The sequence below is a fragment of the Notamacropus eugenii genome, chromosome 6 (assembly GCF_028372415.1).
Source record: "Notamacropus eugenii isolate mMacEug1 chromosome 6, mMacEug1.pri_v2, whole genome shotgun sequence".
Taxonomy (NCBI): domain Eukaryota; kingdom Metazoa; phylum Chordata; class Mammalia; order Diprotodontia; family Macropodidae; genus Notamacropus; species Notamacropus eugenii.
In genome coordinates, this window is record NC_092877.1 from 33,301,631 (window position 1) to 33,589,988 (window position 288,358).

General features: G+C 39.8%; 3 protein-coding genes across 8 annotated transcripts; 2 read left to right on the top strand and 1 right to left on the bottom strand.

Moving 5' to 3' along the window:
- Positions 1 to 25,151: 25,151 nt before the first annotated feature.
- On the top strand, positions 25,152 to 88,987 carry DKK3 (dickkopf WNT signaling pathway inhibitor 3). Its single transcript, XM_072619428.1, has 8 exons — positions 25,152 to 25,347; positions 26,232 to 26,511; positions 35,912 to 36,049; positions 36,646 to 36,726; positions 80,370 to 80,462; positions 83,128 to 83,272; positions 85,742 to 85,898; positions 86,769 to 88,987. Exons 2-8 carry the CDS (start codon positions 26,254 to 26,256, stop codon positions 87,016 to 87,018), a joined length of 1,122 nt encoding a protein of 373 aa, XP_072475529.1. The 5' UTR covers positions 25,152 to 25,347; positions 26,232 to 26,253; the 3' UTR covers positions 87,019 to 88,987.
- Positions 88,988 to 92,457: 3,470 nt separating this feature from the next.
- On the bottom strand, positions 92,458 to 198,382 carry USP47 (ubiquitin specific peptidase 47). 5 transcript variants are annotated; one of them, XM_072619421.1, is made up of 29 exons: positions 198,067 to 198,382; positions 167,134 to 167,193; positions 161,670 to 161,873; positions 154,431 to 154,544; positions 153,166 to 153,304; positions 150,835 to 150,931; positions 144,580 to 144,725; positions 143,768 to 143,847; positions 138,013 to 138,162; positions 129,582 to 129,677; positions 129,352 to 129,504; positions 125,316 to 125,483; positions 117,512 to 117,643; positions 116,973 to 117,049; positions 116,531 to 116,586; positions 112,171 to 112,283; positions 111,812 to 111,916; positions 109,900 to 110,107; positions 107,773 to 107,888; positions 106,099 to 106,218; positions 101,467 to 102,244; positions 97,945 to 98,120; positions 97,669 to 97,749; positions 96,791 to 96,906; positions 96,276 to 96,394; positions 95,138 to 95,268; positions 94,626 to 94,673; positions 94,410 to 94,540; positions 92,458 to 93,959 (listed from the first exon to the last, which is right to left on the bottom strand). In XM_072619421.1, exons 1-29 carry the CDS (start codon positions 198,103 to 198,105, stop codon positions 93,785 to 93,787), a joined length of 4,128 nt encoding a protein of 1,375 aa, XP_072475522.1. In that variant the 5' UTR covers positions 198,106 to 198,382; the 3' UTR covers positions 92,458 to 93,784. The 5 variants fall into 5 exon arrangements, with proteins under 5 accessions (XP_072475522.1, XP_072475523.1, XP_072475524.1 ...); XM_072619422.1 differs by lacking the exon at positions 167,134 to 167,193; XM_072619423.1 differs by lacking the exon at positions 125,316 to 125,483.
- A 3,569-nt stretch (positions 198,383 to 201,951) lies between these two features.
- LOC140510659 (uncharacterized) lies at positions 201,952 to 229,809 on the top strand. Of its 2 annotated transcripts, none has more exons than XM_072619427.1 (3): positions 201,952 to 202,035; positions 219,866 to 219,995; positions 227,013 to 229,809. In XM_072619427.1, exons 2-3 carry the CDS (start codon positions 219,903 to 219,905, stop codon positions 228,618 to 228,620), a joined length of 1,701 nt encoding a protein of 566 aa, XP_072475528.1. In that variant the 5' UTR covers positions 201,952 to 202,035; positions 219,866 to 219,902; the 3' UTR covers positions 228,621 to 229,809. The 2 variants fall into 2 exon arrangements, with proteins under 2 accessions (XP_072475528.1, XP_072475527.1); XM_072619426.1 differs by lacking the exon at positions 201,952 to 202,035 and adding an exon at positions 219,047 to 219,557.
- Positions 229,810 to 288,358: the final 58,549 nt, after the last annotated feature.

Consider the following 288,358-nt stretch of genomic DNA (forward strand, 5'->3'; position numbering starts at 1 on the left):
CCTACTATGAGAAATAGCAATTTAATAAATTAATTTTGAGGACCCCTAGGAAGGAGGGGCCAAGGACAGCAGCTAAAAATATGATTTTTTGCCTTCATAGAACTTCCAGTCTAACTAATTTAAGATATGCAATAAACTACACATCTAGAACATCTATATCTAGACCTGGAATGGACCTAGAATGCCATTAAACCCAATCCCTTATTTTACAGATGAGGAAATTGAGGTACAGATAGATTAAGTGATTGGCACACAGCTAGCAAACATTCGAGGTGGGATCTAAACCTACGGTTTCCAGACCCCACATCCAGCGCCCTCACCACAACACCAGGCTTTATATAAAAATCGTAACACCAGTTAGAATATGGAAAGGGCACAGGAGAGTTCCATGCCAAATGTTGTGTGAAGTACAAAGGGAAAAGGAGAGGCTTGGGGATGCTTTCTGGAGAGGCTGGTGTTTGAGCTGGACCTTAGAAGTTGGGAGAGAGAGTAAAAGGTAAAAATGGTGGGGGATGGCATCCCAAGAATAGGGAAGTGGCATGAACAAAGGTCCAGAGAATAGGTGAGACGTGTATGGGGACAAAAGTCTGGGTTTTAAGAAAATGCTGGAATCCTTCCAAGAGGAAAAACAGTTTTCTGGCTGATTTTCTTTACTCACTGCCTACGGTTTGACATTTGTACGGCTCTTAGGTACCATTCCAAGCTTTGCCCCATCCTTTGCTCCTTGAGACTCTCAAAATAGCTCTATGAGACAGGCAGGGCTAACGATTCCCATGCCCATAGGCCCTGTCCACCCCTCCCCGACCTCCCCCCTCCTCCTCCTTCTCTCCCCCTCCCTTGGAGATCAAGGTCATAACCTAGCAGAGGCAGCATCCATTGGAGGGAAGGCCTAAGTAGGTCATTCCGCTACTTAGAGGGAATCACTGGAGACAAAGGGGGTTTCTTTAGGAAGGGCCACTGAATTTCAGTTACAGGACAAGAGAGGGCCAGCTGTTCGACCTGACGTGACTAAAGCACTGGGTAGGGGAGGAACTACAATTAGAAATGTTTTCTAAATCCAAGGTATACAAAACAAAGATCTTGGGGCCTTGATGTTAAAGTAAACAATGTCTATTCAGACTTCATACCTTGTTTGGTTTGAACTGACCTCATTGACTCTGACCTACAGTTTACCCTCCGGACTCCTATAACCTGGTCTGACTTCTTGAAATGAAGTGGTTGTTCAGCAGTGGTCTCATGTTTGGGCCTTGCCCAGAGACTCAGCCACAGCAGTGATTAGGGTGGGACCATGGGGCTTTGCCTCAGGGTGCTAAATTTAGAGGGTACTGATTCCCCCTCTCAGCGTTATTTGGTAAAAAGGAAGTGTGAGAGCTAACACTAAGTAAGAGTAATTAGTTAGGGTATCAGTTAAGAGACTGGGATGAGCTCCTTTTGTACTCTACCCTACTTCCCCCTAATTCCCTGCATGGCAGCCATCCCAGTACCAGTCTCTGTCTCCCAAAGACCCCTTCCCCCAACCCTTGCTGAGGACTTGCTCACTGCCACTTACCCTAGATCATGGTTTGTGGGATGTGTCCTAAATACCAAAATTCCTAATTATGGCTCTGGAACCTGCTAGATTTTCAGCCTTGCCCCCCTGACCTGACCTACTCCATGGCTACCTCAGGATATGCACAATCACACACATATATGCACATGTCAACATGTGTGTGTATATGCACACATGTCCACACTCATATATACATACATGTATAATACATGCACACACACATTCATAACACACATATAGGTATGTGTGTTTGTATGTATATATATGCATACATAATACATATAAATATATATATTTGTGCATATATATGTACATACACACATACCTATATATGTATATATGACTTTTGCCTGACGTCCCAGCAGAAATTGAATGAATTTACTGCATTAACAAATGTTACTAGGTGAGCTCATAGACCCCAGGACCCAGGTGATTCCTCTGGGTACACACCCTATCTGTTCTACCTACCCTGTACTCCCTCCAGTCCTACTTTATATCCTCTCCCCCTCTCACCTATTCCCATATGAGTTTTCCCCCAGAGTCTGGAGAAACTGTGAGCCTTGAATCCTGTCTGCTCCTTGTTACCCCAGGCTCATGAAGATAATATAATGTTCTATGTTGTGATAGGATAGCTACCATTTATATAGCATTTTAAGCCTTAAAGACCACTTTACAAATGGCATTTCAATTGATCTTTACAACTACCCTTGGTGGGCTGGATTTGAACTCAAGTTCTTACTGACTCCAGGTCTAGCACTCTATCCACTGCACCACCTGGTTGCTAGGGACAGAAATATGGAGAAAGGGCACTTTCTGCTCAGATGTGGGCAGAATTACATGGCCTATGAATACCCAAATGACCTTGTATGAACCAAGGTTTCAAGCTCTCTAGAAATCCATCCAGAAAGCTTTCCAGAGGAGCTCATCTACCTTTCTCTGCCATCTGCAAGGATACCCATCTCCTCATGGGGATAAAAAAAAGGATGTAGGTGATAATATTTAATATAAATTTTGAACTTTAATAAGGACTGAAGTTTGAATTAAGAAGAGCCTGGACCTAATAGTCCCCTTTGTTTAACTTAGAGGACACCTTTTGATGTCAGGCAAACAAATGGGACCTCCTTACCAGACCCTTCTTCTGGCATCTTAGTGATAAGGAAAAACACAGATATCTTGGGTTGTAACTTCAGCTTTGTCAACTCTGTTAAGGTACCATAACTTCAAAGGCCTGGATATCTGTCATCAGAATGGTGGGATGTTCTCCTTATCTTACGTCACAGAGACATGCTACAGAAAGGAGATTCCCACACTTGGGATCATAAAACCCAATTGACACTACTTTGTTAATTGTCTTACCAAATTTGCAATGTGTTCATCTAAGAGAGCTCCTTTCTCATGGTAAAAGGTACTTAAGACAGTCAATTTCTGTACTGAGGGAGCCAGTTCTGATCCTGGCTCCATAGCACTATGTAACCGTTATCTTTATAAGGAATTGTTTAATTAATTAAATCATAAAATGTATGCATTTAGCCTGTTGCCTTTTCTCTAACCAAGTTTTCAGGTCAACATAGGATATTTTGCAAGTTCTACTCACAATGAGAATATGTAAGTTTTGCTCTTCATTTCAGAACCTCCCCAATGTATATGAGTAGCTAGGAGAGGCAGTGTCTAGAAAGTTAGAAAGTTATAGTCAGGAGGATCTGAATTTAAATGCAACCTCAAACACTTATTAGTGAGGTGACTCTGGACAAGTCACTTAACCTCTGTCTCAATTTCCACATTGTGGAATAGTGATAATAATAGTAGCTCCTTCCCTGGATTGTTGTGAGAATGAAAGGAGATAACATTTGTAGTGATTTGCAAACCTTAAAGTGTTATATAAATGCTGGCTAGCCAGAGATACTCCTCATCTAATAAAAGTGGACTGCAGGAGGGAAATGAAGAGACCTCTGGACCCCATTTTGCAAACATAATGACCCCTTGGCAGAGTTTTAGGTGCTCCTCAACCATTTCAGAATTGCTTTTGTAAATTTCAATATCTCTTAATCTCCTAGGGAGTGTTTCTACCTAGTCTTTGGATTCCTAGCACCTAGGACAGTGTCTGATGTTTTGTAAATGCTTATTGTATTACCTACCTCCACCCTAGCCAATTGACTCCACTACGAGTTCCCTAGGTGTAGTCATCTCATCCTGGCACTGAGTCATTTCCTCCTGCTGCCATTAGGGCAATTCATTTTGTGACACCCTTACTATGCCTGCTGGTCTGACAACCAGAAGGGGCTAGTCAAGCCTCACAAGGTATTGGGGAAAGATCACTCACTCTGGAATCTGAGGACCTGTGTTCAAGTCCTATCTGTGCTACTTATTGCCTGTGATCTAGGCCAAATCTCTTAATTTCTCTGAGCCTCAGTTTCCTCATCTGTAAAATGAAGGAGTTGGGCTAAATGACCTATAAGTTCATTTTGAGTTCTCAGTCTGTGATCTACCAATGCTGCCAGATGGTAATGCTGTTTCCACTTGAAGACAATGTTTGAATGTCTCTAGAAACTACCAGACTAGGCACCCTTGCTACTACTACTACTACTGCTGCTACCACCACCACCACCACCACCACCACCACCACCACCACTACTACTACTACTACTACTACTACTACTACTACTACTACCACCATCTAATACTAATTCATGCCATGGGCTCTGCATCATTCTTCAATTCAACAAACACCTATTTTATGTTAGGCATTGAGATAGGTAATGAAGATAAAAAGACAAAAAAAAAAACCAGTTCCTGCCCTGAAGGAATTTATATTCTACTTGGAGAGAGACAGAGACAGAGATAGACAGAGACAGAGAGACAGAGACAGACAGAGAGACAGACAGAGACAGAGAGAGAAATAAAGAGAGAAAGAAACAGAGGAAGAAAAAGAAGAGGAGAGAGACAGAGACAGAGAGAACAGAGAAGTAAATGCTGTAAAGTATCATCCCTCCCTCCCAGAACCCACTAGCTCTTCTTCAGGATCTCCAGGCAAAACAAAACAAGGTGGTTTTGGAATTGGACTAACTAACCTAGCTTTTGTCAGTTTCCTGATTCATCTTTCCCTTTATTTTGCCTTTTCCTGTCCACCCTTCCACACTTATCCTGACTTCTCTTCCATCATTGAAGGGTAGAAGCAACCTCTACAGAGAAGGGGCTAGTCACCACCTTAATTACCAATCAACTGCCACTCACAGAACAGGCAGGCCAAACTAGCTGAAACAACAAGGTGCTCTGGGAGAGAGACAGGAAGGCATGAGTCAAACCATCTCCATCACTTCCCCTTAGATCTGACAGAGATAGCCCAGGATGCTGAGCCTAGGAACCTCGGCTCCATTGGCTCTGCTTCCAGCCCAGCCCCCACAGTCATCAACCAGGTAACCAGCCCTTATGAAGAGGTCCCATATTACCTGCTTTGGCAGGTACTGTAACCCCCTGTCTTCTCGGCAGCCACAACTCCTGAACACCTGGAAAAGAAAATTCTCGCCACCAAAGTTCATGGCACTATCAAATTACATTATCACAAATGGATTAGTTTTGTCAGTGGAATGATACTGAAGGAGATTATTACCATCTGTTTTGCCACTAAACCCTGGAGCCTTTCCATCAGCCTTGCAGCTGAAAGCTTCTCTGGGCGTGGGCTCCCCTGCTTTTCCAGCTGTATTCCCAGCACTTTACACAGGACTTTATACATATCAAGTGCTCACAAAATGCTTTTCCGTTCACTCATCCACTTTATCTCCCATCTATCCTCTATCAAACCCAAACCTTTAAATTAATATTTATAAAACCCATGCCTTCTACACTAAGAGTACAGAAGAAAATTTTTGCACCTGTCAGTCCAACAGGGATGGGAGACTGTGGGAAGACCTCAGGATTTGGAGGCAAAAGAGCTAGCTTCAAACTCCAGCTGATGTCTACTCCCCTCCTAGGCAAATCCATTCCTCCTGAAAGATAGGGCTTGACTTCTATGGAGAGAGATTCTGGCTAACCATTTAATAAAGGGAGAGGGGAGAACTTACCAACAGTCCCTTCCTGCTCCTCTTAGGACTAGTGGTTTTTCTTCAGGCAATATCTGTAGGAAAGAACAGGCTTTTGTCTCTGTCAGAAAATGAGGTCAGAAATATTCCAGACTTTTCTCTTGGTCTGCTGGCCTCCACTGCAGCCTCTTCCCAACCACAGATTACCTGGGAAGTTATAGAACTTGCCCCATTGTCTCCCAACGCCTCTGTCCTACAAAGGCTACTTGTCCTTTTGTAAACTTACAAGCTATCTACTACATATATGCTTTATATGCTGAGCCCAGAGTGCTTCTATCTTTTTTAAATTAAATTTTATTTTTCAATTAGCAAGCATCATTGAGGTGGAAGGCGGGGCTAGACTAAATGTCTTCTGAGGTCCCTTCCAGTTTGGACTTCCTAGGAGTCTATGATTCTTATACAACACACACACACACACACACACACACACACACACACATGCACATACGTACACACTCATACACACATACGTACACACATACACACACACACACAAGCCTTGGGAGAGAAACAGGAGAGGGGCAGCATGTCATCATAGATAGAACCAACCTTGATGTCATTAAGATCTGGGTTCAAATCTCACCTCTGATATAGTCTGGCTATATGATCAATCTCTCAGCACTTCAGGTACTTTCTAAGACTGTAAGTTGTAGAACAAGGGCCTATCTTGGGCTGGCCAAGGAAATTTACTCACCAGGAGTTCCATATACCTTTCCTCATTAAAGTCACAGGTTAGGTCAAAAAAAAGAAAAAGAAAAATGGCAGGTGATTTCCAAAGACAGACGATGAGTAGAAAGGACCTATGAGCTTCCTTTAAGGCTTCAATGGGCAGAACTGGGCATCCAATAGATCACGGATTTAGATCAGGGAGGGATCTTCAGTGGGTGCCCCTTGCTGCTGCTATGTCACCTGATTCAGTACAACAAGCACTCATTAATCCCCCTCTACATGCCAGGTTCAGGACACAAAGACCAAAAGGAAGCTAGCTCCTGCCCTAAAGAAGCTTATTGTACTGAGAGGAAGCAAATTGTACATAGAAAAAAAATAAGTTCACATTTTATAATATGCTATATTATAACTATGCATTATATTAAGAATTATAATAATTAATTGGTGATTGGCTATTACAATAATATTGCCTTAATATTAATATATTAAAGTAAATGCTGCCTGTTGGACCTTGGACAAGTCACTTAACTACCCTACGACTCAGTTTCCTAATCTGTAAAATAAGGTTGGGCTAGCCTGCCCTCTGAGTTCCCTTCTAATTCTTGATCTATTATTTGATGATCCAAAGTACCAAGAAATTTCAATGACTAAAGGGTAGTCAAGAATTGAGACAAAAGATGGTCCAAGTCAAGATGTCACCCTTGTGATGTCATTGGTCAACAATAGCAACAACCAAGAAATTTAAGAGGAAGGGGAAGCACAAACAACTGGGGGAATCAGTCAAGGTGCTTGAGCTTAACCTTGAATGGTGCTAAGAATTCTGACAGAGAGAGATGAGAAAGGAGAGAATTCCAGGTAGAGGGAATAGCCTGGGCAAAGACATGGAGATTGGAGGTGGATGTTACTTAGAAGGAATAGCAAATAGATCAATTTGGCCAATGCTTAGGTTGTTTTAGGAGGGTGCTGTGAAATTGTTCTAGATTCTAGATAAATAGTTTGAACCCAGATTGTGAAGGGTCTTAAATGCCAGAGGAATTTGTATTGTATCCTGGAGACAGGAAGGATCCATTAAAGCTTACTGAGAATGGGACTGATGTGACCACAAATTCTAGTAAAACACATGCCTGCTTAGAACAGATCATCTTGGCTGCAAAAGAATCAGAAATGTCCATGGAGAGGGGAATGGGGAGTGGGGAGAGAGAGTGCCCCCCTCCACATCTTCAGCACCCTGGGCTTATGGCCATGACTACAAGGAAGTTGCTTGGAATCCTCCCAGCATCCTTTGTCTACCAGCCATGAAAAGTTGGCCAGTCAAACATGTACTGACCATTCCAATGCTCTTACTCATGGAAAACCCTAAATCCAGGTAACCACCTTTGCCAAAGCTGGATGAATTTTTATGAAGAAAACTCAAGACCACTTTGAAGCCTTGAAAGCTGTGATGAGGCCCTGAAGAGGCATTAGAAAACAGATGTTTGCTGCAGGGAGGGATCTAGTCCTCATAATGGGGGAGGTAAGAGATAGAAGAGGAGAACATAAACAATCTGACATCTCTCCTCCCCATTTAGTAGTACCTGACCACCGAGTGCTTGAAGCAAATAGCTGTTTTTATTATGGCTTCCCAGGCAGAGAAATCTGCCCCAAATGGAAAACTGTCCTAGCTGTATTTGCCTCTCTCTTCAGTGCAGGCTTGGAAACATCACCAAGGATGTGGAACTGGGATGGCCAAAGCTGGAAAAAGCAGCTACCCTTTGTCCAATAATTGGGATCAGCCAAGCATCAATTATTATACAGGTGTTTTCTCTTAGGGAGACTTAGAGTGATAATAATTATCTCTTTTCCTCAGTTCCTGGGCAGAATTATTGTCTCACTTCACTCTGAGCCAAGGAATTGTGTTTTGGGGACATGGAGTTAGTAATTCAGAAGGCATTTTCTCATAAAAGGAGTGAATACATAAGATGATTGTGTTTGAAGATCAGTAGATGGGACTGGACCTGGGGCAGCCAGGTGGTGCAGTGCTGGGCCTGGAGTCAGGAAGATCTGAGTTTAAATTTGGTCTCAGAAACTTAGTAGCTGTGTGACCCTGGAAAAGTCACTTAACCTTCTTCACCTGAGTTTCCTCATCTATAAAATGAGCTGGAGAAAGAAATGGCAAACCACTCTTGTATCTTTGCCAAGAAAATCCTAAATGGGATCAAGAAGAGACTAAAAATGACGAAACAAAACAAAAGGGCTGTACCTGGAGTCAGGAGATATGCGTTTTGAGTTCTGGTTTGGATCCTTGCTTTGATGGGTGATCTTAGCCAAGTTGCTTCACCTCTCTGGGCCTCAGTTTCCCCTTCTGCAGAATGAGGGAGTTGGGCTAGATTGCCTCTATGTCTACTATCCTTAAAGTTGTGGGGTCACATAATTCACTAAGGTCCCTTCTAGATCTGGAATTATGTGAGCCTATAATCCTACAGAGAAAATCTGACTGTGCAAAATGCAGCTGTCTTGCACCCTCATAGACCAAGGACCTGGTCCCAAAGTAAATGATAATCCCAAAAGGTTTCTCAGGTCTCAGTTAGACATCATGCCTTCCCAGGGCCAAAAGCTCATGGTCCAATAGAAAGAGCCCTGGATTTAGAGGCAAAAGATGTGGGTTCAAATCTTGTTTCTTCCACTTATTTCCTTTGGGATCTGAGGAAACCACTTTATCTTCCTGAAACTCATTTTCTCCTTTATAAAAGGCAGGTCATATCTATCTTGTTTCCCTCTCAGGGTGATTGATGGGTAAACACGTGCCCAGTACTCAGCTTAAAAATGCTTGTTGAATTGAATTAAATTGGATAATGATTGTGTCTGTGATTTAGGATGGAGATCTATGATCTTGTGAAGGAGGGCAGTCCTTCCAACAATGCAGATGACAGCACAGTCACAGCTTCTTATCCTGTATGATTCTCACTTATTTCCTCCAGGAAATCCTTCATGGGACTGGAGTTGGAAAGGGGTCCATTGTACTAGGGGTCTTCTTTGAGATTTCTTGGCATTTTTTGGACATCATCGGAACACTTGGCTGCCCATTCATTCTCCCTCACTTTGGCCACATGACCAACCCTCCTCCTGTTCCAGTTAGACATTTCTTTGATACTGTTTTGTATAACACTTTTCCAGGACAATTCTTCCTTTTTAATGTGAAACAGACTTCAGTTCACCATGCATCTCTTCTTGACCTATGGGTGACTGGCAACTTTAATTCTTCAGAGACTGTGGTCATGTTTCACAGCCAAATGCTTCATGGGAAAAATGTTGGTGTTAGAAAGATGAGTCTTTGTTTCAGGGAGAAATTTTCAGTCATTAAGCACAGAGGATAATTTTCCAAATGTGATACAGATTGCTCTTTTCTCATTCAATTCTTCATATAAAGTTAATAGAAATGTAAGCTATTAACTATGCATAAAAGGCTCTTCAAGATTTAATTCAGAAAGTAATCCAAAACACAGAAATTTAATTTCTCCCTCTCTTCTTTCTCTCTACTGTAATATGGTTTGTGCCTCTTTATGTGATATAATTTATACTTTTCTGCCTCCTCTTTTCCTCTTCTCCCATTATAATCCCTTTTCTTTTTAGATTATTATTATTTATTGTATTATATTATTATTTCTTTAGTATATTATTCATATTATTATAAATATATATTTATATTTTATTTCTTATTCTTAATTATATTTCTTATCATCACATCAAAGTCAATTTTATTAATGCCTTTTGTTTTTTCCCTAAATTTTTGTTTTCCTCTAAATTTTCCTCTTACCCTTTCCCCTCCCACCTTCCAGAAACCCATTCCATATAACAAAGAATATTTATTTGGGGAAAAAAAGAGGAAGAAGAGAAAAAACAACCAGTCACACCAATCAATACATTAAAAAACTGAAAGTATATGCAATGTTCGACACCTGTGGACCTCTGCAAAGGAGTGGGGGAAGATCTCATATCTCTTTGGATCCACACCTGTTCTTTGCAATTTTGCAATATTCACTTTCAATTTTTATTGTTGTTCTTTCCTCTTATATGACTACAAGTCATTGTGTATGTTGATTTCTCAGCTCTGTTTATTTGCTTCTGTATCAGTTCATCTAAGTTTTTCCATGCTTCTCTTTATTCACCTTGGTTCTTGTTTCTTACAGCACGGTAATACGCCATTACACTCACACACTACAATTTGCTTGGCTATTCTCCTATCAATGGGCACCTATTTTGATTCCAGGTCTTTGCTAACAACCAAAATACTTACAGTATGTGCCCAGGGTCACCTAGCCAGAATATGTCAGAGGTAAGTCTTGAATCATCTAAGTTTTCTTGACTGCAAGGCCAGCTCTATCCCTTAGGTCATGCTGCCTGGATTATTGTTAGAGCCTCCTGTTTGGTCTACTTGCCTCAAATCCATGCTCCACTCAGCTGTCAAATTGATCCCAAAACATAGGTGTGACCATATCATCTTCCCCAACTGAATCCCATTTGATAAGCTTCCATTATTGTAAAATGTAAAATCCTGTTTTGCTTTTAAAGCCCTTCTCTTTTCCCTTACTACTTCTTCCCTCCCTTCTTTCCCACCCCCTCCCTTTTCTTTCCACTTTCTCCTCCTACTGCCTATAGGACAAATTAGATTTCTATACCTAATTGAGTATGTTATTCTCTCCTTGAGCCAAATACAATGAGAGTAAAGTTCAAATCATGTTTATCTTCCTCCCTTCTTTCCTTCTACTGTAATATGTTTGGTGCCTCTTCATGTGATATAATTTACTCTTTCTGCCTACTCCTTTCCTCTTCTCCCATTATAATCTCCTTTCATCCCTTAATTATTTCTTTTCATCATCACATAAAAGTCAATTTATACCCACACCCTCTGTCTATGTATATCCCTTCTAAATGTCACAATAAAGATACAATTCTCAAGAGTTACAAGTATAATCTTCCCATGTAGGGATGTAAACAGTTTGCCCTTATTGAATAACATGGTTTTTTTTCTTTTTTGTTGACCTTTTTATGCATCTCTTGAGTCTTGTATCTGAAGATCAAAATTTTCATTAAGCTCTGGTCTTTTCATCAATAAGGTCTTGAAGTCCCTATTTCACAGAATGTCCATCTCCTTGCCTGAACGATTATGTTCAATTTTTCTGGGTAGCTGATCCTTGGTTATAAACCAAGCTTCTTTGTCTTAAGGAATATCATATTCCAAACCCTCTAATCTTTTAATGTAGAAGCTGAAAGGTCCTGCATAATTCTGACTGTGGGTGCACAATATTTGAATTTTTTTTCTGGCTGCTTGCAGTATTTTCTCCTTGACCTGATAATTCTGGGATTTGGCTATAATATTCCTTGGCATTTTCAGTCTTTCAGGAGGTGATCAATTGATTCTTTCTATGGCTATTTTACCCTCTGGTTCAAGCACCTCAGGGCAGTTTTCCTTGATAATTTCTTGGAAGATGTTTTCCAGGCTCTTCTTTTTTATCATGTCTTTCAGATAAACCAATAATTCTTAAATTATCTCTTTTGGATCTATTTTCCAGGTCAGTTGTTTTTCCAATGAGGTATTTTACATTTTCTTCTACTTTTTCATTCTTTTGATTTTGTCTGGCTGATTCTTGGTGTCTCATGGAGTCATTAGCTTACACTTGCCCAATTCTAATTTTTAATGAATTGTTTTCTTCAGTGAGCTTTTGTACCTCCTTTTCCATTACACCAATTCTACTTTTTAAGGAGTTGTTTTCTTCAGTGAATTTTTTTCCCATTTTGTCAATTTTATTTTTAAAGGGATTGTTCAATTTTTCTGATGTTGGTGCTTGCCTGCTGTGCCACCCCAGGGCTCAGGATCTCTTGCTGAGATCCACTCAGGTGGGGCTTGGTGGGACACCCAGTCCTGTACTGGTCCCCTTCAACCACAGCAAGAGGGACTTTTCCTGTTAATCTCCCTAGTTTCATGAGTTAAAAACAGCTGCACTCTTCCTTTCTTCTGGTTCCACTGTTCCAGAGTTTTTCCTGGGATGGCATTTTTCTGGGTTTTTCAAGGTCTATAAGAGAGAGTGAGAGTGACTTACTGCTTACTCTACCATCTTGGATCCTGGAAGTCCTAAATCCCTTTATAACCTGACTCCTTTATACATTTCTAATGTTCTTATACTTTATTCCCCCCCTTATTAAGAGCTAGTGATCCTTTTTAAAAAAGAGAAAAAAATAAGATGTAAAGGAAGTAGATTCATTGGCATCAGGCCTTAAACTATACTAAAAGGTGAGAACATTTTAAAGTGTAAAAGGACAATTCTGATTATTTGAAATTAAATTTTTCTTGTACAAATAAAACCATAGAATAGAAGGAATGCTGAAAATAGGAGGGGAGAATTCTCCTAGACAATCTCTCAGATAGGATGTGATTGGATTAGAATATAGCTGAGGTGTAGGAAATGATGAGCTGGTTTATTTAAAAAGAGTTGGACTTATGAAGGAAGATGTTCTCTACCTTTGGAGATACAGATGATGGGAGGAAAAAGGCATATTATGCTCTTACATATATGTGTATGAGTATGTATGTGTATACACACACACACACACATATTCACCCTTAACTGTAGCCTTCTTTGGATGCTGGGGAGGGGCAAAAAGTATAAAATGCACAGCAGAGAATAAAGAAAACCAGCAAGGAAGCAAACAGCTTTGAAAATAATGTGTAGTATTTATTATACAGGTTTTCTTGAAATGGAAATTTATTGTTTTATCTTGAATCCTCTCTTATGGTGTGCTGTGTTACATGGTAAAAAATTTTTTTTCTTTTCTCATTTTGTACTTAACTTTAAAATAAAAAAATTTACCAAATAAATAAAGGAGAAAAGGTCCACAGACATTGGTCTCCTCACTGTTCCTCAACATGCCACTCTATCATTGGCACATATTTTCATTAACTGAAATTCTCTCCTTTCTTCTTTGCCTTCTGACTTCCCTGGCTTCCTCATCCAAAGTCTCATCTTCTGCAAGAAGTCTTTCTCAATCCTTTCCTCTGCAACTACTCCTAATTTATCCTGTGTATATCATGTGCTCCCTCATTAGACTGGGAACTCCTTGAGGGCAGGAACTTAGTAGTAGGTGCTTATTAAATGCTTGTTGACTTCTCACAAGGAAAACAACAACAACATTAATAGCATTCATATTTCCTTAAAGTTTGTTAAAGAATTTTGCTCACAATTTCCTTTTGAGAATGTAGTAAGAAGATTATTATCACCATTTTTTTCAGAAGAGAAAAATGAGACTCAGGTAACTTAAATTGCTTGCTCAGAGTCATCCTGCTAATTAATTTCAGAATTTGTACCTGGGCCACCTGATTCCAAGTTCAATACCATTCCCACTATACCACAATACCACAAATTTTAAAGTTTATAAGTCACTTTCACACCCCCTCTTTAATTTCTTCTCAAAACAGCCTTGTGAGGGAAGCAGGGCAAATATCATTTCAAAATAATGAACAAATACATCATTTCCGGAATGAAGAAACTAAGGCTTACAGAGATAAAATGATTTGCCCAAGGTCACAGAGTAAGTGGCAGTCTTGAGATGGTATCAACACATGAATGTACTGATTCCCCATACCAGTGTTCATTCTTCTGTCATATACAGCCTCTTGAGTCATCAAGGAAAAAGGTGAAAAGTTGTTCCAATCATTCCTTTAAGAAGGTACAGATGTATGTGATATTTTAGATATTCTTTGAGCATAGTTAACATAAAGTACTTGGACCCAAAGTGTGTGAAACCCTTTATTCCCCAGAAAGCCCTACAGGATGATTCATCTCCTAAAAGTTCTGGAAAGCCAAGCTCTGGTTGGATTAAGTAGCCCTCATTATGAAAAGAGCCTTGAACCTAAAATCAGGACACATGGATTCAAGTCTTGGCTTGGCTGATTAGTCATTACCAACCTGGGGCAAGATATTTTTCCTCTTTGGACTCAATTCCTTCATCTGCCAAAAGAGGGGATTGGATTTACTAATCTCTAAGGTATGGTCCAACTCTGCAGCTGTGATTCCAATTCAGAAATACTGGGAGTTAAAGAAGTTTTTGTGGGTTGGCTGGCCTGGCAACTTGCCCGCCATTTATAAAGTTGGTACTTGAAAGGCATAGAAATCAACTTACAAATAAACAGTTGAAGCCTGGCCCATCTTTAAGATAGAAACTGTGTATACTTATACTCTCTCTTGCCTAACCTTCCCTAAAACAAAAACAAACTCATGCCCTCAAAAAGTTAACCATCTAAGGTGGATTGTTACCCTTTACTTAGAGTGCAAATGTGCCAAGGACAGGGCCTTCTATGTATTTCATTTATGAGGTGAAGAGGTAAGGCTGCAGCTGCAGGACTGGGGCACATGGGGTAGAATTTGGTTCCTGTTCAGAGAAGAGGGGAAATAATACCTAGTGTCTCTCTCTCTCTCTGTGTGTCTGTCTTTCTTTCTGTATCTCTGTCTCTACCTCTCTCACACACACACAGAGCACTGCGTCCCCTCACACACCTACACAGATGTCATGATATGTACACATGCAAACTGTATACATGATCCACTGCTATGACAGGGAGTTGAGTGGTAGAAATGACAGGCAAGTTAATAAATCAATAAACATTTATTAAGCACTTATTGTGTATGTGTAAGGCACTGTGCTAAATACTAGGGATACAAAGAAAGGCAAAAATGGTCCCTGCTCTCCAGGAGCTCACAGTCTAGTGGAGAAACAGCATGCAAGCAGCCCTGTACAAACAAGATATAGGCAGGATAAATTGAAGATAATCAATGGAGGGAAAGCATTAGCATTAAGGGGGATCAGAAAAAGCTCCTTCCAGAAGGTGGGATTTTAGTTGGGACTTGAAGGAAGCCAGGAAGAGAAATAGATGTCAATGAGGAGGGGGAGCAGTTCAGTTGGGGGACAGCTGTATGTGTTCATCCTTCGTTGCCAAAGAAGACCATGCCGTCAGAGAAGTGATGACATGACTTGCACTTGACTTTGTTTTGAGTGTGGGAGGGCTATGCAGGTCACTAGCTTCACTTCTCCTCCAGAACCATCTGAATCCAGTGACCAGATATCTCTCAGGATGACTGGAGATGACCCAGGATGAGGCAAGTGGGATTAAGTGACTTGCCCAAGGTCACACAGCTAGTGAGTGTCAAGTGTCTGAGGTGAGATTTGAACTCAGGTCCTCCTGACTCCTGCACTAGTGCTCTATCCACTGCACCACCTAGATGCCCTTGGGGGACAGCTACTGAAAATACAAAATCAGAAGACGGAATTTCTTGTGTAGGGACCATCAAGGGACACCAGCGTCATTGGATGAAGAGTTTGTAGGGTTACTTAAGGTAAGAAGACTGGAAAAGGAGGTGGGGGGCAGGTTTAAAAGCCAAACAAAGGGATTTTAATTTGACCCTAGAGGTAAATAAGGAGCCACTTGGGTTTATGGAACAAGAGGGTGACACAGTTAGAACCGTGCTTTACAAAGTTCAATTTGACAACTCAGTGGAAAATGGAATGGAGAGAGACAAAATGGGAAGACCAACCAGAAGTTCATTGTAATAGTGCAGGCATGAAGCAATAAGGGCCTGTCCCAGGGGTGGGGAACTTGTGGCTTTCTAGGTCCTTGGGTGTGGCCTTTTGACTGAGTCCAAGTTTTACAGAACAAATTCTTTTATTAAGAAGGTTTGTTCTGTGAAGTTTGGAGTCAAAGGACCACACCTGAGCACCTAGAGGGTCACATGTAGCCTCAAGGTCCTAAGTTCCCCACCCCTGGACCAAAGTGATAGCAGTGTCAAAGGAGAGAAGGGGGTATATATAAGAGATATTATGAAGGTAAAATTGATAGAACTTGGCAATTGGTTGGATGTGGGGGTGGGATGGGGTGAGAGAGAATGAAGAGTTGAGAATGACACCTAGGTTGTAAGACTGAGGAACTGGAAAAATGATGGTACCCTCAATAGTAATCAAGAAGTGAGGAAGAGGGGAGAGCTTGAGGTTAAAGACAATGAGTTCATGTTTGGATGTGTTGAATGTAAAATGTCTATGGGACATCCAATTCAAGATGTCCAATAGACAGCTGAAGATTTGGAGCTCAGGAGAGTGCTTAGGGCTGGATAAGCTGATCTAAGAATCATTGCCGTAGAGGTGATTGAATTCATGACACACAAGTCGAGACATCACCCATGACTGTCATTGGTCCTCTTTGAGAACAAAGGATATACAGTAACAATAAGTGAATTCATGGAGCTTATAAGAACTCCAAGTGAAACAACATGGAAGGAGAAGACAACTCACCTTGTAGAAACTGGGCAGCCGGCAAGGCACACAGAAGGGTTCGTGACTTGGTGAACAGCCAAACTTTGGGCAAGAGACTCATCTACCCACATTCACTCCTCTCCTCACAACCTTTCAAAAACTTCTTGAGCTAGGTGCAGAGATCTGCGCTCCATGATGGGAAGAAAACAAGGCTAACTTAGGCATTCCCCCTGTCCTCAAGGACCTTAGTCTAATAAGGGAGGAGAGAAAAACACACGAATAACCACAATACAAAGTAGAATATGGTAAGTAAGCATTTTCCATCTGATAAGTCTGTCTTTTGACATAGCTGTCAGCCCCCAGGTACCAGTTATTAGTCCCTCCCAATGACTTCGAATTTACCATGTTATTTATAACAGTGATAATAATAATTAGCATTCATGCGCTTTAATGTTTACAAAATACTTTGAATTTGCTCTCTCATTTGATCATCACAATAAGTCTATGAGGTAGATGCTTATTTATTATCTCCATTTTACAGATGAGGAAACTAAGACACCTGTGCCCAGGGTCACACAGCTAGTAAGGGTCTGAAGTAAGATTTGAACTTAAATCTATCTCACCATGACTCCACATTCTATCCATTATATTACTTAACTACCTCCATATTTTGCATAATTTTGCGTAACCCTCTCCTCTGAGTGGAAGACTGGAAACTGGAGTACCAAACTCCTCCTGATGCCTTCCTTTATAGATGGCAGAAATTCCAGCTCATTCCACTTTCCATCAGCTACTCTGCCTGGTTTCATCTCCATGGAAGAAGATACCTGCCTGCAGGTGTGACTGTTCTCTGCCGCTTTCCTGCCTCCTGCATGTTTTCTCCTTTATTAGATTATAAGCTCCTTGAGGGCAGGAACTGTCTTTCTTTTTATTAATTGTATTGCTAGCACTAAGCACAGTGCCTAGTGCACATAGTAGGCACTTATTGGATTGGATTATTTGCTTATATACCTGTTGTATGTGCCTTACCCCATCTCCTACCCAGTAGGATATCAGCTCCTTAACAGCAGGGACTTGTTTTTTCTATTCAGTATTTTATTTTCCCTCAGTTACATGTAAAAACAATTTTTAACATTCATTTTTAAAACTTTGAGTTCCCAATTCTCTCCCTTCCTCCCCCTCCCCCCCACTGTCATTGAGAAGGCAGGCAATTCGATGTAGGTTATACATGCGTGTAGTCATGCAAAACATAGCCATAATAATAACGTTGTGAAAGAAATACTAAAAAAAACCTCAAGAAAAATAAAGTTTTTTTTAAAAGGATGCTTCAATCTGTATTCAAACACCATCAGTTCTTTCTCTGGGGATGAACAGCATTTTTCATCATGACTATTTTGTTTTGCATCCCCAGAAGCTGGTACATAATAAGTGTAATACTTCTTGAGTGGTTCTGAAGGAAGGAAAAAGGGAGGAAACAAGCATTTATTAAGCATCCACAATGTGCCAGGTATTATGCAAAGGTCTCATTTAATACTCACAATAACGCTGGGAGGCAGGTGTTATTTTTAACCCCCATTTTACAAATGAGGAAACTGAGGAAGGGAAAGGCTATGTGACTTGCCCAGCATTACATAGCTAGTAAGTATCAGAGGCTGGATTTGAACTCAGGTCTTCCTGATTCCAGGCACAGAACTCTATACTGTCACCAAATACTCTCCTAGAGGGCAATAGACCAGTGAAGAGGGTAATACAGTAATAGCTTAGGGAAGAGATAAAGAAGGCTTAGACTGAGATGATGACCATGAGGAAGAGAAGGTGGGACCAGATGGGCGTTATTGGGGAGCTAGGATCCCCAGGGCTTGAGTGGATAGATTCTAAGAGATGATGGCTTTCTCTACTGCTGCAGAAAATGAAGCGTCCCAGGGACTCACAGGCATCCTATGAACCACCAAGTGCTGTCCAACATGCCAGCAAGCAGGGGAAAAAATTAGTGGCACTCAGAGGCTGATTAAGCGCGGACTCAGAGGGAGGGTGAAGAGCCCACTGGGTCTCTTATCCAGCTCTCTTATCCAGCTCAGTAAGGCTTACTCAGCCCTTCCCTGTGGAGTCTTCCCCTATCATTTTCTTTTTTAAAAAATATTTTCGTGATGCTCTTTTTAAAAATATTGCTACCACTTTCCAGTAAGATTCCCCCACCTCCAGTAGAAAAAATAGCTTCCCAACCAAAGAAGCACTCTAAAGCAAGACAGATTCCCCCATTAGTCTGCCAATGTATTCCTCACTTTGCACTGACAGCCTACTACCTCAGAGCTTCCTTCCAGTTGTTGGTCTATGATCCTCTAACCTCTCCACCAAAAGGAGGGTGGCATGCTTCATCAACAGCTAGTTCCCAGATGGGTTCACAATGGGTTCCTGAATCCATGAGAGTTCTGTTGCTTTTCAGTTTTTTCTTTTGTGGCCCTTGTTCTTCTGATCTGGTTTTCATCAATTTTCAGCAGTTCATACAAGTCTTCCTGTTTCCCTGAATTCTTATTTGTCCTTTCTTACAGTACCTTAACATTAGGGCCATTAGTTGGCACAGTGGATAGAGCCTGAAAAGAGTCAGAAAGATCTTAGGTCAAACCCAGCTTCGGACACTTACTAGCTGTGTGATCTTGGGCAAGTCATTTCGACTCAGTTCCCTCATCTATAAAAACAGGGATAGCACCTACCTCCCAGGGATGTTGTGAGGATCAATCGAGATAATGTTTATAAAGCCCACAGCACAATGCCTGTGCCCACAACACAGTAGATTATATGAAATGTTAGCTATTATTGTTATCACTACTCCAAATACATTCACATAACAAAATCTGCTTGCTCATTCTCCTGCCAATTTTCCAGTTCTTTACTGTTACAGAAATGCTAATATAACTGCTTTTGTACAGAAGAAAACTAACTCTGCCTTGGCCCTTCTTGAGGTATCTATCAATCAGGGGCAGCTAGATAGTGCAGTGGATAGAGCACCAGTGCAGGAGTCAGGAGGACCTGAGTTCAAATCTCACCTCAGACACTTGACACTCACCAGCTGTGTGACCTTGGGCAAGTCACTTAACCCCAACTGCCTCATCCTGGGTCATCTTCAGTCATCCTGATGAATATCTGGTCACTGGATTCAGATGGCTGTGGAGGAGAAGTGAGGCTGGTGAACTGCACAGCCCTCCCTCACTCAAAACAAAGTCAAGTGCAAGTCATGTCATCATTTCTCTGATGGCATGGTCTTCTTCCAGCAACGAAGCACAAACACATATATCTATCAATCAATAAACATTTATTAAGTATCTACTATGTACCAGGCACTATGTTGTGTTGGAAGGGAGCTCCATTATGAAGGGTCCCTTTTGGAACCCCTCCTATAGTTAACTAGGATTCAAAGTACCCATCCTCTCCTTCCTCCCTCCCTTGGCACATGCCCAAGTTCATGCGTTGGCCCTACATGCTGCATTTGGCCAAAGGGCTTGGGATTCTGGCTATTATAGAGTCTTCTCTGGCTCTTCACTCTCCCTCTAGAGCTTCACTTAATCAGCTTCTGAGTGCCATTAATTTTCCCTTCTGAGTCATGGCATGTTGGGCAATGCTTAGTGGCTTATGGTATGCCTGTGAGTCTCTGGTATGTTTCATCTTGAAGCATCTTCCGTCCCTCCTTTACAAAGAGCTTACAAGCTAATGTGAGAGGTGGGTCGGTCAAAAGGTATCTTAGCTTCAGGGAGGAGCTGCGATTTTGCCAAAGGGAACCAACTCTGTGCTGGCAAGTCCCTGAGAACACAGAAGTATTATAGGGTTTCCTTGACTGAGGATGTCAGGAAAATGACCGTACCAAAGACCTTGGGGGCTCTGTCTGTCTGTGCATTAACTGCCATGTTTTGTGTGTGTGGCTTTCGTTGCCACATTTCTAATCTGGGCTACAACCCCACGCACTTTGCTCACATGTGGCACTTGGGACCCAAGCAGGTTGGCCATGTGCCCTGGGTGGGGGGGAGAGGAAAGAATGGGTACTTTAAGTCAGGCTTAATTTGTTTCTTTTATCTTCTTAGCCAATGGAACGGCTGAGTTTGAACGAGGGTTTCTATTCTTAGACAAAGTGTAGAGCTGGATTATGAAGGGGAAAGGAACAAGCATTTATTAAGCACCTACTATGTGCTAACATTCTACAAATGTTTCCTCATTTGATTAGGGTTAGGAATCCTAAAGGGATTCTAGGAAGGAACCCTTCATAACTGAGCCTCCTCCTACCTTTCCAGTCTTCTCACACACAGCTTGCTCCCTGACCTGCATTCTGATCCAGTGACAGAGGGGCCTCCTGGCTGTTCCACTCACAAGACATTATCTCTTGGCACCTGCCATTTTCTCTGGCTATCCCCCATGTCTGGAATATTCTCCTTCCTCATCTCTGACTACTGGCTTCAAGTCCCCAATAAAATCCCTTCTTTTACAGGAATTCTTTCCCATCCCCTTTAAATTCTAGTTCCTCCCTTCTGTTAAGTGCCTAAAATATTGTTTTATGGTGAACTCACATAAGGCAAGCACTCACACTGTAGTCAGAAAAATCTAAACAAGGACACTCCCAAGGTCTCTCTTAAGAACTCTGGAACTGATTGTGTGACATGGGAGACCCTGGCACAGGACTGCTCAGCATGGCATGCCTGCATCAGAGAAGGTGCTGCGCTCTGTGAGCAAAGCATAATTGAAGTAGTTCAAAAGAAAACCAAGGGGTGAAAATTTAGAGAATGCACCCCAAATGTTCACATGGACTGTTTGTGCCTGACCTGTGATACAGCATTCTGAGCTCATATTGGTCTGATCAGCCACAGTCGGACATACTGTAGCTTGACTCTAACATAGTGACATTATTTTGGGGCTCTTTGAAAATGAAGGACAACAAACAATGAATGAAGAAAATTCATCCTGTATATAGCTTGCTTTGTATGTGTCTGGTTGCATTTTTAACCACCTATTAGATTATAAGCTCCTTGAGGGCAGGGACTGTCTTTTGTTTCTTTTTGTATCCTTAACATTTATTACATCACCTGACACCTGGAAAGGGCATAATAAATGGTTATTGATTGATTCAGTGAATCAATTTTGTATGACAGAATAAATGTAGGAATCAATTGGAGACTCTTCTCTGGGCAAGCTAAGGGAAATTGCTTGTCTTCAAATGTGTCATCCAGAAATGGACATAATACTCTAGATGTAGTCTGACACCACCGTAGAAGGCAAAGGAAATAGTAACTCCCTCTTTGTCTCTCTTAAACACACACATATGTATGTGTTAGGGTTAAGGTTAGTATATGTGTGTGTGTGTAGGGGGGGTATGTATGCAGTGTCCCAAAAGTCTTAGTGCAGTTTTAAACTTTAATCTATTCAAGTTTACAACTGCATTAGAACCTGTGAGACATCTTGGATAGATTAGATAGATAGACAATATAGACATGTATATATTCATATGTATATATATGTATATATGTCAAATGCATACACATATAGATTTGATATCAAAATCATATGTTGAATATATCTATACACACATATTGAAATCTGTTCATTCATTCTCCTGTTAATGAGCAATTGACAACAAATGCCTATATAGAGAGTGTTAGAAAGGAATCTGGGGAACACCGGAAGGTTAAGAGATTTGCCCAGGGCTGAAAGCCAGAAACAGGACAGATAACCACAATTAGTGACTCAGAGGTCAGCTTCCCCTTTGCTGAGCCAGGCTGCCCCTTTCAAGGCAGTCTGAGGCAATCACAGTTTTTCTAAGCTGCTGTGCCATGCTGATGATGCCCACTGACGTGTAATCCAATCACCTTCCCTGCCCTACACACATTTTTTGCATGAATTACTATAAGTTTGAGGGAAATAGTTTTAAAGCTGATTTTTTTTTAGTCCAAGCAAAAGACTTTTTTGTGTATTGTTCAGACTTGTGTCATTTTATCAGTGTAGCAGACATTCAGTGTGGAAATTCCCTCTCCCATATCAACAACAGTCTCTGTAACTAATGATCTTAGATTGCTTGGGGGTGTGGAAGCTGGGGAGGAGAGACATTGAGAGATTAAGTGACTTGTCCATAGTCACATACCCATTATGTTAGAGCTAAGATTTCAACCCAAGTCTCCACGATTCCAAGACTGGATCATTACACACTGTACTATGCTTTACATTTATACCTATTACATTTGATCTTTTTAGATTTGATCTATCATTCTAGTTTGGCCTAGCTTTGGATCCCAATACTCAGTCATCTAAAGTTTTAACCATTCATCCTAGCTTCATGTCATTTGTAAACTTGACTAGTATGTAATCTTTGTCTTCATCTAAAGTACTGATTTTTAAAAATCATTTAAATAGTGCTAGCCCACTAGAACTTCTCTTCAAACTGATGTTGAACTCTTGATCTATTTTTCCTCTTTTCTTATTATTTTTCTTATTAACATTTGTTTTTGAAGATGTTGAGTTCTAAATTCTCTTCTGCCCTCCCTCATTTGTGAACTCCTGATTCTTTGGGCCCAGTCACTCAACCAGTACTGAATCCTTCTCCATTTCTTCATCTTGTTCAATGAAGTCAATGAGCATTTATTAAGTGCCTATTATGTGCCAGGCTCTGTGATTAGAGTTGTAGCAAAGAAAAGCAAAAACCAAAAACAGTCCCTGTCCTCAAGGAGAAAGACAACAGGTAAACAACTATGTGCAAACAAGGTAGACACAGGACAGATGGGATATAATCTTGGAAGGAAGGCATTAGAATTAAAAGAGATCAGGAAGGACTTCATGCAGAAAGTGGGATTTTAGCTGACACTTGAGGGAAGCCAGGGGATGGAGAGGAGGAGGGAGAGAATTCCAGGACACACAGACCTGAGAGATGAGGTATCTTGTTCAAGGAATAGCTTGGAGGCCATTGCATTGAAGAGGGTATGTAAGGGTGAGGAAAGTGTAAGAAGACTAGAAAGGTAGAGGGTGCCAATGTGTGAAGGACTTTGGATGTCAAACAGAGGATTTTACATTTGAACCTTGAAGTGATAGGAGCCACCGGAGTTTATTGAATTAGGTAGGAGGTGATGAATTTGGACTGTGCTTTAAGAAAACCAACTTGACAGTTGATTGGAGAATGGTCTGGAATGGGAATAGACTCCAGTTAGAGAGACCAATCAGAAGGCTACTACAATAATCCAGGCATGAGGTAATGAGAACATGCACCAGGGTGGTGACAGCTTTACAGGAGAGAAGGGGGGTACATATAACATAGGTTATAAAGGTAAAAATCAACAGTATTTGACAACTGATTGGAATTCAGGAGGTGAGAGTGAGGAGTGGATGATGACACCTAGGTTATGAACCTGGGTGACTGGGAGAATGGTGTTACCCTCCACAGTAATAGAGAAGTTTGGGAAAAGAGAGGATTTGGGGGGAGGGGGAAGATAATATTTATAAGAGAGATGGTTGATCCATTTATACTCTGTTCAGACCACTGCTCTGTTAGAGGAGTCTAGTTGGAATCTGGAGCTGTGAATTTACTAATGTAGGGAATTCTCCAGGGAGAAAACTTCCTCTCCCAAGACAGTTTGGTACCTTTTCTTCAACTTGAAGTCTTGGAGAGTTTTGTTTGGGTACTGAGAGATTGAGTGATTTGCCCAAAGTCACAGCACTAGCGTGTGTCATATGCTGGCCTTGAACTCAGCTTTTTCTGACTCAGAGGTAGATTCTCCATCACTACTCTATGCTGCAATCAGTGAACGAAAGAGAAAGAAAGAAAGAAAGGAAGGAAGAAAGAAAGAAAGAGAGAAAGAAAGAAAGAAATAAAGAAGGAAAGAAAGAAAGAAGGAAAGAAAGGAAGGAAGGAAGGAAGGAAGAAAAAGAAAAGAAAAGGAGGTGGGAATGGTATGGGTTTATTCGGGATTTTTGCGCTGGTTCTCAGTGGTGGAACTCCCTTTTTAAAGTATTTCCTTTTAGGCCAAAGACTTGGAAGGCTGATTCTTACCCCCAACCCCCACCTTTTGCCCCTCCGCTAATTTGGGTGCCGATTTAATGTCAAGGCTTGGTGGAGTTTGAAGCGCCTAGGTCAAATAGCCCTTGGTCGTCCTTAGTGTACACTGATTGTGGGGTGGTAGTAGTCCCCAGAGACTTTGCTAGTCTTTAAAGATATCTCTAATCTCTTTGGTAAGGGAAACTGAGGCGGGGGTGGGGGGAAAGGAGGGAATGGACTTGTTCAAGCTCATACAGTCAGTTAGTGGCAGAATTGCGACTGGAGCACAGCTTTCCTCTTTCCTAGACCAAGGCTTCCTCCCTCCTCGCACCATTTGCCCATCACCAACCAAGGTCCCTGGGCACTGGATCCATCTGGGCTCTCTAAGCTCCAACCGAGCTGCAGCTGCTGAGAGAGAGGAGCACCCATGACTCAGTAACTGTGGGTGCGTCTCACTCTGTTTTGTCGGAGCCCCGGGACCCCTCAGCCCTCCCAGCCCCACCTCTCCCCTCTCTCAGGCATCTCGGACCGCCCCAGGAGTACCAGGGTTCCAACCAATCGTGGAGGGCGGCGCAGACAGCCCGCCTCCGATCGGACTGCCCGGCAGACGGGCTGGCAGGCAGGCTGACTAGGGAGCTGTGCTGCGGACGGATCTCAGGCGGGTACCAGCCGTCGCATCTCCTAGTCCTTTGGGTCCGGCCCTCCTGCTCCGGGTCCCCGCGGGAGCCGCCCGGTTCTCCCCGCAGCAGCGGCGGCGGAGGCCATTCGGGGAAGCGCAGGTCAGTCAAGCTAAGGCCACCTCAGTACAGGGGGCCAGTGGCGGAGGCCCGATCTGGGGGAGGGAGCGAGGGAGCTGGGAGAGGGGATGAGAGGGGGTATCCCTAGGGATCAGGCACAGAAGGCAAGAAGCTGGCAGAAGCTTCGGAGGGGGGACAGAAAGTCAGGACTGCTGGGGAAGCTGGGACTTCAGCGAGGGGAGGGTGGGAGGAGGCGGCAGCGCTTAGAGAAGGGACAGGACTCTGAGCCAGGGACTGGGAGCATCTCTGGGGAGGAGCTGGAGGGAGCCGGGGAAGGGGAGAAAGGAAGGGTAAGATTGGAGGGAGGGGGAAGGGGTAGGCGTAGAATGGAGGAAGGGAGGCCAGAGAGACAGCTCTGGGAGGGGTTCAGAGAAAGGGACGGGGCATCCCTGGGGAGGGGCTGAAGGGAGAGCAGAAGGGGAGAAGATTGGAGGTAAATGGGGCGGGAGGGAGAAGGGACAGGGCTGGAAGGGAACTTAAGGGGACAGCGCTGGGAGGGGACTCAGGGAAAAGACTGGGGATATTCCTGGGGAAAGGTTGGAAGGGGGGAAATTGGAGGGAGATGAGGAGGAAGGGAGTGTGGAGGGGGGCTCCGGAAAGAGACTGGGGGACTTCCTTGGAGAAAGGCCAGAGGGAGCTGGGGAGCGAAGCACAGAGCCGGCGGGGCCCGTGCTGGCAGGGCGATGGGGCTGGGCTCTGAGCCAGGGCCTAGAGCATCTCCTGGAGCTGGGCACAGAAAGGGAGGGAGGGCTGACTGGCCGCAGGGGAAGGGAAGGGTGCTGGGATGGGCAGGCAGAGAACTGCAGGGTCAGGGCAGCATGGGGACCTGAGCGTCCCCCCTCACCCCTGGGCTCTTTCCCGCACAGGCAGCCGCTGTAGGCGCTGAGGATGCTGCTGCTGCTTCCGAGGCTGCTGCTGTTCCCGAGGCTGCTGCTGCTGCTCGGGCTCCTGGCCGGAGCTGGGCGAGCTGCCCCGGCCCCCTCCACCCTGCCCGCCAGCCCCTCTCCCTTCCTCGTGGTGCAGCGGGAAGGGCCCCTGCCTGCCCTCACCTTTCCGCAGGAGGAAGCCACCCTAGACGAGATGTTCCGTGAGGTGGAGGAATTGATGGAAGACACGCAGCACAAGCTGCAAAGCGCCGTGGACGAGGTGGGTGCAGCGCGGATCCAGTGAGCGAGCCGGCTTCTGGGCTCTGGGTAGAGCAGCCCAAGCAAGCCATGCTCTGGGCCGGGTTACTGGCGGGTGCCGTGCGGGTGGGCGGAGGTTCAAGTGCGCCCCAGGGCAGCCAGGCAGTCAACAAGCGTTTACTGCGTGCCCGAACTGTGCTGAGAGCAGGGGACCATGGCCCAGCCATCTTGGGCCCAAGTCCAACCGGAGGGACCATCAAGGCACCTACCTTGCCTTCGGAGAGAGAACTGAATAGAGCTTCTGGAAAGAAGTGTTAGGAGCCTTTTCCTGGAGAGCATGATAATGGCACCTCCTATTTGGTATTCCCTAGTCTACAGGAGCTGGGATTTCCTGCTGGTGAGCTCATCCCCTCAGCCAGGTGTTTGCTCCCCTATCTGGTGCCCTGTGGCTCCTTCCATCCTCCATCAAGGAGAATCGGTAAGAGAAAAGGATTCTGGGAGGTTTAGGGTCTTTGTTATCAACCCAAATACAATTTGCAGACAAGAAAAAGAAGTCGGAAATGTTCTTGCCCCTGGGCCTCCCAAATGAGGTCAGGCTTTCAAAGGCACCGCCAGAACAACTCAGCTATTATTTATTAATCATTCATGTTGTGCAAGGCTCTGTGCTGGTTTCTGAAGATACAAATACAAATCCCTGACCTCGGGAAGCTCGCATTTACCGAGGAATAGGACGGGTACAGAAAAACTGCAAGAGAGAGAACAGCTAACACCTAGCAGGACCAGGAAAAGAAACTTAAAAAGAAGAAAAGAATTTGGAAAGGCAAAAGAGAAGAGGGAACTTACTCTAGGCATAGGAGTATAGGGAGAGAGCTGGGGCAAGAGCACAGACAGGATATAGAACTCGGAGTTTGGAACATAGCTAGGAGTCCAGTGTGGACTCCCCAAATCGAGAGTGTACAAGGAAGCAATATGAAATAAGTCTGGAAACGGAGGTTGGAGCCAGATGTTGGAGGTCTCAAAATGCCAAGCTGAGGACTATGGGTTTGATCCTCAAGGTATTAGGGAGCCCCTGAAAATTTCTGAGCAAATGAGTGATGGGGGAAGATTATTTTGGCAGCTGTGTGCATATGGCAGGTTAGAGCTGAGAGACTCTGTGTGTGTGTGTGTGTGTGTGTGTGTGTGTGTGTGTGTGTGTGTGTGTGGTGGGGGGAGGGGGTTGTCCGTCCTTCTTGAAGAGGACTGTGACATCAGGGAAATGACATGGCTTGCATTAATTAGATTTCAGTAAGTGAGGGCTGTACAAAGTCACCAGCCTCACTTTCTCCTCCAGAGCCATCTGAGTCCAGTGGCCAAATATAGATCAGGACAACTGGAGATGGCCCAGGATGCAGTGAGAGACCTTGGTCTTTTTAAGTGAACATCTTTCAGTGGTGTTGACCTACTCAGTGAATAAGCCTGTTGGAGAAGGGAGACAAGGAATTGCCCCTTTAAAAAAAAAAAATCAGAGAGGGGAAGACCCTAAGGCTTGCTGGTCAAAAGAGAAACATTCACTGAGCCAAGGAGGGCCCCCAAGATAACTATTAAGTGGTGCTTGGGCAGGGATATTTTGTTGTCAGATCAATGAGATTCAGAATGAATTGTGTTTTAGGTTTGGGAAAGAAATCTAGCTAATAACCTCAAGATAACTAGGTAGGTTTCACCCATCAAAACTTACTTTCCTTTGGGCCAAACACCACTTTAATTTCTGGAGATCATCTTACCTCAACTACCTTGGAATGAAATCTTTCCTTCTAATAAAGAAAAAAATAACTAAAAAACACCAATTTTTAAAAATAATTGATACCATAACTATACTTGACAATGCATTTTACCATCCTGCACCCATATTCCCTCACCTCTCTGACACGAAGGAGGAGATGTGTTTCATCTTCTGTTTTGGACCAAGATTGGGTATTAAATTTACTTAGAATTCATTGGCCTATCTTTTTTCAGGGCTTAAGGTTAGAAATTCATCCTTCTGACTCAGTTAATAAACTCTTCAGAAAAGAGTCAGCTAGAGGTCCAAAGTGACAGGAAGTCCAAGCCTTGCCTCTTTCTTCTTTGGTCAGAGTGACTCTGACCAAGCCTATACTTTTTTCTCCATCCAGTGCCAAGAAAAATTTCCAAGCTGTATAAACTCTTCCTTACCCAGAGTACTACATATAACACTTGGCTTAAATATCAAGATGTTTCTCACCAAAAATAGTTCTTTTGTCTTTTCTAGCCCAGCGTTGTTTGGGAGTCCCTACCACACCTTCATACAACTTGTATCAAAAGATTCTAGATTTAGTTGGAAGAAACCTAACAAAATCATCTGGAAATCAGTCCAGATCATCCAGTCTATACTGACCCCTTCATTTTACATTTAAGGAAATGGAGATCCTAAGAGGTTGTAACTTGGTCGTGATCAAATGGAGTCCATGTAGGACTGTGGAAAGAGCCCTAGAGTCAGAAGACCTGAGTTTGAATCCTGGTTCTAACTAGCTATTATCTGTAGCATCTTGGTCAAGTCATTTAACTTTTCCAGGCCTTTCAGCTGCCCCATCTCTAAAAGATATCAGTCTAGATGATGTCTAACATTCCTTTGACCCCTGATTTTATAATCCTACAATCCTATGGCTAAAGCCGCCCCAGTGGCTCATCTTACAAACAACCTGGGTTTAATTCCCAACTGATACAAAAATGGTCCAGATCCTGGAAGTCTCATTTTTTATTTCCTGATGTCTGCCAAAGGATGCTAGAATGGAGCGATAAGACAGGGGGAAACCAGGCAGGCCCAGGAAGTAGAACTTCAGCTTTACTTTGTTATTTCAGTCAGCTCAGTTAACATTGCCTCTCTTTTCAGAGATACAGCTACGAGAGCTGTCTTGCTCAAGACTGACTCATTCATTTCCTTTAGCTTATTTCAACTTCTTCTAGGCAAGAAAGTGGATTCCCACCAAAAAGAAAGAGGCCAACCCTGTATTTCATTTCAGTGTTGAAACTTTTTCCCATTTTCTGTAAAACTTGAATTGACATTTGAAATTTAACTCCAAGCAGGCATTGGTGCTAGAAGGAATCTGGTAATGACTCGATTGATCAAATGTAAATTCAAAGTGTGGCCGCGTCTCATTTTGTGGCTAAATTATCCACAATGGCCAGATGTTGCTCAAAAGACCAGTTAGTATTCCGTAATGAGCATTGGCCAAGACTATTGTGAAGGGTTCGTTTACATCCTTCCATGATGCTAGAAAAACCTGTGATGGAGAGATAGGAATAGGGAGTGACCAGTGGCCTTAACCAGCGTCTGAATATCTGACTTTAATTAAATCCCCGAGTCACTTTACCTGCCTGAGCCTCAGCGTCTTTATCTGAGAAATGGAGATAATAATACTTACAAACATTTACCTTGAAGGCTAGGAGCAAATGAGTTAATTCAATTCACGAACATATGTTAAGCACCTACTATGTCCTGGCACTAGGGACATAAAGATATCAATAACAACCCTTGCCTTGGAGGAATTTACATTTTAATGGGGATGCTACAGCGTGTTTATAAGTAAAACCAAAATATATTAAAAGTAATACAAAGTAACTTCAAGAGGGAGAGAGTACCACTACTTGTGGTGACATCTGAGCTGTGCTTTGAAGGAAGTGAAGAAATGGAAGACATGTCCCTGACGTGGGAGACCGTTTATACAATGACATAGAGGCAGGAGATGGGATGTAGTGTATTGGGAACAGGTGTAGATTGTGGTAAGGATTGTGTTTGTAAATGTAATGAAGAGCTATAAGTAAGGTTGCGCTACTAGATGCACTTGCTTCAGTGGTACACAGGGAGAAGTTACTTTCTCTCTCTAGGATTTCAGTTTCCTCACCTATAAAATAAGAATGTCAGACTAGACAATTTGTAAGTCCCCTTCTAATTCTAAGTCTTTGGCTCTTTAAAGTTAACATCATGATGGATTGGTATCATAGAATCTGAACTGGAAGGGGACTTCAGAGGCTGTCTGGTCCAAAATATACCTGACTGAGAAGCCTCTCTCTACAATATTGCTGTCATTTGGCTATTCAGCATCTCTCTGAAGATTTGAGATGTAAAGGAACCCACTGCCTCCCGAAGTAGTCCATTATCCTTTAGACTGGTAGTTTCCCCCTATTACTTGTTCAGTCATTTCTCAATCATGTACAGCTCTTTGTGACCCCATTTGGGTTTTCTTAGCAAAGATACTGAAGTGGTTTACTTTTTCATTCTCCAGCTAATTTTACAGATGAGGAAACTGAGGCAGAGTTAAGTGATTCAACCAGGGTCACACAGCTGGTGAGTGTCTGAGGACAGATTTGAATTTAGATGATTCCAGACCTGGCACTCTATCCACTATGCCATCTAGCTGCCCAGCCTCCTCTACGTACAGGGCCTAAATCTACCCCTCTGCAGCTTCCACGCATTGTTTGACTTCTGCCTTTTGGGTGTAAGCAGAATGAGATTACTTCCTAGTTAGATCTTGCTAATCATTTCTTTCCTGAGATAGTTAGGTGGCATAGTGGATAAAGCACTGGGCCTGAAGTTAGGAAGACTGAGACACTTGGTAGTTGCGTGACCCTGGACAAGTCATTTAGCCTCTGTCTGCCTCAGTTTCCTCAATTGTAAAATATGGAAATTACAATAGCACTTCCCTCCCACAATAGGCTTATGGTAAGGAAGAAATGAGATAATATCTACAGATCACCTTACACGTGGTAGGTGCTTAATAAGTGCTTGTTTCCTTCATTTCTAGTCAATGCCCTGGTAGTCTCACCCCTCTAGGTGAGGAGGGTGATATATTTTCATGAAAGCACTAATGTTCTTATCAAGGCAGCTTTATTTGTTTTCCATTTCTGAAAAGCAGGGACCATGCAGACCTTGCTCAATTCAGGGCATCCATTTTTTATAGACTTATGTCATGATTTTGCTGTTAAATGTATTTCTCGACATTTCACACGGTCCAACTGCATCAGGCTGCTGGTTTTCTGAAAATGGGGGAAAAAATCCAAGTTGCATTCAATTGTAAGTCATTGGTGGAAGATGTGGGTAAAGCACCAAGCATCTGCATGTCAGATTGATCCTGTCATCCACTTTATCATCTGTATAATGGGAATAATAATCCTAGCTATTACTTTAAAGGGTTGTTTTGGGATCAGTGAAGTAATTTAAGTAAAACCCTTGGAAAACTTGGGAGAGCTATATAATTGTTGCTTGGTTTTTTCTTCTTTTCTCTATAGGCATTGTAAAAAGATTGTCTGTCTGGAAGACCTAGGCTGTAATCCCAGCTCTGCTACAGGCAGTGTGGCATAATAGATAGAGCACTAGACTTGATATCACCAAGCCCTGTGTTTGAATCTCACCTCAGACATTCATTAGCTGTGTAATGACCCCCAGCTAATCAATCAGCAAGCATTTTCCAAGTGCCTACTATGTTCCAGACACTGAGCTAGGCAGTGGGGATGCAACTACAAAGAATGAAATAGGCCTTATTCTCCAGGAGTTTATAATCTAGCAAGTAATTCTATCAAGGCAGGTCACTTCACCTCTCTGGGACCTCAGTTTTCTAGTCTGTAAAATGGGAAGGCGGTGGGCTAGGTGTTAATCTTTCAGCTCTAAATCTATGATTCTATTAACTGTGAAACCTTGTACTTGCATCATCTCTGTGCCTCAGTTTCCCACATGGGTAATGCAGGGGTCAGACTAAAAAGAACATTCATTTAGAACTAAAAGGGCCTTAGAGGTTGTCTAGCTTAAACACCTTATTTTATAGAGAAGAAACTATGACCCAGAGAGAAGTGACTTGCCTGAGCCTATCAGAGCTGGAGTGTGAATGAAGATCTTCCTCTGGATTCTCTGCTCTTTCTCCCTTACTTTGCTGCCTCTCTGATCCTTGTGGGTTCTAGCATTCTCTGTTTGTTTATGATCATGGAGAATCTGATCGCTCACTGTGTTGTTAGATCATCTTATTGCTAGATGGGTGGAGCCCAAGTTCTGAACTGGAATAAATACCTTTCCCCTATTACCCCATTATACTAGAATGGACACTTGGAAACAATAAGTTGTGTATGTGCCATATTTAATAGGCTACATAGTCTTTCTGTGTTAAATACAACATGCTAAATGCCCAAGTTTGCCTGCTAGGGCAATAATAGTTATGGGTGCATAAAATTTCCATGATAAAACTGCACTTTCTGTGGTTTATGATACTGTTAAAAGGCCTTTAGCTCATTCTGCCAAGAAGGATTTTACACAAAGGCTCATTTCTGTTGCGTTAAGGGAAGTGGAGACTTGCTCATTATTTGGTTATTTGACCAATAGAGGAAACCAAATTGGATCATTCTGATGCCAAAGTGGGTTGTTTCCCCTTGGCTTAGATAGCTAGCTAGATCATTTACTAAACTCTTACCATGTACTAGGCACGGAAGCTGCACAGAACACATTAACCATAGAATGGCCAAATTGCCACTTCTTTCTTAGTAGGTGAACTTGCCTCCTACTTTGTGGAGAATATTGAGATGACCTAGCATGAGCTCCCATCATGTAGCCACCCCTAAATCTGTCTTTCCCATTCTTCTCTCTCACTATAAAAGTCTCAATGTATGGTCTCTATAGAAAAGATTTCTCTTCTTTGAAACTAGCCCCTTCTTCTCTTAAGCTGGCTTAAAACTGTACAAAGACTTTTGGGATGCCGTACATTCTGTTTTTTATCCATTTCTGATTCCCTTCCCCAGTATTGGAGCCCACACATATTTTCTGTCTCTCCTCTCTCTCCTCTCTTTCTCTTCTCTCTTTCTGTTTCTCTCTCCTCTCTGCTTCTCTCCGTCTTTCTGTTTCTCTACTCTCCCCTCCATTTTTATTTCAAACTCTCCTCACTATAACAGAATTCAATCATTTTCAGAGTTGGAAGGGACCTCAGTAGTCATCTAGGCAATCAACAAGTGCTTATCAAGCCCCTGCTACATGTCAGGCACTGTGGTAGGTGCTGAGGATACAAGTACAAAGAATGAAACAGGCCCTACTTACAAGGAGCTCAGTCCAGTCCACATCTGAAGAAGAGTCCTGTTCCAACATACCTGAGAAGTAGCCACCCAGACTTAGCTTGAAGAGCTCTAGTGGGGGAATACCTATATCTTGAAAGGCATCCTGCTTCATTTGGGGATAACTCCAATACATTGGAAGTTGTTCTTCATATTAAATCAAAAGTTGTCTCCACAACTTCTACCCTTTGACCTCATTCTGTCCCCTGGGGCCAAGCAGAATGAAATGGATCCTTTTCCCACATGGCAGCACTTTGTAGTTCCTGCTTCTGTACGTATAAACATTTTCACCTCTTCCTTATATTATTAAAAAAAACAAAACAACCCTCCATTTTCTGGACCATGCCCTGACCTCTGGCCACCAATCAGTCTGTTGCCCTTCTTTTGTTTCCAGTATGGTCAAACCAGTGTCTACATCCACTGCTCCCATTTCTTATTGAACCATTCCTTCCGAATCCTTCACACATTGGTTTCTGCTCTCATACTGGAGGTTATCCATGATCTCTCACTTCCTTGTAGAGTGTCTTTTCTCATTGACCCTCCTCCTCTGCTTGCCTGTGATGTGTTCCACCAGGGACCACCTGCTCCTTGAATCTCTCCTCATATCTTTATTTTTTCATCCCCCTCCCCCACAAAAGAAAAGAGAAAGGAAAAGAAAAGAAAATTCCGAGCTGGTCTGGCTATTCCTCACACATAACAAACACTGCATCTCCCATCTCAGTGGCTTTGCTCTGGCTGTTCCCTTTGCCTGGGATGGACATCTTCCTGACCTCCACTTCTCAGAATCCCTTAACTTTGTTTGATATGAGATTCAACACAAGTACCACCTTGTACGTGAAACCTCCCCTGATCTATGCCCTTCCCCCTATCCCAGCTATTGGTGCTTTCCCCCCAAAATACTACCCTTGTATTTATCTTGTTCCTATCCTGCATATGCCTATTTGTGTACATATGCCCCCCAAACTTCTAAAAATCATGGACTGTTCCTTCTCTGTCTTTGTAACTCCAGTATGCCCTAGCACAATACCTGGTACTTTAATGGGGCTTAGATGATTAAGTCCATGTGTCAGACCTTCAGCTGTTGGATGACAGAACCTATGTCTTTCAGCTTAACTAACATGGTATGGCATCACCAGCCTCATTCTCCCTTCTCCCAACCCTAACCTCCACCATTCTGGCCACCCATTCCTGGTAATACTCTGTCTTGTCAGTGCCTCACTTTAGATGCAGTACCTAGAATTGGACTCAACCTCCAGATATGGTTAAACAGAGGATGACAGCAGTATATCTATTTTCTTGTTCTATTGCTTACGACAATGGTGCAGGTGCTTCTCTATCCCTTGCCCACCATGTCCTAGAGGCAGTTGGGTGGCACGGTGCATAGAGTGCTGGTCCTGGAGTCAGGAAGACCTGAGTTTAAATCTGGCTTTAGACACTGACTAGCTGTGTGACCCTGGGCAAGTCACTTAACCATGGTTTGCCTCAGTTCTCTCATCTGTAAAACAGGAATAATAATAGCACCAACCTTCCAGGGTTATTATGAGGATCAAATGAGATAATAATTAGAAAGCACTTGGCACCTAGTAGGTACTTAATAAGTGTTTAATGATTAAAGCACTTAGCAGAGTGCCTCGAATATAAAAAGTGATTTATACAGTATATATATTAGCTATTATTTTCTTTTCATTTTTAGCCATTTTTCAAAGAGCTTTATCTGCTGAGGAGCAGATAGTGGTATAGTGGATAGAGCATGAGTCCTGGAGTCAGGAAGATCTAAGTTCAAATCTGACCTTAGACACTTATTAGCTGTATGACTTTGGACAAGTCACTTACCCTCTATTTGCCTCAGTTCCTCCTCTGTAAAATGGAGGACACACCAGAGAAGGAAATGGCAAACTCCTCCAGTATCTTTGCCAAGAAAACTCCATGGACTTTGGCCATAGAGTCAGATAGAGTCTGACATGACTGAACCACTGAACAATATACTTGTTCTCAGGTTCTTTGGCGGCATAGGAGTAGGGTTTCATAGAATCCTAGAATTTCAGAACTAGATGTCATCATTTTAAGACGAAGAAAGTAAAGTCTAGACAGGAGTTACTCATTCAAGTTCACACAGAGAGATAGTAGCAGAGGCAAATCTAGGAGTGAGCTCTCCTGACTCCATGGTCTTTCTGGTTCCACTTAAGTCATACCACAGTCCTGACTGAGAATTAAACCCCAGCTTCCTACGTCTAAGGCAGGGATGAGTACCACCCCACCGATGACCTCTCTAGACTGTCGGACTCTAACTGATAACTTTCAGACCAGTCAAATTGCTTATCAAACTCTTATTGAATTTTTAGATTAAAGCAGAGGAGGAAGCCACCAAAACTTCATCAGAAATCATCCTTCAAAACCTGCCTCCCAACTTCCACAATGACTCTCACAGTGAAGTCAAGGTGGGAAACAAAACCGTCTACAGGCACCAGGAAATTGACAAGGTAGGAGACGTGCATGGCACCTCATCACGTCTATAGCAATGAGGTCTCCTTGTATGAAGGAGGAAAGGGGGTTTCTTCCCATGGGAAAACAAAGATCTCATACATCTTTTTTCCAGAGAGATCTCTCACCTAAGGCCATGTGGAGTTCTCATGTTCAGGCTGTAAGACTTGCATCATTCATTCAACCAATATTTATACTGTTTCCACTTGGAGATGATAATTACAGCCAGAGGCAACAACGAATTTCTCCTTTTCACAGGACTTGTTGAATGATGAGTGGAGGGGGTGGGGAACGCCCCTGGGGCAGGTGCAGGGGCCTATCATGGGGTTCAGATGAGACACCGTCTGGGAAAGCACTTGAGACACTGTGGAGGGTTATTCACTGGGAAGGCCTGCTTGAAATGGCCGTTGTCATTATTATTTAAGGCCGAATCCTGATTACTTTTCATGTGACTGTGAAAGAAAGGGTGAGTGTTAGTAATCATGCTGCTTTTCCAGATGTGTCTCCCTCAGGAAAGGACAGGAGCACTGGGAACAACTTGCTGGATGAATCTTGTTTTCCATTTGTCCTTACTGTGTCAATGTTTCCATCCTAGGTAACCAATAATCAAACTGGACAAACTGTTGTTTCAGAGACCATTATTACCACCATAAAGGATGAACAGAAAAGGAATCACGTAAGTCCTGCTTATTACTTTTTTATTTCCAGTATTTCAATACTGTCAGACCCAACCATTGGCTTCCATACCATAAGCAAGAAGACAGAATTAGATTTAAGGCTGGAAAAGATGTGAAGAGGTCATCTCATCCAATGCTGTCATTTTGCAGATGAGAAAAATGAGGGAAGAGGGGAGGGAGTTATGGGATCATAGATTTAAATCTGGAAGTAACCTCAGAAGCCATATCTAGACAGATAGAGAAACCATTCATTAAGCTCCTATTATATACCAGGTATTGTTGTAAGAGCTAAATGTGTAAGTATAAACAAGAGTAGTCAAGCCCTTAAGGAAATGACATTGTAATGGGGAAAGAGAACATACGTAGAGGGGAGCTGAAAACAAGAGGGGGAATGTGTTCAGTGTCACAGAGTGAAGCAGTCTGGGAAGGTGCTTGGAGGTCTGGGCTGCCAGTAAGATAAGGCAAGAGCCAAGGGTCATAGGCACCATGGACTACCAACATGGCAGATCAGTTCCTTTAGGCCCATGCAGTTTAACAGTAAAAGCACAACCTCCATCAGACAAGGCAATGATAAGAAAGAACAGGTTTCAAATTGGAAGAGAGGCTTCCAGCCCTTCCAGAACTTGGCTCCCTGTTGTGTCAGCCTCTGATTACCCAGAATCACACCACTTGTCCTGAGATGGAGGTATTCCCCAATATCTTATACTCAGAAAACACAGTGGTCCATTCATGGACTAGAACTGATGGTTAAGGGGCAAGCCAAAGAGAGATCTGAGCCAACAGCAGAGGTGGGATCGTATATTTTGATTTGGAATAAACTCTAAAGGCCCTCTAGTTCAACTCCTTCAATTTTACAGATGGGGAAACAGCCCAAAGTGGTTAAGTGACTTGCTCACCATTGTACAGATACGACTAGCAGAATGGAGATTTGAACTAAAGTCTTAGGATTTAAGGTTTGGTGTTCTATCCACTGTACCACCCTAGTTCCCAGAAGATAGTACCGAGCTTCAAATTTCCATGTTCTGAGAAAAAGAGTGGGCCTGAATGTCCCCATTCCACCCTACCAAAATTGATTCAGAAGACATATGTGACAGACCTTGAGCTATGTCCTGTATAGAACATATAGGGGGTCTCTGACTCAATTTTTTTTAATTAAAAAAAACCTTTTGATTTTTCTGTCCAATATATTTTTATTTCATTAAATATTTCTCAATGACATGTAACAAAAATTTTTTACCATTTGTCTTTTTAAAGTTTGAGTTCCAAATTCTCTCCCTCCTTCAATAGGCAAGAAACTAGATATTAACTATGCATGTGAAGTCATGCGAAACATATTTCCATTAGTCATGTTGCAAAAGATACTTGTTGCTATTTTGAAAGCATCCTGAACATTTCCTGACTCCTTCTTGTCTATAGAATCCTCCTTTGCTTAAAAAAATGGCAGTTGAACAAAACAAATCAACTCATCAGGCATGATTGACAAGGTATGCCCCATTCCCCACCTGTAGTCCATCACTGTCTGCTGAGAGGCAGGAAGCCCACTTCCCTGTCCGTCAGTTCTTTGAAGTCATGGTTCATTACTTCATCAATCACCATTCTGAGGCTTTTCAGAGTTGTTTTACCTTATGTTATGTTTGTTGTCACATAAGCTGTTCTCCAAATATTTTCCACCACATTTACTGCCTCTGTTTTATGTGGATCTGGTTTCTCCAGAGCAGGATTTCTTAGCTCAGTATCCAGAGATCTTTTAGGGAAACACTCCAGAGGATGTGTGAACTTCACGGGCCAAAAAATATTTTCAAATAAAATAAAACAAACTTTCCATCTTTATTTTCATTAACTTTTGATTTCCTTTCTAATCTATGTATTTTATTTTATGCATTTAAAATGATTGTTCTGAGAAGGGGATCCACTGGTTTTACTAGTCTCCCAAATGGGTCCAGAACACAAAAGGAGTTAAGAAACTCTGCTTTAGAAGGAGCCAGTGGAGTCCAAGCCTCCTAATAGGATCCAGTGAAGGAAAACTGGGTGCTTCCTGGCCTCTCTGGTGTTCGACAACATTGAGGAAAAGAACTGGGGTTTCTTTTATTGGCCCAGGACTCAGGCTGCTTGTGGGCTTTTTTAGGGGGAGTAGCTAATTTGGCTAACAAAAAGTAATTCAGACTAACATTTGTTCACACTTACTATGTGCTGCAGAGCCAGACTGTCCTGTGGAATGGTAGGGATTCTTAATCCCTTCCAAGAAGAGTCACGAAACCCAACCTACAGCTTCATGGGGAGAGAGGAAGCTGGAGGCTGGGGAGAATCACTCATGGCTGAGAACCCAAGAGGAGGCCTAATTGTTTTGTAGAAAAGCAAGATGACGCGTCTGGGGCTCAGGCTGTAATCTCAGCTCTGCTACTGATTTATTGTGTGACTTTGGATCAAGTCCCTTCTCCATCTGGGCCTTGTTCCCTTGTCTGTAGGATGAGGCCACTGGACTACATAAATATCCAAGGTGCCTCCAGCTCTGGACATTCCATTCTGTGAATATCACCAGGCTATAGAGAAAATATTTTGTTGGGGCTGAGGGAGGAGAGATAAATACATGGCTGAAAAGGGATCAGAGAAATTTTCACAGAAACGAAACCAAGTGTAGTAACTATTGAGCATCCAAAACAATTCTGAGGAGAATAGGAGGATATCCAGGAATATGAGGAAACGATAGACCACTGGGTTTGGAGACAGAAGACCTCTGTTCGAATCGCACTTCTGTTTTTATTTAGCTGTGTGATTTTGAGCAAGTGACTCATCACTTGTGGAATGAGGGGGTTGGACTACGTGACCTCTAAGGTCTAGCTCTACACATACACACACACACACACACACACACATGTACATGTATGTGTATATACATCTATACACATATATGTATATATATATTCCTATAACAGGAAGAATTAAGGTCGAGGAATGGAAAAGCAAGACAAGGAGGGTTTAAAAGGAAAGGTTGGCAACTCTTCTTTGAGACTGTGAGTTGCCCTCACCCTTTTCCTTAGAGAATAAAGTAATTGTAATTAGCCAGGAAAGAGTGAAAAATGAGCTCTCTGGACCACCTCAAAAGAATAATTTCGTGTTTTGAGTATACCCGTCTCCAAGATAATGCAGTTGGAAAGTTTGGGACTTTATGCAAAGACCCAGAAAGCTAGCTTTGAGCTCTAGCAGAATTCTCCAATCTGAACATAGACTCCCAGTATTCAGAGCTGGAGGGGTCCTCAGAATCCAACTAAAGAGGAATCTCTTTTCCATCACCTAGCACCTAGCATAGTATCTAGCATGCAGTAGGGACTTAATAAATGTTGATCGCTTGATCCTGATAAATGCTTGGGACTTTCTTTAGTCAAATGTTGGTGTTCTTTCTATTTTAGGATTAAAGGGAAAGTGAGATATAGATAGGCTAAAATATCATAGTTTCATATGTTCTTTCATCTAACCTTGGCCAACATTTTATCCGATTCTATTACCAATTAATTTATAATTGAGTATTTCTAAGTAAGTGATAGGTTCTAGTCTATGAAGAAAGGGGAAATCATCTTTGCCATCTTGGAGAAAGAATTTTTCCTCCTACAAATTTCCATTCCATCCGTGCCCTTTGGCTTTTGGGGATTTGATCAGGTGTTTAAAATCCTTTGGCTGGCTTGCTTCAGATTGCTGTGCAGGGGAGGGGTAAAGAGAGGGAGGAGGTGAAATACTGCAAATTGCAAGCTAGGGCCCCTTCCAACTTTCACAGTTAATGATTTTCACAGTTGCTTCTGAAAGTATGTAACGTACAGCAGAAATTCTACCTTAAAGAAAAAAGGCTAAAAGATTTTATGCTTTCAGTGAATTATGACATATCATATACAGAGTCAACATTTCCAGATTTAAAATTTGTAAGTGTAGTTAATTAAAAGGCTGTCACTGGAGGGACCCCATTGTTCCCTCTCCTCCTCCTTTCTTCCTCTTCTTTTCATTTCCTCTTCTTTCCTCCCCTGGTCTTTGTAGTAAAACATGTAGAAACCTGAGGCTTGTGGAAAGCTCCAGGTTATAAGCATATGAAGGCTTGAAAACTTCATACATCATGTAAATTACTGGACTGATTCTAGATTTGGAAGTGGAAGGAAAAAAGGGACAATTGAATGTTATTTCACCTGAGGAAGCTGGGCAACAATAATGCTTTGGGGACTCTTGTGGTTCCCTTTCTTTGCAGAGCATTCAACCAGGACCCACTTAACAAGACAGCAGACAGATGGATTGCTTTCATGGTCAAGGCAGGTTGGGAGTGAAGCGGGGAAGCAAAGGCAGGGAAGGGTAAGTTGAGTCTTAGGGGATGGAGAGAGCAAGATCTTTCATGTAAGGAATAGAAAGTGGTGTGTGGAGGAGGTGTCCCCCTCTGGGGTTAAGAGACAGGGTGTCTCTCATATCCTCATTCCTGGGGTGATTAGGTTTCGATTTACTGCAAAGGGCAAGTAGTTCTATCCAGCAAACTCTGGACTGTTAGCTCATTTAGGTGAGCTAAAAGGAAGGTGAGGATTCCACCCTCCTATTTCAACAACAGAGGAAGATGAGATCCAGGGAAGAGGTAGGGATTTGCCCAACATAATGGCAGCATTGAGCTACAGCTAGAAGGAAACCCTGAGGCTGTGTAAACCAGTCCCCTTATCTTTGGGGATACTGAGGCACAAAGCGTGACTTGCCCAGGATCACACAGCTTTTGACTACGAGTCTATACACTTTCCACCGCAGCAGACTGCCTTAGCCTCTTCAATTCATTCATTCTATGATTATTTCTTTATTAAGCACCTGCTACCTACTGCATTATGCTAAGAGATAGGGATGTGAAGGCAAAATAAACAGTCCCTCCCTTGAAGGAGCCTCCATTTTATTGGGGGAATATCATATTTACATGCGTCAGGAAGCACGTGGTTCATAGCTGTTATTTCATTGGTATGGGGAAATCCTTGTACCAGAAAGCAGCAGCTTCTAGCCTTAACCCTAACCCTAAATGCACTTGACGTCAAGTGAGTAATTGATTTGCCAGTCACCCAGCCTAGCCCTCTACATGCCACTCAGTGCCCCTGGTCTTGGACAAAACACAGACAAAGTGAATTCAAGTGATTTTAGAAGTGAGTGTGTTTGGGGATTGGGAGATAGAGAGTGAGGAGCAGCTGCCCGGAATTATTTTTAAAATACACATTGCTGTCTTTTGTTTTTAACGTCCCATTCATTTTGTTTTAACATCGTATTCATTTCCCCTTCCAAAGAGCCATCCCTTGCAAATAAAAAATGACATACAAATACAAAAACATACAATACAAATATAAAATATATTTTGTAACACTATACAGTGTAAACAAAAAGTAACATGTGAGCAATAAAAAAATAACAAAAACAAAGCGGAAGAAGAGAGATTGGTTTTTTTTAGCAAAACTAAGCAACATTTTGAAACACTGCCGTGTGCTATGGCCCCCACATTTGGACCTCACGTCTGTGAGAGGTGTGTGGGTGTCTTCCCGTGCTGTCAGTTAAGAAGCAGACCAGTGAGCGCTGACCACTCTTTCTAGAATTGCTGCTAAGAAAGGAAGGAGAGGATCTGAGAAACCATTTCAGAGCACACCAAGGGCGAAGGGAAGGCTTCAGGCTCTTTTTTTCTTTTTTTGAGGATAGGAAACACTTGAACATGTTTGCAGGCACAGGGGAAGGAACATGGGGCCATGGAGAGATCACTGGATTTGAGTTCGAATTCTGCTTCTGCCACTTGTTACCCATGTGACCTTGGGCAGGTCATGTAACATTCTATGAGCCTCAGTTTTATTTTCTGTAAAAATGAGATCATTTAAACTAAATGATCTGTACAGTTCCTTCTTGCTCACAATCTGTGATCACTTTACCCTACTGGGATTGATGTCAGAAGACATTTAAGTTCAATTCCTGGCTGTGTGACCTTGGGCAATTTATTTAACCTCTCTGACCATTTCCTCATCTGTTACATGGGGAGAATTGTAAAGCTGTGAGAAAAATTCTATAGACATGGGAACTACTATTATTTTGGGGCTAATAGTATATTTTTTTTCCTGTTCATTAATTCCTCCCAGAGAGACCATCAGCTGCTTCCTCTATAGGCTCTGCAGAATGAAATGATGATTCCTAATAATTTATTTTGGAATAAAATACAATGAAATGTTTTAAAGTTCATAATGGGATTTTAAAAAATTGGCCCTGGAACTTCCTGGCTCAAATATTGCTTGAAATGCACAGGCCCTCCACAGGGGCTTGGGAATCTTGGTCCTCAATGTGCAAATCAGCGTATGGAGGCATTTCTTATAATGGGCCGTGACCTACATTCCAAACCAGCAGCACGTGTGCTATTCTCCTACCAGACAGCTGGTGGGGAGAGTTTCCCTGTTTATTTTTCCTTTCCATGTTTTAAGGGAGGGACCTCCTCATGGGTTGAGTTTTTTTGGTCACTTGGCTAGCATGTTTTGAGTGCATATCCTCATTTTTGAATGAACTCAGTTGTTTCCACCATCCCCACCCCTGTTAATGAACTTAAGGCAGAGAACACCCCGTGGATGAGGGGCAGGCCATGAGAGAAGGTACCATAGAAGCCCTAGGAACAGGGAAGCCTGGAGAGTTCTCAAAGGCTTTCCTTCCTAAAAGCTCTAAGCTCTCTGCAGGGTGGGAAAGAGTAAGTATAGCATCATTTCTCAGGGTAGTTGGGTGGTGCAATGTTGGGCCAAGAGGGGTCTTCCTAGGTTTACATCTGGCCCTAGACACTAGTTAGCTGTGTGACCCTGGGCTAGTCACTTCACCCTGTTTGCCTCAGTTTCCTCATATGTAAAAATGAGCTCAAGAAGGAAATAGCAAATTACTCTAGTGTCTTTGCCAAGAAAACCCCAAATGGGGTCACCAAGAGTGGGACACAGTTGAAGAATGACTAAACAAAAAATCCATAATTTCTCTTTCTCCTTGAGAGGCATGCCTCTGGGCATCGTCAGTTTCCCTCCTGAGCCAGTGTGGGAGAGAGAGGATGCGTGGGCCTCTAAGAACATGGATGGCATCATAGACAGGGAGCTGAAAGGGACCTCAGATCAGGTCATTTAATCCAACTTTCTCATTTTATAGATGAGGAAGATTTAAGTGACCTGCCCAATTCACAGAGGTAGCAAGTAGCAGTGGGAGGATTTGAATACAGTTCCTTGATTCCAGGGCCAGCGCTCTTTCTGCTGTACTGTACAGCATCCTTATGATCAGCAATGAACATTTTCATTCATTCAGTAAGCATTGATTCAGTGTCTACTAGATGGAAGGCCCAGTGTTAGGTACTGGGGATTAACAAAAAGGAGTCTTAGTTTATAAATAGCAGGCTCCAAGAGAACTCTGAGGTCTTCGGCTCTACCATCTACATTTTATAAATGACCCATCTGAGGCCCAGAGAGTTCATGTGACTTGTCTAAAGTCATACAAGTAATAAGATCTTGGAACTAGGATTTGAATCCAGCATCTCTGACACCAGACCCAGTGATCTCTCCAGTATACCATAATTCTGCCCTCAGGGATCTTGTACTCCTCTGGGAAAATGGAATTCTATATTTTAAATAATTTTATTCACTAAATGATGGTAACATGTAAAAGATATTGGATGTGACTTTGTATTTATTTGTATTTTTCTCTTTATATTTATTCTCTATATCTCTATCTATCTATCTATCTATCTATCTATCTATCTATCTATCTATCATCTACTTGTCTTTTCCATCAGAACATAAACTCTTTGAGAACATAGACCTAGAACCTGTTTAAGGCCTCATAATATGTTGGAATTCTCTATTGCTTTAGTTAGGTACTGTCAGATTAATAGGATCTGACAAGAGTTAAGAAGAAATTCCAACCACGAAATTCACTCATCCTGTTGTTCTTACCTGGAGGTATCCCTAGGGAATGATCACAAAGGTCTCCATGATGACAATGTTCCATTCATGAGAAGGAGTGATGGCCAACATCCTCATGGGTGATGTGGGGCTTGGTAACTTCATCTGAAGTGGTGTGGGAAGGGTGGGGGAGAGGGCCTTTGGAAGGCATAATGGTAGTTTCTTAAGGAAAACAGAAAGTCTTGTGTGAATTTATTGGAGAGAGGTGCCAATCATACCATTACCCTCAGAACTTGGGTCAGCTTGGTCTCTAGGCTTCTTGATTTGGTTTCTAATTTGTTTGCTTTGGGATTTCTGGCCAAGTCCATGGACTTCTGGGAGCTTTGATCCAATAGAAAACACCAGAAGGGGACCATTGAAGAAATCTGTGACCCCCTCGGTAAATATTTGAACGTTCACCAAACTAGCTAAACAAACACACTAGATAAGAGCAACTTTTAAGGAGAAGACATTTCTTTTCAAAATATTCCCATGCTATATTTAAATGACATTTACATGAAAACCTATCAGTGACTTAAAAAAAAAAAAAAAGCAAAATGCATTTGAAATCTTCCAGGGCCTTTGCCTACGTTTAAGTAATGGCACAAAGTCAAAGTTCTGAAAATGCTCCACAATATGTTGATTTAAAACATTTTTGCAATCTTTTATTTTTACATACCTACATTTTTCATTGTATCTCTCTTTACTCCCCTTCCCAGAGAATCATGCCTTAAAATAACCTCTAACAAAGATGGGAAAAGACAGCTCAGCAATACTAGTGATGTCAGAAAATTGGACACTGTGATGCTGTTCCACATCCATACTCTCCCACCTCTTCAGATCAATCAGCAAGCATTTATTAAAACCCCTACTCTGCACCAGGCGTTGGGAATACAAATGCAAAGTTAGCATATGATAATAGCTAGCATTTATTAAGTGCCCACTTTATTATTATTGATTAAGGACCAGGTACAGCACTAAGTGTTTTTCAAATATCTCATTTGATCATTACAACAACTCTGGAAGCTATTTTTATCTCTATTTTACAGCTGAGGAAACTGAGGTAAACAGAAGCCAAATGACTAGCCCAAGGTAACACAGTAAGTGTCTGAGGCTGGATTTGAATTCAGATCTCCCTAACTCCCTATCTAACCCTCTATCCACTGAGCCACCTGCCTGCTTCTAAAAAGAGTGAAATAATTCCTGCACTCAAAGAGCTTACGTTCTAATGGGAAAGACAAGTATATATGTTAAAGATATACAGAATAAATCTAAAAGAAAATTCGAAGAAATATAAAACAATTAAATACAAGTTAGTTTGGGAAAGAGGGCACTAGCACTGAGAGTGATCAGGAAGGTAAAAGGTATCTTCTCTTAATTTTTCTTTGGGGTTGAGATCTATTGTTACAATGTTGGGCTATCACCAGTTGTCCTGATCTACATCTTGTCATTGGACCCAGCTGGCTCTGGAAGAGAAAGTGAGGCTGACAACATTGCACAGCCCTACCTCACTTAAATCCAATTTACTTGCAAGTAATGGCATCACCTCTCTGATGTCATGTTCCTTTTTGAGAACGAAGGGCAAACCACACAGCAATATCATTACAATGTATGGCATACAATCTTGTTTATTTTTGTTCTTTCATTTACGTGGCTGTCATTCGTTTGTATATTGGTTTCCTGGTTCTAGTCACTTCACTTTGTATCAGTTCAGATATATCTTCCTCTGCTTCTCTATGGACACTTTAAAATAAAGTCCCTTGAGCTTTCCTTCTCATTTCCATTATAGCCGTTGGGTCCTAAGGAGTTTGACACCTGGAAGGTGGCCTCTGAGACACTTCCAATTCTAAAACCTTTCCTCGATCGACTATTTGCAATTTATCCTGTATTTAGCTCATCTGTACACGGTTGTTTGTTTGCATGTTGCTCTCCCATTAGATTGTGAACTCCTTGAGAGCAGGGATTTTTTTTGTCCTTCTTTGCACAGTGCCCGGCATACCGCAGGCATTTAGTAAATCTTTATTGGCTAACAGACCTGTCAAAGCACTTTACCTACATTATTAAATAATGTAGGCACCTTGAACCCAATTTGAAGAAGGGTGTTAAAGTCAAATACTGCCATCTTTCTCCATCAGATTTATAAAGTCAGAGCATTACAATTTGATAACAAACATTATCAAATGAAATAACCCATATAAAATACTTTGTAAACCTTCAGTCCTGGAGCTATGGAAGGAAGCCTAGTGGTTGACTTGAATATCCTTCTTTAGCCTGAGCTAAAATTAGTCAGTTCCATTTTTCTTCATGGGCTCTCCATCAACAAGGATCATTTCGTAAACCCTTATGCCATGTGCGCCAGGTTCTGACAACACAAAAGACAGAAATTAAGCATTCCTCCTCCCAAGGAGCTTGCGTTCTACTGGAAGGGGGAGAGAAAAGTGTGGGCAAAGATAAGTGGGCAAAAGTAAGATATGTATGTGTGTGTGTATGTGTATTTGTGTATTCATGTGTGTATACATGTATTTGTATGTATGTGAGTGTGTATACATGTGCATGTGGGAGCATATGTATATATATGTTCTTATTTGCATATGTATATGTATATATGTATGTGTGTATGTATGCATGTATATATGGGAGATGCACAAATTTAGAGAATCCACCCAAATATTCACATGGACTGTGATAGAACATTCCAAGCTCTTGTTGGTCTGATCAACTACGGTCAGAGACACTGAACCTTGACTCTAGAATAGTGATGTCATTTCGGTTATCTTGGAGAACAAAGGACAACAGCGAGTGCATGTGTGTATTTGTGTGTGTATGTGTATACAGCACGAGTAATCTGGGAAAGGGAGGCCTAACAGATGGGGGAAGCAGGAAGGGACTCTTGGAGGATGTGGCACCTAAGCTGAAGCTTGAAGCATGCAATTATTTCAAGAGACAAGGAAGCCAGTACTTCTTACTATGCTCCCAGCACTGTGCTAGGCATGTTAGAAATAGTATCTTAACTGATCCCCACAATGGTTGAGGAAGCAGAAGTTAAGTTGCTCAGGCTCACACAACTAGTAAGTAGCTACGGTCAGCTCTTTCTGTCCACCGCTTCATCCACTGAACTATCTAGCTGTCTCTAAAGAGAAATAAGGAGGGAGATAGGTCTGGGGTAGTTTTCTAGATGTAGAGAAGTGAGAGTTAGGATATTGTACGTCCAGCAGGTATACCAGATTGGCTAGACACACGTGTTGGGTGGGTCTGGAGGAACTGGTTCACCATCAGTCAGAAAGAGGTTCATGCCAGATTATGAGGGTCTTTAAAAGGCCAAATAGAAGAGTTTCCACATGAGATAATGTATGTAAAGCTTTTTGGAGAGCTTTAAATTCCATATAGCATTTTTTGAACTGTTATTAAATGACCGTTAGAAATTTCTCTGTACCTCTGGTTTCCCCTCATTATGCTGAAGTTTGGTCCTGCTGCTTCGAGAAGGGGCTGAGGTGGGGTGTGGAGTTGGATGCCTCTTCTGCCTGGCCCCAGGGCAGAACTATGAGCAATAACTGGTAGATAGAAGAAAGCAGATTTCTCTTTTCAACATGAGAAGGAACTTTCTAGCAATGGTAGCTATCGAAGTGTGGGAGAGTTTGCCTTGGAATGGAGTGAGTGGCATTAACCATTTAAAAGGGTTAACTAGCCTTAATCCCCTTGATCAAGTCGAATCTCAAAACACCATTCTCAATTGCACAGAGACAGAGGGGAAGGTGAGTTAGGATGTTGTTTCCACCTTAGGAACCCATAAAATGTCCAGTTCCCCATTTGTTGCTACATACGCCTGCTTTCCCATCAATTGCAGGCTGGGAGAGAAAGAAAAACATCCCAAATGTTTTACCTCATTTCCAAGTCAGCAAGACAGGAAACATTAGTTACTGAGGAAACCAGTTAATTTTCTGCTGTTCCCCCACGCCGGTTTTTGGTACAAGAGATGTCATCAGCTTTAAACTTTGTAACTGGAGCAGTTTCTAAAAAGAAGCTGGGTTGTGAGGGGCAACCTGTGACTAGCTCTGTAGGCTAGCAAATAAAACAAGCTCTGTTTCCAGAGATAAAGTGATGGAGGACCAGACTAGAGTGAATCATGGAACATAGACTTTAGGGATAGAAGCCATCTCAGGGATCATCTATAATCAAGAGGAAACTGAGGCTGAGAGAAGGGACCCAAAAGTCACCCTGGTAATAGAACCAGGATGGAAATCCAGGTCCTCTGGTTACAGAGAGTAGGCAGGGAAAATTCTCATCATGGTAGTAGCTAAGTCATCAATTCAAAGAGGAGTTAACCAGAGTTTTGAAGCCATAAGTCCCCAAACCTAAGTAATCAAATCAAGGATGGGTATAAGGAAGAATGAAAGAGGTTACCTAAGGGGTATAAATAAATAAACATCCAGGGAATTATATTTGCTTTAAGAAGTTGTTCCAAAGAATGATCATCTGTGGTATTTATCAAAAGTGTATGTCTAACCCTTTTATTAGATCTTAATAGATGGACTGATTGTCACAGGAGCTAGTACACTGCCCTCAGAGTCAGGAGGAATGAAGTTCACGTCCTTCCTCTAACACATACTGGTCATGTATGTCCCCCGTGAAGAAGTCTCTTTAGTTCTCAATGGTCTAGGGAATTTTCTAAGTCTAGAAGTTGCAGAGAAGGTACCCACCTGCATAACAGAGGGAATTTCCTTATCTGGGAGCCCCTTATATCAATGAAGTCAGTCCCTATCCCTTTAATAAAGGACTTGTTTCTCTATCTACAAAGGCCTGGAAGTTTGAGGACATAGATGGAGACAGACTTAGGGACAATGTCAGTGAAACAAGCATTAGCGGAATGTCTCCAGAGTACCTAGTACATGGGAGGCTCACTATGTAAGCCTGCTAACAAAGACAATTTTGGAAATCTGAAAGAGGGAGGATGGAGAACTAGCTGTGTGTAGAATTTGTCGCCTACTGACCAAACACCAGATAACTGGCCATGGAAAAAGCAGAATTCTAAATGAGGACATTCTAAGTGGGTGGTGTGTGTATGTGTCTGAAGCTGTTGGCTCCCGAGGTGTTTTAGTGATGTGATGGAAAGAAAATACCACCATGAGACTATTTCCATTCTCTCATAGTTCAGGGCCTCCCTAGACAAGAAATCAGGTGTAAGGATCCCTGAATGAGTACAGGAGATGGAAGACACAGGTAGATGACAGGTCATGGAAAATAGACCTAGAATTTTCATGGAGTTTCTATGGTTAACATGTCTGGAAAACGTGGCTACACAAAAGGCTAATGTGATCTTGGCTGTACTGATGTTCCAAATAAAGGAGGTGATCATCTTGGCATCTGAAGTATTTGTGGGTATCCCACCTTAGGAGGACATGGAGAAATGGGAGCATGTCCAAAAGGAAAAGGATGACTAGAAGGACTGGGGGGAGGGGGGATACTGGATTGTATGGTACATGAGTGTTAGTGCAAGGAGCTGGGTGTATTTAGCCCAGAGAAGACTTAAGGGAGATATGATAGCTATGTTCAGATGTATTTGAGTCACTGGGATAGTTCTTAATTAGGAAGGTAGCATAATACAGTGGAAGGAACACTTAGTATGGAGTCAGTGTATCTTGGTGACCTCAGGCAAATCACAAATTCTATAATCCTCATCTCTAAAATGAGGGGATTGAACGAGATAGCTTTTGGAGTCTCTTCTGGCTTTAGATCCATTGCTCTATGAAATATCTGACAGACTGTCATGTGAAAAAGGAATGAGCTTGTTCTGCTAGGTCCAGAGGGAAGAGCTAGAGCGGTCAAATTGCATTTCCTGAGCACCTACTATGTGCCAAGCACTGTGCTGAACACTGGGGATATGAAGAAAGGTAAAAGACAACCCCTTCTTTCAAGGTGCTTATGTTCTAATGGGTAAATGTCACACGAAGAAATTTAGACTCATTATAAGGAAACATTTCTTATCAATCAAAAGTGTCCAAGAGTGGAATGGGCTGCTTCCAGGGTTGTGGGGCTCCCCATTCCTGGAGGTGTTTAGACTGAGACCAGATGACCAGCTGTCACAGGGATGCCTAAGGACAGAGGTGTCAAACTCTGCTCCATGAGCCCAGCCCTTATGGCCTGCAAAACTGCTGAGTCTGCAAATATACAGTATAACATAAGTAATGTTCATTTGTGGTTTTCTGAGTCAGTGTGCCACTAGCCTGATCCTTTGAATTTGACATCCCTGCTAGGGGATGCCTGGTCAAGTAGGAGTTAAAATGAACAATAATGACAATGATGTAATTTTTTTAGTGTCTTAAAATTTGCAAAGCATTTTATCCATGTTATCTTCTTTGGTCCTTACCTTTGAGGTAAGGAAGGGAGAGAGGGAGAGAGTAAGCATTGACATAGCACCTTCTGTGGACCAGGCATTGTACAAAATGCTTTACACACATTATCTCTTTTGATCGTCCCAACAACTCTGGTTCTTAGATGTCATTATTATCCCCATTTTATAGTTGAAGAAAGTGAGACAGAGAGATTTTTAGTGATTTGCCCAGGGTTGCACAATCAGTAAGTGTCTGAGGCTGGATTTGAATTCAGGTCTTCCTGACTCCAGGTCCAGAACTCTATGCACTGTGTTGGCAGCTTTGTTGTGACTTGTCCGTGGTCACATAGCTGCCAAGCTTCTGAGGCAGAATTGGACCTTGGCTCTTCACTGATCCAAGTCTATCACTCTGTCCATTGGTCTCCAAGGTCCTTTGCTGCTCAGAGATTCCATAATCCTGTGGTTTTGAACACAATAAGGGCCCCTGCTCTGTGGTTCTTGGTAGGGAGAGGAAGGCACTCTTTGTAGAAAGACATCTTCTACATTTCTAGGTAGAAAGAGTTTTCTACCTAGTGTGGAGCTTCTGACTAACCATCAGCTGGTAGAAAGGCAGGTGGCCAAAGCCAGAGCCTCAGCTTTTAGCTTTCTTCTTTTGCAGGGACAAATCAGAGCAATCAGGACTCATTGAGAGAATCAATCTGTCCCTGTCCCTGGTGTCCAAATGTCTTCTTGCCCAAGTCTGACTGAGATCATGTCCAGTTTAATCAGCCCACATACATCTAACAGATGCTAACCATGTTTCAGGCACCGTGTTAAGCACTGGAGATAAAATGAAAGGTAAAATCATGTTCCCTGCCCTCAGGGAGCATATATTTTAATGGGGTAGACAACATGGAAACAACTTTGGATGTATAAAATATAACAAAAGTGGAAGTTGATCTCAGGACAGTGCTAGTCATTGGATTCCTGTTTTCTGCACAGTAAATGCAGCAACCAGGTTAGAATCACTGAAGGAAATGACATGATTTCTGCTTAGGGCCAGAAGCAAGAAAATTAGGACTCAGAAAAGTTACCAGACAAAACAATGGAAAGGTTGGAGACTACCCTGTCCTCTTTCCACTTATATCACTGACTGGTTAAGTATGTGGTTGGTCTTAGCCAAGGGGTGGTTTGAATTGATTGTCATCTTGTTTTGGGCCTTGTTGAAGTCCATGGGAAGGTATAGCCAGTAGGGCCTGACAGGCCTTAGGTGAAGACTGTCTGAACCGAATCTTCAGTCCTCAGTTCTGTGCAGAGCCTAATAAAGGAAAAAGAGGGCTTTGTCCCAGGATGCCAGCATCTGTTATGCCTGGGTACACATTTCCTGGGAGTGGTTATACGTTCCTCTCACAGCAACCATCATCCTTGTCCCTTGGCTGTATTCCTTGGCTGGTTATTCCATGATCGATCCCAAGCTATTCCACAGTGTCCATGATGGACCCTGAAACCCCTCTAGTGGGACTTGTCTCCATGAGTGAGAGTCAGACCGTACCTTTTCCCAATACAATTGACTTCTTCTATCACTGGACCATGCTCTGGGCAGCCATTCCCCTGTTACATCATTGGCTTTGCCACAGGTAAAAATGTTCTGAGTTATAGCTCTCTCTTTAACTTCTTAGTCATTACTGATGTTTTCCTAACCTAACCAGATCACCCTTCCCCATTCTCCCACTCCTACCTTGGACTTTGGCTTTGTTGTTCCAAACTCTGTTTCAAGACTGTCTTAGCTCCCATGATACGGGACCTCAGCACAACAATCTCTTTATTCTTTGTTTTCTAAGCTGCATTGATTTCTTTCTTTCCATATCACAGATATTTCTGGGTCTGTGGCTCTGTCTCTCCCCACTCCCCCTAACTGGGGCTGCACTAGATAAAGGGCTGGACCTGGAGTCAAGAAGACCCAAATTCAAATCTAGCCCCAGACATTTACTAGCTGGCCAAATCACTCCACCTCTGTTTGACTCAGTTTCCTCAGCTGTAAAATGGTGATAATAATAGTACCTATCTCCCAGGGCTGCTGTGTGAATCACATGAGATAATACTTGTTTTAAAAAAACACTTACCACGATGCCTGGCATAGAGTAGGTGCCTGGCATGCAGTAGGTGCCTGGCATGCAGTAGGTGCTATACATATGCTTATTCCTTCCACCTTCCCTCCCCAATCATCTTTCCCTTTTTAGGAACAACATAACCCACACACAAGTAGATAAAACCATTGACACAACGACTACATTTGACATTGCGTGTGGTGTTTGCTGCTCATCGTCCCTGTCTCTCCAAAGAAAGGACAATCCTTTTTTGCTTTCAGGTCTCTTCTTGACTATCATCCCTTCCTGACACTCAAATCAGCATTAAGACCCGCACCGCACTCTCTTATCCTAGTAGAAGGCAGGCCTGGATAGGATGGAGCTGACCAAGTTTTCATCTAGCCAATGATAAGCTTCTTTGCAGGAAGGTTCTCTCCCCCCTCCTTTCTGTTGACTCAACATAAGAAAAAGGTCCCAGTCAGTATTGTGAGGAGCCCCTGATATTCTGGAAATTCTATTAGCCATCAGATACTACAGAATTCTCCAATGGTTGCTCAGTGTTTCTCTCACCACCTGAGAAGGTGGATTTCCAATGGGTATCTGGGTTTCCCCAAATGTACCCCCTGTCCCCAGATGGCTTAGCCCTTCCCCATTGCTTCTGAAGGTAGTGGGTCCCTTCCTCTCCAGGGCCCCAGTTCCATGAGGTGTAAACTAAGGCTTGTCTTGGATGGCCTCAAAGGCCCCTGGTAGCTGACTTTATGAGCTTCTGTGCCAGAGTTGGAAGCTCAGTATTCTCCAAAAGGCTCACAGACAATACATGTAAAAATAGCATGAACTCAAATCTTTTGATTAGTAAAGCTGTGCAACCTCTCAATGTCTTTTTAATGTTGTTTGATTGTGTTCCATGTCTTTCCATAAGCTCTCCATAAAGATTTTTTTTAATCTGGCATATGTCATTTGGAAATGACAACATACCAGTATTTTAGCCAACATATACCATGTTGGTATATGTGAACATATATCATTTCACAGAGAAAGGCTGGTCCATGTGTAACATCTTGACACCTTGCATCCATGCAACAGATGCACTAAGGAATGGAGAAGTGCCATGTTACAGGGGAAGACCAGATAAGAGTGCTGAGTATTCGGTAAGAGATAAGAGGGAACATTCATTAGAATACCTGAACCCCAGACTCAGGATATGTTGCAAGGATATGTAGACAGATGAGACCTGGAATCTATCCCATCTGATCTTTAGGGAGATTTTGATTTCCACCTTTATGGGGAGTAAGGACAGGGCCATGGCTGGGATTCCACTCCACTTTCTTGTCTCCAAAAGGAATACTGAGCTAGAATTACTTTATGCATCAGATATTTGCAGCCTAGGGATATGATGTTCTTTTTTGGAATTCAGAATAAAACCCACTTTCCCTGGTTACTCCAATGGAGGAGGGAAGCAGTTAGCGTACTCTCAAGCCAACCTGGTTCCCTCTCATCAAACTTTGTTTACATCAAGGACAATCACAAATAGTGAGTAAACATATTTATCAAAGTGACTTGTGAAAGAGTTATCAGGGAAGTTATACAGACTAGTTTTCAGGAGTGAGGAACATGTGGCTTTCTAGGTCCTCAAGTGCTGCCCTTCTTTGGTTATTAAAGGTATTCTTTAACTCAGAAGTGAGATTAACAAGGAGAGGATGACAAGGAAAATCATTTTTCTTAGTCTCTGAGGTTGCAAACATTGTGAATCCCATATCATGTTAGGTGGAAGGAGGCAGCTTACAGCTCCAGGGAGGTCTCCTGTCCATTATTCTCCTCCAGGGCATCTCTCCTTCCTCCTACGTTACTTAAACTCTGCCAGTTTTGTCTCTGAAGATTCTCAGCTGGTCAGAAGTTTTATCTCTTTCCAAGTATCTGTGGCATCGCAGGGGACCCACAACCTCCCTCACCCACAACTACATTTACCTTTCAGTAGAACATAAACTCCTTGGGGTCAGGGCCTGGTTGCTGAGCCTCTGCCTGGCACATGGGTGCTCATTTAATAAATGCTTGTGGGTTGATTGATTAAGAAGTTGGAAGGGGACACTGGGCTAGAGGAGATGAGTTCCATCTGGGAGAGCTGGAAAGAGTAGGAACCAGCCAGCCATGTGACCAGGTTCCTCCAGGCTGGTCCACTTAGGCCTCTTTCTGTCTGGTGACCCTTGTTGTAGTAACTGGCCATTTGGCCCTGAGAAGCTGGCTTACTGTAAGCACAGCTGGTGGTATTTGTGGGGGAAGCTCATGTGATGTTTCAGCCTGACTTCCACTGGCACACAATTCTACCCAACTTTTCCTACTGAAAACTTTCCATGGGTGTTACCATTTCAGAAAAAAAATGTGGCTTGGAACATTCCTGGCACAGTGTGGAAATGTGTAAGTGAACTGGAGTCAGAAAGCTTTCTTTCCTTGAAATAAAGTCTACTCCCCCCCCTTCCCCAGGCATATCTTTAGTTCAGATAGTTGAATTTAGTTGAGTGAAACCTTTTGCTTTGCCCAGTCCTCACAGTGGAGCTGTGAAATTGTAGGTAATGGATGGATGGGGGAGTACGGGGGGTACAGGGGAATTAAGGCAGGGATGGGGAATCCTGCGATCTTGAGGCCACATGCAGATCTCTAGGTCCTCCAATGAGGCCCTAAACTCAAAGAGCTACTACACTTGAGAACCTAGAAGACTTGCCTCAAGGCTGAAGGCTCCCCACCTCTGTAAGAGTTTCTATAGTATCCTTCTACCAATGAAACAAGCACTTTTTCAGCTCAGGGCTTATGTTCTTATTTTTTGGGGGGAGGGGGAACGTAGTATAAGAGTTCCTATGGGGAAAACGCATGTCTAAATACCTGTATTAACAAATCAGAGAATGAATATATCATTGAATTAGGAATGCAGTAAAAAATACTAGAAAACTAATCATTTAAAAAGAAGCAAATATTAAAATAGAAAGGAAAAATGAACAAAATTGAAAACAATAACCTATTTTAAATGCATGGCTTCCAAGGAAACAATGATAAATATCTCTAGTGTCTCTTCTTCTGCCCTTGGCTTATATTCTTATAACTCCGCAGGATGATTCTCCCTGGCTGATTATTATATAAGCTTTTCCATGTTCTCTGACAAAACTAAATGATCCTTCCATGGATCTCCACGAAATATGTTCCAAGAAGTTGGTGAACTAGGGATCTTTTGCCCTTGGCATCATCTTCCTTAGTACATTGTATTTAATAACTCATACATAGGTTTTCTTCTTAAAATTAATAACAAGAGGTGGGGGATGATGGGTGTGGAACACTACAGATAATGTCAGACTCTTTCAACATGTTTGCTTTGCTGCCTTAGGTTTTTTTTTCTCTTTAAAAATTCCTTGGTATAAGACATCATTCTTTGGATTTAGGGTGGATAAAGATACATTAGGAAATGCAGGTGGCGTAAGTACAAAATTTATCAGTAAATATGTATTTCCAAATAAGTAAACAGCAAGAACTGATATTTGGACAGCTCCCAGTGGCAAAGCACTCTACAAACAGCATTCTTTGTGTCTGAAAACGACCTTGGAGGCAGGTACCATAGATGTTAGGACCCTCATTTTACAGGTAAGGAAACTGAGGTTCAGTTAAGTGTTTAGGGACTCAGGTATCATAGGTGGAATTTGAACCTAGTCTTTCAGACCTCCAGTCCTTCATTTGATCTGTTTAAACCGAGATCTATTATTCATTGTACCTCTTGATACTTCAGATCTGTGAGTTCTGTGAGTTACTGGTGCCTACCACAATCCCTCAGTGCTGTTTTTATCTCATTTGATCAGTTCCATGTCTTTCCATAAGCCCTGGATAAGGGAATCCACCCAACATGCTGGAGGCCTTCCTCTTTCTTTTAATATCTCATGAACAATGTCGCTAGCATTCATCTATTCATCTTTCGGCTACGCCCTTTCCGTCATTCATGGGGTTGTTGATGCTGTCTACAGACAAGTCCTTGTTGGCAAGATGCTACAGTCTGCTTAAATTCCCTTTAGTTACTTGTAACATTGATTCAATTTAATAAACATTTTTTACAAGCACTACTATGTGCCAGTCACTGTTCTAAGCCCTAGGAATACAGGTAAAGAAAAAAGGCAGTTTCTGCTCTTAATATTCTAAGATACACTGTAACACACAAAAGAATGCTGAAAACATTGGGAGGAGGGGGAGGAGCACCAGGGCACAGCTAGTGCAGGAATTCCAAACCAAGCAGAGCTGCTGATGGAAAATATGGAGTCACCTGGAAAGTTCCGAACCCTCTATAAGTGAAGGCTTTGGGAGGGGTTTGCAGCTTCACCCTCCAAGCCTCCAATTTTAATACCTCTGCTCCTCACCACCAAGAAGGAGCCACTTCCTTTCTATCATCAAGCTCTTCCATGTCTGCCCGCTTCCAATCATCTAGCAATGCTAAGAAATGCAGCAAATGTTCCCACACCACCTACTTCCATCCAACCCAGCTCTTCTCAGCAGTGATAGGAACATCGGTGGGAAGGGAGAGGGGTGCCTCCTGAACTTCATGTGGCAGTCCCACCTGTACTGTGCCCCCTCAGCCTTCGGAGGTCCCAGTGTCTCCCAACACTCAGCGTGTGCACTGGCTAACCTCCTAAAGATGGTACAGAGATGAAAAAAACAAGAATAAGTATTGGTGGGTGGGCAGATAGGTGGCACAGTAGATAAAGCTCTGGACCTGGAGGAAGGAAGACCTGAGTTTGAATTTGACCTCAAACACTAGTGGTGTAACCCTGGGCAAGTCACTTAACTGCTATTTGCCTCAGTTTCCTCATCTGTAAAATGGGGATGATAACAGCATGCACTTCCCTGGATTGTTGTGAGAATCAAATGAGTTGATTTTTGTAAAGTGCTTAGTACAGTTCCTGGCACAGAGTAAGCATTAAATAAATTATTATTATTTTAGTTATTATTATAACTGATCACTTTTTTTTAGAGGGAGGAATAAAAATAAAATTACATTATCTCTAGCACAGATTTTTCAATAAACATTTCATTAGGTCCAACCTAATAAAAGGTACCATCTTCCTAAGTGCCACTGCTACTTCCTCCATAGTACCTTGGGTGGTGCCATAGAAGCCAATACAGAGTTATGGAAATGCTGGCAGAACCATTGCATTTCATTTATTGCCTTCCCTGATTTCATTTACAAATGTTCTTGGGTTGATCTGGCTTAGCAGGTTTCAGGCCAACCTCTCTGCAGACTGGCTTCCCCCCAACTATTTGCTCTTTTTATGAGGCACCATTGCCCATATTCTTCCATCATCTTTGGCCTTAATGTTTTGCAAATGAGCTTGTGCTTTAAATCAATGTTGCCCTTGGCTTCTACATCCATTTACTTGGCAAGGAGATCAAGTGTTTGTTGGCTAAGGTAGTTTCTGGTCTCTTTCCATCTTCTCATTGTGGCAATTGTTTTTAACCATATTTTATTGATACTTTTTAAAATATCACTACCCCTTTCAAAAGTCTGCTCCCATGTTCTGCCCCTTATAGAACCCTATTTCATAACAAATAATGAAACAAAACAAACCAGCACATCGGCTGTATCTGAACATGCATGCCTCCTTCTGTCCCAGTAGGCTACCATGTCTGTGGTGAGTGGAGGAAGGCCTGCTTCACCATCAGCCCTTTGAAATAATGATTAGTCCCTGTGCCTATCAAAGTTATGAAGTCTTTCAGTGCTGTTTTCCTTTCCCTTATTTTTGGTAATTGTGTATATATTGTTCTCCTGGTTCTGCTTATTTTGCTTTCTGTCAGTTCATACTAGTCTTCCAAAGTTTTTCTGAATTTTTCAGATCAATCATTTCTTAAGGAGCAATATTATTTTATATTCCACCTACATAGTGTGGCAGTTATTTTGTTTAACTTCTCAAAGAAATGGTGAGTTAATGTCTTTCATTTTGTAAATTCCAAAAAAATGGGAAATAGATACCTTGCTTAACAAGTCATGCTGCAGCTCTGTAGTCCTATGCATAGTCTTTTCATGCTCACCCTCTGATTTGGTACAATATTTTGACCTTTGTTCTAACTAGTTGATAATCTGAGTGTGCACAACTCGTTCTGAAATGATGTGGGCACTTTCCTGTATAAAATGTAATCAATTTTGGTTTTCGTGGTGATATTTAGTGTCTGTCATGCCCAGCTCTCTCCCCCCTTCTCCTCTCCCTCCTTCTTTTTCTCCCTCCCCCTCCTTCCTTCTCTCCTTTTTCTCTCTTCTTTCCTCCCCCTTCCCCCTCTCTCAGCTCCCCTTGTCAAGACATGTCTATTACTATTCTGAAACTTATAGTCTTATAAGTGCCTGGGGCATTGAGGCTGAGTGACTTATCCGGGATCATACAGCTAATAAGTAACATTGGTACAACTTGAACCAATTCTCTATCAATTCTACCACGCTGCCTCTCATCTTTCTTTTCTTGATGATGATCATAGTGATTTTATACATGTGTGTGTATTACATGTATGTTACATACATATGTGGGAATTAAAGCTGTCCAATCTACAATCAAAGAGACTGAGGCAGAGCTCTGAGCCAATGGCACTTTATTAAAGGGCCCATGGTCCCCTTTAATGAAGTGGACCCCAGATCATCCTCATGACCTGAAATGCCTCCTTCCAGGGCCTTATTTTTATAAGGTTCGATACCAGATTTGATACCTGAACATTCTAAAGAGGCTATACAAAGTATGGAATCCCATTGGTTGATAGAGCTTGCTTTGCAGGCCAAAAAATGATGCATCAGCTAGAAATGTCAGCAGTGGCCTCTCCAATTGGGCATGGGGTATCTCCACTGAATAACTGGTCATAAGATGGTCACCTGCTGGACAAGAGAGAGTGGTCCAGAGGTACAAAAGGACTTGAAGTACTATCCACCTCCACCACCTTGGGCTTGGCCACCATAACAAGGAAAAACAAGGGTGAAGGGCTGCTAGTTAGCTTCCTATTATTAAGCAAGTGAACAACCTGCAGCTCACAACTATGAGGCCTGATACACCGAACTTATAATTACCACTCCTATTGAGTCATAGCAAACTGATCAATACTGATTGGAATAGAATAGGGGTCCAAATGAATTATTTCTCACATATACATATATATTTTACATATGTGGTTTCAGAGTTGTTAAGGCTGTCTCGCTTGCATTTCTTAATCTCAAACCACAGTGGGAGTGTTTTTTTTAAGGTAGTTTTTGTCACCTTCCTCTATGTCTACTTTCAAACTGAAGTCAGTTAAGCAGGTATTCATTAAGCACTTACTTTATGTGGGCAGTGTGGCTCAGTGCTGAGGACTCAAAAACCAAAGTGAAATGGTTCCTGTCCTCAAGGTACTTACATTCTAGGGAGTGGGAAGGGATGACAAATTTACACAAATAAGTATAAGAAAAACTGTATGAGGTAGAGCACTTACACCTAGGAGGGATCAAGGAAAGCTTCCCAGAGAAGGTGTCCTGTACCTTGAGTTTAGAGGGAAGGCAAAGATTCTGAGAAGAAGGGAGTGCATTCCAGGCATGAGAAATGACTTACGGTAATACCTGGAGAGGGAGCAGACGAAGGACTAAGCTCAGGGAAGTCTAGTATAATAGGTAGAGTTTGTGAAGGAAAGTGCCTTGAGATGATTCTAGAAAAGTAGGTAGGAACCAGACAGAGGATCAAATGCCAGACTAAGGACTTTTCATTTTATGCTAAAGGAAATGGGGAGCTACTGATGGTTTGGAGGTAAAGAAGTGACCAGGTCAGATGTGTGCCTTGGGAGAATTACTTGGACAGAAGTGCGCAGGATGGATTGGAGGAGGGGGGCCTAGAAGCAGGGATGAGAGATCCTAATTGGTCTAGTATGATATTAAAAAAAATTTTTAAGGGTCACAAGACACACACTATAATAGAACTAATCTTACTGATTTTCCAGAGACTCTTATGTAGATAATCTTTTTATCCCTTTTGTGACATGAACTCTTTTTTCAGAAAATGCTTTTAAATAACTGAAGTAAAGTTCATTTAGAGACTAGTTCAGATAAAAATGTAATTTTTTTCCTATGCAAAGCCACGGACCTCCTGATATTTATCCTTGGACCCTAGGGTAAGGACTCCCGATTTAAAATAAACAAAAACAACCTACCTTTGGAAGTCAGTGCTCCATATCCGGGATACTTGGTTTGGCCCCTTAGGATGTGGGATTTTTGTTCTAGGGACGGCATGTATCAAAAACCTAAATGGAGCATAGGGATGAGATTTCAGGTGATCAGCTTATCCTGGGGAAGACATGATATTCCTTGGAGTCACAATCGAGCAGAGTTGCTGATGGAGAATGGAAAGACCCTGGCCTTCTTGCTCTCTCTCTCTCATGAGACATGCCACCTCCCCACTTTTGGCATTGGCACTGGGTATCTCCCATGTCTGGGATTTTCTTCTTCCTCAATCCCACCTCCTGGCTTCCCTCAAGTACCAGCTAAAATCCTACCCTCAACAAGCCTTCTTTCTAAAATGATTTCCTAATGATGCATATCTGTATATATCTTATTTGTACATAGCTGTTTGCGTGTTCTATCTCCCATTAGTCTGTGAGCTCCTTGAGAGCAGGGAACATCTTTTGCCTTTCTTTGTATCCCAGCTCTTAATACAGAACCTGGCATATAGTAAGTACTTAATAAATGCTTGTTGAGTAACTGATTAACATCTCTAGAGTACAACAGGAAAAGAGAGCAAAGGGATACAGCCAGAGATATTCCAGAGACTGGGGTGAAATGACATTTAGATCATGGTAGAAGGGAGTATGTGATAGACTTCCTTTTGAAAAAAATGTTCAACAGTCATTTTTTTTTTAAACTTTGAGCTCCAAATTCTCTCCCTTCCTTAATCCTCTCCCCCACTCATTGGTAAGGCTAGTAATACGATATCAGTTATACATGTGAAGTCATGCAAAACATATTTCCATATAAGGTATGTTGTAAAAAAAAAAATCTGGAAAAATATAACTAATGAAAAAATTCATTAGGTGTGGAGTTAGTAAGACCTGAGTTTAAATCCAGCCTCAGACACTTGCTGTGTGATCCTGGGCAAATCACTTAATCCCTGTTTACCTCAGTTTCCTCCACTGTAAAATGGTGATAGTAATAGCACCTACCTTATAGGATCGTCACAAGGATCAGATGACATAATATTTAGAAAAAGTATTTAGCTTAGTTCCTGGCACATAGTAGGTGCTATATAGATGCTTATTCCCTTCCCTTGTAACTGCAGGTTTGTACATAACAAGCAAACCCTTACCTCTCTTTAAAAGTGTAGGATTTCAAGGTGGTAAGTTAGGAGAATATTGGGGGTGGGAGGGGAGGGGAGAGGCAGAGATAAGTGTGAAGTGAAAGTGAAAAATTAAAAATGCTTACATAGAACATTCCAGAAAAATGAATGGTAAAATTATAATGAAGATGACAGTGTTTCATTTAGGCAGCTAGGCCTTGTATTTCTTTGTTGTTCTGTTTTGTAGTGGGAAAAAACCCTCCCACTGGCACAAAACACACTTTATTAAGGTCACTGTATTTCGCAGTTAGAAATGGAGCTAGTGTTTATGCATCGATGATGCTGCAGTCAATGCCTTCACTGGTTATGGTTCAGAAACTTCAGCCTGCTCACTTTGCCAAAGAGGTTTCCTGGGTGAATCTGAGGAAATGAAGAAATCCTTTGACAGATCCAGTCACTGCTTTGACCTTCTTCTGGGGGGGCAGGAAGCTCCTTCTTAGAGTCTCTTCTCCTGTGACATCCGTGACCAGATTTACTCAAGGAAAGGCATGAAGTTTGTGGGTCAGTCTGCCTTTTTGACTGAGCAAAGCTGAGAAGTTGACATTAAAGGACGAACCTTTTAAGATGTAAGGGCAACATTCCACACCTCAGAAGAGGCTGAGTCTTGAATAGCTCAGCTACTTAGGAGCAGGCTAGCCAGACGATAAACCTGCCCCAGGGCAAAAAACATTAATATCTTTGACCTCACTTGATCTCCTAGATAAGACCCCAACAGGAATCTGGTGTAACTTGGGTCTTCATTATAAATAAAAAGAGAGCCCTTCGCTGAACCAGGAACAATTGAATCTCTCTGGCCTCCTTTCTAGTTATCACTGTTTGTCCTTTATTCTGGAAGAGGGAGGTGATGCCATGACATGCATGTGAATTGGATTTAAGTGAGGGAGGGCTGTGCAAAGTCTGAAACCCTAATGTAGTCAGAGAGGAGAGTTTTCTGCCAATCTCAGGCAAGTTGTTGTCCTTGCTGAAAGAAGGCAATCACCCAGCTGAAGAGAGCACAGAAATATTAAGCCAAGTCAGTAGTGAAGACTGCCATTGCCCAGAAAAGAGTAAACCTAGTTGATCAGCCCTGTGCTCTGTGAAAAACCTAGCATCTGAGGAACCTGCCCAGCCCAAGATGGCAAGAGCTAAACAACCAGGCAACTTGCCTGATCCAGTCAAGGAGCCATTGAGCCTGATGTGGAGTGAGTTTGCAGCCAGAACGATCTGCTTGACCACACTAGCAGTGGATTGATCCATGTAACAGACACCATGTCATCCCTGAGAGGAGCCAGTCAAGGTGATCATCGAAGCAATTCATTCTTCACAAGCCTCAGCAAACTTCTTGAATACCCACCCTTCAGAGATGGTGGCCTTGTTGTATGAGTAAAAGTAGTAGCAGCTGCCCCTGGACACCCAATCCACTAGTGCCAGTGTAGACTGAGGGAGTAAGTGCAGAGAGGGCGCCATGTTTGTATTCTTACGAAGCATGAAATGGAACTGATGAACACTTGACAGATAGCACTAGTACTAACAGTGGGGTACTTTCCAGGACCACTCAGCATATGTATGGACAGCACATGACTCTTCAGCCTGGTTGCCTTTGACATAGTAGCAGAAGGAAGGGACCCTCTCAGAAGGGAAGCACATCTTCAAGCCCTTTCTGAAACTTGTCTATCTCCTGCCTCTTTGGGAAGGTTGTCCCCCATGTCTAAAATTCTCTTCCTCCTCACATCTCTTTAATCCCCTTGATTTCTTTAAGGCAGTGGTTCTCATTTTTGTTTTTTATCTCAAGAAAATTACTGAGGGCCTCACAGAACTTCTATTTATGTGGGTAATATATATTTGCATCTATGGTATTAGAAATGCAAATAGAAAATTTTAAAATACATATGTACTCATTCATTTAAAACTATAAGAACATATTAGCATATATTTTTATGAAAAATAACTTTTTTCCTAAACTAAAACATTTGGTGAAAAGAGTGGTATTGTTTTACATATTTTTGCTAATCTCTTTAATGTCTGTCTTAATCAAAGACAGCCGCATTCTCATATCTGCTTTTGCATTCATTCGGCTGCAATATGTTGTTTTGGTTGAAGTATAGAAAAATTTGGCTTCACACGGTGGGCAAAGGGAATTGGAAAAGGGAGGAGTATTTGAACAGGCAAATAACATCTTTGGTCTTAATTTGAAAATGGTTTTGGCCTCACAGACCCCACAAGAAGCCATAGTTCATACTTCGGAAACAACAATTAAAGGCTTGGCTTAAGCTCCATCTCCTGAAAGAGGCCTAGTTCCTGCTCCCCTCATGTGTTAGCATCCTGTTAACCATTATAGATTTTGTATATCTCCTGTATTTACTTCTCTGTAACATGCTTGTCACTCCTAGTAGAACGTAGTCTTCTTGAGACAGGGACTGTCTCCCTTTTGTCTTTGTATGCCTAGTGTTTGACACATAGTAGACATATAGTAAATACTGGGTGACTGAGTTTTTGGTCAATGCCTGTCTGTGGTTTAATGTGTGAGTGGCAGTGTGATGGTAGCCAGTGAGGTCCTCCATTCTGTTGGAGGAAACCTGCAGAGAAAGCTCAGAAATCAGTCAGCTGAAGACAAAGGGCAAATGGCCAAAGAGAAACATGACCCAAAGGTCATCCTGCCATCTTCTTTTGCCTGTCTCTCCCTCCCTCTCTCCTGTTGTCTTGGCATTCCCATCCCAGCACCAGGAACAGAGTAGGTCTCCTGAATGGGACCTTCCACATATATATTCCAGAACTAGCTCTGGAGAACTCAGAGGGCGCATGACTCACACCCCACCAGCAGTGTAATTTCTCCTCTAGCCACATATCAGCCTTCAGACTGGGACTGAAACCAGGGCCAGGAATTGCAGGCAGTAGGAAGTTTTCTAGCCTCACTGGCTTAGACCAAACTCCACCTGCATTCAGTCTTACACACATTCCATTTAATCCTCCCACTTCTTGTAGAATTTTGGATGTCTTCACTCTGCAGAAACTCTGGAATGTTCTTTTCACCTCTTTCAGCTGCCTGGCCTTGCATCAGGCAGCTTTGATGTCTCTTGTGAAAGTCAGATACCTTCTATATTTGAGTGACGTTTTCTAGGCATCTGAAGAAAAGGGGAAAAAAAATAATGGACTTGAATTTTTCACATAATTGCCTTAACATTTGAATTCCTTTGGTTGAAGGGGTCAGATTTGTCCATCACAGGATACCTTGAGGCTGTGTAGCAGCACTGGTGACTAACAATCCTCTCCTTTTTGCTGGAAGCTCATGAATACTTCCTAGTAGGGCCTAAAGTCACATCTGCCTCTGCCCCTTTTGATGCTCTACTGTCCATCTTGGTGTCTGTCATAGACACATGATGGATGGATGAAGTGCTCTACTTGGAGTCAGGGTTCAACTCCCATTGAAGACACTACTGTGTCATTTGATCTCTAGGCCTTGCTTTCTCCTCCGTGAAATGGGGTTGGAACCCAATTCCTTCTAAGGAAGTCTAAGAAAGATCCTGTGATCTTTTGACTCTGATTTAGCCATAGCTGCGGTGTGAGAAAAGTGAGAAACTTCTCCTACCCCCATGATCTGGAATACATACATGGGCCTTCATGTGGACATCTGAAGGAGAAGAGGCCTCCGGGCCATCTCCATTCCAGGTTATTGAACCAGTCTCGCCATGTGTATTCTATCTCATAGGCACCACCTGATTTGAATCCCTTGGCTCTGAGTGGCCCATCTAGAGATCAGATGGAGTTCAGACTACAGCATTGTCACTGTTTAGGTCTTGGTCACTGACCAGGTTCTGCAGCCTCCACACCCTCCCTGGGGAGACTTTCTCTATAAATGCTACCCCCAAAAGGTGACTTAATAGTAAAAAAAAGGAATTCACAGAATCATCAATAGACAAGAAACTGCCAAATCTGACAAAATCTGATTTTGATCTTGGTCAAATAAAGGATGAAGCCTTTTGGACCCATTTCTCAGGCTAATGACACTCCTTCAGGAAGTAAAGGAATCCTAGCATTTGTCTCTTCCTCAAAGGGGAACCAGGTTTACCTGTAGGCTTTTAACCTCTTCCTGAGCTTGATGTGAGCCAACCATCAGTCACTTGAACCTCAAAAGAAGAAGCTAGAGGAGAAAACAGATAAGCCGGGTGCTGGGATCAGAGCTACCAACAGTGCACCTGGCTCCTCAATGGCCCCTCCTCCTGTTCCTGTCAGGTTTGTGACTCACCTTCCATGTTCCCTGACAGCCGCCACCCCTTTGTGTCAGGTGATGTTAATGGATTTAATGTGATCTGTGCTGTTGAGCAGACTAGGCCCTTCCTACTTAGCTGGGCTCTTACAAAAGTGCAAAAAAAAAAAAAAAAAAGAGGGATTCCCTGTCTCATTGCCACCCACCTTTACCTGGGCCACCCCTACCTTTACCCTACCCATAGTACATATCAGTACTGGCCAGTAATTAAAATCACCTCCAGACTTCACATCCACTGTCCTTTCCCCAGCTCTCTCTTTCCCCACACAAAGACTACTGTGGGGCTCAATGCTGTGCCAACCAAGTATTTACATTGGCCGGGACTTGGTTATCATAGTTTCCCAAATGGTGATAAAACTGCCAACCAGTGCCAGCCTAGGGCTCAGCACCCTCTCCAGATGGCTCTCTTGTCAGTGACTATGTATCTGTAGAACATTCCCGCCCCACCCCCAACTTGATATCCATTCCAGTTACCCACACTTGGATACCCTTGTTTTTTCTCAGACTCGGCACACAGCACCACATTCAAGGGCTTGTACGTGGATACCATTCTTTCCTTCTCTCCATACTGTAACACCTTCACCCCATCCACTGACCGTATTTACTCCATGCTCAGCTTTTCTCTCACGAACCCTGTTCTACTTTATCCTCTTGCTCACTGCTGTCCCACCACCCCACGTTTACAGCCATCAAACCCCTGCTGAAGCTCTTTATATAGACCTGGTGGGAGAATCCTTGATTGCAGACAGCTGTGTGAATGCGGATTCTTCCCTGCAGAGCTGCCTGTCTGCCTTCCTTCCATTGAGATTCTCAGCCTTAGCTTCCATTCAGTTGGACCCTGGGGCTGGGGACCCAAAAGCACTGGGTGACTTGTTTTCTTAGAGCAGATGATTGGGGGTTAGGGGAATGTCTTTTTGGGAAAACTTTGGCAGCGAGGGGTAGGAGATCTGAAATTTATGCTTTTGCTTCTAGCATACTTGCTTGGGTTAGGTTAGAGATGGTCTCTGGACCCCAGTTCTTTTGCTCTCACATCTCCCTGCTCAAAATAGGCATTCAGTGAATAGTTAAGTTGAATGGATTAAACAACCTCGTGCAACTGCTGCCCATAAGACCCAGAAGTGAGTGGGAACGGTAAGGGTGTGGCAATGTCTAGTTCAAAGGGATCATTAGAGGGAGGTGAAATGAAGTTCACCCAGAGAGCCTCTGATTTTTCTATTTTATAATTGCCCTTTTAAATTCATCTGGACAAACAGTGGATAGATCACTGGACCTGGAGTTAGGAAGACCTGAATTCAAATTCTGCATCAAACACTAGTTGTGTGACTCTGGGCAAATATCATTCAATATCTGTCTGCCTCAGTTTTCTTATCTGCAAAATGGGAATAATGATAGCATCTGCCTTCCTGGTTTGTTGTAGATAAACTGAGATAATGCTTATAATGTTCTTTGCAGATTTAGATGCTAGCTATTATTTAGGGTTCGTGAAGATTAGTCATTTCTTGTTTAGGAATTCACAGGGACTCCTCTCCTCTCCTCTCCTCTCCTCTCCTCTCCTCTCCTCTCCTCTCCTCTCCTCTCCTCTCCTCTCCTTTCCTGTTGTCAAAGTCTTCCATCCCACAGGGCCCTGATAAGGCTGCTCCTGGTGTGAGGTTGGTTGTTGTGTATGAGGGATTTGTTCCTCCCAGGCAGTGTTTGAAGAATATAGGGGTTGCTTGGTATCCTCTGCTCTGGTGACAGGGCAAGGAGTGGAGCATAACTTTTCATAAGCACCTTGAAAAAGGTGGGGTCATGGTGTCACTGTGAGCCTTTCATAAAATAAATGAGATGTCATCCCATTCATCTTTGTTCTGCCTTGCCTTGCTCTTCCAGATATGATACTAACCAAGTCCTTCTGGAAAGGAGCTTCAGACAGAAATCTGCACATCTAGAGTTAGATGTGTCTTCTGCCCACCTGTTCCCTCTCTGGACTTTCCTGTGATTGCTCTCAGGCCTCTCAGGCCGCCAGGAGCGCTTGGCTTGGTCTCTGAAGGCCAAGGCTCGAAGGGTGTAGTGGAAAGAACCTGGGATTTGGAATCCTAAGATCTGGGTTTGGATCCTAGCTTTTGGCTCACTCCCTTGGTGACCTGGAGGGAGATATTTCCTCTCACTGCCTCAGTTCCATCATCTGTAAAATGGGGGAGGGGCCAGACTCAGTTGTATTGATCAGGACTCATGATTTCATTGCTGTAGGATATTCTTAGTGTGGAAATTTCTTCTCCCAGGGCAGATCAAGGATTATTCTGCAACTGGACCTGGGTTCAAGTGCTGTCTCTGATGGATTGATTTAATACCTGTATTATATACCCTCAGCAAATGACAACTTTCTTCTGCCTTAGTTTTCTCTTCTGTAAAATGAAGGGATTAGGCTAGATGGCCTTTGTTTGAGTTCTCTCCTTGCTTTGACTCTATTGACTCAAAGAGTTGCCTGGCTCATTGATAGACTCAGTGACATACCCAAGGTCACTAGCCATCATGAGTTGAGAAGCAAGACTTGAACTCAGCTCTTCATGACTCCAAGACTGGCTCTTTATACCACATTCTCCTCCTCCCCCTTCTTTTCTTTTTCCTTTTCATCGCAATAACAACAACATTTTAATAATAACAATCCTTATAGAGAGCTTTAAGATTTGCGAAGTATTTCATTCAAGCTTCACAACAACGCAATGAGGTAGGTGTCATAATCCCCATTTTACAGATGAGGAAAATGAGGTTGAGGAAATTAATCAAATTCCTGCATCAAACAGCTAGTAAGTCTCAATTCAGCCCTGCTCATGCTTTCGTTCTGCTGGAGGAGAAGGGAGCAAGCGTTTATATATAGTCTACCTGCTTTGTGCCAGGTACTGTGGCAAACAATTTTATAAATATAATCTTGTTGGGTCCTCACCACAACCCTGGGAGGCCTGTGCGGGGATTCTCCCCATTTTGTTGTTATTTAGTCATTTTCAGTTGTGTCCGACTCTTTTTGACTCCTTGGGTTTTTCTTTGCAAAGATTAGTGGAGTGATTTGCCATTTCCTTCTCATTTTACAGGTGAGGAAACAGGTTAAATGACTTGCCCAGGGTCACACACATACCTGAGGCTCGATTTAAACTCAGGGCTTTTTGACTCCTGATCCAAAGCTCCGTCCACTGAGCCACCAGCTACTTATGACTTTCCAGGCAGCTAAGACCCAGCCCCCTCTCTTAGGGACAAGACATATCCTAGTGATCTAAGCCATATCTTTCTGGGGGAATAGGGAATTATGGAGGAATTTCTTTCAGTTAATTCATCAGGACTGAATTCCCTTACAGGAAAAATATGAACATATTTCTTGCTTCAGCCAAAGCTCAGACATTGGAGGGCTTGATGGAGCAGGATACCAGCTAATGTGATATCTTGGTTCACTGAGGGGTCACCAGAAAAACTTTTTTCATTTCAGCCCTTGAAGTTAGAAATCTTTCCAAAATGCCTTTCCCTGTTTACTTTCCCACCCCAGAATTGTCCATTATGCAATGTTTTCCTAGTGGTGGAAGCTCTTGCTGGGTCTCTGGAGGGTAGGGGGGTAGGGAGGGAGATACACATAGAAGGTGGAGTGTATAGTCCAAGATAAGCACATGAAGTTTGCATACTTTCCCGTGTAACCCTGCTCTCTGCTTGTTTTCTTATTAATTCATTCTCCAGAAAATAGAAAGAACAAAAACCCCAGTTAACTGAATACTCTACCTGAATGCGTTCTAGATAATCAGAGTTTTCCTGTGCTTCCTCTTTGGGGCCAACTATCCCAAATTCTTCCAGTTTGGAAGGCTTTCTTCAAATCTTCATGGGCCAGAGATGAGTCATGAAAATTCCAGCCTGGAGTGTGATTAACTAGAAGATTGGCTTGGCGTCCTTGGTGGGTTTTTCAGGCAGTTAATGAGTCTGCCCCCACAAAAATGGCCCCTTGCATAAGCCTGGAGGAACTGTTTGAGATGACTGGGCTTTGTGACAAGCTCATCCCCAGGGTTCAAGCCTGAATGACACTGAGTGAATTGCCACCATTCTTGGTGGCTGGACCAGCTTCTGTGGCTATTTGAAATCCAAGCCCTGGATTTCCTTTACATTAAGCATTTAACTTCTGTTCACCAAAAAGCCTTCCATTCCCTCTAGCTGGAAAAAGGGGGACTTAGAACAGTTTCTTTTTTGTTGCTTTTTCCCTTTATTTTATGATTGTGTGCAAGATCAAGGGAAATTTTCCTGGCAAAGTGTCTAAGCCCAAACTATTCAATTTTCCCCATCTACCCTTTCTCCTTCCTCCACAATGGAATATAACTAAGCCTGAGCCAGAGTCTGGTGGAGAATTGAGAGCTGCAGTTTCTAAATATATACCTCTTTTGCCTGACAAGAATGACTTTGACTGATTACCTCTGGGTTGTTTCTTGTGAATTCTTCATGTGGCAGGGGAGAGGGAGGGAGTATAGCTGAAGAGAAGGCTTTCCTCACTTGGCTGCTTGGTGGCAGTTCAATAAAACAAACATTTGTGAAGCACCTACTATGTGCTAGGTATCATGTGATGTGCTAGGGAAACTGGAAAAAATGGAAATAATTACTCTCAGTTCCGCTTCTTACCCTTCTAACTTAGTCACCTCCTTGCCATCTCTCTCTGGAGATGCCTGACCCTTTGACCAACTCTTCTGATTGATAAGTCCCTGGCCTAGACCAGGCTTCTTAACCTATGGGTTTTGACCCCATATGAGGGAGAGAAAAATTTGACAACAGTCAAAGTTTTCTGAACTCACAAGGACCAAAAATTAATTAAAAATCGACCACGTAAAAAATCTGAGGAGTTTTTGGTAGCGCAGCTATCCTGCAGCCTTGGTTCTGAATACAGGGCACACGAGCTTTGCACTGTGCATGCTGTCATGCCACCCAGTGTCAGTGAAGGCTGCCGAAATGTGTGTTTAAGAAGCCCTGCCCTAGAAAACCAGTTCGTGTGAGGTCGTGCTCACCTGCCCTGCTGGCTTCACTCCTCACTCTCTGCACTTACTCTTTCCTTCCCCTCTCCAAAGCTCCTTTTTAATTTTTGTCTTCATTCATTAGGAAGTAATCTCCTTGAAAGTAAGAACTACTTTTTGTTGGCTCATATTTACACCATCAGTCCTTAGCATAGTGCTTGGCACATAGTGAACACTAAATATTTTAAAATATTTATCCTATCCATCCATCCATCCATCTGTCTTTCATCTATCTGTCTATCTATCCATCCATCCATCCATTCATCCATCTATTCATCCATCTATCCATCCATCCATCCATCCATCCGTCTATCCATCTATATATCTGTCCATCCTTCTACCCTCAAAGAGTTTCTATTCTACTGGGATGTGATAAAGGAATGTTGAGGATGTGAGACAGGACCTACAGTCAACAAACCATCACCAGGACAATGAGATGGCTTTCACAGGTAGCTCAGATCAGAGCTTTGAAAGCACTCTATGCCTGACCCACACTATCAAAGACCATTTCTTTTCTTTCCTCTAACTAGAAAATAGATTTAGAATAGCCTCTGCTCTTTTTATTTTTCTATTATTGTATGACTATTTCTGAGAAGGAGCCAGATAGTCAGCATCTGTGGTTTTAGCCAAGTGCAGCAGCCAGCAGCACCGTGGTTATTGGTATGTGCCATAGGAGAGTTCCCTTACTTACCCATTGGCTGTCAGCCCCAGATCCTTATCCTAAATGGGACAAATGAAAAATATCACAAGATGATTAGGCTAAATCTACCTGGATAGAAGCAGACCTGAGAGACTCACTAATTCCTTTCCTCCTTGTGATACTGGGCACCTGTGGGGGTGAGATGGGGGAAGATGTACCTTGGGGAGAGTTCAATGATTACTCAGGGCCCCATGACCTGACGTGATGGGACTAAGGACAGAAATCCTGCAGGGACACTTGAGGTGTTTTTTCATACTTTCTGTGGGCAGTTTTGGGTTTAGACATTTCTCCAACCTCCAAAGCTAAATGTTTTTATTTTTTTGACTGCACATGTGATTTCCATTGATATAAGGAACTCCTGGTGAGAAACTTCCTCTATTAACTTGTTGTCTTAGAGGAGGTGTTCTATTAACCTATTTTGGACAGCTAGGTGGTTCTGTGGATAAACTTTTGGTCAAGAAGACCAGAGTTCAAATCTGACCTCAGATACTTATTAGTTTTGTGACCCTGGATGAGTCACTTAACCCTGGCTTGCCTCAGTTTCCTCATCTGCAAAATGGGAATAATAGTAGCAGCTACCTCTCAGAGCTATGAGGATCAAGTAAGATAATAATTGTAATGCATTTAGTACAGTGACTTGCTCATAGTAGATACTGTGTAAATGTTGGCTCTCATTATTTTGTGCCGGGAATCCCTCTCCCAGTCTGGTGAAACCTTTGGGCCCTTTCTCAACATTAAGATTTCAAATAAGTGAAGGAAGTACTAAAACCTCAGTTAGAGGCAGGAAAATAGTCCAAGGATTCGGGAGCTGAGCCAGGTGAGGAATGAGTTTGGCTGGCATGAGTACTTCCTCAAATGAAGATTTAGGGGAAGAACTCACCAGTGAGAAAAAGAGGTAGCTTTTTTTTTAAAGTACCTACTGTGTGTAGGATATTGTTCTAGGATCCAGGAATACAAAAAAAAAAAATATGGCACTTGTCTTCAGTGTTTACAAACAGTTGTAGTAGCAGTCAGTATTTATATAGGACCTCCTAGATGCCAGGTACTGTGCTAAGCACTTTACAAATATCTTCTCATTTGATCCTTACAACAAGCCAGACATCGGGTACTGTTAGAAGGAATCTGGGATTTGGACCCAGTTTCTCTGCTTCCAAATCCAACATTTTTTCCACTAATAATAATAGCACTAATAATAACCATTTGTCTCAATTTCCTCGTCTATAAAAAGAGCTGGAGAAGGAAATGACAAACCACTCCAATATATTTGCCAAGAAAACCCCAAATGGGGTCACAAAGGGTAGGACATGACTGAACAACAACACACATGTATATATACATATACACACACATATATATATACATATATACAGATATACACACACACATATATATACATACATATATACACACACACATATATATAGCACTTACTATTCTCCCAATAATCCTGTGAGGTAAGTGCTATTATCTCCAGTTTTACACTTGAGTAAACTGAGACAGAGTTTAAGTGGCTGGCACAGGGTCACACAGCTAGTAAATGTCTGAGGCCAGATTTGAACTCAGGAAGAGGAGGCCATGCAAACCCGTCTGTCTTGGGGATTAGCAGCTCTTTCTCACAAGTCTTGCAACAGCTGTGCTAAGTCAGCAGAGGATGGCCCTGGAGCTGGATACACTGGGTTTGGTGATGGGGCTATGCTGAGTGATGGTGGTGGGACCACTGCATGAGAACAGAATGTGCTGGTATCAAAGGATTCTTAAAATTGAAACTCTCTGAGGGCAAGGATCATTCATTATTTGTCTCTGTGTCCCCAGCACCTAGGACAGTGCCTGGCCTGCAGCCAGCACCTAATATATGATTGCTGATGGATGGACTGACCAGGAGAATACCAGCTCCTGGACTTTGTAGACCCTGATTTTGTCAGAGAGAGGTTCTTAGGGTCTGATGTTAGTGTATTTGGGTTTGCAATCAGCCTCTGCCCTTGTGGTACAGTAAAAAAAGCAGTAGATTTGTAGGGAAGGGACCTGAGTTCAAATTCTGGTTCTGTGTGACCCTAGGGAAACACTTTCCTTTCCAGGGCTTCATCACACAGTCCAGCTGTGTGCCCCTAAAATCCTTTCCAGGCTCTAAATCCTATTATCTTGTGACAGTGTAGTTAATGAGAGGAGAGGGGGAGTTTCAGGCATTTCAGCATGTTCTCAATTAACTGTTTCTCATGGCTAGGGTAGTTATTTGACTCTTCTGGCTTCTTGCTTTGCTGGCAAAAACTTTCCACATCTGAGTAATTTAGAATCAGAAGGTCGGGGGTAAGGCTGACCTCATTTTACCAGTGGGGAAGACTTACTGAAAGACCTATAGCAGAGCGCCCAGACACAATCCCAGGTCTGCTATGTAAAGCACCGAGCAGTGGGCCTGACACAGGGGAGATGCCTAAGAAATGCTTATCCCCTCTTGCCTCTTACTGTACTATGTGGTCTCCCTTGGAAGGGATCCATTGAATTGGTCTTCAGAGTGGTTTGATTGGCCTACACTGGGTAGTGTTATTAGCTCTGGGCTTGGGTCTTCTCGTTGTCTGTTACCTTTGAAAGGACCTGGCTGCCAGAAGCCTGGGCACAGCTACCTTGTCCCCCTTTGTCTGTTCAGCCAGGTGGCTATGAGATTAAAGGGAGAGGATTCTTGGCTGCCATTTGGTGATCATTTGGGGGGCACAGTGGGTAGTAGGAGGAGATGAATTCTGAAGAGGGCATTGGAGGAAAAAGACTGGAAAACTGTTAGATGGTAAGGTTAGGCTGTGGGCTCTCCTGGAGTGATCCCACAATGTGTTAGAGCACAGCTCCAACCTCTTAAGGATGGAGTCCCCACCCCCCATGGCACCATTTTTTCCTTCTCTGAACACTCCTCTCCCCCAGCTCTATGTACCTCCATGACTGCAACCATCAAGCAGTAGATTTCAACCAGCACCCCATAAAGCTATTGCATTAGTAATAATAATGATAATAAAACCAAAAATCCATTGACATACTGTTGCTGGAAAAAGTCTCTTGTCAACTTTTCACCAATGAAACCTTCTGGCTCACCTTCTTCATTTGCAGATGTGAATGCTCAGTGTGGCCCAACCCTGTCAGCTAGAAAGGCTGAGCTGCCCCTGGGGCCCAGGGTTCAGAGAATTATTAATATTCCATGAGTCTGGGGGTTGGGGATGGGGACCATGCAAAGATTGCCCAAGCAGCCCCTGCCCAGGTCAATGCCAACACAGCAGGGTATATCTTTCTCTCCCTCCCATAGGGCTGGTTCTTGTTTGGCAAAGGCATAAAGGCTCTTCCTAAACAGGGACTTAGAAAGGCTCTGTCTGTATGCCTCCCCTCTCCCTCCCGCCTCCTCTTTTCTCCTCTCCCTCCCCCCTCCTCTCTTCTTCTCTTTTTCCTCCACCTTCCTGTCCTCTCTCCCCAACATTCACTCTCTCTCTTCTCTTTCCCCAGCCTTCTTGCAAGTCAGACTAACTCTTCCTGTGTCCTTACTGTAAGGCCTGTAACTAATTACTTTATAAATTAAATCCATCTGTTCAATGTATTAAAACCAATCCTTAGGGTATCTGTGTTACTCTTTTAGGGTGTGTTCAAATAAAGGACACAAGCACATAAGCTTTTGACTGTGTAGGGTGAGGGATAGGAAGTGTAGGAGGCAGGGGTTGTAGTGGAAAAATACACTGGGCTGAGTTAAGAGACCTGAGTTCTTTTTCATTTTATTTCCCCTCCTCCAATTACATCAATTACATCTTAAAACAGTTTTAACATTTTTTAAAAGTTTTGAGTTCCGAATTCTATCCCTCCCTACCTCCTCCCCTCCCCTCTCTCAGAGACTGTAAGCAATCTGATATGTTATATATGTGCAATCAAACAAAACATTTCTGTATTAGACATCTTGTGTAAGAAGACTCAAACAAAAGAAGAAGGAAGGGAAGAAGGAAGGAAGGAAAGGGAAGGAAGGAAGGAAGAGGCTTTACCTTACGTGTTTTTCCTTCCTCTTCTCTTTATGTGTTGAAACACATCCTTTATACATATGACAGGGAAGAGCATGTCGCTCCTTTGCTCCAGATCTCTTAATGGCCTCCCCATGGTCTACCCAATAATGTTACCTGATAGGATGAACAAGATGGGAGACTACACATTTTCTCCTATTCTCACAACCTCTTATGTCTCTCTATAATAGAAATTATGCTCAAGGCATAAAGCAGTTTTAGTTATCTTCACAGTCTAGGTCACCAACAACCAAAATGAACTAAGAACCCAATTAACTAATAGCAGAGAAGGCTAATCTCCAAACCCCTAACACTCAATCAGCACCCAACACAAAGCCAGGGCCACACAAGCTAACCCACAGGCTTGCAGTAGAATGCAACTTTCCTCACAGAGCCATGGAAAATAAAAAGGCAGAAGCTTTTTTTTCTGGGATAACGGCAAGACAGAACTCTGTGCTGTAGTAGACAGTTGAGAAACTGAGGAAACTGATGCAGGACATGTGTGTGACTGAGTGGCACACCACTGAGCCTGAGGAAAAGAACTCAGTCTCCAGGTAGGGCCAGTTCTATTCTCCCAGAAGTCATTTGGGGCAAGGACTAAGGGCAGTGAAATCTGAATTGCCCAACATGGGAGGTGACCCATCTAGGGAGCCTCTAGCCTCTTTTGTCACCAAAAGAGAAATCAGAAAGTGAGCAGTGGGGGGAAGTAAAGGGAAAAGACTAAAAATGCCAAAGGTTTCAGGAGGAAAAGCAAATCAGTTAAAGGTCTTGAGCATTAAGCACATGAACCAATGGGGAAGATATTAACAGCAGAATGAAATATGGTCTCCAATCACCTAAAAGAGTCCAGATAGTTATGAATAAATATTGTGAGATAAAGGAAAGTAGATCAGAGCTTGATGAAGCAGAGGAATTTGTAGATTCTCAGGAGATTATGAAAACACAAAATTCATGAATAGTTTAAAAGAGAAATAAAAATTATGCAGGCAGAATTTATGACCTGCATAATTGATAAACTAGAATAAGTTAATAAATGTTTGATGAATTGATTAGAAGAAAGGAAGAAAAAAAAAGAAAACATGATCTCCATAGAAGCAAAATATTGATCTTAAAGATGGGATGCATAGACACAGCTTAAGGATTATAAATCTTCCCCCAAAAGCCACATGTCAAAAAGCCTCATTACCATAATTCAGGAAATAATGCAAGAAAAGTTTCCCATATTTTGAACACGGAAAACAAAATGTCAGTTGAAAGCACCTGCAGATTGCCTCCAGGAAAAGACAAAGAGCAGAACCAAAAAATTGCAGTGTAAACCCTATGGTGAAAACCCCAAGACACATACTTGTTAAGTTAAGCAATTCCAAGGACAAAAAATTTTTTACAAGTAGTCAGGAGAAAGCTCTTGAAATATAAAGTAAAGGAAATTCAAATAACAGGGCTATTCTATACCCACCAGAAACTGTAGAAGGAAATGGAATAAAAATGTATTGTGAACAGCAAAGGAACTCAAGATGCAATTCAAGGTTATATACCCTGATGAAAAAAGATGGACATTGAGTGAAAAGAGGTGCTCAAAGCATTTCTAGAAAGAAAACCAGGCCTGAACAAATGATTTTTTCCTCAAAATTATTTGTTTCTCAAACACCACAGGCAATAGAAATACAAGAAGGGACAACCAGGGACAACAAGAAAATAACAACGGAGAGACGATTAAGAAGTTTCTTTCTTTAATATCACACAAGGAGACGAGGGTGAAAGCAAAAGACAAATAAAAGCAGTTGTAGAGAAAGAAGTATCAAACATCAAACACCTGCCTAGAGGTGAATCAGTATTTTTGTCAGACTAAATTAGAGGATGAGAGGGCACACAAAAAAGGAAGGAGGAAGAAGATAAAGGAGAATATGCATTGAACTCTAGTAAAAATAAAAGATTAACAATAAAGGGGAAATAATTCCTGTAGTCTCACAGGAAGAAGAGCACCTGGGTGAAGGGAGGGACTGAAAAAGGGGGAAAAAAAGGAGGAAGTCTTGTTTCAGTGGAGGGATGGAGCATTAGTGATAAATGGAGGAGGAGAGAGAGTCCATGAAGAGAGATGCGTGTCATCTCAGGGACCATCTTTCCTTAGGGTAAAAAGAATCAGGGCTCCTGGGGACAGCTGACATCCAGAAGTTTGGGAAGGCATGGCCGCAGGGAAAACAGTACATGGCAAATGGGAAAGAAATTACCAAGGGGAGAGCAAAGATTCACCACGATCTGCACAATCAGAGACACAGGAAATTCCTACAATGAAGCAATATCTTCTCTATCATTTGCAGGAGTTAGCATTTCTAAGAGTAAGTAGCACAACAGAAAAAAAAGGGCCCTGGGGGCCATATCTAAAAAGCAGTAATTATTTACAGGGAACCCAAAATAGGTATCTTAGATGCTTTAATTCCATGAAGAATACAGAGATTAAAGGACCAAATAAGTGTAACAGTCATGAATTAAAGAATAAAGTTTAGACTATATGGAAAGAGAATATAAATTATTAAGAGAATGAGGGAGAGAAATCCTTTTTTTTTTTTTTTTAAAAAAAAGGTTCAGAAAGATGAAATTTTTAAAAACTAATGAGCCAAGTTAAAGGGAAGGGGGAGCAAGGGAATTTTCTTTGCCTACTTAACTGGCAGGGGAAAGAGGGGAAGAATTAAATAGGTAGATAAAAGGAAGAAAAAAAAGAACTAATAAATAAAACACCAGAACAAGGGAAAGATAAGAAAGAAAGATAATTTGGTAAGAAACCAAATTCTGTCACCTGGTCACTTTGGGGAGCATTTAGGCAGCTCCTTTTGTGAGAGTACATGCAGTTTGAGGACCTTTCCTGGAACTGATCTCAGCCATTGAAGACCTTTCCAGTCTGGTACCACTCAAGTCTTCCAAAATGGTGATAACCAAACTCAAATAAAAACCAGGGCCACTAATTTGTACATAAGGATTCCTGCATATTACATATTGTCTTAGTTTTAACATGTAATATTATCTATGTTTTATTGTATTTTTATTCTGTTAATCTGACTTGGGCCACACTTAGAAGTGACATGTTTTGACATTTCTGTTCCAGCCTTATCCTACACTCTTTCTTTCTATATATTCTACATTTCAGCCAAATCCACCCCTCTTCAATCTCTAGATGTGTCCTTTCTCGGTGTCTTTGCTCACGCTGCCTGAAATGCCCTCCTTTCACCCTGTTGAATTTCTCCTTATCCTTGAAAACCTGACTAGGAAACCTTTGGTGATTCCTCCTGTTGACAGTGACCTCACATAGTACCTTGGGTACATGCCTACTACGCACTTCGCATGTATTCATTTGCACTGTAGCTATAATATATAATGAACATAGGTTCATTATGTCCCCCTACTACAAAGCTTACTTTAAATTCAATTCCACAAACACTGTAAGTGCCAAGACCTGTTTTGGGGAAGAGACATAAGCCCCGGTCTCAGTGAGGTTGAAAAGTAAACACACAAAAATGTCTCTGAAAGTGGAAGACAGATCATGTTTTGTCTAAACTTGATCTTTTCCCCAGCATGGAGCACAGGTTTTGCACACAGTAGATGCTTAATAAGGGCTTGTAGAACTGGATCAGATGGAGCTGACTGGGACTGATAGATGTTTACCCTCTGCATCCATTTACTCCTTAGCATGTAATAGTGACTATTTTAACGACATTACCATATCATTTTAGGTTTTTCTTGATCATATTTTTAGTCACAACAAGGTATAGAGGGGAGAGTGCTAGATCTTGAGTCAGGAGGAATCCTACCTTTGAAAACCTGGGAAGGTCACTTGAGCTTCAGTTTCCTTATCTGTAAAATGGGGATACCTCACAGCTTTATTGTGAGTACCAAATGAGACAAGTTAACATGTAGATAAGGCTTTTTGGCAGCAAATCAATGAAAAACCCAGCCTGTGTTATGAGAACCATTTTGTTCAATGATTTAACAATTTTGTTCCTCTTCTAGGAGTGTATCATCGATGAGGACTGTGGGACAGGGAAATACTGCCAGTTTTCCAGTTTTGAATATACTTGTGAACTCTGTAAGGACCAACAAACAGTAAGTAGCTAAGCCCTGTGAAGGTCTGACCAAGATACTCCTCTGGTATTACTCTCTTAGAAGCCATTTTGCAGATGCCTCAAAATCTGACTTTTGTACTGGCCCCCTCTGGCTCCCCAGTGTGTCCAATCCCTTAGGAAAAATTCCAAAAGCCTGTGTCCACTGCTCAGTGGGCACCCCACAACTCCTAGTATTCCTGGAAACACCAAAGATAACATAATTCATGTGGGGACTGATGAGAAGATGGGAGAGATAGTTGGCAGAGAAAACTCTAAATATAGTCCTGTCAATTTCCAAAAGTACAGACCCCTTCCTAGTAACTAGCACAGCCAGGTGAGAAGATCCAGTAGCATCTCTGCCTTCTAGCCAGACTGGGGCTGATCATTCCTATCTAATGAAATGCCTCTGTAGGCTATTTAGGTGTATGGAGAGTAATCAACTAGTTGTTTTCTGAGAACATAGAGATAAATACATTCCTTGAACATACAGACATGCTTGGGGAAATAAGAATACTTATTACTTACTAAGAAATACTTATTATGCTCATTAAATAATACTTAAGAAGCAATTACTCTCCCTTTTTAACAAAAGAATTGTTCTGAATTTAACACATCCCCCCAAACTATGGAGAAGAAAAATCTCCTTTATGTCCAGTTTGCCTTTTTAAATATATAATATATTCAACGTGTTATTTTCAAAATTTCCCTGGTTTTGTATGTACCTTCAGAGCTTCCTTCTTTTCTGTGCATGTCAAAAACAACTTTAGTGACCTTTCTTCCTTTGCTGTTTTTTGGGGGGGTAATATTGTCACTACCTCCCCTCTCTCTCTTAAGTCTCCTCTTGTCCCCCAATAAAGAGTGCAGTTCTTTTAACAAACAAGCACAGTGTATGTAGAAAAACAAGTGCACACATCTGCCAGGTCCAAAGAAGCATGTATGATTCAGTGCCCTGGGTCCATCATCTCACTGGCAGGAGGTGGGTAGCGTGTTTTATCATCAGTTCTCTGGGGTTTTGGTTGGTCCTTGCATTGATTAGAATTCCGAAGTCTTTCAAAATTGTTGTTTTGTAATGTTGTTACTGCACAGATTGTTCTGGTTCTCACTTCACTCTGCATCACTTTTTCTGAAACCATCTTTTTAATTATTCTTATTGTACAATAATATTCCATTATATTAATGTGCCATAATTTGTTCAGCCATTCACTGCTTGATGAGCATTGCCTTTGTTTCCACTCCTTTCCTACAAATAGAAAGAATTGCTATAAACATTTTTTGTATATTTGGGTCTTTTTTATTCCTTTGATATTTTGGGAGGTATAGTGGTATCGTTGGTTCAGTGGGCATGGACAGTTTAATGACTTTGGTGAGAAACTTCCGAATTACTTTCCAAAAGATCTGGATGAATTCACTGTTCCACCACAAGTCCATTGATTCTCCTGTCTTCTTACAGTCCTTCCAAAATTTATTATTCTTTTCATTAATCTGATATAGGTATGAGGTGGAATTTCAGAGTTGCTTTCATTTGCATCTTTCAGTTATTAGTGATTTGAAACATTTTTTATACAGCTCTTAGAATTTTTTATTTTTTCCTTTGAGAGTTGTTTTTTCATAGCCTTTGGTGGTTTATCTGTTGGGGAATAGCTGTCATTCTTTAATATTTGAATCAGTTTCTTATATATCTTGGAAATGAGTCCTTTATCAAAGAAACTTACTACAAACATTTCCCCAATTAACTACTTTTCTTCTGATTTTTAACTGTCTTGTTTTTGTTTGTGCAAAAACTCTTTAATTATATGTAATCAAAATTGGCTATTTTATCTTTTATGATCCTTTCTATTCCTTAACTGATGAAGAATTTTTCCCACATCCATAAATATAGAAGATAATTTTTTCCTTGTGCTTTCACTTTGTTTATGATTTTGATATCTAAGGCATATATTTACTTGGAGCTTATTGTGGGATATGGTATGAAATCTTGGTTTAGACTTAATTTCTGCCAGACTAGTTTCCAGTTTTTCCTGAAGTTTTTGTCAAATAGAGAATCTCTACCCCAGTGGTTACAGTTTGAGGATTAATAGACTATTGTGCAACTCCCTTTTATAGGGTACTTGCTGTTTACAAAGCACTTCCTTCAAATTAGCCCTGTGAGATAGGCAATACAAATATTATTATCCTCATTTTACAAATGAGGCAGTTAATGTTCAAAAAAAGTGGAAGAGTCTTTTCTAGTATTATATAGCTAATGGCAGCATCCAAACATGGCACCAGGACCTTTGAATTCAAATCTGTGCTTATTCTCATTCTACCAAAATTTCAAAGTTAAATTGCACAAGCTGAGTTAAATTAAATTATTAAATTAAATTAAATTTAAATTATTAAAATAATCATTTTGTAATGTGAATAATCAGTGAGCTCCTAGATGAGCTACTTTGCAAAATCACAAATTTGTGCATTTGGTTTTTCTAAGGTATGCCTCTCTCCTCATCCAAACCTACTGCTTACTGTTGGTTTGACACACAGAATTTTCCATCCCCTTGAGACTTTGCTCACAGTCCTCTCATTATTACTAAGTAGTTAGTCCCACTCAATTTCCCTATCTCTGTCTTGTCCTAACCTCTGTCCAGGTGTGAGGGCCCTCATTCCATGTTTTTGTCCCCTTTCTCAAGCGCTGCTCAAGAGATAGCGAATGCTGTGAGGACCAGCTCTGTGTCTGGGGTCACTGTGAAAAAGCTGCTTCAAAAGGTAGTAATGGGACCATCTGTGACAACCAGCAGGGTTGCCAGCCTGGCTTGTGCTGTGCTTTTCAGAAAGGTAGGTGGCCTTCCCTGTTTCAATGAGAAGCCCTGTTTCGATAAGATTGTGTCAGGCAGTAGCATATTAGAAACAAGACTAACTGTTCTTCCTAGAATCACAGAATCTCAGAGTTGCGAGGGATCTAGAGGGCATTTAATCCAACTTGTACCAAAGCAAGAATCCTCTCTCCAATATTCCTAGATGTCCTTGAAACATTTTAGTGAGGAAGGACTGAGGTATTCCATCCCATTTTGGAATGGTACTACTCCTGAGGATGTTTTTCTTGATATACTGGTCCCAATTTTGCCCTCTGTGGCCAAGCAGAGTGAGCCTAATCCCACATCTGCATGCCAGCATACCAAATAATTGAAGATGTCTAGCGCATCTCATCCCTTCTCTCCCTTCTCTTTCCCACCCCTGGTCTTTTCTCTGAGGGCATCTAGTTAAATCAAAGGTGCTAAGGAACCCTCTCTATGACATCCCTGACACTCCAGTGATGGGGAACCGACTGCTTCTTTAAGCAGTCCATTTCGGACACATCTAATTTTTAGGAAGTGTCTTTACAAATCCTAAAATCTACTTCTTGACAATTCTGCCTGCCCCCATTATTCCTAGTTTTCCCCTATGGAGCCAAACAAAAGAAGACAAATCCTGTGTGTGTGTCTGTGTGTGTGTGTGTGTGTGTGTCCTATATGTGTGCATGTGTGTGCTCACACCCACATGTATGTGTCTAGGGGTCTGGAAGCAAAGACTTCAGTGACATCCTCAAAGGAGGATGAGCTGATGTATTAATTTTTTCCTTCCCAGGAATCCCTTAATCTCTAGCTTCATATCAAGATAGAAAGGATGGTTCTCAGCACATTTTTTCCAGGAGTCAAATCTGCTTCACTCCCATACTCAGGAGACTGGAGGAGCAAGGAAATCATTATAGTGGTGACTTTAGAACTGTAAAAATGGGCTAAATTTTTTTAAGTCTTCAAGATATTTTTCTGTTCTATTTTTCATTTGGGTTCCAGAAGCAGCAAAGTATAGCAAGTTATCTGATTGATTGATTGATTTGTTCAGCAAGCATTTCTAGGCTCAGGGAATGCAAAGACATAAATAAAGCCATCTTCACTGTCAAGGAGTAGACATTCTACATGGGAAAACAAAAACAATATATAGAAAATTGGGTGCAAAATATATACAAAGCAGGGAAGGGTTGAGATATAAGGATAGGTTTCTTATATAGGAAGTAACATCTGACCTGAGCTTTGAAAGAAAGGTGATACAGATGGGAATACAATGTCATGGACCAGAAATAACACAGACCAGTTTGACCTGGAAAATAGAATGGAGAGTAAGGTCACACTAAAAAAACCACAGAAGAATTTGTACTTTATCTCAGAGGCAAACAGGAGTCACTGGAGTGGTTCTTAAGCATGGGAACAACATGGTTAGATCTGTGCTTTAAAAATACCAATTTGGCTGTTAGGTAGCGGATGGTTTGGGGAGGGGAGAGATGGAAGGTTGGGAGATCAAAGAGGTGGTTATTGTAGTAGTCCATGTGAGAAGTAATGAGGGTCTGAGGTGACATGGCTACTATGAATGGAGCAAAGGGGGAAGACATGAGACATACTGTGAAGGTAGGACCAATTATAAAGACTTGGCCACTTAGCAATATAAGAGTAAGAAGTCAAAGGTGATTCCGAGGTTGGGAATATGGGTGACTGGTGGTGCTCTTGACAAAACAGGGAAGTTTGGATGAGGTCAGTTTTGAGGGGAAAGAATGAGTTCTGTTATGGAAATGTTGTTTGAAATGATTATGGGATATTGCACTGGGAGACCAGAATCGGAAGTCATCTGCATAGATGTGATGATTGAACCCATGGGAGCTTATAAGATCATAAAGGTTGTAAATGGAGAAAAGAGCCTTGAGGATATATCCATGTGTGAGGGGTGGAATGTGGATGATCATCAAAAGGAATGAAGAAGTAACCAGATAGATAGGAGAAGAGCCATGAGAAAAGAGTACCACAGAAATCTACGGAGGAAAGAGTTTCTAGGTCCTCGGAGGAGAGAATGGCCAACAGTTTTTAAAAAGAAGTCACGAAAGAAAAGGAATACGAAAATGCAGTTGGATTGTCAAAGGAGAGACGAACCAATGAGTGACACTTGAGCAAAGCAGTATATGAAGTGCAAGAAACACCCTGCCCTCAAGGATGGCACATTCTCATTTGGGAGGTCTTTGGTAACCTGTGACAGAGAGTTTCCGTTGAGTAATGAGGTTGGAAGCCAGATTTCAATGGGGTATAAAGTGAAATAATTTCCTTCATTACTGATTCTTTAGGGGTAGTGGGAATGGGAGGGAAGCAGATGGAGCAATTAGAGTCGATATCTCTTTTCCTTGCCCACTGGGGTAAGCTCAAGGGTAAGGACACCTACTTTTTCTGTATCCCCCATGTAGCTCAGAGAAGAGGTCAGTAAGGGTTTGTTGCCCTCTTGCAGGGCTGCTGTTTCCTGTTTGCACACCACTGCCAGTGGAGGGAGAACCCTGCCATGACCCTTCCAACAGACTGCTGGATCTCATCACCTGGGAGCTGGAGCCTGATGGGGCACTAGACCGATGCCCATGTGCGACCGGCTTAATCTGCCAGCCACACAGGTGAGCTCTCCAGAAAAAACAAAACAAAAGCAATTTCTCATACACACCTTTAAATATTTCCCAATTCAAAGGGTGACATTAGAGAAAACAAGACAGCACAGTACAGCGTTTCCACTGTATGGTTTCCAGAGCATGGACTCTGGAGTCATAGAACCTGGGTTCAAATCTCAGATTTGATACAATGCCCTTGTGACCTTTGGGAGGCATTTAGCCTCCGTTCCTTGAGTTGGGCTTGATGGCTCCTAAAATCTCAAGTTCTAAATTTATGATCCTGATTTTGGCACAGTGGATAGAGAGCACTGGACTTGGACTCTGGAAGCTCAAATCTTGCCACAATTACTAGCTGTGTGACCTTGGTCAAGTTCTTTAAACTTTCTCAGCCTCAGTTTCCTTACCTGTAAAATGGGAATCATTATAGCAGGATCAAGTGAGATAACACATGTAAAAGTGCTTTGCAAACCTCAAAATGAGATATAAATGCTAGCTGTTAGCTATTCCATCCAAGTGGGTAGTTGCGTCATCGAACTAGTAGGGAGAGTGAGTAAATGTAATTACTGATTCAGATCAGTTGAATGTGTCAGGGACCCCTTGAATATTCCCATGCATGGAGAAATGAAAAAATATTTTTAATATTAAATTAATTAATTAATTAAATTATTAAAATGTCTGCAGAACTTCCATGATCAAGAGGCACCAAACCACCGTGTGCATGCTTTTGGCAGCATTGCTTGAGCCGTAGATATAGAGTTGAATACAGGAGCCTCACTGATGCTTCTGAGTTGGGATCTGGCCACCATTAAAGTGCCAAAGCCCGAGATTAAGATAGTCGCGCTGGCGAATTGTGACCAAATTTAGCTGCTTGCTTTCCAGGCACAGCTTGGTGTATGTGTGTGAACTATCCTTCAATAAAACAAGGCGTGAAGACAAAGACCATGCCATGACAGATGAGGGCCTTCTATTCAGCTTGCTGCCTGGAGACATTACTGAGGAGCAGGAAGAGGATGGAGATCTCATCCAGGAAGTCCGTAGGGAACTGGAAAACTTGGAGAGAGATCTTTCAGAGATCTCTCTAGATGAGCCTGCTGTGACCTCTGATCTGTTCTATGTAGATGAGATCTAAATCAACAAGGACAGCTTTGTAATCTAGTTTTTGACAACTGTAATTTGTGTATATTGTCTTGCTCCAAACACATTCACTGTTGGATAGAGGTGCAATTCAATAACTAATATATTTTGAGGGATTATTTTTCATGCATGTTCAGATGAGGTTTCTTTTTCAATGTGGTTTTTTTCAGTTAATTTACACATCTGGACCAAAAAAAGGTTGCACTGAAAAAAAAAGTTAGGCTTGCTATGCTTTTGGTCAGATGACTCAAAATTATGGGTATAAAAATGAATTCTTACTTTTGCACTTGCTCAGCTTAAATTACCCCCAACATTTAATATGAATGGTAGGGAAATGGCATTTCCCCCTTTAAAATGCTTTGAAAGCTTTTGGTAGGATGAGCTATAAAGGGAAACAATTTTCCCCACTAATGGTTTTTTTTTTAGGGACAGTGGAGTTTAGCCATGTACAGAATTCCTTGTAATTTTGAAAATATAATCATGGTGAAATGTTAACAAGAAGTTTCTGAGTATTCTTTACATTAAAAATCCAGATGTCCAAATCTTAAAAAAAAATCTTCAGTCAACTCTACTAAAAACTGAAGTGCAGCCGAAATGAAACATAGCTATAGAAGAGTCCCCCAAACCCTCTGAATTGAAGCATATTTGCTCATCAGTGATACATTCTCACCAACTTTCTGCACACAACTTCCTGGTAGAGACGTGGTATTTTAAAAGTTCTTTTATGGCATTAACCTTAGTAACCTGATATGACTGAGGTAAAATGAAAATACTAAAAAAGGAGGACTCTGTGCAGTTCTGCTTCCTTTACATCCAATTTACTTACAAGATGAGACATCCCCCTCATGATGTCATTGGTCCTCTTTGAGAATGAAGGACAAACAACCATCACCACCAACCCTCTGCCCTCAAAGAAGCCTCTTTGGGTGAGTTAGGATATTATTCTTCAGTTGCTATTGAACAATCTTAATAAAATGGAAAAGTGAGTTATTGAATATTTGCTGCCCCATTAGGTCTTTTTTTTTAAATCTAAGTTTCCATAAAAAATTAATAAAACCAATTCTTACAGACTATTAATGAGTGAGAGGCAGTGTGGCATAGAGTATGGAGATCATTCAGTCATTATGATCTGAGTTCAAGTTCCATCATGGACACATAATGGCTTTGTTACCCAGGGAACTCTTTAGAGATTCTGCAGATGGGCATTGATAGAATTGCCTCATGGGGTGTTCCTATACCAATAACATCATGGATTAGAGTCACTACCACTGCCCTCTCCCCCTACTAAAATGGGTGGGAATTATCTTGAAAAATTAGTTCAGTACCTTTCACTTAAATAAACCTATCATCCAAAGCTGCAAAGGGCACTTTAAACATCAGAAGAAAATATGGTCTAAAAAGTACACCCTTCCATTCTGAGGCCAAATGATGAACTATTAATCTAATTTTCTATTGCTAGTCCAAAAATATTTGAAAGATGGTATATCGATGATCAAGTAAAGATCATACGCAGCATGTACTGTGGATGACTTTCTGGGACCAAAAGCTAAAAATAATTTTGGGGTAAAACAACATTAATGAACTATTTCCAAAGATACTGAAAAAAATATCCACTATTAGAGATAACTGTGATTTTAAAACCACATTTTACAAAATATTTTCGGACAATACAGAATCTTGATTTGAAGGGGAACCTAGACATCAAATAGTTCAACTCAATGAAATAACCCTTTTAAATGTCTGTTTCCATAAAAACACATCCAAGTGACATGCTTATCATCTGAAATAGCTTTAAATTGTGTTCTTCCTTATAGTGAATGTCTCCCTAAAATTTCTGCTGAAGGATCAGTAATCTGCCCTCTATAACTATACAAAATTTTAATGCCCTGTGTTGAAATTTTTGAAGACAATGATGATCATGTTCCTTCTGTCTCCCTCTCTCAGATTAAACATTCCCAGTTCAACTTTTATGACTTCAAGTCTTTGGTATTAATACTGGCTCTGCCAAACTAGTTGTGACAGTGGGCAAGTCACTGAGCATTTTTGGATCTCCCACTGCTTCACCGGTAAAACAAGAGGGTTGTGCAAGATAGAGAAAGACTAAACTCTCTTTCAGCTATAAAATTTTCTGACCCAGGTGGTTTCCAGGCTTACGGTTATTTTTCTGGATCTATCGATAAATAGATACAAATATCTTTAGATATTTATCAAGAAAATCTCACTTGTAAGATAAAAAGCAAAGAAGTGAGGGCATCTGTAGTGGCCAGCATCATCCAACTCTTTTTATATTTTTACCTTGTTCTCTTCCTTTGATCCACTGTCTGAGGGGAAAAGTTTGCTTCATCAGTCTCACACATACTCAGTTTTGCCCATCGTACTAGTTCCTTTCCTGTTGCCTACACACCCAGGTGTCAGTCCTACTGACCCAGCTTGAAAATACTTGTACTTGACTGCCATTTCTCAAACTTCAGTTCTGTGCCTCTTTATTCCCTTTTACTGCCCAGGGGTTCTTAAGGATTAAGGTTAAGGATTGTCTTAACCTTTTTGATCCTTCAGCAGCCTGATAAATCATGTGTACCTTTTCACAGAATGTTTTTAAGTGCATATGATAAAATGCCTAGGATCATAAAGGAAACCAGTTCTATCTAGTTATTTTAAAATTTCATAGATCCTAGGTTAACTGATGCTAACCTTTATCTGTTCTAGGTATCTATTCTTACTTCTTCCAATTCCATTACAATACACTACATCTCAATCCGTTACACAAAGGCTAGTAGTGAACCAAGGCTTTCTACTTAGACTCATCAAGCTTACCAACAATCTTTTCGCTGATAAATCTAATGTCCTGTCTCGGACTTTGCAGCAGTTTTTAGCAGTTATTCACAACCTACTGGATAGTCTTCCTTCTTGGCTTCCATGACACTACTGTTCTTTCCTTTTTAGTTTCCCTTGCTGGGTCATCATTATCTTCCACCCTTTAAGGCATGGGTATCTTCCAAAGCTATACCTAGGGCTTCTCCTTGGTTCAATGATCTCTATACAGATGCAGCAGGCTGGATACAGCATTGGAATTGGAATCAGGAAGACCTGAGTTCAAATAAATCCTGACATGAGCTGTATGACCTTGGTCAAATCATTTAACCTCTTTCTGCCTTTCTTCATCTGTAAAATGAGGGTTTGGACTCAGTGGTCTTACACAGAGGTGTCAAATACACTCGCCATATTCAACCCACAACTCTTTAGGGTACAGACCAAACGAGATTAAAATGCAATTTGGGAAACATTTTAAATAAACCAAAAACGCAAGAAAGCATGTTACTGTGATTTTCTAAGTCAATATGCAACCTGCAGACATTCTCATGTATGGCTTGATATCCCCCCTCGCCCCTTTCTATTTGAATTTGATGCCCCCACACCTAGCAGGCAGCCTTAATCTCTAGCTTCCTACCACCAACTGCTTAGTGGACTTCAATCACCTGTATGTCCTACCTATCAGCAACTCATACTTAACATGTCAAAAGCAGAACTAGTTATCCACCCTAAACATGTCTCTCCCCCAAAAGTTCCTTATTTCTATCATGGGCATTACCAGCCTCCCAATCACCCAGGCTCCTGACATCAAGGTTGTCTGCCTCTTCTTTCTCTCTGGTTCATCACAGATGCTGAATTGCCACATTTTGTCAATCCCTGGCCCCCCTCCCCTCAGATTTCTCATTTTTCTTCCCACATTCTTTCCACTTTGAATAGTAGAGTAGAATAGGGGCTAGAAAGCTGACTTTAGAGCCAGGAAGCCCTCTGACACATACCACTCAGAGCCACTGGCTCTAGGTGAGTCCAACTACTCAGTGCTCTAGACAAAAGGTATCAGACTCTTAAATGGATTGCAATAACTCCTGGGATTTTCTAAGTTTGTATGTGGGCTGGAGGATGTTTAATCTTGCTGCTCTAGACCAGGGCTCTGAGAGTCTAGATAACTTCAAAGGCAGAAGAGGGGCTGACTTATACTAGGTAGAAGTTTTCATAACAAAGCCCAGGTTCAGTTCCCATCCCTATCCAACCATGTGGCCATTACCTTAAGGCCTTCAACCCCTTTCACCTTTCTTACTGTAGCTGCCTAATGTTTTCCTTCCAAATTTTTCTTCACTCACCTGCCAAAATAATTGCTTGCAGAATACAGGTCCAACCATGTCAGTTTCCATGCTCAAAAATCTCTAGTGGCTCGCTATTGCCCCTAGGAATAACACTACCCACATTGGAGCCTAATGTTTACTATTCCAGCCATCATGCAATTTCTGTTGAATGCTCAACACACCAGTGAAGCCGTACTTGACATTCTATCTACTGATAGATGTCCATGTAATATGCTGTTCCTTCTCAGTAGCCTTCATTTAAGGGTCAGTTCTGTTGTCACCTCTTTCAAACCACTTTCTCTCATTTCCTAGTTGTTAAGGACTCTCTTTCTTAAGTTACCCTCTTTTTTTTTTTTAAATACTTACCTGTGTGTATGGTATATCCTATTTTCTCCCCTACATGGCTGAATTAAGCTCTTTGAGGGCAGGAACTTGTCCAACGTCAAAAAGTTGGATTTTTTTTTGGCAGGACAAGAGGATCATTTAATGTTTATTTAACTGAAACGTCATTCCCAAAATATTGTGCCCATGACAGTCCAGAAATATCCCAAACTGTTCAGAATGCAATGGGCCTGTTTTATGTGATCTTGATGTATTATTTCCATGAATGCAGCCAAAGATTATGTAAATATTTTCAGCACCACTGTTGTTACATTTTGTCAAGGATACTAAAGTTACGGATGAATTCTGTGGTCACGGAACCACATGATGGCAACAGACCCACACTGGCGATGAAATCAGTGAACTTGATGCTTGCCATGCCTGCCTGCAAAGGCGCTGATGTGCCAAGCACTTCGATATATGCCCCATTCACTGTTTCATAAATGCAGGCAGGGAAGCAGTGTGCAGGCTCCCTCCTCCAGTGCACTCTCATTTCAAAGCCCTTTACTCTTTGGCACAGGCACAGGAGGGCCTAACTTCAGGTGCCGGACTGTGACCCTGGGCTTTGGAAGTTTTTGCTTTCTCTGATCTCCTACAATTCTAAGTCATGTTGGAGGCCAATCTGAGGTTATTTGAGAAACAAATTTGTTCTCAAATTCAGACTGTAAGAAACTAATTCCTCAGATGATGTTCAATTCTGAAATGTTAACAGGGTACCTAAAAGGTAAGTTCTCCTTTTCCTCAGATTATTTTAATTGCTTCCATCTTATACATACTATGTTGAGTAAATGTAACTACTACCTCGTGTTTTTAGAGACCCAACACATATTATTTGTCATAAAGCATGTATTTAAACAAAATTACATTCAACATCTGCTCAGATTCTAAAACCACAAAAGTTTAATAACTAAAATAACACAACAGAATGAACAAATGTTTTATTGGCATGTTCATTGTTGTAAACAGCATCTGGCATGAAAAAAGTTTACCAAAACCTTTTACTGATTTTATAAATTAGATGGCATTTCCAAAAATTATATAGAATTATTTTCATTGATATTTTATTGAGCAAAGCGAAAACTTGCTGATTCTATAGTCTTCGCAATGAATTCATGGTGACTGTATCTGTCTTGTACGATGACCTAATCTTATTAGCAAATTACTTTGTAAGATTTTAAGACATTTCCAAAAGTTAAACTACATGTTACTATAAATCAACTCCAAAAATTAAAGTGTGACTTACAAGGGTTCTAGAAGATTCAAACTTGGAGTCTTCAAAAATGAAAATGTACAAAAAAGGCAGCTGAATAAAAAAGCCTCATTAACAAAGAAAAAGAAAATCCTACAGGGCCCAGCATTGTGATAACTGAGAATTAACTTTAAATACGCTGCAATACTTTCAGATGTACACAAATGTACACAGTGAAAAATGATGTGGGAAAAGATTAGCCATGGTAAATATGTGAACTGCAATCTGGTAACTGAAAGGGCAAATTTTATTTACAGTGTTGGATGAAATAGTGAAATTCTTTCCTACATCTGAAACCTAATAAAGACCAGTCACAGTTACAATACTGCAGTAAACTGAGCCATCACCTGCTGGGAACTTGCTAAAGGGACCTTTCTGATGTGATTTTGAGAATAATGTTCCTAATACTTAAAAACAAAAACAAAAACAACACCCCCAAAACAAACAAGCAAACAAAACACCTTCACACTTCTTACTGTCACAGCTGGTTCTGACGATGATTCCATTAAGTCTTCAGCTCCTACGTCTGCTGTTTTCTGTGAGTTAACACAAGTTGCATTTACTTCCGAATTGTCAATGAGGTAATGTGTGTATCAGTGAAACAAAGAAAATCATTCATTCATTCATGGCCTTTGCACAGCTTTTATTATTAAGCTATGAATATCCTGTTTGAGGCTAGTTTTACTAGCTATTATGTGCACATTTTTGTCCTCATAAATGTTCACGCATTTCCCCCCACCCCCTTTCCTAGTTACAGGGTTTTTTATTTGCACGTCCCTTTTAGCTTTACAGTACATTTGCCTATAGTGCACAACATGATTCCAAGTCTGATCAGTGACCCACTGGCCACTGAGCTTCTGATTGGCCAAGGGCATCCCAATCAGTGCTGGTGTCGTTACTTTACCCCTAACGAGCGTCCGGCCATAACGGCACTACACAGTAGTAGCAAACCTTCCAATTACAACAAAAAGTCCCCCAGGGAAAATGCTCTACTAGAAGAATCAGTCTTGAGCCAGATCTTTATTTGGTGCTCCGTCCAGATAAATCTTTAGTGCTTTTTCTTTGCGAGGAGAGTAGGTGACACGATGTCCAGTTTTCTGGAGCCGGCTGCTTTCCTTTTTCATCAGTTCATTTCTTTGCTCATCTGTCAATTCCATTATTTCTTCAGTTTTATCCCTAAATTCAAACAATCACGTCTGTTAAAATTAATTCTTCAACATTTTACAAGGGAAAAAACACGTGGGTTTGTACAATGTTGATATAAACTGAAAAAACAATGATTAAACTAGTGAAATCTTCAGCTAGATGAATAACCAAACACTTCCCTACCTCCACCCTGCCCCCATTCGTTATTTCATTGTTACTCCTTACCTCATTTAACCAGGGAATGCTAGGATCCTGTTAGGAGTTAAAGGATCAGGCACTGATGTGGTTATAAAGTATGGTACACAGGCTGCCTATCTACAGAAAACGGTCTAGAAGGGCATTAATGAAAATGTGCCTTCAGCAAACAGTTAACAAGGACAGTTATATCCACATTAGCCCAGACTTGGTTTTACAAATATAATTACAGTAAAACGCAGTCTCACTACCTGCTGTAGCCAACAAGTACGCCATCAACATTACCTGTAAAATATCACTGCACCATCATCACAGATATACAGGGGCCACACATTCAGTGTGGAAACTTTAGGATTCCAATCCAAATCCTGGTGAATTTCTAGGACAGATATGTCACAGGGAAATGTTCCTCTGCCCTGAGAAAGAGAACATACTCCATGAATACATCATGCCAGCAGACATGATGGCACTCAGGCACATTATATACAGCACTGATCTCACCTTTGCAAATTCAATATCTTCTAAAGGTATCCCACTGATTTCGCAGAGCTGGGGGGAAAAACATAACCAAACATGTTTGTGATGACTTATTTTTCTCAGTTTTGAAGATAAAATCCCTTCTCCCCCAATGTATATAAATAGATTAAAATTCAGAGTGAGAAAGTATATGCTGTGTATAAGAAACCATTGTACTCCTTTGTTTTCGTTTTACCTGTTCTTTGCCTTCCAACCAGTCTAAAAATCAGAGTGATTGATTAAAAATGAGTCCAATAACTCAATAAGCTGATCTGGTGGTGGCAGTGGGTAAAAAGCTTTTCCAAGTATTAGCTGCCCCACAATCACAAAAGAAACATGTGGCCATGTCAAAGTTGAGACAACTGTTAGGTGCTTTCAATATTCCAACTCAAAAAATTGTTTCTGAAAAGCTCTTTAGCTCTAAAAAACCCCCCAAATCATGCCATCTAAAGAAAGAAGGAAAATGTAAGAGTGCATGACAGACAAAGGAAATTCACCTTCTCTCTCAGTTCATCAACGCTACTGCTTTCCAACACCACCTCTTGGAAAGGGTCCAGTCTCATCTCTGATGGCCTCCACCGCCTTGACAGCACAGCCAGTTGGGACATGGATTTCATCTTCTCCACCCCTAAGAAATTCAAGATGAAGAATTTATCTTCTTACTAAAGAGAAACACAGTTTATTTTGGTAAAACTTAAAGTAAGAAAAATGGAATTCTAAATACTGTCAGAAACTGAACTGGCAAAAAGTAAAGAACAGATAATGAGTATGTCTTTTTTTTAAACTCAAGTAGTTATAGTTACTTGTACAATTTCACTATTTTTCCCTACCTCTTAAACTAAGAGAAAGGAGGGTTACTAAGGAAACAAAGGTAATAGTGCTGCCAGACTGATGGAAATGCTGTCAGCCCTTTACCCTCCCCCGAGCCAGTAACAATTCTTCTGTTTCCTTCCAGAGTTGGTTACTCAAGTGCCACCTCTTCTATGGAGTCCTGCCTGACTACTCCCACTCACAGCTAGGGTTCCCTATAAGCAGTTTATTATAAATCCTCCTCAACACTGGTTATTTTCCCCTTAACTAAAATGTCAACCAGGAGGGTGGAGACCACATCCTTCCCAACCTATAGCACAGGGTGAGAATATACAAGGGCTAATTAAAAGTCCAAACGCCACTTCCCTTGTAATTCTCAGGTCCTGAGGCCTGACACTGCTTTGGGGGAGGTACCTGGACTAATACTTAGCCCTGATCAATGAAGAGGAGGAGTGGGGTGAGGGAGAGTCATCCTCAGTTGTCGGGACCTTTGACACAGCCTGCCTGTGTGGCCCTAGAGGGGAAGGACTTGCTCAGTAGGTGCTTATCTGCACAGGCAGAGGAAGCTCCTTACCTGGATCTCTCTACTGTAAAACCACAGCTACCATCAGAAAAATAAAATCATTTCTGTCAAACATACTTTTTAGATCTCACTGTTTCTAAAGAGGAGAGAATCCAAGTTTTTTCTCAAAAAGTTAATTCTTAATGTAATGCAAAATATGTCTATCGCTTGCTGCCTATTTATAGTCTGATCAAAACTTCAGTTTTTCCTAGTTTCTAAATAGTTCTGAAGACAATAATTTCCTGATAATGCATTGATAATACCATCAAGAGCTTCAAGGAAAACCTCCCAGTTGCTGGAAATATTAATATCCTCTTCATAGACATGATAATCCAAAAAGACGGTGCCAGGATTCTTCCATGTTTTTTTTCTTAGACGAAACCTAAAAAGTGTTTAGACATATTAAACTTCTCTCCCTTCAAAGTTTTTACCTTAAAAAACTGATGTAATGCCTAGGAGAAATGTTCACTGAAGAGGTGGGAAGATAAATGGCTACAGGAAAGGCGTACCTGAAAAGCCCCAACACTTGCCTTTGAGGACAGATCTCTGTGGTGAGGGCCATCGCAGACCCCAAGACCATTCTCCTCGTGTTACAAAGGAGGAAACTAGCCTCCTCATAGCCACGTGTTAGTGCTTTTTGAATGAAATGGAAGCACTACAATTCTGAACAGCTCAGAGAATTCTGAACTTGTTTGGCCGGGATGACAACTGGAAACGATGAATCTACGCATCCATTCTCCTTTAAACCCCGCCAGCAGAGCATGCAGATATCCTTTACCTGTCAATGCTGAGTTCCAGTCCACACTGTTCCCTGAGCTGGGGGAGGAGCTCTTCTTTAGACTGTCGAACAGTCATGCCTTTAGCAAAAACCGCATCCAGAAGAAACCTACAGGGCTGTAAATGCAAGAGAACTGGCGAGTGTCAGAATTCTTGAAGATACAGAGCTGCAGCATTCAGCTGTGCTGTCTCATACTTGTATACCAAAGAGAAAAAGAAGAAATGCAAGGAAATACGCTGGCTGAGAAGGCTCACACAACACTTAACACAAAACACACCAACTAGGGACCCATGGCAATCTGAGAGGAATTCAGCCAGGCAGCGGCAGCTTTGAGATATGCCTTCTATTACTGTACCACACTTTTATTTCTCTCTTATGCCATTATTTTACTTTACATGTCTCTTCCTCTTCAAGATACCAGTCCCCTTAAGCAGGAATCTAGCCTTTCCAATTCTTTGTGTTCCCCCACAGCACTACCACAGAGATGAAAATATTTGTTTGTTATTTAAGAACTGAGATTCAATTAAGATAAACATTCTAGTAAAAGGAAAAAATTTAAAAGACCACATGAATCTTTTTACTGTGAAATCCCTTTTGCACAGAATCCCTGCTCACCTTAGATAATCAAAAGTAGCTTTTATTCAACAGAATATGGGGGGACACCAAGACCTAAAAATCCTTTCTCTATCAAAGTCCTACTTTCAGATGAAGACTTTATTTTGATCAAACTTAGAAAGTTATGTTCGAAGGCAGAGAGAGGCTGTTATCTGCGATGGAGGCAGTAGCCACATCAATGAAATTGCTTATCATTTGGAGTAGCAAATGTTCCAAAAACATAAGAAGTTATCTTACTATGATTCCAAAGCGATGCTCCTTACCTCCTGCTCATTTACTAAAAGCTGGTACACTTTGACTCGGTACTCCCCCTTCTTCAGCGCTCTCCCCAATCTAATTGTAATCTACAAGTCAGAAACGACATGTCAGAGGAAGGGTAACAAAGACAAAGAACAACAGTTACTTAGGGCTTAGCTGACAGGACAGCAAAATTACATTTCAAGGTCCTCAACTTCACTTGGTAAGGAAAGGAACGAGTGATGCTCTCAAACCAACCACTCAAATCTGGCTCGAGTAATTAAATAACTATTTTCATTAACCTTGTTGTCATCTGAAAATGATGAAAGTGTTTCATTCAGTCGGACGCTCTCAAACTCCTGATTGCTGGCATAGACTCGAAAAACTTTGAAGTGAGAAGACAGAACTCCAACAAAGGGTTCCAAATGTTGTTTGAAGGCAGCCAGTGTGATTCTTTTATCAACATGCACCATCAACCCTAAGCAAAAATAAGATTTTTTACAAGTCTAATGACATAAATGCAACAATAAATGAAACATTTTTGCATTTTAAGTAGAAAAGTTGAATTTCATTCATGCAATCAACATTTAGGTGCTACACAGTACTTTACTGTTAAAAGAAGGTGCAATACTGAGTAAAACAACACTTGCTTTAAACTTGTTCTAAAGCAAATTCTAATAAAATGAAAACCTTTTTAGAGACGTTTGAGTATTGATTTCTATGAAGAACTAGAAAGCCAATTTCCTGAGTTTTCCTAGTAATTTCTGGTAAATATGGGGAAATAATGTATATAGCATATATCCTAAAAGATTACCATTGTTAAAATATTACCTGCTCATTAGCTCCTGGAACACTACTCCTGAAAGACATTTTAAAAAAATCGTCTCTTTGTCTCCCACTAAGACACTTTTTTAATACAGTTGGATGTCAAAGGGGAAAGATACATATAGATGGTTACATAAAACATCAGCAGGTTAATTTCAAGAAAAACAACAAGCATAAGTCTCGCTGTAGTTATCTTATATAAGCTGTTTGTTTACTAATTCTTTCTAAATTGTGGATCTTCCTGGAATACTACCCCAATTTATAGCATATTTCTATTATTCCAACAAAAAGCAAAAACTGAATATTGGTTACTTTAATTCACCATTCCTGCTATAAAAAGAAAAACAACAACACAGCATTAACACACATTTCTTCTCCTAACACCCAGCAAAGACTACAGTATTATATTTTTCTAGAAGGCAGGAATTGCTGTATAGTTTAAGTATTATAAAGGCTCATTTTGTGGGAGGGCAAAATGTGGCCTCCATGATATTAACTGCAAAAGTTCAGAAATATGCAGCCTAATAATAGCTCTAGTTTGCCTTAATTCATCCAAGAAGCATTTATTAAGTGTCTTATGTATGCCAGGGACTGTATAACTGCCACCCATGAATAGACGTATAAATTTCCTTTTTTCAAACAGTTGATATTTTTAGACCATGGAGTACAGTTCCATGAACTTACTACTTGTCCAGTGCTGTCCTAGCCTCTACTGTTCAAGTTTCAAGGGGTGCCAACCGAGTAACTGGTCCACAAAACTCCACTGAGAGAGACTGTAAACTCCTAAAAGCACAGGCCATGTTTTGTACTCTATGAAGTACCCAGCATGGTGCTTTATTCAGATGCTACATGAGTATCTGTTACTCGATACATATCATGATTTATACACTGTCCAGGCTAAAAAGGCTATCATACTATTTCAGCTCCTAATCCCTGGAACATCTGAGTTGTTCCTTCTTAATGCCTACATACTTTGGTCTCCACACTCAAAAATGTAGGAAACATTTCTAGTACAGAGGTAGTATGGCTTTTTTACACAGGTACAAAACTTTCAAATTTTTTTTCAATCATTCATCCTCACTGTTTTCAGAAAAAGGTCCCCATGAGGACCAATAAATTTCCTAGTTCATATCTGAAGGCTAAGGGTTCATTTTTCAACAAATATTATTTGGATTATTGATCACTCAATGAATTACTTTACACTTGCCTGGACAAAAACCTATCTCTGTCTGCAACTATTCTATTCAGTCACATGATCTTGTGAAACATTCTGGAAGCTTCGGGCCATCAGTCTCATTATTTCACAATCTAGGAACTTAAATGTTATCTGCCAATTTGCAGAATTCCTAGAAATCTATCTTAAAATTATTTATAAAACCATGATAAACTAGACCCAGCCACACTCACTGAAAGATCTTATTTTTTACAATTTTCTTTTCAAAGACACTTGTGTTTATCCCTAAATTGTGCTTGTTATCTCCAAATTCTGTGATAAAAAAATTTGTTACACAAAGCCTAAAAAAAATCAAGTTGCAATTAAATCAATCACTGTAAATGACTCCCCATCAACATCTCAACATCCCTATTGCTCACTTAGATGATTTTCAAGTCATTTTGTCGGATGTGGCTTTCCTTCCTAGAAATAATGCTGATGTGACATCTATCAATCTAATGGTTCTTTATCAAAGCTTCTCCAAACTTTCCCAGAATTTTTAGTTTTAGGGAACCTGTTGGAAGCCTCCTTAGGTTATACTGGTAATTTGCTAACTGAAATTTGCTACTTGTAACCAACTAGTTACAACCCTTACCTGATAAGGGAACTGATTTGCCCTCAAGTCTTGGGTGGGAATATAATTGTACCTCACAAGGTACAAGGAAGGAAAGTGTGGGTAGAGAATCCCATCTGATTTCTCTAGCTACATCACAGCTCCAGATTTTCATCAAGTTTCTTCAAAATTCTTGGTTAGAGGTCATCAGGTTCTAATACTGGCTACACGTGGTTTGTCAATTAACTTTACAACAAGGGTTCTTAACTTTTTTTGTATCATGTCCCTCACAAACTTACCTTTGGTGGTCTGGCAAAGCCTACGGATCCTTCTCAAAATAATGTTTTTAAATGCATAAAATAAAATATTTAAGATTACAAAAAAATCCAGTTATATTGAAATACAGTGACCCAAAACTTAAACAAAAAAACTAACCTCACAGAGCACAGGTTAAGAACCCCTGCTCTAGAACATTGTGTATTTCCTATTTTTGGTCTACTGCCTTTGACTCTCCTTAATATCCTCCTCAGTAAAGACTGAGGCAAAGATCTGACTTCTTATTTCAATCCTTTTTCTATCCCTTAGATGTCTTATACATTGTGATCACAACTAATTGTCAGAAAGACTTTTTCACTGATGTATTTTAAAAAATTTATTATTATTGACAAGTGGGGTATACCTTAGTTTTGTTCAAACTTTTGCTTAGCAAAATGAAGAGATCTTTTCTTTAATTTCACTTTTCCAGCTATTCATAAAGATATTTTCTTTCTTTTCTTTCCCACAACAGGGTAATTTAAAAAAAAATTAGAATACTTTACTCCTGGATTTTTGAATATGACATACTTTTTTAATAGTCTCCATGCTTTCTTGTGTTACTTATTTTTAAAACTATTCCTATTTTGCCCCAACCAAAAACCATCATTTATCACAATTCCCTTTTCTAAAATGAACAGTAATTTTAACCTCTTTTGCCAGAAAGGCTCTATATGTTATCTGTATGTAAATTCACCAACTTAACTTTACCAAGAAAATTATAACAAAAAGCTATAAAGGCAAGGTGGTTTTTTTTTTTTTAACAACTTTGCATAAACTTTACAGCTTTCACAAATGAATTTAGAAGTGACTATAATGAACTCCTGGCTTAGCTAAAGACTGCTTACATATACATCTAATTGCAATATTAAGTAAGACGAACACGGGTACTGACTTGTGAAGCTTTAAAGAATTACATACATTTATGTCCTTCCCCAGAACCTTCATCTGCAGCATAGGACTCTGCTTTGAAATACATGTACTGTGTCTCTGCCCTACTCTTGCCACTTTCATCATATTCGCTGTCAGTTCCCGAGTCTTCTTCGGCTGTATCCCAGGTCTCCTTTTTTCCTTCATTTGCCTTAGATCTTCTACTACTTGTGATACTGTGAGAGTCAAGTCCATTAGCCAGAGGGACTGGGGCACTGTCTGCATTGCACAGCGTGTCACTGCTGTGACTGGAACTGAGAATGTCACTGTCCACAGAGCTTGTACTTCTGTCGTTGTTCATGTCAGAGTCTGACCGCTCTTCAGACTGGAAGTTTTCTGGATCAGAAGTCTGAATCTGCTGCTCAAGTTCTCGGTTATCTACCGATCCCGAAGAGTCTCTCTCATTGAGAGGTGATTCAATGTTTTCAAAATCACTTGTCTCTGTACTTTTGCTACTGTCTCCATTATCCCCATCTTGGTGCTGCTGCAGAGACAAGCTTTTAAGTTTTTCAGTACTTTCTTCTAAGATCGCCTCTACAGATTTGAGGCTCCCCAGAGGTCCTTTACCTCTTTCACAAGCATCATCTACGTGGCCAGAATCCCCACCAGCTTTCGGGTATGCTGTCCTTTTAGAATGAGATCCTGGAGACTGTTCAGGTAATAAAACAAACAGTCTGATTGTATTTGCATGTCGATCCAGCAGTTTCCACAAATGAGAGTCCGTAAAGGCCATCTGGCGATCCAAAGATTCAGAACTTTCGACAAATACCTAAACATTAAGGCAGAGAGTTCTGTTATATCATTGTAGTCTCAGGTTCTCAGCCATCACATGAGAGTTATAGTACTCAAACAGAAGGATACATATTGAATTGGAAAAAAATTATTAAAGGAAATAATTTAGGTTAAAAGGCAAGTAAGTTCAAGTGTTTCTGTCAGTATACAAGCCTACTGCAGAGACTGAGAACTCTGTAGAGTTATTCTCACTAGTAAATCTCTTATGCATAGCATTCTACTACTTAGAAAAACTTATTCTAAACCTTAGAGTCATATTCAATCTGAAAAGTTTAAAAAGAATGTGCTGCCCTTGGTAGACAAAGATATGTCTCTGAGATAGATGGCTGATTATTAGTGGGGTTACCTCTGCCATTAAGAAAGATTTTTCCTTACTGAAAAGCTAACTGACTTGCATGGAAACAGAATTTGCAAAGTGGACCTCTTCAGTTTCTACTCCATTATTTCTTAACCAGTGAAAGGAACACTTAGATGTATTATGAAGAAGTCCTTGAAATGACACAAAATTCCAGGTTTCTTTACAGATCTTTTTTAATTTTAAACCAGGATGATGGTGATAGTGGTAATTATGGTGGAAAAGGAAAAAAAGATGGCCTTTATATATGCATACAAAAAGGTAACAGAAATGACAGATGGATAGACCAGCAAACCTGGCAAGTTTACAAGAGTGCACAGATTTTAAAAGTTGGGGAGCTAATGCTTTAATCACGTGAGCTGAAAATGGACATGCTAAGATGTTAAAACTTAGAAATGAAACAGTTTAATACATAATAATGGAAACATTTTAATACTGTAGGCAAGACATTGAACATTTCCGGGCTTCAGTTTCCTTATCTGTAAAATGAAGGGATTAAATTAGGTGTTTTCTAAAATTCCTCCTGCTTCTAACAATTTATAAAATGCTACAAAAGACAGACAACAACTAAGTTTACATTGAAATCTGTCTATAAATTTTATAAAGAAGTAATACAGATAAAATATTCTAAAGTGGAAAAAGTAGAAAAGTATTGTGCCTTCCTGGTGGACAGAGCACTGGGCTTAGAATCTGAAGACTTATCTTCCTGAGTTCACATATGACCTCAGGCACTGCCTAGCTCTGTGACCCTGCAGAAGTTGCTTAGTCCTGCTGGCCTGAGTTTCCTCATATGTAAAATGAGCTGGACAAGGAAATGCTAAACCACTCTGGCACCTTTGCTAAGAGGACCCCAAACGGGGTCAGGAAGAATCAGACACACATGAACAACAGTGTCAACAAAACCTGTGCCTTCCTCGTTCCTTCTGTGTTTTCTCAGGAGATCATTACACCCAAGCTCCATCTGGATCTAGTCAATGCTATTGCACCGTTGAGTTTTAGCAAACCATGGGCCTCCCAGGCTGTATTCATGGTGACGGGGCTAAAAATCAGATGCTTCCTATTAAAATGCTACCAAAAGCGGATTGGAATTCCATTTTGCTAACACTATAATAACCACTGCATAGCATTGTTTATATTTTGTTTGGATGCCTAACTATACGGCTCTATAATACCATTTAAGACAAAGCTCAAGAGCAAAACTAAAACTGCACAGATACAGGCAAAAGGACATGACATTCTCAGTGTCTCGTCAGGAATACGGATGTTAAAACACAGGGATACCATTACTAGGCCTGTGTCTCCAAGAAAGGAAAAGGGTTCATATGTAAAAACGCATTGACAGGAGCTCTTTCCATAGGAGCAAAAACCTGGACATTCAGGGCCATCTAGTGGTGCCTATCACTTGTGATGCATGGAATATGTTACTGCACCATGACAAAAGGGGGTGGTTTCACAAGTACTTGGGAAGTCAGTGTGGTAAGCAAAGCCAGGATAACAATTTACATAACAATAGCATCCTTATAAAGAAAAAACACCTTTGAAGTACGTACGATCAACGTAATGATCAACCACGATGCTTGAAGACCAACGAAGAAGCCTACTACTCACCCCCTCAGACGTCGGACGATTGACTCGAGACGCAGCGTGAGATGTCTTTACAAGAGCCAAAGGAAGGAATTTTTTTTTTTTTTGCTTTATACCATATAGATTTATTATTTTTTTCTTTCATTTTTTTGAGGGGGAGGGAAGGGACTAGAAAAATTACACAACAACAATAATAGCTAATGTTTCTACAGCATTCACTACGTGCGAGGCACTAGCCACGTGCTTGTACAAACATTGTCTCATTTGATCCTTGCAACAACCCTGGGAGGTAGATGCGATTATTATCCATTTTACCAGTGAGGGAACTGAGACAGGCAGAGGTGGAGTGAATTGTCTGGGGTCACAGAGTCAGTAAGTATCTGAGGCCATATTTAAACTCAAGGTGTCCTGACTCAAGGCCCAGCACTCTGAAGGGCAAAGGGAAGGGGAGGGATGGTGGCAGAAGAAGAGAGGTTGTCACTGGATTCTTCTTCCTTCCCCTCCTCCCCCAGAAAGAAGGAATCACAGACAAGCAGCACAGCTTTGTAAGTTACACGCTGTATTTATTACACACTTAAAAGATAAGAAGCAAGTTCTGTGTAATGGAGGTTCACAGTCTCATGTACGATCCCTTCCTTTTGTTCTACAATGTGTAGGGAGATGTTGACTTTATTTAGTGTTTTAAGTTCAGAATAGAAATAAAATAAAGTTTAAAAAAATACAGACTCCTATTTCTCACTGCTGCCCTCCCTCTCATCTGGTGACGATCCTGGCTGTAGCTTGCTTTATTTCAAAATATTTCTCTGGGTCTGGAAAAGGAGAAAAAGAGGCAACTCTAGTAGAAGCATGGCAAGCAAACTTAACTTTTGGCATAGAGTGAGGTGGTAAAGGACAGTACAGTAAAAGCCAGCAGAGTTGCTGGAGAGTTGGCCTCGGTTAGGAAGACTTGTGTTCAAGTCTTACCTTGTATGAACCTGGTCAGGATTATTCAAGAACTCAGTACCCAGGGCAACTCTTCACAACTCTAAGGGGCAGAACAGCTGCTGATCTGCATTAGTAGATGGTGTTCCCTACACTGATGATGTTCTAGATATGGCCCCCCTCCTTCAAAAAGGTGCAACCAGATTAGGAAAGTAAAAGGTTAGGCAGCCCGAGTTATTGAGAAGAGTATACTGATTACTGAAAGATCTCTGAAAGTCAGAAAAGAGTGAAAATAATTAAGTCAGAAGGTTGAATAAGATGCTGAAGTAAAGAGAAGAAAATGAATGAGATCAGAAAAACAATCAAGAAGAAGGTAAAGCAAGAACTCTTTGAGGATGTGAAAGAGCTAGAGCAAACCAATGAGAGTGGGCGTCAATATGGATTAAAATGGTAATTACTGGAAAGCATAAACAAATCCAAAAAAGTAACGATCACTAACTTTCACTCCCTTCTTTCAGTGTGCGCAAGCCTTTGCGAAAGATCTCCTCTATGCAAGGCTTTTCACTCTGAAGAACTAGATACTGTGAGTCCAAGCAGGGACAAACATGGTATGGATGGGGCTGTGGGAAGACTAACCTGGCTGAAATCAAGCTTGGGAAGCAGGGTGAGAAAGCTGGAAAGGGAGGTTAAGTAGTTTGTATTTCTATTTGGATTAAATGTGACTAAGGTAATGAGGGAGAAAGTCAGGCTCTGACTCAGAAAGGTTTGGGCTCAAGTACCACATCCGACTTGTCTCTGTAGCACTGGGCAAGTGACTTAACCCTTCCAGGGAAATCTCTAAGATGAAAAGTTGCAAACAGTTACATTGGTAGAGGGAATTTCCTCACTAAGAGTTTCCTATACCCATGAAATTACAGGTTCAGACAAAAAAAAAAAGAAAAAAATGTAGGAAAGAGTCATTAGAGACATACCTTGTTACTTCTGAAAAAGCCTTCTGCCTTCAGCGTTTTACTGGGCACGTTGAGAAGGCGCAAGTCATTGTAGCAGCGTTCCAGAACGATTCTCATTGTTTCAGCAGGCAGATGTATAGTCTATAAAGGGATCGTAATTATAGAAGAGGACTTTTATTTTACAAGAAAGTATACCTTAATTCACAATATGATATTGGTCCTTTTTTCAGTGGGTTAATACGAAGGTAACTTGCTGAAGTTAAAAAAATGCTCAATATAATCTTACCAATCTCACTTATTTAAACTTTGCTGCTTGTAAGAAGCCCAAAGGAATACTACAAAAGTAATGCTACAACAAAAATCTGGACATAAAAATGTTTCACTTACGTCAATTTAATTTCAGAGATTAGAGGAGAAATCTCATTCAGAACTGAAAAGTTCATCTCATCGCTAGCATTTCACCATCAGTTCTACGCGGGATTAAAGTAAACTGCTTTTCTTTACATCGTAACCAATCAATCACATTCTGATAACTCATAATAAAGCTCACATTAAAGACAGAATAAGAAGAGTAAATTTTGTCCAACAAACATGTTTGTTTCCCATCATGTCTAGGAAAATGACTGAGGAAACATCTCCCCCAATCTCCGACCGTAGTCTCTAAGAAATGTCCCAATGCCACTCTATGGTTACAGGAACAAACCAGCGGTTGGCTGGTAAAGACACTGTCAATCTCTAGTTCCAGTTTCCAGCCACAGAAAGAGGCAGAGACTGAGCTGCTTCTACACCTCTGCTCCTTCACAGGGAGTATAAACTACGAAATCTGCTCCCACCACAAAGAGGAGCACAGGAGGAGCCTGCCTAAGCAGCAACGGTTCTGAGTGCACTGACACAAGCTACCCCTTACTGCGTCCCCCCGCCCCCCCATTAGCTAGCACGTTCTAAATTCTTGAATATACTCATATGCTATCTTTAAATGAATGGCAAGAACAGAAAAACCTATGTTAAATAAAGGTTAAAAAGGACAAAACCTGGCCAATGCCTCCTCAATCACAAAATGCTAAGAGAGTTTCTCTCTAGTATAGTTGATAAGACCAACCTAGGGAGCTAGAAAGACCTGGGTTCAAGACATGCCTCTGACACCTAAGCAAGTTACTTTACATATTAATAATCCAGGCAATGTTTTTACACCTAAGTCACAGAAAAGTTGCTGATCTGCATTGGTGAAGGCACTTTCCACACCAGGAGTTCCCCACTTACTAAACTAAAAGCTACTTTGGGTAGTCAGCAGGCCTTATTCATCTCCATTACCTTCTATGGTTAATCAAGGCATATAGTAAGTGCTCAGAAAAGTCTGCTGACTAAGGTATGTTTGGAATGTACCTAAAGTAATTCTTCTGGCTCAAACAGGATAAACAAATATTTCGTGTCAAACTTTTTAAGAACAATCTTTAAAAAAGAGAAGAGAAAACCGCTCAGCATTCCCAAAACTGTGGTGATGAACTCACTTCCAGTATTCACATCTTGCACCTGTCAAAAGTTGTCCTTTGACATGAAGCATTCATCAGCGTTAGATACCCTTCTCAAAAACGTTACTGTGCTCAAGTTTACGTATGCTAAAAACTAACCATAAATCTACATCAGACATGGAAATTATTTTCTTCCATATACAGACTGTGTTATTTAAGAACTTACCTTTGAAATAAGCTGCTTAAATTCAGTGACTGTTTGATTTAAATAAGCTCGTATGCTAACTGGAGGAGCAACAGACTCTGTCTTTATATCGACCACATGGACTTTCACCATCACCTCTGCCACATTTGAAAAACATAAAAACAGTATTGCTAAGTATTTAAAGCAATTGACTTAAACAAGCTATTCATAGTAAGATTGTCAATAGTCACAAAGATGGGAACTTTCTTTTTGTAATAAAACAACAAAAAAACCCCCAAAAATGTACATAATAATGTACAAAAATGTACATAAATGTACACATTTAGTAAGAAACTGTCTTTGCCACTCTTCATGAGAAGCTGCTCTTAACAAATCAATCAAACTTTTGATAATGAAATTGAAAAAGAATTCAGTAAACTTGGCTCCTAAAATGCTGCAAGTTAGTAAACAATGCCTCACTACTGACTTCCGCTCCAGAAGTTACCAATAAAGCAATGTGCACTCCATTTCACAGAGTAGAGAAAGAACAATTTGATCTGTCTTCCAAAATGAGAGAATATTACTGGAATGTTATTTCCAGTGCTCTACTGTGACATTTTCTGAAGTACCAAAGTACAGTTTTGACACTCTCCAAAATGTGAACTGACACCATTTCGTTATCTTAGATATTGGTTACGCCGAAACAATAATGAGCTGGCATTTAAGGTCTCATCTAGTCCACACTACTGCTAACAAATAACACGACCTACAATGTTTAAAATTATCTTGTTATAAGTAAAGATCTGTTGGGAAAACTATTTCACCAATTTTCTTAGAAACTTTTTTCTAATCCTTTTAGTTTGAAGGCCCTTCCATTCATTTAACTATCTTATCCTAAAATTTAAGCTCTGCCCCACTCAATTGTGCCAAAGAAACAGGAATTCTAAGCTGCGTCAGGATTCCCAGGGCTTCTTCTCCTGAAGTCCACAGCATCCTTTCCCTCTCTCCCCGCTAAGAAGCCATGGAGAAATTTGAGGGGGGGGTCCATCAACTTGGGTAGGAAAAAAAACCTGACACTTTTGTTTTCATTAACCTCTAACTGAAATTTAACATTTTTTTCATTTATGAACGTAGCTGAGGAAAAGCCACTCATATATTTTAGTAATTTTTGTTGTAACAAGGGAAACCCAAATAGTCTACCACATATCATAATATGAGAATTAAGATATAAAACTTCACATCATACACCCTTTGTGCTAATTATGGTTTTGCCTCTGATTTACTATGTGATTATGAATAAAATTCAGTTTAACGCATATCAGTGAACGACAAGTAGTATCACTTAGTGTTTATGTAGCACTGTACATTTTATGAAGGACCTTCCTCACAGTAGTATTGTTAAATAGGATGTTCTGTGATTCCCTGTGATTCCTCTGCTTCATTTCTATCATCCTCTAAGTGTTTTTATGAGGAAAAGGCAGACTAAGTTTCAATGAAGTTATCTCTAAGATGAGGTTACTATGGATCACAGAATTGGAATCTGAAGGGATCTTAGCTATCGTACAGTCCTATTCTCTTACTTTACAGGTGAGGAACCTGAGCTCCAGACAAGTAACTTGCTACAGACCACACAAGTGGTAAGTGACAGCTGGGATTTCAACCCAGATTCTGACTCCAAATCCAGAATTTCTTCCTCCTCAGTCCATACTAGCACTTCCTTACATTATAGGAACAATGCAAAGAAAATGCTCTGTTATCACTTAAAAGCAACATGAAAACTCATAATTCTGTACATTTTACTTTCAAATTTCCCTTCTAGAAACAGTCCTACATAGCTAAGTAACACAGTTAGCCTTCTGACTTAAAGATCCTGTATAAGGAAGAAGGATAATTATATTCATTTTGTATTTGGGTTGTTTATTGCATTCTCTATATATTTCTTTGTACATATCCTTTTCAAATTTTTAAAAGCTCATAAACACTTCTTAAAAGTCATTCTAAATTCTGGAACGAGTAAAACTGTTCAAACCAAATTCATTCAACTGAAAAAATAGAAAATTCCATCCTATATCACCTCTAAGTAACTTTAAGTACACACATACACACACACACACACACACACATATACATACATACATACATACATACATACATACATATATTTCTTACCACCAGGTTTATAAGACTGGAAAACCTGATCAGGTTTTCTGGTTTCCAAGAGTAGATCAAACATGTATGTTGATTTGACTCCACCAAGTAGAAGTCCCATCGGAGTATCCTCTTCTCCTTCATATGACCGTTCTAGATAATCATGAAACTCATCATACTTAACAAGACGACAGCAGTCCAGGGGAATGACCTCTTCTAAATCCATCATCTAAAATTGGAAAAATTACCCCACAAATTTTATTTTTAATCTATATCAATATTATTACCTATAGTTCTAAATATATACTTGTGACTTGTATAGATAACAAATACAATAGATTTAGAGGCATAAATGAAATGCTTTTAAAATTAAAAACTTTTCGATGCAAATTTTAAAGTTAAATTACTCTCAAAAGTCAGGGTAATATATATACATATTGTAGGCTACAAACTTGTGAATCATAAGGGGAAAAACAGCGTGGTTTAAATCCAGGAATCACTCCATCATTTGTTCAATTATAAGGAAACAATCACTGCCATAAATGAGGAGGGAGAGCCTTAAAGCAACCTGCCTTGCATAACAAGGAACTACATTATAAGAGCTCACATTCACAGAATGAATAAAATATTCTTCTTACAATAGCCCCATGTGCTAGGTGGTTTAGGTTATTATCATTCCCATTTGCAGACTAGAAAACCAAGACAACAAGGAGTTAAAAGATTAGCTTCACTGTTAACTGATGGTACTGGTGCTGGAACCTCATTCTTTTGCCTCCAAATCCAAAACTCATTCCATCCACCAGTGCTGTCAGACAGCCACTGTCCAGAACATAAAGATCCTGCAGGCTGCATACTGACTTAGTTTTACAATGTAATGTTATCTTTGTTATCTCTATTTTATTTTATTAAATATTTCTCCATTCCATTTTAACATGGTTCAGGAAGCACTGTGGGCTTGATACCTCTGCATCACACCACACTTCCCTGGACCAGACCAAAATACATAAAGGTCATTTGTGCTACCAAACTTAAGTCTGCCTTTTCCTCATAAAAACACTTAGAGGATGACAGAAATGAAGCAGAGGAATCACAGGGAATCACAAAACATCCTATTTAACAACACTACTGTGAGGAAGGCCCTTCGTAAAATGTACAGTGCTACATAACACTCAGTGATACTACTTGCCATTCACTGATGTGTGTTAAAACTGAATTTTATTCATAATCACACGGTAAATCAGAGGCAAAACCATAATTAGCACAAAGGGTGTATGATGTGAAGTTTTATATCTTAATTCTCGTATTATGATATGTGGTAATGACTATTTGGGTTTCCCTTGTTACAACAAAAATTACTAAAATATGTGAGTGGCTTTTCTTCAGCTTTTAATATTAAATCCTAACCAGCCTAATTCATGCTGAGAAATGAAGACTATCAAAGAGGAGGAGAATGTGCAAGAGAGGGATGTGAGGTATATCCTTTGAGAGAATCCCATGCTCAGAAGAGGACAATTACTGTGGCTCCTGCATTGAGCTGTTTTCACTACTCTCTCTGGACCACTACTGCTTCTAGGTCCCAAACTGAGTGGAAAGAGAATGAGTTACGATTTGGGAATGTGCACAGAGCTTTACTAGAAAAGAAAACTAAAATGAGCAGCCTTAGTGATATAATGGGATCTCTAAGATACTAAAAGAAAAAGAAGAGGGTTTTCAAGCTTGACAATTTACAATGGAAAGAATTTATGGGAAAACATGGACATGACTGTCAAAGGAAAACCAAGGCTGTGGCTTGTACCTACCTGTAGGAGCATCCTCACATATGAAACCACAAATCTAAGCACTACTCTCTTACTTAAGAATGGTTACAGATTGGTAAAAACATAAAAGCTATTTACTGAAATGTAAATTTAGCAAACAGTATGAGTCAATATACCTTATAAGCTATTTCTACTGCTTCCTTTAGGGTCTTATCTTTATGAACCTCCAATTTATTTTCCATCATCACCTGTTTCACAGGATGCATGCAGAACAATTTTATCTGTAATACAATTTGTAACACAAATTTAGTAAACATTTAACCAGGTCCAAATTCACATCTTCTTAAATTAAGTATCTTTCTTTACACAAAACTTAAAAAATTATTTAGATTCGCTGACAAGAATGTTTTTATTAAAAAATATTTGTCTTGTTATTTGGTAACCCAAATTTTATCATCTCAAAAGAACTACTGTTAAACCCATTTTATCCCACTGCTAGAACGCTCTTTAGTCAGATAAAGGTGAGAAATCTAACCTTGCAGGTGTTGCGCTCGATCTCACGCTGCCTCTTCTCTTGCTCTTCCAGTTCTTTCTCTTTTTGCACCAAGTTCTTAATGTGCTCTGGGTAGTCATTCACTTCTAAAAATTCTACCAACAACAACAAGTGTAATCAGGCATTTTCATTCTAACTGAGCTGGGATCACCACGAACATCCGACTGTAACCTAACAGGAGCAGCTGGGACGGCTCCTTCCCTACAGACCTGCTCTTCTACACTGGGATCTGAAAATGACCCCACTGGCAACAAGAGCTCCTTTGCCATTTCTTCTAACAGCAGACTTGTCAAAATGCTATGAGCTGAGTTTTGAAGAATGAATCTGAAACGTAAGAGCTAGCATTTATATGGTGCTTTAAGTTTTGCAGAACATTTTGTACGTTATCTTCTGTGGTCCTCACAACAACCCTGGTAGATAGGCACTATTACCATTCTCATTTTATGGAACTGAAGCAGCCAGAGGTTGGATGACTTGCTCAGGGTCACGCAGCAAATAAGTGGGTGAAGCAGGATCTGAACTCAGGTATTCCTGACTCCAAACCTTCTCTGCCTCATGTAACTATCAGGAAAAAAGGAAGATGAGACACTTCCCATTTTGACTCTAGATATTTGGTCAGAGGAGAAAGATGAGAGGAGAGAGGGAGAGAGGAAGGGACAGGGTTGAATGGTGAGAGAGAAAGGGCTGGTTGGAGACACCGTGTATATGTGTATGGGGCAGACAGAGACAGTGAGAGAGCCATCAGACCTATGATTTCATTGGTGTAAGGGATTTTTGGTAGGTAAATTCCAACCAATGTGGATAACGCAACTGTTTTTACAACAGGGGGAATACAGTTTCCCAAAACTTTTACCAGCTCCGAAGTCTCATATTGTTTTTCTTGGCTTTAAGTTACTTCCGTTTCCTATCATTTGAAGAATTCTCTCAAAGAAACAGGTATACATATTTATTTGTACTATGCCTAATCCACTGACATTTCTCCCAATCGCTCTGTCTTAGAGAAATGTCCTTCTTGGTTACATTTTGAGTAATTTATTCATCTCCTTCCTTAACCCTCCCATTCTAGACCTGTAATTGATTAGAGTGAACCTACAACAAATCAGGAAACCCTTTATGTTACAGAAACCTAAAGGACTTAAAACATGCCACGGCTCTTCTTCACCATCATCATCACTCTCACAGTCGTGGTCACCACCACCATTATGATTTATACCATGCTTATTCTGTGCCAGGCAGTAGGCTAAGCACCTTACCAATATTATCTCATCTGATCCTCACAGCAACCCTGGGAGGGAAGTGCTGACCTTCCCTTGCCTCCTTTAGGCTGTTGTGGATGAAACTGAACAAAGGCAGATTGAGACACGGTTTTCTTAAACAAGACAACATTTTATTAACCAAGGTGTTACCTACCAATAAACTGGGTCAATGGCTACCTCAGCTTTGCCAAAGACTCCAAGATGGGGACTCAACTCCTTTTTATAAGAACAGAGTAAAGAGTAAAAGGGGGTCGGTGGGGAAATAATACAGTCTGTTCTAAGGCTGGTGACATGGGGATGAAAACAACACGACTGGTCACATGGCTGAGGCACAGGGAACAATGTGATTGGTTGAAGCTGGGAATGGGGGGCTGTGAATAAGAATGGGTGAGTTTATCGTTTGAGTCCATCTGCAAGATCAAAGACAGGGGGCCAGACTTGTTTGTACAGAAAACCAGACATCCTTGAAGGAAAGCATGGCGGAGATAAGAGACCAGACTCTCTGCTGGCTCCTTGCACCCCCAAGGATAGGAACAGTAATGAGCAGGAAAACTGGATTTCTAAACTTAACTTCAGTCCAGCTGAAAATGATGCAGAATCAATTTGTCTTCTCAAAGCTCACCATTTCCTTTCTACATCACTTCACCATTATTCTCCAAGTTCCTTCCTTCTGATTACCCCTCTTCTAGCTCTTCCTTGCGTCCTATCCTTTGGGTTGTCCTCATCAGGTATCTTCTCCAAGGACTGTCAATAATTGCTAAGATAGTGGCTGGGCTATTTACAGAACAAGGTAGCCTGGATATCCATTAGAATTGACTTTTACTAATGATCCCACACTAACTCTTTTAGGCCTAACCTCTAGTACCATTTCTAAAAAAGTACCATCTTTCCATGTCCTTGCCAAGAGGTACAGCAGATTTAATTGGGAAACACAGATCTGGCGATTCTGTTCCTAGCATGGAAAAGGGTAAGTGATAGACCCATAAAACTGAGGCTCACATGTGGCTTCACAGATAAGAAAATCTTCTAAGTTATAACGAAGTCCTGTACTTTCTCTGGTCAGTACTACCTGATTTCAAAATAGTTATAGTAAAAAAGAACTAAATTTTAAAACAATGCTTTACTTTTCCTCCATGGAAAGTAAAATCATTTTATCTTTTTAACACTATCATTTTCCTTGTTAAAAAGGGAACAACTTCAGTTACTTCCTGGCAGGAGGAGTGAGAGTTTTATAAAAATTTGAAGCAGGAGCCCTCAACTGTTGTCCCTTGTCAATACCAAAATTTCTCTTCACAAAGAACAAAACAGCAACAAAATCACATTCTCTGCCATTATACCACACAGCTGTTGGACATCTGTGTATCACAGTCCCTGACAGTGCACAACATATGGCTTAATCATTCTGGCATCTCCCTCAGTGTGTTGCATGCTCGTCCTTCGTTGCCATCGGAGAAATGATGACATGACTCGTACTTGACTTTGTTTTGAGTGAGGGCGGGCTGTGCAGGTCACCAGCCTCACTTCTCCTCCAGAGCCATCTGAGTCCAGTGACCAGATGTTCCTCAGGATGACTGAAGATGACCCAGGATGAGGCAATTGAGGTTAAGTGACTTGCCCAAGGTCACAGAGCTAGTGAGTGCCAAGTGTCTGAGGTGAGATTTGAACACAGGTCCTCCTGACTCCTGCACTGGTGCTCTATCCACCGCACCACCTAGCTCCCTCAGTGTGTTATACTTTGCATAAAGTATTTGCTAGACTACAGAGAGGAAACCACCCCCCCAAAAGACACTAATTTCTGAGGGCCTTTCAACTAAAAGAAAATAGTATAACCAAAATACCTTTAAACAACCGCCATGACAAAATGACTGCTGAGAGACCATAAGCAGACAGTTATAATTTATGCTTTTTCCTAGTCTACCCAAGTTCATGAACAAGCATCAAAATGAAACTGCTTTTTGTTTTCTGAGAACTGTTCTACTGCAGGGGGTGCACTGGGAAGACGAACAGTGGCAGAAAGGACAGCCTAACTAGTGAAGAGACCGGTCCCAACTCTTATCACCTTAGAGGCTGTGTGACTTAGAGCAAAAGCTGGAACCTTTCTGGGTCTCAATTTCTTCATCTACAAAATGGGGATTTAAGAAGATTCCGGAGTTTGATTTGGAAGGAATGTTAGAAGCCACTGAGGCTAACCTCTTCATTTGACAGATGAGGAAACTGAGCCTCTAGAGAGGTCAAATGGCTTGATCCAAGTCAAAGTGGTCATAAGCAACACAAACAAGGTACGAATGAATTGGGGCTCTTTCCACAGCACTGATACCTTATATTGTCAATGACGTGTTGTTATGAAGATGAAGTGAGATGAAAATAAAAGCACTCTGCAATCATAAATATCTTATTGTGACTTCATTACAGGAATGTTAAATGTTAAATACAGTTAAAAGACAGATTTTCTTCATTTCAGAGATGTAAAAAATATCTCATTTTTGCAAAAATACTTGAGACAGATTTGGATCAAGTTATCATTTGAATGTTAAAAAAGAAATAATGAATTTTAAAACTGTCTTTTAGATGCTCTCTATAAAATATAAATTTAGGAGAGACTACTTAAAATTTTCTTAAATAGAGACGTCATTGCAATCGTACTTCTACAGAGCAGAAAACAATTGGGAGTGAGCTCATCTTGGTTCTTATTTTTTTGTTACTAAAGGACTTTATTATAAAGTGACTTCAAGGCATGGGTTTCATGCTGTAACCTACCATTGGCTTATTTAATATTGAATAAGGATTCCATTGCTAAAAAAACTGAAAATAACCCCAAAACTTATCTTACAAACGTAGTGACCACTCTGGCAAGATTTATTCTATAAAAACCATTCTAATAAGAAATATTCTATTCAACGACTATATTTCAAATTCTAGTTCAAGAAATATGAACGTAAGGACAAGTGCCTAGCTCTTGACATTGGAATTCTTCTACATACATCAAACTCACTAACTAAACTTTGGAGATTGTTCATCCAGTACTATGTGACTGACAAGAAAATGTTCCTATTATATGTTCATAAAATCAAACTGAATACACTTACTTGCATTTCTCGAAGGATCCTTCAATCTATATATAAGCATATATGCATTTGTGGAGCTAGTAGGAAGACAAAGAAAAGTCAGCTGTGACTGAAAATCATTTTATTAGGTCAAAAGCATTTATAGAAAATACTCTTTCCTACTTCATACGACTAAGAACTGTTTGGCTTCGTTCAGAGAGGTTCACACTTAAATTGCTCTAGGCATGAGTGAAACTTTCTTATGCTTGTTAAGTATGCATGGAGGAAATCATTCTAAAACCTCCCTTGATAAGTCATTCTGTTATCCAACAAGCTTGTTTCCCAAAGTGACTTACTGCAATTAAAGCCCTAGTTAAAGTACATTACTGCCACCACAAAGGTGAGGACAAAAAATTCAAATGCACAAATCTAGCTGATGATCCATCCTGTGCCCCATCTTCCAAGAAATTAGAAAGTTACTAACCTGGCAAAGGCACTAGAATAATATCCTCGACTTCCTGAAGAGCCACCATGGGTCTTCTTAATATCCTCTTGGGTTATCTGAAATGTTACAGCACGGTACTTATTATGTAAAATTTTTAGTTTGACACTCTACATTGTCACTAAACAAATGGAACTGCTGCATTTAAAGGTGAGCACACCAAAGGAAAAAGAAAAGGAAAAGAGAGGGGAACACACACAATCACAATAACCACTCACATCTATTAGGTCTATGTAAAATCTTCAGGTGATATCTAAACAGTTAAAAAAAAAATCAAATTTTCATCAGTAATCGATGCCTACCAATGAATTTTAGCTCGAGATGATTAGGGGACAATTGTAAAAGGCCAGGTAAAGAGAAAAATAAAAGAATTTTAGCAGCTGTCAAATGAGTGAGATGAAAATAGCAGGGTATTAAGAAAGCCCAGGATCCCCTCCGTCTTCCACGTCTTCCTCACCTCCATCCCCCCACACAGCTTGCTGATGAACAGACAGGGCAGAAATCTTGAAGTACTTGCTTACCCGACTAACATGCTGATCATTGAAGCTGTACCACTGTTCATCACTGAATGACTTTATGCATGCATAATAATGACCACCAGCTGCACTTCCCGAATGAACCATAACAGAAAAGAGTTCGTATAGCAAGGAATTCTAGAATGAAAAGCAGCAACACAGAATGAGAAAATAAGAATCTCATTGACCTTTATTCCACCCTCTTTAGTCCATACACTTACAATAAGACCACCAGAGATCTCAAGCTATGTTACATGGGAAAACAAAGGTGATGAAAATAATATGAATCTACAAATTGTTAGACAATTAGGAACAAAATCTGAAGTTTGTTTCACGCAGTGTAACAATTTAGTATCTATTTCCTCCATTCTCATCGTAATGCACACTAAGAAGCTGCAGGTCTATGAGTGGTCCACAGCAAGGAAAAACTAACAAGAGAAATATACACAATGACTAGAAAGTGGATTCTTCTTTACTAACATAATTCAGGGCAGCCAGGTGGTGCAGTGGATAGAGTGTGAGGCCAGGAGTCAGGAAGATCTGAGTTCAAATCTGGTTCTAGACACTTACTGTGTGGCCCTGGGCAAATCACTTAACCTTGTTTGCCCTAGTTTTCTCATCTGTAAAATGAGCTGGAGAAGGAAATAGTAAACTGCTCTTGTATCTTTGACAAGAAAACTCCAAGTGGGGGTCACATCCAGAATTGGATACAATTGAAACAACACTACTAACATAAAATCTTCTTCCAGAATGGGGAGACAAGTGGTATCATTTTATGAACACTTGAGATTTGGGAATGACCACATTGGTGATTATATATTTGAGATTCTCCCCATAATAATTTACCCAGAATTATCCTGTACTCATTCACAAGCAAAGTTAATTGCTATCTGCATCTTCCAACACTACTTTCTCAGTTAAAAACTCAATGGTTATAATAAAGGACTATTTTTATGGAGTTTTCTAGAATAAAAAAATAAAGGAAAACTAGATTAGGTACTTTTCAGTTATGGTTAGGGGAATAATTCTTAATCAAACAAGGACAAAGGTGTTTGCAAAATACAGAATAGTTAACTTCAATGAAAAGAACTGTAAAGTTCGTGTACAAACAAAATCAATGCAATTAGGATAAGAAGGGAAACTGCTGATTAGGGGTAAAATATTTGTATCAAATATCTTAAAGAAAGTTCTAATATTCAAGATATATGGGGAATAAACATGAACAAACAGCTTTGAAAAGAAAAACCTGAGCAGCTCCATGAAAGGCTGATTGATATCACCATTGTTAGTAGAAATGTAAGAACCCTAGATGACAAATTCCAACCAACCAAGTGGCAAAGAGGACAAAAGATGAGTCTAGTTCATGTCTGAAGACCTGTGGGAAACTAGTCACTGAGGTGCAGCTGTGCAACAGGCTAACCATTCAAGGCAGCAATGTGCAATTGGGCCAAGAAAGTGACTAACATGACTGTACTCTTTGCCCAAGGGATCCTCTAGAGTTTTCTATACAACAAAATGTTTATGGTGGTACATTTTTACGGCAACAGTAGCAGAGAAGTGGAGAAAAAGCAGACGCGGACAGATCCGGGAATGGCTGAACAAAATTCTACGAATGTAACAGAACACTACTGTACCTTAAACTATAAAGAAAACGAAGAATAAAGGGGCAACAGGAAGTCATACAAACTAAGACAAACTGAAGGAAACAATATGCACAATGACTATTTATTTTGCCCTCCAAATTTATTGGTTTTCAATTTCCAACAACCACTTCCATAAGTTTTAAATTTCACAATGACTAGTTTTAAAAAAAGTTTTTATCATTGTCTTCTGTTTCTTACATCACCAGAGCTACCCTAAGGACTTCCTCCCCCTCGCAGAGAGCCATCTCACATAACAGAAGCATTTTTAGGAGAGGAAAAACAAATCAGCACAACCAACTGAACAAGTTCGAGATGTACCATGTGTAACGTCTGTGGCGACCTCCCACCTCCACAAAGGGTAGGTTGAGGGTGCCCTCTCCTCTCTCTTCATTTGAATTCTGCTTGATTGTTATAATTTTGTCACATTTCTTTTGATTTTTTTGGTGTAGTGTTGCTCTTTTCATTTATATTGCTGTAGTTACTGTATACGTATAGTTCTCTTGGCTCTGCTGACTTCACTCTGCAGCAGCTCTCACAGGTCTTCCCATGCTTCTCTGTGTTCACCACACACATCATTTCTTACAGTACAGTAATATTCTATCACATTCATGTACCACAATTTGCTCAGTCATCCCCCAAGTGATAGGAATCTGTTTTGTTTCATGTATCATTATTTCCCGTAACAAAAATGCTGCTATCAATATTTTGGTGCATCTTCTTACTGATGGCCTCCCTGGAGTATAAACACAGGGTCTGAATATTTTGGTCACTTTATTTGCATAATTCCAAATTGTACCATTTCACAGCTCCACCAACAATATATTAGTGTGCCTATCCTTCCACAACCCCTCCAAAACTGTGTATTGCCATTTTTTATAAGAAGTCTCAGGGTTAATTTGATTTGCATTTCTCTTCATAGTGATTTGGAGCATTCTTTCATGTGGTTTTGAATACTTAAAACCTTATCAGAGAAATCTGACACAAAGATTTTTTTCCCACTTGACTACTTCCTTCTTATCCTGGATGCATTAATGCTGTCTGTGTAGAAGATCTTCAGTTTTAAGTGAACAGTCAACTACTTTGTCTTGTGTCAGCTGCCACATCTCCTATCTATGGCTGTGAGAGACATGATCTGCTTCTCTTCTCATTTTTTTTTTTTTTTGGTATACTCTACAATAGTGGAAATGGAATTAAAATATATTCAAGCTTGGTCCCAAACAAAAGATGAGGAAAATATACCCTACCCTGCTCTACAGAGCTAAAAGATTATGGATGTAAGCATTAGATACACTGCCAGACTCGGTTGATATGTTAGTTAATTTTGCTCAGTTGTGTTTTTTTGCCTCTTTATTTCTTTTTTACTCTTTGTTATAGGGGATGGGTACGAGTAAAAGGAAAGAGATATACAGAAATGAAGATGTAAAAACAAAAGACAATATAAAACCCATAAAGTTTTTATATCCCTTAAAAAATGGTGCTCTTATGAGTATGGGAGAAAAACATGGAGACAAACACACTATAGAGATAGTCCACATCCTCATAATCCTAATTAAACTTTGCATCTAGTACCTAACATAATGCAGGCACCACAAAAACAGGTATTAATAAAAACTTTCTGGATTGTTGTGGGATATTAATCACTGAAACCTCACTTTAGGATTTTCATTTCTTTCATATGGTTTAAACACCTCTAATAAATGGAAATAGGCATGATACTCATAGCTCATGGATTCCCACAGAGTTAGAGATGCATTCCAGTGTACAGTATTTAACACAAATATAAGTTAAATTTAATTCAACAAGTATTTACTAAGCTCTTCTTGGGTACACAGTTGCCTTGTTAGGCAATGGGAACACAGAGATGAAAATGATGGTAATTGTCCTCAAAGATGTTATAATGTAACAGGGGTCAAGTTTCCCTTACAAATATGAATAAGTATGAAGCAAATCAAGATAATAACAGGCCACAGGGACATAGATTGACAACTAGAAGGAACATTAGAAATCATGTGACATGAGGCAAGGGGAAGGAGCTCCAGATAAAGTGACTATAGCTAGGATGGACAGGGGAAGAAGGGACAGTGATAAGACGACAATAAAAGATGTATATTTCAACTATGCCTGAGAGGAGAAAGTTTTCAACTGGCAGAGACATGGAAGTATTCCAGATAAGGGGAGTGGGCAAGAGGAGAGAAAAAATTTAAACAGAAAAACACCATGGGTGAAACACAGACGCTATGAAGGAGAGTAGTCTGAGAAATACAGTGATAAGGTAGGAATCATCCATACTGAAAGATGTCTTCTGTAAAAGCCTGAGGAGTTTCTAGAAGCAGCAAGGCAGCACAGAGATAGAACACTGAACCAGGAGTCAAAGACCTGAGTTCAAATTCCGCCTCATATACCTATTAGCTCTGCTACCCTGGGCAAGTCATTTAACCTCTATCTGCCTCAGTTTCTTCAACTGTAAAATAAGGATGATATTAGCACCTACCTCACAGGGTTATGAGGACCAAATGAAATTATTTTTTTACGAACTTAGCAAAGTGTCTAACCTATAGTAGGCACTTAAAAAATGCCTGTTTCTTTCCCTAGCATCACCCTCCCTCCCAATGTAATGCAAGCTTTAGCTAAGGTAAATTGAGTGAAAAGTATTTATTAAGTGCTTACTATATGCCATGCATGGTACTATGCACTAGCAATACCTCTTCAGGAGCTCAAACTCAAATTAGGGGAGACTGTATAAAAGAGAGACCAGCTGCAGGCAGGATGACAGCAGAAGGGCAAATAGCAAGGTATAATAATGATCAGGGTACAAGGCCAGTTAGATGACAGGGAGGAGGGGAGGCCAAGCAGACAGAAAGGCCTGGCTGTCCTCCTTTTCACCACAAGGATGAGAACTGAAGACATGTAGTTCATCCAGAGGCATCCTGCATCTTTGGAGGAAGTAAAGAGAAGGCCAGGGGAAGAGACATGAGGGTCCATCACTCCCACCAACTCTTCACAGACTGCATGGGGAGGGCAGGATGGTCACAAACAATATTATGAAGTAGAATTGGGGCGGGGGGGGGGGGGCGGGAATTGACAATGGAATAGATGTATGAGTAAGCGGGAAGAGTCAGAGTTTACACAGGGTTTGAGCTGGTATGATGAGGACAATGGTGTTCTTAGCAGCATGAACAGAAAGGTTAGCACAAGTAGGTTTGGGAGAGATGATAAGTTTTGTTCAATTCCACTAAAAACACTAAATGCTTCCTATGTGCCAGGTATTCTACTAGGTACTCTGGATAATGAGATTAAAAATGATAGTTCTTGCCTTCAAGGTACTCACATTCTACTCAGGGAGCGATGACATAGTCACAGTTAAACACAATACAAAGAAACGTATAATGGGAACAAAGGAGAGATTCAGACAATGTTCCATAAAAAAAAGTGTTGCTGTGATGTTACTGTGGTTGCTTTGTCCCCCCTTAGAAAGGCAGGTCCCGTCAGCCTTATCAACCACAGGTAGAAAGAAGCCAGGTCACAAAGGGCTCTAAATTACAATGAGAAGTTTTCTTGACAAGGGACGCACTGGAGTCTGCTGAGCAAGGGACTGGCACAGATCTTTACTCTAGAAAAATCACTTTCATAGCTCGTTATGTAGATGATAACTTAGAGAAGAAAGAGCTGAAAGTAGGGGGACTAAGCAGGAGAAAGTTATTAACAGTCTAGTCAAAAGTCAAAGAGGGCCTGTACTATCTAAGCCTAGAGATGAGGGTAAATGCAAGGATTTAAGTAAGCATCTATTTAAGATACAGTCTCAGACACAGTGCTTAGTGCTTTACAATATTACCTCATCTGATCCTCATAAGACCCCGGGGAGGGAGGTACTATTATAATCCCCATTTTACAGGTGAGAAAACTGAGACTGATGCTAAGTGACTTGCCTGGGGTGATACAACTAGTAAGTGCCTGAGGCTAGATTCAAATTCAGGTCTTCTCGACTGCACACTCAGTAAAAATGATGGTTTGAGGTAGTTGACTGACTATGTGGGGTGAGGAAGAGTGATGTTGAGAATGTATTAGAGATTGGGAACCTTGATGACTAGGAAAATGTTAGTTTCCTCAACAGAAACAGGACAGTTCAGTAGAGGGGTGGGTTTTGGGGGGAAAGAATGAATTGTGTTTTAGATACACTGAATTTGACATGCCTGTAAGATATCAAGTTCAAAATATATAATAGATAGTTGGCAGCGTAAACCCAGATATTAGAAGAGACTGAGGCTAGACATATACACGTAAAATTTAGTGTTTGATAAATGCAAAGATCTAAGCTTTGAGGTCAAGAGCTCACTATCTGACAAACTCTGCTGGAAAAACTGGACAGCAGTTTGGTAGAAACTAGGCAAACCAGTATCTTACATGGCATACAAAGACAAGGTCAAAATGAGTATATAGACTAGATATAAAGGGTGATATCATAAGCATATTAGTAAAACATGGGAAATTCTACTTGTCAGATCTATGGGTAAAGGAAAAGTTTATGACCAAACAAGGAACAGATAGGATAATGGGAAGTAAAATGGATACTTTTAATTACATTAAAAAGGTTTTGCACAAATAAAACCAATGGAGTCAAAATTAGAAGGAAAACAGGAATCTGGGGGAAAAATTTACAGGAAGTTTCTCATTTCTCAAATATATAGGGAACTGACCCAAATATTATAAAAATAAGAGCCATTCCCCAATTGTTAAATGGTCAAAGGACATGAACAGGTAGTTTTGAGAAGAAATCAAAGCTACCAATAGTCACATGAAAAAATACTCTAAGTCGCTACTGATTAGAGAAATGTAAATTAAAATCACTTTTAAGTAATACCACCTCCACACCTATCAGACTGGTTAATAAGACAGAAAAGGGAAATGATAAACGCTGGCGGGGATGTGGAAAAACAGGCTTACTAAAAAGAATGTGAAAAACAAACGAAAAAACACATAAGTAAATAAATGTCACACACCTAAGAATGTGAAAAACAAACAAATACATGAAGGACACACGCCCGCATGCAGATGACAAATGACTCCGTGGAAGCTGATAAGGTCCCTCACAATCGAGGGATGAGATCTGGAACGATGATCCACCCAACGGACTGAGAAAGGATCACAGAGGCAGAGCAAGCACCAAGAAGTGGTCCTCCAAGGTCCAGAAGAGACCTGTACTCATTTAAGATGTAGGTATTTTGCCCCCACATTAGACTGAAGGTTCATTCAGGGCAACAAGCCCTGAGCACAGACACCTGCACATGTGTCTGAAGATTCAAAGGAGCTGCATCATTTAAAATGGTTAAAAGAAACTTTTGGTGCAACTGTGAATTACTGTTATAGGCATGATTTCCCCTACTTGTTTGCCCTCAGAGAACCAGACATGGTATTCTCAAGCTAAACACAGTGCAGAGCTGAGAAGAGCTCTCTGAGCTGCACAAGCCACTGTCCAAGTATTCTGCAATCATCCCTTTCACAGTGATCATTCTCAAAGCTCTACTGGATTAAAAAAATCTGACTCAATCTGACTTTGGGCATCCTCTTCAGGGTGCTGGTCCTAAGTCTGTCACTGTTACTATCTCTTGGCAAAGTTATTTTATCTGGATACCTCCATTCAGTAGTTCAATACAGTTGAATATACTATTAGTGCTATTTCATAAGATGTTACCTAAAGCGAAGCCCTTCCGAAATAGTCATATTTTCTTAGTATTTGTGTGTGACCACATTAATAGATCAAAGAGGTGCTCTCTTAAAGAAGACTTAACAGCATCATTTATGATAGCTCCCAAAACATTTTTTCAAGAATAAGCCTCTTCATCTCACCACGCTGGAAGTGCAGTGGCCCTCCCACTATTAACAGGCACAGAGGCCTTCACCTGGCTCCACTTCCAACTTGCCTCAATTCACGGCTCCTTAGCTTGGTAACCCCTCCTCCCAGTGTTTGCCCATATTGGTGCTGGATGTGGAAGGGGCATCATATCAATTCTGCCCTAATTGTAGCTCAGAACTCTTGAGGTTCAAGCCATCCACAAGGCTCGGCTGCTCTGGTAGCAGGGACTATAGGCATGTACCACCGTGCCTAGCAGCTCTAGTAATTAATTCAGAGACTTGAACTTTCAATTCAATATCACAGAGAAAAAAGGTACCTTTTCAAGACCAGGTTTTGTAATCTTTTCAGTTCCACTATTACTTTCAAGGCAGATTCCTTCATCGACCCCATCATCATTTGAGAAATCGTTGCTCATCTGATCACTGTGACAACTGCCTTCATTTTCAGCTCCGCTGTCGGTACAACTCTCAGTCTGAGGAGACTTCTTCATAACAAATAAAAGTCTTCTTAAAATTTATGAGCCACATGAAGTAATAATACATACAATACAAATACATCCATTTGAAAAAATTAATAGAATAAAATTTCAAGATGAGTATTTCAATTCGTAAAATGCCAAATTTAACAAAATGGAGTTTTAAAGTCTTTTAAAAAGAGAAAGCCTTGCCATCAAAATCCCAATTTTATAAATGATAAAAGAGATTCAACTTACAAATAAGACATGTGCAATCAGGCTGATGACTAGTTGAAAGGGTTAAAATTAATACCAAATCAAGAGAAAAACTAAAGATGAAAAGACACTAAACAAATGGAAGAACTCTGAACTCTTCAGAGAAGCTATCAATGGGAACTGGAAAAAGACAGATGTTGTATTACTATTTGTCACAAAAAGTTTAACTAAAAGGCAGAAAATGCCAAACAGGCTTTTTAAAAAGAGACCCCAGATCACCTTACTTGGCAAACATTATCTTTCAGCCACTTAGAGATCAGAACCAATGAACCAGAACCGTTTTAAAAATTCTTCAGTAACATGGTGAAAATTTATATTAAGTACTGTCTTAGAAAATAGTGGAAATGAAGAAAGGTCTAAATAAATATCAGCGTGAGACTGAAATGAATCATAACATTCCCAAGAACATTCTAAAATGTTACATACAAACATGTCTGTTTTGATAATGACCTGTTTTCATCATCAATGGCAGAGGAACAATCACATTTGGGTTTTAAAAATGTCGGGTTCTAGAATGAAGAAGTAGAAATGGCACCTAGGGGGACAAGTCATAGGATTACAGCTTTAGGGCCAGAAGCAATTTGATGGTAATGAGCCCAAACCTCACTGAGTAGATAAAATGAGGCCCAAGGGCACACAGGTGGCATGTATAACATATATAATATTAATATATTATATTATATGTTATATAATATAATAATATTAATATATTATATTATATGTTATTATATATAAGGCAAAGCCATGCCTTAAAGTCAAGTTCTGTGATCAATCCCAAAGCTGATACTTTTCGCACTGTACTACGCAAGGACTGTCAACAATACACACTAAACTAGCCAAAGAAACTTCATGCAAAGACTTGGAGAATCTCCTAGCCATTTCTGAGGTGCCTGAGGGAGATCAAAGGAAAATGTGAACGGCTGGTGGGAGACGGCTGACTCTCTAGGTTCTGGAGACTGTCAGCTCAAAAGTTCTGCCTGTCAATTTCCCTTGTGTCCATTTCTGAACAGACCAGACTGTATGTTTTGTTTTTCAAAGAAAATGAAGGTAGGCTTGAAATTTCTTTTCTGCTTTTAAAGACTTACTCTAACACTTAGCCATCCTTTAGGTGAAGGACTCTACCACAGTATGGGGAAATAGTCACTAAGGTCAACCTGAAACAAAACTAAGAAAAACAGGTTCCTTTAGTAACCCCAGAATAGGTTTGAGAAGAGTCTATCATATCAAGTATAAAGACAGAAATCCATGCTGAAGATGACACAATCTTGAAAACATCAAGGCACTGCTTTACAATATATCTCAGGGAGAGAAGATACTAGAAGAATGGGGGGGAGGGGTCACATTATATATTAAGACCCTGAAAGAATCAATTCACAGTACAAGGATAATCCATACACCTACTCTCTCATCTTCATAAATTTTTAATAAATTTTATCAGTTATTTTTGTTGAAACTATGAGAAGGGATAGGCAAATTTTTATAAACTACTAATTACAGCAGACACTATCTAGTTTATCACTGACATTTATATGCAGGGCTTTAAATGTCACAATACATTTTACATATCTCATTGCCTACTTATTGTTGACTAAAAAAAGTATTTGGCTTGGGAGAACAAAACACAGCTCTAAGTAGTTACTCACACATCTGTAAAGATCATACAGGGTTTCTTGACAAATGCAACCACAGAGATAATTCTGTTTGGCAACCATAAAACTGGAACACAGATGCTTGATAAAAGCATATTCTCCACTCTCATGGAGAATTTCTTACTCTACATCTAAATGGAAGGATTCCCTACAGCTGGTAAGATACTTCAGATTATTCTGTTTACAGATATTACTGTACTGACTGAGCCAAACTCCAGAACATCACAATGCCTCCTTAAGGAGATTTACCATTGTTCTAACAATCCATACAAGAAAAAAATTAAATGGATGAAAAATGGTATTTGACATGCAGTTTGGATGGCCAGCCAACTGAGGTGCTACATCAGTACATTTGGAACAAGCGCTACAGATGGATAATAAGTTGGGTCCAGAATTGAAGAAAAACGGTAGGACAGAATGTATTTGGGAAATTGTGCAGTCCTTTTAATCATCCCAAGTTGCTTCCTGACACAAAGACCCATATTTCCAAAATAAATGTTCTTTCAAAGAGAACATTTTAACTCTTCGTGGCTTTGAATCTTGGAGCACAACATACTCTGAGTATATTGTAAGTTGTAATTAACTTAAAGAACAGAGAGACTGTCACGGAGTCAAGAGACATCAACACATTCCAAGGGAGGATCTGCTCCCACAATTCAGTGTAAGGGACAGCCACGAGGAAGCACAGGATTGGAAAAGATAGCAGTCAAATCCCACAGAGGGCAGCTCAAGTACACCTCCACAAGCGCATGGCCCAGATAACGGCTCTTGGCGCGTGAGATGGAGGCTATATAGAACCTACATAAGCATGCTCACTGCATGGGGTCAAAAGGCTGTGAGTCTGCAGTGACATAGGGAACATTTCCATTAATGATGAACTGTGATACCATCTGTCTATTTTAAGTCATATTTGGGCCAAGATCAAGGGTAATTTTCTGTTCCAGAAAACAATATCCTGGCACTCAGAGAAAGCTTTGCATTTGCAAATATGTGGACTTTTATTTTACTTAAATCAAGTCCTTAAAGGGCATGCCAAATCAACTAACCAACATTTATAATCTACCAAAAGCCTCCAGTAATAAAAGAGTAATCATTTTTCCAGAACAGAATGAGGTTCTCAAATTTTTAATTCATTTCACGAGAAGGCCAGGAGCACCACAAAAGGAAATAGAAGAGAGCTGCAAGTGGAAAAATCTAACAAATTCTGAAGAACTCTGCATTTTAAAGCAGTGAAGCAAACAATGCGTTCTTGCTCTCAACATTAACACATTCAAAAGCTGAAATTCCAGGGAGGAATCCTTTAGACAGTCCCAACCCTCTCCACATAAGCCTGAGACAACTACAAAGAACAAGGTCCCTTAAGCACAGGAGTTCCCCCAGTGGTGCTGGGGTGGGGGACACACACACTATTTCAAATAGAAATGGGGGGCCACTAAAGTATCCATTTGGGCAATACTTGGGAGTGTTGCAAGTCAAAATGCACATTGCATAGTTGACAACTCTGCCCAGATAGTTCAGTAGCTACCACGTTGGGAACATAAACTCCTTGAGAGCAAAAGTCTAGATATAATATTTTGTACTTGGATACCCAGCATTTAGCACAGTGCCTGGTACCATAATAGCCACTTAACAAATGCTCCTTCATTCATTTCATTCACCAATGTCCTACTCTCTAAACAGTGAATTCAAAAATATTAGAGCTTATTTTATTTCCAGAAACATATTAATTTAATTTAAATACCAAAGTGTTCACAATTTGGGGTGGGCAGAGAAACCCCTCATAAAGTTAAACATTCTCTGTAAATCCTGGCATCTAAAAAAAAAAAAATTAGGAGAAGCAAAGAACGTCCATCAAGGGATTAAGTTCTGTGATAGTAAGTGGCATACTCTAATGTCAAGGCTGCTCACAAACATAGAGGAATTTAAAAGACATGTACAATTTAAAACAGAATACTGCAAAAAATTATATTTACCTCATCTTCAACATCAATAAATGTACTCATATCTAGCTCTTCGGGGAAAGTCATCCGGTCGTTTAATTTAATCCTGTGCATGGTGGTGTAATCAAAGTCAAACCTTTTCAACTGCAGGGTCAGCAGATATGGAAAATGCAAAAAACGAAGGCCCTAAAAAGAAACCACTGATGAATAACGAGTGTTGTTCCAAGTGGTCTGTGTGATCCAGCTGAACAAGCAGCACTTACCTTCCGCGCGTCACACTTCTTCTTACACCGCTCACAAAAGTACTGATTGGGGCCGTCCAGGATCTCTGGCTGTATAAATGCATGTAATGCTTCTTCCTAGTGAAAGAAATATATTCTTTTACAGTTGTCACTTTAAAGAAATATGTTAATGACTAGGGCCTGAACAGACATCGCAATTACTAAAGATTTTTAAAAGTAGGATGGTCAGAAACTTAGAACCCTGAGAGGCACAAAGAAAAGTGTTAGGAAATGGCAAGAAAGGGTGACTTTTCTCCCTAGAGATAATGGTCATATACTGAACTAGCATCATATTTCATTCAGCATCAGAAATATCCACAAGGTCTCATCTGCTTTCCTATTTTTAAAAAATGTCCCTGTTATTTTGCACATCACATTCAATAATTTCTCTGGAATCAGTTTTTGTAGAACTCATTATGCATGTGGTACTCTGCTACTTTACCAAGCGCCGTCCTCATTCCTTTGATTTTAAAAGGATTACATCTTTCTCTCTGAAACATTAGTAACTCAGTATTTCATCTTATGCACAATAAATCCACAAGAAAAGTGGTGTTTGGCTATGTTTTATACATATTGGCATATATGTGTGTGTGTATGTATACAGACAGATATACATACACACACACAGACACACACCCATCCTCATTATTCTTGGATAATTAAATACCTGTTAATGATGCATATTACCTATACAATGAGATAGCCAATGGTAGACTTTCAGTAATAAATCTAGCCCTTTATGTCCATAACCACATTTACTAGTAAAAACTGAAACAGTATCAGTTGTGTCGAATTCTCAAAACATGTAATATATTTTAAAAACTTATTACAAGAGCTTCCATTATTTCAAACTTATTACTAGACTATTTCTCAATCAATAGAAATAACAGGCTTTCTTTTCTCAGTTCTGCATCCTTAAGAAAAAAAAGCACACCACTTTTGAGTTAATTCTCAACACCAATAATTTTTCCAGTTTTCTAAAAGGCACAGATCATTTAATGCAAAAAGTGAGCTTGGCTTTATAATTTCTACCTGGCAGAGCTAGTAAGAGTTTAATAAATACTTTTATCTACTCTAATTTCAAAGTCCATCTGAAGTCATCTGTTCCCCAGTAGAATTAAAGCAGAAATACAAATGGACAAATGCATATTAATAAAATATCAATTTAAAGAAAATTGGGTCACTAATACAAACATGTTATCTTCAAAGTAATTTCTCTTGATATGGAAAAAGTTGTTCCTCAAAAGCAGAATAAAAGGGGGTGTGGTCTGGCAAAATAGACTCACCAATTGTAAAATGGTTGGCACACAGCTTATAAGATTACTATCTAAATGTTGTTGTTTGGTGGATCCCACTTTGGGAAGAGATCAAGGATATGAGAAGGTATTCAAAAGGCCTCCAAATTCATCCCTTCTCCCTCCATTTCTTTCTCAGAACACAGGGAAGCACTAAGAACAAATAACAAAACACATGTTTGCAGATTTTTTTTTTGTTTTGTTTTGTCTTTTTTACAGCCCCTGCTTTTTCCCCACAATCAAGAGTTCTACTAATAGTCAGAAGAGACTTTTTTCAAATTATTTCCCCTAAAGCATTTTTCAAGATTGAAAAGAATGCCAAATTCTATATGAAAGACTACTGAAAGAAGCAAAATTAGTTATCATTTAAGTAAAGAAGATACTTCCCAGATAATTTACAAATAAGAAGGAGCTTTGGAAAAATGTTCGTCTTTCAACAGGGCTTACTATTGACCAATGACAGCTATTTATCAACTGCATAAGGTGCCAAATTATTGCTTTCAAAACAGTAACAAAAATGTGAATATGCAAAACACTTGTGTTTCTTCTAAAACTTTTTGCACGTGAAGACTGCTCAACAGCAAGCCTGGTACTAGAAGCAGACTCCAGAAGTAGCTAATCTGTACGAAATACAAGGCATTTGCCCACTAGATTCTTTCAATCTTGCCTATGTATTTTCTTAGCTATGGTAAACTATAAGTATCATTGAGAAAGTAAATGTTATGATGACTAGTAATGGCAACAGTAACTCAAGCTATTGTAGGCTATCACAAAATACAGTAGAGGCACTCATTCAACAGCTGTGATAATCTAGTTTTCTACACTACATATTCTCCAAGAAATATTACTAGATTAATCTTAAACCAGAAACTTCTGGAAACAAGTAAAACCATTAGAAGCTAGCCACATTACAAAGTATACTAAAGTTTATATTCATTCATTCATTCAACCAACAAATAAATGATGTAAATGATGGACAAAAGTGGTCATGTGAGTTTATGCAGACTCAGTGTGATGTGCAAGTCAACAAAGGACCATATTAAAATAAAAGTGATGTCCCTACGGACTGTCAAATACTGAATGAAATATTATGAACAATGTTTCACTATTACCATTAAGGATTTCACTGCTTACCAAAGGTCTAGAGGAATGACTGCTTTCTTCTGATTTCTTCAACTTTACAGATTTAGCTGTACTTATAAAATTTACAAAAATCATGTGCTAAGTTTCTGACAGTTTTACATCAACAGACATCACTACTTTTGATCACCTTCCTCTCTTTTGGCAGAAAAGGTAGCATTGTACCACGGGGCTTTTTTCCTCTTAACGTTTGTAGAATCAACCAAGAATACCACCACATTTTTGGAATCAGGTATTCTCAAAGCTCAATCAGAGGTTAGGAGAGAAAAGTAAAGTTAGAATCTCTACATTTTCCCATCCATAGAAAAGAGAGCATTGGCTATCCCTATTTTATGGGAAAAAAGACACAAAAATAGGTAAGTGATTTGTCCAAGGCCTATCATCCTCTCTGACTATTATTGCCTGAGATAATTACTGTTATGCAGTGTGTAGGGTAAATGTTTTATTATATTTCTTATTCAACATACTTAAAATTATTTTATTTTTTGACAGAAAAAATATAATAGCAACAAATCGATATGGATAATTTTTCCAATAAAAAAGAAGCAGAATTCAACATGAATCATTTACCAGTTGGTCTTGCAACAAACTATAGTTTTAGATAAAAACATATTTTTTTGAAGTCATATTGTTATAACATGTTATCTTTGAATGTTATCTTTCTAATTAACCAACTAGCAAATTTATTAAGCACCAATTATATGTCAGTCAAGCACTGTACTACCTACTAGGGAGAGAAAGAAAAAATAAAACATTTCCTGTTATCGAGGAGCTTATACCTCATAAAAGATAACATGTACACATATAATTACATAAAAATAAATAAAATTTTATCTTTGGGAACAAGCACTAGTAGTACATGGGATATGGCATTTCAGGTGAGCTTTCAGGAAACGAGGAATTAAAAAAAGGCAGAAGTAAAGGAGAGTATTCAAAAGGCATAGATTTTATCTTCCAGGTAGTTTCTACATGGCTTTGTGCTGAGACATCTACTCTCTTCACTGGCCGTCAACGACTAGCAGTAAAAATACATGCTTTTAACAAGGAGACTAGTTATGCTTGGTGATACATTTGTAGAACAAAGTTTTCCTTAAGCAAAGCTCTGTCAGAGGGGGATAACTGGAAACCACAGCCTCATCAATACTACTGTCTAACCAAATGAACCAATCATTCAGTCACATGTAAATGAATAAATGGACCCCTATATTTAGGGATGGAATGTTCCAATTTTTATACCTCCCACAGCACCTAGCAGTGTTAAGCTCACAGGCACTAATAAAATTTCGTTTCTTACAATTCTCCATTGAAAAAATGCAGAAAACATAAAGGAACACAAGTTAATTTAGGGATGAAAAAAATCTCACTTTTTTGTATAATTTGTTTTTTCACAATGCCATAGAGCAATCTGATTATGTAAAATGTAAGCTCCTGGAGAACAAGGACTGTTTTATTTTTACCTCAATCTCCACTGCCTACCACAGTGCTTAAAGAGACTTTACTACCTCCAAGGATTCATAATTCAATCAATATGAATAGTCACTGCACTGACAAAGATCACAAATGCTCTATAACTCAGCAGATGGTCTTCAAGAGAAACTGGTTTTCTCTGACTTGGCTAGGCTGATTCTTGGGCAAACAGAGAGGGTCCATCATTGGCATCATATTTAAAGTCTTTCCAGTTTGGCTGAACCTGTCAGTTTGTGATAAATTAGCCTGGCTTTTAAGAACACAGGGTCACCTCCAGGCAGTGATGAAACATAAAAGATGGTTGTTTGTACTGAATTTGTTGAATCCACAAAGATTAAATTTAATTTGATATATCTATATATATATCTATATATGTATGAGCTGTGTTAAATTAAGTTTCAGTCCCAAGTCAAGCATTTTCTAAATTATAACCATTAAATAGACAATTCTATCACACTGGATTTTGTTTCTAATTTGTAGCAAGATACTCTCACAACTAAAAGTAATAAAAAATCCAATCTTTCAGGTTTTATATATGCCATTCAACTTAATTATTACTGCCTAATAATTGTAATTAATTGTTCAAATTTGTTTATAAGCAAACATGGATGAATACGTATATTACAAAGTCATAATTTTGTTAAAAAGATATAGGCTCAATTGTAAACAGGAAAAAGTGTAATTTGAAATGAACTTAGTACCTACACTACAATGTTTGGCTGATAAATGACAAATTTCTATTCCTATAATTTTTTTATTACATAGTTTTACTATATAATATTATTTTTGTTAGTTTGTATTGATGAAACATACAAAAAATAAGTAAAAGGAAACACTGTCTAATCTAATAATCTTTTTACCATCTCACTTCTTTAAAATCAATCACATCAGAAGAAAAATATCAGAATATTTTCAGAAAAAATCTGTTAAATTAATCTCATCAATCTTTCAAAGAAAACGCAACCTAGAACCAGAAAGTGTTTTTAAGAAACAAGTTACATAAATGTGGTAACTGGAACACCAGAAAAAATATTTCATTAAGAGCTTTGAAATAACAGTTGTTTTGAGATTTATTTTAACAAGTTTAATGCCATGATAACATTAATAGAGAATGAAAACTTGCAGATGTTGTACTGAGAAATCAGGGGAATGTCAAATCAACTTTTATTTTAACCTCTGATTTGCATTCAGGTGGAGGACCTCTTAAGTGAATTAGAATTCTGGAGTGTCAGGGAAGTTGAAATAAACCTTGGATTTATGTCAAAACCTGAAATGCCTTGCAAGTTCAGGTTATTTTAAAAGTATCTATGAATTTAAATGATATAGGTCATATTCTGCTATAAACAGACATATATGATAAGGAAAGTGGTTAAAACATAATAAAACAAATGCACCAAATTCCACTAATGAAATCAAGAAACTAAGTATAATTGCATAGTATAATTCAAATTGAAGGTAAAAATTATTTTCAATATTTTAAAAAGAGTTTTATAAAACTCTGAAAAAGTTTCTTTAATCTACATTTAAGAAACTGGATTCTTAAATGTGCATAATACTGGAAAAGTACACAATGGCAAGCAGTGATATAACCCTAACTTTAAACACTATGTAATGACAACTCATGCTGATTGAAAACTAAATTCTAGTTTCAAACTTCATAAAACAATGGGAAATCACTTACCTCTAACTAGAGTTCTCTGAAGGTAGTATCCTCCTTAGAACCCCTATCTTGGGTAGTTTCGCCTGCTGCAATTTCCCTCAGGAGATACTAGCAAAGTCTAATAAGTTTTAGGTTCCCTTCTGCAAGCCCTATTAGCGCATGTGTGTAAACCTGTTTACATACTGCTTCATAGCTATGATTTCCGATTCCCAATGAACTACTACCACCACCACCGCCACCACCACCACCACCACTGCCATCACCATACCGCCATACCATCACCACCATCATCATCTGTGGATCAATGGAGGATACTACCTTCAGAGAATTCCACTTAGAAACAGGCAATTTTTCCCTTCTCCAAAAGCAAGTATCCTCCATATCTTTCCACTGTTAGAGTTTACAGAGCTAAAAGAATATCTACTCAGAAGGTAAATAAGTAGGATAATTAATTGGTAAAACCAAAAGACTTAGCCAAACTACCCTACTTATCAATATAAAGTTCAGCTATGCAAATGTCCAAAGTCAAAATAATAAGATGGTTTTACCAAATTCCAATAAATTCAAAATAAAAGGGAACATGAAAAATGATTTCATAAAAATCAGAAGGACATTATTAGGGAAACTGGAGAAAAAGTCTTGATTGCTTGCTCTAGACTATTTGGAATTACCTTCTACATTGTGGCTTATTTTATTAGGAAAATAACAATAACAATGAAGCATACAGCTCTGAAGTTCTTCAACAAATATATATGTGTATATGTACACACACACACAGACACACACAGAGCTACGTATTCAACAGATTTTTTTAGCACTTTAGGTATCTGAAATGCCTAAATGTCAAAGTAGCCACAATTAATTAAAGTATTTAAAATAGCTGTCTGTAAAGTGCCCAAATCTTCTCTTCTACTTGTAAATCAGTGCTAAATAGGGGCAGGTCTCCCCTCAACTACTCACTCCAGAATGATGGTTCTTAACTGCCTACTAACTCACATCCTGGCATCCACAGATGGGTAATTAGCATTTTGCCTCATACCCTACTTAAACAGTAGCCTGGACTATTCTAAGGAAAGGACCAGGGAATAGCATGGAACTGGCAGTCCTGGTAGTCTGTCAGTTTCATCTGTGAAAGTCAATCTGTGGAGGATACCAGTCTAACACCCAAACCATAACTACCCATGGGGCAAAGAACCCTCAAACTTTACAGGTGATCTGAAGGTTTAGATACACTCAAACCCTGGCTAAAGGCTATAATACAAAAATTGTATTGGGTCTGAATTCTATGTGAGGGTGGAATGCAAAGGATTCTCATTCCCCCATACTAGGAATACTTATTCCACAGGCCACAAGCAAGAACTGAGATCAGCTACCTCTGACTACACTGATCTCTTTACTGTTTGTATCCCACATTCTGGCAATTACTCATCTACATTTTTTTCCTGTTATTTTTCACCTGTAGCTGGCATCCCATTGAAGAAACTTTTAATCCCAATGGGGATACAAGATATTATTTGACTTTTGTGTGGCCCTCAGCATTACAGAACTAAAATACTTAGGTATTCAATAAATACTAGAAATATATGTTTAAATACAGTTATAAACCCTTAAGGTATTAGTCCTAGTCCAGAAAATCACTGCTTCCTTTTTCGCACATTATATTTTGCTTGGAAATTCAAATTTGTGTTTTCAAGCCACCCCCCCCCTTCTTTTTAAAGAAAAATTTATTTCATGTCCTTCCTAATCAATTTAAGTGAAAGGTTAATCCCTATAATGACAATAAATTTAAGATGAAATGGAACTAAGGATGAACCATACATTTAACTTTCCTTTCTAAACAACTATAATTTTACTAGAACTATTTTAAGGAAAATTTGCTAAATTTTAAAAAAATATATTCTTTCATAAACATACACATTTCAGGATAATACCCAAATTAAAGTTGTTCTTGTAGCCTGGAACAACAGAAAATATTTACAGAGCTGGCTACTATCAAATGCAGACAATGCTTTTAACACAAACTATAAGCCAGGGCAAATTTTCTGAGTGGGCTTACAAACAGGTAATATCTGCACAAATGTGGAACAGGAATAAGCAAATCCTCAAACCTTGCAGTAGTTCTCACCTCCTTAATAACCATTTCCACCCCCCCCACCCCCCCATTTAACTCTTATTCCTTCTCTGGATCTTTACTTTGGAAGAAGTGGTAAAAATCAGTGGGTTAAGAAAAATTAAGTTACTAGGGATAGATGGGAAAAAAGAATTAGGTCTAGAATTTCAAATCAGAAAAGTAATACCTGATTATCAAGGTGATGAGAACTTTGTCTTTAAGAAAGGAAATCAAATGTATGGTCAAGTTTTCCATTTTTGTAGATGCATTATCTGTGGTTTTCATTTAAATTAAGTTTAAAAAAGAGAGAATATATTTTCTAAAAATTTAGCCAGTCTCTAAAAACAAAAACTATGTAATTTTCAATTTTCTAGGTCCCACTCCTCACCTCCCCCTTCAAACAAATTATGTCTCAGCACAGAAAGGGCTAACCAAAAAAGCACTTATAAACTGGATTATTCAAATCAAAAAGGACAATGAAACCAATTTTATCTACTACTGGAAAGAATAAAACCCTTAGCCATGAGGCAGTACACTGGCATTTCTTTTCCTTTATATACATGCACTATTAGGACTCACTGAAGGGTCAAAAATCTTTTAGATCTTGCTAGCTTAACTGCAGAATGATAACAACCCAAGAGGGAGTATCTAGGATGATACTTACCTTAAAATAAATTATACCACTGTGCTATTATGTATTCTGCGTATGGATACACAAGCAGTCAGCTGAAAGGTACACACCACACTAGCAAATGCCTGGCTGGAACCATAAGGTCGGATGACCAATGGAATGTCAAGATATGTGTCGATTCTCCAGCCCTCATAACCACATTCCAGACACCTCACGTAGTCCTTCAGCTTCCCTTGATACAATTCATTTATAAGATCAGCCTAAAAGAAGAATATTTTTATTTTAAAAATGTTCACTGAAAATTATTATAACAATATGTGGTATCAGAGGAACATTCAGTATCTCTATAAAATGCTTTCAAGAAAAACTCAATTTTGTTATTAAAAAGTAAAATCCTGCAAAGTTTCAAAACTTTATAATTTATCTAAAATCCTATGGGACATAGCTAAAACTTATTTGTATGTATTATCAGTGTGAAAGACCAATGAAATAAATTTACAAAGTTCATTTTTAAATCAGTCTACCAAAAACTATACAAACCTATTCAAATGAATTTTAAACGAAATTTGTAAGCACATTTCCCAAATAGCACACTCTAAAAATTACTTTACATCACAACTAAAAGGCATGCCTTGATTATGCCAATGGAAATCAGTCATAATTATACATTTAAAAAAATGAAATATTCTTTTCATTTTAAATTACTCAATACCATCCTTCTCTCCCCCTCCATACTTATTTTAATAAAAATAAAATCACTTATTACAGGGTTCAAGCAATGATTAAAACATTCCATAATAAACATAATATACATGTAAGGCAATTATGAAGAACATCATTATATAATTTTCTAAATAGTTAAAAAGCTGTTAAAATACTCTATAAAAGTTTCTTTAAAATATCCTCATTCAAAAGAAATTAATTTTCTCCAAATATGATTTGTCCACAGGTTAGCTTTGTGCCTTTTGAGCACTCCACACTGAATTTCAGAATAACCCTTTGGGGAAAGGATTTGAAGAATCGTTTGTGGAAGCCCTTTCTAGTTCCCATGTCTTGTTTCCTGACCCTCACTTCTAATAAGAGTACCCTGTTGTTCTTAATTGAAAAGATGGCACTAGGAAAGGAAGTGAGAAGGAAATTTTAGATCTAATTAATTTTTCCCTTAATTTCTAGAGCACGTATACTGATAAGTAAATAGCAGGCAATTCAAGGAGTGAAAGAGAACCAACAACGAGGAGACCAAGAAAAGGTTTCATGTATCCATGTATCATACAGTACCTGAACTAAGCTTGTTGCATTTTATTTGGGTATTTGTAAGAAAAGCAGTTTTCCAGCTTTAACGTCCTTTGTAACTGTGAGTTATTAACTCATTTACCTTAAGTGAAAGGCACAGATATGTCCAAGTGCTCTCAGTAGATTAAATACTTTGCTAGGGATGGTAAATGCCCTCCCAAGTGCCCAACCAAATGGGTGTCTAGTCTCCTGGTCCTCTTGACTCTGACCCTATCCTATAGGAATATATTCGGTTAGCATTATGGACCTACATCTTGAAATGCCCAACAGGCAGGTCGTGATATCTCAAGAGAGACTATAGCTAGATCTATACATTTGCTTCACAGAGACGATAATAAATCCATGGGAACAAACGATGTCACTGAGATAGTAGAGAGTGAAAGGAGGGGCCTGGGACAGAGTCTTGAGGTACATCCATAATTAGTGGAAGAGATGTGGATGAACAAGACTACAAACTTCCCTATTTCTTTTGAGGGTATTCACAAAGCCATTCGCAAGGGTACAGTCACAAAGATCTGCAAACTCAAGAGGTATTCTTGACTCCTCACTCTCCCTCAATCCCACATATCCAAGCCGTTGCCAAATCTTATCATTTTTATCACCACAATGTGTTTTACACCCATCACCTTCTTGTCACTCTCCTAAGCCTAGTCTAGGTTTTCAGCACCTCTCTGCTAGACTACTATTGTAGCCTCCTGATTACTCCTCTGCCTCAAATGCATCCTCCATAGAGATGGCAAAGTGATATCCTTAAGGCACAGATCTGACCATTTATACTTCCCCTTCTCCAAAAGGTCCATTGGTTTCCTATGGCCTCTAGGATAAAATACAACCCCCTTCTTGACATTTAAATGCTTTCCCAATATGCGGTCCAGATTTATTATGTACTGCTTCCTTTCACTCATTCAAAGGTCCATTCATGAACCACATCCCTCACAAAACCCTTCCTATTTCTCCTTATCCTACTCTTTCAAGAGCTAACACTCAATTTCCTCGTGTATTTACTTTGTCTATACATTTGTTTTGTTTAGCTTTGTATCCATTTATATGCATTTATGTTGTTTCCTCCAATATGATGTCTTCCCTGAGTGCAGAGACAGTAGCGTTTTCGCCTTTATATCACCAGTGCCTGGCAGTCTGTCCTGCTGCTGGAGATGAATAAATGTTATATCATTTTTAGGATAGGTTCTGTCTCCTGACCTACATTGTCCAAGTCCCTGAGCCCTCCGTGGCCCTAATCTAGCATGGTGTTCTGCATATATGAGCTCAGTCTATGTTGGTTTTTACTGATGATGGTCATAATGATGATAGATTCTGAATAGGGGTAGGACTATGGGAAGGAAGCTTTGAAGGAGATGGAAGACTGGGGTGGCTTAACACTGGCTTAACACAGGAGTTAGGACCTGAGGTTAGGCCTTGAATGATACATACAACCTGGATTATTTGATGGCCTCCACAGCATCTAGCACAGTGTTGGAGAAAGAAGGTATTATGCACTCTGACAGAAATAAGCCAGGCCTTACTTTCCAGTTCTTACTATTCCTTCACTATTCCTTCCACTAACAAAGATGGCAACCCTTTGATAATTCTGTAGGTGCAATAGATGAAAAGTGAAATAGAGAAAGTGCAATAGATGAAAAATTCATTACCAGCTCTGACCAACTCAAGAGCTGTGACCCTATGAATTTAGGTAGAGTGGCACTCAGACAACAGACATACATACAGTTCATCCTCAAGTCTATATTGAAAGGCTTTCCAGCTTAGTAAGTTTGGTCAGTATGCTGAAGCCTTTAAAAACTAGGGCAACCGCACACCATGAAGAGTAGGACTTCAGTGGAATCACAATTATTTTACAAAGCTAAATTGCCAAATGCCTATTTTGAGAGTCAGCATGGCACACTGAAGAGTTCTGCAGCTTTTGAATTAAAAGAAATCTAGAATTGATTTCAAGCTGACACTAACTGTGTGACCACAACCAAGTCATTTAATCTCTCTGTGAAATGAGGATAATACCTGTAAGTCACAGTTTCACATGACTTTTGTGAGGATAAAATGACAATGTTAAAGCATTTTGCAACTTTTATTCTTTTGTCTGTACTTATTCTGGGAAAATGTAAGATCACAGATCAAAAATAATATAGACTCTCACCTTCATCACGGTAAATATGTAAAGGGTCCTATCACTGGCTGAGAAAAAACAAGCATCAATATTGTCAATGTCCTCTTCCACATAAATATTCCTAGAATTTATGCTATCTACCCCCACCCCCACTCCACCAGGAACCAAGTTAAATCACTCTACTATGGTGACTGACCATTGAAATGGTTGAGTAGGCAATAAATACTTACTGAATACCTACTGTCTCTGTGTACTAGCACACTGGTACAGCAGGTATTATATCTGCCTAGAAGAAGGAGCAATGGCCTTTCTATTAGGTCCTGCTATTAATTCCTTGATCTGAGACACACAAGCTATGTGACCAAATAGAGAAATCACTCAGCCTCTCTGAAATTCAGTTTCTGTAGCTATAAAATGTCTACCTCATGAGACTGATGGGAGGAAAAGTCTCTCTGAATCTAAAAGCATCATATCAAAATTTGCTTTTGCTGACACCTGAGACCCACTATAATTGGGCTTTGCTCTGCTTACTGGTTTTACTTACAACAATTGGGATGAAATTTGCTCTATGCTCTTGTAGAGGGCGAAGCTAGGCCCAGGGAGGAAAAGCTTTGGGGAGGCAGGCAGATCTTGGCTCAATGTTGGGCACAACCTCCTAAATAATTACAATTTTCAAAAAGGAGAATGGACCGCTTAGGGAACAGGTGGGTTTCCTTCTTGGGAAGCAAGAGGAATGTCAAACTGGAGGTCTACAAGGAAAGGCTGGATGACCACTTGTCAGGGCTGTCACAGAGAAAAAGCCTGTTTGGTTTGTTGGATTAGACTATGTCTTAAACTCCCTGACAACTCTGAGACTTGATGAGATTCTCTATTTCAGCCAAGTCCACTGTCTACCTCCTGCCCCTTAAGAATACTAGCTCAAGTCCTGAATTGAAAGCTCTGTTTCTGCTATCTCATTCCCCATAATTCCCTGTGACTTAGTTCTGCCCCAGCCTGTGCTCCAAGACTGCTGTGCCTTTTCCCCTCTTCTCATTAAATTAAGATCAAACTTGGTGTCTACCTCTTACATGAGGCCTTCTCTGAACACTGACTGATATTCCTCCTCTTCTCTGAAACTTACAACAATTACTTTGCTAAATGTACTTGGCACTTAATTGTACACTGTCTTTCATTATTAAAGTAAATATGTGTATGTGTATGTGTGTGTGTGTGAGAATATATGAATGTATACATCATATCTACCTTAAACTCCTATAAGGTAATAGAGGTTTTTGTTTTGTTTTGTTTTTGGTATCCTTGTTAAGTGCTAGGCATAGTAGTAATTGTTTTTTTTGCTACTTTGATCAGGAAGCTCTTTTTCTTATGTGCAAGGCTGTGTGCGAGACATGAGATCAATCACATCTCAAATTTCTATGATGTTTTAAGCTTCAGAAAGTGTTTTCCTCACAATCTTATGAGACCGGAAGTAAAATATTATTATCCCCATTTTACAGATAAAAAAATTGGAGGCTTAGAGATTACATGACTTGCTCTGAATCACACAGTTAAGTGCTATAAAGCTGATACTCAAACCCAGGTCCAGTGCTCTTTCCACTAAAACATGCTGCCTCCCCCAAAATATGCAAAATACACTCCACTTCTTCCCCTTTCTACAGGCAGTAGAACAAAGGGGTTTGGATTACATGACAACTAAGATTCTCTCCCAGCTCTAAAGTTCTAGATTTGTAATTCTATTTGTCTTCCATGCCTGGCATGCACTCCCTCCTTTCCTCTACCTCGCAGAGTCCCTCCTTTTCTTTGAAATACAACCCAAGTACCTTCTTCTTTCTGTCAGTCAGTTCCTTAATAAATACGCATTAAGTACCTATGTGCCAGCTATTGTGCTAAGCACTGGGGACAGAAAGAAAGGTAAAAGATGGTCCTTGCTCACAGTCAAATAGAGGGGACAAAAAGGCTAAACAGGAGAAAATCACTAGAGGGAGAAGGCCTTAGCATTAGGGAACTGGGAAAGCGAAAGCAGAATTCCACCAACCACTAATGCACTCCCTGCCTAATGACCTTGTACTTTGTATCTAGTCCGATTAACTTATTTTATATTTATGCAGTACATGCTTGCTGTCTCCCCCGTTACAATGTCAGCTCCTTGAGTAGAAGGCATGTTCTACTCCTTGTACTTGCATCCCCAGCACAGTGCCTGGCATATAGTAGGCACTTAATAAATGCTTACTGATTGATAAGTATATTCTGAATATTAGATTACAGGATAAGAAATTAGCTAAGTACTATAAAATATAATAATATTCAAAATGAAGGACAAACTTATTCATTCAATTAGTAAATGAAAACCCCTACTGATGATTTTATATAACAACAATAAGACAAAAATCACTTTCTAGGTAATATTTGACCCCAAAAGAATCTCTAGCACTACCAAGTTTTAAAGTATAAGTTACCTGTTCTGTTTGCTTCCACTTCTGTTCCAATGCATCAAACATAACTCTACAAAGTTCTTGTACATCATGTTGTTGCCAAGCTGTCACAAAAAGAAACTTAACTTTATTAAAAAGGCAATATCAATTTACATATATTTTACATATAAGTTAATACATTTTACAAATAGAAGATATGACCAAACAAGTGTAAAAATTCTCAGGTTGATGAAAATATTTTCTTTTTGGTACTTTACATTTTTAAATAAGTTTGCTGAACTGACAAAGAGTACAAAATACTAAAATATATTTCAAGGGGATTTGTGATTTCCTTTATGTGAGTACTCCCTCACTCATGCAGATCACTGTATCCCACTCTCTCTCTTCATTCCCTCCCCACCTTCTCCCTCTCCACCGCCAAAGTCAAGACCATCCCTCTAAGTTACTGTCTTCCTTGCCCACTCCCTCCCAGATCATGTGGTGGCCAACCTTCTGGTGAGGTGCTTCTCCAGACCTCCCCAGACTGGTTCTCAGACTACAGACACACAGTTCACTGTCAGGATCACTCTTAAAGCCTTTCTAGCTTAGCAGGATTTACCAGGATCTGCCAAAATATTCTTGAAGAGCCCAGGGTCACCACCATATTTTAGTGAAACACTAGAGAAAGACTCAAGTGAAAGACTAAGATATAAAAGGAATATAATTAACCCAAATTTTAATATAAAGCACTGTACATTTCCAAGTGCTATTACTAAGCCAAGTAATTATTATCTTTTCCTACAACACTGACCGTAATTTTCAACAATTAAGTGCAATTTATGAGAGAGCTAATTTACCCTCACTACTATCCCATCCAAAGCTCCTTGTAACATCAGTTGTTTCAATTGCTCTCTTTTTGCTAGTTTGTAACAAAACAAAGAGTCTCTGCAGCTGGTATGGAATGCTTGTCACGGGATCTTCTTCAGATTCCTCAAATTCCCACCTGTAAAAGTGAGACATGTGAATAATATTTTAAAATTATTCAATATGTATGCTGGCACTAATATCAATAAAACTTAAAAAATAGTTTTGGAGAATCTTCATGGTCTCACATGCTTATGATTTCTCACCAAAATTTGAGTCCCAGATTCCCTAACTCCTAACCTAAATATCTCAACTTGCAATTCAAATGTTAGTGAAGATTCAACATGCCTCAAAATGGATTTTTCTATCCCATTTCATTAAGGGGCACCACTATTATTTGAGCTCTCTTGGCCAGAAACTTTGGCACCATCTTTTATTCTACCCATGCTTTCACCCTTTACAATATCTGACCTATCATGTCTACACAGCCACTTCCTTAATTGTTCATCCCCAAAGGAACCTCCCTCCTGACCCCTGAGAAAAGGAAGTCATCTGAACCTCTTCTAAATACTTATACCCTAAATACTCATTTTAATACTTCTTTTAAGGTTCTTGAATCTACTTTGGTCCTTTAGAGTAAAAGAAATAATCTGGGCTATTATCCCTTCCATGAAGCTAGTATCTTAACCCAAGACTTTTCTCTTTCACAGGATCCTAAAGTTTGTTGGGACATCCTATTGTTTGTTTTTTCAGAATAACTCATTCCTTCCTCTTAGTTTTCATGACTACCACTTCAGTGGAGGCTTTCGTCGCCTCTTATCTGGATTATTATGATAGCTTCCTAAATAGTCTAACTCCTTTCATGCTCTCCTTCTCTTAAAATAAAAACTGTATACTGACGCAAAATTTTCCTTTAATAATGTTTTTGTCATGTCACTTCCGTACTCATGAGAAAAAAAACTAATCTTAAATAGATGCCTTTTGCCTATGACATCAAAGAAAATAATTCTGCCTTTTATTCAATGCTATCCCTCACTCTACTGCCATGCTATCTATAAAACCACACACAAATAAATTAATATTTAATACTAAGAGCACTGTGATAGGTCTTAAGAGAGATGAAGTATGATTAGACAGCCCTGCCCTCAGAAAGTTTACAGGATGACAGATGGAAAAAATGCTAACATAGATAGGTATAAAACGGAATATTAAAGGACAACTGCTTTACAAAGTTACATAATAAAATGCTACCCAAAACCTGGGAAGGTCACAGCTGACCAAGAAGATTGGGAAAGGCTTCCTGAAGGAGGTAGCATTTGAAGTTGGATTTAGGGGATTAGAAAGGATTCAAGACACCAAAAGCAAAGAAGGTCAGAATAGGGTAATGGTGTTTTCAAACTCAAATAAGAAATTCCTTCGGGCCACATATTGACTAAGAAAACACAAATTAACATTACGTTCTATTATATTAAAATTTATTTTGTTAAGCATTTGAGGTTCCTTCCACAACCTTCTTGCCCAACTCCTTTAGTCTCATGTCTCTGATTTAGGCAACAACCTGAGCACTCATAGTCATGAGGATCAAATGAGATCTGGTATGTGTTCAAGGGACAGAGCTGTTAGTTTGGCTGGTGTATAGATCACAGAGAGATATAAGTTTGGAAAGACAGGGCTGGGTCAAGTTATGGAGGACCCTGAATGCCAGGTACAGGTAAAAACTACTTAATAGGTAACAGAGAGCAAGATTTTTTGAGTAAAGAAATTACTTGAACAGATCATTATCCAGGCAACAGTATGAAGCACAGCACGGAATGGAGACAATTAAGGAAGACCTTCATGAAACTGACACAGTGGTGGCAATGAGGGACTGTCCTTGGGTAGGAGCAGTGAGACCACAGAGAACAGGGAAGGTCAAAGAGAGAATTCAGAAAAAGCAGAGAATCTAGTAAGTGAGCTGCCATGAAAGGCAAGGGAGAAGCAAAGTCAAAGATCAGCACCCCGATGAATGGCAGGGCTTTGATACCACTCCTGGAAATAAGCATTTGTGTGCTTGGCAAGGTGATATCCTAACTCCATTTCCCACCCCTCAAAAACATTATGCTCCTTCTGCTTCTTCAACTTTCTTTGTAATTTCCCTTGTTAGGGATGCCTTCTCTCCTGGTTTTCCAATCACTTTCAACAGAAAGAGTACTTACTTTACCTGGAGCCAGGAACACCCAAGTTCAAATCTTTCTTCAGAAGACACTCACTAGCTGGGTAAATCACTTAACCTCTGTTGGCCTCAGTTTCCTCATCTGTACGATGGGAATAATGGCAAACACTTCCCAGGATTGTTATGAGGATCAAATGAGATAATTAGTATTTATGAAGTGCTTTGCACACCTGCAAGTGATATATAAATGCTAGCTATTATCACCACTGTTGTTATTTCATGTACTTTCAAGGCCAGCATGTCAGTTTGGACTATTACTTTCATCTTACCATTATAACTAAGCTACATGACTGTAGGTGCATTGCTTTATTCTTTTTTCATCTCTACCACAACCTCTAGCATACACATGCACAGTAAGTACATAATAAATGCACAGTAAATAAAGATATGAAGCTAGGTCACAAGATGACACCAATTTTCTCAAACTTAAAACTCAGGCACCAGAAAAATGTTCATGTACTTAATGTGGAGTCAATGCAAAATATCTAGCAAAAAGAAATAGTCTACATTTAAGATATCATCCCTCGACAGTTTTTATTTTTTAAAAATTGGTATATTTTACTGAGACAATAGATACTTCCCAACAAATTCTCTTACGAATTACATTTCTCCCAAACTAGCTGGTCTTTAACTCTGACAGTTACAGCATTAGCATGTTTCTAACCGAAGTTTTTTGCCTTTCCATGATGATTTCATCTACATTGTTGTAATCAGTTCTCTAAGATCATAAACTGCAGAGAAGGTGCCAATCTGAATCAAACCAGAAAGTTTTTAATCCCAATGAAATTAAAGGTCTAGTCTATGCCTGTTAATGAATAATTAAGCTTTTAAGTGCCTAGTATGTGCCAGGCACTGTATTAGGGTACAAGGAATATAAGTACAAAGATGGATACAGTATATACTCTCAGGGAGCTTACATTCTAACAGAGGAGACAGGAAGGACACACAAGTATACAAAGAATAAGTGTAAAGAGAATAAATACAATATAGCTAACAAAGTAGTTAGGGAGGAAGACTAGCAGTAAGGGACTTGTGAAAAGGCTTCATGCAGACTATGAGACTTGAGGAGTATTTCATAAGGTGGAGATGAGGAAGGATTGCATTCAGGAAGAGAGCACGGCCAGGGAAAAGGCATGGAGACGAGATAAATGAAACGTCTAGAAGAACAGAGAGAGGGCCACTTTAGCTGAATCAGAGTGTACAGGAATGCCTCTGATGTTCAATGAGGTGGAAACAGAGAAGGCGGAAAAGGTTACAAAGGGCTTTAACAGATAAACAAAAGAATTTGCAGTTGATTCTAGAGGCAGGAAAAAATCACTTTCACAGATCTGTAGAAGATGAATTCAAGTGGAGACTTGAGGGGAGTAGACCAACTGTAATGATAAAAGCTAGAGGAGATGAAAGGTTGAACTAAGGTGGTGATTTTGTGAATAGAGAGAAAGGCTCACATAAGAAGAGTCAGATGTGAAAGATGTTAGGGACATAAAAATGACTAGATTTTGTGACTAGAAATATGGGGGTGAAGGATAATGAGGAGACAAAAAGTGTAGAGATTATGAACCTGGGAAACTAGAAGAATATTGGTGCTTTCAATAGAAATGGGAAAATTTTGAAGAGCCACAAGTATTGGGGAGAAAGATAATTCTTGTTTTGGATTTGTTGCTTCAGCGAGTCTCAATCTTTGGACATCAAAGTATTTTTCACAGTTGTTATGTACTCTAAAATATACTTAGGAAATGGAATTTAAGTGCATCATAGATTTGACCTAAATCTAAATATTCAGGTAGTTATCTGCAGATGAACTGTCCAAAAGTCAGTTAATGATACAGGATTGAAGCTCAGGAAAGAGAATGGGGCTAGATTTATATTTCTAAGCTATTGACAGACTGACAATTAAAGTTAAGGAAGTGAATTAGGTCACCAAGTGTAACGAAAGGAAAGAATAGGGATCCTTGAATAGAATCTTGTGGAATGCCCACAATTAGGGGTAAGACATTGATTATGAACCAAGAGACTAAGAAAGAATGGTCAGATAAGGTAAACTAGGAGAAAGTAGCATCATAAAGTAGCATCCAGAGAAGAGACAGTACCTAAGAAAATATGTTCAAAAGTGTCAAATGCAGCAGATGGGCTGGGAAGGATAAGGTCTAAAAAAAATATCATCAGATTTGGCCAGTAAGAGATCAATGGGACGGTAACTGGAGAGAGCAGCTTCAGTCAAACAAGGAGGTTGAAAGCCAGCATGCAAGGGCTGAAAAGTGACAGGACAAGTGACACCTAAGCACTAGGTGTAGACAGCTTCTTCTAGGACTCTGGCTAAGAAAAGGAGGAATGACTGAGAATGAAAGTTTAAGGAAATTTGATAGAATCTAGTGAAGGCATTTTGAAGGATGAGCGAAGCTTGGCAAAATTCCTAATAATTGTGGATAGTGTTTTTAGAGATATATCTTGTAAGAAATGGAATTAATATATGCCGAGCTTTAAGAAATATAATTACAGAATATGAACTTAAAACAGATTACAGTACAATGATTTACCTTACAAAAGAATATTTTGCTTTAATTTGGTTATGGCAGGGTTTCTACAAAAATTAAGTCCCCTTAGTGTTGGTATTCAACATGTTGTCTAAGAGACAAACAGGGCCCAACTGATCAAAAAACTGAACCTGAAATTTTTAGGAAAAAATTTTTTTACCTAATTAGTTAGTACAGAGGAACTAATAGTTCAGAAGAACCCAACCACCTGCCTCCTGTTACTATTAATATGTAACTCGCCTGGTATCACATTAGTTGGATGAGACAAATAAGGGAAGAGAAAAGAGGGGAAATAAACTTTTATACAGTGCTTACCACTTGCCAGTCACTATGCTAAGCACTTTGACAACATCTTATTTGACTATCCCAACAACTCTGTAAGATAATGGTGTTATTACCCCATTTTACTGTTGAGGAAATGGAGGTAAAGAGAGGTTAAGTGACATGCCCAAGGTCACAAAGTAAATGTCTGAGACTGTATTTGAACTCAGGTCTTCCTGACCCCAGGCCGAGTGAGCATTGAACCACCTAACTGCTTTGTAATTTAAGCTAACACTAGTTAATAATATAATTAAATTCATGTGACCTATTACTGAAAAACTGTTACATATCTACTATGTGAAGCAAGGTATACCTCAATACACCTTCCATATTTTAAAGACAGATTTCACCCCGAGTATACTCGCTCAACTGATTATGGATCAGATGCGGATAAGATGCAGATGTTGTAGCCAAAAACATACATCACCTGCTGAGCAACTCTCTGGTGATGAGGCTTTTGGGGCTGGTCCTCAGACATACTTACTCAGAGCTTCATTGATATCACCTTTAAGAATTCAGTTACTTTCACATTATGTATGATACGAAACTTTTGTCAGAGTAAGACTTCTACAGAGGACACCATGTGTTAATTAAAACTGAAATGTAACTTTTTAAATTCTACGTTCAATTAGAAGTCTGTTACAGATGACAAGGGAAAGGAGAATTGCTTAATATATTCAGATTCCCTCAAAATGTAGTTTCCACATTTAACTTATGAAGCAGCTGTGACATGAAAATTAAGTTAAAAACGGACATTGTGTTCACACAGATCTAAATAACACTTTAGCTTAAATGTAAACTTGTTCCACATGGAGAATATTAACTTGTGAGATTCCCCATTCAATTACTTCTCTCTCTAATCTTTGAGACTCTGTCTCTTAGACAGTATCTATCTAGGAAAGCCTATCTGAAATGTCCAGTTTGGGAGTGATAAACGAAAGGCCATGCTGGGTGACACACTCACAACTGCAGCCGCCCCGCCCCTGCGCAGGCCCTGCTCTGCACACCCACAAACTGCTGACAATAACGTGCATACACTCACTCTTCAGAGCCGCTCACAAGAAAGCAACACTTAATAAAAGTGGAAGTTATTTAAAATGCAAGAAAGTAAACTGAGTTTAGTTGTCAGAACACCTTACAGTTTTATGCCAATAACCTTGTAAGTTAATTTAAATACTTACTTATACAATGCATTTCTGAACTCAGGAGTCATGAAAAGTGTTTGCAAAAGGCTGTTCAAATAGCAAGTCATTGCTTGATTTACTAATCCCACATATCCTTTAAAAAAGAAAATACAAGCACATAACATAAACCCACATTTAAAAGGGAACATCAGTAAGGAGAGGACAACACATTTAAGCATTTATAGGCCATAATTATTCATTCAGAACAAAACTAAAAGTAAGAGGCTAATATTACACAACTTGTAACTATAAATTACTCTGGATCTTATTCAGATACCTATTTTTACCCTGTTTCTATAAAAATTTCCATTTTTGACTATAAACTCCCCAATGGCACGTCAGACTGCTTCATGCTATAAATAATAGCATATAATACATTATGTATTTATTATGTATCTCAAAGGGATATAAAAAAGCTTTTAATAGTAATGAAATCTGAACTGTTTTACTGATATAAAAACAACTCCCTTAAAATTTAGATTACAGAAATATTATACAGATTAAAAAAAGAAAGTTATTTGTAGAGGTATACTAGCAAGCACAGCCCTATCCTTTCTAATGACATATAGATAATTTTAACCTTAATAAAATATCTCCCAGAATATTAAGATGGGATGGGATGAGATAAAGGGTCAAAGGAAGTATTTTAAAAAGGGTAACTGAGGAATGCCCCTTGCTTAAGGCAATGAAGACATCAGAGAGAAGGCAGCTGGCTCAAACAGGACTCCTATATCAAATATTTAAGAATCCTAACTTAGCCCGGTTTTGAGGAAACCTGATTTGTTTCACTGCCTCAAATGACAGACCACCATGTAGTATATTTTTATTGAGGAAAGAGTTCTTTCAAAGAATAGCTCTGTTTCAAGTGATTTTTGATATAAATGCCATTAGGTTTTAAGAATGTTTTCATAACTGAATCAATAGGATAAATAGGCACATACCATGTCAGTGGGAAAATAACTCAGAAGCCTAGAAAATTCTTCTCAATTTCAATTATTAATCAAAGTAAAAATAAAATCATAAAATAACACAACAAAACAGTAGCTGTCACTATAAATTATTCTTAAAATTGCAATGTCTGTACAAAAATCTGTTTTGTTTAAAATTAGATTCATAAATGATTCAATTCCTGAACAAAAGCACAAATAACACAAGCAGATTAAGCTGAAAAATACGTAGGAAAAAGAGTCAAATACAAAACAGGAAGGAATTTTTACAAAGTGAAATCATTCACTTCACCATGAATGGATTAAACTCTAAGCGTTTAAGTCCAATAAAAGTCCTAGGACTTCAAAAAGAGGAGATGGTGATGCTTCCAGATGTATTCCAATGAGTGGAAATCCAAGAAATTCCTCTCCAGCCAAAAAAGGGAATTCATTCCCAACCTCTAAGAATCCATTCAAAGTTAGATAATTTACAACAGAAATGTCTTCTTTTTTAAAAAGTGTTCAATATTTTTGGTATATTAAAGGAGAGATGGTAGGGAGTCAGGGCAGGACAAAGAGAGAAAGAGGGGGTCTTAGAACATTGTAAGAGAAAGCAGTGGACTAAGAGTTGTAGCCCAAGGGAATGGCTTTGGTCAAAGGAGTCTTCACCAGTTATGTGCTAACTCAAATAACGAACTGTGGGAAACAGAGCCTGTGCTTCAGGCTCATGTCAGCCTGCTGTCCCGACTTTCTGCCCTCTCAAATGCCCTGAGCACAGAATGAGTGCCTCCTGAGGGTGGCCCATTCATCCTTCTTCCCTTTTCTCAGCTGCCATCATTCATCAATGTCTGACCCTACTCCTGCCCCTCACCCTCAGATACTTGTATTCTATTTACCTTCATCCTACTTCCTTCCTATCCCAAACTGCATTATCAATTTTTCCTGTACTCCACGGTAACAATCAGCTAATGTGAAAAATTCTTTCTAATAATCAAAGAAGGCTACAGGAATTCCCAAAGGATATTTTTCTCTAGTCTCTGGCTTGATGTGCACATTTTAACAAGGGCCTCTGTAGGCAAATTGTTATTTGGATTTTATGCAGTATTGTATTAGCTTAGCATAAAGGTGATACAAATTTTTTTTCTGGCAAATATGTTGGAATATAACATTTTGAAGAGTTTTATTATAAGATTATTACCCAAAATGTTTCTCCCTGAAATAGTTAACATTTCTAGTTCTATGTTCAGCTTTGCCATTAACTATCTTAGACAAGACAAAGCTTCTCTAGGCTTCAATCTCTTCATCTCTAAAAGGAACAGATCAAATTAGGAAATATCTAAGGTCACTTCAAGCTCTAAAATTATCATTCTCTAATAAAAATGAATTAATATGAAAATCTTACCTGTTTCTGATTTACTCAAGATAGAAGAATAAGAGTAACTTTGACTGACGTAATCACTGGTGGAGCCTACAGAACCTTCTCTTGGCAGAGGGCCTATAAACCTATCTTGCACACTGTCATCTGTCGTACTGGTGTCCTCCTAAAAGTCAACATAATAAAGAGTTAATGAACAAATTTAGGTGATGCCACTAAAAATCCACACAAAACCAAAAAAGCACATAAAACGTTGTCAATTACTGCATTCTCCTGAAGGACTTTAAAGTAGGTAAGTAAAATAACTACCTGAATATTTAGATTTAGGTCAAATCTATAATGCATTTAAATTCCATTTCCTAAATATATTTCAGAGTACATAACAAATGTGAAAAAGACTTTGATGTTCATTTCACAGTCTCTGGAGCCCTGAGGCCACAGAGCAGGCACAAGTATTCCTGGCTTCTTGAAAGCTGAGCTACTGAAGCACAGTCTATCAGATCTTCCCAAGACACAATGGTGTCAAATACGGATCGAGTGATGGACTCGGGGTTAAGTCTAGAAAGGTTCATTACCAGGTTAGTTGTAGGATCTTAAATAAAATTATTTTGGCCACAGCAATTGATGAACATTACCAATGAAGTTAAAGATGGAGTTTGATCTGCATCAAGAGAGATACTAACACTAATAACATTACATATTACTTAAATATTGAGATCTATAGGTTTGTAGTTCATACTTTTATTATATATTGTTGGTCATATCTACAATGTTTTTAGGGTCCCTGGATCAAACACTTAGAACTAAGCACTGTACTGGTCACACAATCCAACTCTCTCATTTTACAGATGAGGAAACAGGCTCAGTGACTTGCCCAAGGTCACAAAGATGTGAGGGTGGGAGAGCCAGAATTCAATCCCAGGTCCTCTGGTTCCAAATTCAGCATTCTTTCCAGTATGCCATGCTGCTTCTATTAGGAAAATTTATTTGGTCAGGAACAGGTATTTTCAATTATAACATTATTCAACTATAATCAGACCTATTTATGATGCAGTTTCAAAAGCAAAAATGTGGCCAAAAGGAGGAGATACTGATACAAAAAGCTAACTAAGATTTTTTTTTTTAGGAATTGTTACCCCTACCCTTAACCTACCCAAACAATTTATAACCAGTCAAAATCAAACAGAGAAAAGCACCCACCTATTTATAGAAATCACTAAATGGATTTCTGGGAACTGGGCTGGATATCTACGCAATAGAGGGTGAGGACATGCAGGTTACAGTAGCCTTACCGATACTATCTGAGGCTGTTCACCATCTTTATCTGTCAAATGCAGAAAGTTTTTCTTCCCAGGTTCAAAGTTAGTATCAAGAAGAGATTTTTCACTGGTGTGATCCAAGGGAGCCTAAAGAACATAAAATAAAATCTAAAATTATCAAAAGATTTTAAATTATTGCAACAAATCATTAGGTTCGCCATCTAAACAGACAACGCCCCTACTAGATGTGAAAACAGGCTCTTCTGAAACCCAGTCAGTAAGATTCTTTTAATCCAGGCTTAGCATTAGCTATCTATGCACCCACACAGAGAGGTGGTGAGGCACACTTTACTACATGGGCCAGCAACTATCCTGGGCAAAAGAAAGGAACTGGATTAGGTTTATACTATCAACACTGGGAGATTTTAATGAAACAGTTCCTAAGAAAACTACTTTGGTCATTTTATAGACTAGATGAAGGAAAGGCAAAAATGGTGAGGAAAAAAAATGGTAAGTCCCAGACAAGAAAATCTAATTATAATTGCTCTTATGCTTTCCAAAATATATACAAAATAGTACTCATCTGGACTCCGTCAAAAAGAGCTAAACGTAATTTTGTACAACTGAGAAAACAAAAGAAATTTATAAAATCTAGACACTTTTTCTATATAAGAAATTCACTATGTGTTAAAAAACAGATCATGAAATGTGATATGTGGCTTAAAGCAACTCCTAGTTTTCTCCTCAATTTTTGCTTTGTGGGGGAGAAGGTGGAGAATAACTTTCTGAAGATGTATAAAGATTAAGTGGGTAGTTCTCCAAAGACCAGGCACTTGGGATTCACCATCAATTAGCCTGGCAACAACATTAAGCAGTGTCTGGATATGGAATCAGAGGCTCTGGATTTAAGATGCAGGCTGGAGCTGGACTTGGAGTCAGGAAAGATATGGGTTCAAATACTATACTAGACACTTATTAGTGTCTACACTATTATTATTAGTGTAAAGCATTATTAAAATCCTGGCTGTCATTCAGTAGCTGTATGACCAGGGGCAAGGACATGTCATCTAAACAAGCTCTCTCATTTGTAAAATGATAAGGGTAAGACTTGATCTCATTCAGCTTTCATACTCGATGATTATATAATACCTGCATTATCTACCTCACAGGATTCTTGTGAGAAGTAAATGAAATAATGTGTGTAAAAGACTGTTTAGTACCATTATAAATGAGAGCTATTCTCATATTTTCCTTTTCTTCTCCCCCATATTTTTTTTTATTTCCAACTATAACGGTCACTAGAAGAGATCTCAGAAATTACTTTCAAGCTAGCCGACTCTTTCACATTCAAGTCCAGATTGAACTCCCTTATTTCCCTGGGCTCCTAGAAAGGCTAGATTCTTTCCTGTCCGGATCCTAGGTTCACTCATTTAGCCTCAAGTCAATACTGTTCCCTCAAAAGTCACCTCAACATCTCACTTCCTGGGCCTCTCCTGGACTGTGCTCAGAGAACTTCTTATTTTAATCAGTCTCTCCCTCTGACTGTCTTATTCTTTTCTATCCTTCTTTCTTTGTATTTGGTACTATTCCAAGCAGATTCTTCCATCCCCTATATTCTTAGTTTGCTCATTCTAGGTTCTAACTACTTTTGAACTCACAATTTCTCTAAAAACTTCCAAACTAAGCTCCCCTCCCACCAACCTTAGCCTACCTGAATTGCAGAGAGTTCATGAAGATTGATCAGCATTACAAAACTTCATTAAACCCACATGTCCTGCCACTATTCTTTCCCTCTGAGTACATGCATACTTAAAACCTCACTTTTACACTTCATTTCTGTCCACCAATCTATGGTACTATAACATATCCCAGCCAACCCATCAGTTGTTATAAGTTACAACTTACCAGGTAAACTCAATCAATGCTACCTGTGAATTTTCTTTAAATATTTCTACCAGATTAGGCTTTGTGAAAATATTTGCATGCTGCAAGCATGATGGAAAAAAATACTGGGATGTACACAAACAAATTAGTTGGGGTAGCTGAGGAAAAGGTATTTTGTTTTCAAACAAATTAAAAGGGGTTCAATTCTCCCATTTTTAAATTAAGAATGGGGAAAATAAAACTAGATTTAGTTTTTTTAAAAATGATGACGACTCACTTTTATAGTAATTTTAAGATGTAAAAGACACTTTACTCACAATATTATATGTCCTGTGGAGGCTGCAGTATTATTATTCCTATTTAAATATTTTTCAGTTCTCTACTATGTATGGATAGCTAAAGACTGAGATATTCAGGGAAAAGAGAAGACAAAGACATTGTAGCAGACTCCCATTTAAAAGCTCTTTGTTTTAAAACATTACAAAGGGAAAAATAAAGCTTGACTTCTTCAAGAATAAGTCAACAGGAAACCAAGTTGTAAAAGTTTCAGAAGCTGATAGCCTTAAAAATATAAAAGTGGTGTCTTCAGCTGTTAAGAAAGAAAAAAGCAGAGATGTTCTCAATACCCCATATTGGAAAAACAACAATCATCCCTCTTTGTGAGATCTCTATGGGCACAAGGGATAGAGACACACATAGAGAAGAGGGGAAAAGAAGTGGAAAGTTGGACTTTGGAGATGGTGAAGTTAATATTTTTACTTTTGAACAAGCAGAAGGGGAAACCAGGCAGTTGGAAATGCAGGAATGCAGTTTAGAAGAAAGGTTGCAAATGACACAAATTTGGGAGTCAATCATCTACTGATGATATCTGAATGGAGGAGAAAGGATGGAGAGAAGGTACCTCAAGACAGCATCTTATGGAACAAGCCCTCTGGAATGGGAAGAAGAGAGGAAGGAAGGGAAACAAGTGCAGTATCAAAGACTGCATGACAATCAAACAACATGAGGACTAAACACAAGTCACTGGGACTGGCAGCTCTTTAGGCTATCTGGTAACCAGAACAGAATAATGGGAAGAAAAGTCAGGTTACAAAGGGGTTAAGAAGTGAAAGAAAATAAAGGCAACAAGCTTAGACTACTCTTTTCAGTAAGATTGGTGACAAAAAGAAGGAACTAAAGATAGTTTGACGAAGTGAATGAGACTTAAGGAAGTCTTTGATGTTATGTTGTTTTTAAAGGCTAGGAGACATCTGAGTATTTTCGTTTGTAAAGAGGCAACACAAAGGAGAAAATGAAAATGAAAATACCAGAATGAGACTATCCAGATAACTGAATGAGCAAGATCCAAGAATGGGTAACAACAGATCAGATTAAGTAGAGAGGTGACAAAGGATAATGCTGGGAAGCAAGAGGATTTCTTCTTCCTCTTAGACAGGCAAGAAGGAAAGAAGTCAACTTAATTCAACAAAATTTTTATCGCATACCTACTATGTGCAAGGCACCATGCTAAACTCCCATGAGAAAAAGACAAAAAACTAAAATAATTTCTGCCCTCAAAGAACTTATACTCTATAAGGGGAAGAAAATGCAAACCCAAGTAAATACCAAGCACATATAATTTCATATAATACCTGGCACAGAGTAGGTACTCAATAAATGCATTTAGATTGACTGATTGATTACAAAGTTATTTCATGAAGTAAAGATGCCACCAACGTGGGGAACAAAGAAATGCCTTGTGGAATGAATAAATGAAAAAGCTTTTATTATATGCTTATAAAGTGCAAATTCTGTGGTAACTACTGGAAAGACAAATAAAAAACACAGTCCCTGCTCTCAAGGAGTAGGACGGCCACACAAATGGAGGTCTTCAACTGTAAATAAAATTGGAAGGTCTCATGGCCCTTAGATGACTATGCATCTTCTTTAATATCACGTACTTTGACTAAATCATGTCGATTTCCTGTTGTGAATCTAACAGTGTCATAGAGAACTCCAGAGCACCTTACTGAAACAGCAGACTGGGGGTGGGGGTGGGGGAAGGAGAGCATCTAGGATGAGAAAAGCAGCAAATAAAGGAAGAAGAGACTAAACAATGGCCAAGGGAACAGATCATGAGGAGGAGGGGGAAAAGCCAACTGGGAGACAAGGTATTTCATCACCAACTGAGGGTGCGAAGAACTCTGGTGCCAAAGAAGGGGTCAGCAGGCTTCTTCTCCCCCAGGGTTTGCTTCCTGGGATGAGTGCAGTAGGGGCTCATGTGGGGGAGGGGGTACACTGGGGAGAAGGGAGGCCACTGCTCCCAGACTCTCAGGCTTAATCAGTGGTCAACAGTAAGTATTTAGCACCTAAATTATCCTTTAAAGAAAGCTGAAATGTCTAAGAAGTGATAAATCTGGATGTGTAGAGGCAGCACAGTTTGATGGAATGTACACTAGAGCAGGAGGCTAAACTAAGGTTAAGGTCCTTTTTCTACCACTCACTTAGCTGTAGGACAAATTGCTTAACCTCGCTGGGTTTGAGTTAGCTTATCTCTGAAACATGGGTAATAATATTTACAGTACCTATCTCACAGGGTTGTGTTAGAAAAGTGCTTTGTAAAATGAGCCCCTGTAATTATTATTTGCAGTAGAAGGTAGGAGGTAGAATGGGCAGAAGCTGAGGGAGCTAGCTGCCACTGATAGTTTCTAGTTTTAGTAAACTAGGAGGTAGGCAAACTGGGGTTTTCAGTGGGGAAAAGGATTAGAACAGCTGCTATGGGCAGTCAACAACTACTGAATACAGGAACTGCTGAGGGACCAAATGAGATGAGAAAGCATGGGTGTGTAGTTTAATTTGCTCCTGTAATTTTCTACAGCCTGAGAACAGGAAGAAGAAATTGGCCCAGCACTGAGAACTGGCATGGTTGGTTAGTTGGTTGGTTGTCCTTCATCTTTGAAGAGGACCAAAATGACATCACCATGATAAAGTCACATTTCAGTGTGTCCAACTCCCTGATCAGACCAATACAAACTTGGAAAGCTCTTCCACAAGTTGGGCACAGATAGTCCGTGTGAATATTTGGGGTGGATACCCCAAATTTGCGCATCCTATGTTTACTTTGTGCTGTTTCAATTCTGCTTTGCTCAAAGAGCATGGCACCCTTTCTGATGTGGGCACGCCATGCTGAGCAGTCCTGTGCCAGTGTCTCCCATGTTACACAGTCAAATCCAAACTTCTTGAGAGAGACCTTGAGAGTGTCCTTGTATCGCTTCTTCTGACCACCTGCCCCATGCGAGTTCTCTATAAAATAGTCTTTTTGGCAAGTGTACATTTTGCATTCAAACAACGTGGCCAGCCCATCAGAGTTGCACTCTCTGAAGTATAGTTTGAATACTTGGCAGTTCAGCTTGAGCAAGGACTTCAGTGTTTGGTACCTTATCCTGCCAGGTGATCCTCAGAATCTTCCTAAGACAGTTCAGATGGAAGCGATTCAGTTTCCTGGCATGGCGCTGGTAGACTGTCCATGTTTCACAAGCATATAACAATGAGGTCAGCACAATGGCTCTGTAGACCTTCAGTCTGGTAGTCAGTCTAATGCCTCTTCTCTCCCAAACTTTTCTTCAGAGACTTCCAAACACTGAACCTCATTGTCGATGTATACATCCCTGGAAAGTACACTATCAAGGTAAGTGAACTTATCCACAGCATTCAAAATTTCTCCATTTGTTGTAACCACGTATGAATGGTGTGGTGGTGGCTGATGGAACACCTGTGTTTTCTCGGCATTAATTATTAGACCAAAATTAGCACAGGCAGCAGAGAATTCATCTATACTTTGTTGCATCTCAGCTTCAGATGCTGCATTGAGTACACAATCATCTGCAAACAGAAAATCATGCACCAACGCTCCCTCCACTTTGGTCTTGGCTTGTAGCCTTTTCAAACTGAAGAACTTACCATCAGTACAGTAGTTGACCTTGATGCCGTGTTCATCCTCATTGAAAGCATTTGACAACATGGCTGAAAACAGCATGCTAAAAAGCATGAGAGCAAGCACACAGCCCTGTTTCACTTCATTGGTGACTGGCAAGACACAAGAGCATTGTCCACTATCCAGAACCTGGGCAAACATGTCATCAGGCAACCAAATTTTGACATAATTTTCCATAAGCCCTCATGACTAACAGTGTCAAAGGCCTTGGTCAGATCCACAAATGTTGTGTACAGACCTTTGTTCTGCTCCTGGCATTTCTCCTGGAGCTGTCAGGCAGCAAACACCATATCAACTGTTCCTTGGCCTTTTCTGAAGCCACACTGGCTCTCAAGTATATCACCATCTTCAAAGTAAAGGATCAGCCTATTAAGGAGGATTCTAGCAAGAATTTTGCCAGCAATAACTAAGAGAGAGATCCCCCTGTGATTGTCACAGGACAATCTGCCCTTTACCTTTATAGAGATGGACAATGGGGGCATCCTTGAACTCCTGGGGGTAACCTCCTCTTGTCATATAACCTGGAATTTCAGTCAGCTTTTTTATGAGCAATTATGTCCCTACTTTGTAAATCTCAGCTGGAATAGAACCAGCTCCAGGTGCTTTGCCACATGAAAGGAGCCTATGACCCTCAAAACCTCTTCTTTAGCTGTAAGTTCAGCTAAGAAGGGATTGACTTCAGCCTGAGATAAACAGTCAATGGCCTCAGCATTTATTGATGATGGTCTTTTGAGAATACTAGGGAAGTGTTCAGTCCATCTCTCCAGGACAATGTCCTTATCACTAATTAATGTGGCTCCATCAGCACTGAGTAGTTGTGATGCACCATAGGTTTTTGGTCCATAAATACTTTTCAGGGGATCACAGAAGCGCTTTGGATTGTTACTATCAGCATAAAACTGAATTTCATCTGCCTGGAATCCTACATCTCTCTAACCTTTGCTTGTACTTTGCTTTTGATGGAATTAAATGCATGGCTAAAGGGGTTCTGTAGATAACCTTGGTGAAATAGCAGACTGGGGATGGGGGTAAAGGGAGGAGGAAGAGTTTTCAGGATGGGAAGAATGGCAAATAAGGTAAGAAAAGAGTAAACTATAATAGTCAAGGGAACCAGTCATGAAGAGGATACTGGGGATACGGGAGACAAGATGCTTTATCAAGGGTTATTCTATCAGTCATTTTGGGAAATAGATTATTCTGTCCTAGTTAGTTTTAAAGATGGTTTCTATTTCGTAAGTTAAACTGAACTTTTTGTTATCTCAGGAATCCTCAAGCCTGTTATAAAAATCTAGAGTCCAATCAAATATAAAAACACTCGAGTTATGAAAACATTTTAAAAGTCTGACTAATGTTAAAAGAATAGTAGTAATAATTTTAGCAAGCTGAAATCAGATGAGTTAAATATAGAGTATTACCATGTCAGCAGCATTGATTCCATTTCCCCACACTAAATCAAAGGTTCCATTTACATAGCCCACTTTGCTGGCCACGTCTTCAAATAGTTTCCTCAATGGAGTAGAAGCTGGTAAATTTAAAGTGATTCGTTCATTGACTGTCTTTGAATTAGTAGTATCTTGTATAATACATAAAACTCTAGGTTCTTCAGCAGCATTTTCTATCTGAAATTGAAAGAATCAAAATAGTTATTTGCTTTTTAAAGTGAACAATCCAGAGAAGCCCACGTAACTTGACTAAATAACCATTTTACAGAGACTAGGGGAGTGCACTGATCACCCTTTTGGGCCCAAGCTATTCAATCACTACGATAACTACTAGCATTCAAGATTTTAAGTAAAATGTTAGGAATGGGACAAACGCATCTTTGCTTTAAAAAGGTGCGAGGCACGCTTCTGAACGAGGCGTACGCACCGATTGTTTTTTAGTCTGAAAAAATCGATATGTGAACAAATTCTTAAGGATGAAGGTCTATAAAGAGGTACAGAACAATAAAATAAAATTTACAGTTAAGAGTCTGGCACATTTAATAATATGTAAAATCTCCATTTTATGGGATGTGATGATCAGGTCTGAACTCAAAGCAGCTCAGTTCCATGGCAGTTAAGCAGCAGAGGTATTGTTCCTTTTTTTATTTTTATTTTTAATTTTTTGCAGCTGAGTAACTTGAAAGTCTATTAAGTGGCTTGTCCAAGATCAAACAAGTATCAGAAAAGAGTGCCGAACTCACACCTTTTAACTCGTAATTCAGTGGTGTTTCCACAACACCATTCTGCCTTCGTTACAGGTTAAAAACCTGCGGATTTTGTGGGCCAGCCTAGAAATCTAACTACTATTTGTAGCATTTTCAAAGGAAGTGTTTCTATAGGAAATGTCTTTAGAGTTCTAAATATGCAAATTTAAAAGCTTAGGAGGGAAAAATCCCATCAGTAAGCTGGGACTACCTATACTTTGGCCTATCTTCCACTTTTAAAATAGCAGCTCCAAAATACATTGTAACGAAGGGCCCAATTACTAGTGGGGCTTAAAAAATAAAAAACGTTTCGTAGCCATAATTTCATTTTCCATCTACTCATTACCCACAGCTTTCACTCAAACTTTTTTGGGGGTGGGGGAGCAGGGATAAAACAAAGCACCTTAAAGAAACCAATCCCACCTCTGAGACTCGACAATTCTAACCAACATTAATTGTGCATGTTTTTACCTACTCTGAACTTCACTGGCACTCAGAAACACTGACTATTAAAGTTTTCCATTTGCATGTCTTGTTTCCCCAATTATATATAAATTGTTGGCAGGTGCTATGCCTTCTACTTATTTTGGCTCTCCTGTGGTGCCTTCCACAAGGCTACAGTGTTACACAAATAGTACATTACTTTAAAAACACAACAACTGTTGAGTGACAGACTATAACTGCAAAAAACACGGTGAGTTTTTAAAAATGGTTTAACAATAACCATCCAAAACCCTTTAAGGTAGTTATTCATATTACAAAGATACAATTAGAAAATGAAGGGGAATGGGCAATCATCTTGAAAGTCACTAAACTATGCAGACAAAATGAGAAGACAAACACAAGGTCTTTCCTTGTTCCCTTCAACTCTTGAAATTACGTTTTGTTACTTTAACTAAACCTGACATTTACCTAGTGGGGTCTATACTGTGTTTCTTCCATAAGTTCCTGAAGGACAAGCACTGTTTCTTTTTTTACTTGTATTCCCAGAGCCAAATGGTTGTTGGTCAGAATTAAATGTGAAAGAAGATACATGCAGAGTTTCAGCAACCCCGTGTATTATCATGCAAGAAGCATTTAAACAAATAGGATGACTTTTACATTTCTTCCAGATTCAGATTTCAGATTATATATAAATCAAGACAGCACATGCACACACTCAATTTAACTGATCTGACAGACCACTCAGAATAGCAGGGCATTCTGAGAATGGGGGCTGGGAGTGCAACCTTTCTTAATAAGACCATAAAAAAATTATTAGCAGTTATAGCTAAAATGCCAAATTTCTGCCTTCTGGAAGGCAGGTGTTCACTGTCCCCCCACTCCATCCCTAAATTATAGAGATAAAGCTAAATTTTTCTGAATATTCAAATAAGTTTGTTAGTTTTTTTCCTTGAAAGAAGCAAATAATGAATTTTAGGGAAAGTTACATCTAAAGAGGCCTGGGAAAAGTTGTCTGCCTAACAAAAGTGCCTAGATGCAGCTGGCAGCAGATAACTGTAGAGGGCAGCAGGGGTTTTGGTATTCTTGACCTGCCACTAACTAATAAGTAATAAACTAGCTGGCAAAGCAAAAATGATGAGACTCTCTGGAGGCAATGGATTATGTCACATCAGAGTTCACTGTATGACAGATAAGGAAGGAATTCCAGGTGTGATATGCACCCTAGATTTAGGAGTTTAGATAAGTAGCTCAAAGAAATGATAAGAGGTAGGATCCTACGGCCTGAGACTGAAAAAGGGATGTCAATTCAATATTTAAATGCAAGCAAAATAGTAGCAATTAATTCCAAAGAGAAAGAAAAGATTAAGGATTTAAAAGTTTAAAACAATACAGATGTCTCTGAGAAAAGGGTTTATCCATGAACTCAGCTTTTAAAAAAAATGTATACGGAAGCAAGAGAAACGGAGAACAAATATTTTAAAATGACAAGATCCTACCTAAGTGTCAGGAAGGCTGTAGAAAGCCAGAATAGGCTGAGTTATGTACTGTATGGTATATGTATGGTGAAAAAAAAAGGGTCATTTTAGCTAGGTCAAGGGAAGAGAAATCTCAAAGAAGGGTCCTGGTCTGGTGGAAATGGGAAGATAATGACAGAGACAAGGCACAAAAATTCAACTTAAATGTTCTGCATGTTTCCTCTAATAAAGTAAATTACCTTCAGACTGGAAAGGACAAAACAAGCATAGGTAACAGGAAACCGAAATCCAAGGAAAGTATAAAGAGAGTATGATAATACATAGCTTCAACCTCAAAGAGCTCAAGTCACCCAGTTCAGGGGACTAGAAGGAAGTTGCATGTATGATTACTGATCGCCAGTGATCTTTGAGGAATCACAGTGAACTAGAAAAGGTGGTATGAGGCTTAAGTAACTACTGTCTCAGTTTTCATAAGAGAAAGAAGACAGATGCTTCAAACTATAGGCCAATGAGCTTGATGTCAATTCCTGATTAAATTCTAGAAGAAATGGTTCAAGGAGTGGTTTGCTGGAACTTAGAAAAAGAAGAATAATCATGAAATTCAGCATGAATTCACTAAAAGGCTATGTAAGACTAATTTAATTTCCATTTTGGATGGAAATACATAACTAGAAGATCATGGAATTGTCATGAGTATGGATTATACAAGTTTTAAGTGCCTTTGAAAAAGCTGCATGATACTCCCTCCTATAGTTGGAAACAGATTGATGGAAAAGATGACAATACAGTTAGGTGGGCTAACTAGTTTGCTGACAAGACCCAAACATTGTTAATTAATGTGAATCTGAACAAAGGTAACTCTGATGCATGGTATGTTTATCAAATGTTATCAACCTGGGAGGGGTACTGAATACAATGAACACAGCATATCTATCCAAAAAGAATGCTTGTTAACAGAGAACTAGAAAACTGAAGTTTAACAGGATAAATGTGAACACCTATATTTGAGTTACACACACACAGACACAGACACAGACACAGACACACACACACACACACACACAAAATGAAGGAGATCTGTCCGGGCAGTAGCAAACACATGGAGCACTGTTCCCAGGGCTGGGCTTCACATTTTAGAAGGGACTTGATATACTGGAATGTATTTGGGTTTGAGAAGCAACTGAGACCAGAGAAGAGAAAGCTTGGGTTAGAAAGTGATAGCAGTCTTCAATTATTTGAAGGTTATGTGGACAGAGATAAAACTTGTTTTGCCTTACTTCAGAGAAGAAACAGGGACCAATGGTAGAAATTAAAAAGGCAGATTTTAACTTAATATTAGGAAAATCGTATCATGACAACTTAGAGCTATTCAGAAATAAAATGGGCTATTTCAGGGGATAGGGATTTCTCTGTCACTAGAGGTCTTTAAGCAGACATTGAATTGCCACTGATTGAGGATATTATAGATAGTCATGAGTTGACCTCTGAGGCCCCTTCAAATTCTAAGATTCTTCAATTTTATTCTTCAAACAATCGCTTTATACTTTTCTTTTTTGGAAATTTTGGCTTCTTATTGGTTGAGTATAATGAGTAGCATTACTGTCAAAATAGAGAGAAAAGAAATAAAGATGTGCAACTGAAGTTTAAATTGTCACATTTTCTTTGAGAATATATTAGACTTCCTGGTCTTATTTTAAGGTAATTATCTTTCTCAGCAGGTAGCATTTACAGGAAAAAAAAAAACCCACAATATTCACCAGTACCTCAGAAATACTTCAAAGATGCTTAAAATTAATATGAAATACAGCCAGGAAGGTGGTAGACTTAACAAATGTTCAAAGTGGCACCAAAGTATTATAAAAGCAATCTATTAAATGTCTGAAATTCTTTTAGTCTTAGGGTTTTCTAGCATAAAACTTAATACTTACAATTGAGACATTATACATGAATGCTTAAAGACTTTACTATCTATAAAAAGAGCCAGTGATTTAAAATGTGAAACTTTTTTCCCCTCTTAGTTGCTGTTTTTAAGGAAGGGTAAGACTGTGGTCATAATCTTAAAAAAAAACAAATCCAAATACACACAACTACCAATGTTGTATTTCTAGAAAATATTATTTTCCTTGTTCATTAGAAATTACCAAACTCTTCGATATGATTTAGATTGGGTTTTTCCTTTTAAAAGGAGATTGCCTTTTTCAAGTAACCTATAGTGAATATTCAATTATCCTTAAGCTCCCTTTTAATTCAGAAATTTCTGTAACTCAATGATTCTAAATAAGACCTTACCACATAATGGTTGAGGAATGAAATGGCCATGAATGAGAAGAGTCTGAGTTGGAGTAATAAGAGAGAGGAGAAAAGGAAGAGAGGAGGGCAAATAAAAACATTTAAGGTGGGATTCTGGATAATAGGAAAGTGGGGCAACTGCTGAGGATGTACTAGCAGCCAGCAACTTAGTTCAACAAAATTCTTTAAGTTTCAAATTAAGAGATCAGATTACCAGTGCTATGATTTTTTAAAAATGCAGATATCTGGAAGGCTAGGCATCAAAATGGGCCAATCAAGTGCTTTCTATTTTGGTTTTTAAGGGAGTGGGAGAGACAAAAATTTGCAATATGTTGACTTTTTTCCCATTAAAGATTGGATGAGAATAGAATAGTTATACATGCATAAATTAAAAAAAATAACATGCCATGTTATCAAATACAATTACAATCATGCTGTTATTTGTTCTATCATCACATTAAAACCTTTACTTCAGCTGTCTACCTGTGAAAATTTCTTCTTCATTTCATCAAAGATACTTTGTCTGCATCTCCAAAACACATCCTATGATACATAAGAACAAAATAAATTATAAACCATTTCTTTAAATGGAAGAGCAGTGAAAAAAGTTCCTAAATTAAAGTGATCACATAGGAGAAACTAAGTATTAACTTGTAAATAAAGATATCGAGACTACAGAAAATAGGTCTTATTGCAACATACAGGAAGGAATACTGAAATACAATAGGTATATTTCTGAGAAATTATGTGAAGAACCAAAATTTTAAATCAAATCTTATTTTGAGTACGCTAGATCCTTTTTTTTTTTTTTAGCTAGAAAAGGCTTTAAAAAGCATCTGTTGAAACTTTCATTTTAATGACATGAAGGGTTCAGACTGGATGATCTCTAAAGCCCATTTCAGCTTAATTCACATTTTAAAATTATTATGAATTCTTTTGTAAAGTAAGTAATAGCTCTCTAATATTGTTCACTTATACTTTTAGATTTTCACAGTGAGTTTTCTAAACATAAGGTTAAGTGGATTTGGCTAGCAATTTTGCTCCCGAATTCCCAACACCTTTTAGTTTCACTAAATATTTGTCTTAGATTTGATGAGCAGTGGGCAGACTATACTACAGGAGTTAGTATCTACTGATTTCACCCTTTCAATCCGCTCTTTAATCTCCTCCTCCAACCCACTTGCTGCTTAAAGTACCTTAAATCAAATAAATCCAAATTAATGATGGTAAATAAGATGAGCTTATATTTATGTCAACATACACCAAAACTGTCTTAACATGTTTCCACTTATGAGTTTTCCACTTATTAGAGGCTAAAGAGATTGTTGGGAGCACCTCAGCAGGCACTAGGAATTGGCATCAACATCTGTGGTCCTACAAGTACTAATAATCAAAGGTTTAACTCTTCTTTGAAAGACTTTGTGAATCCTTAATTATGCCCTGCTTTGGCCATCCTCGAATACCAAAATAATTTTTAAAAAATCAAACCTCACACTACAATTTTAAATTATATATAAATTATTGGGATACTAGGTTTTCTGTAAATAAAAATTCCCTCCTCCCAAATTTTTTATCTGGATTTATGTTTTCATCAGTGTAGGGAATCCAATATGAGGAGATTTATGTAACTTTGTACAACTTAGTTAGAATTGCCAAGGGCACTGAGGTGTTAAGTGACTAGCTCAGGGTCACAGTTAGTATGGGTCAGAAGTCACAGTGAAACCCAGGTCTTCCTTACTCCTTCCATCTAACAAGCCACAATGTCTCTCAAATATTTCATGTTTGAGTAAGTCAATTTTGTAATAAATTAGTTATTAATAACAACTGTTTACACATATAGCTACAAAGTGTATATATATATGTGTGTGTGTATATATATATATATATATATGTATATGTAACTTTGATCTCAACAATCTTTCATAGTAGATGGTACAAGTATTATCTCTATTTGACAGACAAGGAAAACCAGGCACAGAGAGAATGAATAGGTCCAAACTATACAATTATTAAGATGTTAGAACTAGAATTTTAATTCAGGTTTTCTGAAACCAAGGTGAACCCATTCTAGTACACCTGCTACAGAATACTTCAATCTGCTTACAGTTTAGCATTATATAATTTACAAAGAAATCCAGTAATGCTTTTGGTCGATGCTCAATCAAAGCAACAACTGAGGCACCCTCTCTACATTTCTCACAGCAACGATGTGGCAGCTTAAAAAACAGTAACAACAACTTACAATCTTAAATTACATTAATTAGCAGCCCCAGATTATGGGAGAATAGTGGTAGTCATAATAAAAACAGGGAAGTTTGAATCCAGAGCAGGCTGAGGGAAAAATGAGGATTTTGGGGAATGTTGGATTTGATGTGTTGGTAGAATTGCCAGATGGAGACGTCCAGCAAACGTAGATTGGTTCGATTGGACCTTGGCCAGAGTATTATAAAAAGAACTCTGGTTATGTTCCAGACTGTATTAGATGACCTCAGAGGTCTCTCCAAATTCTTAGATTCTGTAATGTGACAATTTATAATAACACAAGACTGGATGAAACCGGTAAGGAAGAAAACCTCAGGAGACATCTATACTTAATGCTTAGAAGAAAGATGATACATTAGCAAGGAAAAACAAAGAGAGAATAAGCACAGGAAGTAAATGAGGATAGAGCAGTGTCAACTGAATCTAATGAAAGAGAAAGACTCAAGAAGGGAATGGTTAACAAAGTCTAATGATGATGTCCAATGAGCTTAAGGAGGAAAATTCTTTGATAAAAGATTGATTAAAGGAAAAGAATTGATAAAAGGAAAAGATTATACTCAAGTGAACATTATATAATACACCAGTATAAAGAACACTAAAAGCTGTCACTCAGATGAAAATAAGTTTGATTTTGTGGCTCAGAGTTCTACCACCAAAGTCAAAACATTTAAGGCTTTCTGACAAGTAAAGCTACCGTTGGTTGGGAAACAAAAGATGAAAATACAGTAAAAACAGTTTGGTTCATACATTTTAAAGCTACACATACCTTATATAACAGAGTAAAGAATGGAGTAGCTAGTGATAATGTCCAAGAAAGCTTTTTTATCAGACTTAGCAACAACAGCCTCAAATGCCTATGCACTCTACTTGAAGATTTGCATTAAAGGAGCAACAAGGAGGCAACCCAGATGCCCCTGCATCAGTTTTACAGAGCCCACAATTCATCCTAAGCCTCCTCAGACACCTGCCAAAATGTTGTCCAAAGATTTTCATGACACAAATGAAGTTGCTCATCATCTGATCTGCTGCAATTAAAAGACAAGAATTATTTTAAAAAACAGAACTTTGTAGAACACAATATTGAACTTTTATAAATTTATATGTCAGGTATATATAAAAGGATATTTCTGCATTATATGGGGTCAGAAGATATTACTACAGAGCTAGAAGGGACCTAGGAGGTTATCTCATCCAACTTTCTTACTATATAGATGAGGAAATTGAGGCTCAGAGATGTTTACTGACTTACTGAAAGACACACAGGTTAAATAATAGTCATGGGACTCAAACTCAGATCCTCTGATTCCAAATTCAATGTTCTCAAATTGGAGTAAATAATCTACAGTCACTTTCAATTAAAAGACTTAAAGAAACACTTTACATGCTCCGTTACTGTGTTATCCCCTTATATCCTTGATTCACACATATTTTACAAAGTTATAAACAGGATCCCATATCTAGAGCCTTAAGGTACTTCAGACGCTATCTACATCAACCCTTTCACCTAAAAGATAAGAAGCCTGAGGTGCAGAAGTTAAGTAACTTGCCCAATATGTGAAAAGACAGGTGAAAACCCTGAGAGGTGACATTTGAACCCATATCTTCTGACTCTAGGAACAGGGTTGTTTTTCCCTGTCCTTAGAATTTGATGAAATAAGATGCTCATTGTCATTTTACACATGTTAAAAAGTTGGCCCTTGGTCAAGAATGTTGCCTCCAATATAACTTTTTTTTTCTATTTTTCTACAGATTTGACTGACTTTTGGATTAGAAATTTTTTCTAGAAATATACTCCAAAATAAGCATAAAGATTGTATTTGTAGGGGTCTCCTATAGGGGAGGAAACCTTTTTGTATGTTTCTCCAAAAGGCAAACCTAGGAGTAATACACAGAAGTTTCAGGAAAAAATGATTCTGATTCATCAAAAGGCAGACTGAAAAATCCAACAGAGTTGCCTATCAATGAACAAGTAATTTTCTGAGGGGGTGAAGTGGACTACTTATGGGCAAATCATTTGATCTCCTGGGTCTCAGTTTCCTCATCTGTAAAATTAAAGGCCTGTGCCTCTGAGGTTCCTTCCCACTCAAGCCCTATTATCTCTACCTTATGATCTTTGCCCTCATGTCACTCCCAGTAACTGATGGTTCAAGAAGAGCCTGGCTGTAAAAAGGACTTGTGATCAGTAAGATATCTTCTCTTCAATGATTTTATCTTTATACAGGTGAGGAAGACAGGCTCTAAAGGAATAGACCTAGAAATCATCAGCATATGGATGACAGCTGAATATGTGAGAATAGATGGGCTCTTGGATGGAAGAAAAAAAGGTCAAAGATGCAGTCTTGGGAAACAGCTGCAGTTACGGGATATGAAGAGCTGACACTGACATCATTATAAGCAATTAAACTGCTTTACATTTGCTGTCATTTATATCATTTGCTGAAGACCCTGTAGGCAGGAAATAGAAGATAAGCCACCAAGTAAACCAAGGAACAGCTGTAATGGTAGGAAGAGAACTAGAATAGGAAAAGGGTCACAAAAGTGGGGGTGGGAAAGAGGAGCCTGTGATTTCAAGAAAAAGAAGTTGATCAACAATATCAAATTCAGTACAAATATCAAAGAAAATGTATAAAAGACCACTAGATGTGACAAAGATGTGATCTTTGAGAGAAATTTCAAGAGACTCATAAGGACAGAAACAATAATGGTGGTAAAGACATGGAGGCTATAAAGATGAAGCATGAGACAAGTCTGACAGTAAAAAGGAGAGGTCATGGGACAGTAGTTAAAGCGGTAAGGAGATACAAGCAATAGTTTCCAAGGTAGGCAGACATTAAAAAGGGTATTAAAATAAGGATTTTGTCCAAATTTCATTTAAACAGAGTAACTAATTAACAGTTCATGAAAATGAGGACAGCGTAGAAATGTTGTTGTTTGTCCTTCATACTCAAAGAAAACCAATGATATCACAATGTTGGGGTCAAGATACAGTGTGTTTATTGTGGCTGATCAGGGAACAAACAGTCCATTTAAGCATCTGGGATGGTGATGTATCTTACGTTCCCTTTGTGCCAGTGCTATTTGGCTTTGCTCACAGAGCACTGCATCTTCTTCAATGTGAGCAGGCCAGGCAATCCTGGGCCAGAGTCTTCCAGGTCTTACAACCGATACTAAAGTTGTTCAGATACCTTGACAGTGTCCTTGTACACCTTCTTTTGACCTCAGTATGAGGGCTTGCCTTGTGCTAGTTCTTTGTAAAGCAGTCTTCTAGGTAAACACAGGTTTGACATTCAGGCTACGTGGCCAGCTCTACAGTAGAATGTGAGTGCCAAAGATCTCTGGTGCATTTCAACTACTCAGCACTGATAGAGCTGTATGGATCAGTGATAAGGATGTGAACTTGGAGAGCTGGGATGAACACTTCTTAGAGTACTCTCAACAGACCATTATGAACCAATGCTGAAGCCACTGACTACAGACCGCAGGTTCAAGTTAATCTCTCTCTAGCTGAACTTCTTCCAACTGTTATGAGGCTCTTCTTGTATGGCAAAGCACCTGGCACTGATTCCATCCCAGCAGAGATCTGCAAGGCATAGGCTCCACTGCTTATACAGAAACTGACTGAAATCTTCCAGGTTGTATGACAAGAAGAGGTTATCCTCCAGGAGATCACAGCTGCCTCCACTGTCCATCTCTATATAAGTTGTCCTGTAACAATCACAGGGTGTCTCTCTCTTAGTCACTGCTGACAAAATGCTAGCCAGAGTCCTCCTTAAGTGGCTGATCCTTCCTTTGGATCGCCTGTCATGTACCTGAGGGCCAGTGTGGTTTCAGAAGAATGGTTGACAATGGTGTTTGTTGCTGGACAACTCCAAAAGAAATGTCAGGAGCAGAATAGAAGTCCGTACACAATGTTCATAAATCCGACCAAGACCTCTGATACTGTCAGTTGTGAAGGTTTGTGGAACATCATGGCAAAATTTACTTGCCCAAAGTTTACCAATATTACATGCCAATTTCATGATGCTGTGCTTGTATAGATGCTAAAGGACAATGCTCTCAGGATTTCCCAGTCACCAACGGAGTGAAGCAGGGTTGTATGCTTGCTCCTATCCTTTTTAGCATAATGTTTTCTACCATGTTATCAGATATCTTTAATGAGGATAAAAATAGCATCAAGGTCAGCTACTGCACTGATGGTGAACTATTGTACTTGAAAAGGCTACAAGTCAAGACTTAAGTGGAAGGAGGGCTGGTACATGACTTTTTGTTCTAAGATGATTGTACATTCAATGTAGCTTCTGAGGTTGAGATGCAACACAGAATGAGTCAATTCTCTGCTACTTGTGCTAATTTTGGCTTGACAATCAACACCAAGAAAACAGAGGCTTTCCACCAGTCAGTACCACACTATCCATACATGAAACCACTGGTTACAGCAAAAAAGAAAAACTGTGAATGCTGTGGATAAGTTCACTTACCTTGGCAGTATACTTTCCAGGGATGTCCACCAAGATGATGAGGTTGATACACACAGTGCCAGAACTAGTTGAGCATTTGGGAGGCTCCAAAAGAAAGTATGAAAGAAGAGGTATCAGACTGCCTACCAATCTGAAGGTCTACAGGGCCACTGTGCTGACTTCATTGTTGTATGTCTGTGAAAACTGGCCAGTCTACTCATTCTATGACAGAAAAACAGAACCATTTCCACCTGAATTTTCTTAGGAATATTCTGAAGATCACTTGGCAAGATAAGGTACTAGACACTGAGGTCCGCTCTCAAGCTGAACAGGGCAGAAATAAGGATTTGGGAATTAAACAAGTGAAAGGTAATACTTGGGATAGTAGGTATATAATGTAGAAATGATGAGGGAAGGCCCAGAGAAAATGTGACTAGAGCAGGGACATTACTTTGGCATAAGAGCATCAAGAGAAGAGAGAAGACATGAATAGTATGAGCAAAGGCATGGAGTTATGAATGAGCATCTTATGTTTACTGGACAGTGAGAACAACCTCATTGGAGTGGAATTTATACTGGGAAGAATGGGAAACAGAATGGTAGAAGAAGAATCACAAGCAGATTTTGGAAGCCCATAAACACTAGTCTGGAATAGATGTAACCAGCAATAGGGAGCCATTGGGGCTTTCTGAATGGAGAAAGGGAATTTAAGTAATATTTTAGGAAAAGTAATCTGACAGCTGGGTGCAGGAAGTAGACAGATTGAAGGCACAGCAGACAATTAAGAGGCTGTCACAAAAATGTAGTTCCTAGATGTAAGGCCTACCATATGATATAGAAGTGGAGAGAGGAAAGCAACTGATAGAAAAGAGACCTCCAAGAAGAAAACCACCACCACAACAAAAAATTTTGCTGAATGATTTGTCAAAAGAGAGGAGGAAAGAAAAAAATCAAACATGACTCCAAAGATGAGAAAACAGAAAGGAATCTTGTTTGAGGATAAAATAAGCTCATTTTTAAACCTGCTGAATGTAAGATTATGATTGGTCATTCAAGTGGTCCTATTAGCAATTAAAGAAATAGAAGTGGCACTTAAGCTGAAGAAAAAGATGTTAATTTCATCAATATAGGAATGTTGACATATTTTAGGGATGGAAAAATTAACTAACAGCCTCTCAGAAGGAACTGGTGATTATTTTTAAAGAACCTTTTTTTATGTGCCAGGCATTGCAAAGTACTAAGGATACAAAGAAAGGCAAAAGGAGCTTTAAAGGAGTTCACAGTCTAATGAAAGTAGACAAACTGTTAACAACTATGTACAAACAACATATAAAGAGACTAATTGAATAAAATTAAACAGAGGGAAGGCACTAGGATTAAAGAAGATCAGGAAAAGCTTCTAGTAGAAGGTGAGACTTTAGTTGGGACTTGGAAGGAAGTCAGGAGCGACAGTCAGTTAAAATATCTAGATTTGGGTGATGCAGTGTCTTGTGAGAGAAAAAGAAGGAGGGAGGTGTCACTGGATAAAGGAGTACATGGGAAGGAACTAAGAAAACTAGGTAAGTAGGAGGAAGCCAGGTAAACCAGAGGATTTTATATTTGATTTTGGAGGTAACAGGGAGCCACTGGAGTTAAATGGTGAGTAGGGGTGAAATGGTCAGACCTGAGCTTTAGTTAATTGATTTCAGGCTGAGTGGAGGATGGATTGTAGTGGGGAAAGACAAGGTTAATTTAAATATAGTATCACCTCAACTTCACAACAATAATAAAAATAGAACTTTTGAGTAACTGCCACAGAGGTGAAACCAGAAGTCAAATGTTATCAGAAACAGATTTTTTTAAAGCCAGAGTCATCAAGTTTCATGAAGAAAAAATGCTGTGAAAAAGGTACATCATGGTTGATCAGTGAGGGTCACAGAAGTTAAATACTCCAGTAGGTACAGGAAACAGGCAATAAAGACCCCAACTAGATAGATAGAAGGTTAACAAGTAGTATGTATGTAGAGGGAAGATAGAGAAACACAAAGATATTCTTTAAAACATTTAAGAGGCACTGGAGATTAACTAAAAAACCTATTTCTCTGTCACCAAGTGTACTGTCTTGTCAAACACACTGTAAATCATCCTACTATACAGGTTCCAAAATTTCTTTCAGAAAAGGGAAATAAGGGGGGCAGAATCAAGATGGCGGAGTAGAAAGACACACATACTGAGGCTGCCCCCACACAGCCCATAAAACACCTGTAGAGAGGGACTCTCAACAAATTTTGGAGCAGCAGAAGTGGAGAACAACAGAGTGGAGGAGATTTCCAGCCCAGGGTGACCTGAAAGACCCACAGGAAACGTCAGTTGCACCAGAGGCGGAGTGGAGCTTGGAGCTCTGAGCCGAGCCCAGCCTTGGGCTCGTGAACAGCCCTCCAGGGCAGAATCTCCAGTCGTGGAATCTCCAGTCCCAGCAGCAAAGGGTCCGCAGATCCCTCAACCCACAGGCACCAAAGGTCAGTGATGGGGTTTATTCAGCTGGCCAGGAAGGGAGAAGGACCTTCATATGGGGCAGGTGGCAGGAGTTCTCAGGGCAGCCCCTACAGCAGCCTGAGACCATAGCTGGATCGTAAAAACCCCTGGGGGCACTGAAGAGCTGAGTCTTACCTCAACCCTGTGTAGACGCCCTGAGGCACCTGGTCTTTGTCTCACACTGAATGGAGGCCCTGCCCCAGCAGCTTGACTGAATCCCACCCCCCCAGTTCTAGCTTGGTGGAACTGGAAGTCAGATGCCTGTGGAGAGGAAATGCTGCTAAGATTCTGGGCACAAAAATTCTTCCCTGCACCCAGACCAGCACACACTTGATTGTGCCACCTGGGAGGAACTGATATCTTACAGGTTCCCAGAGTCTACCCTACTCTCGACAAAGAACCCAAAAGTCAAGTAACTGGTTGGGAAAATGCCCAAAAAAGGGAAAAAAAATAAGACCAGAGAAGGTTACTTTCTTGGGGAACAGATATCTCCTCCCATCCTTTCAGATGAAGAAGAACAATGCTTACCATCAGGGAAAGACATAAAAGTCAAGGCTTCTGTATCCCAAACATCCAAAATAAATATTCAATGGGCTCAGGCCATGGAAGAGCTCAAAAAGGACTTTGAAAATCAAGTTAGAGAGGTGGAGGAAAAACTGGGAAGAGAAATAAGAGATGCATGAAAAGCATGAAAAGTGGGTCAACACCTTGCTAAAGGAGACCCAAAAAAATGCTGAAGAAAGTAACACCTTTAAAAACAGAAAAGGGAAATAAGCAAAAGCATTATTCTGAGTCTAAAAAGAAAAGTTATTTCTAAAAGAGAAAATAGAAAAATATTGAGGGAATAGCTATTCAAATTCCTTGCTGGGTGAAATAATTGGATAATTATTGTTGGATAATTACTGTACCATTCACAATAGCTAGGTCAGAGCATTTAGACTGTGCTTTATTATTTGTGATTATCAGAAAAGTGACCAGAAGGTATACCTCTTTCTTTCACAACAGTCAATATAAAAGCAAAATGAATTGTTTTTCTTTCTTCATACTGACTAATGAATTATCAATGTGGGAAATTCTTGGTATGGAAACTTCATGTACCAGTGCTGAATGGCAATAACATGATATAACAGACATGCCTGGGGAGGAGTACTGCCCATGGGTACACAGTTAGTATGTGTTAGTGACAGGGCTTGAACCAAAGTCTTCCAGGCTCTTAGTCTGACTCTTTATCATATATAACATACTGCCTCATGTATAGCTAACACCCCAAAATCAAGGGATCTGAACCCAAACTTAAACCCCCACTTCACTGAAAAAAGGAGGTATTATGAGTGGGAAAAGCATATAAAATTAGACATATAACATGTTGGTTTTGCTGATTTTTCTTATTTTTCTCTTTTAAAAATCTTTCTTACAAAGGGTGTGTACAGGAATGGTATATGTTTGGAGAGGAGGTGTGAGAACATGTATACACACACACACACACACACACACACACACACACACGGGAGCATGTGAGGTAACAAGAAAGAAAAAAAGCTACAATGAATCTGCTGTGAGGTAGACTACCACTTAATCTTGCATTTGAAAAAATAAGGCTTAGTGAAGCTTATAAGGGAATATTTTGATGTTCTTTTGGCTGCCTTTGATACTGCTGGTCACCACCTTGTCTTTTATGAATCCCTTAGTTCTCTTAACTATTCAAACACTTTTCAACCTACATGAAATAATGTTAAGGGACTTCAGGAAAGCTCATCTTCCCAAAAGTATCTTCTTCACTATTAAATTTTCACCTTTAGAAAGTCAATCCTTTTACGATAATTAATTTTAGTTTGGGGGAAATCTGCTACTTAAAATACAAGTAACCTCTTGACAGGTCATACTGTCATGATCAGGCAATACCTTAACAGAAAGGATTTGCACCTGAGGAGAGGAGGTAGCAAGGGAAAAAAGTAATGAACAGGAAAGCAGGCAGACAGAATATTTCACACTTAGTCCTAAGGTGCCTTAATGGCTATCTTGAATAATTTGTTCCCTAAACATACAAGCCAATGATTGATTACAGTGATATTATATATAACACATAATATTATAACAATATAATTTATGGTTGGTTGTCATCCTTCATTCTCGAAAGGGACCAAAATGACATCACTACCTTGGAGTCAAAATACAGTGTGTTCAACTGTGGGTGATCAGACCAGTAGGAGTTTGGAAGGCTCTATCACAGGTCAGGTACAAATAGTCCATATGAACACTGGGAGAATAATAGATATAACGTAATATAATGTATAATACATGTTAATATGTAACAATATCTAACAGTAATATTATAATATAGTAAATAATACTATACACAATATAGTAATGTAAGATATTCTGTAGCCCTATCATGTGCTAGGCACTGTCTTAAACACTTTACAGACATTTCATCCTCACAACACCACTGTGAGACTACTATCCCCATTTTACCAACAAGGGAATTGAGTCAAGTAGAGGTTCAGTGACTTACTAAAGGTCACACAGCTAGTCAGTGTCTACAGACAAATTTGAACTCAAGTCTTCTTGACTCCAGGCTCAGTGTTCTATCCACTGTGCCACTCAGCTGCCCTAATTTTTTTTTTAATTGTACTCTCATCAATACAGCTACCACTGTACTATGTAGACCTATTAGTCCCTGGGTGGTCTTAGGCTAAGATTTAGTAGGGTTGACAGTTCAACAATCTCTTGGCCTTGAATTCCACAAGCTATCTTATTTATGACTGGGTCTGCCAGATGTCTCGCCACCAAGAGCATAAGATATCTCAGCTTCCCGTTTCTGAATGAAGCTGAAATCTTTGTTATTAGACCAATAAGTATTTTTAATTGTACAAACTAGCATTATTTGAAATGTAGAATGTAGAATGTAGATTTAAGAATAAAGGTGAACTTAAAAAATAAGAGCTGCAAAACCTCAGATACAGGTATAAAAATATCAAAAAATAAATAGTAAATATGTTACTGTGGTTCCCTCTGAATATGCATTACATGCAGTACAAGTCACAGGAAAAAGTCTGTTTCCCAAGGCTGAATTGCACCAGCTAGTATCAATTCCACTGAAATGGAATTCTGGGCAAAAAGACAGCACACACAGGAGCACAACTGAAGAGTGAAAGGTCAACCAGAAAGTGGGGAGGGCAATGAGGACAAGCTAGGCACTGCCCTAAGGACTTTACAGATATTATCTCATTTATCCTCACTACAACCCTGTGAGGTAGGTGCTATTATTTATCTTCATTTTACAGTTGAGGAAACTGAGGCAGACAGAAGTTAAGTGACTTGCTCAGGGTCACACAGCTAGTGTCTGAAGCTGGATTTGAACTGGGTCTTCCTGATTCCAGGCTCAGTGTTCTAACTCCTGCACCACACCTCACCACCTCTAAAAAGAAAAAAGTACCCAGTGGCCCCCAAAGAATGGAAGACAGGGAAGGTCAGGAGAGATACGGCAAGCATATGACCTTTACCAGATTTATGTTTGTCTAAGATTTACATTAAAAGTTTTAACTTATCGTTACAAGTTTTGCTAATTCAGATGGCTCTCAAATTCTTTCTTTATAAATGTTTTAACTCCACAAGCAAATTAGGTGATTTTAGAATAATGCTGAAAAATTCTATATAGGTGAAGTTAAAAAAAAAAACAAGCTTAAAAGTAACAAAAATCTAACACAAGTATAAGAACATAAAAGAATAAATAGCAAGTAGAAGAATGCTCTGAGCCAATGGCTTTAGTTTTTTATCTCCAGATGCATCTGTCACATGGTTATCTCAGACTCCCCTCAAACTCAATGTGTCCATAATTCTACCCCTGCCACACCTCCCCCAAAATCCCACCACAACAAAACCCACTACCTTTCTTTTTAACTTCCCCACTTCTAGCAATGGTACCACTCTTTTGGCACCTCTGGATTATGTCTGACTTCTGTTTGTCCCTTTCTCCTCCATACTTAGTCACCAAGTTCTATCATGCCTCTTTTATAACACAGTGCCCTTCCTCTTCATTTGCATAGTCACCACACAGGCCTCTCACCTTCATCCCACAACTACTATAGAAATGCTTTTCCAGTTTCCAGATTCTCTTTAACCTGCATCTTGCCATCAAATGAATCTTCATAAAATGTCTGCAAGAATATGACTGACTATCAAATAAACAAATTCCCCATTCTGGAATTCCAGGGCCTTCTATCATCAACTTTATTCTCATTTTTGAACTCAGTATCTTTCATCCTCAACACTCCTTTCTTTTTAAATTCCATTACTGTCATGGGTACCATCATCTTCCCAATCACTCAGGCTCAAAACTGAGGTGTCTTCCTTGCTCCTCACTCCTTATCTTACCATCCTTATCTGATCAATCAAATCCTATCGATTCTACTTCCATAGCCTCTCTCATAACTTCTCCCCCTTTCGACATTACAATAGTCCTGATGCAAGGCCTCATCATCTCATACTTGGACTACTGCCCCCAATATTGCCTGCTGATTGGTCTCCCTGTACAAATCTCTCCCCACTCTATCCTCAGACCTTCCTAAAATGGTCTGACCATGTCACTTTTCCCCCATCCCAACCCTTTCCTACCTTTTCTGTCTTACATTATACTCAACTCCATGCATTCTGTGATCCAGTGACAATGACCTCCTTGATACATGATAATGACATTTCACCTCTCAACACCAAGCATTTTCACTAGCTGTCCCTCATGCCGCAAATTATCTACCTTCTTACCTCCACTCCTGGGTTCCCTGCTTCCTTCAAGATTCAACTAAGTTCCTCCTTCTGCAAGAAGCCGTTGTCTTCTTTCATCTTAATTGTCTTCCCACTGAACCTACCCCCAATTTATCCTGGATATATCTTGTTTGTTCAAACTTGTCTATATTTTGTCTCTTCCACTGGACTGTGAACTCCTTGTGAGCAAAGCCCCCCTCCCCCCCTTTCCATGTAACCCCAGCACTTAGCACAGTGCCTGGTACATATTATGAACTTAAAAAATATTAGCTGACTAACTTACTGACATTTCCAAAACTAGCAATTCAATTAGGTCAGCCCTCTTATTATTTCTATTACGTGCCATGCCCAATTGTTATAACAATTTTTCATGTCCTAGCTCCTATCTGAAACATCATTTGTTTTTCTCTTTGTCAAAGCTAATTCTTAGATCAAAATGCTCCATTTACCCTAACCTCTCTGGGACCAACCTTAAATCTCCCCAATGACTTTTCTTTTTTCTAAATTCCTTACAAATCCAAAAGACGAAAAACTCAGCAAACTTCACATATAAAGACACATAAAATCTTTATCACATTATTTCACAGAATCAATGTTGGTGCTGGATGGGCTCTTAAGAGATCTAGGCCAATTCTCTCATTTTACAGTTAAGGAAATTAAGGCCCCAAGAGGTAAAGTGACTTATCCAAGGTCACAAAACTAGAAGCAAGAACCAAACCCAGGTCTTCTGATGTCAAGTCTAATGCTCATTTCCACCATACAAAAAGCAGTCATTTTAGGTGACCAATAATCACTTTAAGAATGAAATTTTCTTGTTTTGAAATATCACATTAATGTTCCCCAAGGAAAGTAAATGCTTTATTTTATATTTTCATCTCCATCTACTGAAATCCTCACCTCTAAAACCCAGCTGAAGTGTCTCCTTCAAAAGGTCTTTCTGGATTTCCTTGAGAGCAAAAATGTCACACTCCACAATCGCCCAAGCTTACAAGCTTGACCTCTCCTGCACACAAATAAGAAAAGCAAATCTGTTCAGTTCCCTACTCAATCACAATTTTACTGAGGACAGGGCCTTTGTAGTTTTTCATCTTTACATCCTGAGAATCTAATACATGATAAGCCCTTCATAAAAGTCTGCTGCATAGAACTGACCATCACTGAACAAGCACTTATGAAGTACCTATACCATGCTAAGCGCTGGGGATGCAAAGATCAAAACAAAACAAAAACAAAAACAAAAATCAGTGTCACTGACCCCAAGAAACTCACATTCTATTCACACAATATGTACACAGACAAAAAATATACAAGATTAATACAAAGCAATGGGGGGAGTGTGAGAGGCAGAAAATAATAATGCAGGAGGTAGTGATGTCTGACCTGAGCCTTGAAGTAATCAAGAGGCACTGCCCTACAGGATATTTCTAGCATGGAGATAAAGTGATGGGAGAAGCGTCACATGTGAGGAACAACAACGAGACCAGAATGAGAGAAAGGGTGCAAACAAAGTCAGAAAAATAGATCAGGGCCAGGTTGTGAAGGGCTTTCAAAGCTAGACTGAGGAATTTAGAGTTGATCAAAGAGGCAATAGGGAGTTATTAGAATTTACTTAATAAGGGTGACATGGTCAGACTTACACTTTAGGAATAATCACTCTAGTAACTGTGTTGAGGATGCATGTACTGGAGAGGGTAGAAGCTAAGGTAGAGATAGCAATTAGGAAGCTACTGTATTAGTCCAGGAGAGAAGGGATGAAGGTTGGAACTAGGTTGATGGTATGGGAAGAGAGAAGAGATAGATACAAGAGACAGAGGTGGAAACTGAACAACTTGGCAACTGACTGAATTTGTGGGGTAAGGGAGAATGAGAAGTCAAAGATTATTCCTAATAAGTTGCAATTCTAGGTGACCAGAAGAATGATGGTCCCCTTAACAAAAATAAGAGGAGAATGGGAGTAGGAGTTGAGTTGTAGAAGAAAAAAATGAGTTCTGTTTTGGATATGTTGATTCTGAGACACATAGAGATGACATCAGTTTGTCCAACAGGCAGCTGGAGATGTACAAATGGAGCTCAGGAGAGAAGTGAGTAATGGAAAATATAGATTTGAGAGTCATCTGCATAGAGATAATTAAAATCATAGGAGCTGATGTGGTCCTCAAGAACACAGAGAGAAAAGAAAGCACAGAACAAAACCTTGAGGTCCTCTCTCTCTTAGGAGGCATGACAGAAGATGAGTCAGCAAAGGGGAATAAAAAAGAATGGTCAGAACGATAAGAAAAGAACTACGGGAAAGAGCAATTACGCCATGAAAACACAGAGAGGGAGACAGTTTCATGGTGAAGGTGATCAAGAGTATCAGATGTTGGAGAGTACAGATGTTAAGAAGATGAAGGTTCAGTTGGCAACTAAGAGGTCATGGTTGATTATGGAGGGGGCATTTTCCATAGAGTGATTAGGTCAGAAGCCAGACTGAAAAGGCTTAAGGAATAAAGGGAGAGGCCCTGAGTGTGTGCAGGCTTTTCTGATAGACAGTAACTGCAATAGGGAGAAGAGAATTAGGATGATGAATTTAGGGTGTGAAATCATCTAGTAAAGGCTTTTTCAGGTTGGAGGAGACTAGAGAATTCATAGACAGCAGGGAAAGAAGCAGCAGAAATGGAGAAATTAAAAATTAGAGAAATATAGGGTTTGATCACAGGGACAATCTATTGGAGAAGATGATGGGGGATAGGATTGAAGGTACATGTGTAAGAGCTGGTCCTGAAGAGGATAAAAGTCACTTCTTCATTAGAGAATGGAGTTGAAGATGGAATGATGATGTCAATCCTTGACCTAGGGTGATGACATGTGCGTAAAAAAAGATGGGGATAGATATGAATTTTTGAGATAAAAGAAGGATAGAAGAGGCTTCTCATGGCAAATGGTCTCTATTATCTCAAAATTCCAAGAGGACTGTTTTCAAATATTTAAAAGTGGATCTGCAGGAGGTAAGAGAGAGGGGAGGGCGTGGTAAAGGTAAGCTATATAAACAAATAACTATAATACAACACGGTATTTGATAAATCACATCAAAGTAGGGGATCTTAACTTATATGTCTTTAGCAGTCTTAAACCCTATGGACCCCTCAGAATGTTCGTTGCCTACACTCATAATAGCTAAATTTCAGTAAGAAGTTATCAAAAATAAATGTGTAATTTCTTCCCATTCAAGTTCACAAACCCCATGAAATCTATGGTCTGTGGGCCCTGAGTAAGAACTCTCATAGTACAAGAACAAAAAAATATTGTGGGAATTTGAGAAATGATTATTTGTAGTTTGGTGAAGAAAGGGAGGGGACAGAGGATGCAGGATAGAGGGAGTGACATTTAAGCTGGTCTCAGAGAATATCAGTTCAACAAAACGGATGGCGTACAGCGTACAAGCTTGGGAGTTTGGGGACTAGCAACCACAAAAGCCTTGCCATCACCACAATCGATGTTCTCCAAAGTTCCTGCTTAACCATCACCAGAAAGCTAACATCTTCTCACAAAGTGAAAGGTTATATTTGGGGGAGGGGGGGAGGGAGGGATTTAATTACTAATTAGGCTTCTCCAAGTGGCAAAGGCACTTCCTACCTAACATCCCCCATCCTTACTTCCCAATAAATGAGTATCTTCTGGATGTTCGAAATCTTCCAAGGTATTCTACTTGAGTGTTCTATCTACCCTGTTTCAAAATTGACATCACCATGCTTCTCTCCCACAGAGAAGTACCAAAAATGTAGCTGCTTTGGATTCTGTCATTTCAGTGTGTCCAGTCCCCTCTTCCTCTAGAAATCAGTTTTAGTAGTTGTCAGGGTCAAAAAGTACTAATCCTATCAGTGGAATAGCTTAGGTAGACAAGACACAGTAGTTAATGACTATAGCAGTCTACTGTTTGATAAACCCAATGACTCCAGTTTCTGGGAAAAGAACTCCCTCTCCGACAAAAACTGCTGGGAAAACTGGACAACAGTATGGCAGAGACTGGGCATAGATCAACATCTTACACCCTATGCCAAGGTAAAAGTCAAAATGGATATACAATTTAGGCATAAAAGGTGTGATACTATAAGCAAATTGGGAGAGCAAGGAATAGTTTACCTGTCAGATCTATGAAGAATGGAAGAATTTGACCAAACAAGAGATAAAGAATATTATAAAATGCAAAATGAATTATTTTGATTACATTAAACTAAAAAGCTTTTGTACAAACCAAACCAATGCACTCAAGATTAGAAGAGAAGCAGAAAGCTGGGAAACAATTTTTTATAGCCATTATCTCTGATGAAGGCCTCATTTCTAAAATATATAGAGAAGTGAGTCAAATTTATAAGAATACAAGTCATTCCCCAAATGATAAATGGTCAAAGGAAATGAACAGGTAGCTTTCAGATGAAGAAGTTAAAGCTATCTGGAGCTACATGAAAAAATGTTCTAACTCACTACTGGTTAGAGAAATGCAAATTAAAACAACTCTGAGATACTATATTGCACCTAACAGATTGGCTAACATGACAAAACAAGAAAATGGTAAGTGTTTTAGAAGCTGTGGGGAAATGGGAACACTAATGCATGGTTGGTGGAGTTATGAACTGATCCAACCATTCTGGAGAACAATCTGGAACTCCTGATCCAGCAATACCACTACTGGGTCTGTATCCTAAAGAGATTATAAATATCAATTGGGGAATGGCTGAATAAGTTAGTATACGAATGGAATGGAATGCTTTTTGTTCCCTAAGAAATGATGAACAGCTCCACATTCAGATAAACTCTGAGTCTGAATGCAGATTGAAACATACCATTTTTCTCTTTTTTGTTCTCTTGTGGTTTTTCCCCTTTTTTCTAATTTTTCTACCACAACATAACGAATGAGAAAATATGTCTATGTATATCCTATATGAGATTGCATGCCATCTGGAGGGGGTGTTTGGAACCCAAAGTCTTATCAAAGTAATTGTTGAAAACAAAAATAAATAATTTAAAAAAAAAGTTTCCCCCCCTCACTCCCTTGATGTAGATGGAACCACTAACTTTCACCTCAACCTTCTAACGAGTCCTAGAATAAACTTCCTCCAGTGTACTAAAGAGGTACTGAAAACCACAATCTCAGTGGCAGGGTTCATTCACTTTAAGTACTATAACTTGGAAAAGAGTTACAGGACTACCTTCCAAGACAAACTGACCCTGATGATTAAAGAGGAAAGTAAGTAATACCTGATTTTCCCATCTCGCCTTTTCCTAGCTTACCCTAGAAATGTGTGGCTGTGAAAAAAATTATTTTAATCTGTGTGAATGGCTTAACAAGTATATACATATATATGTATATATATATAAAATCTAATAACATACATTCTAATAACAGATGTGTATCATTAAACATTCTATTAAAATTTCATTGTGTGGTATGGGATTTCTATACTGATGGCATACATGTTCAGTCTGTATTAGACTACTGCTTACATAACATGCTCATCACCCCAAATTTTTAAAAAGTAGACAACATGGGGATATGGACAACATGATCAGCTATCCATTCTAGCTTAAGCAAAAAGTTCAAGCAGGGGACTGAGAGGAAATACAATGTGGTACAGTGGGAAAAGCCCTGGCTTGGTAGGCAAGACAAAGGCTTCGGTCCTGGGTTTGTCATTAACTAGGCATGACCTTGGGCTGCATCACTTCCCTTTTCTGAGATTCAGCTTCTTAATCTGTAACATGGGGGAGTTGGACTTGATCTGTGAGGAACCTCCTAATTCAGAGAGGCTGGGCGGTATTCAGAGTCTGGAATGCTAGGCTAAAGAATGTGAACTTTGCTCAGCAGAATATGGTAAGCTCTTGAAGGTTAACATAAAAGAGTCACACTCAGGAAAATCAATGTGAAAGTAGTATTCAAGAAAGATTTGGGGAGAGGGCAAGGTAAAAATTATCATAATAACTCTATAGCACCACGGAAAAAACAGGCCTTACTATATGTCCCATCAGGAATATTTTCATTCTCAAAAACAGGATTCAAAATCTGTTCAAAGAACTAGAGATATTTTAGTCTGAAGAAAATGAAGGGAAAATACAGTAACATACAGAAAGTCCCTAATTATCAGAACTGTTCCAAAAAGCAACGGCATGCTTCAACAACTAGTCAGGAACACCATCACTGGAGATCTTCAAATGGAAGATGGACGGCCCTTTGCAGAGGTGTTACAGGAGAGATTCATGCTTCAGGCATGCAATAGATGAGATGATCACTGATATGGTCTTTTAACTCCACAATGTGAACTACTCTATTATACAGAGTAATTTGGAACTATGGCCAAAGGACTGTAAAACGAGGCATACCCTTTGACCCAGCAATACCACTACTAGGTTTATTTCCCAAGAGATAAAAAACAAGGAAAAAGGAAAATGATCCATATGTGCAAAAATAACTATATTAACTCTTTTCTGGTGGCAAAGAATTGAAAATTGAGGGGATGCCCATCAATTGGGGAATAGTTGAACAAACTGTGGCATATGGTTGGTAGGATGCTCTCAGAAAGACCTCCATGAACTGATGCAAAGTGAAATGAGAAGAGCCAGGGAAACACTATACATAGTAACAGCAACATCATAAGATGATCAATTGTAAATGACTTAGCTATTCTAAGCAATATAATGATACAACACAATTCTGAAGGACTTACGATGAAAAATGTTTTCTATCATACAGAAAGAGAACTGATGGAGTCGGACTACAGATTGAAGCATCCTTTTTTTGCTTTATTTTTCTTGGGTTTTTGGGGGAGGAAGGTCTCTGTTTTCTTTTACAACATGATTAATATGGAAATATGTTTTGCCTGACTATGCATATATAATCTATATCAAATTGTTTGCCTTCTCAAGAGGGAGTATGGAAAGGGAGGGAAAGAATTTGGAACTCAAGGTTTTAAAACATGTTAAAAATTATTTTTACATGTAATTGGGAAAAAAAAGACAAATAAGTTCATAATTTAAAAAAATTCATGAAATGGGCATCAGTTTAAATTTTGAAGATTATTATGAAATTATAAAAGCATTTAACTGGATAAAAAGTACAAGTATATATTTATATTATACTTACTACAGTAAAACAGAAATGAGTTCACTTTTAAAAATTACGTATATGTGGACTCTACTATGTGCTCAGTACTATTCTATACACTTTGAGAGAGACAAAGAAGTAAATGAGCCTTCTCCTTTGGGGGCCTCTGATCTAGTTGTGGAGTCATCCATCACAAATGGAAACCGGGAATTAAGGCTAACTCAACTAACAAAGTTCTGAAATGATATTCCTATCTTATAACTAAGCCCCGCTGGAAGGCCAAGAAATTCCACTTTGACATGACTTGGTTAACTACCCATTTATCACACAGTTATCATGAAACTGTCTCCTAGAAAGTCTTACTAAATTTATGTTTCAATGGAACTAATATTAGATGGCATATGCCTATACCAGAGATGAATGTCAAATTAAAGAAAAATGATGAAAAGTTTAAGAAAGTCTTTAAACAGCTAAATATTCCTTATTCTACTCGCCTTAATTACTGCTTTTAGCTATCAAATGAAGCAGCATATTATCCAATCATGATACATTATCAAGCAGCACAATCTTTCTTACCCTTCTCAACTGTTTATACCTATCATCTTTATATCCTTTTCGTCTTTAGTTTATTATTTCTAACACTGGTCTTAGTAAACAGGTAACTAAACTAACTGGACATGTCTCGATTAACTTCAGGATCTAAAACAACGTACTGGCCTTTGTTACTACTCAGCTATCTTTCTTTTGGATTACAGTTAAGGTTTCTTGTGAGGAGGGCCTTGTTGACAAGTAATGACTCAGCAAGTGAAAGGCTTTGTTTACATGTTCTCAGATATTCTAATAACTGCTGTTAACTGAAGTTGAGTTTATTTGGTCTATTACCATATATTCTATTTAGATGCACAAAACATAAATTGGAAAGTATGCGATAGCACGCTACTTTTATAACCAAAATGCTCTTACTTTATGGTAAAAAAATTAAAGTTCAATTTCTCCACTTGGTATATTTAAGCTTTTACATCTGTCTAAGAGATAGCCTGGCAAATTAGAAAAAAAACTTCCCTGGATTCCAACCTGTTTGTGTTCCTAAATACTTTGTGATACTGAAAAAGCCGTTCAACAGCTCTGGTACATTTTTGTCTTTCAAACTACAAAGGCTAAACTGAATGGCTTTTCAGTGCAGTGATTCATAACTTCAAACCTGCTAACTACCCTCATTAGAGAGGAGATACAAGACTACGATGAAGTTTTTTATTAGCATATAATATATAAGGCTTTAAAGAATTGTCCTTCTTTTTCCCCACAGAAGTAAAGGAGGAAGTATAGTTTTCATGTGCTTTCCAAACTTAACAGAACAGAGTATTCTAAAAACCATTTTCTTCCTTCGAATATCTGTTTCTTGTTATATATTTAAATGAAATCTTAGCACCTTATTTCTTTTAACAATGTTGTACAAGCTAAGACATTAGAATTATCCTCTCTCCCTTCCCTCCAAAAAGGACAAGATTAAAAACGGCAACATTCGTTAAAGGTGAGAGGATATCTTCTCGAGAAAAGTATTTTAAAAACCAAACACAATAATTAAAAGGGAAAAGAAGTGGTTCTGATGCTTCATAAATATAAATAAAAAGATCCTAAATAATCTTCCTCACTTCAGAAAACCTAACTGCAAAGTATATTGAAGATATGACCTGTTTTCAGATAAAGATACAAACTAAGCAGGTTTCAACAGTAGCACTTAAATATACTATATTGGTCTAAATACATCCTGCACTTTCTTCCTAAAATTGACTTACATAAAATAATGCCTATTGGCATTGGACAATAAAAAAATATTATTTTACCTAGCTTTCTGAATTCAAAGAAATTTTGTTTTCTCTAAAACACAATCTTTGTTTGGGGCTGCTTACGTCAGGACAAATATGTAAGTAGTTCACCATGACCCTTTAGTCCTTATTATTGTGAAACCAAGAAAATCATTTTGCCATCCTATATCTGAAGCCTACAGGGGCTCCCAGAGACGGCCAGTCTGATGATAGTGCTGACAGGAGTCAGAGCTGTGCCTCCAACCTAGTACTCCTGGTTCCAAATCCAGTTCTCTTTCTATTGCACATGAAGCCTATCTGTAGGCTTGAGATACGACTGCAGACAAGCCACTTCTCTTCTATGAAGACTGAGAATAGTATTTACATTATTTGACAGGTTGTTGTGAAGAACATGTGTTTAAAACCTTCTAGTTATTATCAACATTTTCATAAAAGTGAAACAAAAAAAAAGGTCAAAATTAAAGCAATAGTTTCCATTTCTTTTCCTTAAAAGGGCCTTACTGCATCTAAAAATATTTCACTTATTTCCTTTCATTAGCAAAGAATTATCACCAAAAAAAGAGTAAAATATTTAGCAACTTCTATGTGTCAGTGTCTGACACAGAACAGGTATTTGAAAAACATTTAAATAGAAGCTCCATATTTCTATGCCCTACAAGTAACTAAACACCTCTTTAAATACTTAAAAAGTCAGACATACAACTTTACCATCAAAAAGAAATACACAACTTAAACAGACAAGTGAAGTTTTTATACTGACAGCGGCTTCTGTGTGATAGGTTATGCAGTACTAACGTCTAACTGATGTTCAGAAGAGAGGGAGGTGAGGAATAAAAAGTACACAAATGATTACTTTGCTCAAAGCTTTAAAGGAAGGGTGTTTTCTGGAACTGTTTAAATAATGGATAAGAGGAAGCCTGTCAAACCGGCAGAAGAAGTGTATTTCTATCATGGGGTTGGCATACCGCAGGCCCACAAGCAGACAAAAAGACCTGCGAGTAGTAGGTCTGGAAGGGAGAAAAGAAAAATGAAGACAAAAGCACTAAAGCAACCCCTGAGCAGTCTTTATGGTAAAAAGCTCTGAAGCTGAGATAGTGCACTGTAAAACTGACCGCAGTTATAATAATATAGTATCTGAAGAAAGGAAGGAGTAATAAGCAAATATGCTACTTATGTTCAAAAGCTCATGTCTTTAACCTAGAGAGCATGAGAATATTCAGAAATTTTGGTTTCCCAAAGCTAATTTGGAAAATATCTTTACATAAAAAGAACACAGAAATTTCATTTGAGTCAAGAAAGGCATTTAATGAGCACATTACAAAGGCCATTTTTTTTGCCATTGTTAAGTACTCAAATAAGCAATAAAGTTCATAACACAACCCCCCCAACCTCACCCCTGTGATCACATATACAACGTCCCCACTCAACTTCAGACAGAAAATTCTGATAAAAGTTTACTTAAAATAAACAAGGACATCCAAACTTCTAAAATTTCAAACCCTCTTTCTGGTATATGTCACTTAGCTGTCCTAACTCCACTGCTCTTTATTAGAAAGTCACAACACTTATTTCAAAATATTATTGTATATTTTAACCAAATAAATACCAAAGATTGAAGGGGTTCAAAGTTCACAGCAAAAAACTATATTGAGTACGAAGACTGTTCAACCCTGTGGCTTTCAAGGATGATTTCCTTTGCCTCTTTAAACAAATTCTAGGACTAGGATAGGTGGTGCAGTGAATAGAGTGCTGGACTTCAGAAAACTCATCTTCAGGAGATCAAATCCAGCCTCAGATGCTAACATTTACTAGGTGTGACCCTGGGCAAGTCACTTAACCCTCTTTGCCCAGTTCCTCATCTGTAAAATGAGCTGAAGAAAATGGCAAACCATTCCAGTATCTTTGCCAAGAAAACGCCAAATGGGGTCATGAAGAGTGGGCCACTACTGAAATGACTGAACAACAAAAGGACTAGTATAGTGGTGGAGGTAGAGGCTGGTGAACTGCTTGAGTTTACAGAATCTGAGCTATGATAGAGTTCAAGTCAGTGTGGATGTCAGCAGCAAATCTAGCACTGATATGGTAAGTCCCCAAGAGCAGAGGGCTACCAGAGGGGTAAACTGGCCTTGAGTGGAAAAACTGAAGAGGTTAAAGCTTCTGTAATGATCAGCATGAGGATGAGCCTATGTGGCCACTGAATTTCTAGCCCTGGAAGGAGATCCAGTCTCAAAAACAAATAATCTAGTTCTACTGTCTACTTTTCATCATAAAATATACAAAATCTCTTCATTTTAAATACCACTTCAGTATATAATTTTTTCAAAAGCCACTTAAAATTATTTGTCAATCTCAAATTATTTTATCTAAAAATACTTCAAAGATCCACAATTTAATCAACGTGAATAATGCCAATTAATAATAGCTAACATTTATGCAGTACTTACCATGTGACAAGAACTTTGTAGATGAGGAAACTGAGGCAAACAGAGGTTAAGCGATTTGCTTAGAGTAGAACTGCTAGCGTTGGGGACAGAACAAGACCTCTGGTCTTCCTGACTCTAGGCCCCAAGCTTTATCCACTGTGCCGCATAGCTTGTCAACATAGACTGCAACTTCTCTTGACCTTAACATACAGTCTTTGAGAGTTATGGACATGCAGTGCCATCACCAGGTCCATACTCAAAGCCTTATAGGTCAGATCTTGTGCTCTACTAGTTTAGCTTTCAAAAGCAAAGCATCTAAATAATTTTTTCTCTGGACTCCACAAATGAAAGAATTAAAAAGCATTTATTGTTTAGTATGTGCCAGGCACTATACTAAATGCTTGGAATACAAACACTTTGGGGCAGGTAGGTCACTCAGTGGACTGAGTGATGGGCCTGGAGTCATGAAGACCTAAGTTCAAATTCAGCCTCAAATACTAGCTTGTGTGACCCTGGGCAAGTTACTCTGTTTGCCTTAATACTGAAAAAAGAAATGGCTCTAGGGGATGTGGAAAAGTAGGTAAAAAAGCACTCACTCCCTTCCCAGGGAGTCTGACCAGCAGACTGAACTATGCTGAGCAGACAATGCGGAGAGCACTTGTTGGACACTATGCTGGAGTTTGGCAACATTAAAGTAGATTTTCTATTTTATTAACAAGTTGTGAAAAAATAAATCCCTGGGATATATCTACACACACATATGAATAACTTTCACAATCTACCTGGGAACCAGGAAGGTGGAAATCATTTACAGGTTGCTTTAATAGGCCACAAAGAGGGTCTGTGAATTACCCAAGTCATGAGAAAACAAGTGACAAAGTATCCATGTGAGAAAAAGTTAAACACGGATGTATTTCTTCCAATTCATTCTGTAGGTTCCCTCATTTAACCTACTGAAAAATTAGGTAATAGAAACAATATGATTCCTAAAATTCACCAAAGCATTAGTATAAAATTTATCTTTTTGGCCATTTAACTTCTTAACTTGTTAACACAGGGATGGAGTAAAGCTGAAGAGACGAAAACAAACACTCACTAAATATCCATTATGCGCTTAATATAAAGCTAGTTGCACTGGGAGATCAAGCAGAGAAGAACCAATTGCTGTACTCAACAAGTTTTCAAGCCTTACACATGTGAAGCAAAGTAAGGACAAGGCAGCATATTTTAAAATGACAAATTATTGTTGCAAAATAGTGAAAACCTCATGCCACTACAGAACTGAAGCAAAATAACAGAAAAACAAGTGGGTGAAATTTTAAAAGTATGAACATATCATACACACATACACACATATCTGTAGGTGTGTATGTAATTCACATGTGTACAGAACTTAGAAGCCTACAGAAGGCTTCCTCACAAACAACCCTGTGAGGTAGGTAATATATTATTCTCATTTGACAAATAAGGTAACTAAAGCTTAGAGAGTTTAAATGACTTGACCAGGGTCAGGATTACAATCTAGATCTTTTTACTTTAAATCCTACATTCACTTCCTAACATTACACTGCCTCTCCAAGAAATAAATAAATTACCATATTCTAAAAACAAGCAGAATATCCCAACTTCCTTAGCCAATATGGGCTAGAGTCCAATGATTATTCTTTGGTATCCTTCTCTCGGGGCACCTAGGTAGTGCAGTGAATACAGCACTGAGCATGGGAAGACCTGAGTTCAAGTCCAGCCTCAGACACTAGCTGAGTGATCCTGATCAAGTCACTTAACCCTGTCTGCCTCAGTTTCTGCATCTGCAAAATGAGTAGGAGAAGGAAATGGCAAACTACTCCAGTATCTTTGCCAAGAAAACCCCAAAGGGGTATGAAAAGTCAGACATGACTGAAATGACCTAACAACATCAACAAATCCTTCCCTCATCTGGTAAAAATCAGAAACCATTATTTGGGGTAAGAGCTAATAAATTTTAAAAAAACCCACAACACCCAAAAACCTGAGTAATGGCATATCATTCACAAGTCCTTAAGTAATTTAATTAAGGAAACTGGCACCAAAATGCCATTTTCTATATTTATCCCTTGCTACGAATGATGGGTTACTTATAAAATAATTTTGGAGGTGAAAGGCAAAAACAAAATTGACTTGTTCTTCTAAAGAGATTCTCAGGGGATATCAACTCTGGATGGAAATAATGATTTTTTTTGAATGAAAATAATAGAAAAGATGAGCCCACATGAGTTTGCACATCTATTCCAGGAAGATTTTCTCATTACCCATACCATGTCATTATTACTTTTAACTTTTCATTACTTCAACATTTTTTGACTTATTGCTAAGTATCTTCAAAGTGTTTTGGTATGTATGCATTTATACAGGGTATCCCAAAAGTCTTACTGAAATTTGAAGGTTCTAGGGTTTAGTACTGCACTAAGACTTTTGGGACACATATATATTCTGTATTCTCAGTATTCTCAGCTAGGTTAAGACCCTTGAAGATATGAATTATTTACTTATGTCAAATCCTGATACGGCATAGTGAAGTGCTATCCAAACAGTGGGGCATTCAATAAATTGTAACTATGACATGCACTTCTTGCAAAAGAGGACAAAGTTTAAAACCACCTGTACTTAAAGACTGAAAAAATAATATCACCAAACCACAAACACAAAGAATGTAGAAAATTTTTTTTAAAAACATTCTTACTGGTAACTTCTGTTTTTACGTCACCTTCATTTCTGAGTATATCCCTCCCAACAATACCCCATGAGCCACCCTTGAAACAAGAGACAAAAAGCAGTTCAGCAAAACCAACCAATGAATAAACACAATTTTCACAGTATGTGCATTGTTCTAGTCATAGTCCTTCAAAAGGGAAGTGCAATTTTTCAAATTTAAGAGTAATATAAGGAAAAGAATCAAAAAATATTTATTAAGAGCAATTATTATTACAGGGTGCAAAGAGTAGGGTTAGGCCTAAGAGAGTTACAAGGTCTCTCCATCCCTGTTCAGGAAGTTAAGACAAACACATGAAAAGTTAAATAATGTAAAATTCAAACAGCTTATGACAACAGCAGAAGAGTTACAAAGTAATATATGATTAATCACCAAATTAATTGTACAAACAGGGTTATAAGAGTTCTGGAGGGAGGCGGAGGATTAATGAAGACTAGAGGATTTAAATGGAATCTTGAAAGAATATGATTAGGAAGAAGGCTGAGGAGTGGGAAAGAAGAACAAAAGTCTAGAGGCTAAACAGCACAAAGTACGATGAAAAGATAATGAGGAAACCAGTTTGGCTGGAACAAGGTTTTAGAAGGGGAGATAAAAAGCAATACAGGCTGAGGCCTAAACCAGACTACTGAGAGCTTTGACTGAATTTTGCAGTTTGCTCCAGCTAATGTAAAAGACAGATTTTGAACAAGGGAATGGCTACTTCATGCTGATTAACCTGGTGAAAGAATGAAGGATGAACTGGAAGGGAGACCTGACGGAAAGAAAACAATAAGGAAATAAAGGCTTGAACTGCAATGGCGATGATGGAGAGGATGCCACCAGTACTGTGAAGACTGTATTTACTGACTGACTGGCTATTCAGGAAGAAGATGAATAAAAGATCTGAAGGCTGAGTGACTGAAAGCATGGTAGTTACACTAAAGGAAATCCTGAAGCTAAGAGAAGCTTCCATCTGTGAGTGGAAAATGAGTTCCACTTTAGAAATGCTGAATCTAAGATGACAATGAGACACCCAAATGGAAATGGTTAGCAGGCAGCTGGAAACATGGGCCTGGGACTAAGGAGTGGTAGGGGGATCAAAGGGCTGGAAAGGTACACGATTATTATTACTGTTGTTAGGAATAAAATATTATCAGCTCACATTCATATAGCCCTCACGATGTGTCAGGCACTGTGCCCAGTGTTTTATAATGATCATCTTATTTGATTCTCACAACCCTAAGCAAAAACTGCTATTATCCACATTTGATAGATGAGGAAACGGAGGCAGAGGTTAACTGACTTGCCCAAGTTCACACAGCTAGGCAATGTCTAAAGCTGAATCTGAACTCAGGTCTTCCTGACTCCAGGCTCAGCATTCGATAGGCTGCAGTACCTAGCAGCTTTGATCTGAAGTCCTCTATAGAGGTGACAGTTCAAAGCACAAAAAAGGTGAGATTTGGGGAGTACAGAGAAAGAGTTCTTGGAGGGCTAGGCACTGAAGGAGAGGTCAATGGAAAAACCAGGAAAACAACACAAAAATTATGGTAAGCTAGAGTTGGAGGTGGAGTACAGGGAAGTAAAAGGATCAACAGCCTCAAGAGAACTCAAGGAGGTTAAGGAATAGGAAAGTTAAGGAATATGTCAATTGCTAGGAGGTAAATCGTGGCCTTGGCCTTTTAAGAATTAATTCTAGTAAAGACTAGGATATGGAAGTTAGAATCAGGTTTGAGAAGATCAGGAATAAAGGTAGCCACCGTAGTCAACTTGTATGTTTCATCTGGCAGTGAAAACCAGAAGAGAAAAAGGCCAGCAAGTTTGGGAGAGCTGCGTGTATGTAATGAGTGGTCACCAGAAAGACAGAAGTTAGGGCATAAATGGGGGAACGATTTTGAAAAGAAGACCCAAGGGGAAAGGAATCAACGTCACTGATAGAGTACCTATTCTTTAAAAAATTCCCAAAGGTACAAGAAGCACTGTTACAGGGCTGGCTCTCCATTTATACAGTAGGTGTTAAGGGTATAAGTATATCAAACTACACCAAATTAGACTATTAAATCTACTTAATTTGAATTTTCACTTCTTACATTTGCCCACTGCAGAAATACTCATATTCTGACCCACTGGCAAAAAACCAAAACAAAATCAGCAATGAGGGTGGTGGATGTTACAAAGAAAATAAGCATTACCCATCACTAAATATTTAATTATCTCTAAGATCCCTCGACAAAGACTGGCAATTTTTCTTTCTACAGGTAGAGTTTAGCATAGTCATTGGACTATGTAACAGAGGGTTAATAAGCTGCAACTATACTCCAGCTAATACAACATTTAAGTCACTGATAGGGATTTCCATTACTACCAAAAAATTCCAGCAGTGTGTTTCTGCCTATTTGTCTTAAAAAAAAAAAATCTGACAGCTGAAGTTTTCCATATGTATTATCTTCCCCCTCCCCCGCAAGAATGTGAGCTCCTAGACAGCAAAGTCTTTCTTCCTTTCCTGTCTGCATCCCCCAGCAGAGTAAGTGCTTACAGAACGCTTCATTTACTCACCCAACATATATGCATGTGTACACACATCTGTATATATTTATAAACACGTAGATGTATACTTAGAGATATCTACTTATGTAGATATTATCTGGCTATATACAGATCTCTATACATCTACGTAGACGTATGTTAGCAGGGACATCTCTATAGATACAGACCTATCCATAAAGGAATTGTCAACGAACGTCATTTAAAGGTAGATGCAAGTTTTACTTCGTAACGTCCACATTAACGACGTGGATGCTAAAAATGCCTTTTCCCTAAGTGGCTAGGGTCAAATCTCGACGAAGGAACTATTCGGTGCACTTGGGAGGGCCGAGAAGGCCCCGGCCCCCGGGCGGTTAAAGCAGCGGCTCCTCGGCCCGGCCATGCCCCAGCAGGAGGGCAGGAGCGCAGGCAGCAGGCATTCCCCGAGCCCCGCAGGCCGGCGGCGGCGCGCTCCGACTGGGGCGAAGGCCGGCCCGCTCCCCGCTCCTCCCCGGGAGCCCGAGGTTTCCTCCGCGCTCGCTTTCCCCGGGAAGCGCGATGAGCGTTTCTCGCCGCCGGGCACCGTTGCACCAGGGCCGGCGGACCCGTCAGTTAATTAAATAAACGCCCGGCTCCCAGCAGCCTTTCCCCGCGAGAGCGGGCCCTCCGCTTCCATCCTCTCCCGCGGCCCGTTGGTTTCGCGGGCAGGCGTCCCCAGGGCCCCGGCCGGAACGGCAGAGGGCCTCCGGGGCCGAGGCCGCCCCCCACGCGGGGCCCGCGGCTAGGCCGGTGGCTGCCGGAGGCCGCGGCGCGGGCCTAGCCGGGCCCCCTCGCTCCCGCTCCCGCTCACCTCCTTCGGGACGAGCTGGTTCTCCTCGCCCGGGACCATGGCTCAGTCTCGGCCCGCGAGCGACTCGACGCGAGGGGCGGCGGTTCTGGGCCTCAGGAGAGAGCGGCGGAGCCGGGCATTCTCCCGCCGCCCCGACCCCGGCCACTTGCGGAGGCCTCGGCCGGAGCCTCGGACAGCAGCGCGCAGACACCGACCCACGGCAGCCCCACCGTCACCGTCACCCTAGTCGTAGTCGTCACCCCTTGGTCGTCGTCGTCGTCGTCGCTGCCGCCGCCGCCCGGCCCCTCCCCCGGACGACAGCGATCAATGGAAAAATGGCGGCTGGAGCTCTCGCGAGACTTGAGCGCTCCGGGCCCCGCGAGGGGCCGGCTCCTGGGCCAGGGGGCGGCTGCTACCTAGCTGGTCCCCTGCGGGGGGTCCTGGAGCAGCCGGGCCCCGGGAGCGAGAATGGGGCGCCCCCTCCCAGCCCGGGCCCTGCCTCGCCTGCCTGAGGCCTCGGCCCCCTCCTTCCGCTTTCTCCGTCCGGTAGCTTCCTTGTAACGGTGAGGGCGCCTGAGAACCTGCCCATCTGCCCCGCGGCCACGGTCCTCTCTGTTCCCTGGCTGCTGAGCTCGGGTCGGTTGCAGTCAAATCAAGTCCGCGAGCAGTCGGTCAACATTTATTAAGCGCCTTCGAAGTGCCAAGTGCTGGGGATGCAGAGAGGTCAAAGACAGCTCCAGCCTTCGAGGACTCACAACGTGCCCACCATAATATGCAGACATGCCATACACAGGGCCCACCGGAGATCATCGACAGAGGGAAGGCATGAGAAATAAGGGAAAGACTTCTTGTGGACGGTGCAAACATTCATTAAACGCTTATTGCGTGCCAAGCACTGTGCTGAGCGCTGGGAAGACAAAGGCAAGAAGCACGGCCCTTCCCTTGGAGTACAGTGTGATGGGTTTTGTTATTTTGTAACTAACGAGATCTTTTCTTGACTCGTGCGTCGAAGAGATGCCTGACCATCTCATCCAAAAGATCAGGGTTCGAGCCCTCCTCTGATACAGTGTAGCAGTATGACCAAGGGTGGGGCACTTAAACTCCGTTAGTTAATTAACAATTAAGAGCCTGCTCTGTGCCAGGAGCTGTGCTAATCGCTGCAGGTACAAAGAAATGCAAAAAAGACAGCTCCTGCTCTCTAGGCGTTCAAAGTCTAATGGGCAAGTCTCCCCAGCAACTTTCTGACAGGATAAAATGCATTAGTTTTGGAGGAGGGATTTTCCGCACTAGGATTTCCCTTATACATGAAACCACAGGCTGAACATGGAAGCATACGGCCCCCTTAAAAAGAGGGAGCAATTCTGAAATGTTCTGGGTGGCGCCAGATTCTTTACAAAAGAAATTAGACTTTAAATGTCAAGCCTGTAATGTCATTTTGGTCCTTTTCAAGTGCAAAGGATAAACAATTACAGATACGTATTTGTATTCTGGTACATTTCTTGGCCAATAGGAGACTTGTCAATAAATGCTTGTGGATTAACTCATTGAGCTTTGGTCTAGAGAAGAACCAGAAGTGACTGAATGATAATTATCTTCCCTGATCAACCCTCTCTCCCCTGCCCGCATATATTTCTTAATCTTCTTTGCATCTCTCCTTCCGTCTGGTACTTCCTTAATTCTGCACCGACTTGGTTTATTTCACCATTTCTGGGGCGTAGAATGTCCTGGCTCGTCATTCCAGGGTCACTAAGTTGGTGACCTCCCTCTTTGTCTTTTCTGTGGTATCTAAGAATGCACATAGTAGGTTTTCAGATATTCCTTATTTGGATTGAATTATGGAATAGTTTCTGCCCTTTAGGAGGTAATGGACTGGGTTGGAAAAGATCTTCACTCATCATGGAAATTAAATCGAGGCAGACTCTTAGAGGTCTTCTGAGTCAGTATCTTCATTTGTTAGCAAACTAAGACCCTGAGAAGGTAAGGGGTTGTGTCCCATGGGTGGTAAACTACAGAGGTAATACTCAAACCTAAGTCTTCTGACTCCAAATTTAGCACTTCCTACCCTAAGGTCAACACAATATTTTGCATGTAGTATGCATTAAATGTAGTATGTAATAAATATTGACGATTGAATTAATTGAGGGAAGTGTGCTGAAAAACCATCCTTAGTGGTCAAATGGCTTGCAGATCTTCATGGGGTCCCTTTGGTAATCTCTTTCAGGGACCATCTACCGATCAAGTGAAGTTCTCATCTCTAATAAAACTTTTATTATTGCTAAAATCTTGTTCAAATTAGCAAAAATGATATGCTCAGGAGAAGCTTTGGAATATACTTGCATTGTGATCCATTATCAGTAGAAGACATTAGCTAATCTCTTCTTTTTATGCTGTACAGGATGTCAAAAGTTTCTCTGGCCCAGCCTCAAGCCTTTTTTAAAAAAAATTTTTTTTAGCAAATTGCTTTGGGGTCCACTTTGTACAAATTTACATGTGCTTTAAACTTATCATTCAGTCACTTCTGATTCCTCTCTAGACCAAAGATCGATGAGTTAATCAATAAGCGTTTATTAACAAACCTACTATTTGCAAGAAATGTACTAGAATACAAATACATATGCTGTTACTGTTTGTCTTTTGTACTTGAAAAGGACCAAAATGACATTACGATGTCAAGGGTCAAGGTTCAGTATTATCTGGGTGTGGCTGATCATACCAATATGAGCTCAGAGGACTACTCTAGGTGAGACACAAAGAGGCCCTTTGACCACCTGGGAGGGAGACATTTCTAACTTTACACATCTCATATTTCTTTTGAGCAAGCTACCAAAATTCTGGTTTGCTCATAGAGCACACTGCCTTCTTTGATATGGGCACACCATGCTGGATGGTCCTTGCCAGTATCTCACAACTCACCATTTTTCATAACTGATTTCAGACTTCTTCAGAGAGACGTTGAGAATGTCTTTGTATCACTTCTGATCACCATGTGAGCCCCTGGCTTGGGTGAGTTCTCCATAAAATAATCTTTTAGGCAAACATATATATGACATTCAAACTATGTAGCCAATCCATCAGAATTGCTCTCTTTGCAGCTTGAGAAAGGACCTGAGTGTCTGGTACCTTATCTTGCCAGGTGATCTGCAGAATCTTCCTAAGACAATTCAAATGGAAGCAGTTCAGTTTTCTGGCATGGCACTGGCAGACTGTCCAGGGGTCTGCCAAATGCTGAGCTAGCTCTGGCAATGTGTCAACCTCATTATCTCTGTGGACATCCTGAAAAGTATACCACCAAGGTAAGTGAACTGATCCACAGCAATCACAATTTCTCCATTTGCTGTAACCAGTGGTTCCACTTATGGGTGATATGGAGAAAACAGAGAATCGTTTTCTTGGTATTAGGCCAAAATTAGCACAAGCAGCAGAGAATCTGTCCATACTTTGTTGCATCTCAACTTCAGAGGTTGCATAGAGTACAATCATCTGAGAGCAAAAAGTTATGCACCAACTCTCCCTTCCCTTTAGTCTTGGCTTATAGCATCTTCCAAGTTAAAAAAATACATATGTGCTGAGAATACAAGTGTGAAATAGTCCCAATCTTCAAGGAGAATTCTGTGGAATTCTAAGAGGCAAAGGTGGGGAAGGAATGCATTCCAGGCTTGGATGAAATAGAACATCATATATGAGGAACACTAAGGAGTTCAGTCTGGTTGGACCCTATAGTGCATAAGGAAGAGAAAGGCCAGGTAGGGTGGTTGGGGCCAGATTTAGAAGAGTTTTAAATTCCAGAGGGTTTAACTTGATGCCAGAGATGAGAAGGAATAATTAGAATTTATTGATTAACAGAGCAATATGTTCAGACCTGCACTTTACAAGAATCCCTTTGGCAGTGACGAGGGATAGAAGAGGGGTGTGAGACCCCTACAAGGACCAGAGTACTGGGGCAGGTTGCCTGGAGAAGAATTCACGGACTCAAGCATTGTTGAGGTCAAGGTAAAGATTTATTACGCTTTTCAGTGGGCAAGAGTTCTTAGGAAACCTGCAACCTTAGAGGGGTACAGAGAAAGTTTATATAGGATATTCTATAGTGAAGCATGTGCCAAATATGCTAACTAGGTTTTCAGGGTGGGATTAGGAAGTGGTTAAGGAGTGGTTAGTTCTTAAAGGAACATGCACTTTTGGTACCTACTGTGCAGGTATTTTACCCAAAGTTCATTGGGAAATAGCCCAGGAGAGTGGGGGGGGCTACCTGAAAATGTGGTTTTAGGCCTGAAACTTCCCTAAGTCAACCAATGGTCAGGGCTGACTCAGAAATACCAGGTTGCTCTTATCAACGTCTTGTTAGACAAGATAAATGTAAGGGAGTATACGTATGTCTAAGTCTAGGATACATATGATTGGTCAGTGAGTAGTAAATGTCATTATGACCTAGTGCACAGCCCATTCAGCCAGTACACAGCTGGTTCAGACTAATAAGTTCTGTAGGTGCAGCTGGTTACTGTAGCAAGAAGGGAGATAACGGTTGTGGCAGGGGCAGGCTGTGTCCTTGGGCTGGGGAGAAACTGCCTGGGATAGTATTTTGAGGCTAGGGAGAAATGTTATTTTTTAAAGAGAAGTGTGATTTTTAGAACTGGGGCCCAAGCACATGCACCCAAGCACCTTTGATCATTGTAACTGCTGTCTTTGGGGACTTCCTAACCTCCTCACATCGTCTCAAAAAGTCAACATGTTCTTGTTTCACCTTTTTACCAATTCAGTTCAAGAAGTATTTTTTAAACAGCTGCTAGAGTGTCTGTTAGGCACTCTTTTTTTTTTAAAGTCAATTATTTTAATTTTAAGCACAGTTTTTAACATAAAAATAAAAATCAATCATAGACTTCTTAAAACAAACAAATTTCCTTGAACAGATCTTATTCCTTCAAAGAAAATTAGATTGGGAAGAAAATGACTGGATTTCAGAAAAGATGAACAGATTATCTTAAAAAGAAGAAAAGCTGCTTAGTGGGTAAGCAGTGGGAGATGAGAAGCACAGCTTTAGAAGAGAAATATCCTCTCTCCAGGGTCAGATGTCATCTGGTGGAAAAACTTGAGACTGCCAGCTAAATGTTACCTGATGATAGACTTTTATACTTACATAGCCATTGCAACGACTTTTGTAATGTACAATCTTCCCAGGAATTCTTGTGTATCCATAGCTCCAACGTAGGTAAGCAGCTTTATCATCATCAATAAATACTTATTGAACATCTGCTATGTTAATTTGAGAAAATAATCATTCTTCACCCAGACTCAATGTCTCATTTCAGTTAGCCAAAGAAACTTTATATTCTATGATAAAGTCTCTAGTCCCCTGGAACAGAGAAATAATATTTAGTAAGTAGCAATATGACCTAGTAATTTTTCTCCATTAACCACAACTAAACTGCAAGTTACCCAGACATACAAACCTAAAAATAAGAACAATGAACAAAAACTTTCACTAAGGTCAGATTGATGTTACTTGGTATTTTTCTCCTTTTCCCACTAAGCATCTCATCAAGTGCCATCCTCATCCTCATCACCATTTATCATTATCATTTTATATACTTAGGGTATCCCAAATGTGTTACAAATGTCTCATTTTATTGTCACTATAATTCTAAAAGATAGGTACTGTTATTATACCCATTTTACAGAAGAGGAAACTGAGGCAGGCAGTAGTTTGGTGACTTGCCCAGGGTCACACAGCTAATACGAGTCTGATTTCTCATTTGTGCTTGGGTCTTCCTAGCTCCAGGCCCAGTTCTCTATTCACTTTGCCCCCTAGCTGCCTGTACTTTCAAAGAATCAAAGATTCCTACCTGAAAAAGATTTCAGAAATCATCTAATTTTAATCCCTGATTTTATAGATGAAAAAAACCAAGACCAGGAAAAAGAAAATGAATTGTCTAACGTCATAAAAGTCAGAAGTGGCTGAAGATACAAACCCAGGCCCTTTGCCTTCCAATCCATTGTTTTTAATTGTCCTGCACCATCCTGGCTTCCTACTTTGTTGTTTGCCTTGCATAAAGTAAACACTAATAAGTGATTTTTTGAAAAAAATATTTTGCATGGTAGGAGAGAGGATAAATAATCCTGTATATCCCTAAAAAGCACTTCAGCAACGGTATTAATGATGGGCATACTATTATACCTTTTGTACATTATTAGGCTAGGGAGATTCTAGAAGGCAAAGCAGATAGAACACTTGACCTGCCCTCTGAAATCCCTGTGATGGAATCATGCTTTTGGGACTTCACTGGGTAACCCAGAGTGACCTCTTTCAGCCTCAGTTTCCTCATTTGTAAAATAGAATAACAATAACATCTAACTTACATGGCTGCTGCAAAAATCATATGCACTTTGCAAACCTTAAAATTCTATATAAGGGCTATCACGTGAGATATTTGCAAAGTGCTCAGCACAGTGCTTGGCACATAGTAGGTACTTAGTAAATACATGTTTTAAAATTTTTTATTGTTACTGTAATTATTATTGTTATGTCTTGTCAAGAAACAGGGACACTGCAGGACTGAGAAGGGAACTTAGATCCATCCTACCCACACCCCTAACATGGTCTGCAAAGGGAAAAGGATTGATTGTTGTCATGTGGGGCGAGAGGTGCTAAGGGGCAGTAAGAAGTAGGTAGGGGTAGGGCTTTGCTGTGCTTTGCAGGAGAGAAATTCTTCTAGGTGCACAGAGCATAGAGGTAAAGGCAGTGATGGGAAAAGTGCATATTTTGATATGAGGGCAGAAAATAAGTCCTGGTAAATGTGAAGGTCTAAGGGGTCTCAGTGTTTTGGGGCTTGCTCTGAGGTTGCTTTTCTGTATACTAGAGCATGTTGAAGAGTATAGATAGGGTTAGGGCTTATGGTAGAGTGGAAAGAAGAGTATATTTTAAATCAGGGCATCTGGGTTCAAGTTCTATCACATACTAACATCTCTGGACTTCAGTTTCCTCTTCTGAAAAATGGGGAATTTAGACTGGATAATCGCTACAGACTCTTTTCAACTGTAAACCTTAAGATTGTCATACCTCTCACACAATGCATACTGGTATAGAGCAAGAAAAGAGCAGAGCTACATGATTAGATTCTGTCTAGGATAGTGTACCCAAATCCTGGGACCAGCTCTTGGCTTTTGTGGCAGAGAAAAAAATGTTTGAGGGGTGAGGTATCAGGCAACACAAGGTAAAAGGTATTCTTACGTTGTCTCACAACAATTTAAATTTTTTTTAAAAGATCCTTGTTATCAGGAAACAAAAGTGTTGTATCCCAACTTGAAGGAAAATGACAATGATAATAAAGTCCTTTCTGTTAAATCTTGAGGCATGGAGTCAACCCTGGGCTCTAGCCAGTCATGCCAGTGGCTCACAAGGCATGGCATATCATAGCAAGTTCAAAAGATTCTGGGTAATGTCCTGGAGATGCTTTCTCTGTCATCCAAGGACCAAGCCTAAACATGGAGATGTTCACTAGTTGCCCTCACTCACCCTGGTGCTAAAAAAAAATACATATAATTTTTGGACACAAAATCCTATGAAACCAACTACTAACATGTAGAGGCGTTCCAATCTGAGTCGGTGGAAGGAACATGCCAGTCAACCTATGTTGGAATAATGAAGATGATCTGACCTATATCCTGAATGAACCATAACATCCAAAATGATTGAATTACTAAGAACATAGATTATATCTACATTTAAGTAAAACTATACCAACATAGAAATAAAAGTAACAAGAGGGCTTACCTTGAAATACTCTCATTCTGAGAATATCTTTGCAAAGAAGAAAAACTAGAGTCCCATATCTATATTTTTACTCAGGCTCATATTTCCAGCTGCCTACAAAATATTACCATTTAGGTGTTCCACCGTCACCTGAGACCAATCATGTCTAAAATCAAGACCCTCATTTTATACTGAAAAAAACAGTGACCCCTTCTTAGCTTAGTATTTTTGTTAAGGGTTGTGTTCTTGAGATGTTCCATTTAGATGATACTTTGCTGATTGCAGTAAGCCCTGGATTACAACAGAACTTCTAACCTAAGTCATTGCATTTGAGTTTTGTGAGGGACCTCAGAATTCACTTAGTCCAAACAAATCTTTCATGAAAAAGAATCTTTTCCACAACAGAATTTTGGGGGAGTTGGAAGGGACCTCAGTGGCCTTCTAGATTTGTCAAAAATCTAGGAAAATTATGACTGACTTGATCACCTAATCTTTACTTGATCTCAAGTGAGGTAAACCCACTATTTCCAAAGATAACCCATCCTATTTTTGGATGGCTAGTCATTATGAAGCTTTTTCCTTATATCAAGCCTAAATTTTCTTCTTTTTAATATTTGTCCCTTGTCCTCAAGTCTTCCCTCTGAAGCCAAGCAAAATAAGTCTAATACCTTTTCCTTGTGGTAGCTCTTTAAATACTTCAAAACAGTTAGCATGTCCATTTTAAAGTTTTAGGTTATTTTGAGGCAATCAGGGTTAAGTTACACATAGTAGATGTCTGAGGCTGGATTTGAACTCAGGTCCTCTTGAGTCCAGGGCCCATGCTGTATCTGCTAAACCACCTAGCTGCTCTGATCTTAAGTTTGGAAGTCTTCTCTTCTCTAAGCTAAATATCTCCAGTTTCTTCTACTAATCTACATTTAACTTGAACTCATGGCTTTTCACTATCCTAGTTGCCCTGATCTGTATATTTTTCAGCTTATCAATGCCTTTTCTAAAGCAGTACAAGAACACTCTCAAGGTCTCTCTCAAGAACTTTGGATTTGACTGTGCAGCATGGGAGTCACTGGCACAGGACGGCTCAGCATGGCGTGCTGAAGGTGCTGTGCTCTATGAGCAAAGCAGAATTGAGACAGCACAAAGTAAACGCAGGATGCACAAATTTGGAGTATTCTCCCCCAAATATTCACACAGACTATCTGTGTCCAACCTGCAGTAGGGCATTCTGAGCTCATATTGGTCTGATCAGTCACAGTCAGACACACTGAAATTTCACTTTGTCATGGTGATGTCATTTTGGTCTTCTTCGAGAATGAACGACACCAACCAACCAACCAATGCCCTTTCTAGTATGTGGTGTCAAGAACCAAACTCCAGATATTATTTGAACAGGTCAGAGTTAGAACAAAACTAATCCTTTCTTATTCCTGAATGTTATGGTTCTCTTACTGTTTACTCCTATTGAGCTTTTGGTCTTCTCTATTGGATCTTCTTCTAGGTCTTATGCACTAAGTGATGGGTATCCCCCAAGGTTCTGTCCTAGGCATCTTTTATTTTCCTTTATATTATTTCAGTTGGTTGTCTTATCAACTTCCACAGATGCAGTTATCCTATTTATGCTCATGATTCTCAGAACTACTCATCTGGTAACCTCAATTCTCTGACTTTGCATCTTCAATTGCCTATTAGAATCTGAAAACGGACATCCCATAGATATCTTAAACTCAATATATCTACAACTGAGATCATTCTCTTTTCTCCCTCAGTTCTCCCTTCTTCCCATCTTTCCTATTAATCTCAGGGGACCATTATCTTCCCATTTATTCAAGCCCACAACCTAAATGTTGGACTTGATTCCTAGGTCTTTCTCTGACCCCCATACCCAATCTCTTGCTAAGGTCTATAGATTCTGTCTTTGTAAGGTCTCTTGTACATGTTCCCTTCTCTCCTTTGACACTGCCAACACCCTGGTGAAGTCCCTTATCATCTTATGCCTAGGCTATTACAGTTACCTTTTAGTTGGTCTCCCTGTCTCAAGTCCACCTAATGTCCAGCAACTCACTGCTCTACTCTAGTTCATCTTTCACTTATCTGTTAATTGATCATGTTCCTTCTTTTTATTAAATAAACCTCAGTGGCTTCCTATTACCTCCAGGATCAAATATAAAAATCTTCTGCTTGGTTTTTAAACCCTTTCATAACCTGACCCCTTCATACCTTTCTAGTTTTACATTTTAGTTCCCGTGGATGTAGTCTGTGATTCAACGACATTAGTTGATACTGGTGCTGGAGCACTATACATTACCTCCCAACTGTGCATTTTCATTAGCCATTCCTTGTGCCCTTAATTTATTCTCTTTACTTTTGTTGTTTTGCTTCCCTGGCTTCCTTCATATCCCTGATAAAATATTACTTTTTCCAAGAAACCTTTCCTGATTCCCCTTTATTCCACTGTCTTCTTTCTGTTAATTATATCTAAATTATCTTGTATACATCTTATTTGTAGAGAATCATTTTCATATTCTCTCCTCCATTAGACTGTGAACTCCTTGATAGCAGGGTCTGCTGTGTTTGTTTTTTTGGATTTCTTTGTATCCCTATCTCTCATAACAGTGCCTCTCACATGATAGGTGCTTAATAAATCCTTGTTAACTTGACTTGGCTTAACTTTAAGTCCATTAAATCCCTATCTATTTTTTTTTGGTGGACTACTGTTCAAATAGATCTCCCCCATCTTATATTTGTAAAGTTAACCTTTTTTTAACCCAGTATAGGACTTTATGCTTATCCCTATTGTATTTAATTTGATTAGATTTTGACCAATGTTCTAGCCTTTCAAAATGTCTTTGAATCCTGACTCTGTCATCCACTGTGTTAGCTTCCCCTCCTGGCTTTGCTATCTGCAAATCTGGTAAGCCTGCCATTTCTGTTCCTATTGAATGATATTATTGGTAAATAGAGCCAAACACAGATTCCTGAGGTACTCCAAAGGAGCTGAGCTGACGCGGAGTCATTAATGACTGCTCTTTGGTTCTGTCCATTCAACCAGTTCTGAACCCTAATTGCACTATTGTATAGCCTCCATCTCTCCATCTTTTTCACAAGAACAGCATGAGAACTATTATCAAATATTTAGCTAAAATCTACTCAAGCTATATTTACAGTATACTCCTGATCAATGACCTTGTCAAAAAGGGAAAGTGATTAGTTTTTCACAAGTTGTTCTTGATGAAGGCATTCTGGTTTATTGTATGACTATTTCATTTTTCTAAATGTTCACTTGCCCTCTCTCTAGTGATCATCATTAGGGCAGCAGTTGCTATCTTCCTGATCTCACAGCCCAACTGCTTTGCTCTCCTGATTTGGCTAACACCATAGTTCCAACTTGTCCAGATATTTTTAGATCCCAATTATATAACCAGCTATTCCTCTCAGTTTTATGTCATCTACAGATATGATAAAGACCTCCATCTTTGTTTTCATCTACTCTGTTGATAGAAATGTTGGTCCTAAAGAATTGTGTAGATAGAGTAGGATCCCATGACATAGCATTCATCTTGGCCAGCACTTTTTAAACTGTGGGGCACAACCCACCTGAGCTGAAGGGGTGGAGAGTGGAAAGAGTGTCAGAAGCCCTGATTATTTTTTGATCATCAGATGTCCCTTTATGACATTGGGCTAACCTTCACATATTAGTAAATAATGAAGATTTTGAGATAGGAAACTATAAAACTTCATTAGCATGTGTTATCTGCTCAGCTTAACTTACTAGCATTTTATATTTTAAATGGCAGTACTATTTATTGTGTGGGGCAGATAGGTGATGCAGTGGATAGAGTACCAGGCTTGGAATCAGAAAGACTCATTTTCCTGAGTTCATATCTGGCTTCAGTCACTTCCTAGCTATGTGACCCTGGACAAGTCACTTCACCTTGTTTGCCTCAGTTTCCTCATCTGTAAAATGAACTGTAGAAGGAAATGACAAAACCATTTGAGTATCTCTGTCCAAAAAACCTCAAATGAGGTCAGGAGGGGTCAGACATGACTGAAAAAACACTGAAGAAGAACTTAATTGTAGTCAGTCTTAGTAATACCTTGGTTTTCAAATAGAATTGCCATGAACACAATTGATCTGAAATTAAAGAAGGCAAAAAAAAGAAGGTAATCTAAGGAAGATTAAATTTATCATGTGAAATTAAGAGAGCTTCAGATTTATTTATCTCATAATTAACAAGGATTACTTTACATACAGGGAGATAGTTGAAGATGCAGGGTTAGATTGGAGATCTTCTGACAGAAGTCTTTCAATTTCTAATTATTTGTGACATAGATCATCTTAAAGGGATCATGAATTCAGGTGTTACTTTAAATTAGATGAATTAATGCTACAAATTGATTTCAAACTAGAATTCTAGTACTCACTGACATTTTAAGGTGACTATTTCCTATTTTTTTCTTTTATACACCAGAATAGATTTTCTTAATGTAAGAAGACTGCATTTCTATATGCTTTCATCAGGCTAAATTATAAATAATAATAAGGAAATTTTGTATTTTGACTGTTGAAAATGCCACCTCTATTTCCGGCCTCATGTTACTGACGATTTTCTACTTAATACTCAGCTCCCTGTATCAGAATAATCTTTTCCCTTCACATTCAAATAACCTTAAGGACAAATTAAATTTAAAAATGTACACCCTCTGAGTAATAAACCAGTTTGAAAAATTTACATCCCTAGAAATGAATTCGAGGTTGAGGGGAATGATAAAGTCTTGAAAATAGTAGGTTGTAATGAAAATGCCTCCTCAGCCATCACTGCTGTTAAAATTGAATGGAACATTAAGATTGAACTCTTGTGCTCCTATTGGTCACTGCCACTGGTTTATAAAAGCCGAGAGATTTATACTCTAAACAGGACTCTAGCCATGGATATGGGCGATGGGCTGGTTTTTTTGTTTTGTTTATTGTTTGGTATTCAGCACATAAAAAGGTTATTTATTTTTCTTCATGTTGTTCATCTACTTATTGGTTTGTAATAACAATTAGGACCCCCAGAGGTTGAACATTTCCTGATGGCTAATGATCTGTCCAGGTTAAAGGCCCAAAGCTCCTTGTTGGAGTCATTAATTATACCAAACAGTCTTTGTATACTGGGAAATGCTCCGCTTCCATCAGTTAGCATGATGACAGTACTTGTGGCCTAAGCTTGAACTTTAGAATACTTAAATTTCCTAATGAGGTTTTTCTGCCTTTAATAAAGCAAGCTTCCATTTCGAAGGCCTGGCTCTGACTTAATATCCATGTGACCACAGGCAAGTCATATAAAATTTCTTAGCCTCAGCTTCTTTATCTGTAAAGTAAGGATGATTGCTTATATTACCTACACCACAGAATCATTATGGGAAAAGAGTTTTGTAAACCTTAAAGTAATAGAGAAATATGAACTATATATGTTATATATCAGGAACTTCAACTAGGGTACCTTTCTGGCAAGTAATCTTTGTTTCCTTCTGTTGCCTCATATGTCCCCTTTCCCTTTTTGTACTCTACTCCACATTGGGAGAAATTCTTCCACTGGTGTACTGTCAGTCAAGGTTTGCATCCATCTTCCCAGCTATAAACTTAGATGAGGATATGCCTGTAATCCCTGTTCCCGGGGAGGCTGAGGATTGGAATTCTGTTCTACACTAGGCTAAGCTGATTGGATATCTGCATGAAATCCAGTACCAACAGGGCAAGCTTTCAGGGTGGATCAGAATCTGGCCTGTGAGTAGCTACTGCACATTCAGCCTGGGTGAGATAGGGGGACCCAATCTCAAAAAAACAAAACAAAACAAAAAACCTAAAAAAACAAATATTCTGGCCAACCTATGTTAATAATACAATAACAATAATGTTAATACTTTTAATTTTGTAATTTCTTCTCTGGCTGTATTCACCCTAGAGTTATCATTCTCCTACTCTACTTCTTTCAACTCGGGCTTAGTCCTTTCTAAATCACCCACCCCATCACCAGACTTTAACTACACTCACTTCTAGAGTAGTATGGATGGAATAGAGTGTTATATCTATTTTACTCTTTTTGTTTTTTCAAATTACTTTCACATGAATCAATTCATTGGATCCAAATAAAACTACCCCAGTGTGTGTGTTCATCCTTCATTGCTGAAGAAGACCATGCCATCAGAGAAACGATGACATGATTTGCACTTAACTTTGTTTTGAGTGAGAGAGGGCTGTGCAGGTCACCAGCCTCACTTCTCCTCCAGAGCCATCTGAATCCAGTGATCAGATATTCATCAGGATGACTGGAGATGACCCAGGCTGAGGCAGTTGGGGTTAAGTGACTTGCCCAAGGTCACACAGCTAGTGAGTGTCAAGTGTCTGAGGTGAGATTTGAGCTCAGGTCCTCCTGACTCCTGCACTAGTGCTCTATCCACTGCACCACCTAGCTACCCCCCAAATAAAACTATCTTTGTTAACAAACCAGCAACTAATAGGGATTATGCAAATAAGAAAATTCCAATAGTCTAAATTCACAGAATTCATCACTCTACAGTTATTTTCTAGTGTATTAGTAGGAGCTAAACATGGAAGTTTAATTCATCCAGGGGTCTAGCCTAATATTCCTTAGACTTTTGTTAATATTGCTACTATTTATGCTAATTGTGGAATGTATTCTCTTCTGGGTTTATCTGTTTGGTGTCTCTTATCCCATAATATTACTTCATTATATTTGAATGTTTTCTGTGGTTTACTCATTTCCCGTCTCTGTTTTTGAATTGGCACTTAGTGCCATTATTAGTGTCATCTCTTTGGTAGGCTGGAAAGGCCTGGCGTCATCCTCAGTACTTTGAATGCTCTCCACTGCTTTTCTGGATAGGATGGCCAGTACTAGGTCCCCATCCCTAGATTCTGTCTTAGTGTCCTGATGTGGGTTCTGGACTTAACCATTCCCTGACTCCTTCTCCTTGCACAATTGTCCATTGGTTAGTGGTTCCACCCCCATTTGTGGCCCTGCCAGATCTCAGTAGGCTTTTGGAGATTATGCTGGTGTTAGACCTCCTACAAGGCACCCAGTATAGCTTACCAGGTGATGAGCTGGCCTTGTGCTTCTTTGTAGTGTTAGGTGTCTTGAATCCTGGATCAGGAAAATCAACTAGGTTACTTTTCTGGCAGCTCAGGTTAAAGAAAAGATGTTTGGGAATTTACAGGAAATTGGTACTTAGAAAACTGATACAAATAGGACCTTTTTTATTATGTGGTGCAGCAAGCAGGCAAAAAACCCCCCATAAACTATATGGCTATATAGAGACAAAAGTTCATTCCCGCAGATGCAAGAAACTCACACAGGGAGAGGAGGAAGGATACAGGTAGGGAAAGAACATGCTTAAAGTTGGACTTCAGGTCACAAAATTATATATATTAAAAACGGGCTTGGTTGAGAACAGATAATCAGTGCCAGGTATAGGAGGGGGCATTCCTAATCAGATACAGATGTGGTGGAGTTCTCAGGGCTGCCTATTGATACCAGACTTGGGTGAAGCTTGGACAGAGGGAGTTACTTTGTCAGGACTTCTATCTAACTCAAAGCTATGACATTAACTGCCTGACTCAGGGTTAACATAGGTCAGAAGAGTGGAAAAGTATACCTCTTATCTGTCTTTACCTATATGATTTATGGGCCCACTAAGCCTAAGTGACTCCATACCAGAGTCCTATCATTATAACTCTAACGTCAAACAATATAAGATTTATAATTATCATACACTTCCTGTGGTGCTCAGTGATCTGAGGAGTGCACAGGTCAATCCTATCTTTCTTTGCAATGACCAATGACTTATGGGAACTAACTCTTTCCTCTGCTGATGTTCTGAGAGGCCAGGGCTTTAGATCATGACCACTGGAGTTTATATTGGTTCGCAATCTTCTACCCAACCCCTCACACTGCCTTCCTTCACACCATGCTCTGCTTCTCTGACATGAACCCTCTTCCAGTTGCCACAGGTCCACTTGCTGAAGCTCATGCTTGCTTCCCTGGCATATTTTTTTTCCAAGTCCCTACAATTTTCTGGTTGTCTTTGTATAGAGTTCTAAGTGGGTGAAAGAGTCTATTTGTGTTTCTATTTGTTTTTCTTTATCATTTCTCTATCTAGTATTTTCAGGTATTTACTGGGATGTTTCTAGGAGAGCTGGGCTCCTTGATAACTTTTCCTGTTGCCATCTTAGCCAGAAGTCCCTACTGTATTTTATATTTCTGGAACTGTTTCTTTCTGTGCTACAACAATTTTTTACTCCTTACTCCTGACCCTTATACTCCCCCTTTCCCACTCCCCAGCTTTTCTAGATAGTTCCTGATTCTTCTGTCATGATTGGCCATGCCTCAATGCTTCCCCACAATTGATTGCAATGTGATACAATATTGCTCAATGCTGTTTATAACATTTGTGATTTTTTTGCCAACTCATTTTATGAATTATATAAAAGGCCTGAATCAGCAGTCTCTCTCTTAGAGTTCTCCTCCACTTGGACATTTGATCCTGGGTTGTACTTGGTGATCTCCTGGATGCTCAGAGGACATATTACATTGAATATTTCTGAGTTTAGCAGTCCTAAGGCCAGTGTGTGTGTGTGTGTGTGTGTGTGTGTGTGTGTGTGTGTGTGTGATGCCACATTTTCTTCCCTTCTACCCTTTGCCCAATAAGTCACTTGATTTCTCCTGTTACTGTGGTATCTCCCTTGGCTCAGATCCAGTCACATGAAGAATATCACCTAGACCCATATACTTGTTTCATCTCTGATTATAGAGTCTCTGCTTTTGTATCAAGATGCCAGAACAGGAGGTTTCTAATCTTGAAGTTTTTTTTTTATTAAAGCTTGGTTGCCCTTAGATCTATGTGTTGCCACACCCAGAGGGCCTCTATATAGGCAACTACATTCAACTTATTCTACCCTCTTAAATCTAAGTTTCTCCTCAAGTAAAGTGATCAATGCTTCACCTCACCTCGGAGGTATCTTCCTAACATTCTTAAAATGATATTGGGCTTGCCTTCCCCTAGGAACAATGTCCTGAGTTGTCTTCATTGTTCTCCGGTTTATTCCTGTCAGGAGCTAAGAAATCAATTGATGGCACTGTCCATGATACATGCCCTAAGAGTCCATCCCCTGATCCCTATTCCAGATGGAACTTAGTTCCAAGTTCTGTGCCTTGTATATAACACATGCTCAATAAATATTTACTGATTTGATTTACTTCCTAGGAAATTAAATCAAATGAAGTGAGGCTCACTGTTCTACTACTAGCTTGATGTCCAGCATCTGAGAAGGTCAGTGCACAGAATCATAGCATGTTGTGACATTAGAAATCAATTGCCTCATTTTGTAGATGAGGAAACTGAGGCTCAGGGTGAGGAAGGTCCCTTGGAGGTCATGTAGCCCAATCCTTTCATGTTATTTTTTGTTTTACTGATTTTTTTTGTTTTTACATCATGGTCGTTTCTTCATATGTTATCTTTCCAACTCTTCTTCTCATCCTCACAGTGAAATTTCCCTTGTGAAAAAGAAAGACAACTAAGCAAAACCGATCAGCAAAGTCAGTTCATGACATCATATGCAGCCTTTTGTACCCATCACCCTCCACTTTTCCAAAGAAAGGAGGTTGCTGCCTCTCTTCATTTCTTCTCCAGAGCCAAGATTGTTATTGAAGTTCCACAGCTTTTGGCTTCGTTTTGGCGTTCTCTTCATTTGCGTTGTCATAGTTATTATATATGTGTGTGTATATGTGTATATACACCCATACATACATATGTGTACACATATATGTAATTTTCTAGACTCTGATTTGCCATTTTTATCACATAATAATATTCTACTGCACTAATACCACAATTTGCTCAGCCATTCCCCTAACTCATGGGCACCCACTTAATTTTTAGGGGTTTTTTTGCTACTACAGAAAGTGCTACTATTATTTTAGTATAAATGGAACTTTTCTTTCTCTACTTGACTTCCTTAGGGTTCATCTCATAGCAGCAAGTTATCTCAATCAAAAGTTCTGAATAGCTGTGATTTTCCTTACATAAAATTCCAAATTATTTTTCACATTAATTGGACTAATTCACAGTTCTACCATGAGTACATTAATATGCTTTTCTTCCCATAGCCCTTCTAATGTTGAGCATTTCTATATTTTGTCATCTTTGCAAATTTTCTGGGTGCAAAGTCAAGTATCAGAGTTGTCTTAAAGTGTATCTGTCATAACGAGATTTGGAACAATCTTTCATATGGTTGTTGATAGTATATATTTCTTCTTTTGAAAAATGTCTGTACATATCCTTCTACCACTTTCCTACTATGATAGTTTTATGTAATTGTGTTAATCTCTATATATCTTTGTTATCAGACTTTTTTCAACCATGATAGCATCAGAGATTTAGAGCTAGGAGAGCCTTCAGTGGTCAGCTCTCTTTTTCGATCTAGATCAATCTACTGACCGTAAAAAAACAGTAACATTCTACATGACCTTGGGGAGATTGTAGGGTATGTCTGAACATGCTGAAACTAGTTCCAGATGACTAACTGCATGGTTTGTAGAACTCTTTTTCAGCTAGCTGTGTGGCTAGAACTATTGGTGTCTTCCAAAAGGTCCAAGTCAGCTTTAGCCATCTCTTAGCGATGCTCAGCTACTCTTCTCAAGGCACTTGTTGAAAACATATGCTATTACAAGGTTAGGCCTTGGGACCTTTTTTCCATTTGAGAGGAGCAACTGAGATTTGAGCTGTGGGAAGGGATGGATCCTGGAAGCTTTGTGGAGTAACTTGTGTAGCAGAGATGCCAGGACAATAGGGAGCAGTGTGAGGACTCTACTGGGTGAAAAAGGCCATTGTGGTATCATCAGAGGTGGGAAATGCTTCAGTCACACATGTTCCCTATTTGTAGGTTTGGTCATTTTTCAGTTGTCCAACTCTTTGTGATCTCATTTGGGATTTTCTTGGCAAAGATGTTGGAGTGGTTTGCCATTTCCTTCTCCAGCTCATTTTATGGATGAGGAAACTGAGGCAAACAGGGTGAAATGACTTGCACAGGGTTACAGAGCTAGTAAGTATTTGAGACTGGATTTGAACTCAGGAAGATGAGTCTTCCTGATTCCAGGCACAGCACGCTTTGCACTCTGGCGCCACCTAGCTGCCCATGTTTCCATATGTATGCCTCACTACTATGTTTTTCCAACTTCACGCCCAGTCTTTCCCATGGGTACTATGTGTATTTGTGGAAGAGTGTATCACAGGTTTATAGGTAGAATGTTTCTTTGCTACTGCTCTAATTACGCCACGTTAGTAAATCCCATTGCTTCGAGCTAATTGTGCCTACTAACTGACCGTTAATGGGAAACACACCAGGAGTTATAGTTTAGGAATGCATACACGGAGGTTATCTTAGCATTCTGATGTATTCTCTCCCCTCCTTCGCCCCCATCCTGGAGGTATCCCAGACAGGTTGTCCTGTTTTGGTCCTCTGATATGCTCCTCTTCATTCCTCGCCTGGCCGCAGCACCTCAGGGCTCTTCTGATTTCTTTACCATGCCCTTTCAGTTTAGGCACCTTCTCCACCCTCCCCACTCCACCAATGTTTCACTTTCTTTTTGCGTGTTATCTCCCTCCTTTAGATCGTAAGTTCCTTGAGAGCAGAAATTTTCTCTTTCTTTTTTTTGTTTGTATCCCTAATACAGTGCCTAGCACAGAGCAGGTACTTAGTATATGTTTAATGGTTGATTAATTTGAATTATGATTTTCTTCTCTGCTTCTGATGGCAGCATAAGCTGCAAAACAGGCAACTGAAGAAGTACTTGTAAATTTGGTCATCCTGCCTAATTGTCTCAGTTTGTAGTACAGTGGCCATCAAGTTTGAATAATGTTCCTGACATGGACACTGGCACCAGTTGTGGGAAAGCTACCTAACCTTTATATCTACTTGCCTACATAAATGCAGGATAATTATAATCTTTCTTTTACAGAGGGAGTTTGTGAGGATACAACTAGATAATATCTGTGAAAATGGGTTGAGTTCTCAAGAAGGAGGGTATCACACCAGTCTAAGGTCCTATTATTATTTCCTAGCCCCCTTATTCTCTGACTCCAAAAGCTATCAGTCCTGAAATCTGATGAGATCCTAAGAAACAAGGTATAAACTTGCACCTTTGATTTTCTAGCCTCAGTGGACCTAACCTGCCACAACAAGGTATATAGGGGGAATCTTGGGCTTATATCAGCTCTTATATTAAAGGTTACATACACTTCAACCTTTAGGAAAAAGAGTTTCATTGATGCTTTTTGTTTTTATATCACATTCATTTCTGAAAGTATTTCCTTTCCCTTCTTCCTCCTCTACTATCTGCCCTGAAATTGACCCTTTCCCTGTAACAGAGAAAAAAGTTAAGCAAAAACATCTGAAATAGTGACCACATAGGAAACTATTATTGGATTTTCAATTACTGAGAGTTCAGCTTTATTTTAATTTATAGTGCTGCGGTCTAAATCAGTCTTTTTTTTTTTTTTTTTGCCTCCACTGTTGACACCAGTGAGGCTACTGAAATATAGGACTCTAAGTTTAAAGGATAGTAAATTAGTCTTAACATTTTTTGCCTTTCTATACTTGTTCCTAAGGATGTAGAATGTGCTAAGTATTATCATGAACACACATTCAAAAGAATATCCCCTAAAGACCAGATTTTTCTTCATGATGGCCCAGTGGTTGGAGCCCTGGGCCCAGCTGGAGTCAGGAAGGTCTGAGTTCAAATTTAGCCTCAAACATTTGCTAGCTGTGTGGCTCTGGGCAAAACCCTTTATCTCCGTTTGCTTCAGTTTCCTCTGTTTTGGCTTGCGTGTTCTTACTTGTAGGGGGTCTGTTGTTAATGGAATTCCTTCCTGGAGTAAGTTGGACTACTTCCCCTCTCTGATTCCCTTTCAACCTTGAGATTCTAAGACATGATCTTAGCTAGTGGGTACCCTGTGTGAGCTGCCTTGAAGTGGGACACTTGCTAGGTGTGTGACTCTAGGCAGGTCACTTAGCCTTTCTGAGGCTCAGTTGCCTTATCTGTAAATAGGAAATTTGGTTCTTTGGTTGGTTGCTGTCCTTCCTCTTTAAAGGGGGACAAAATGACATCACCATTGTAAAGTGAAATTTCAGTGTGCCCCACTGTGACTGATCAGACCAATATGAGCTCGGAAAGTTCTACCACAAGTTGGGCACAGATAGTCCGTGTGAATATTGGGACACTATAAAGGGAATATTTTGCTGATGTATCAGCTGCAATTCCCCTAGCTCTGGAGTACCGCCCCCCCACCCCGATACCCCCGTAAGACAAACAGCAAAAGGGGCAGTTTGGGGTTTGGTTCTCTGCCACGCTGCTGGTGCCTGGGCTGTGGGGGTCCGCGGGAGCAGACGGTCCAGGGCTAGTGGGGTAAGGACCCGCGAGGCAAGTGCCCAGGTGTCCACGCACCCCCAGCCGTGGCCCCAGCGCCTTTCAAAAGTCGCTGGGACCCCGCGCGCCCCGCTGCCTCCGTGGGGCTCCCTGCCAGTCCAGTCCCTTCTCCCTGGCTTTGTCTTCCCGGCCTGCCCCCAAGGCAGGAGGGTGCCTAGGAGGAGCCTAGGCGGAGGGTGCCAGGCTTGAGTCAGTGGCACCTCACCTCCGGGCTCCTGCTGGGGCTCCAGTCTGGACCTGGCCCGGGAAAGGCCACAGGGCAGCCCCACTGATACTCAGCGCCCCCAAAGGTGAAATGCAGGGCTTGGAGCCCGGGGTGGGGTGGGGGCAAAAGCAAGGAGACCTGAATTACACTGCTTGATCGTGGGGAGCCCGCGTCGCACTGCCCGACGGTGGGGGGCCTGGGTCACGCTGCCCGACTCTGCGGGGGGGGGGGGTCGGGGTGACACTGCTGGACAGTGGGGGACCTCGGGTTACAAGGACCTAAGATGGGGTGAGTGTGGGGCCCCGGCGGAGGCGGGAAACGAGCTGGGCTGGGGGTGAGGGGCACCCCCCGGGGCGGCTAAGTAGTCCGTGGGTTCTCTTGTTCTCTTGCCAGGGAAGCCTTGCTCGACGCCCACTCCCCTTTCCTTGTCATGGCTCAGAGGAACCGAAAACCTAAGAGAAAGCTGAAATGCTGCCCGTGCCTCTCCTCGCCCGGGACAGACGAGGATGGGGCTGGAGAGCAGGTGAGAAGCGGCCCAAACCTGTGGCCACAGCTGGAAGGAGAGAAGATTTCGGCTTTCTTTTGGGGAAAGGGAAGGAGACATCCACATCCACTCATTTAAGTCTAAGAGAAAGCTGAAAGAACGGTCGTTAGGGTTAGCCAGATTCTATAAAATGGGCTTTTTAATATTCATTCCTTCACTCACTCACTCATCATTTACTGTACGTGAGACACTGAAGGAACTGTGGGGGATTAAAAGGGCATCGCATTTCCTGCCCCCACGAGCTCATGCCTAGCTGGGGAGAGCAGGTAAGGACAGCAGATATCTTTAATACACAGTAGAATATGAAAGTGGAGGAAGGGAAATCTCAGCAAATGACTGGAGGAATTGTGAGGCAGGAAAGCCCACGGAGCCAGAGGAACCAGCAAGGCACCTAAAGTGAACAATTTTCAAAAAAGAAACTCTTTATCAATGTTACATTGCTTCATGTTTGATCTAGCCTGAGTTCTAACACTAACTCACTGTGTGACATTAGGTTCCTATTTGTATGACCTGGATAAATCCCATAATCCCCCTGGGTCTCAGTTTCCTCATTTATAAAGTGAGGGGGATTGAAGGAGCTACCAGGGGTAGGGAGCCTTCATCCTTGAGGCCACATGTGACCCTCTAGATCCTCAAGTGTGGCCCTTTGACTGAATCCAAACTTCGCAGAACAAATCCCCTAAATAAAAGAATTTGTTCTATAAAACTTGGATTCAGTCAAAAGACCACACCCAAGGACACAGAAGGCCACATGTGGCCTTGAGGCTGATGGTTCCCCACCCCTGATAACCTTATCATCTCTTCCATCTCTAGAGCTATCATCCCATGAACCTGTTTTCCTTTTCTGAAAATCAGTTTTCTCATTTGTAAAATTTCTTTGGGTTAGAGTCTTGACAGTAGGTGATGCTCTATGAACAACTTAAGCATTCTCTCATTCTGTGATCTAGTTGAGAAGGAAAATACATAATTTCATCCCCAAACTGCTTTGATGAGGTTCATAGGAGTAGGAGGTTCCCAGTCCTCCCACCCTTCTTTGACATTCCTTGGTATATGGTAGTCCTGAGTTGGGTGTGACTATATAGTTGGTCACTTTGTGTTACAGAGTTGCCTGAACATTAGAACAGTGTGTCTTAGTGACTTACACACCCATTAAGTATTAGAGACATAATTTTAATGTAAATCTTCCTGACTTCCAGCCACTATCCACTATACCTGTCTCCTTTAGTAGAAAATATTTAACATTAACTGTGTTAGAATAGGAGTCAGAAGATGTATAATGTTGTTTTGCATGGATGCCCAGATGAAAAAGAGATCAATGTTCAAAATCTTACATCTTGTGGATGAAATTGCTGGTAATTTCTTGGTTGTGCTATTAAGATTATGTTGGGTTCAATAAATACATAATGACCAGTGCTAGGCAGGCACTTTCGGACTTCTCTAACTTCCTAGACATGATGTACACTGGGGAGAAGAAAGTAGATGCCAAGGAGAAAGCAGCTTCAGCAGGGTTCAGAGCTTACCCCATTTTAGCAGAGGACATGCCTGGTTTTCCTTTACCAGAGTAGTGTCCAATCCTGTTCTTCCTTAGTGTCAATGCTTGGTCAATTCAGCAAACGTCTCATAGGGTCAAAGCAGTTACAGCTAGAAAGTAACTTGAAGATCATACAATCTAACACTCTCATTTTACAAATGTGGAAACTGAGGGCTGGCAACAGATTGGATGAGATGTCTTCTAAAGTTCCTTCAAACTCTTAAGGTTCGGAGATTCTGTGAAGTGAATGACTCAGGGTCACTCAGCTAGCAGAGAATGCATGTCTCCTTTCATTGCATTTTAAAACCTTCACCCTATTTTTGGAATGAAAAGCTTTTTTTTTCTTCTCAGAGATTTTAGGCCTGAAATGGGAAGGGAGTTTTTGTTGTTATTTCTTAGGATAGAAGGGAGCAATCTATTGTTAACCAACAAACATCTATTAATCACTTTTACTATATGCCAAAGAGTCTGTAGTGAGGAGGATAATTCATCTTCCTGACTTCAAATTTGGCCTCAGACACTTACTAGCTGTGTGACCTTGGGCAAGTCACTTTACCCTGTTTGCCTCAGTTTCCTCAACTGTAAAATGAAGGAGAAGGAAATGGCAAACTACTCCAGTGTCTTTGCCAAGAAAACTCCAAGCAAGATCATGAACTGTTAGATGTGACCGAAACTACTGAAAAACAACAGCAAAAAACTGCTAAGCAGTGGGGACACAAAGAAAGACATAAACACAGTTCCTGTTCAAGGAAGATAAAACACTAATGGGTAAGACAACATGGAAATATTTACTCACACACACATATAAGTTTGTACGTAGCTATGTGTGTGTATGTGTGTGTGTGTGTGAGAAAAGAGATAGATGGGCAGATAGATTAAATAGGATAGATAGACATAGATATATGCTAGATACAGAGAAAATAGAAGATAAAATAAAAGGGAAATGTTGGTAGCATCTGGGAGTAGTGGGAAAGGTATCTTATTTTTACAAGGTGGACTTTGAGCTGAGCCTTTTAGGAAGCCATCGAAACTAAGAGGCTGAGATCATACAATTCAGCCCTCTCTGGAATGCAGGATGGCCATTATAGAGTCATGAGTGGGGTGAGGTAAGATAAGGGAATGGAGTGTTTTCCCTGAAACCACAGCACACCTACTTATAAGGTTAGACCAGAAGGTTAACCTGTTTTAGTTACTTTATCTAGAAGTGAGAAGACTGTTTCTCTCTTCTCCTGGGGAGGATGAGGGTCTGCCACAGATGCAACTGCTGGAGATCTGTTCCTGAGTTGAGTTGTGGGCAAAGGATCACATGTACTGGCTCCCTTCGTTTTTTCAGCTGAAGCTGTAGGATTGGAAGCCTGCCAGACCTGAATACAGGTCTGCCCCCTTTGAACTTGCCCCAGATATCCCCAGCCCCGCTACAGAAAACACTTATAAATCTACAATACTTTTCTTTCCCCTGGAATCCCAGGTACTGGGAGTAGTGCTCAGACTCACCAGATGGGAAGGGGGTCTTAGAGAGCATCTAGTCTGACTTAGTCATTTTACAGAGGAGGAGGCTGAGGCCCTGAAAGGTTAAGTGTTTTGCCTAAGTTTGGTTAGCCAGCTAGAGTGAGCCATCTATACTTTCATAGAACTATTGAAAAAAGACATCTTCCACTTCAACCCCCTCATTTTAAAGGTAGGCAAGCCAAGGCTTAGAACAGGAAAGCCATTTGCTCAGCATTGCAAGAGTGATTAGTGGTTGAGCTAGAATTAGGATCCAGGTCTTCTGATGCCAGGTCCCAGCCTCTTTCCTCTGTACTAGCTTTTCTCAGATTCCTCAGAATCCCTGAATCTGTTTCTGTTAGGAAAAAAAGATGTAATGGCAGACAACTGTTCACAAGAAACCTCACTATTTTTTTGTCCCTCTGCCTATGTTACTCATTGACTTTATGAGTGTCCATGAGTAGCCAATGCTGAGGTCCAGCAAAGGCTGGTCAAAATTCTGACTGAAAGATGCCATCAAAATGATGGGAGTTATCTCTGGGATTTGGGTCAATCTCTGGTTCCAGAGTAGAGAGATAGGATAGTATAGTGTAGAAGAGATGAAATAGTAGAAAGGGCATAAGAGGTGGAGTCAGCTGCCCTGGGTTTGAATCCAGCAACATAGATTCATATCTAAACTAAAATCTGTGACTTTTCAAGTCAAGTCAACAAGCATTAGGGATCCAAATAGAAGCAAAAAAGACAGTTCTTGCCCTTGAGCTTATACCTAAAAGAAAGCTCAAAGTTGGGGGGAGCCATAGTGAACAAAGTCATTTAGCCTTTCTGTCTCAGTTTCCTCATTTGTAAAATGAGAGTGGGGTTTGACAAGTGATCTTTAGGGTCTCTTCTAGTTCTAAAACAATCCTGATGCACAGATGTGTATTAGCAAAATTTTAAAAAATGATTTTTGATACAATCACAAAGTTGTTTACAAAAAAAGAAGTTTTCAAAGTTTTAAAATGAAAATAGGGTGAACAGAAAAGCCTCTCCAAAATCCTGCCTTAACCTCACTAAAGAGGAAAATAAAAGTTTTTGTAAATAATCTTCTAGGTCGAACAATCACATCCAATATGGTTCTTAACTCAGTCAGTTCTTGTCCCTTTTAGACATGAAGCTTTTCCTGAACTTTCTAGCTTCCATTTTGTATCTGTCTTGTTCGATGACATAAAATCTTTTTTTCCTAACAGAAACAGATCCAGGGTTTCCAGGAAGAGTTTAAGAAAAGTTGGTATAGTGGAAAGAGTCCTGGACCTGGTTTCAGGAGACCTGGGTCCTAATTCGAACTCAGCCACCAATCACACTTACAAAGCTGGAAAATTGCTTTCCTGTTTCGAGTCTTAGTTTGCCAACATTTAAAATGAGGGAATTGAACATTGTTATTTTCCCTATAGAGAGGGAGTTTCTTGAAGGCAGGGACCATTTCATTTTCAGTTTCTGTATGCCCAGCACCCAACAAAGTACTTAGTACATGGTAATTGCTGACTAAAAGTCCAATGATCCATTAGCTTGTTTAGAGCACAAATGTCCAATTCACTGCACCCTTTGCACACAAAACTCCAAAACTCCATAGTGTGGCCAGAATCAGATTAAATTGTATTTGGGAAATGTTAAACAAAAGAAATAAAAGTAAAATACAACATAGGTCACATTAGTTTGTGGTTTTCTAAGTCAGTTGGGGACCAATAGGGAACTGGTTTTATTTGAGTTTGACATCACTGGTTTAGAGTACTGTTAGATTTAGAATACACTTAATCTGAAAATTTATTTGTTATTTGGAACCATAGTAGATATTTTAAAATGCTTTGATAAATTTTCCTGGGAGAATGAAAATTCATCCTCAGATACTTACTAGCCATGTGACCATGGGCAAATCATTTAACTTTTGCCTTTGGTAGAATGGGGATGATAATAGTAGGGGTGATAATATTTATTTTATAAAAATTTGTACATATGAATATTTTATATGTATTTTATAAGTATATATTACCTTATAGGATTGTTATGAGGATAATGAAATGATATTTATAAAGGGCTCTTTAAGCAAACCTTAAAACACTATGTAAATGCTAGTTATTGTGATCGATATTATTATTAGGCATTTGGGCATGTATTGTACACAAGCTTAGTGCACATTACATGTTTAGGTGCTAGAAGTTTACTTCAAATGACTGATGTTCTTAACTTGTCTTTCTGTTGTGACGTGATTAGTTTTGTTCAGTTTTAATTGAAACATTTTGACAAGGGGGTCTTTAACCAATCTCACCGTCTGGTGTTTTTCCATCACTCTGCTTTGCCTTATATAATGTGACATGTAAAGGAGCTATTTTTCAAGTACTGCTGTCTATGCCAGTCAGACTTCATTGAATTTACATTCCAGTTGCATCCAGCTTGCTGTTTAACATATTTTCACAATTATTGCCTCTGTTAGCTTTGTATGTGAAAGCACCTCAAAAATCATAGATAGCTATACAAATATGAAGGATGGTGCTACCTCTAATAGGGTGGGGACTATTCAGAAATCAAGTTTGCTGAATCAACTGCTGATGTATTAGGAAGAGAACGGTAATTTTTGTTGGTACCACACTAATTTGGGCATGTATAATAAGACTACAAAAGCAATCTGTTTTACCTATTGGTAGCTTGCTGCATTATCCTTAGCTAAATAATGTTGCTTCCTTTAGAAATGAAGTTCCATCTGCCTTTGAAACTTTTATCTATTCAATTGACTAAAATCAGATTAATGATTAATTTCTGTATTGGAAATTTTTTCAACGTGTGTTTAAAAATTGAACTTGCATCATTCTCTTTGTCTGGTGACTATGTATAAAGACACTTACTTCCTCAAAAGTGATAACAATGGAATAGAGTTAGGTACTCTGTCTCCAAATTGCACTCTCCGATAAGATAGACACTAGTCTATTCTGGGGCCATTTTTCATCAGTGGTGACTTCCCCTTCTAATCTCTCCAAATGGACTGAGCTTCCTACTTCCCTTTTAGTACCCACCATAGACAGAGAAAACTAGAATCCTCAGGAAAAAAGATAAGACCTTGCTTTTGGTACCTGGACTTGAATGGGCAAGTTCTAAACTAACTCCAAGAAGTTGACTGCAGATAAGTCTTTACTTTTCAGTGGATGGTTTTTGAAAAAATTAAGGTATGCCCATGATTGTCTGTCAGTGATGACTGCCTGCCTGAATTGATGTAAGTAGTTAGGTCATCTCACCAGACTGCTTATTCCTTATGTGATATTGCCTTAATGAAGGAAGATGCATGATATCCTTTCTTAACTGTGTGATTTCAGTTACTTTTCCCTTAGATCTGTTCATTTCTGCACCATTGTTTTTTCTTTGTTTGTGTTTGAGAGCTCTTTCTAGGTAAGCTTTGGTTTGGGGAGTGGCAGAGGGTGGAAGAAGAAAAGAAATAGGGCAGGTAATTTTTGCCTAGCCTACACTAGTACTCATTTTTCCACTAATCTACATGGGGAAGGAGTGCCTTTCCTTGTAGAAGAGCAAGCACTTTACATTGTTGCCACATATGTCAAAGGACATTATTCTACTGCCATCATAGAATTCATTTTCTTTATTATGGTCTTCATAATGTAGCAGTAATGTTATACATTTGCTTTTTAAACAGCAGTGTTAATATTCACGTAGGCTTTTTGTGCATTTGTACCATGCTCTTGTTTATACTTGAAATCATTCTTTAATGGCTTCGTTATCTACCTTATCAGGTTTAGTACAGGGATTGGCAGATTTGGGGTATTAACGCTTGCTGATTGATTGATTGATTGATTGACTCTGGTCTTCCCAATAAAATATTGAGCTCCTCGAGGTCAGTGACCACAGCACCTAGCACCTAGGTTATGCGTGCATGTTAGAACGCACGCTTATCTAATAAGTGAATTAAAGTTAACCTCTTTTTTTTTATATATTATTTCAAGTGCATTCCTTCGGAATCAGATGAAGAGGCAAAGCTACTTGGTCACTATGAAAACTCTGATGACAACAAGGAAAACGTCAGTAAAATTTGTTACCAAATAAAAGAAAAAGCTAGAAAGTACAGGAAAGAATGGAAAGCTCCCATGAACAGTCAGAATAGACAACTGTGTGAAGAAGGAGAAGACACCATAGAGAACCACGAACTGTTGAAGAGTGCTTCAAACATTTCTAATGCTTCAACTTTTAAGAATAATAAAAATTCTAAAAGCAGAAATCGTGGCAAGGCTATAAAAAGTGGTCTGGAGTATATCAAACCAACCAAAAATGACGGTGGTCAGAAGCAAGCTTTTTCTCTGTCATCTCTGTCTTCGTCTATTATGGAAAAGAAAACAAAGTGGAAAAAAACACCTCTGAAAAGCAATAGTCAAGGCCAGCTGCCAGACAGAAACTTCAAAAGAGTTTGTAAAAGCCCCAGACTACCAAAACGGAATAAAAACAAGGCTAAACCACTCTGTCGGCACTTACGTACCTTCCCATCACAAAATCCCTATTTAAATGAGAGCGATGGAGCCAGTATTTCTAGAGACAATGATGATGGTAAAACCTTGTGTAAATATAAAGGTATTAATTCTGCACTATGCTATTTTGAAGATAGCCTCCTAACCAGGTTCAAGAAGTGTAGGAAACCACATAAGGGACTCTCTGTCAGGCAGGCAGTAGGAGTTAAAACCCCTGAAAGAAACAGGTGCCAAAAGCGTCTCCAGCCTCTTTTGTCTTCTAGTCCTATTGCCCTGGAATTTAAAACTTATAATTCAGAAGAGGAATTCTGTACAGGAAGCCTGATAGAGAATAGGGATTCTCCAGAGGTGAAGTCAAGTACTGAAGAAGTGTGCAGCAGTTTTGATCATAGCCAAAATATTTCTTTAACTCAAAGGTCTTTATTATCAAGGAATGTTTCTGATAGCCCCAACAGTTCTTTGTCCTCACCTGCTCCTAAAAGGGCCAAGAATGCAAGTACGGAACTGAATGATAAACCCAGTCATCCTCCAAATAATTTGCCACAGTTGTCTTCAAATGAAGAAACATTTCTAGAGAATAACAACCTTTCTCAAGTTAATTTAAAATGCTTTGAGAAAATCAGAAAATATTCAAGTACAAAAGAGAAAGCCATTCAGACAGAGGATTTCTTTGGTTCCTCAGTAGTAGCTACCTCTTTACTCTTCAGAAGAGAAGTAGATTTGTGTGAAAAGCCCCTGGACTTGACTTTGCCTGGAAGAAGTAGGTCATGGGTTCATGGTGCTGAGAATGTTTCCTGTTCCACTTTGGCTACTGGGGATGGAGTTCACATAATTCCTCATAATGTTTCTGCAACTATATGTCCTATGGAAGATCAGCCAGTAGGTTCAGCGCTAGCAACCACTGTTCTTAGTGATGATGGCCAGGAAAAGAAATGTGCTTGTAGTCAGCTGAGAAAACCAGATGAGATAAAATATATTCAGACAAAACTTAATTCATCCTTTTTCTTTAAAACGAAAGGTGAGCCAGATTTCAACATTCCTAAAGAGCCTTTAGTAAAATTAAAGAACGAAGCAAAAATAGATTCTATCTAGAAATTGAACAGAGATAGCAACACACAGTTATATAATTTGTATGTTCTAGTAAAATATTTTGTACTCAAGAAAGATGGAATTTTTCTTATTTAATTGTAAATATATATTCTTCATAGGTTTAAGAAAATATACCAGGGAGCTGGCAATTTAACCTCTTGGTGTTGCTAAAATGAAAATTTCAACCATTGTAGATATTTAAAACACAGGGGCAGTCAAGGCCTACTCTACTTTTCAGTTAGAGGGTACCATCTTAATATTAATCCTCTATCTTTTCAAGAAGTAAAAATGATAATGCTTGCTATGGCCATATCTACAATACGCTAAAGACTGAGATAGAAGTGGAAAAATTAAGTCAGTCACCCAGTGTGTAGGCAAAACATTGTGAAGACTTCGAGATCTTTTGGCAATGGACAGACAACCTGTGTATAGGTTTGTTTGCCATAAACCATATCTCAATTAAGCTAGGCCTTTGTAAACTTAATCTCAGTGCACTGAGCTACAGATACTAATTTTCAGTATCATGAGCAGCGGGAGAAAAAACTATCTTACCCTAAATTTTCACCTGGGCATTTAAGGTCGAGGAGTGTCACTTCTGGAAGAATGGTCATTTACATAAGACTAGTGATCAACCTGCTCAATTTTCTTTATTGTCCACAATTTAAGTGTTTAGTTTGTACTCTTGAGGCATTTAGGATATTTACAGCTTTCATATCACATTTTCTAATGAGTAGGTATAATAATCATTATAGGAATGATATTGAATAAAGAAAAAGAAGTGATATGACCATATATATAATGTAATGGTGGAGTACTATTTGGGGGTCTAAAATAATTTTATGTTGTATTGTGCTTTCAAATATTTCCCTTTTTTCTGAATTTTCAGCCATGAGCATTAGAAGCAATTTGAGGTTTGCCCAATTATAACTCTTCTAAGATAAAAAAGGCTAATTATTTTCAATACCCTCATTTTTTAGTATGTGTGAACTGTCTGACGTGGCTGCGTGTGTGTATTTAAGTGTAGTTAGCAATTTCTTCATTGCATTTCACCAAGTGTTCAAAGATGGCTCCAAAGAATTAGTGATAGCTTGAATTGACGCTGGAATTAGAGAGAAAACTTGTGAAACAAAGTAATAAACTTTTTCTTGTTCTTTGATTTTATGTTGAAATAAAAATCCTTTATGCAACTGCTTTTCTTTTTTTCTTTCTCTCTCTCTCTTTTTTTTTTTTTTATTACCATCTGCCCTGGTGCTCACCTAGCTGCCTGCCCCTACACCTGAGAATCCATGTAGGAAATAGGAGTAAAAAACTAAGGTAGAAAAAAATTTATTTTAAAATGCTTATAAAAGTTACAGAGTATAGGTTGTTTTCTGATGAATGTTGATCGGTTCTTGTTCCCTGTCTACTATGATACTAATGCTATCCTTTTCAGATCTGTGCCTGTGCAATTTCTCTGTATTGATGTCCTCCTCCTCCTTCTGTTTCTTCTTCTTTTTCTTCTTCTCTCTCTGTCTTGTCTCTGTCTCTCTGTCTCTGTCTCGTCTCTGTCTCTGTCTCTCTGTCTCTGTCTCTCTCCTGTCTCCCCGGCATGCCTTTTCATAGAAGGGAGAGAGAAGACAATGTCCTCAGAAAATATTCCTGGGGATCCACTCACTTTGGGTTAGTTATTCTCAGAGGCATATTCTTAGTGATCTATTTCGTGACCTCAAAGACCCACCTGGACAAGTTAAATATCTCCCTAGAGACCCCCACAACTTGAAGAGCACATTACCCCACTGAAATTGTCTTGCCACTTTGAGAAACCACAGGAAACCATGAAAAGTCTCCTACGCAAGGGGAAATGAGGAACCTGATGACCCTGAGGGTAATATAGCTTCTTTGGTTTCCCTCCACTTGCCAACTATGAAATAGATGATGTAACCATGTTTGCTCTGCATCTTCAGAAACAGTGTGGCAGGTTTTGAGAGCCATCTTCATTATTCATATTGAAAATTCTTATGCTGATATTTAGGATTTCTCTGCCCCAGGATCCAAATGACTTTGGAAGAAAAGGGAAAGAAGCCTTTTGCATGGAAAGCAAGCATATTCTTTTCTTAAGGAGTCTTGTGCTTTTGCTCTGAGACCCTTACTCAAGACTGATGCCAGAGGGAAAGCCTAGTATTTATATATATAGCTTTGGACTGAAATCTTGACAAGATTTTATCTTTGGCACTCTTGTCTTCCTTTCCCCAAGTGCATGGAGTCAATAAATGTTTATTAAATGCTTATTATGTTCCAGGCACTGTGCTAAGTTGTGAGGATACAAAGAAAGGCAAAAGATAATCCTGCTCTCAAAGAGCTCATATCTAATGGAGATAACACACAACTATGTGTAAACACGCTAAATACAGGGTAAATTTGAAGTAATCAACAGAGGCACTAGAATTGAGAAATCAGGAGACGATTCCTGTGGAAGATGGTATTTTTATCAGGAACTTGAAGCTGAGGAAGCCAGGAAACAGAGATGAGGAGGGACAGTTTTTCAGGTATGGGGAACAGTCAGTGAAAATGCCTGGTCTGGACTTGGAATGCCTTGTGCATTCTTCTAAATGAATGCTAATCAGCATTTTTATTAGGCACAAGATATGAGTTTAGCATTGTGCTGGGCACTCTGGAAGAGATGATCAGTGAAGGAATAGACCTAGTCCTTATCCTTAAACTACTTACAGTCCAGTTAGGGAGATTGCAACAGGAAAAGTGAAAATTGCTAGCAGTACAAGACAGGCCTAAGAATGATACCAAAATCCCAGTGAGCTTGCTTCATGGTCCCTGACCACCACTTGGACAAATAAGGGAGAGTGACCGTATGACCCTCTGCACTGCTCTTCTTCTGTGAAAGGATAAGGGAATAAAGAGGAACATAGAATGTGGGGTCTTCTAAATGACCTGTTTATATCCGTGGCAATATCAGCTCTGTAATCAGAGATTCCAGAAGAGACATGGGCACTCTGCATAATACATTGTGCATTGTGGCATCTCTGCCCCAGTAGAGCAATAGGTAGTATTGACTGAAGCACTTAAGGAGATGATGGCAGTTGGTGTTATGGGAAGCTTCCTGGCTTTGGAATGAGAAGACCTGGTACAGCAAAAACAAAACAAAAGAAAAATGCTATCTTTGGAGCCAGAATCTAGGTTCAAATCTCAACTTTGATGGCTCCTGCCTATGTGACCTTTATGGGCCTCTGTTCCTTATATATAACATGAGGGGGTTGAGGTAGCCTTCTCACTCTGAAATGAACTTCTCATTCACTCCTAGCAATTGATCTGTGATCCCAACTGGGTTCCAATTCTAGTTTTCCTACTTCCTTGCTGCATATCCTTTGAAAAGTTACTTTCCCTTTCATGTTCTCCGTTTCCTTCTTTGAAATGAGGGCTAGTGTTTCCAGTTTTGGCCTCCACATTTTAGACTGAACGTTGATAAATGAGAGGGTAGTGGTTTTTCAGTGGAAGGCGACCTTAATGGTGAAAGACCTTGAGTCCATGCCATGTAAGGATCAATTAAAACAACTGGGGATGGTTGTTCTGGAGAAGAAAAGACAAGGGATGTGGAGGGGGAGGCATGAGAGGATATGGATATCTATGTTTAATAGTCATAGAGCTGTCATACAGAAGAGAGATTAGCATTTTCCTGTTTAACCTGAGGACAGAACCTAGGAGCAAGGGATGGAAATTACAAAGAGACAAAAGTTTGACATCTGGAAAAAACTTCTTAACAATTACAGCTGCTCCAAGGAGAGATGGATTACCTTTGGTTGGAAAATTTGGTTCCCTCTCTAAGCAGAAGATGGATGGCCATTTGTCTAGTAGAGTGAGAGTGATTCTTGTTTAGGTACAGGTTGGACTCTGAAGTCCCTTCCAGTTCTGAAATTCTGTGACTTGTGCCCACTGATTTGGTGATGCTGAAAGACTGATGTTCCAGTGTAGGGTGTCAGCAACCTTTTTACTGAAGTATATCAATAAGAAGGGCTAAGCAATAAATACGGTAGGCAACCATCAGTCCTTAGACTTAAATAAGGAAGAAGGGAAAATGAGAGAAGAAAAGAAATTAACAAAGCAAAGAAGATGAAGAAGAAAAAGAAAAAAGAGAAGGAGTAGATAGAAGAGGAGGAGGAAAAACACCATGCCTATCATAGTGCCAGAGTATGTCTATTTCTGTTGTACAATCTACCAAGAGCCAGCATGGTCTAGTGGATAGAAGGTTAGCCTTAAAGTCAGGTAGATCTGGGTTCACATCCCACTTCTGACATTAGCTATGTGACAAGGGGCACATAATTCAACTTCTATGTGCTTCAGTTTCCTCATCTTTGAGGCTAATAATGATACCTGGAATACTTGCCTCACAATGTTGGGAGGATCAACTGGGACTGAGAACTTTAAAGTGCCACCTAATGGCCAATTGTGATCATTACATGTGTAATCTTTGACAGACCAACTCTAATCTGTTTTCCACATGCATCCTTTAGTTCAGTGGTGTCAAACTCAAATAGAAATGGAGGCCACCAAACCATCCATAAGGATCCCTGTGAGCATGTATTGACCTAAAAAATCACATATTAACATTCTCTGTGTTTTATTCTATATTTATTTTGTTACATATTTCCCAGTTATTTGGTTCAGCTGTACTCTGGAGTGTTTTGGGCTGCATGATTTAACACTCCAAACTTTAGGACTGTTATTTATAGCATAATAGGACCACAACTTTGGGATCTGAAAGCAAGAACATATGTGAGCACGTGGTTTTGTGGCTAAAAACCTAGTCCCAGCCTTTTGGGTTTTTTGACAGGACATTAAGTATGTATCTTCATAACTGATCTCCATTTGGGATTGCTCATCTTCATAATATAGTCTTCAGAATCCATTGTGAATAGGTATACAGTACCCTACATAGAAGAGATAGCTTTGGGTCCTGTCCAGGAGCTACCATCTCCATAACAGAGGCTGAGTATGGGAGCCTCTGCTCGAGTAGGGAAACCGTTTCCAGCTAAGTATAATTGCTTGGACACCTGACAACTGCTGCAATTGACTGACCTGGGGAATGGAGATAGTTAACAAGCCATGGAATTAAAGAAATAGGTGTTTTTTGTTTTAATATCATCTTAATTTCCAAATATATTCTTCAGATATATGTCCAAATATATCCTTCATACACACACACACACACACACACACACACACACACACACATATCCTCAGACAGCCGTCTCTCTTAACAAAGAATTTTAAAAAGGGGAGAAGAGACATTCAGCAAAATGAGCCAAGACTTTAACTAGTTTAACAGAATGTGCAAAGCTCCACACTCCTAGTCCTTGTTCTCTACACAGAGGGAAAGTGCTTTTTCTTATCTCTTTTGGGGGATCATTATAAATTCACAGCATTGTTTTGTTTTTATGGTTGTTCTTTCCATTTCCATTGCTGTGGTCAATGTATATGCTGTTTTCCTGGGTCTGTTTGCATCACTTTGAACTGTAGCCTTGTCTTCATTGTTTCTCACACTTTGGTAAGATTCCATTGCCTCCAGGTACCACAGCTCAATTTAGCCATTCCTCAACCCTTAGGCCTTTACTTTGTCAATTTTTTTTCTATCTGAAAAAAGGTGCTCTAAATATTTTGGCATATATAAGATCTCTTTTTAAAATTTCTTTTGCCTCCTTTTATAGTTGGAGGTCCATACTTTTCAGATCCTACTTTCCAAGACTAAAAGTTATGGATATTTTTGTCACTTTCTTAGCATAATTCTGAATTTCTCTTGGAATGGTCAGACTAATTCCTAGCTTCACAATCAGTATATTTGTGTACTTATCTTTCCACAATTCCTCCCACATTTACTGTTGCTGTCTTTTGTCACCTTTGTTGAATGTGAGGTGAAACCTCAGTTTTGATGTGCATTTATCTTATTATTAGTGATTTGGAGCAGTCTTTCATATAGTTGTTAATAGTTTGTAATTCTTTTTTTGATGAAAAGTTTGTTCATATACTTTAGCCATTTATGCATTTGGCTCTCATAGAATACATTTGGAAATTTATTTCAAATAGAGGTCAAGAGTCCTGAACTAGTAGCTTGTGATCTCTCTGTAAACTGTAAAGTCTTTCCTTATCTCCACGTTGGTTGCTGCTACTGTCTCAACCTTTTTGCCTTCCATTCACTTCTTGATATTTGCTAGAATGTCCACAATGGAAAGTGTAGTCAGCATTGACACCTCATCCACCTCTTTCATTCAGGGACTTTCTTGTCATCGTGCTCTGACCCTGGGACTCTGAATGCCATGAGGAAATGAAACAAAATGACTTTTACAGAAAGAATGGAGACCAAGTCAGAAAGTTTTAGGAGGGAGGGGGACTAGATTACTAAATCTTCTACTTTCCAAGTAGAAGAGACTTGATTCTAGTAATTGATGTCCTGAGTTGTAAATCAATATTGTGGATTTTCTTCCTGCCTTTAATATGCGCTTGCTGGGTGTCCAAAACTACAACAAATTTTGACATTCTCCAGGTTTTCCTCTGTTCATGGAAACAACTCTAAAGGAGTTAGTGGGATCTGTAGGTAGAACATTTCTGGAGTTCAAAGGGCCATTAACACACATCTTACTGGTCATCAGAGACGAAGGGCTAGTATTGTTATCTTATTTCTTAGATGAACAGAATAAAATAATAATATATTCTAACTCCTAGGATGTAGTCAGACTGATGCTGAAATGCTTGTAGAGTCATTTGAAATATTCAGCTAAGAACTGCTAGAAGAATAAAAAGCAAAATATAACATGTCTCTGTACCATTATCATCAGTATCGTCACCATAAATGAAGTTTCTATAACTTTTTAAGGCTTATAAATTACCTTACACACCTCGAAATCCCTGTGAAGTGGATAGTTCTATTATGAGTATCTCCACTTATAGATGAGGAAAGTGAGTCTGAGAACATTTTTAAGGGACTTGTCTCTGGTCAGTTTGATTTAGTTCAGATTGTGACTGATTTCCTTCAAATTTAATCTTGGGAGTTTTTCAGCAATGTAATTTTTGAACTATGGTCAGTATGTTTAAGAAAGAGTAATGGACTTTGCCACAGAGTGAGATTTGCTAACAGCAGTAGAAGTTACGTTGCATTTAAGTTCCATTTACACAGACAAGTCAAGTGGAATGTGGGCAACTATCTGGACACATGACGTATCTTTGCCTGTCAACTTTCCTTCAGGGTCTTGTGTACCCCCCAAAATCTACTAATTATTTTACATTTCTCCATTGAATTATCTGAATTATTGAGTTTGCTCTCCACATATCATTTATCTTCAGAATTGAGGAGGAAAAGGGGAAGAGAGATCCGAAAGGAGAGAGAAAGGCAGAGAAAGAAGGAGAGAGAGAAAGGAAAAAGGAGAGAGAGAGAGAATCTATCAAAGTTAATAGTTTGTATGATGTTCTCTGCCTTTGACATTCCTGTATGTGTATTTCCTGATTAAGGGGGAGGTCCTCTTTGTGAATAAGGCTCATTTATATGCATATACAGAGTTTAAAGATATTTTGGGAAGAAACCTTTTTCAGTAGGAGATATGTACCATCTTTCCTTAGAGAAAAGGCTTTAAAGGCAGTAATAATCTTAATTAAATAGTCTTTAGTATTCAGAAAGGACCTGAATGTAAAATGTACATACAACTTTTAGCCATATGTTCATTTTAATGATATTAATATTTCCCCAGAGATGATAATAAAGGTTCTTCCTAATTATATACCATTTTATTATGCAGAATGAAATCTCCTGTTAGTTTGAATAACATTTTCAAGAATTGATAGTATTCATAATCTCAGAAAAAGATAATTCTTGCTTTTTTCACTAGTGCATTTATTTTGCTGTTCAAAAGCCAGTTATAGAATTATGTAGATCAAAGGACTGCCTATTTAAGTGAATCTCAGTCCCCCAGTTTGCTATGTATGCATACATGATAGCTGTGTCTACTCCATGTGAAGTAAAAAAATAAAGCAAATCAAACTAGTTATTTTGGGTCATAAAGATAAAAATGAACTTAAAACAATTAAATCAGTTGGTTCAATAATAGAGGTGGTTGTAGACCCACTTTTAGCTGTCCCCTAGGGCAGATTGGCATACTAGAAAGAACTTTGAACCAGAAGTCGGAAGACCTAATTGCATCCTTCATTTCCCTAGGACCTACCTTTGTGACCTTGCACAAGTTATTCAATCTTAAAAATACCTTACATTTGTGTAAAAGTTTACTGAGCACTTGTGTATACACAGTCTGATTTGATTTTTGTAACAGTCAAGGAGCTAAGAATGATTATTAATTTCCTTTTCTGTAAAATGAAGGAATTGGAATAGATGATCTCCCTAAGCTTCTTTCTAGCTCAAATTTTGTTGATTTCTTCCCATTTTGCAGATGAGGAAAGTTTCTTTTCTTTCTTTTTGGAGGCAACTGCAATTAAGTGACTGGCCCAGGGTTACATACCTAGTAAGTGTTTGAGGTCAAATTTGAACTCAGATCCTCCTGACTCCAGGGCTGGTGCTCTATCTACTGTGTTACCTAGTTGCCCCTGATGAGGGAACTTTCAAAGAAGTAACATTCGAAGAAGATAAACAACTTTCCCAAAATCATATGGCTGTAGAACTTGAATTTGAACTCATGAGTCCTTACTCCAAGTTCCTTACTTTTTCCTATTACTTTTTCTCCCTTAAGCAATTTGAGCCTGAGTTTCTCTTTTGCCCTTTTAGCAAATCATTTGACAGAATTCCATGACATCCATATGGATGAGATGACAAAGGCAGACTGGATTGAGTTATGTGGATTCAATTTTTTTCAGGGGGAGGGTCAGGACTTTCGATTTCATTGCTCTAGGGAAGAAGAGAAAAGAACTTCTTACTATCAATGGAGATCAACAATTGTTCTTCAATTTATAGTCTTAGAGAGTTGCCTGAGGTCGGGCCAATTGCCCAAGGTCTCAGAAACCATAAGTAGAAGTTCTTGAATTCAAACTCAGATCATCTGCCTGAGGACCCTATGATCTTTTCTCCTGTACCATCTTGACTCTCTATAGAATGTCTGCTCTGCCTTTTGAGTCTTTACTGGTGAGCAGAGCAGTAGGAAATAACTATTTTTTAAAATTACCTAGTCAGAGGCTAGAAAGAAGACATTTCAGACTAATCTGAATCCAATTCAATTGGTACTAAAAGGCTATCTTATATTAAAATACTCCAAAGAGATTTCTTGGTGACGTTCTCTTTAGAGCAGTACTAAAATAGACTGGTCCAAAGAACATTTCATACCTCTCCAGGCTTTTCTGCCAGCTTTGGTCACTGAATTAATTCCTCAGTTTGGCTTCATCCTTTCTCATAGTAGAGTAGTCAGTCCCTCCCTCCAGTTCCATTTTTACAATATTCAAGTACTTAACACACATAAGTGTAATAACTCAGATGGTTTTTGCCTTTGGCAAGAAAGGGGGCCCTTTATTACATACAGGCTCTTGTTATGTTAGCTATGTATGTAAAGTGGAGAGTTGGTAATTTTATGATGCATTCAGGCTGTATAGACAGCTGGTTTGGACACTTCCTGGAAATATTTTAGACGATGGGCCTTGGCTAGTTACAGGGACAGCTGGATGGAGTGGGAGAGAAAGAAGATTTAATATTGTTTTCTTGGCTTCTATTCTAACTTCCCTACTCTTACCAAATGGCTGATCAGAGGCCCCGGAGCAGTGATTCTGTCTGTCTTGGTAGATGCTCTCCTGCCCTCTTCTCTGGTCTCTTTAATACCAAAGGCTGCTGACCCACAAATGATTCTACCTAGAAACACATTCTCATTTGCTCTACAGATAGACCCTGAATTAGATGTTCTAGAAATCTCAAGATCAGCATATCCAAGAAATAGAGTACATTATCTCTACCCCCTCCCCTAATCTCTACTTCTTTTGAACTTCTTATTCCTGTAGAGGGTGCCACTATCCTCCTCCTGATCACCTAGATCCACAGCTTCAATGTGATCCTCCACTCTTATCTATTTAGTTGCCAGATCTCGTAATTTCTTTATGTTATCTCTCACACACATTTCTTTTTTTATTTTATTTTTTAAAAATTAATTAATTATTTTTTTAATGTTCTACAATCACTACCAAAAAGACTTAGATTTTTACCACCCTCACCTGCCCCCCCACCTCCCTCCCTCCCCAAGACGCCATACAATTCTATATAGGATCTACATATACTTTCTTACTGAATACGTTTTCACTATAGTCATGCTGTGTAGACGAACTAAAATAAATGGAAGAAATCACATAACAAATCAAAACATAATACACACACACACACACAAATGATCTGCTACATTCTGCAAATGAATTCCGTATTTTTCTCTGAGTATGGAAGACATTTTGCCTTAGAAAACCATTGGGGGTTATTACTATTATTTTTTTAAGTTCTTGCGTTATTACGAAGTTCCAAGTCTACCAGAAAAAACTCTCGCACACTGTGGTCCTTGCTGTGCACAAAGTTCTCCTGGTTCTGCTCCTTTCGCTCAGCATCAGATCATATAAGTCCTTCCAGGCCTCTCTGAAGTCTTCCTGTTCATCATTTCTTATAGCACAATAGTTCTCCATTACATTCAAATACCACAACTTGTTCAGCCATTCCCCAATTGATGGGCATCCCCTTGATTTCCAGTTTTTGGCAACTACAAAGAGAGCTGCTATAAATATTTTTGTATATGTGGGACCCTTTCACATTTTTATGATCTCTTGGGGATACAGTCCTGGAAACGATATTGCTGGGTCAAAGGGTGTGCACATTTTTGTAGCCCTTTGGGCATAGTTCCAAGCAGCTCTCCAGAATGGTTGGATGAGCTCACAGCTCCACCAACAATGAGTTAGTGTTCCAACTCTCCCACATCCTCTCCAACATTTATCATTTTCCTGTTCTGTCATGTTTGCCAATCTAATAGGTGTGATGTGGTACCTCAAAGTTGTTTTGATTTGCATCTCTCTAATCAAAAGTGATTTAGAGCATTTTTTCATATGATTATAGATATCTTTAATTTCTTCCTCTGAAAATTGCCTATTCATATCCTTTGACCATTTATCAATTGGGGAATGATCACACACATTTCTTGTTCTGTACTCAAATAGCCACCACCCTACTTAAGGCTCTTGTTACCTTTTGCCTTTTAATTGGTCTCTCTGTTTCCAGTCTCTTCCTACTCCAATTAATTCTCCAAAGTGATTTTCCTAATTTCTTAAATTTCCTAATTTCCGAAAATGTAGGTCTGAACATGTCACTCCCCTACTCAATAAATGCAAATGGCTCCCTATTATTCAGGATAGAATAAAAAGTCTTCAGTTTAGCGTTTAAGGCTCTTCACAACTTGAGCTCTTTCTACCTTTCTGATCTTTTTTACATTATATTGCCCTCCATACATTCTACAGTTTAGTAACATTGACCTTGCTTTTCCTTGAGCTTGGCACTTAATTTTCCATGTCTATGTTTTTGTATTTCCATTCCTAAAATGTTCTCTCTTCCAACCTCTGACTCTTAGAATTCTTGTCTTCATTTAAGACTGAGATAAGTGTTACTTCTAGGAGTCCTTCCTGGCCCTCTTTGGTGGGGCCAAATACCTTGTAAGGGCATTTTCTGTCTAGTTTGTATTTATCTTGGATGCTTATACATATAATACATGTGTGACATAATATATAGTATTCATTTGTATGTTGTATAATACAGAGAGGGGCAGTATGAGGTGTTTATGAGGTATGGTATGAGGGCTGCTCATCCACCTTTGGTGTCTGCTTCGTGGTTGACTCTCACCTGTGGCTCCAAGAAGCTGTAACATGTACAATGGACACACCTTGGTAAACCATCTAAGCAGGTGTGCTAAACCAGGATGAGGGTAACTGACAGATCTCAGACCTGTTGGTGGGTTGGGGGGGGTGTCTACCCCCAGCATGTGAAGACTTTCCCCAACCTTGGGCAGTTGAAAACAATTTGTTCCAATGGCCTTGGCCACTGAAGCAGGTGATATGGAGCACTTAGAGCCTGGTCAGACACCAAAGATGCCAGGGTCATCTGCTGCATCCCAGGCCATTGTCAGTCATCCTGACTTTTGTCTTACCAATGGACTTCAATGGTTCTTGAAGAGAATGTGAGGCTGACAACGTATGCAACTCTGCCTCACTTCAATCCAATTCACTCACCAGTCAACATATCACCCCATGATGTCCCTAGGACAAACCAGAACAACAATATACATGCATATATGTGGATATGTTGCAACAACAACAATATAGACACACACACACATATCTCTATTAGAACAAAAGCTTCTTGAAGGCAGTGGCTTGTTTTGCTTTTCTTTGAATTTCCATTGCTTAGTACAGTGCTTGGCACATAGTAAATGCTTAATAAATGCTTTTTGTTGGATATTTCTACTGTTGTACATCAAGTATCAGAGTTATCTAATAGCTAGAACCAAGTCTTAGGACAGAGGGTTAATAATGGATTTCTTTGGACTGCCTGTCAGGTGACTGTGAGGTTCTGGGTTCTAAAGTCTGGCTCAAAGCCTACTTTCTCGATATGTGTACTTGAGCAAATCACATTATAATAACTGACATTTACATAGACTTTCATGGTTAGTAAAGTTATTTATGTGCATTATTTCATCTGACTCTCATAACAGTCTTTTGAGGGAAATACTCCAGGTGTTATCAGAGGACTTCACTGTACAATCTTGGGTACATTAGTAATCCTCTTTGAGTCTTAGTTTCGTAATCTATAAAATGTGGGCATTGGATTAGATGACTTTGAAGGTCCCTTTCAGCTCAAAATCCATTTTATTTATGAGAAAATGTGACTTTGAGTGTTGCTTGTGGTCCCCTAGGTACTGGGTGCTGTGTGGGGGGAAGGGGTGTTCAGGTGTTTCTTAACTCTATGTCCAGCATGCTTTTCACTGTATCATGATGACTCAGTTTTCCTGGACTTCACTCTTCCCTTTTATAAAATGAAAGGATTGGACCAGATAATGTCAAAGGTTTCTTTCAGCCCTACATCCCACGAGGCTATGATTTTAGGAAACTCCTTCTCTTTGTGTCAAGGGTCAGAAACCAAGAAGAGATTGTTAGTACCAAGGTGAGTTAACAAGCCGTAAAAAACAAAAACAAAACAACAAAAAACCCTTTGAAAATGGCAGTCCAAGTTTGCTAAACTACTTCAAATCCTAAAAACATCCCTCAAGTGTGAAGGACATGAATAGTGTCTTCTCAGTCAGTGTGGATTGGTTTATTTTAGGTTTTTATTGAATGAGGCTCAAATATTTTCTTTTATAAAATCCAGAAAAAATAACAAATTCAGTACTTTTTTTCTTCTGAGAGAATGGACTGGGATTATAGACACTGGTAGAAGAGAGGAGATATAGCTCGAGAACAGATGAGAAACTATGACCTATGTGTATCTGTTGTGTTACTCCATGATGTTGAAGGAAACAACATTGAACTACAAGTGAAAAAATATAGGGAGAAACATCTTTGTTCTACTGCCAAATGAATAATACCATTAAAAGAAATTAATGTTATATGGTCTTTTTTTGCTTGTTTGTTTCTGTTTTTATTGGATATTTAATTTGATTCAAGAAGCTGCTAGAAGCCATAGGAGATGTCTGAGAATGGGAGGACATTCAAGGTCTCTGAGAAAAGAAGTCCTCATCACATCTGGAGGTCAGGTTGGTTTCTGCGCAGTGCTGGGGATGTAGATCCAGATTGCCTACACTTTTTCACCTTCTAGATCATTCTTCCTTTGCGTGTTAGGATCCTTTTGGGGTGTGGAGAGGATATTTTTTGGATAGCTTCACTTCCCTTGTCTGGTCTGCAAATGTGAAAGTGTAGGGTAGACAAGGCAGTGACTCTATTAGAGGAGATAAGATGACTGGTGTGTGTGTGTGTGTGTGTGTGTGTGTGTGTGCATGTATGCTTGAGGGAAGCTGAGGGTATACAGTGATAGAGGCATGCAGATAGACATAAAATTTGAAACATGATTTAAAGCAAAGATAGTAGGTCTAGGTTAGCATGTTATTCTTCTTGGTCTGACAAATTCCAGGGTAATTATGCTGATTTGGTGCCTATTTCTAGTTAGAAATTTAGAAAGAGACTTTATCATTGCTGTCAGAAAGAAGAGAAAAATGAGATGGAGAATTTAATTCTTTTTTTAAAAAAATTTATTATAGACTCAAATGACAGAACACAAATACAGAATAATAAAAAAAGAACCAAAAACGTCATAAACAAATATTGGAACTTAAGTACAACATTAAAAAGAAAAAGAAGCATGTCATGTACATAGCAGAACTAAGAGAGGATTCAAATTGTGTAACAATAAATTTCCATTTCAAGAAAGCCTGTATGATAAATAATACTTGTGTTGAAAATTGTGCACCTTTTCTTTGCTTCCATGTCAGTGCTTTTGTTCTCTGCTGTGTACATTTTTAGGTTGTTCTTTTTTCCCCTTTCCCCTACCCCCAGTTATGTTTCTCTATAACTATAGATATATACAGACATACATATATAGACATATACTTTGCTAAACATATCCTACTCCTGATCTTTGTTTTTTTATGTTTATGCATATCTCGTTTCCTATCCCTCCTACCTCCTCTATTTGACTTCTATCCACTACCTTGCTCTCCTATCATTTGCCTAACCCCTCCAAGGATCCCTCCCCTATCTTCCCATTCCCATAAATAAATTCCCTTCTATGCCCCCTTTAACCTATTCCCTCCCCCTCCCCTCTAAATATCCCTCCCTTTTCCTCCTTTCTCCCTATGCCCCTACTATTTTATTTCTTTTGAATTTAGAAGACTTTTATACTCCTCTAAATATACATGTATTGTTCCTTCTTAAACCCATTCCCAATGAAAGTAGGTTATCAGAACTACCAGCCCTCCTCCTCTATCTAATTCCTCTGTATTAATTCTTCCTCTTGCACATCATTTGTATAAAATAATTACTCTTTTTAGCTGTTTCTGAGTGTTTTTACTTTTTAAATTCATATCCTAATCAGGTTTTCCCCCACCTTACTTATGAGCTGCCCAATTATTAATAAGAATCTTAGACATATATTTTACATTATACATATATATATATACTTATGTATATATACATCAACAGTCTGTCCTTTTGAATTCCTTATAATCAGTCTTTGGTATATACCTTGTATTTCTCTTGGTTCTTGTATGTCAAATCTTCTATTAAGTTCAAGATTTTTTTAAAACAAAGTCTTGAAAGTCTGACAGTTTATCAACTGTCCATTGTTTTTTTCATTCAGGATAGTACTTAACCTTGCAAGGTATGATAGTTTTTGACTGGAACCTCAATTCTTTTGCTGCTCAACATATTATGTTCCAAGACCTGCAGTCCTTTAATGTCTATGCTGCTAGGTGTCGTGTGAGTCTAAGTGGCACCACCATATTTAAATTGTTTTTATCTTGATGCTTTTAGTATTTTATCCTTGAGTTGGGGGTTTTGGAATTTGACTATGATGATCCTATGAGTTTTATCCCAGGAGCTCTTTTAAGTGGTGATCAATGGATTTTTTAATATTTCTACTTTCCCCCCTTGTTCTAATGTTTCTAGACAATTTTCTTTAATTATTTCTTGTATTATTGTCTCAAGATTCTTTTTTTTGATCCTAACTTTCAGTTAGTCTGATTATTTTTATATTTTCTCTTCTTGATCTATTCTCCAAATCTGTTGTTTTTCTCTTCTATTTTTCCATTATTCATATTTTGGTTAATTATTTCTTCATCTCTTATAATTTCACTGGCTTAATTTTGCCCAATTCTAATTTTCAGGGTGTCATTTTCTTCCTTAGGATTGTGGATTTCCTTTTCTAATTGGTTGACTTTCCTTTCATAACCTTTTTGTTTTTCTTGGATTACTCTTATTTTATTCTTTAGTTTTTCCTCTACCTCTGTCACTTGGTTTTGAAACTCTTTTTAAAGATCTTCTAAGAATTCTTTCTGGGTAAGTGACTATTTGACTTTGCTCTTTGGGGGTTTCTTTCCTTCAGTGTCCTCCTCTGAAGATGAACCTCAGCCATTTCTATTCCCATAATGGCTTTCTGTGGTTGGATTCTTTCTCCTTTGCCTGTGCATCTTTTGTGGTAATAGCTTAATTTTTGTAATCACCTCTAGTCCTGGGGTATGGGGGATGGTATCCCTTGCCCTAGGTCTTCAGTTCTCCCCTCCTGCCTGGAACCAAAGCCAAATCTCCAACCTCTTGTGAGTGCCCACAGCCAGGGGTTTTCTGCCCCACTGCTTCTGTACTTAGCAGGCTGGATCCTTCTTGCCTCTGCCGCTCTTCCCAGCACAGCTGGGTCTGACATTCTTTATCAGCAGAGGTTCCCTCAATCTTCCCGAGCTCAAATGCCCAACTCCCCTGACTATCCCGGGGGGAAAGTTCCTGTGGCTGGGGCCAAGGCAGCCCCTCAAACCAACTAACCCCAGGGTTTATGGTTTGTTAAAATGAACCCCAGCCTGGCGATGTTTGTTCTTCACAGGGACCAAAACTCGTCTGGGATTTTTCTTTGGATCTTCTCAAATTGTCTCAGGAAGACCCCTGTTGTGTCAATAGTCTTATTTATCTCCACCCACACTTCGTTCTCCTTAAGGTGCTATTTTAACTCTTGTGGGGGAAAATCTTGAGAGCTTGGAATTTTCTAACCTACTCCACCATCTTCCCAGAATCCTCTCGAGAATTTAATTTCTGAAGGTCACACAGGGAGGTGGTGACCCTGATCCCAAGTCTCTTCTCTTCCAGGCTGCTTCTTTTTTTGTTACATCACACTACCTTCTATTGGTCATGCCTTCTACAGCCAGGGCTGGGGCAGGCCCTGGTAGGGCTAGAGCAGGTTAGTATTGGGACTGGACATAGAAAGACTAGTGCCTGGGTAGGGGGTTGGCAGGCACTGTGCCAGTTTCAGCAGGACGGTGAAGGGTAGGCCAGTCAAGGTCACCAGTATTTTTGTGACTTGCCTTCTATTAAAACGTAATCACAGAAAAATTGTAGATTAGTGCTGTAGAATGACTGGCTACCAGAAGATGGCAGCATTGTATAATCTAGAGGAAAAAAGTTCCTTCAGTCACATTTCATACTAATTCATTGAATCACACACAAATTGGGAGCTGGAAGGAGCCTCAGAAGACCTTGGAACAAATCTCTCATTTTAGAGATGAGGAAATTAGGGCACAGAGAATTTCAACGATTTTCTCAAAGTCACAAGGTAGTAAATGTGGCCGATTAAGGATTTACACCCAGGTTCTGTGATTCCCAAGCCAATTTTCTTTTCTACTTTATCCCAATGATCCTAATAGGCAGTCCCATTTTTGTTCATTTTAGTTACATGGGAGTCCATACCGTGCTAATCTAAAGCATCAGATTCAAAAAACAAATATTCATTAAGTGGGCAAAGTTCAGTACCAAGTCTTGGGGTACAAAGGTGAAAGAAATCGACAATTCCATATGTAGCTCAGTATGATGTAAAGTAGAACGCGATAGGGACAAGAGAGAGAATACATACGTGTTCTAGGAAAATTCGGGGCTGGGAAGGAAGAGATTGCTTTTAACCAGGGAAAGGAGGTCGATCAGGGAAGGCTTCAAATAGGGAAGGCTCAGGGTAGTCTCTGAGCTGAGCCTTAAAAAAAGATGAAGGATTTTGACATGTGAAAGCAAAGAGAGAATGCATTGCAGGCAATGAAAGGCAGTTTGAATAGATGTACAGAAGCAGAAGAGTACAGAACAGAATTGGGAAATAGAAGAGAAAGCAGTTTGGTTGGGATATAGAATATATGAAGGCAAGTAGTGGGAAATAAGGCTGGGAAGGGAGGTGGGGGGACAGATTGTGGAAGCCCTTAAATGTCATACTAATGTTTTTTTTTTCCTTAAGCTTCTGTGGGTTTTTCACCAAAGGAATTCTACCTGTGCCCTAAGATGATTAATTTGGCAGCTGTGTGAATCTTAGATTAGAGAAGAGGACAAGTAGAGATAGGGAGACTAATTAAGAAGTTATGATAATAGCCCAGGTGAGAGCTGATGAGGGTCTGAAAGAGAGCTGTGACAGTGAAGTGAGTTGAACAGACACCAGTCATATTATAGAGGTAGAATTAATTGGACTTTGGGGATTGATTCAATGCAGGAGGTGAAGGAGGGGCAAAATTCAAAGATGATTCTAAGGTTTCAAGGCTGGGTAACTGGGAGGATGGTGTCGCCCTCAACAGGAATTAGAGCGTTATGAGGAAAGTCAGGTGTACCACATTTGATGATGAGTTCAGATTTAGACATATTAAGTTTGAGGTGCCAGTGAGACATCTAGATGGAGAAGTCTGGCAAGTGATGGATCAGTCAGTGAAGCTAACTTGAGGGAAAACAGTGACTATGGGAAAGAGGACCACAGTGGGGAGTATTGAGGAGGGATCCATGGCAAGAACATGCAGCAGAGGAGATGAAGAGCTGCAAGTGATGGTGCCCCAAAGGGAGAGAGGACAGAGGCAGGGAACTGGAGTGAAAGAGTAATTACTGGGGAGCAGAGCAAATTCTTTTTCCCAGACTGGGGCTTCATTCAGGGGAGTACTGAAAGTGATGATTGAACCTTATAGCACCCTTAGTTGGTGAGGGAGTGGGGAAGGGAGGCAGAGGTTCAATGAGAAGGAAAAGGAGGCACCTATTCAGCCTCTATAGGCTTGGGAACAGGTCCTTTATGTGCTCTTTACTGTGTAAATAAGACCTGTTTCATGGTGATGTTCTTTTTGTTTGATGCTTTGTGATCCTGAGTGCTAATATAGACGTCATTTGGGGGGAAACCATATGTTGATTTTACTGGGTGCTACCTGGGTGAAGGCAAACAAACCCAGGTCCTTTGGTTAGGAGAGAGCTTCTAAAAAAAGCCAACCAAGGCATGTGTGAGCATGTTGCATAAAAGGGTGCCAAAGATGAGTGAAAGGGCATGGTTATTGGAGCAAAATTCTGGAGATGTAATGGATATGAGACCACCTGAAGAAGCCCATTTGACTTTTTGTTATCTCTAATTCTTAGGAAAACTTTCTCTTCTCTCAGTTTCAAATTAATCTCTTGAAATTTCCATTCATTGTTCCTAGTTCTACCCTCTGGGACAAGCAAAGCAAATCTAATTTTTCTTCCACAAGATCGTCCTTCAAGTACTTGAAAATGGCTTCTATTTTCCCAATAGTCTTCTCTTTTTTCTTCCTTTTATTTCTGTTGAATACTCAGTTCCTCTAATGAGTCATCAAATGGCATGACCTTAAGGTCATTCACCACCTGGTTACCTTCCTCTGGACATTCTCCAGCTTTTCAATGTCCTCAAACAATATGGCATTCAGACTTGAACACAATACTCCTGATGTTGTCTGATCAGGGAAGAGTGAAGGACTCCTTGCCCTTAGCCATTTTGCTTTTCCTAAGCTTACTAGTATAGTACTGTATAGGGCCATGTTACCTGATGAAGGGAATTAGAAATGGTATTGGAAGCTGGAAGACAGTAGAAAAATCTGGAACAGCTATTGTGGTGAATGTGATAAGGAATCAATAAATATGGGTATTACAATGCACCGGTGAGGACATAGTTGAGATTGGATAGCAAGAATTTGTAGTGGAACTAATCCATGTTGTTTCCTGACCTCTCCCCCAAACTCTTCTTGGGAATAGGAACATATGATGTGGGATGTGTGTGAACTGTCTATTAGCAAGTCAGCAACAGTATAAGGACAAGAGGGTAAGAGATTTAGAGGTGGATGGGCAATGCATTGACAATATGGATTTGGTCAGTTGGGTCAAGACTCTTATTGGAGCCAGGTGAAGTCAAAGTTATGGACGGAGAAAAGGAGAAGAAATTGAGGGACTGGAGATCATGATGAGAACAAGGGGTAAGTTTAGGAGGAATAAGGTCATCCTAGAAGTGGAAGAACCAAGTTGTAATAAAAGAGGGGAATTTCAGCATATTGGACCTTGTGGGAGAGCCCTGTGGAATGATGGAAAGGGCTAAGGCATGACCAACCCTTTGGGCAGCTGAAATAGAATGCACACAAAGCTTCTAGGAGTTAACTACATTGGTGCACTGGAAGACCAGTGCAGGGTCATCACCATGAATAGTGAAGCTAACAAGGATGATGGTAGAATGGACAGAAAAAAAGATTGTGAGTTAGTCTTTGATTTAACTTATACTTTTCTTTGTCAACATCCTTGACATATTAATCTTTCTAATTTGGTTGGTTTAGGTCAGGGGTAGGGAACCTGTGGCCTCTGGGCCACAAGTGTGGCCCTTTGACTGATTTCAGACTTCACAGGTTTGTCTGCTTAAGACTTATGTGCTGGATGGAATCCAACCTGGCTATAAACATTCCTCATGGATAATCTACAGGATGGATAACCCACACAGTGGACAACTGAGAGTTGATTATATAACATTTTTAGGAAAATATGACAACAGTTGCAAACAGTTTCTCTCATATCTTATTCCTGCCCCATTCCTTTACCTAAATAGGCATATTTTAAATTTCATATTGTTTATGTCTTAGCGCTGAAAATAAATTCTCTGACAATTAATGCTTCTTGTGATAAATGTTAGGTGTTGACCATCTCTCCAGCAACTCTGTAATTAAGGTTGTCATGGTGTTTACATAATAGATCTGAACCTTGTCCCTTTTATACTGTCAGGTAACATTTTGTTTAAAAATGATTAATCCCATATGTCCAAATGACTTTAATCTGTAAATAAATTATCAGACAAAGTAGACTACCATGCTCAGTCTGTTTATTGCAGCTCCATAGAGACTGAGGCAGGGCTACGTCATGGAAAACACATGGAAATGTTAATTATGAGACTTGAATTCTAATCTTGGCTCTGGAAGTAACTGCACTATCTTTGGCAAAGTGCCATTGCTCTCTAAGCCTCACCTTTCTCATCTACATACATTATGTATATGTATATATGATGAAGATGGTGCCTGATGTTCCTTCTAGCCCTGATTGTCTGTGTTGCTACGTTGAGTCAATGTGACAGAGTCAAGATAATTCCCCACTTTGGCCTTAGCATAAAGGGAATGTTGAGATTGTAAATCACTGAGAAATTCTAGCACTTGATGTTAGCTGAATACAAATTATTATTACTGTTTCCATTCTGTCTGATCAATCAATAGATGGCACAGATGGCTTTTTGAGGTGAGAACAATGCAATCCTGAAGACACAGAGCTGCCTGAATCACAATAGTGTATTTGCAGGACTGTTTTCAAGTCAGAAAAAGCCCAGTCCTGGTCCCTTGCTTCCTAATTTGGTTCTCAGAGACTTGAACAGATGGCTTATAGAGTTCTCTCAAAAGGTTAAAAGTTAATTTAGTGTTTTGTTGGTGGTCGTTATTACCTAGCTTGTCTCATATTCTGAGGCAGATTCTGATAACGTTGGGATTGAGAGGCAACAAGATGAAATGTGAAATGTTGAACTCTGAGTCAGAAGACAGGGGCTTGAATTCAGGCTTGGCTGCTTTCTAACACTGTAGACCTGGGAAAGTGACTTCACTTTTCCCCCTCATCTATAAAACAAGAGCTTGGACTAGATATCCATTAATATACTTCGCACTTTTAACATTCTGTGATTGTCTTTTTAGTTATCTCCTAATCACTACACCAAATCTATGACGTCTTTTCAGTTTTCATCCTCTTTGATGTCTGTGTAGCTTTTGACACTGTTGACCATTCTCCTTCCTAAATATTCTCTCCTTCCTTGGCTTCAGAGATATCTTCCTGTTCTTCTCCTACCTTTTTTTTTTAATCATTTCATTGGTTCCTCATCCTCTTTCTAACTGGTATTTCTGAATGTTTCTCAAGCTTATGTTTCTTTTCTTTCTCTGTATTCCATTTGGTTCTCATTCATTCCCAAGACTGCATTTATTTATCTATGTATATTTATAGTCATTCATACATTCATTATTTATTTATTATAAACTTAACAAAAACCAAATAAGATGACCATTTCCAAATGCAAAATAATTATACATCATATTGAATTTGTTTTCTTTTAAAAACATTCAGCATATAACATTCAAAGATGTCCCACTTGTCTGTGATTTTTTTTGGCCTTTTTATAATTTCTTCTGCACATTAAAGTGCTTCAATGTTGTTCTTCTCCTTCTCTTCTTTTTTTTTGATCAATCCTATGCTTGCCTCTTGTTTTCTCTGGTCTCCCTCCAAAAAAATGGAAAAAAGGAAAGCAAAACCTTATAACAAATATTAAATAAAACTAATCCTTATATCACCTTTGTCTCAAAACATATGATTTATTCCACATCTTGAGTCTATCACCCTTCTGTCAGGGTGTGGTCCTCTGGAATCATAGCTGGCTATTGCATTGATCAGAGAACTTATGTCTTTTAGAACTGTTTGTCTTAACAGTGATGCTGTTATTATATAAATTATTCCTCTAGTTCTGTTCACTTCACTCTCTACCAGTTCATACAAGTCTTGTTAGGCTTCTGTGAAACAATCCCTTTCATCATTTCTTAAGGCACAATAATATTTCATTACATTTATACACCATTTATGCACTGCAATGGATGGGTGCATCTCCTTATTTTCCAGTTCTTTGCAAATGAAAAGAGTCACTATAAATATGGATCCTTTTTTTTTGGAAGGGTAAAGGCCTAATGGGTCAAAAGTGTGCATAGCTTAATGAGTTTTGGTTTTTTTTTTTTTTACCACAGTTAGAAATTGCTTTCCAGAATGTCTGAACCAATTCACAGCTCCACCAACAATGCGGTAGAGTGTGTTTCCCCAGTGTTCCTGTAACACTTGTCATTTTCCTTTTTTGTGTAATCCTTGCCAATATCATAGATATGAAGTAAAGCCAGAGTTGCTTTAATGTACAATGTTTTAATTATTAGTGATTTTGAACATTTTCTCAGATGGTTGTTGATAGCTTGGATTTCTTCCTATGAAAACTTTATATTCTTATCCTTTGACCATTTGTCTAACAGGGATGGATTGACTCATTCTTGAGATTTTAACTCTTGCCAATATGCAAATAATTCCCATATTTATATATCCAGCTCTGCCTTTTCTTTTAAGTGTGGGTCTACATCTCTAACTTCCTACAGGATACCAAAAAGATTTTGGCTGGCTAGAGCATTGCTCTAACTTTAATAGAATGAAATTCAGAGGGAAAAAACATAGAATCTTACAATTAGGTTAAAAAAATCAACTTTGCAAGTACAGGAAAGACAAGACAAGGTAACATTGCAGGTTAGCTGCAAAAATCTGAAGGAATTACTGGATAGTAGCCAAAAAAGCTAGTATGAGTTTACGTTGTATTGAAATAAGCAGTATTACCTAGAGCTGCAGAATTCAGTCCCACTGTGCTCCAATGAGCCCCAGAGCCCACACCCCACAAAAGTACAAGCAATAACTCACAATGCTAATGTCCATACAACTATACTTGTCACTATAGTAGTAGCTGCATTAGGGCTTAGGACAGAAGTCAGAGGAGAACACCATGGGCTGGGAGAGAATTTGTCTTATTTTTCTTTCCCTTTTTTAATCTTGCCTGTGTGACCTCCAGAAAATACTTAATTTCTCTGGCCCTCACTTCTTTGTTGTTGTTTGTACAGGAAGCTAGATGGCCCAGTGGGTAGAGCACCATACTTGAAGTCAGGAGGATCTGAGTTCAAATGCAGTCTCAGACACTAAATAGCTGTGTGATCCTGGACAAGTCTTTGTTTGAGACAAACTCTCAGTTTCCTCATCTGTAAAATGAGTTGGAGAAAGAAATAGCAGTATCTCTGGCAAGAAAACTGTGGGTCACAGAGAGCTGGAAACAACTGAAATGACTGAACAGCCATAGCACCTGTGTGATCTGAAGCACAATACTTAATCCTTTGGGCCTCAATTTACTCCCCTGTAAAACATGGAAAGGGGTCAGATTCAATGATTTCTAAGGTTCACTTTTTCTTGGTCTATGATTCCATAATGTTGTTGAATCCTAGCACATAAGCTCTCATCTGTTAGTGTATCCTAAAGATGAATTCTGAAACTGAGAGCAGTTTCAGTTGAGTGGTGGTGGGAATGGAATCCAGACCAGCCAGGACCAGGAGAAGCATCAAGTTTTTGCAACTCTTTCAAGAGGTTTAGCAATTAATGGCAGGAGAAGAGAAGAGGGGAAATCGTCACTGTTCATTCTGAAAGGTCAAGGGAAGAGTTTTTAGGACTGGAGTGACCTGGATATGTTTGTGGTGGATGGGAAAGAACCAGTGAAGAGGGAAAGCTTGAAGATGAGTGAAATAATTTGATAAATGAACATTTATTAAACACTAATCCATATATAAAGGGATCCATATATAAAGGATGAAGTAATCCTTACCCTCAAAGAGCTTGCATTATAATGAAGGAAACAAAATATATCAACAAACATATACATGCACACATATATATGTGTATATACTTAGAAGTTTGTGTATACCGTTTTTTCCCTCCAGAAAGCTGATTGTTAAACATTTGCCAACACATCCCTGTAATACAAGCATACGCAGATTAAATACAAAGAGAATAAACACAACGTCGTTTGTGAGGGGAGGGCACTAATATTTAGAGGTGGGAACCAAACCATTTCACATAGAAATGCTTGATATATGTGAGAAAGGTCAGGACTGCTGAAACAAAATTTTGGGAGGAGCAAGAAGGGATAAGATCAAGGTTTTGGCAGAGGGATTAGCCTTAGTAAGGCGTAAAGGGGCCTCTTTCTGTAGCCAAAAGGAAACAGAAGAGAGTGAGGTTGATGAAGTGAAGGTAGCGGAGATAGTCCTATTGAATGAGAACACACGTGATAGGATCTTCACTTAAGTAGGAAGTTCACTTAAGTTAACTTCACTTAAGTAGGAAATGAGGCCATCTGGTGTGTTAGGGGATGGAGGTTTGTTTGGGTACAAGAGGAGACAGAAGAAAAAAGTTTAACACTGATGCTGCGGGGAATGAGGAAATCATTAAGGGTAGAGTAGACGGGTTGTTGAGTAGCTATGGTCATCCAGATGAGGTTGTCTACTTTAAATTTATAGTTGGTAACTTGTACTATGATGACATCAGCAACAGGGACAGGGAAAGGGCTATGTTTCCAAGTCTGTGACCGCAAGAAAGAGGCGAATGTCCTTGAGCAGTGATGAGGAGCCTGGTGGTTTCTTTCAATTCATCCAAATGATTATTAACCCGATAAATGTGCACTTTGGTCTCAAGGATTGATCATTTTGGTTAAATTGACTGGTCAAAGTCAGATGTACTGTATCAGTCATTTGGTTTATTTTTTCTCTCTCCTCTGAACGGATCATCTATCTAGGCAGCAAAGTGTAGTGGAAAGAGCTCTTGTCTATAAGCTAGGATCAGGGCACTGGTACCAGCTCTGCCACTAGGTATCTGTGTGAGTACAACAAATTACTTTACCTCTCTACACCTCCGGATCTTCATTTATAAGACAGAAATAGAAGGAGACTAATTTCGGTTCCCACTGCCTCTACCCTAGTGGATTTTTTATTGCTGTCTCTTGTTTTTATACCGCCTATATTTCTCCTTTTATCCTTCCCACTCCTTCTCCTATAACAAAGAACTTTTAAAGAAGAGGAAGAGGAGAAAATGAATTTAGCAAAACTGGTCAACATATCAGAAACATCTGATGTTATATGTAATGTTTTGCATTCACAGATCCCAATCTTTATCAAGGACAGGGGGTGGGGGATTAAGGGCTTATTCTTTATAATTTTAAAACATCCAGTTACATTAAAGTCATTATGTATATAGTTTTTCCTTTGACTCTGCTTACCTCACTTTGCATCAGTTCATATAAATCTTTTCATTTGTCACTATATTCATGTTTGTTGTTTCTTACAACATAATAATATCCCATTACATTGATGTCACAATTTGTTTAGTCATTCCCCAGTGGAGCTATTTTGTTTTCCAGTTCTTTGCTTCTACAAAAAACAGACAAATATTTAGGTATGCATGGAGGTAACTTGGAAACTTGGGTAGCTAGGTGGCACAGTGAATAGACAAAGGATGGGGAATCTGTGGCCGTGGGGACACATGTGACCTTTTAGATTCATGGGTGCATACTTTTGACTGAGTCTAAGCTTTACAGAACATATCCTTTTATTAAGGGGATTTGTTTTGTGAACTTTGGATTCAGTCAAAGGGCTTCACTTGAGGACCTAGAGGGTCACATGTAGCCTCAAGGCTGTGGGTTTCCCACATCTGGGATAGACTTATCAGATGTGAAGTCAGGAAGATTCATCCTTCTGAGTTTAAATCTGGCCTCAGATGCTTACTGACTATCTGACCCTGGGCAAATCACTTAATTCTGTTTGCTTCAGTTTCGTCATGTGTAAAATGAGCTGGAGAAGGAAATGGCCACTCTAATATCTTTGTCAAGAAAACCCCAAATAGACTCATGAAGAGTCAGATATGACTGAAAAACGAGTGAATAACAATAGCCAAAAATATGTGGACATTTTTTGGGGGAGTATAATGATCTCTTTGGGGTATATCAATGGAATCTCTGGGTCAAAGGATATGGACAAGTTCGTCCCTTTTTTCTTTTTTGCCCAATTCCACATTGCTTTCTACAATGGTCTGACCAAACAGCAGCTCCCCAACAATACATTAATGTGCCTCAGACTTTTCTTCCTCATGCATGATCTGATTCCAACATGCAAACTTCTCAACTACTACCCATTTCCTACTGGTTCAAACTCAGATCCTTAGCCTGATACTCAAGGACCAGTGTAATTTGATACCACCTTAGTTTTCTGGTCTTGTATTAAGGAATCATAGAATTTTCAGAGTTGGAAAAGATTATAGTGGCCACATGGTCCAACCCAAACCTGAAAAATAATTTCCTCTATGACACATCTGACAAGTGGTCATCAAACCTTTATTTGGAGACCTCCAGGGACAGGAAACTCATTCCCTCCTGAGGCAACCCATTCTCCTTTGGCATAGCTTCAAATCTTAAGAAATTTCTCTGTACTTTATGCCTAAATTTGACTCTTTGGAACACCCATTATTACTTTAACACTGTTTTTATATTCTAGTCAAACTGACATTTTCACTGATTTTCCATATTTGTTGTATGTTTTTTATTTCCATGTCTTTGCGTTTTCCCTATGCCTACAATACCACTCTCTTCCTCCATGAAAATCATTGAATTCCTACCCATCCGTTAAAACGTACCTGTTCTATAATTCTCAGATATTCCCTATGATGGTAACCTTTGACCTCTTAGACCTCACTTAGAACTTTATTTGCACCTCTCTCATGAACTTACTGTGCATAGTTTGGCCTCATTATTGGTGTATGTGCCCAGTATCCTTATTATACTAAAAACTTCATGAAGACAGGGCATGCCTCTTATCGCGATGTCGTATTTCCCCCGATGCTTGGCGCAGTACTTTATACTGGTAGGTGTTTACTAAATATCCCTTGAATTAAATAATCAAATCCAACTGTACGGTCTCGAAGTCCCCTCTCTTCTCCAAGGTACATTCTTACGACCACTGTGGTTTGGGTAGAGGCGCCATGTTATTCACACCCACGAATAACCACTTTTAAAAGTTTCATGATCAGCTACTAGTTAAGGTAAGCAGTCATCTGAATGTTCAGCAATGGATGCAGGCTATTTTTGTAATTATATCTCTTTAGGCCAGTTACACATTATTCCCCTTCACGCAGTCTGCGTTCCAGACAAACTGGCCTACTTGGGGTCTCTCCCACACATCATTCTGCCATCTCTGTGGCTTTGCCCTCTATGCCCCCCATGCCTGGAACGTCTTCTCTTTTCACCTTTGCCTTTTAGAATCCCTAGTGTTCTTCAAAACACAGCTCCCTCATCCATAAAGCCTTTCCTGAACCCTCAGTTGTTAGTGACTCCCCATGGAGTCACCTAGTATTTATTTTGTGTGTACGTGTACGTGTATGTGTATGTGTATGTGTACGTGTATGTGTATGTGTACGTGTACGTGTATGTGTATGTGTATGTGTACGTGTATGTGTATGTGTACGTGTACGTGTATGTGTATGTGTACATGTACGTGTATGTGTATGTGTACATGTACGTGTATGTGTACGTGTACGTGTATGTGTATGTGTACGTGTACATGTATGTGTATGTGTACATGTATGTGTGTGTATATATGTGTACGTGTATGTGTATGTATATGTGTTGTAGCCACAGAACTCTCTTTGAGATCTGGTTTTCCTTTTGCCATTGTAGTCCTAGCAGTTACCATATTGCCAAGAACAAAGGGGACACCTAATAGATGTTTGTTGATTGTTAATTCTATGTTTTGGGAATAAATGCTGAGATTCTATAGAGTATAAATGTTATGAGTCACTCTGCACATCTCTAGGTTTTGCTTCATGCACTCTGACTTCCTCCTCCTCCTCCTCCTCCTTCTCCTCTTTCTTCTTTTCCTCCTTTGCCTCCCATTCCTTCTTTTTCTCTTCCTCCCCTTCATCCTGCTTATCCTCTCCTCTTCTCCCCCATAGAACACCATCAGACTCTCAGCTCTGTGATCCTGGGCTCCGGTTAGCAAGAATTCACCCTATCATGTTCAATGACTCTAGCTCTCCTTTATATGTTATGGTCCTCCATTGGAATATTAGCTCTTGGAGGTCAGGGACTACCCTACCTGCTTGTTCTTGTATCCCCAGCACTCAGCATAGTGCCTGGCACATAGTAGGTGCTTACAAAATGTTTTTTTATTCATACTCATTTGGCAATAAGGGGAGTATAATCACGATACAAGAAGAATGGTCCTCTCCCTCCCAAGAGACTTGTTAGGTTTGCCTTGCTTATTCAGTGTGAAGCCAGTTACTGCAGAGCAGTGGAAGGGAATCTATTCATTCAGCAAATGTATATGTAATATGTATGTATATACACAATATGTATGTATCTATATACACAATATGTATATGCATACAGACATATCTTATCTCATCTCCAATCTTATCTTGTGCGACTGTGCCAGTTTTGGGAGGGATATAAAGATGTGTAAGGAAGACCTAGGTCCTTATACAAAGACATAAAGGTTCTTGGTCACAAATATTTCACTTTGAAAGCAAGAACGAGTAGGGAAGAGAAGTGTAGGGGCTGAAGATTTTTTTGAGGGAGAGGGAATAGAAAAATTGCTTAACCTGGAGTCAGGTGACATGGGTTCAAATCCTAGCTCTAACAAAGCATATTAGTGACCATCCTAAGACCAGAACCCAGCTCTCCTAACTCCTATTTTACTGCTTTGTTTTTTTACTAAACTCTGCTCCTGGTGTAGCTGGTTCTTTTCCTCTAGCCCACATTTGTGTCTTAGAACTTTCTTCATCTGAGCATAAGTTTGCTGATCTTACTTTCTCACCGGCCCTTCCTTTCAACAGCACAACTATTGACTACCTGTCCAATGCCTCAGTTCCTGCATTAGGTAGCACACCCCTGTCATCAGAGGTGTTAATTAAGGTATTTTGTTAGAAGTCATTACCAGTTCTCTTCACATTATTCTGATATTTTCCAGATACAGAAACATGACTTTCAATATCATGGGAAAGAAAGATATACAAGGGAACCCATACTGTCAGCAAGATTAAGCATAATGAGAGGAAAAGCCCAAGACCTCTCTGACTGAGAGTCAGTGCATGGTAGATAAATAGCTCTGGTAAGGGCAGTGTAGCAAGACCTATTGACAATGCTTCAATAATCTGTTTGGAAGGAATATCTCCTTTGTGAAATATTTCCTTTCCCATTACTCAATGAAGGATTTTTACTATTGCCAGTGGAATCAGCAGGTTTGTTGGTAGGGTTTATTGTTTGGGTTTGTTTTTTTTTTTTCAACACAAAGAATTGGCCTAAAAGGTTTGTTTCTTAATGTGGCTTTGCATAGGGTCTAGGAACATGGCAAGTGGGGATGGTCTCACAGCTGATCACAGCTGGACGGATGGCCATTTGTCAGGAAGGATGCACACGGAACTCATTCAAGGATCTCAGAAGTCCCCTGCCCGCAGTGATAGTCTGCATAATAATGATTCACATTTCTATGATCCCTTATAGTAATCATTGACATTTAAATATCAATTTAAAGTTGAATAAGATAGACTCTCTCACTCAAGCATCACAATAGCTCTATCAGGTAGGAACTATGGGTATTATTATCCCCATTTTACAGAGAAGACAACTCAGAGAAGTTATGTGATTTGCTCTAGTGTTAGAGCTAGGATTTGAACCCATGTCACCTGACTCCAGGTTAAGCAATTTTTCTATTCCCTCTCCCTCAAAAAAATCTTCAGCCCCTACACTTCTCTTCCCTACTCGTTCTTGCTTTCAAAGTGAAATATTTGTGACCAAGAACCTTTATGTCTTTGTATAAGGACTTGGGAATTGGTCATTTGTTTTAGAGAAACACAAGCTGATTTCACAGTGAAGATATTAGATGATGAGCCATAGAAGTAATTTGTGCTATCATCTTTCATTCTCCACTTGTGTAAGCCAGTTGATTTCTTTCAGGTCCCAAGCCAGTGGTCTGGGTGTTTTGTCTCTATGTTTCTAAGATGGTTGGGACTTCCTCATGAGTGACCTGTTATCCTGTGCCTGCAGCCAAAGGGAAGATGATACATGACTGAGAGTGTCCACTGATGCTGAGAATTGGTCCAAGCCTAGGTTAAGAAGATTTTTTGTCTAGGAGTGTGGCTTTAAAGCATTTCCAAGAATAGCATTGGGGGGGAGGGAGGGGGGAGGAGAGAAGACCATGTTCTCAAAGGATCATCAGGAAGCTGGAGGCTTTTTTGGATGATTTTGAAGACCCTGTTCCAGGGTTGGGGCTTCCATGGTCAGTGACATTGGATAGATGGACACTGTAACATGAATGGACTGATTCTACTGTAACGTTTTTCTGATGGTTACCACCTACAAACCTGATAATTCTTCTCTGAGCCTTCAGTCTCCACTAAGCCATAAGAGTAACAGGAGAATGGAGAATAGTTTCTGAGTTGCTGGTGGAATTGTTATAACGTAGCCTCTCCAACACATCCTTAGGGTGATGGATTAGAATTTGTGAGCAAGCATCCTATCAGCAAAGCAGCTGAGTCTGTATCTAAATAGTCTTATCATCACGAAGTCACCTTTCTGATATACTGACCTGCTCTGGGGAGGTACCACACACAACTCTGACGCACAAGACATCAAAGAGGAGGAGACAAGCACACATAGTAATTCATTCTCCTCTTCCCTCACCACACCTCCCCCTCCCATACCATCTAGATGCCTTTCTGCATGTGGACATGCTGTTGGAGCACAGAAAAGGACCTGCATTAAATGACGCTTTCTCTGACACCCACAACAGTACAGACACTCCTTATTTGAGTTTCAGAGACTTATGGGGTTTTGATCCTTTCTCTACAGATAGCCAAATCTGCCTAGATAATGATGATACTTTACACATGTAACACTCGGAAGTTTATAAATTGCTTTTCTTACAATAACCTTATGGAATAGATGCTTAAAGTATTATTATCCCCACTTTACAAATGAGAAAAGTTCAGCTCAGGATCTAGCAATTCAGTAAATGCCAGACAGCTAGGACTCAAGCCCACCCCATTGACTTCCAAGACAAGTTGTTTTTCTTTTCTACGCCACTAGTTCCAGAGTCCAATAGGCTACCTCGGCTTTGATCCTTTCTCTAGAGATAGCCAAATCTCCCCAAAAGTAGTGGGATTGTTGTCAGTCTTATAATTCATCAGCTGTGGTAATCCCCTTTCCTTCTTAAATGCCCTAGCTAAACCATACTCCATCAAATAACCTTCTGGCATAGTTGTTCAAAACTTACCTGCAAATTTTCTTTTGTTGCCCTTTGTATCTGCTGAATTTTCCTAGAGTGCCAATGTTATAATGGAAGTCTGGTGCATGCACAGACCCAATTGGCTTGCTCAGGTGATATATCTTCTTCACAGGGAAGATGCTGAGGAACTTGCTTTAGGAAATGTCTTGGAGAGACTATGGAGCATGCATAGACAGTGTGTAACTAGTACTAGCTGGTTTGCAATCTGGTAAAGGGGAAGATCTCTGATTGACTTTGAAGGCAATCAAGTAGGCTTGTCAACGTCAGTCTTTGATTATTTTGCCATAGTCACTCATCGAAGATCTAAGTGATTCTTTCAAGAGATGAGAGATCATGCAGTAAGGAAAAGACTTTAAGACCCAGTCCTTAGCTTTGTTTGTTCTTGTCCATTCTTGGTGAAGGGAGTGGAATCTCCAACTGTGAGAATTTCAAAGGTCAGGAGATCAAGTTACAGTAATCTAGGAGTCAGAATCCAGTTTGAGTTTTATAGGCAGCCCTGGAATGATGCCTCAAGGAATAAGAAGCAATCTTTAAGAGTTATCTTTGGAACCCCAGCCTAAGGGAAGGTCTTTATCCAGAAGTCATGTGTCATCTAGAAAGGAACTTAGTGGGACCAAGGCTAGGTAGGAACTGAGCTAAGATCCTAATCACCTTTTTCTCCATTTCTAGAGACTTAAGTGGTATAAGAGAGATGATGTCTTGAAGTGTTAGGGGAAATGTGTATACTTTACTTGTGTTTATATAAAAAATAAGCTTTGTAAAACCTAATCAATGATAAGTTGATTTTAAAAATCATTGTTTATTTTTAACACTCCTTTTAAAAAAAATATTGAGTTCCCTATTCTCTCACTCCCTTCTACCATTCCTCCACTTATTGAGAAGGCAAGCAGTAGGATATCAACATGTGAAGTCATGCAAAACATATTCCATATCAGTCATATAACAAAAGAAAAGATAACAATGAAATTGAGGAAATTATACTTCAATTTGCACAAAGAATTTATCAGTTCTCTCTCTAGCGGTGGACAGCTTTTTTTCATCATGAGGTCTTTGGAATTTTCTTAGATCATTATATTGATCGAGTAACCAAATCTTTCACAGTGAGTTACTGTGTTACTGTAACCTCTTGTTTCTTTTCACTTCATTTTGCATCAGTTCATTTAGGTCTTTACATGTTTTTCTGAAACTTCCCCCTGCCCTGTCATTTCTTATAGCACAATAATACTCCAACATAATCATATGCTACAACTTGTTCAGCCTTTCCCCAGTTGATGAGCGTCCTCTGAAGGTTCAATTCCTTGCTACCACAATAAATATTTTAGTATATGTCCTTTGCCTTTTCTTTTGATTTCTGTTAGTGTTGCCAAATCAAAGGTTGTGTACAGTTTTATATGCCTTTGGGCATAGTTTTAGATTGTCCTCCAGAATGGTTGGAATAGCTCACTACTCCAACAATTCATTAATGAACCAATTTTTCTCTCATCCTCTCTAACATTTTTCATTTCTTATAGGTGTGAGGTGGCACCACAAAGTTGTTTTAATTTGCAGTGATTTAGAACATTTTTTATACTTACAACAATAATAGATAGCTTTGATTTCTTTTCCTGACAACTACCTGTTCGTATCTCTTGACCAATTAATTATATGTTACATATATATATAATTATATATGGAGAATTGTTTCTCAATACATTTTAATTATTTAAAAAAATTAATTTGACTCAGTTCTCCATTCTGTCATTCCCTTTCCCTTTTGCCCAGTGCATTTTTTTCTTTCTCCCCTGTATTTTTTTGGAGATCAGCTCAACATGATTGATCCATGACTGTCCCCTCTGTCTATTTTAGATTCCTTTGAACTGCCCTAATAATGATAAAGTTCTTAGTAGTTATATGTATCATCTTCCCATATAGGAATGCAAGCAGTTTAACTTTATTGAATCCTTTATGATTACTCTTTCATGTTTATCTTTTTATGATTCTCTTGGGTCTTCTGTTTGAATGTAAAATTTTCTTTTCAGCTGTGGTCTTTTCATCAGGAATGCCTTGGAGTCCTTCATTTAATTAAATATTCATTTTCCTTCAGTTTTTCTGAATAGGTTATTCTTTGTAGTAATCCTAGCTCCATTGCCTTCCAGAATATCATATTCCAAGTTCTTCACTTCTTTAATATGAAAGCTGCTAAATCTTGTGTGATCCTTACTGTGACTCTACAATATTTGATTGTTTCTTTAAGGCTGACTGCAATATTTTCTACTAGACTGGGGAGTTCTGGAATTTGACTATAATATTCCTGAGAGTTTTCATTTTGAGATATCTTTGAGGAGGTGATTAGTGGATTCTTTTAATTTCTATTTTACCCTGTGAGTCTAAGATATCAGGGCAATTTTCCTTTATAATTTCTTGAAGTATGATGCGTAGGCTCCTTTTTGATCAAAGCTTTTAGGTATTCCAATAACTATTAAATTCTCTCTCTTGGATCTGTTTTCCAGGTCAGTTATCTTTTCAATGAGATATTTTACATTTTCTTCTAACTTTTCATTCTCTTGACTGTGTTTTATTGTTCTTTGAAGTCTTGTGGAATCATTAGCTTTCACTTTTCCAATTATAATTTTTAAAGAATTATTTTCTTCAGTGAATTTTTGTACCTTCTTTTCTGTTTGTCCCCTTCTGTTTTTTAAAGAGTTCTTTTCTTCAGAGAATTTTTATGCCTCTTTCACTAAGTTGTTAATTCTCTTTTCATAATTTTCTGGCATCATTCTAATTTCTTTCCTCATTTTTCTCTCACACAGTTATCTTTTTCTTTAACTCTTCCAGAAGTCCTTACTTTCCTTGGGCCCAATTAGCATTTTTCTTTGAGGCTTTGCTTGTATCTGTTTTCATATTCTTGTCTTCTTCTAAGTTTATGTCTTGGTCTTCCTTGCTACCATAGTAATTTTTTATGGTCAAGTTCTTTTTTTTGTTCATTTTTTCCCAGCCTATTTCTTCATTTTGTACTTTATAGTAAAGTTGGGTTCTGCTTACTTGGCGTGAGGAGGCACTGTCCTAAGCTTCAGTTTTTTTTTCATGCTGTTATTTTCAGAACTGGTTCTGGGGGTTACAAATTTTCAGTGCTTCTAAGGTAGTATTAACCTGGGAGAGGTGTGGTCACTGCTCTTGTGGTCTTACTCTTATCTTTAGCCAGGAGGGACCTTCATTCTTTTGCAGCCATTGCTGCTCCCTGTGATCTAATCACAAACAGTTCTCTCTGTCTAGGAATTGTGACCCAGAACTGAGAATTGCCAACCTGTGCCAGGTGCACCCAGTACCAGCAAAGGATCCCATGTAATCTATTTTTGATCAGTTGTCCAGCCCCATTACTGTCTTTAGGCTGAGAGCTCCAGAAACTTCTGTCCTGGCCACCCCCAAGCCTCATTGTGGGTGCTCCTACCATGCTCTGGGTCTGTGCCCACCTGGTCATACAGACCTCTCCTATGGACCCTCCTAAGTTGTCTTAGGCTGGATAAGTATATTCCTCTAATCTTTTGTTAGCTCTGTAGCTTTAAAATTTGATTTGAGGCATCACTTTAAAGTTGTTTGGAGGAGAATGTTGGGAGAGTTCTGCTAGGTCTTGGCCTGTTCTGTGCTATTGTAGTTCCCAATGTTAAGTTGTTCAATGGAACTGGGGTGCTACTCACAGGCCCCCTAACAATGGGGAGACCTACGCAATGAGGGCTCAAGCTGATAGCAACAGAGAAGAAACTCTTCAATCCCTATAGATTACCTCCTGGAATCTTGAAAGTAGGATAAATAATATTTCAAAGTGCATAGTAGGATTTTAGGCTCATACTGAGGGAGGGAAGGGAAGGGATAAGTGTTTGTATAGGCACTACTCTAAGTTCTTCTGACAAATGTAATCTCATTTGATCCTTACAACAACCCTGCAAGGTAGGTGCTATTATTCTTCTCGTATTTCAGTTGTAGAAACTGAGGGAAATAGAAGTTTAGTGATGTGTAATATCACACAGCTTTAAAAGAACTTCCTGAGACTGGATTTGAACTCAGGCCTTCTTGATTCCAGGTCCAGCTCTCTATCCTTTGAACTATCTAACTGCCCTTATAATGAATATTCAATAAGTGTTTGTTGAGGGAATGAACCAATGAATTTTTGTTTCTATGATCTTTATTTCTCCTCTTAGCTCTGCTTTTCATGGAGTCATGGCCACAGATATTAAAGGAGTTCTTTGTCCCTTTTTACTTTATTATAACCTTTAAAATTTTTTAAAATTTCTTTTCTCTTTTTATACTTTATTATAATCTTTTAATCTTATGATGTTATTATTTACCTTTTTGTGTATCTAAACCTACTCCCCCAACTAGACAGTTAAGTTTCCTGAAGACAGAGAGGCGTCTTCTGTACCTCTTCTGTATCCTCACAGCTCCTGACTACAATACGTTGTAGCTCAAGGAAGAGGGACTTAGCGTGTCTGTTGAAGGATTGCCAACTCACCTCTTCAGCACCACGTGTATGGAAATGTGCTGCTGCTTAGTTCTCCATCATAATTCAGTCCTCCCAAATGGAAAGGTTTAAGTTGGTTTAGGAAAGAGATTATTTTTCAAAGATACTTCCTGCAGTGTCTAACATTCAAATTAAAATTGGTTCATATTCTGATGGAAGGATGCTATTAGAGAACAGGTCCTGAGAAAGTATGCATTACGGACCCATGAGGTTGAGCAAGGTTAATGAAAATGTCTTTCAGTCTCTCAGCATAGCTTAGACATCCAGATGAATCTATATTTTGGATTTTTAGGGCAAATCAAATGTGATAAAGCCTGAAGCATCCACTTAATGGTTTTGATTATAACTTTATTGAAAGGTAGCACTGAGGAGAGAAGTAAAGAGCTATGGAAACAAATTCATTCATTCAATTTTCACTCAACAAATATTTACTAAGCACGTAGCATATACCTGACACAAAGGTGAATAAAGTAGTCCTTGCCAGAAAGGAGCCTATGGTCTAATGGGGTAGGGAGACATGTAAACACCCAAAGTACCAAATGGTTTTGAGGAAGGAGAAATCACTGCTCATGGGGGCAGGGTAGAGTTGGAAGGTTTTGCAAAGGAGATAGCTTTTTAGCACAGCCTTCATGATTGGGTAAGATTTCAGTCATTAAGGGGAGGATATTCCAAGTATAGAGAAAAACATAAGCAAATATGAGGAGATGAGAAAGCACAAGATGAGCTTATGTTAATGGCAGAGTCATTTTTTTTTAAAGCAGGAGAACAGGGTATGTGTAGAAGAGCAAAAGTAGATAAATCTGGGGAGAGATATCGGGGTGTGGAGAACCTTGAAGCAATAGGGGATAAATGCCCTGCTTACTTTACACTCTTTTTGTTTTATTACCAAGATGGGGTTTTAACCAGTCTCAAGGCGATGGTGTTAGTCTCATCTCCTAAAGATCTACAGGCATCTTGATGTTGAGTTCCTAAAGAGAAAAGCACTAGATCCATACAAGCTTCAAGACTGATCCTCCAGGGCAAGAGAAATTGATCAAAATGCTTTACATTGAACACTGGCATAACAAGGCATTCTGGAGGGGTGTACCTGGACAGAGGAAAGGGAGAAAATGAGGCAGGAGGTGATAACAAGCCATTTCCCAGGTGGAAGGTGGTATATCTCTGTCTCCTTTTGTTCACACCAGACTAGATCAGTGTGGAAACCTGGGGTCTCTATGCCAGTTTGTTTGAAGTTCAATAGAGTTCAGTAAAGCATTGGCATATCTGTCTCATACTTCTTTGCCTTGGCTCTAGTTACTTGTCAGCATGAAGCTAAGTGGGCCATCTCACTTGCTGTGCCTTCCAACAGCAGAGGCATCATATGATGCATTTCTAATCTTTAGAGAGAGAGCATCAGATGAAACTAAAAATAATAACAAAATCAAAGAATGTTTGATTTAGGATCCAAGGATCTTAGAGATCATCAAATCTAATTCCCATGATTGCTTCTATTTTACAGATGAGGAAATTGAGGCATCTTTCCTTAAAATGTTTTATATGTGATAATGTAGGGAGTGAGTACACTTTATGTTACTCTGAAAGTTGGTTTTGCTGAACAAAAATCTTCCCTCTTCCTGGCCAGGCCAAATGACTTTTTGTTTATCTCCTTCCAAGATTTCTTTGTTTTTTTCAATTTATTTATTTATTTTAAGTTTTCAGCATTCATTTCCACAAGGTTTTGAGTTTCAAATTTTCTCCCCATCTCTCCCCTCCCCTGCCCCTATACATCATGTATTCTGATTACCCCTTCCCCCAATCTATCCTCCCTTCTATCACACCCCATCCTTCCCTTATCCCCATCTTCTGTCTTTTCTGGTAGGGCAAGATAGATTTCTACACCTCATTACCTGTATTTCTTATACCCCAGTTACATGCAAAAACAACTCTCAACATTTGTTCCTAAAACTTTGAGTTCCAACTTCTCTCCCTTCCTCTCTCCCCACCCATCCCCACTGAGAAGGCAAGCAATTCAATATCGGCTATATGTGTGTGTTCATCCTTTGTTGCCAAAGAAGACCATGCCATCAGAGAAATAATGACATGACTTGCACTTGACTTTGTTTTGAGGGAGGGAGGGCTGATATATGTGTAGTCTTGCTAAAGACTTCCATAATAATCATGTTGTGAAATACTAACTATACTTCCCTCCATCCTATCCTGCCCCCTTGTTTATTCTATTCTCTCTTTTGACCTTATTCCTCCCCAAAAGTGTTTACTTCTAATTACCCCCTCCTCTCATTTTCCCTCCCTACTATCATACCCCCCCCACTCCACTTATCCCCTTCTCCCCTACTTTCCTGTAGTGTAAGATAGATTTTCATACCAAATTGAGTGTGCATGTTATTCCCTCCTTAAGCCAAATGTGATGAGAGTAACCTTCACTTTTTCCCTCTCACCTCCTCCTTTTTCCTTCCATTGAAAAAGCTTTTTCTTGCCTTTTTTATGAGAGAAAATTTGCCCCATTCCATTTCTCCTTTTCTTCTCCCATTATATTCCTCTCTCACCCCTTAATTTTATTTTTTTAGATATCATCCCTTCCTATTCAACTCACCCTGTGCCCTCTGCTTCTGTGTGTGTGTGTGTGTGTGTGTGTGTGTGTGTGTGTGTGTAATCCCTCCAACTACCCAAATAATGAGAAAATTTTCAAGAGTTACAAATATTATCTTTCCATGTAGGAATGTAAACAGCAAGATACCTTTGTCTAAGTCCTGAATTAAATAAAGGAGCCAACTACTATTAGAATTATGAAAATGGGCGGAGCCAAGATGGCGGAGTAGAAAGACGCATATACACATAGCTCCGAACCCACAACCCATAGAACATCGGTAAAAAGGAATTCACGGCGAATTCTGGAGTAGTAGAGGCCACAACACAGGGGAGCAAAGGAGATTTCTGTTCCAGAGGGACCTGCAAACCTCTCGCAAAAGGTCCGTCGCGCTGCGGATGTGGAGCCCAGCCCAGCCCTGCCTCGGCCGCAGCACCAAGAGGAGCAGATCTGAGCGGGCTTCGGGGACGGGATCTCCAGCAGCCGTGCGGGTCCCTCCACCCACAGGTGACGGGGGTCAGTGAGAGGGTCTTATTGGCAGGTCGAGAGGGGAGTGGGGTGCCCCCATAACTCAGGCCCCCTTGGGAGGCAGTAGCTGACGCAGCGGCAGACCAGGGCTCCGAAAGCAGGCAGGAGCCTGGATCCATTGTTGAAGGTCTCTGCATAAACCCCCTGAGGGAACTGAGCATGAGAGGTGGCCCTGCCCTGACCTGAGTACCTGAACTTAATCTCACACTGAACAGCAGCCCTGCCCCCGCCCAAAGCACTGAGGCTGGGAAGCAGCATTTGAATCTCAGACCCCAAGCTCTGGCTGGGAGGATCAGGAGGTGAGGTGGATGTGAGGAGAATATTCAGAGGTCAACTCACTGGCTGGGAAAATGCCCAGAAAAGGGAAAAGAAATAAGACTATAGAAGGTTACTTTCTTGGTGAACAGGCATCTCCTCCCTTCCCTTCTGATGAGGAAGAACAATGCTTACCATCAGGCAAAGACATAGAAGTCAAGGCCTCTGTATCCCAAACATCCAGACTAAATATTCTGTGGGCTCAGGCCATGGAAGAGCTCAAAAAGGATTTTGAAAATCAACTTAGAGAGGTGGAAGAAAAGCTGGGAAGAGAAATGAGAGATATGCAGTCAAAGCATGAACAGCAGGTCAGCACCCTGCTAAAGGAGACCCCAAAAAATGCTGAAGAAAATAACACCTTGAAAAACAGGCTAACTCAATTGGCAAAAGAGGTTCAAAAAGCCAATGAGGAGAAGAATGCTTTCAAAAGCAGAATTAGCTAAATGGAAAAGGAGATTCAAAAGCTCACTGAAGAAAATAGTTCTTTCAAAATTAGAATGGAACAGATGGAGGCTAATGACTTTATGAGAAACCAAGAAATCACAAAACAAAACCAAAAGAATGAAAAAATGGAAGATAATGTGAAATATCTCATTGGAAAAACAACTGACCTGGAAAATAGATCCAGGAGAGACAATTTAAAAATGATGGGACTACCTGAAAGTCATGATCAAAAAAAGAGCCTAGACATCATCTTTCATGAAATTATCAAGGAAAACTGCCCTGAGATTCTAGAACCAGAGGGCAAAATAAATATTCAAGGAATCCACAGAATACTGCCTGAAAGAGATCCAAAAAGAGAAACTCCTAGGAACATTGTGGCCAAGTTCCAGAGTTCCCTGGTCAAGGAGAAAATATTGCAAGCAGCTAGAAAGAAACAATTCAAGTATTATGGAAATACAATCAGGATAACACAAGATCTAGCAGCTTCTACATTAAGGGATCGAAGGGCATGGAATAGGATATTCCAGAAGTCAAAGGAACTAGGACTAAAACCAAGAACCACCTACCCAGCAAAACTGAGTATAGTACTTCAGGGGAAAAAATGGTCTTTCAATGAAATTGAGGACTTTCAAGCATTCTTGATGAAAAGACCAGAGCTGAAAAGAAAATTTGACTTTCAAACACAAGAATGAAGAGAAGCATGAAAAGGTGAACAGCAAAAAGAAGTCATAAAGGACTTACTAAAGTTGAACTGTTTACATTCCTACATGGAAAGACAATATTTGTAACTCTTGAAACTTTTCAGTATCTGGGTACTGGGTGGGATTACACACACACACACACACACACACACACACACACACACACACACACACACACACACACATAGAGACAGAGTGCACAGAGTGAATTGAAGAGGATGGGATCATATCTTAAAAAAATGAAATCAAGCAGTGAGAGAGAAATATATTGGGAGGAGAAAGGAAGAAATGGAATGGGGCAAATTATCTCTCATAAAAGAGGCAAACAAAAGACTTATTAGTGGAGGGATAAAGAGGGGAGGTGAGAGAAAAACATGAAGTTTACTCTCATCACATCCCACTAAAGGAAGGAATAAAATGCACACTCATTTTGGTATGAAAACCTATCTTACAATACAGGAAAGTGGGGGATAAGGGGATAAGCAGGGTGGGGGGGATGATGGAAGGGAGGGCATGGGGAGGAGGGAGCAATTTGAGGTTGACACTCATGGGGAGGGACAGGATCAAAAGAGAATAGAAGTAATGGGGGACAGGATAGGAGGGAGGGAAATATAGTCAGTCTTATACAACAGAACTATTATGGAAGTCATTTGCAAAACTACACAGATTTGGCCTATATTGAATTGCTTGCCTTCCAAAGGGAAGGGGTGGGGAGGGAGGGAGGTAAAGATGTTGGAACTCAAAGTGTTAGGGACAACTGTCGAGTAATGTTCTTGCCACTAGGAAATAAGAAATACAGGTAAAGGGGTATAGAAAGTTATCTGGCCCTACAGGACAAAAGAGAAGATGGAGACAAGGGCAGAGAGGGATGATAGAAAAGAGAGCAGATTGGTGATAGGGGCGATTAGAATGCTCGGTGTTTGGGGGGGGAGGGGACAAAAGGGGAGAATAAATAAATTAAAAAAAAAAAGAATTATGAAAATGTAGAAAGTTGCAAAAGGAACCCATCAGAATTATCCATGTAGGCATCCTTGTACTTCCTTGAATGAGATACTGCATTGCCCATCTCTATCCCTTTGCATTTGTGTTACTCTGAGCCTTTATTGCGGCCTCTTGGTTTCCTTGACTTTCTTTAAGACCCCAAGTCCCACCTACTCCTGAAGGCCTTTTTCTGGTTCTCCCATGTGCTAATGCCTTTTCCAGGATGAGCACCTTAGATCTGCTCTGTATACATCTTGGATGGAACTAGTTATTTATACGCTCTTCTTCCCAATATAAAGGAAGCTCTTGAGGTCAAGGACCACATTTTTGCCTTTCTTCATATCCTCAGTTCTTAGCACAATGCCTGGAAAATACAGTAAGTGCTTAATTTATGCTTAATGCCTTATTTGTGTTAATAACACAATCAGGATTAGTTGTGGTTGGATTCTTTCCTGCTAGCCCAGAACAACAATGGAAAGTTACATCAAGTTCTTGATCTATAAATAAATGTTATTGTATAATAATAGAGTTTTAGAGCCAAAGGGCCCTCAAGGGCCATGGAGCCCAATTCTCATTTAAATCACAGATTCCCTTTGTGACATTCTTGACAAATGCTCCTTTAGCCTCTACCTGGAGGACAGGGAGTGGCAGCACCACTGGTCAAAACCACCCATTCCCATTTTGACCAGTTCTGATTGTTAGGACGCTTCCCCTTCTCTTTCTGGAAGATCATTCTCCTCCCATGACTCCTTCCTCTCACTTTTTGGTTCCTCTGGGAACTTCCTTTTTAGGAAAGGTGCCTAAGCCATATTTACTCCTTTATTCTTCTCCAGGCTCTGCTTCTGACTCTCCTGAATTCCTTTCTCTCTCTTCCTCCCTCCCTTTCTTCCTCCTTCCCTCCCTCCCTCAGTCTCTGCTTTTCAGCTTCCTTTTACATATTGCTTTACCTCTTTAGAAGAGGGAGAAGGGGCCCTTGAAGGCTGGGACTGTCTTTCATTTTGCTTGTATTCATATTCCTAGCACTTAACCCAAATTTCTGGCACCTAGTCAGCAATTAATAAATGCTTGTTGACCACTGACTGAGTGACTTATATTAAACCAAAATCTGCCCCTGGAACATTTGCCCATTGGTCCTGTCTGCTCTAGGGAGCCTAACGGAACAAGTTCAATCCTTCTTCCACACTGAAGAGGACAGTTTATTAAGCATGTGTTTATCTAAATTTAATTGGCAAATAGAGAAAGAAAACAAAATCTGAAGAGAGCTACAAGGGTCTTATGAATGGCTAAAAATGTGTTGGAAAAGTCCAAGAAGAGGAAAAAGGAAAGATGAGAACTATGAGAGGCTAGGGAGACCCAAGGGGATTTAAAGAGCAAAGAATCCCTAAAAGCTATAAAAGTACTGGAATCAATAAGCAGAGAAACAGAAGAAAGAGAGGGAGAAAATGACGATCCAAATAGATGTGAGGGAAAGGGAACATGGACAATGGTAGAATTGCATAAGTCCAAAGTTTTAATTAGCCAACCAATCAGCAAATATTTTTGAGCACTTATGTGCAAATGGATTCAATATAGATGGATTCAAAAAAGTATTAGAGACCACTCACGTCCTTGGACAGCTAACAATCCATTAAACTTATACAAGGAAAGGAGATAACATCACCATGTTAGGCACAAAAGACAAAGGATAAAATTTTAGACTAAATGTTATAGAACACGACACATATAGGTCTTTTCTCCGCCCTCAGAGGACCTTCATGGCTTGAACCACAATCAGTGATAGTCACCTGACTCCTAGGAACAAAGAAATTAGATGTAAGGGGCGAGATTTAGCAACTAATTGGATAAGGGAGGTGAGGGAAAATGAGAAGTCAAGAAGAGTGCTGAAGTTAGAAAGCTAAGTGAATGGAAGAATGGTTGTGGCTTTGACAGAAATAGGAAAGTTTGCATCTGACCCCTTATCTCCACTTGTACTAGTCTAAGCTCTTATCCCTTCTCACCTAGATTGTTTCTACAACTTCCTAAATGGTCTCCCTGACTCATCTCTCACCACTCCAGTCCATGCTGTTGCCAAAGTAATTTCCCTTAAGTACTGGTCTGTGTGACTCATCTCCTCAGTTAACCCCAGGGGCATCCTATTGCCTCTAGGATCAAAGATAAACTTCTCTCTTTAGTTTAAAAGCCTTTACAACCTGGACCCAACCTATCTTTCCATCCTCATTGGACATTACTTCCCCTTCCTCATTCTGCACTAAGTGGCACAGTGAATGGAAAGCTGAACCTGGATTCAGGAAGACGAGTTCACATCTAGTCTCAGACACTTACTAACTGTGTGACCTTGGGCAAGTCACTTAACCTCTGTTTGACTTAGTTTCCTCAGTTGTAAAATGGAGATAATTGTAGCATTTACACCCCAGAGTTATTGTGAGAATCAAATAAGATAATTGTGAAGCACTTAGCACAGTGTCTATGCATAGTAGGCTCTATATAAAATACCAGCTATTATTAATTAAAATTAATTAAAACTGGCTTTCTCTCTGTTCTTCACACATAACACTCCATTTCCCATCTCTGTGCTTGGAATGCCCTACCTCAAATGCCCTGCCTTCTCTTTAACCTCACTTCAAGCATCATGTGCATGGAACCTTTCCTGATCTCTCAGAATATTAGTACCCTCTCTCCCAAACAATGTGATATTGAACTGTTTTTCATATGTTCATATTTAATCACTATATTTATACTTCCTATTTATTCACATTATATTGATACCATAAGCTCTCTGAGAGCTTATTATTTTATTGTTTTACTCTCTGTATATGTATAACCAGGACCTAGCCCAGTGCTTGTGAGGCACTTGTTGATTGACTGGGAATAACATAGAGTGAGTACTGGCTAGCAAACTCAGAATTAAAAAAAAAAAGCCAGGAAGATTGGGAAATGAATTGTTGGTTTCATCTCATCAGCAATAATTTGTATCATTTTTTGAAAACTGCTCCCTGATATGGCAGACCAAGAAAGCACTTCTTTTAAATTGTTTGCGAAGGAGAATTCAGCAGGGGCTGAGAATCTCATCAGCAGCAAAGGTCTAAGTAGGATTTGCAGTTGCTATTTTTGGCCCATTCACGGACTTTACTAGGCACAAGCTATGTACAGAATCACAGTCTTCCTTATAGCTTTCCTTTCTGCCTCAAGGGGATGCCTGTATAGGAAATTCCCAGGAGGCAGATTTCAGGTTTGCTAAGTAGTCCTTGGCCCCTTTCTTCTTCCTTTTAAAAGTTTTCTCTTGGTGATCTCATTTACTAACGTAGCTTCAATGATGACCTGGAGGCAGTTGACTCCTATATCTATCTTGCCCAATCCCAGTTTCTTTCTAGCTTTGGCTCTGTGTTAGCATTAGCCTATGAGACATCTCCACTAGAATATCCTGTAAGCATGACAAATTGAACATGTCTCCAGCTGACCTCATTATCTCTTCTTTCACCACTCACTCCTCTCAACTTTTTTCTTTCTGTTGATGACATCACTGTTCTCCATACCATCAAGGATCAAAAGAGATTGGATTTGAGGGTACAGTAAGGGAGAGAAAAGAAGATTCCTTTTCTGGTCCCCCAGGCCCTCATTGCCTCTCACTTAAATAATTTTAATTGATTTGAAAACTGGTGTCTCTACCTCCACTCTCTCTTGAAAAATTATTTTTGTTCTCTTTTTTATCCTGAATTAGAAAACACCAATTAAAATAAGTTCCACACACAAAGAAGAAAAATAAGAGGATTGTACATAAGACCATGAATTCTATTAGAACAGCTTGCTTTAAAAAAAAGCATATAATAAATTTAGCATATTAGTTTAAAGCTTCTCTGCTTGTCTTTGTCTCTGAATTTCCTTCTGGTATCTTTTGTGCATTTAAAAATGCTTTCATAGTCTTTCTTTTCTTTTTGGCATTAATATCATTCACATACTCTTTCCCTCAATTTAAAAAAAATACTCTTTCCCTGTCAAAAGTAAGCATAGCCAAGCAAAATAACACATTGGCTATATTAAAAAAAATGTAAATTTCATTCTGAATCTCAAGTCAATCATCTCTCTGTCAGAAGGTAGCATGCTTCATTAGTGGTTCTTAGGGGTCATATCAATCAGAGTTCTTCAGTATTCCCTTCCCTTCTTACTCCTTCCTTCCCTTTCACTTCATTTCTTTTTCTTAGTCTTAAATTTGATTTCTTTTTTTCAATAAAAACCGTACTTTACTCTCTCCCACCTCCATTCCTAAGTAAAAGGAAAAAGAAAAACTAACCTCAGTAAGAAAGTTGTTTTTTTTTTGTTTTCCTTTACAGTGTAGTAGTCATTGTAGAGATTGTTTTCCTGGTTCTTCTTACTTCACTCTGCATCAATTCAAAAGTGTCCTTCTAACACACTGAATGTATTTTCCTTTCATCCTTTCTCATGGTGCAATAATATTCTATAATATTCATATACCATAATTTGTTTAGCTGTTCCCCAGTTGATGACCATCACTTTATTTTACAGTTTTTTTGTGATTGTAAAAAGTGCTACTATAAGTATTTTTCTACCTCGGGCTCTTCCTTTGTCTTTGAAGTTTTGGGGCTATATTCTTAGTAGTGGTTTTGCTGGGTCAAAGGCTACCCCTAACTCTTCTCTCTCTACTCAGTAATATATCTTTTACATAACAGACAATATAATCTTCCCAAGGGTACAGATCTGACCCTGTGACTTCCTTACTCAAAAACCTTCTTTACTGCTTATAGGAAAAACCCCAGTTTTTCCACCTGACATTCAAGGCCCTCTTCCATCTGGATGAAACCTACCTTTCTCAAGTTATTTCACATGATCACCCTTTCAAGCGGTCTGTATTCCAGCCAAATGGCACAACTCTATCTTGCCCTGTGTTTTCCTGTTTCTGAGCATTTCTCTGTCTCAGAACATTGTTTAACAACTCTCACTGTTAGAAATTTCTTTCTTTTCAATACTGTTTCTCAGGACCTTTCCCTACGGTCCTAGATGTAGAGCTGGAAGGAATCTGAGAGGCCAAAGAGGTCAACCTTTCCATTTTATAGACAGGGATGCCAAAGCCCAGGGATGTTAAGACATTTGCCCAAGGTCACCCAGGTATAAGTATCAGAGACAAGATTTGTACCCAGGTCTTCAGACTCCAGAGTCAGTGCTTTTCCCACTGTCTCTGATGCAAAGCAAAACAATATCATCCCTCTTCTATGTAAGCCAACTCTTCAAGAAATTGAGATCAGCTATACTGTCCTCTTTAAGCTTTCTCTTCCTCATTCTGAATACGTCCACTCCTTGCATATGGCGCACTTCCCGGTTCTCTCACCTTCCCTATTTCCTTCTTGCACATACATTCTGGTTTGTCAATTTCCTTCCTAAAACAAGACACTCAGAATGGAAGAATTCAGTATTTCAGATATGGTCTGAACAGTCCCACATAGTGCAGTGGGATTCTTACCTCTCTCGTCCTGGAAATTTAGTGCAGTTTAAGATCACACTAGAGATTTTTTGGCTGCTTATAACTGTTGACCCTTAACATTTTTTCAACTGTTAACTCTTATCAAGATGGCCCAAAACACCTAAACTTTTATTTTTTTCCTAATGAACTCATGTCTAATTTTGTTGTTGTTAAGTAATTTCTGATTCTTTGAGATTTTCTTGGCAAAGATACTGGAGGGGTTTGCCATTTCCTTCTCCAGCTCATTTTACAGATGAGGAAATGAGGCAACCAGGGTTAAGTGACTTGCTCAGAGTCACACAGGTTGTAATGCCTGAGGCTGGATTTGAACTGATAAAGACAAGTGTTCTTGACTCTAGGTCCAGTGTTCACTATGCCACCTAGTTGCCCTATATCTAACCTATATCTCTCCTATTGTCTTGTCAAACACTTGAGGGTAGAGACAATGCTGTTTTCCATCTGCTCATACTATGTATTTGGTATACAACCTTTGCACATAGTAGGTACTTAATAAATGTTGGTTAAACTAGTACAAGTTGGATTTGATGTCCTTCAAAGTACCTTCCAAATCTGAGATTCCATGAGTATGTAATTCTGTAAATGGATTGACTCATTGGGCCATAGGTTCTGTTTTCTCTTTGTGAACTCTTGACTTTCCAGGTCCCTCAAATTCCTGGCATCAGCCCTTTGTTTTTGTCCTTGTTTGTCAGGGGGCTGGTCACTTGTCTTTATGAAAGATCCCAAGAAGGTCTCATTAATGAGGGGCCAATCAACTATATGTCAGGGAAGGATGCAGACAAGACCAGGCAGCTAATAAGTAAAAGGCTGGGCATAGAGACTTCTGACTGTTTTAGTCTCTGAACAATGGCTTGCAATTTGAGGTGAGGTAATAAATTTTAATCTTGGGTAATACTTTGGTGTCCTTATATGTAAAATGGCCTGGCCAAACCCAGGCTATATACCAAATCTAAATGAAGGAAAAAAAATAAACAGACTTCAGACACTTGTGGAAAAACTCCTTGGTTAATGAATAGATTACATCAGTGAAGAATGGAAAAGAGTTGAGTGGGTAGACTCTGATGTAAGAACTACTAAACCAGGTATTCTCTCCACGACTCCCCACCATCTGCACTGCTCCTTTTACCTGTTCTCTGCATCCCTTATGTTTTCACCTCCTACTTTTAGTCTTAGAGTCATCTTTCATCTTTTCTTCTCCTCTCCCAGATGACTAAGGTACCAAATCCTCTCAGGCTTGCTTCCACAGCATGTCCTGCATCTGTCCCCTCTTCTTCACCACTCTTTCTCGGACCCTCAATAGCATTTGCCTGGTCTAGTCAGACCACCTCATTTCCCTTCCTGTTGCCTCCAGGACAAGACACAAACACCTCAGTTTAACTTTTAAAACTCTTCACAATCTGACTGCATCTTATCTTTCTAGACACTACACAGGGACTCTACTTCATGTACTCTACATTCCAGGTATGGGGTGCCATAGTGCGGAGAACTGTAGGACGTCAGAAGTCAGGAAGACCTCACGTCCAATCCAGCCTCAGACACTTATGAACTATGTGACCTTAAGTAAGTCACTTAACCTCTGTTTGCCTCAGTTTGCTCAGCTGTAAAATGAGGATGATATTAACACCTACCTTCTGGGATTTTTGTGAGGATTAAATGAGATAACACTAGTAAAGCCCTTGGCACACAGTACTGGTACATAGTAGGCACATAACAAATACTTATTCCAGTTCATTCCCTCCCCTCCCATCCCAGGCCAAACTGGCCCCTTTGCTTTTCCTTGTACCGAAGGCATCATTTCTCATCTCTACCACAAAGGCACTGTCTGCAGTGCCTAAAAAGTGCCCCTTCTCACCTCTGGCTGTTAGAGTGCCTAGTTTTCTCTACAGCTCAGTTCACAAGCCAAAAACAGTTACTAAGGACCTCCCTCTTCCTGTCTCCCAATTACTTTTTTCATATTTGCTTATTTTACATATTACTCCTCCACCCTGTCCCCTCCTTCCCCCAGTAGAACGCATACTCATTCAGGGTAGGGAATGTTGCATTTTTTCCCTTTGTTTCCTTAGCATAGAGCATAACGAATACTTACTAAGTGGTTGTGGAATCAGTGAATGCCTTATAATTACAACCTCCTCACAGTCTCCATCCTTCCAGTTTCTCCCCTCTCCAATCTTTCCTCTATGTGGCGGCCAAAATAATCTTCCTAAGGGAGATGGCTGATCATGTCATACCACTCCTGTTCTCAGAAACCTTGTCTGACTCCCTATTGTCTCTAGTATAAAATACAGAATCCTCAACCTAGTATTTAAATTGTTCTAGAACCTGGCTCCAATCCGCATTTTCAATCCTTTTTAATGCCTTCCTTTTATCCTAGCCAAATTTTTGTTGAATTGTTTCAGTCATGCCCTACTCTTTATGCCCCCATTTTGAGGTATTCTTGACAAAGATGGTGGAGTGGCTTGCCATTTCCTTTTCCAATTCATTTTACAGATGAGGAAACTGAGGCAAATAGGGTTGAGTGACTTTTCCAGGGTCACATAGCTAGTAAGTGTCAGAGGCTGCATTTGAACTCAGATCTTCATGATTCCAGGCATAATACTCTATCCACTGTGCCACCCAGATGCCCAGCCAAATCGGACTCCTAGTTATTTATTAAACTCACTATGCTATTTACAGTTTAGGATTATGCTAATGTAAAATTATAGATCTAGAATTTGAAGGGAAATCAGAGGCCATCTAGTCCCATTTCCTAATTTTACAGATGAGGAAACTGTGCATTCATGAAGGTGATATCTGAGGTGTCCTTCTTCATCTCTACCTTTCACAATCTTTTGTTCTTTGTTTAAGGCTCAGCTTAGATACCATCTTTTCTTTGAAGTCTTTCCTGATTACTTCCCCCCCTCGTTGAAAGTGATCTTTCTAAACTCCTGAAATTGTCCTAGAGCACTTTGTCTGAATCTTGCTTTTCTTTCTCTTACTTTCATGGTTGTATAATATTTACCTGCATCCAAGGTGCATCTCCACATTGGAATGTGAGTCCCTTGAGAGCAGGAACTGTTTCATTCCTATTCATATATGCCCTTGCCCAGCACAAAGCCTTTCATCTAGTAGCCTGGAGATTAATGTATATTGAATTGAATTAGACTTGTAACTATGTACATAAGCTAATTGAAATGGTTAAAGCAGTTATAAGTCAGATGGTTATCCCCACTCCCCTCTCTGCATCCTCTGCCATGCCTATTCATGCCTCAGGCCTGTCAGGAACTCCACTGAGTCTACTGCCCAGCCTTCTGGGTGGCTGTCCAGACTAGAGAGGTCACTGAGCCCTGGGCTAGATGACACTCAACCTGTTCCTGGGTTGGGAGAGGACAGTTGATGCAACTTTACTATTTGGTGCGGGCTGTGCCAGGAAGCACCAAGGAGATTGTGTAAACTGAGCCTGAGGACTCTGCAAAGACTACAAGAACTCATGCCTTCTCCCTGAGCACTCACTGCATCTCTCTCCCCGTCTCTCTCCCTGGTTCTCTTCCTGTCTCTCTCTCTCTCTCTCCCTCTCTGTCTCTGTCTTTCTATCTCTCTGTCTCTCTCTCTTTGTCTCTCCCTCTCTCTTCCTCTCTCTCTCCCTCTCTGTCTGTCTTTCTATCTCTCCCTGTCTCTCTTTCTCCCTCTCTGTCTCTCTCTGTCTTTCTATTTCTCTCTGTCTTTCTATCTCTCTCTTCTCTCTCTCTCTCTGTCTCTCCCTCCCTCTCTGTCTCTCTGTCTGTCTTTCTATCTCTCTCTCTGTCTCTCTCTCCCTCTCTGTCTCTCTGTCTGTCTTTCTATCTCTCTCCATCTCTCTCTCTCTTTGTCTCTCCCTCTCTCTCTCTCCCTCTCTGTCTCTCTGTCTGCCTTTCTATCTCTGTCTGTCTGTCTTTCTATCTCTATCTCTCTCCCTCTCTGTCTCTCTCTCTGTCTGTCTTTCTATCTCTATCTCTCTCCCTCTCTGTCTCTCTCTCTGTCTCTGTCTCTCTGTCTCTCTCTCTCCCTGTCTTTCTCTTTCCCTCTCTGTCTTTCTATCTCTCTCTGTCTCTCTGTCTGTCTCTCTCTCTGTCTGTCTCTCTCTGTCTCTGTCTCTCTCTCTCTGTCTCTCTGTCTCTCTCTCTCTCCCTGTCTTTCTCTTTCCCTCTCTGTCTTTCTATCTCTCTCTGTCTCTCTCTGTCTCCCTGTTTCTCTCTCTCTCTCTCTCTTTCTCTGTCTCCCTCTCCCTCTCTGCCCCCCCTCCAAAATCACAGTAACCCCTTTTCTCCACAGTTGTGGAGAAGGCCATCCTGGAACTACAATTATTGATAATCAGAAGTAATTACTGGCCAGAGTGTCTCACAATCAAGTTCCTCTCCTGATTTCTACCCCTGGGCTCTTTCCAAGCTTTGTTTCAAGCACTTGAAGAAACAGGAAGTTGGTTTTTAATGGTCAAAATAAGATTTTTTTTCCATCCTCCTCTGCTGTTTTTTCCTCTAGAGGATTTAGCAATGAATAAATTGGAGCCTCAAGTCCCAGGTCGAGTTCTTCCCTCTACAAAGTAATTTGCAGTGATCTTCCTGATATTCCAGTATTTTGGTTTACTTTGAGTTAAAAGCACAACACTTCCTTTTGCTGGTCCTTTTTAGCAGTGGAGTGAGGTTGAGCAGATCATCCTGGTTCCAGGACAGAGTGTCTCCCATAACTGAAGTGGGGGAGGGGTGTAAGGGGAAATTCTCTGGAAAATTCTCCCAAAAACATCCTAAAAGTTTGGGTTTGTAGGCTGTCAGAGTCTCACCACAACCATAGGGCTGGTATTTTCCTTGAGCTATATTTTCCCAGGTTTGGAAGGGAGGGAGATCACTGTGGGACTTGTATTTTTCTACTCTTGGAGGAGATTTTTGAAAGACCATTGAGTTTTATTTGAGTACAAAAGAAGAACTCCAGAATCCTAGCCATAGAGACAATACATCATGACAGAGACATCTAAGTAAGCAAGCAACAGTAAGGACAAGTGAGGACAGGGGCTGGGTTACTTTGAATAAGATTATAGAAAATGTTAATTAAAACAATCTTGGTTGACAACAGTTGAATTTCCCCCCCTTCCCATCCTCCCTTCCAGACTTTGATAGAAAATTAGCCACACTTGCCACACACAATAGCCAGCAACTGTCAGCTCTGCTGGGTCCAAGGAAGCACAAGTATGCAGACCCATCGGAGAAGTCTAGTAGTGGCTGAGACAGCAGAGGTAGATGTTGGTCTTATCAATTCATTTGCCATTACCAGGAAGAGGAATGCTTGTTAGGCTAGTCTGCAGAAACCAGCATTGGTAATGTTTCTGTTTCTGGTGATTTGAATCTGGCTGCTTATATCAATGCCACTGAGATAAGCTCTTGTAGGAGAAACTTGGCTTGGTCAACGTATAGAGTAGACAGTTTGATCTATGGTCTATTTTATACACAGTGTTTTAGAACTTATTTCTTCTTATCATTATATATGTGTTCCCTTGCCTCTCTTAGGGTTGCACCTTTCTGTGACTGACTCAGGGGGCAGTGGTGGAACGGTGGGGATCTCTTATTAGATCTCCCATGAGTTCACAGGACTTGAGCTAGAAGGGATCATCTTCTCTAAACTCCTTGTTTCACCAGTGAAGTCCTAAGAAGGTAAATGACTTTGTCAAAGTCACTCAGCTAGTGCAGTGATAGAGCTGGGATTTGAACTGAGCTTCTGTGATGTAAAAATCTTCCCTGCCCATTAATAAGCCTCAAGTGGAGGCCATTAAGGGAAGCTTGATTAGGGGAGGTTTGTTTTGTGGGCAGGCCCACACCTTTTGTTAATTGCTAATGAGGCACTGGGTCTCAAGGGTCAGCCTCCAGCTCTAAAAAGTGTATACGTACTCTGAGGTGAGGTTTTGCTTTGGGGGTTGGAAGAAGGTTCATGTGCCAGATGAGACTCTGGGGAGCCATTAAGGACCCCCTTCCTGCCCCCCTTTGCAAACCTACATGTTGGTGTTTCTCCCTCTGGTAACTATGTATGTATGTAATGGTTAGACAGCTAGATTTGTCTGTTAACCTGTGATGTGTGTTGCTTATGGTCAGGCAGCTAGAAGTCCTGTCGGTCTTTAGTTCTCCGGTTGTATTTTCTCTGTTGGTATATATAATTAAAGTAGATTGTTGACATCAACAACAGAAGTTGCTTTCCTTTCAGAAAAGCAGATCTGAGAACCTATGCTAACAGGTCATCCTGGACGTGCTAGGGTCCTTGGTGCTACAGCTTCTCTAACTAGTGCAGTCTCTCAGCTCTGGCAATGTAGGTTGCCCTCTTGAGAGAGGCACAATGTGCAGGACCAGGGAGGTCAGGGTCTGGCTATTCTTGACCCTAGCCTGATTACCTATCAAGTTTTGTGTCTGCTTCTGGGCATTATCATTTAAGACAAAATTGTTCAGGTCTTTAACATTTTTTATTGATGTCTTAGATGAGGGCTTCCATAGACAGAATATTCGGTACATCTGAACAAGATGGAAAGGTTCATCTGATAATTTCTGAAAGGTCTTGACAGACTAGAACATTTGATAGAATCTATGAAGGTGAAATGAAGGAAAGATAAATGCGAAGTCTTACATTTGGGTCTAAAAAAATTGACTTCACACATAGTGGGTGGAGGAGACATTATAAAATAGCAGTTTTCTGGAAAAAAAAGACCAGGGGTTTGGGTGGAGTGTGAGCTCAGTAGAAATGAATGGTATTCTTTGGCAAGCAAACTAATTAATGAGATCTTGGGTTTCTGGGTATAGCTTCCAGGAAGGAGGGGGTGATTACCCCATTGGGCTATTAGTTTTGTCAGAACATATCTAGATTATTGTGTTCAGTTCTGGATTTGACAATTTAAGAAGGACATTGATAAAATGGAAAACTGTCTCATGAAGGACACCACCAGGATGGTGAAAGATAAGAAATAGTTAAAGTTGCTAGAGATGATTATGCTGGACAGAGAAGACTCATGGAGGACATTAGAATTATTTTCAAGTAATTGAAGGGCTATCACATGGAGGACAGATTAGACTTTTCTAGTTTGGTTCTAAAGGACAGAAGTTGCAAAGAGGCAAATTTAAACTTGATATTTAAGGGAGAATTTCAACAACTAAAGCTGTCCAAAAATGGGAATAGGCTGGCTTGGGAGGCAATGAATCTCCTCTCACTGGACGTCTGATCAAAGGCTAAAGGACTGATGCTGGAGTATATGATAGAGGAAATTCTGCTTCATATCTGGATTGCACTGCATGAACTTTGATATCCCTTCTATATCTGTGATTCTGGGTTTCTGTGACTCCAAAATCTAGTGATGTTTCTTTGTCATGATGCTGGCTCTTAAATATAGCCTCTATTTTAAGATCTAGATAGAAATAAAATGCTCAGATGAATTTGGTTTATATATGTCTTTTCTTTCTGTTTTGATCTTTGCTCATCTCTGGTGGAAGGGAACCAGGGAACTAGCCTTAAGAGGTTAATTTATTGTGAGTAATTTTCCCCTGATTGGAACTGATTTAGGAGTTTGACTCTAAGGTATCCCCTCCACCTCTCTCTTTTCTCTCAAATAACAGTTTAAGGAAAATATAACAATCTCTGTCCTCCCGAATCTGTGTATGGATGCAGCCTCTGATGAAGGGGGATGTCTGATCTTCTTTGTCTAGAGAATTATGTCTTTCCATTGGATGTCTCAGACCAGAGCAGTAGGTGCTGGCCATAAATATAATCTAGCCTCCCTCTCCTTCTTGGTCCATGGAGGCTGATTACTCTCAGAAGTCTTAGAAAACCCCCTCATTCTCATATGAGCTATAGTCTTTCTGCTTAACCTTTGGAGCCTGACAACATTTTTGGGTTAAGTCAGAGCAGGTAAATTTTATTATCTCTAGAGGAAGAGTAAGTGAGTGAAGTGGGGGGTGGTGGTGGTGCTGTGACAAGGGTTGTCTTGTCTTCAAAATGATTTGTGGCCTGGGCTCTAGAAATGCTGTGACTTGATGGATGGCACGATTGGGAGTGACTTTTTGTTAGCAGGTCACCTTAAAAAGTTTGGTTTATATAAAAACAGAACAGCAGCAGCAGCAACAGCCACTCAAGAATAAACACCAACCACTCAATGGGCCTTTACTAAACAGCTACTACATACTACGCCCTCTGCTAAGCACTGGGGATACAAAGACAAAAGTCTAACTGTCCCGCCCCGCCCCCCCCCCTCCCCCGCCAAAGAGCTTATATTTCTTTTTAAAAATATTTTATTTTTTTCAATTAACAAAAATATTCTCTCCTCCTCCCCCACTCAGTTTGGGGCAGTGGAAACTCTTATAACAAATATCCATGATCAAGCCAAATAAATTCTAGTATTGGTCATGTCCAAGAGGTGTTTGTCTCATTCTATATCCTGAATTCATTACCTTTCTGCCAGGAGGTAGGTAGCATGTTTTGTAATTGGTGCTCTGGAACTGTGGGTAGTCATCGCATTGATCAGAGAGCTTAAGTCTTTCAACGTTGTTTGTCTTTACACTGGTTGTTATTGGAAAATTGTTCTCCTGGTTCTAAAGAGCTCACATTCAAAGAGGAGAAAAGATATTCATATGTAAGCATAAATAGAATATAGATAGAAGAGGTTACTGTGCCCCAGTTATACTTCAGCAGAGCTAAAGCTTTGTTGGAAGGAAACAAGAGACTGAGACATTGAAAGACTTTGGATGCAAAGAACATGTTCCACATGTTAGAAAAAGTCTCTGGCATCAAGCACGCAAATGCATATGGAGAGAGAATGCCCTTAAGCCAGGGCATAGTCTACTTCTTTTCCTTTATCCATAGCCCTTCCTCTTAGAAGACTGAGACAGGAGTCTGGGAAGGGTAAATTTATTGTTTATCCTAAGTCTATGTGGAAGGAAAGCTGAAGGAAGCTGCCTCCGAACCGGGAAGGATTGAACAGGACAGGCTGGACTTTGCCACTTCCTGCCATGAAACCACAGACACAAGGCTCAGAGGGAGTCCAAGAGCAGAGCCCTGGTCAGACCCAGGCTGTGTCATTACTCTTCCCAAAAAGAGGCCCGTAGCACTCCGCCTGAAGAGATTGCTATCAAAGCTCATGAAGCCAGAGGGTGGAGGGGGAGAAGTCTGCAGCTGCCTCTTGAATAATTGAGCCCAGAGAGTCCAACAGATTGATTTGTCCAAAAGAGATGACTTACCCTCATGGCCAAATGACCCGTCTGACCTCCTCTGGTGCAACAGTTAGCAGGAGTATGGCCTACCTGACTCAGGCCAGCAGTAGCTCAGTGGCCAAGTGACCTGCTTGGCCCAGGCCAGAAACAACCATGTCGAGACACTGAATAACTTATCAGGTCCAGACCAGTGGCAACCGGGGCCAGTGAGAGTCAGCTCTACAACTGGGCAACCTGCTCAATTCAGTCTGATAGTATACTGATCCGTCTAACTGAGATGTCATGCCCTGTGAGGGGTGCAGTTCAGCTGAGAAGTAGAGTCATTCAGCCATCACTGACGCCATAACCCTTAGTGAATTTCAAAAGATGCCTTCCTCCCGCCTAGAGAAAGAAAGGACGCTGAAGCCCTGTAGTTCTGGAGTTGTGAGATGTCTTGGCTACAGTAGTAATAGCCTTTATATAATTCCCACTATGTGCCATTTAAAGTGGTAAGCACTTTAAAAATGTTAGCAACCCTCAGAGACAGGTGCTGTTATTATCTCCGTTTTGCAGTTGAGGAAACTGAGTCAATGAGTGGAGTCCATGAGTGGATTCTACGCGCGTGTGCATGTGTGTGTATATATATCTCAATATCATTGTCCATTAGGTTTATGACCACTTCCCTCCCCATAGACTCTCTATATTTGTTGGAGAGTGTATTTCTTTGCTGGGGTTTGGTCAAAATGCTCTTAAACTGCCCTGTTGTTATATCACTTAAGTAAATGCCTTTGTAAAGAACTGTTTGAATCCATTAGCTGATTGTTAAGGGGAAGCATACAGGTGGGAGCTACAGTATTAGGAGATGAATCACTCACAGGGTTACTTTTAGAACCCTGAGCATAGAAGTGGTAAAAGAGGGTGTTACATACAGGAAATAATTCTGAGATAGTTTTGAGAGAGAAGGAACAAAGAGCAGAGGTGTGTGGGGGGAGGGATCAAGAAAACCTTTTGTAGAAGGTTGGGCTTCAACTGGATAACCAAGAATTCTCAGAGATGGAAGTGGAGAGTGTGCTCCAGATGCGGGGAAACAGCTCAATCCCTAGCCATCATGGTGGCAGTTCTAGATTTGGGGTCATGAGAGGGAAACCTGGATTCAAATTCCACTGCAGATACTAGCTATGTGACTTACGGGCTGTGAGCTTCAGTTTTCTCAACTGTAAAATGGGGATAATAAAACCTACAAAGCTTACATCATAGGGCTGTTAGGATGACTAAATGAGATAATGTCTCTAAATGTCTACTTTTTATACCTTCAGAGTACTCTGTAAATGTCAGCTACTATACAGGAATAATGTCTTGAAGAAATCTGAAAAAAAGAAAAAAGAGGCAGGATTATATTTCCAAATGTGCCAGTCTCTGAAAATGAAGTTGTCTAAGACCCAGAATGATTCATGCTGGCTTGGAGATCTCAGGCTGCGGCAGGCTCTTGTAAAAGCTAATGGATATTTTAAAATCTTTTCTTTCCTCCTTTCCTCCTTTCCTCCTTCCCTCCTTCCCTCCCCCTACCTTTATTCCTTCTTTTCTTTCTTTCCCTCTTTTTCTCTCTCTTTCTTTCCTTTTTTATTTCTTTCTTCTTTTCCCTTCAGATATCAATGTATTTGTTAAATGCAGGGGCAGAGGCCTGAAAAAAAGCAATTCTGAATACTCTTGCTAGCTGAAATCCACAGCATCAATGTTTCTCTTTAGGAAAATTTGCTCTTACCAGGAACCACAAGTAATAATAATGACAATAATTCAATTTGATAAAGCATTTTACAGTTTCCAAAGCATCTTCCTTACAATCATCTAGTAAGTTAGGTAGCACACAACTTCAAAGTGAATGACTTGTTAGAGGTCACATAACTCTTAGATATTAAAGCCAGGACTTTGACTTTGGACAAGTTAGTACACCCTTCTGTGATTCAGTTACATCATCCATAGAGTGAGGAGGTTGGATTAGCTTATAATTCTATGACCTTGGATAAACTACTTCACCTTTCTGGGACTCAGTTTCCTTATCTGTAAAATGAGAAAGCTAGATGAGATGAGCTCTGAGGTCTCTTTGATCTTTAAATCTATAATCCTGTGATCTGAATTTTCTGATTTTCAGCCTGGTATTTTCCTCACTATATCGCATCAGCAAGGAGCAGGGGGGTGAGGTGGGAGGGGGTGGGGAGGATGGGATAGATACATTGACAAGAATGACTGGCAGTAGGGATTATCTGAAACAAAAAAGGGAGTTAGCCTTGCCTCAGTAGGAGTAATCATAGCACCTGGTCTGCTGGAAGGAATTCTTTGAACTGAAGTGTGTGTTTGTGTGTGTGTGTGTGTGTGTGTGTGTGTGTGTGTGTGTGTGTGTGTGTGTGTGTGTGTGTGTGTGTGTGTGAAAGCACTTGGCTGATATTTGAAATTCTGTCCTTATCTTGCCCAGACTACCATCGTTTATTAATGAAGTTTTCAGCAGCAGGAACGCTTCTGATGAGGTAAGTTTAGTCTCCAATTAAGAGAGTGTGCATTGGCCTGAAACACAATTTCAATCACTAATTCAACACAGGCAAGTTGACACTCAGGTGGCAAGTGTGTCTACTTTCACCCATGCCTTTCATATCAAGGGCCTAATCTCTAACTTAGCAGAACTGACCACAAGGCAGAGTGCTTGAGTGGCTGGGAGGTTTACATTTTCAAGAGAAGTCACCGAGTCTCCATCTGGCCTGTAGTTCTGTGACTACAAAGTTTGTGAAAATTCCTTTTCTGAGGTGGGTACTTGGGAGAATAAGCTTAGCGAACAACCCAAATGGTAGAAGATATCCCTTTGTACTGTCCATTGGTCCTAAGAAAAGAAACTGAACTCTTATGTAAGCTCAAGCTTATTGTTCAGTCGCTTTTAGTTGTGTCCTATTCTGTCATCCTATTTTGGGGTTTTCTTGGCAAAGATACCAGAGTGGTTTGCCATTTCCTTGTCCAGCTCATTTTACAGATGAGGAAACTGAGGCAAATCGGGTTAAGTGACCTGTCCAGGGTCAAACAGCTAGTAAGTGTCTGAGGCTGGATTTGAACTCAGGTCTTCCTGA

Excerpts from the sequence above, each read along its gene's own strand:
- LOC140510659 (XM_072619427.1), top strand. The coding sequence starts at position 219,903 with ATGGCTCAGAGGAACCGAAAACCTAAGAGAAAGCTGAAATGCTGCCCG. Across the intron at positions 219,996-227,012 it reads AGGATGGGGCTGGAGAGCAG|TGCATTCCTTCGGAATCAGA; the intron begins GTGAGAAGCGGC and ends TATTATTTCAAG.
- DKK3 (XM_072619428.1), top strand. The coding sequence starts at position 26,254 with ATGCTGCTGCTGCTTCCGAGGCTGCTGCTGTTCCCGAGGCTGCTGCTG. Across the intron at positions 80,463-83,127 it reads TCTGTAAGGACCAACAAACA|CGCTGCTCAAGAGATAGCGA; the intron begins GTAAGTAGCTAA and ends CCCTTTCTCAAG. Across the intron at positions 85,899-86,768 it reads TTAATCTGCCAGCCACACAG|GCACAGCTTGGTGTATGTGT; the intron begins GTGAGCTCTCCA and ends CTTGCTTTCCAG.
- USP47 (XM_072619421.1), bottom strand. The coding sequence starts at position 198,105 with ATGGTCCCGGGCGAGGAGAACCAGCTCGTCCCGAAGGAG. Across the intron at positions 161,874-167,133 it reads TGAAGAAGAAATTTTCACAG|ATAGAAAATGCTGCTGAAGA; the intron begins GTAGACAGCTGA and ends TTTCAATTTCAG. Across the intron at positions 150,932-153,165 it reads CTTGAGTAAATCAGAAACAG|GATATGTGGGATTAGTAAAT; the intron begins GTAAGATTTTCA and ends TCTTTTTTAAAG.